General features: G+C 41.0%; 3 protein-coding genes across 3 annotated transcripts; all 3 read right to left on the bottom strand.

Moving 5' to 3' along the window:
• Positions 1-47102: 47102 nt before the first annotated feature.
• LOC310633286 (small integral membrane protein 10-like protein 3) lies at positions 47103-57016 on the bottom strand (the record flags this gene model as incomplete). Its single annotated transcript, XM_083350985.1, has 2 exons — positions 47103-50235; positions 56816-57016. The coding sequence occupies 2 exons, from the start codon at positions 57014-57016 to the stop codon at positions 50215-50217; spliced, it is 222 nt and encodes a 73-aa protein (XP_083207111.1). The 3' UTR covers positions 47103-50214.
• A 5198-nt stretch (positions 57017-62214) lies between these two features.
• MOB3B (MOB kinase activator 3B) lies at positions 62215-182750 on the bottom strand. The gene is made up of 4 exons (XM_083352515.1): positions 182517-182750; positions 113951-114536; positions 71782-71984; positions 62215-66430 (listed from the first exon to the last, which is right to left on the bottom strand). Exons 2-4 carry the CDS (start codon positions 114366-114368, stop codon positions 66401-66403), a joined length of 651 nt encoding a protein of 216 aa, XP_083208641.1. The 5' UTR covers positions 114369-114536; positions 182517-182750; the 3' UTR covers positions 62215-66400.
• A 7431-nt stretch (positions 182751-190181) lies between these two features.
• C9orf72 (C9orf72-SMCR8 complex subunit) lies at positions 190182-214136 on the bottom strand. Its single transcript, XM_083356793.1, has 11 exons — positions 214008-214136; positions 208274-208760; positions 206739-206798; positions 205685-205780; positions 202589-202653; positions 201061-201133; positions 199983-200099; positions 197778-198013; positions 195380-195437; positions 194916-195025; positions 190182-194813 (listed from the first exon to the last, which is right to left on the bottom strand). The coding sequence occupies exons 2-11, from the start codon at positions 208715-208717 to the stop codon at positions 194627-194629; spliced, it is 1446 nt and encodes a 481-aa protein (XP_083212919.1). The 5' UTR covers positions 208718-208760; positions 214008-214136; the 3' UTR covers positions 190182-194626.
• Between the last annotated feature and the right edge of the window lie 46368 nt (positions 214137-260504).

Raw genomic sequence — 260504 nt, 5'->3', positions numbered from 1 at the left:
TCTGACTGCAATAAAATTTTTACTGCATTGTACTCTGGAATAGTTTTTGTGTATATACTGACCTGCCCAACTTGAATTTTCATTTTTCTCATGGTTCTTGATAATTGATATGTGACTGCACAATCCCGCTGTCCTTTCCAGTAACTAGCAACTAACTTCCAGTAACTTTCTTTTCTTTTCCCTTTTCTTTGGGACCAGCTTCTTCTTGTGCCTCACTTCATTTGTATACCTGCTCTCCTTTCCTTGATTCCATTCCTTTGGACATGATACCTAACTTCAACACATGCCTCAGTACCAAACTGGAACTTTCCTGATGCTACTGTGTGAAATCTCCAAACTTTTAACAATTACTGGAGAGTTACAATTAAATGTCTGTTGTTTTAGGTTACCAAATCTAGTTTCATGTTATCATACATTTATATTTCGGTAATTGGGAATTTGCTCATGCAGAAAGGCTTCTAATAATAGGAATTTTCTATACACTGCTTTTTTTCCTACAGCTGCAAAGTGTGAAACTTTCTAAACTTGCAAATCCTAGTAAAACCTCCCAAGAGAGGTTTATTGTGTAAATTTGGTTTTAATTTTAATTGTATCCTTTGGGAGGTTTATTATTTTAGTCTCCTTCTTTTATGCTCTTGTCCCAGAAGCAAAAGCACCTGGAGAATTCTTTTGGAACTCCCTTCCTTGTCTCTGTGTGTATGATTGTATAATAATAATAACAACAACAATAACAATAATCCTGGAGTCTCAAGATTTTTCTGATTTTCCCTCTGTTTTGAATTAGCACAGCAACAAAATCCACTTTTATTTTTTCTCACAATATTATTTTGAGGTAAAATGTTGACTTTTTTTAAAAAAACAAAAACATAGCCTCTTTCTCCCCTTTTGTTATTTCCGGGTGTTCTTGATTTCAGAAAGTTTCAGGTTTGATAAAGTCCACAAAGTTTATTGCTTGGAAACTTCTACATTTTCAGATTGTCTTTAAGTGCAGATGACAAAATGAAGGAAGTTTTGTCACTATGTTTAATGAAATAAAAATAGTGAGGATGGGTCACTTCCTCTTAATTAGGTGGGCAAAGCCTCTCCTCTCTAGTTAAAAATTAAGAATGCTGGAAAAGAGTGATAAGAAAACAACAGTGAAAAACAGGGGAGGGCACCATTTCCTGAAATCTCAAATTATAAGCCTGAGTATTCCAGAAAAGTTACTGCAAGTATAGATAAAAAGCCTAAAGGGGAGTTTTAATTCAAAGAATTGGTGACTGGATACATGGTCTATTTCAATGTGTGGTTAGTCCAATATGTTAAAGATTCTGAATTTAAAAAGTTAGTGTGTACTTATTGTCTGGATTTCAATTCTTCCCATACATGGAATCAAAAATTTTTTTCATAGTCAATTTTATTACCACTCTGTCCAAATGCTGCCAATGAAAGCCATCTGAAAAACCATTGTGACCACCTGCTCTGCAGAGTTGTTTTCCTTTATATTATTCCAAGCCATATTCTTTAATGTGTCGCTTACCTAAAGCCTTGCACAATTTTTACATTGTCCTATTTAAGAATGTTCAATTTATAGTTCAATATATTGTTTTAGTTAATTTTGTTATTTAAAACTTTGTGAATTTTACCGTCCCTGCAACAAATTTCCTGTGACCGTGGATACTTGACATTCCAACAGAAGATCATCGAGTTGCTTTAGAGCTAAATCTTTAGTCTCTAACCTGTACTTTTCCTTGAGCTTTGATCAGTGGTGGGATTCAAATATGTGAACAACCGGTTCTCTGTGTGGATGCCGCTTCCGGAAGTCCATTCTGGTCCTGGGCAACAAAAAATTAGCTACCGGGTCTGCCGAAGTGGTGCGAACCGGCTGAATCCCACCATTGGCTTTGATGACTGCCCAGGGAACTGCTGAATGCTGCAACTGCCTGCTACTAGGAATCAATTGCCTTGTTGACAAGCCTCACTGTTGTAAAATATGAGAGATTTTTGTGGATAATCACTTTTTTCTCAGTGTAAGAATAAGAAATAAAAGAGATTTGAAATGGCATGCAGGCACACACACACACAAACATACACATATGCAAACTTTATTGAGGTTTACTGTGAAAAATGCATCACATTCTACTTCAAGAACAGCGATATGGTGGCGTAGTGGTTGGAATGCAGTACTGCAGGCTAAGTCACTGCTCACTGCCAGGAGTTTGATTCTGAGATGCTCAAGTTTGGCTCAGCCTTCCATCCTTCCGAGGTCAGTAAATTGAGGACCCAGATTGTTGGGAACAACATGCTGACTCTGTAAACCACTTAGAGAGGGCTGTAAAGCACTGTGAAGAGGTATATAAGTCTGAGTGCTATTGCTAAGTGCCAAGTAGAGATATTGACTTTGGACCAACTGATAAGACGATGAAGAGGACAGTTTTAACTTACGCTGTGTTAAAAGTCTAATATTATCCATCAGATATGGCCCAATAACAATATTTACAACTACATTTGTTAACAATATTGTTTGGACCAGCAGCATCTTCAGCTTCTCTGATACCTGAGATACTAGAACAGTTTGTTAAATCCTTTAAAACTAGAAAAAATACTACAATTAGTTTTTTATAGATAGTTATCAATAAATCAATTGGATATGCAGATTTTGAGAAATAAGTGGAGAAATTCCTATATTGTCTAGACTCTAGACAATGGGAGAGTGTCTTAACGTCTATAACAAGACGGTCAATAGACTTCAAATTATGACATACAACAAAAAATAATATTTAGAATTCATTGGACCCCATTATATTTGTATAGAAAAGAACTTTCAAAAACAGCATTTTGTTGGAGATATAGTAAGGACAGTGCTTCTTTAAAACACATGTTTTTTGCAATGTCCTAGGTTTTGGAAGAAAGTAGTAGATTATATAAATATGTTTTTGTGAAAATAGCTAAAAATTTTAATTTGGATATTCTCTTGAACTATATACCTAGTTCATGGAATCCAGCAACAGGACAACTTAAATGGATTAGATTGCATTTGCCACTTTCTAATGAATTGCCTATAGAAATAGACTTTGATGGAGAAGTATAATGAAATATGGGACTCGTTTATACAGAATATAGTAGGTTAAAAATAGGTGTATAAAGGTATCAAAAATATACACTGCTTGAATAATATTTGAATTATTAGGCAAATATCTAAACTTTAACTATTTATTGTTGTAGATGACATTTTATTACCTTTGGTCATAATTTTTCATTTTTTGTTATAGCAATACACACACACACACACATAAACACACTTTTTGAATGTATGCATCACCGTCATTATTTTTGCATAAAGGTAAAGGTAAAGGTTCCCCCGCACATGCATGCTAGTTGTTTCCGACTCTAGGGGCCGGTGCTCATCTCCGTTTCAAAGCCGAAGAGCCAGTGCTTGTCTGAGGACGTCTCCGTGGTCATGTGGCCGGCATGACTAGACGCCAAAGGCGCACGGAACGCTGTTACCTTCCCACCGTAGTGGTCCCTATTTTTCTACTTGCATTTTTACGTGCTTTCGAACTGCTAGGTTGGCAGAAGCTGGGATGAGTAACAGGCGCTCAGTCTGTTACGCGGCACTCGGGATTTGACCCGCCAAACTGCCGACCTTCTGATCGACAAGCTCAGCGTCCTAACCCACTGAGCCACCGTTATTAAATTTTTAAAAAATAAAAAATTCTAGGACTATTTGAAGGAACTAAAGATCAAGACTTTTAGAAGTAAAGGGAAGGACTATAAAGTCGGTTTGTTTGATCAGTGTGGAAATGGATTTGTTATCTTTGTGAACCTTTAGGTGACTTTAAGGGCTGAAATGATAAGGCTTTATGGATTTGTTCATATATAAGATGAAGGATGTGGGAAAAAGAGACTATTTATTGTATTTTAAGATAGGTGATAACTTACTAATACTGTTTATACTTGTGATGAAGGGAAATGTCCTTTATAGTTTTTTTTCTTTTTCTTTACTGTAGTCTTATTTTTTCTTACTAGTTCTTTCTTTTTTTTTTCTTTCTGCAGCTTCTATCTTTTCTTTTTACTCTTTTAATTTGTATAATTTTTACTGTTGAGACTGTAATCGCTAATAAAAATTCCTATAAAAATGAAAATGCAGTAATTTGAAGAAAGTTCAATACCTTTACACTCCCTAAAAACCACAACCAAAAAAGACCTTGGCAGTTGAATATTATTTTTTATTTTTAAAAAATATATATAGTGATTGTGCTTCTAATGTGGATGGCGACGTTTCTACTGTCTCTTGGCTGAAATAAGTTATGTTGGATATTATAATGTTACATTTGTCCAGTAAATTCTCAGGTTCATCCCAGTAAAATATAATGTCATCAACAAGTTTCATCTCAGTAAGAAATTTCAAAATGTTTGGGTGTTGCTGTCTTTCGATATTATATGCATTTTCCTATGGACTGAAGAATTCCAGGGCAGAGGAATGGAATTAATGGGGAAAATATACTAGCCCACAGGTCGGCAACCTGCGGCTCCGGAGCCGCATGCGGCTCTTTGAGCCGTCTCTTGCGGCTCCCAGCCGCCCGGTGCGCGCGCACCTCTTCCAACGGGCAGTGGTGCGCGCGCACCTCTCCAAATGGAGAGTGGCACCGCCCGTTTGGAGAGGTGCACGCGCACCTCCCCGAATGGGCGGAGGTGCGCGCGCACCTCCCCAAACCTTTGGAGAGGTGCGCGCGTACCTCCGCGCGAATGGGCAGCGGTGCCGCTCTTTCAGGAAGCCCGCCGCGGCCCGTCTGTGAAGCTGCCGAAAGCGGCAGCTTAGCAGACGGGCCGCGGCAGCTTCCGCAAAGAGCGGCGCCCCTGCCCATTCCGAGAGGTGCGCGCGCACCTCTCCGAACGACCGGAGGTGCGCGCGCACCTCCCCAAACCTTTGGGGAGGTGCGCGCGTACCTCCGCGCGAACGGGCAGCGGTGCCGCTCTTTCAGGAAGCTGCCGCTTTCGGCAGCTTCCTGAAAGAGCGGCGCCGCTGCCCCTTCGCTTTCGGCAGCTTCCTGAAAGAGCGGCGCCGCTGCCCCTTCGCACGGAGGTACGCGCGCACCTCCCCAAAGGTTTGGGGAGGTGCGCGCGCAACTCCGGTCGTTCGGAGAGGTGCGCGCGCACCTCTCGGAATGGGCAGGGGCGCCGCTCTTTGCGGAAGCTGCCGCAGCCCGTTTGCTAAGCTGCCGCTTTCGGCAGCTTCACAGACGGGCCGCGGCGGGCTTCCTGAAAGAGCGGCACCGCTGCCCATTCGCGCGGAGGTACGCGCGCACCTCCGGTCGTTCGGAGAGGTGCGCGCGCACCTCTCGGAATGGGCAGGGGCGCCGCTCTTTGCGGAAGCTGCCGCAGCCCGTTTGCTAAGCTGCCGCTTTCGGCAGCTTCACAGACGGGCCGCGGCGGGCTTCCTGAAAGAGCGGCACCGCTGCCCATTCGCGCGGAGGTACGCGCGCACCTCCGGTCGTTCGGAGAGGTGCGCGCGCACCTCTCGGAATGGGCAGGGGCGCCGCTCTTTGCGGAAGCTGCCACGGCCCGTCTGCAAAGCTGCCGAAAGCGGCAGCTTTGCAGACGGGCCGTCGCCATCGGGCAACCGGGAACCGGTTCCATCTCATTTTTTAAAAAATGGCAGCCGCGTGCGTCCGCGCATGCGCAAAAAACCTTTTTGCGCATGCGCGTGCATGGACACACGCACGCGGCTCCCTCTTTTTTTAATTTGTGATGGAACCGGTTCCCAGTGGCTCTTTTTCTTTTTTAGGTTGCCGACCCCTGTACTAGCCTAATTACATGATAATTCAAACAAGCAAACTTTTAATCTCATTAATACCAAGTCACGGATATTCCAGCGAGCACACTTTCCCACAATCCTATATATTTTTAAAAATTTTTCATTTTGAAAACAGTTTTTAGCTTCACACGTAATCCTTGATTTACAACTGCCTAATGGAGACTGCCTGTTACAGTCATAAATTGTGTTGATCATAAAATGGATCATCACATGACTCGATCCAATTCTACAATCTTTTTTGCAGCAGTCATTAAGTAAACATGACAGTGGTAAATCCCCCTGCAGTTGCTACGCAAACAGTGTGAGCCTATTGTTCACTATGGGGCATTTTTGTCAAAAACTGGAAGTAAAAACTGCTTTTTTTTTAGCAAAAACACAATAAAACATGGTCACATGACCATGGGACACTACAAAGGGCTGTAAACGTGGACTAATTGTTGAGTGCCCAAAAGCCATTCACATGATTGTGGTAGAACAGCCCGGGCCATTGAAACTTTGGAACTAAGTCATAAGTACCTTTTTCAAGGTGTTTCGTGACTTCAAATGATCACTGTGTTGGGCCATAAATTGAGGACTACCTATACCATGTCTGAAACAGCAGTGACGACTATTATTTTGCTGTTGCTGCTGCTAGGATTAGGGTTCAGGAAGCTTGGTCAGTGCTAATATGGCTGGGGTAGAAAGTTTAGAACAAGATCTTTTATTCAAATAAAAGATTTGAGATTTCTTTCATTTCATATTTTCAATCCTTTCATTTAGGTGGATAACAATTTTGGTGTCAAGAGTATAACAGAGATTGCAGATTCTTCGAGAAGAGCTTAAGGGTTATCCTGTTTTTCTGCACATGATCTGGTTGCAGCATATTCTCAGACAATACCCAAAAAATTTGAGCAGTGGTGGGATTCAAATATATGAACAATGTGTGAATGCCGCTTCCAGAAGTCCATTCTGAGCCTGGGCAACAAAAAATTAGCTACCGGTTCTACCAAAATGGTGTAAACCGGCTGAATCTCACCACTAAATTTGAGTCTTGAGCTCCAGTTTGGTAGCTTGACTGGGAAAACGCTGTTACATCCATCAGTAAAAGATAAGTGCCTGTGGACCTCTCTTTAAAGCTCTTTCTCTCAACCTTGGCCACTTTAAGATGGCTTGTCTTCAACTGAAGCCCATCTATCTTAAACCTATCAAGCGTGAGAAACTTCCAGGAAAGTGGTCAAGAAGTTCATTCAAAATAGCTTTCTAAAAATATTCCCACCTCAGCTTAACTCTTAAGAATCAGACACGTTTGAGGAGGTACTTCCATAAACAAAGCTAAAATTCCAGTTCCTAGTATATGTCAGAGTGATGACTGAGACTGTGAGAAAGCTTCTGATATCACATGTCGCATTCATTTATGTAAAGGGCTTCTTTCAGCTTTTGTATAGTACACAGGTATGAAATATGGACACTAACCTCACAATCAATACAAAAGTTACCAGTGGCGCAAAGAGCCATGGAAAGATACATCCTCAGCATCAGAAGACAAGATAAAAAGACCTGCACATGGATTAGAGAACAAACGAAAATATATGATATCATCAGGAGAGTAAAAGAATTGAAATGGAAATGAGCTGGTCACATAGCAAGGAGAAGGCAAGTGGACCAAGGCAGACGTAGAATAGAGCCCACTTGATAACAAGGGTCCACGAAAGAGACCCTAAAACCATGGTGGCAAACCTATGGCACGGGTGCCACAGGTGGCATGCCGAGCCCTCTCTGTGGGCGCACGTGCTGTCGCCCCAGTCCTAGGCCTTCAGCTGGGCTTTATAAACCCTTTTTGATTTAGGCCTCCGCTGCCATGTACAAAAAACAAAGGTTCAATCAATCAATTTCAACTTCTCGCGGGGAAAAAAAATTCTCGCAAAGTTGGAATTGATTGAACTTTTTAGTCCCACCCAGTCTGCCGTTACCACTGCAGCCACGCCCACCCAATTGGCCACACCCACCCAAAGGGCCACGCCCACCCAGCACCCGATGATACATAAGTGGGTTTTGGGTTGCAGTTTGGGCACTCAGTCTCTAAAAGGTTTGCCATCACTGCCCTAAAACAAAATGAATCAACCACATCAGCAAGTATTGCGGTCCCAGCTGGCAAAAGAAAGCTGAGGATCATATTGGTTGGAAACAGGCGGAACAGGCCTTCATCCTGCAGTGGATAGACAATGGCTGAAATGATGATATCCATTGCTATCAAAAGCTACGAATCGGATATAAAAATCTCAATTTTAATTTATGTACCAGTCAGGTTTTATTGCTTGCACAGTGATCTAAACAAATATTTACACAATTCTCTTATCTCTAATCACTAATTTTGGGAAGCCTGCCTCTGTGTAACGTAAATGATTTGAGCAAATGGAAAAATGTGTTGATAGCATTAGGTGTCTTTTCTTATTCAACTGGTTCATTATGAGTCAGGAAGATGTGATGATGTCATAATGAATAACCACAAAAAATGATACTGGTAAAAAAATAGACTTGCCCAGAACAAATATTTTGTCACCTGGATGTATAGATTGTGAATAATATGGATGTATTGTTCTTGATATGTTTGCCTTTTCTCGTCTGTACTGGAGGAAGAACCAAAGGTATGATATCTTTGAAAAACCTCTTGGTTTCCTTTAGATTGCGTTTGCCATATAATTATATGTTATATGATATGATTTTGCTTGTGGTTTAATTAATTAGTTAATTAATTCATATTTTTGGCTATTGTTCAAATCCCTGCAAACACCCAAATTTGCCAATAGAAAAAAAGAAGGTGGTTGGATATCAAAAAGCAGGAACTGCTGAATTTTTGGATTTGGATTCTCAAGTTTATTTGGAGCTCTTTCTAATTGTATTTGAATATGTTACACTGAGCAAGTTTAACACTCTAAGTAAGTATTGATACTGCCCACCCTTGAATGCCAGATCTTAATATGTATATATGGGATAATGAGAAAATGTTCTTCCTTTTTTTATTCTGAGTCAATTTGTGGATAATAAACTTCTCAGTCTCAGGAATCCCTGTGCATACTTCTCTTGCAGATCAATTCTTGGTGGCAGTGTGGGTGGGTAGATGGAGGCTCGTCTTCCAATCTATAGCAATTCTAAAGAAACTGGCGTAGGACCAGTTAGATTGTGGGTTGGGGGACTGGAACAACCTCGCACAGCACCTTTTCCAACATGGAAAAACCAGAGGTTCCTAGGAAGCCTTCAGACTGGGCATGAAAACAATTAGCCTTTTTAGCAGTTGTGCCATACCCAACCTGGCTAGGAATAACTGATGAGGTTATCTTCCATAATGATGGAGGATGGCCACTAGGGGAAAACTTAACTAAGAAAAATGTATATTCCATAAATCTAAAGACCCGTTAGCAATGCTGTGTGTAGGAACAGCTCTTCTCTCTCTCTCTCTCTCTCTCTCTCTCTCTCTCTCTCCCTCCCTCCCTCCCTCCCTCCCTCTCTCCCTCCCTCCCTCCCTCTCTCTCTCTCCCTCCCTCCCTCCCTCTCTCTCTCTCTCTCCCTCCCTCCCTCCCTCCCTCCCTCCCTCCCTCCCTCTCTCCCTCCCTCCCTCCCTCTCTCTCTCCCTCCCTCCCTCCCTCCCTCCCTCCCTCCCTCCCTCTCTCTCTCTCTCTCTCTCTCTCCCTCTCCTAGCTAGCTAGCTAGAAAGCTAGCTATCTCATCCATCTAGCATCTATATCATCAAATTTTAAAACCATCCAACTCCATTGCAGATGAATTCTGGGTAATTTTCCTATTGCTTCCTCTCCAACATGTTGTCTCCATTACCAGAAAAAATCCCTTGGGGGGAAAAGTTATTTTTAGCCGCTGAATGTGACTCCAAACTGCTTTTCTTCATGCTCAGTCTTTGAAATCCTATCCTGGAAAGTTCCTGGCCAGTTTTCCAGGATATAAAAACAGGGTATTTCTTTTATCTCTCTCCACGTGTATATCTTTAAGTCAGTGTTGACTCCTGGCCTTAACCACTACACCAAACTGCCTCTGATTAATTTACTTTTCATTTTTTTAAACATTTATTTTAAAATATTCCATTATTTTTAACCTTGTAAACCTAAACTGAAGAGCACAAAAACCAATATTGTTACTTTTTTTTTTTTTAGAGATTCCAGAACAGCATTTGAAAGAAGATGAAAGAATAAATATTAAGCTTCTGGAGAGTGTAAAGACCTTGCAGAAATATTGTAAGCAGCACATACGCATTGAAACAGCAAAACTATATAGATAAGTTTAAACTGATTTTATACTATTATCATTATTGAATGGTTATTTTCCCAAACAATTTAATTAGGGTTATTTTATATTCTTGGAAAATTCAGTAATGGAGGCAAGTCTTTTTTTCCTGCATAGTCTTTCTTTTGGTAGAGAATGTCTTAGTGTTTTTACATTCACGGCTTTTTGAATCTATATGGTAATTTATCTCCTAATCAGATGATATATTGTCCGAACTTGATGTCTATAAATTCAAACATGAAAATCCAACCCCCCCTTTTTTACATTTTCATACATTATAACTTTATCAAAAAAAATTCCATTTAATCAATCCTTTGTATACTGATTCAGATGCCAAAAATTTCATGGAAATCTTCCAAAGGTGATCTTGTGTGTCATACAGGGCCTGGGGAATTCTTCAGCTGATATGGTTATGTGTGCCAAGTCACTTAGCAGTACAACACAAAAATGGAACTAACATCCCAAATTCCCCTGTAAATGTTTAACAAAAGATTGGTTCTTGTGAACAATCTGTTTTCTAGACAAGATTATATTGTCCATTATTAGGATCCTTTCAAGGACTCTGATGCTCTGAGTTCTCCATAATGCAGTTTGAAATTAATTTCCCTAAAATGAAGAGCTATTCAGCCAGGCTGAATAAATATAGATGGGTGGTCTCTAAGTATGACAGCTAGATAAAAGATAGATGTTTAGATAGATAGATAGATAGATAGATAGATAGATAGATAGATAGATAGATAGATAGATGATAGATAGATAGATGATGGAGAGAAATGATAGAGTAGACAGACAGACATAGATAAATGTGGAGAGATGTAAAATAGGGGGACTATTTTGGAAGAAAATATGTTACTTTGTGAACTCTGACCCTAAATTTGGCTCTCACCCTGGGCCTGACCCTGATACCTACCCCTACCCCTACCCCTACCTCCTAACACTACCCTTAACCGAAACCCAAACCCTAACCCAAAACCTAACCCTAACTCTAAACCCTAACCCTCACCCTAACCTAACCCTAACCCTAACCCTAACCCTAACCTAACCCTAACCCTCACCTTAAGCCTAAATCTAACCCTAACCCAAACTCAAACCCTAACCCTAACCCAACGCTAACCTTAACCCTAACCCTAACCGAATGCTAATCCTAACCCTAACAAAAACCCTAACCTTAATCCAAACCCTAACCCTAACCCTAAACCTGATCCAAACCCTAATCCTAACCCTAACCCTAACCCTAACACTGACAGTAACATTAACCCTAACCCTAAACCTAAAACTAACATTAACATTAACCCTAACCCAAACCTTAACCCAATCCAACCTAAACCAAACCCTTACCCTAACCCTAACCCTAACCCTAACCCTAGCCCTAGCCCTAACCCAAACCCAAACCCAAACCCTAACCCTAACCCAAACCCAAACCCAAACCCAAACCCAAACCCTAACCCTAACCCTAGCCCTAATCCAAACCCAAACCCTAACCCCAACCCAATGCTAACCCTAACCCTAACCGAAACCCAAACCCTAATCCTAACTGAAACCCTAACCCTAACCCTAACCCTAACCTTAACCCTAACCCTAACCCTAACCCTAACCCAAACCTTAACACTAACCCTAACACAAACCCTAAACCTAAATATAAACCTGAACCTAAATTAACCGTAACCCTAACCCCAGGGCTTTTTTTGTCATAGAACACTCAGAACAGCGTTCCGGCACATTTTTTTGCAAAAAAAAATCCTTTGCACAATCTGTGCTGCCATTGGCTTAAGCCTATTGCAGGCTTTGCTGTTTTATGACTCATGCACTTCAACTCCCAGAATTCCTGAGTCAGCTATGCTATTGGCTTTTGGAAGCCAATAGGAATTGCTGCTGAGCTTGCCAAAAGATCCGGCAGGCAAATGTTGCACAGGCAAGTTGCAACGAAGGCTCCCCAACTCCTCCCTGCTCCCCAACTACACCATCTCAACAAGGTAAGTAAGATATTATTTGCAAATAGGAAATTTTCCCTGCATGGAGGGAGTAGTGGTTTGTTTCACTTTGTTTTACTTTTCAAATTGCTGTAGGGAAGAAATGATGATTAGAAAAAGGCAGGAAGTTATTTTTATTAGGAAGAATTCATTTATCCCATGTTAGATCTTTGGGAGCTTAGTACCACCAGCACAGAACATTTGCTTTTCTGAAACTTCATTCAAATTCAATTCCTGATAGGGGCATTTGAAAAAAAATGTTATTTATTAAATTTATATGCTGACTATCTCACCAGGATGACTGAAGTCAAGGAGAGGGCTTGCAACTTCTGTTTGTAGTTATCCATGTTTCTGCACACTGAGATAATCGGCCATTGTACAAATACAGAGCCTATCATGCTTTTATATTTATATGGAACAGATACATTACCTGAAATTTTTGGAATGTGTAAAAAATTTGAACCAGCCCAGAAACTCATTTCCCATTGTTTGTGTATATAGAAAGTAAACCCTGAAATAGATTTGGAAAGAGCAAGTACTTTGATTAAATGGAAATGTTGCTAAGCATAGAACTGTTGAGTTAATTTGCAGCTGTTTCTGCTGTTTTCTTTTTATGTGCTTATGATTTTACATCACATTTTAAAATCAGCAAAATTGAATAGGAATAAGATTGTGACTGAAAGAATACTAATTCTGAAATACAGTAAATATCTTTAACAAGTAACGTTAAATTTAGCTTTAGTGTAATTTGCTTGTTTACTGTAGCTAAAACTGGACATTATATTTCTAAAGCATTAGTCTTATTTGTCTCTTGAGAAACCTATATGCGGGCCAAGAAGCAACAGTGAGAACTGGACACGGAACCACTGATTGGTTCAAAATTGGGAAAGGAGTCCGGCAAGGCTGTATACTGTCGCCTTGCCTATTTAACTTATATGCAAAGCACATCATGAGAAAGGCAGGGCTAGATGAATCAAAAGTTGGAATTAAGATTGCCAGAAGAAATATCAACAACCTAAGATATGCAGATGATACCACTCTAATGGCAGAAAGTGAAGAGGAACTAAAGAGCCTCTTGTTGCAAGTGAAGAAGGAGAGTGCAAAACCTGGGTTGAAACTAAACATTAAGAAAACCAAGATCATGGCATCCGGCCCTCTCAATTCCTGGCAAATAGATGGGGAAGAAATTGAGGTAGTGACAGATTTTATTTTCCTGGGCTCCAAGATCACTGCAGATGGGGACTGTAGCCAAGAAATTAAAAGATGAGGAGGAAAGCCATGGCAAATCTAGACAACACACTAAAAAGCAGAGACATCACCCTGTCAACAAAAGTGCGTATAGTCAAGGCTATGGTCTTTCCAGGTGCAATGTATGGCAGTGAAAGTTGGACTATAAGAAAGGCTGAGCACCAAAGAATTGAAGCCTTTGAACTATGGTGCTGGAGAAGACTCCTGCGAGTCCCTTGGACTGCAAGGCGATCAAACCAGTCAGTCCTAGAGGAGATCAACCCTGACTGCTCTTTAGAAGGCCAGATCCTGAAGCTAAAACTCAAATACTTTGGCCACCTAATAAGAAGGAAGGACTCACTGGAGAAGAGCCTAATGCTGGGAAAGATTGAGGGCAATAGAAGAAGGGGACGACAGAGAATGAGGTGGCTGGATGGAGTCACTGAAGAAGTAGGCGTGAGCTTAAATGGACTCCAGAAGATGGTAAAGGATAGGAAGGCCTGGAGGAACGTTGTCCATAGGGTCGCGATGGGTCAGACATGACTTCGCAACTAACAACAACAAAAGCATTAGTTTGGATCATTGGAAAGAAAAAAGATTTAATATTTATGATTCAAAAATATAAATATGTGAGAAACATGTTTTTAAAGACCTTTGCAGCTTGTTTCATATATATCCTGTCACAAAGGAATAACTAAAATTATGAAATTTAGAATCTACCAAGCTTCCCTCCTATGGACAGAAGACAGTACATGGGAAATGTGAATCCGTAATCTATAGCTTTAGCAGCAATAATAAATCTAATTATGCTATGAATATTTAAGTGAGCCAAAACATGGAGCAGTGGTAGCAATATTCTATAACAATGGCAAGCCCTTAAAGATTATATATTGTTAATCATATAAGTGAAAAAAGAGGAAAACTGTGGTTAAAGAAATTGTTTGATCCAATAATAAAATTTCATTGATAATTGATGAATCAACAACAATAAGCAAAAAAACTAACCTCATAGTATTTGTTCGATGCTGTATCAAAGGTATGGGAATGAATTCAACAGTAAATTTGTTTTTGGACCCTAACCCTAACCCTAACCCTAACCTTGACCCAAACCGTAACCTAACCCTAAGCCTAACCCTAACCCTAACACCAACACTAAGCCTAACCCTAAGCCTAACCCTAACCCTAACACTAACCCTAAAGCAAACCCTAACCCTAATCCAAACCCTAACCCTAATCCAAACCCTAAAGCTAACCCTAACCCTAAAGCTAACCCTAACCCTAACCCTAACCCTAACCCTAACCCAAAGCCTTACCCAAACCCTAACCCTAACCCAAACCCTAACACTATCCCTAACACAAACACTAACCCTAAATATAAACCTAAACCTAAAATTAAACTAACCCTAACCCTTACCATAACCCCAACCCTAACCGTAGCCCTAACCTAACCCTATCCATAACCCTAACACGAACATTAACCCTAACTCTAACCCAAACCTCAACCCTAACCATAACACTAGAACTAACTCTAACCCTAACCCTAACCCAAACCAAACTCTAACCCTAACCCTAACCCAACCCTAAAACTCATCCTAACACAAACCATAAACCTAAATATAAACCTAAACCTAAACAAACCCTAACACTAATCCAATGGTAAACCTAATCCTTACCCTAACTGTAAACCAATGCTAACCCCAACCGTAACCCTAACCCAAACGTAAATCTAAACCTAAACCTAACCCAAAGCCGGACACAAACCCTAACCCTAACCCTAACCCTTACCCTAACCCCAACTCTAGTCATGACCCAATGCTAACCCTAATCCTAACCCTAACCCAAAGTTAACCTTAACCCTAACCCTAACACAAACCCTACACCTACATATAAAATTAAACCTAAACTAATGCGAACACTAACCCTAACCCTAACATTAACCCTAACGCAAACTCTAACCCTAATCCAAACCCTAAAGCTAACCCTAAGCCTAATCCTAACCCAAACCCTTACCCTAACCCTAACCCCAACCCTAACCATAGCCATAACCTAACCCTATCCCTATCCCTAACCCTATCTCTAACCCTAACCCGAACATTAACCCTAACTCTAACCCAAACCTCAAACCTAACCCTAACCCTAAAAATAACTCTAACCCTAAACCTAACCCAAACCAAACTCTAACCCTAACCGAATCCTAACCCTCACCCTAACACAAACCGTAAACCTAAATATAAACCTAAACCTAAACAAACCCTAAGCCTAACACTAATCCAAAGGTAAACCTAATCCTTATCCTAACTCTAAACCAATGCTAACCCCAACCGTAACCCTAACCCTAACCCAAACGTAAATCTAAACCTAAACCTAACCCAAAGCCGAACACAAACCCTAACCCTAACCCTAACCCTTACCCTAACCCCAACTCTAATCATGAGCCAACCTTAACCCTAACCCAAAGTTAACCTTAACCCTAAACCTAAACGTAACACAAACCCAGCACCTACATATAAAATTAAACTTAAACTAACGCGAACCCTAACCCTAACCTTAACCCTAACACTAACACTAACCCTAAATATAAACCTAAACATAAAATACAACTAACCCTAACCATTACCCTAACCCCAAAACTAACCATAGCCATAACCTAACTCTATCCCTAACCCTAACTCTATCTCTAACCCTAAACTTAACCAAAACCAAACTCTAACACTAACCCAATCCTAACCCTGACCCTAACACAAACCGTAAACCTAAATATAAACGTAAACCTAAACAAACCCTAAGCCTAACACTAATCCAAAGGTAAACCTGATCCTTACCCTAACTGTAAACCAATGCTAACCCCAACCGTAACCGTAAACCTAACCCTAACCCTAACCCAAACCCAAACCCTAACCCTAACCCTAACCCTAACCCTAACCCTAACCCAAACCCTAACCCTAACATAACCCTAACCCCAACCCTAACCCTTACCCTAACCCCAACCCTAATCATAACCCAATGCTAACCTTAACCCTAACCCTAACCCTAACACAAACCCTACACCTACAAATAAAATTAAACCTAAACTAACGTGAACCCTAATGCTAACGCTAATCCTAACCCTAACCCTAACCCTAACCCTTACCCAAACCTAACTCTAACCCTAACCCTAATCCAACGCTAACCCTAACCCTAACCCAAACCCAAACCAAAACGCTAACCCTAACCCTAACTCTAACCCTACCCTTAACCCTAAACCTAACCCTAACCCAAACCTTAACCCAACCCTAACCCTAACCCTAACACTGACACTAACCCTAACTTTCCCTAACCCTAACCCAAACCCTAACCGTAATCCCAATGCCTGTCCCAAACCCTAAACCTAACCTAACCGTAACCCTAACCCTAACACTAACCTTAACCGTAACTGTAACTGTAACTGTAACCGTAACCATTACCCAAACCCTAACCCTAACCCAAACCCTAACACTAACCCCAACCCTAACCCTTACCCTAACCCCAACCCTAATCATAACCCAATGCTAACCTTAACCCTAACCCTAACCCTAACACAAACCCTACACCTACAAATAAAATTAAACCTAAACTAACGTGAACCCTAATGCTAACGCTAATCCTAACCCTAACCCTAACCCTAACCCTTACCCAAACCTAACTCTAACCCTAACCCTAATCCAACGCTAACCCTAACCCTAACCCAAACCCAAACCAAAACGCTAACCCTAACCCTAACTCTAACCCTACCCTTAACCCTAAACCTAACCCTAACCCAAACCTTAACCCAACCCTAACCCTAACCCTAACACTGACACTAACCCTAACTTTCCCTAACCCTAACCCAAACCCTAACCGTAATCCCAATGCCTGTCCCAAACCCTAAACCTAACCTAACCGTAACCCTAACCCTAACACTAACCTTAACCGTAACTGTAACTGTAACCGTAACCATTACCCAAACCCTAACCCTAACCCAAACCCTAACACTAACACTAACCCTAACCCTTACCCAAACCTAACTCTAACCCTAACCCTAAACCAAACAGTAAACCTAAATATACCTAAATATAAACCTAAACCTAAACAAACCCTAAGCCTAACACTAATCCAAAGGTAAACCTAATCCTTACCCTAACTGTAAACCAATTTTAACCCTAACTCTAACCCTAGCCGAATCCAAATGGAAACCCTAACCCTAACCCAATGTTAACCTAACCCTAACCCTAACACTGACAATAACCCTAACTGTCACCCTAACACAAACCTAAATCTATCCCTAATCATAACCCTAACCATAACCCAATGCTAACCCAACATTAATTGTAATCCTAACCCTAACCCTAATCCAAACCCTAAAGCTAACCCTAACCCTAATGCAAAGCCTGACGCAAACCCAAAACATAACCCTAACCCTAGCCCTAACTCAACTCTAACCCTGACCCTAACCCTAACCCTAAGCCTAACCCAAAGATAACCCTAAACCTAACCCTAATGCAATGCTAACCCTAACAAAAACACTAACCCTAAATATAAATCTAAAAGTAAAGCTAAACTAACTCCAACCCTTACCCTAACCGTAACCATAACCCTAACCCTAACCATAACCCTAACCCTAACCCTAACCCTAAACCTAACTCTAACCCAACCCTAACACAACTCTAACCCTAACCCTAAACTAACCGTAACCCTACCCCAAAACTAACCCTAAACCTAAACCTACCCCAACACTAATCCTAACCCTAACCCAAACCAAAACCCTAACCCTAACCCTAACCCTAACTCTACCCATACCCCTACCCCTAAACCTAAACCTAACCCAAACCTTAACCCAACCCTAACCCTAACCCTAACACTGACACTAACCCTAACTTTCCCTAACCCTAACCCAAACCCTAACCATAATCCCAGTGCCTGTCCCAAACCCTAAACCTATCCTAACCATAACACTAACACTAACCCTAACCCTAACCTTAACCATAACTGTAACTGTAACTGTAACCATTACCCTAACCCTAACCCTAACCCTAACCCAAAACCAACCCTAACCCTAATCCCAACCCTAACTGTCACAAATACTAACCCTAAATATAAACCTAAAGCTAAAGCTAAACTAACCCTAAACCCTTACCCTAAGCCTTACCCTAACACTTACCCTAACCCCAACCCTAACCTTAACGGTAACCCTAACCCTAATCTTAACCCTAATCCTAACCCAAAGTTAAACCTAAACCTAAACCTATCCCAACGTTAACACTAACCCAAACCCTAACCCTAACCCTAACCCTAACCCAAACACTAACCCTAACCCTAACCCTAATCCTAACCCTAACCCTAACCCTAACCCAAAGTTAACCTTAACACTAACCCTAACACAAACATTACACCTACAAATAAAATTAAACCTAAACTAACCCTAACCCTAACCCTAACCCTAACCCTAACCCTAACCCAAACCTTAACCCAACCCTAACCCTAACCCTAACACTGACACTAACCCTAACTTTCCCTAACCCTAACACTAACCGCAATCCAAACGCGTGTCCCAAACCCTAAACCTAACCTAACCCTAACCCCAACTCTAATCATAACCCAATGCTAACCCTAATCCTAACCATAACCCAAAGTTAACATTAACCTTAACACTAACCCTAACACAAACCCTACACCTACAAATAAAATTAAACCTAAACTAATGTGAACCCTAATGCTAACACTAATGCTAATCTTAACCCTAACACTAACAGTAACCCTAACTCTAACCCTAAACCAAACCTAAATCTATCCCTAACCCTAACCCTAACCCTAACCCAAAGTTAACCTTAACACTAACCATAACACAAACATTACACCTACAAATAAAATTAAACCTAAACTAACCCTAACCCTAACCCTAACCCTAACCCTAACTCTAACCCTAACCCTAACCCTAAACCTAAACCTAACCCAAACCTTAACCCAACCCTAACCCTAACCCTAACCCTAACACTGACACTAACCCTAACTTTCCCTAACCCTAACCCTAACCCTAACCGCAATCCAAACGCGTGTCCCAAACCCTAAACCTAACCTAACCCTAACCCTAACCCTAACCCTAACCTTAACCGTAACTGTAACCGTAACCGTAACTGTTACCCTAACCTAAACCTAACCCAATGCTAACCCTAACCCTAAACCTAACCCAAACCTTAACCCAACCCTAACCCTACCCTAATCCTAACCCTAACCCCAACTCTAATCATAACCCAATGCTAACCCTAATCCTAACCATAACCCAAAGTTAACATTAACCTTAACACTAACCCTAACACAAACCCTACACCTACAAATAAAATTAAACCTAAACTAATGTGAACCCTAATGCTAACACTAATGCTAATCTTAACCCTAACACTAACAGTAACCCTAACTCTAACCCTAAACCAAACCTAAATCTATCCCTAACCCTAACCCTAACCCTAACCCAAAGTTAACCTTAACACTAACCATAACACAAACATTACACCTACAAATAAAATTAAACCTAAACTAACCCTAACCCTAACCCTAACCCTAACCCTAACTCTAACCCTAACCCTAAACCTAAACCTAACCCAAACCTTAACCCAACCCTAACCCTAACCCTAACCCTAACACTGACACTAACCCTAACTTTCCCTAACCCTAACCCTAACCCTAACCGCAATCCAAACGCGTGTCCCAAACCCTAAACCTAACCTAACCCTAACCCTAACCCTAACCCTAACCTTAACCGTAACTGTAACCGTAACCGTAACTGTTACCCTAACCTAAACCTAACCCAATGCTAACCCTAACCCTAAACCTAACCCAAACCTTAACCCAACCCTAACCCTACCCTAATCCTAACCCTAACCCCAACTCTAATCATAACCCAATGCTAACCCTAATCCTAACCATAACCCAAAGTTAACATTAACCTTAACACTAACCCTAACACAAACCCTACACCTACAAATAAAATTAAACCTAAACTAACATGAACCCTAATGCTAACGTTAACGCTAACCCTAACCCTAACCGTAAACCCAAATATAAACCTAAACCTAAACCTAATCCAATGCTAACCCTAACCCTAACCCTAACCTAAACCTTAACCCAACCCTAACCCTACCCTATCCCTAACCCTAACCCTAACCCTAACCCCAACTCTAATCATAACCCAATGCTAACCCTAATCCTAACCCTAACCCAAAGTTAACATTAACCTTAACACTAACCCTAACACAAACCCTACACCTACAAATAAAATTAAACCTAAACTAATGTGAACCCTAATGCTAACACTAATGCTAATCTTAACCCTAACCCTAACCCTTACCCAAACCTAACTCCAACCGTAACCCTAACCCTAACCCAAACAGTAAACCTAAATATAAACCTAAACCTAAACAAACCCTAAGCCTAACACTAATCCAAAGGTAAACCTAATCCTTACCCTAACTGTAAACCAATTCTAACCCTAACCCTAACCCTAACCCTAATCCCAACCCTAACTGTCACAAATACTAACCCTAAATATAAACCAAAACCTAAAGCTAAACTAACCCTAAACCCTTACCCTAAGCCTTACCCTAACACTTACCCTAATCCCAAACCTAACCTTAACCATAACCCTAACCCTAATCTTAACCCTAACCCTAACCCAAAGTTAAACCTAAACCTAAACCTATCCCAACGTTAACACTAACACTAACCCTAATCGTAACCCTAAATCTAACCCTAACACAAACCTTATACCTGAACATAAACCTAAACCGAAACTAACTGTAACGCTAACCCAAAACCTAACCCTAACCCTAACACAACCCAAACCCAAACCCTAACCCTAACCCTAACCCTAACCCTAATCCTAACCCTAACCCAAAGTTAACCTTAACACTAACCCTAACACAAACACTACACCTACAAATAAAATTAAACCTAAACTAACGCTAACCCTAACCCTAACCCTAACTCTAACCCTAACCCTAACCATAACCCTAAACCTAACCCAAACCTCAACCCAACCCTAACCCTAACCCTAACTCTAACACTGACACTAACCCTAACTTTCCCTAACCCTAACCCAAACCTTAACCGTAATCCCAATGCCTGTCCCAAACCCTAAACCTAACCTAACCGTAACCGTAACCGTTACCCTAACCCTAACCTAACCCTAACCCAAACCTTAACCCAACCCTAACCCTACCATAACCCTAACCCTAACCCTAACCCCAACTCTAATCATAACCCAATGCTAACCCTAATCCTAACCATAACCCAAAGTTAACATTAACCTTAACACTAACCCTAACACAAACCCTACACCTACAAATAAAATTAAACCTAAACTAATGTGAACCCTAATGCTAACACTAATGCTCATCTTAACCCTAACCCTAACCCTTACCCAAACCTAACTCTAACCCTAACCCTAACCATAACCCAAACAGTAAACCTAAATATAAACCTAAACCTAAACAAACCCTAAGCCTAACACTAATCCAAAGGTAAACCTAATCCTTACCCTAACTGTAAACCAATTCTAACCCTAACCCTAACCTAATCCAAATGTAAACCCTAACCCTAACCCAATGTTAACCTAACCCTAACCCTAACACTGACAATAACCCTAACTGTCACCCTAACACAAACCTAAATCTATCCCTAATCATAACCCTAACCATAACCCAACGCTAACCCAACATTAATCGTAATCCTAACCCTAACCCGAATCCAAACCCTAAAGCTAACCCTAACCCTAATGCAAAGCCTGACGGAAACCCTAAACATAACCCTAACCCTAGCCCTAACTCAACTCTAACCCTGACCCTAACCCAAACCTTAACCGAACCCTAACGCAAATCCTAACTCTAATTCAAACCCTAAAGCTAACCCTAACCCTAACCCAAAGCCTGACCCAAACCCTAAACCTAACTCTAACCCAACCCTAACACAACTCTAACCCTAACCCTAAACTAACTGTAACCCTACCCCAAAACTAACCCTAAACCTAAACCTACCCTAACACTAATCCTAAGCGTGACCCTAACGCAAACCATAACCCTAATCTAAACCCTAAAGCTAAACCTAACCCTGACCCTAACCCAAACTTTAACCCAACCCTAACCCTACCCTAACCCTAATCTAAATACAAACCATAACCATAACCATAACTTCTAACCCTAACACTCCTCTAACCCAAACCATAACCCGAACAATAACCCTAACATTAACCCTAACAATAACACTAACCCTAACCATCACCCTAAACCTAACGCTGACCCTAACCAAAGCCCTAACCCTAACACTAAGCCTAACCCTAACTCTAACCCTAAACCAAACCTAAATCTATCCCTAACCCTAACCCTAACCCTAACCCAAACCCTAACTCTAACCCTAACCCTAACCCTAACCCTAACCCTTACCCAAACCTAACTCTAACCCTAACCCTAACCCAAACAGTAAACCCAAATATAAACCTAAACCAAAATTAACCCTAAACCTAACCCAATGCTAACCCTAAACCTAACCCTAACCCAATCCTAACCCTACCATAAACCTAACCCTAACCTAATCCAAACGCAAACCCTAACCCTAACCCAACGTTAACCTAACCCTAACCCTAACCCTGACACTAACCGTAACCATCACCCTAAACCTAACCAACCTAAATCTATCCCTAACCCTAACCATAACCCAACACTAACCAAACATTAACCGTAATCCTAACCCTAACCCTAATCCAAACCCTAAAGCTAACCCTAACCCTAACCCTAATGCAAAGCCTGACGCAAACCCTAAACCTAACCCTAACCCTAGCCCTAACTAAACTCTAACCCTAACCCTACACCAAACCTTAACCGAACCCTAACACAAATCCTAACTCTAATTCAAACTCTAAAGCTAACCCTAACCCTAACCAAAGCCCTAACCCTAACACTAACCCTAACTCTAACCCTAAACCAAACCTAAATCTATCCCTTACCCTAACCCTAACCCTAACCCTAACCCAAACCCTAACCCTAACCCTAACACAAACCCTAGACCTACAAATAAAATTAAACCTAAACTAACGTGAACCCTAATGCTAACGCTAACGCTAACCCTAACCCTAACCCAAACCTAAATCTATCCCTAACCCTAACCCTAACCATAACCCTAACCCAAACAGTAAACCCAAATATAAACCTAAACCTAAATTAACCCTAAACCTAACCCAACGCTAACCCTAAACCTAACCCTAACCCAATCCTAACCCTACCATAAACCTAACCCTAACCTAATCCAAACGCAAACCCTAACCCTAACCCAACGTTAACCTAATCCTAACCCTAACCCTGACACTAACCGTAACCATCACCCTAAACCTAACCAACCTAAATCTATCCCTAACCCTAACCATAACCCAACACTAACCAAACATTAACCGTAATCCTAACCCTAACCCTAATCCAAACCCTAAAGCTAACCCTAACCCTAACCCTAATGCAAAGCCTGATGCAAACCCTAAACCTAACCCTAACCCTAGCCCTAACTAAACTCTAACCCTAACCCTACACCAAACCTTAACCGAACCCTAACACAAATCCTAACTCTAATTCAAACTCTAAAGCTAACCCTAACCCTAACCAAAGCCCTAACCCTAACACTAACCCTAACTCTAACCCTAAACCAAACCTAAATCTATCCCTAACCTTAACCCTAACCCTAACCCTAACCCAAACCCTAACCCTAACCCTAACACAAACCCTAGACCTACAAATAAAATTAAACCTAAACTAACGTGAACCCTAATGCTAACGCTAACGCTAACGCTAACCCTAACCCTAACCCAAACCTAAATCTATTCCTAACCCTAACCCTAACCATAACCCAACGCTAACCCAACATTAACCGTAATCCTAACCCTAACCCTAATCCAAACCCTAAAGCTAACCCTAACCATAACTCTAATGCAAAGCCTGACGCAAACCCTAACCCTAACCCTAACCCTAGCCCTAACTCAACTCTAACCCTAACCCTAACCCAAACCATAACCGAACCCTAACGCAAATCCTAACTTTAATTCAAACCCTAAAGCTAGCCCTAACCCTAACCCAAAGCCTGACCCAAACCCTAAACCTAACTCTAACCCAACCCTAACACAACTCTAACCCTAACCCTAAACTAACCGTAACCCTACCCCAAAACTAACCCTAAACCTAAACCTACCCTAACACTAATCCTAAGCCTGACCCTAACGCAAACCATAACCCTAATCTAAACCCTAAATCTAACCCTAACCCTAATCCAAACTTTAACCCAACCCTAACCCTAATCCAAATGCAAACCATAACCATAACCCTAACCATAACCATAACCCCTAACCCTAACACTCCTCTAACCCAAACCATAACCCGAACAATAACCCTAACATTAACCCTAACACTAACACTAACACTAACCATCACCCTAAACCTAACACTGACCCTAACCAAAGCCCTAACCCTAACACTAACCCTAACCCTAACTCTAACCCTAACCCAAACCTAAATCTATCCCTAACCGTAACCAAAACCCTAACCCAAACCCTAACGCTAACCCTAACCCTAACCCTAACCCTAACCCTAACCCTAACCCTAACCCTTACCCAAACCTAACTCTAACTCTAACCCTAACCCTAACCCTAACCCAAACAGTAAACCCAAATATAAACCTAAACCTAAATTAACCCTAAACCTAACCCAACGCTAACCCTAAACCTAACCCTAACCCAATCCTAACCCTACCATAAACCTAACTCTAACCTAATCCAAACGCAAACCCTAACCCTAACCTAACGTTAACCTAACCCTAACCCTGACACTAACCCTAACCATCACCCTAAACCTAACCAACCTAAATCTATCCCTAACCCTAACCATAACCATAACCCAACGCTAACCCAACATTAACCATAATCCTAACCCTAACCCTAATCCAAACCCTAAAGCTAACCCTAACCCTAACCCTAATGCAAAGCCTGACGCAAACCCTAAACCTAACCCTAACCCTAGCCCTAACTAAACTCTAACCCTAACCCTAACCCAAACCATAACCGAACCCTAACGCAAATCCTAACTCTAATTCAAACCCAAAAGCTAGCCCTAACCCTAACCCAAAGCCTGACCCAAACCCTAAACCTAACTCTAACCCAACCCTAACACAACTCTAACCCTAACCCCAAACTAACCGTAACCCTACCCCAAAACTAACCCTAAACCTAAACCTACCCTAACACAAATCCTAAGCCTGACCCTAACGCAAACCATAACCCTAATCTAAATCTAACCCTAACCCTAACTCAAACTTTAACCCAATCCTAACCCTAATCCAAATGCAAACCATAACCATAACCATAACCCTAACCATAACCCCTAACCCTAACACTCCTCTAACCCAAACCATAACCCGAACAATAACCCTAACATTAACCCTAACACTAACACTAACCCTAATCATCACCCTAAACCTAATGCTAACCCTAACCCTAACCCTAACTCTAACCCTAAGCCAAACCTAAAACTATCCCTAACCCTAACCCTGACCCAAACCCAAACCCTAACCCTAACCCTAACCCAAAGTTAACCTTAACACTAACCCTAACACAAACACTACACCTACAAATAAAATTAAACCTAAACTAATGCGAACCCTAACGCGAACCCTATTGCTAACGCTAACCCTAACCCTAACCCTAACTCTAACCCTAACCCTAAACCTAACCCTAACCCAAACCTTAACCCAACCCTAACCCTAACCCTAACCCTAACACTAACACTAACACTGACACTAACCCTAACTTTCCCTAACCCTAACCCAAACCTTAACCGTAATCCCAACGCCTGTCCCAAACCCTAAACCTAGCCTAACCGTAACCATTACCCTAACCCTAACCGTAACCCAAACTCAACCCTAACCCTAATCCCAACCCTAACTGTCACAAATACTAACCCTAAATATAAACCTAAACCTAAAGCTAAACTAACCCTAAACCCTTACCCTAAGCCTTACCCTAACACGTACCCTAACCCCAACCCTAATCTTAACCGTAACCCTAACCCTAATCTTAACCCTAATCCTAACCAAACATTAAACCTAAACCTAAACCTATCCCAACGTTAACACTAACCCTAACCCAACCCTAACCCTAACCCTAACCCTAACCCTAACCAATGCTAACTCTAAGGCTAACCCTAACCCTAACACAATCCGTAAACTGAAATATAAACCGAAACTAACCCTAACCCTACCCCAAACTTAACCCTAACTGTAACCCTAACCCAATGGTAACCCTAACCCTAATCCAAACCCTAAAGCTAACCCTAACCCTAACCCTATCCGAAACCTTAATCCAGCCCTAACGCAAACCCTAACTCTAATCCAAACACTAAACCTAGCCCTAACCATAACCCTAACCATAACCCTAATGCAAACTCTAACTCTATTCCAAACTATAAAGCTAATCATAACCCTAACTCTAACACAAACCATAACCCAACCTAATCTAAACACAAACCATAACCCTAATCCTAACCTTCACCTAAACCCTAACCCTAACCATACCCCAATGCTAACCCTAACCCAAACCCTTACACAAACTGTACACCTATATATAAAACTAAGCCTAAACTATCCCTAGCCCTAATGCTAACCCTAACCCAAACCCTAACCGTAACCCCAAAGCTTAACACTAAACGTAAGCCAACCTTAACCCTAACCCTAACCCTAACACTACTCTAACCCTAACCCAAAACCTAACAATAACCCTAACATTAACCCTAACCATAACCCTAACCGTCACACTAACCCTAACCCTAACCCTAACTCTATCCCTAACCCTAACCCTAACCCTAACCTAACCCTACCCAACCCTAACCCTAACACAAGCGCTACAACTAAATATAAAACTAAACCTAAACTAACCCTAACCCTCACCCAAACCTAACCCTAACCCAACCCTAATGCTAACCCTAAATATAACCATAACCTTAACACAAATTGTAAACCTAAATATAAAACTAAAACTAAACAAACCCTAACCCTAACCCAAACCATAAAGCAACTCTAATCCTAACCCCTAACCCTAACATTAACCCAACGCTCACAATAACCCTAACACTAATCCTAAACCTAACCCTAACCCTAAACCTAACCCAAAGACTGATCCAAACTCTAAGCCTAACCCCAACCCTAACTCTAACCTAACCCTCACTGTAACCCTAAACCTAAGATAACCCTAACCCTAACCCTAACCCAATGCTAACGCGAACCCTAACTCTAACCTCTAACCCTAACACTCCTCTAACCCAAACCATAACCCGAACAATAACCCTAACATTAACACTAACACTAACACTAACCATCACCCTAAACCTAACCCTAACCCTAACCCTAATCCAAACCCTAACCCTAACCCTACCACTAACCCTATCCCTAACCCTAACCCAACACTAAAACTAACCCTAACCCTAATCCAAGCGTAACTCTAACCCTAACCCGATTCCTAACCCCAACCGAATGCTAACTCTAACCCTAACCCTAACATGAACCGTAAACCCAAATATAAACCTAAACCTAAATTAACCCTAACCCTAACCCAATGCTAACTGTAACTGTAACCCTAACCCTAACCCAAACACAAACCCAACACCTAAATATAAAACTAAACCTAACCCGAGGGTGTACTTTAACCTAACCCTAGCCCTAACCCGAACCCTGAACCAAACCCTAACATAACCCTAACCCTAACCACAACGCTAACCCTAACCCAAACACAAACACTAAACCTAAATATAACCCAAAACCTAAAGCTAAAATAACCCTAACTGTAACCCAACCCTAATCATAACCCAAGGCTAACCCTAACCCTAACCCTAACCCTAACCCAAAGTTAACCTTAACCTTAACCCTATCCCTAACCCTAACACAAACCCTACACCTTTATATAAAACTAAACCTAAACTAACGCTAACCCTAACCCAATGCTAACCGTAACCATAACCGTAACTCTAATCCTAACAGAAACCCTACACCTAAATATAAAACTAAACCTAAACTAACCCTGTCCCTAACCCTTACCCTAACCCTAACCCAAACCTTAACCCTAAACCTAAGGCTAAACCTTAATCCAAAGCCTGACCCAAACTCGAAATCTAAGCCTAATGCTAACCTAACCCAAACCCTCACCGTAACCCTAACCCTAACCCTAACCATAACCTACATATAAAACTAAACCTAAACGCTAACCCTAACCTAACACTAACACTAACACTAACTCTAACCCAAACCCAAATCCGAATCCAAACCCTAACCCAATGCTAACCCTAACCTTAACCTAGCCATAACCCTAACCCTAACCCTTACTCTTAACCTTACCCTAACCCTAACCCTAACCCTAACCCTAACCTAACCCTAACCCTAATCCTAACCTAATCCTAACCTATTCCTAACCCTAACACAAACCCTAACCCTAAATACAAACGTAAACCTAAACTAACCTTAACCCTAACCCTAACCCTACCCTAACCATAATCCTAACCCTAACACAAACCTAATCCTAATCCTTACCCTAACCCAACGCTAACCTTAATCTTAACCCTATCCTAACCCTAACCTAACCCTAACCCTCACCCTCTCCCTCACCCCAAGTATGACAGCTAGATAAAAGTTAGATGATTACTTAAATATTTTCTTGATTTTTTTTAAAGAGAAAGTCAGATTGCAATTTCAGGTTTAGCTACTGAGTTTCTCTGAAGTGCTTTGAAATTTCTTTTCTTTTAGTCTGTTTCTTTTTTCAACTTTTTTTAAAAAAAACTGACCTTGCTCGGCACTTATTTGAAGTGAGGGTTGAATTCCCCCCTCCCTCTCCACACTGGGGAAGGTACTTAGCAGCTTATTTAGATGAAAAGAAGAAGATTTAGGTATAAGAGAGGAATCTTACCCCCGTCTGTTCCACGATGCTTTAATGTGGCCTGGTGGTAAGTTTGACTTCGGCTGTCTGCAGCCTAGTAACCAGCCATATTACTACGGCCGGTCTTTTGTCCGCCGGTTCAAAGGGAATGCAGGCACTAACAGGGGGAGGGGTTGTGGCTCCCCCGCATTACTGCAAAAGCCCCTTCTTGCTGGTCGCCCCTCCAGGGTGACTCTTTGGCCCTTTTAGGACCCCCCAGGGATGCAAAACTGGACATGGAAGACGAGAGCCGTCCTCCAGATGTCCATGTCTGCTGGCTTGGCAAACCAGAAACCAGATAAAAGACAGATGATTACATAAAGATAGGTAGAAAGATAGATAGATAGATGATAGAGAGAGATGATAGATTAGACAGAAAGACAGACAGAGATATGGAGAGATGTAAAATAGGTGGACATTGATCCCTACCCTTACCCCTACCGCTACGCCCATGCCTACCCCTACGCCTACCCCTGCCCCTACCCCTGCCCCTAATCCCTACCCCTATGTAGATGATTACATAGAGATAGAATGATAGATAGATAGATAGATAGATAGATAGATAGATAGATAGATAGATAGAAAGAAAGATAGATAGATGATAAAGAGAGATGATATAGTAGACAGAAGACAGACATAGATAATTGTAGAGAGGTGCAAAATAGTTGGACTACATATTCGTTTTCTTATAGGAAGATATGGTACTTTGTGAACTCTGACAGTAACCTTGACCCTGAACCTGGGCGTGACCCTGATCCCTACCCGTACCGCTACCCTTACCTGTACCCCTACCCCTACCTGTACCCCTACCCATACCACTAACACAAATCCTAACTGTAACCCTAACCCTAACCTAACCCTAACCCTAACCCTAACCTAACCCTAACCCTAACCCAAACCCTAACCATAACCCTAACTGTAACCCTGTAACCCTAACGTAACCCTAACCCTAAACTTAACCCTCAAAGTAGTAGTAAGATTTTTTTAAAGCTATATTAGGCTGAACAATTCATATGTCCAACAGATACATTTAGGTTGTTTTAATAAACACACTGAGGTTATCTTACAGTGGAAGAGCTCGAGTCCACAACCAAAGAAGAAACTATTTCAGAACCTGAAGATGGTAAGACTTATGAAGAAAACATAAAGTAATTGATACTCCGGTAATGCTTTTTTGAATTGTATGCCTTCTGTCATGCTTTATAGACGTTATAATGAAGCCGGGTGTTTCCCGTTTCTATGGTATTTGAAAATATCCACTGAACTTTGCTTTTTTTAATGCAGAGTTCTGGCAATCTCTATTCTCTGAGATATTAGCTAGGGAAAGTAGAGGAAACATTTATTGCCCATATTTTAAATTATGGTCACCAAAGTCCAGCCAGATTAATAGCTGCATTTCTTGAGAACTGGAACAAGGAGCTCCAGGTTGTTGTTTTTTTAAATGATTTCTAGGGCAGAGGATTTTTTAAAAAGATCCTAGAATATCAAATGTATATTTTTAAAATGTGGAACATCACCCCATCTTTTTCAGGGGTAGGAGAAAAATCCAAGAAACAGTTAAATAAACTTTTATTTTCATACTGGCATTTATTTTCATTTGGTGGATAAGTTACAAATTTATTGGTCTGGTGCACTTGCTTATGACAGCACCCTTCATCTGTGTCTGAAATGAAATTATGATTGCCCTCATTCCATATTTGTTTCTCATTGTTGTGTGTAGTTTCTAAAAATCCACTGCCTTTTTTAAAATGAAAAGCTTATATTCTCAGTGGACTTTCTTCCAAAACAAATAGATGATTTTGCCCCAATGGTTTTTAATGTTAGTGTCTGAAAAGAGACTTCTCTCCAGTGGTGGGATTCAGCCGGGTTGCACCACTTCGGCAGAACCAGTAGCTAATTTTTTTGTCGTCCAGGCCCAGAATGGACTTCTGGAAGCGGCATCCACACAGAGAACCGGTTGTTCCCATATTTGAATCCCGCCACTGCTTCCCTCAGATGATTTCTTCAGGATAGGGGTTTTTTTGTTAACTTTTAGACTAAACGGGTCCAACTCATAGACAAGATTGAAAACCAAATTTAGCTTAATTTAATTACATAATTAAAATGAAAGAAATTGGATGAAGCTAAAATTACCTTTCAGGCATTTCATATATTTCCTAGAATGGTAGAATTGGCATTGTAATCTTGGGCAAGGTGGGCAAGGGTGGATTTTTTTAACCTCCCTTGGACTACTCCTCTTTAATTTCTTACAATATACTAGTGTAAACCTAAAGTCTCTGATGTTTTCACTTGTTAAAGAATTGACAAAAGAGGAGGTAGTTTTCCCTTTGAAACAGTTATTTTAATTGTTATAGTGTAGTACATCTTCTAAGGCATTTGCAAAATGTGGTCTTTAAACTAATGTAATTGTAGTTTGTCATAGCTGAAGGGTCATTTTCTTGCAGATGTGTTGTTCCCAAAACTAGATAACATCTTCAGTGTACTGATCATGTTATCTTGTTTGGGTAGTGAAACATCTGCAAGAAAATGACCCAAGGACCCCTCATTTCAACCCTGAGCTCCAAATATTTTCCTTTATTGCGTGTCATAATTGACATGAAGTCATGTGCCAGTCTTGCTTCAGAAGTGACAATTAGAGAAAGGTATATGCATGACTCTCATTCAGAAGCCTACTCTGAGTGCCTATTTGTGTTTCAATTTTTAGAACCAATATTTGGCCCTCGCTATCCCAGCATAAACACACAAGAACCTCCCATGGATATGCCTGTGGAAGGTATTGTTCAGCTCAAATGAGGCTAATAATATAAAGCTAAGGCTCACATTCCTCTACTTCCAGCTGGTGAAATTACTTGTCAGATGCAAAATGGAAAGTTCTCAACTTCCACATTATCCAACTATACTATACCTAAGTATAGCACCAATCATAGGAACATGAGATCTAGAACAACATATATTCTCATTCAATATAAATTAATTATCTAGATATGCCTTTTAGGAGCTTACATATGGGGAAATCCTGATAAATCCAACATTTTCAGTCAGCTACTAAAGAACTCTACTGTCCAGAATTCTAGAAAAAGATATTGCATTGTGTGTGGAATGCATGAAAAGAGGGCTTATATAGTGTAATATATAAACAATAACGCAATCAATCTTTCCCTTAGGGAAAGGGGGAAACTGATTCCAAATTAGACCATTGATATATGAAACTCAGTAATGTCCACACTAGCCTTCTGGAGTAGTGATATCACTGATAGAGGTGGCTGTCAGACCTGCCCCAGTGTGATCCCTTAGGGAAGAAAAACCCTCAACTCCATTTGCTTGAAGTGAAAGGTACTTTTACTAGGATATGCTGGTTACTGTAAGGTCAGGTGGAATCTGAATTTACTGCACAACAAGACCAAACTATTTCTTTCAATCCCATCTCTCCCCTCATGACCAGTCCAACTCCAGACAATGCAATGCTGCCTGGATGTTTTGGGAACGCTAAGGTGTTTGGGCTGGTAACTTTTCACAATCAGGGCAAATGGCCTTGAAGACACCTTGGGATGAACATGTCCCACGGTGATTTGCTTTTCTTCAGCTGTCATCCCCCCTCCCAAATTTCCACACAAAAAATGCATACAGATGTAATGCTATCCATTTGCCCCCCACACACACTTGTGCCTCCCCCCCAAGTCCTATGATGACAGGACACCGGCACGGTACCAAGCTGAAGATGGTGGACCTGACAGGTGGCATTTTAGCTCTGCTGCCTCAGCTCTTTTGTTTAATTTCAACTACAGAGCAAAAATAAATACGTTATAATTGATAAGATACTCATAATCTACCCCATGTTATTTGCATCTACCTAGCCTAGCCATTCTATTTTCTATACCCTTTCCCCTTCTCTCTCCAGTTCAAATTCTATATCAGTCTATCCACTCCAAACATCTGATGAAGTCAGCTACCATTCACAAAAGCTTATTTTTTAAAAAACAAAACTTGATAGTCAGAAAAGGTGCTATTAGATTTTTCTGGTAACCTGTTGATTTTTTGTCAACATTCCCTTAAGTACATCCTTTGGTTTACATTCCAATGTTTTTGGCAAAGAGACTAAATTAAACAATGTCTCATGGAACCTTAGTTACAATAATTACATACAGAAGAATTAGTAACATTCTAAAGGATGTAAATTAGATATCTTCTTGCTATACATAAAGAAATATAGTTAAAAAATCTCATACACTTAGTAGCTCATGGAGAATGGTTCTTAAGTAATATTACCTCTAATGTCAGAGGAACATCACTTTTGATTTCACGCTTAATTATTTAAAAGATTAATTAGAGATTAAAACTGCTGGCAAAAAGTGGGGTTTTTTTATATCACTTTCTTCTAAAATTCATTGCAGGATTACATGATGATCAACTGGGTATTCCTCACAATATGTTTTTCCAGCCTGTGCCACGTAAGGAAACTGTTGAAATTTAAAATGTTTACTATACAAGCTATATAGTTTCTAATGCTCATCTATCACGATGGAAGTAAAACCTTTCGGCTTTCAAAGAACGTGAGCTGAACTGCTCCAAATAATTCCCAATTCTTGCAGCAAATGGTTATGTAAGCTAGCAAATGAATACAGGTAGCCCTTGAGTTAGGGCTGTAATGGAGCCTGCCCACTTAGGGTCAAAAGTTGGGACAACATTAAATGAACTGCCCCAAGTAATAACCAGCCATCCTTGCTCTCCCCAGAGCATTCACAAAATGAATATATGGGTCATTAAATGGAGTTCAGAGGTAAGGGAGAGCCTGGGAGACCTAATGCAGGCAGAAGATCACCTGCCTCAAGGTTCTCCCAAGGCTTCTCCCACCCAAAAAATACTCCATACTCCACTTCCCATCCCTTGGGTGCCTTGTTTGTCACTCTGTCCCACAGCCAACAAGAAACAATAGGGAAGGAAAATGCCAGGCAAGCTGAGCTCTCTTAATTCTTCCTCTGCCCTTCCCCCTGCAAAGCTGCCTTGCCTTTCTGGGGCAAAAATATAACCAGTTCCTTAGCCTTTCTGAGCTTTCTGCCCCATCAGCTTGAAAGAATCCATCTCCAAAGGACTTCCACTAGAGCAGGGGTGTCAAATTTGCCATGTCACGTGACGTGTCGCGAAGTATCGTGACTTTTTTTCCCATTGACGACAATGGGGTGGGTGCAGTTTCGGCATGATGCATTGGTCCTATGGGCTGGCAGTTTGACACTTCTGCTCTATAGTCTAGGCCGGTGTTTCTCAACCTTGGCCACTTTAAGAGGTGTGGACTTCAGCTCCCAGAATTCCTCAGCCAACTATGCTGTCTGGGGAATTCTGGGAGTTGAAGTCCACACCTCTTGAAATGGCCAAGGTTGAGAAACACTGGACTAGCCTTTAAGGGATCCACAGGCAGCCAGAAGGACAGGTAAAGCCTGCAAAGAGAGGAAAGTCCTCCATTTTGTTACACAAGTCCCTGGTCAGCTAAACTTTTGGAGGTGATTTTTCCCCCTCTTCAGTTCAAGGGAAAAAGTTGCAGAAAGATTTGCTTGCTTGCTTGCATCCGTTTCTGCACTCTTCAGCCTGGAGTCAAGTTAAGGTGTTTAAAAGAGATAAGAGATTGGAGAGCAGAGTTGGGGAGTTTAATTTTTGCACCTAATTTTGGAGGGAGGGGAAAAATCAACAAGTCCATCCCTCCTAGATATTTTTTTTTGTTTTCTTTATTGAAGATCAGTGGCTTTCTGGGGGAGGGAGAAAGTTAAAGCAAAGGAAATGTTCTAGGAAGCTCGTCCTGATGTTGCCACCTTTGCATGCAGGGCTTGACTTCCTAAAACCTTGCAAGAGATTGGAGAGGTTTGTAGCTTTCTGATGGGGCAGAAAGCTCCAAAAGCAACTGCCATTTCTGCAAGGAATTGTCAGGGCACTGAAAATGGTGGCTGCCTCTTTGTCTTTTCTCCATGATGATCTGTCCCTAACCCAGTCTTTCAAGTCTTTCAGTGTTCAATTGCTACTATAACTGAGTTTATTCCCCCACCCCCGCCCCTTGCTTGTGGCCTTCTTCTGCTTTCTCTTTCCACTTTTCCCACTTTTAGAGACTTCTCCAGACAGCATAAGGTGTCCGAAGTAGAATAAGACCAACATCAACATTTATTATATTTATGTCTATATCATATGTATCTGCATCGATTATCTATATCTATAGCCACCTATATACCCATAGCTATATATTATCTCTATATAGCTATCACCATCTATGGATTGCTATAAATCTATATTTCTATATCTGTATCCATATCTAGGGACACGGTGGCTCAGTGGGTTAGGACGCTGAGCTTGTCGATCAGAAGGTCGGCAGTTTAGCGGGTCGAATCCCGAGTGCCATGTAGCAGAGTGAGCGCCTGTTACTCGTCCCAGCTTCTGCCCACCTAGCAGTTCGAAAGCACGTAAAAATGCAAGTAGAAAAATAGGGACCACTCCGGTGGGAAGGTAACAGCGTTCCGTGCGCCTTTGGCGTCTAGTCATGCCAGCCACAAGACCACGGAGACGTCCTCGGACAAGCGCTGGCTCTTCGGCTTTGAAACGGAGATGAGCACCGGCCCCTAGAGTCGGAAACGACTAGCATGCATGTGTGGGGGAACCTTTACCTTTATCTTTATCCATATCTACCTTTATTACCTATAATTGCTACTTTCTGTTAATCCATCATTCTTTTGCTGATGGAAGTAACTATATGAACAATACAGTTCAAATAATGTTAGATTTAATTCTAAGCATTACCACGCTGCTTTTTTTCCCCTTGAATTGTTTATCAAAAGAATGCTTGCTGAATTTTATTATATGGTCACTAAGTGCGAGATCAGGAGACTTGGGACTGCGTTTTCTTTTCCCCCATTCCCCTGCCCTTTGGCACTGGGATAGCTGGCTTGAAATTGACAAGACTAATCAGTTTCACACCTTCAGCTTTTTTTTTCTTTTTTTTTCCTCCTAACCACTCCCCTGATCTTTTGAGTATTCATCCTGGTGCTAGGATAATGAATAAAAATGGAATTAATGTATTTATATTTATTGGAGAGGAATGGATTACAATGGATTAAGTATGCTCACCATGGGGAGCGTACATCAAAGGGAATGCCTTGGCACTGGCAAATCACAGGCACACTACTCAGTCTGGAGTATTCCCCATCGTGTACTTGCTTACTTTCTTGTAATGCCTACAGAAATCACAACCACTGCAAAGTGGAGATATTACAGAGCACAACTGCATTCCTTTCAAAGGGAGTGAAGAATAAAAAAAGGGATTTCTGTAGGCAATCTCTCCTTGGCCTTACCCTGCTTTGCCCCTCCCCTTCTACAAGGAGGGAATAACAACAGTTTGGGCATGAAACAAGTTGTATTGACTATAATGGCAATCACATGACTAAGGGAAGCTGCAATGGTCTTGTCGTGGAAAAAGCCCAATGGAAAAGGCAAGAGACAGCAACACAAACCAATAATTCTTACTTTAAGATTCAGAGGTTTATTTTTTCTAATAATTTGGAACATAGCAAGCATAATAACACATCATCACGTACGTTAATAACCCATTGCAATGAGGACCAAATTGTTATAGCAAATTCCAATAGGACAGCTATAGGCCAATGGCAAATCAATCAGATCCAGTCCCAACCTTTTATACCCTTTCTTGTTCTAAGACTGTAGTCAAACGGTCTGCTGACTTTTGCTGACTTCTGCTGACTTTTGCTGACCTCTTACTGACCCCCTGCTGACCTACTTTCCACATATACTTTCTGCTGAACATAACTTTCCACATATACCTGTGTACATTGCAACCCACATCCATCAGCTACTTTCAGTTCCCTATTTCTCCCACAGTTATAATACTCATGTTCCAAATATACATAGACCTATCTACTTTGCAATTTCATATTGCATAGAGCTCAGTAGATTACAAATAGTACATTCGTATTGTGAAGTAGTATAAAGTTCAAGTCAAAGTTTTGTTTTAAATCACTACTGTGGGGCCTATCACAGGTTTGCTCCAGCCTCATTTTGTTATATGAGGACGGGGCTATATTTTCATCTCCCACAGTCTTAAATGCAGGTATTGGCTGTAAAGTTGTGGGGTTTTGGTGCTGTTGTAACTTTGAATGGTCACTGAAGGAGGCAATCAGTAAACCTTGTTTACTGGTAATCAATTAAAAATATCCCTTTTCTTTCAAAGATGCTCCACTGAAATAAGCACTCCAGCTGGTCCCACTTAACTTTGATTTAAAACCATTTTCTCTCCTTTCCTCTCTACACTTTAGTTTCAGATAAGGCACAAAATACTAGGGAATATTTTGGGCTCCAGGAATTCCAACTGAAAAAAAAACAGCGGGAAAAAGTTCTGTTGATAATATCAACTGTGAATCTTCTGCTTTTACTCATGCTAACCGGATGTTGCATTCTGACTGCATGGCTGCATTTCAGGAATGGCAGGTAAGTCTCCCATCAAAATACCAGTTGAAAGTACTCGTGGCAAACCCAGGGATAACCAGCCAGCTCAATAGAAATGAAGGCCAAGTACTTGGAAAAGAAGGGAGACCATTAGAGAGGAGAATAGAATGAAGTCGAATCCATTCCAAGATGTAACATTTGAGGAAAGGTCTCACTTTTATATACTGTCACTTACTGTACATATCACTACTTTCATATACTTAGGGATTATTTAGTTACAATTTACACACATTACAACAATAATCATGTTTATAATCATGAATGTCCTAATCAATGGCTAATAATTAAGAATGCTTAAAATAACAGATACAGGGGTCAAGTTTCCGAGTAATGAAACCAAATAAAGTAGAACTCTGGGGCTTGAGAGTTCCTCAGAGAACATATTTATTGGATACATAATATCGGCACAATCAAAAGTGAAACCAACTCTAAACTTTCCCCCAGAGATTCAAAGTAATTAAATGTAACAATTCCCTCCCTTCTATTATGCTGCTGATCACATTATCCAATAAGTGCATCTGGTGGTCTTCTTGACAGTTCTGTCCACCTTCAGGGTCTGATGAGAATGACCTTGGTTCCCATGGGATCGTTCTATGTTTAGTCTAATAAAAGTAAAAGGAACCTGATTCCCTCCCCCTTCTCTTTATGTGGCAACTGAGAACGAATGACAAAGATGGCATCAGCTAGGTTCGTTGCAGAAGTTGACAGTAGGTACCCTATTTCCCTGAAAGTAAGGCCTATCCAAAAAATAAGCCCTAGCTTGATTTTTGGGGGGTGGGCCCTAATATAAGCCCTACCTCCGAAATAAGCCCTAGTTTTGTGGTGCGGTACACACTTAAAAATCAAGCTAGGGTGGGGGAGTAGATCTGCCCCATGTGCCCTGTACCCACTTACCTTGTAGCTAGGCCTCTCCTCACTGGCCCACTTCTTCTGAGGCACCTTCTGTAGACACACCTGCATTTCTCAGTCAGGCCTGCATTTCTGGAAAGGCCACTGCAACCGAGAACCGAGCTATGGTTGAATCCATAGCTCGGTATTCGGTTGCAGAGGCCTTCCACAAAGGCCTGACTGCAAAATGCAGGCCTTCAGCTGCAGAAGAAGGCCTGCAGGGCAGGGCTGTCGGTGCCGGAGGTGAGTAAAAAAGACACCCCCCAAAAATAAGACCTAGTGCCTCTTTGGGTGGCAAAAAAATAAAGAAAAAAGACCCAGTCTTATTTTTGGGAAAACATGGTATAAGAAGAGAAATTACTCATAACTGAGAGAATACAGATGTTTGGAATGTACAAAATGGGCTTAGCCCACCACAGTTCCATTAAGATCAAGATGTCCTTCTCTATATTGCTTTACAATAGTCCAACTCAGTGGCGTAGCGTGGGGGGTGCAGGGGGGGCCGGCCGCACCGGGCGCAACATCTGGGGGGGCGCGCTCGCACTGAGCTGCTCAGGGAGCCCCAAGGGCTGCACAGAGTCGGCTTGGCTCCGCTCTCGAGCTGCTCTTTCTTGCAAAGCGAAACGAGTCCGGCAGGTGAGATGGGCGGCCACATAAACTGAATAAAATAAATAGAAGCGCCCAACTCTCCGCCCAGGCTCAGGCCAACCGCAAGCGCCCCGCAGGCGCCCCGGCAGGCTTGGCCGAGCGAAGACGGACCCGCCGGCTGGCTGGCCTAGCTTCGTGCGCATGTGTGGCTTTATTTAGTGGGGCTCACGTGCAAGCTTGAATGCAGCGGCTCTTGCAGGTCGGAGCCCCGCCCAGCCGCCCTCGAGAGGGACCCGGAAGCATCCCGCATGCGCGCGACTCTTCTTGGAAAGTCTACGCCGCTGCGGGGCGCGTCTTTTCGGCGGTGCCATGACGTCACCGGGTTAGGGGGCGCAAATTGCCCCGGGTGCTGACAACCCACGCTACGCCACTGGTCCAACTACCATCTCAAGAAATCTGGGTGAACAAAATAACACCAAAGTTTTGTGCCTCATTTCTTTTATAACAAAATTAATCAACTATGCAATATGCCAGAACTAAGACTAGGAAAATATTTACTGGGATTTGTCATCTGGCTCTTGGTTATTTAGGTGAGGGGTGTTTTCTTGGCAAAAGATAAGGGCCATTAGGCTCCCATTAGCCATACGAGGTAAACCAGACTAAGAAACAAATGCTACATAGGTCAGTATTTATTTTACTGTAAGAAGCTGTAATAACAGAACCTTGCAAGTCTAAATGTACTTCATTTTATCTTCATGTAAACTAAGAAGGGGCTTGCTTGAGATGTTTCGTTACTTTCATGGCTTTCAGGCCCTTTTCATCTGACCATTGCTTTGGTAGAGGGTCTTCATCCTGTTGTTCAAGGCCATTGAACAGTTCCTTGATCTCATAACCAGGCTCATGGAAATGCCCCCCAGGCTTGGGAGACTTCAGCCTGCCTTCTCTGGGGTGGAGTCTGAAGCAGCTCAGGAGTTCATGGGTAGGCCCTGTCCGAGTCCTGCTCATCACCAATTACTTATTCATTGTAGTGTCTCTGCTATTTTGTGGTTTTAATTGTTCTTCAATGCTCAAAATCACACTGTTGAAATGGGCAGCCATATAGATTGAAATAAATAGCATATATAAAATGGAACATACACTAATTAAACAGTATGTCCCCAATGCTCTAATAGTCTCAAAAATGCTTTTAATTTTAGGATGCTTAATGAATGCAGTCCTTGAAGGCAATCAACAATTCATTTTTATAATGAATCCAACAAAACACATACACACACATACATGAAACATTTAGGTTTTAAAAATAAAATTAATCAGAAAATATTATTTGAAGAGATGGTGTGTGCAGCTCAAGTTTGGCTGTTTTTGTGCAGAGATTTCATTACCCATCGAGATAACTTCTTCAGTGCTAAAAGGGAGTAGGGTTTGCTCTTTATTTATGGACAGTAGTTTGATCTGTCATTGTTGGGGATGCCATTTTCTCCTTGGTAGATCCTTGATTAGACTGTTGTTCACCGCTTGATTGTCTGGTGTGCTCCTGGTGATGTTTCCTGTTTATCGGGGTGTTGATTGTTGGTAAGGAGGTATTCTGTGTAAGGCTAGCAGAGCACACCCACGAATACCAACTAACAGCTAAAAGACACACTGAAAATTCCTTAATTTCACAACACATGGACAGACTTAACCATAAGCTTTTCAGTTGGGAAACAGTGAGCATCCTATGCAAAGCTAAATCCAAAAATGCTAGCAAATTCCTGGAAGCTTGGTACTCAGGCAAGTAAGCATCAACAGGTACATAGAAATAAGTGACATTCATACACCATTCAAAGAAGACAATAAAAAAGCTAAAAAGGAAATAAAATGACCAGAACACATCCTCTTCAGCAGCCAACACACAGATAAGCAGGGATTAATGCCAGACAAACAATAAAGAAGAAAGCAATAGTCTAATCAAGGAACTACCAAGGAGAAAACCACATTCCCATCAACACAGGGCAAACTACTGCATATAAACAGGGAGCAACTCCCACTTCGTTCAAGCACTGAAAAAGCACTGAAACATCTGCATGAAAACAGTCAAACTCAGAGGGCACCGGGGACTCTACAATATTATTTTGCGTTGATTGCTCCTGTAACCCACCAAAAATGTTGCAACAACAAGTAATTCATACTAGAAACCCTACAAATGTTACTGAATACAACCCAGGCCTACCATGGAAGATGGATCTGGAATTCCTATAAAGAAAAAAGAGAGATTTGTCACCAGGTATAGGAAATATTTGGTTGTACTTATTGCTGCTAAAGGTGCTACAACCACTTAACCACAGACGTGGGGAACTATGGCCCTTTTATGACTTGTGAACTTTAACTCCAAGAATTCCTGATCCGGCTGGCTCAGGAATCCTGGGAGTTGAAGTCCACAAGTCATAAAAGGGCCATAGTTCCCCATCCTGACTTATGGAATCTGAGGGGTGATTTAAGTTCTTATGGTGGCACATTGACTGTTGGGTTCCAAATAAGTCTGAGGACAAATAGAGCCATGAATGAAATGAAAGAGAGATGAGTAATGAGTAAAAGGAAATTCTTTCCCTGTCCTAAACCACCTCAAGTCTATAGGAAAGGTTTTCAATCTATACATTGTGTCAAACTCCAATCTTCTGACACTTTCCATCCCTAGAATGAAGCTTTTCTGCCGAAAGCAAATGGCCTCTGCAGCACCTTCCAGAAATTTCCAGACAAAAGATACAAATCCAGTTTGCTTTTCATCTATGACAAAGATTGTAGATGAGGCATCGTCATATTCAGATGAATCAGAGCGTGCGCTGGATCAGGCCCCTAATTTAGCATCTAGTACGCCTCATGCAACTATCCAACCACCTCGAAGCAGGCCAGAGCAAGCAGCATAAATTCCTTTCACTTATGTGTTTTCTGTTACATTTTTTCCCCATTTCATAAATAATATATGAACTGGAAGGAGCTCTTTAAATGATTTATTTGATTTCTCTAGCTGTCCATCTCAACCAACAACTCTTATTCCCCTGTGTAAATTTATTTGTCCTCCCATCCTTTTCGTTTTGATATTAAACTGATGAAAAAGCTCTTTCCCAGCTTACGTTTAGGTTTTGCACTTGATTGCAGTTGGGACTTTATACTGTTTAATCCCTTGCATAGAGTTGGTTTGAGCAGAAGCAACAGAGGGGGTGAGAAAATACATTCAATAAGCATCACTGAAAGGCTGTTGTGTATGAAAGAAACACGGACAAAAAAACTGAGAAATTCTGAATGACCAGCAAAGTCTACATGGGATTGTGATGGAGAATTTCCCCTAATTTGACACACGCTTTCTCCATTCTTCTCATCATTCCAGAAAGGTCTAACATATTACAGCTAGCTTTGAACAACCAGGCTTTCTCAGTCACTGCCCTAGAGGTGGGTGGAAAGTAGCACACTTCTCACTAGACCAGTTTCAGCCATCTAATCAATCCAACAGGTTTGTTGGCTGGCTAAACTGCTTCCCCGAAGGAGATTTATAGAAAAGGTAAGTGGATCTAGGTGTGACGGGGTAGGGAGTGTGTGGGACCTACCAGGATAGGATTGGGGTGGGGGGGGGTGGAGGATAGGCAATGGGGGTGTTCATCATTCCTATGGTGGTTCTAAGGACACACAGATGGCCAAATGCCCCAATTTTGTTCAAGTGACTGTGACAGCCCTACAGCAGCCCTAACTTCAAGCAGGGCTTATAAATCCCTTTGTTCAGCACCATCGTAATTTCCAGCGGTCACTGAATGAAACATCAAAAGTCGCGGGCTACCTATATTGGGGTGTATTTTTTTTTAATGGCAACACTAACAGCATTCCCCCTCTCTCCCACTTGCAGTTCACTGTTTACCAAGAAAACTTTCTCCTTTTTCAGTTCAAAAAAAAAAAAAACAACAACAACCCAGCGGCATGTTCAAATTTAAACAATCACAACAAATACATGAATTTCAGTGTTGATACGTTAGGCCAGACATGTCAAACACAAGGCCCGGGGGCCGGATGCGGCCAGCAAAGTGGTTTCATGTGGCCCGCGAAGCCATCCTGGAAACAGTGAGGGAACGGCCCCCACTGCCTTGGCCCTGGCCCAGAGACCCTCCTTCTGCCAGAGACCCTCAGATCTGTCCCACTTCTGCCCAGGCCCCCATAGGCACCCTTGATGCGAACGATGTAGAGCTGGCCATGCCCACCCAGTAGGCCATACGCACTCTAGCCACGCCCACCCAGTAGGCCACGCCCACCCTGGCCACACCCACCCGGCCCCGAGGGCAACCGCAATGCTGATGCGGCCCTCAATGAAATTGAGTTTGACACCCCTGCGTTAGGCTAAATTGCTAAAAGAGCAACAAAAGAAAAAGCACACACAATGCAGCACCAATGTTTCACCCAATGCAAGTCTTTTCAAAAATCCCAATGCTTAGACCTGTATTTGACTTGTAGCAACCTCACATGGTGTGAGCAAGCAATTTCATCATCATCTGCTTAAGAAATACACACAATCCCCGTTGGTTTGGTTTTTTCACATTTAAAGAATTCCAGTCCTGGAGGAGCCTCTATTTTACCAAACAAAACCCTATGTAATCAGCTTTCAACAGGGCCTGCAGATCAAGCCTCAATCTTTTGCACACCAGGAGGGTTTGGGACAAGAGGACTTTTAGAAACCGAATTAGTGATGGTGTCCAAATTCATCTAGGCTACTGGAGATATTTTAAAGGTAGCCCCGTTTGTATCCGAACACTTTTGTTTCGTTTTTAACTACATTTTGTAATGGTGGAGAAGACTGCATAATGTCCTTGAAAGGGAGTTGGAGGAAGAATCTGTTTTCTTTTTCAAACCAGTGGAGTTGGGGAGCAAGTTCCATTAAAAACATTCCAACTTAGAAGATGGCTACACCATCTTCTTCTCTTGCTCAGTGTAGAAGAGAAAATACATCCTCACCAGATTTTGGACTTTGGTGTTGCACAGTGAAAACTACATGCCTGGGTTTACAGATCTCAGAAAAAAACCTGTAGTAACTTAGAAGTGACCCCCTCTCCCCAATAGCATTTCTTCTCAAGGCTTGGAGTGCCACAAATCCATCAGATGACCTACATAATATAACAGCATTTAAGAGACTCTGGCTCAGCACGATGTTCAAACCCAGCCAATCACTACACAAGATCTGAAAAGCTATCTTGTAAACAAGATGCTGAGTTCGATAGCTTTAATCAAGCCAATACTTCTGGGTTGTCCTGAAGCTCAATGCCAAGGATGGAAATGTGTTGGCTGAATCCCAATGCCTGTCAAGTCTTAATCAAGCCAATACTTCTGGGTTGTCCTGAAGCTCAATGCCAAGGATGGAAATGTGTTGGCTGAATCCCAATGCCTGTCAAGTCTTAGAACGTGGGCACTGAGGAGTACAGAGTTGACTGCAGTCTATAAACCTAACCATTGCTAATTTTAAACCCCGGTTTATGGTTTCAGCTTGTTTGTTCAGCCAGGTGGCAGGCCACAGGTAATGTCTAGTTAGGAAAATCTCAGTTCCAAAGCTTGTAACCAAGTGCAGCCCCCAGCCACAAATTAGCAATGACTCTCTGAGCGTGTGCAACCTGTGAAGTCAGTTTGTAAGCTTGATTTATTAACAAGTCTTGCCAGTCCAGCCAATGGTGGGTTCTTTAATAACCCATAATTAAAATGTGGTTCTGTAGGGTGAGCAATGCCAGGTGCAGTGGAGACATTGAAATGTATCAAATTGGAATGTATTGCATAAATTCACTCAAACTGACATGGATTGGGGAAACTGGGTGGAGAACATGAAAAAAGTCCACTTGCTTCTTGCAAGACTTCTGAAATTTTGTCCACAGGCTGAAATCAAGGAACTCAAGAATCGTAATTTAATACACATTTTCTGTGTATGGGAACTCTCCCCCAGATTTGAATAAAGAAGTTTTTAGTGTACCAGCTAATTCAGCATAAAATCTATAGATTAGTTCAGCATAGTACATCTGACAAAAGAATTTCAAGCAATTTTAATAAGGTTCCTGGAAATACACCAGATATCAAAAATGCAAACAGGATATTGGCTGGATTTACTTCCTCCAGAGGGAGTAGGAAAAATTACACTTGCCAAGTTCCATCACAAAACTATTTAGTCCGACCCATCCAACTGGTGGCCCCATAGGCCACCTGCAGCCCTGGACAGCTTGGCCCCACAAGATCTTAAATTTTTGACATTATGTGATTTATATACATTAATTATAGTATGTATTTTATATGCATCCCAAGACAATTCTTCAATGTGTGTCAGGCTAGCCAAAAAGTTGGACACCCATGGTTTAGAAATGCAATCTTTGATCTCTTTAAACAAAGAGGAGGGGCTAGCAAAGGTTCCATATTCACATAAATTATTTTAGGCTCAGAGGTTTCACCATCCTAAGCAACCTCCTCTCCTCCTCCAGTATTCATCTTCTTACAATGTTGGGAGGTGAAAAAAACTTTGCAGAAGTCTACATCCATGTAAGCATGAACAAAGCCTTACAACAGAGACTACCGATAAAACAAAAGCATTCCAAGTGTGCAAATCCAGGCATTACATATGAAGTTGAATGCAGGTGCATAATTCAATGTAAGGCTATATGTAAAGGCATTTTTAATCATGAAAAACAGCCACAATCATCCAAGTCTGCTTCTCTTGTGAAGATGCTGTGTGTGTGTGTGTGTGGGGGGGGGGGAGACGCACCCCTGTGGATAATGCCCGATTTCATAAAGCAGTTGTGCTGGCCTTTGGCCGTAATAAAGAATTTAATCATTTGTAAGGCAAGAGCAGCATTTGCATCCATCCTAGTTTGAACATATGTTAAGTTTTTAAAAAGCGCTGCTGAAGAGTATCGGTAAACGTGAACATTTTTGCATGTCTTCAACCACTTCACTGTAGTATTCTCTAGCAGTTGAACAGGGCCTCAATGGTTGTTCAGAAGACAGCTGGGTACTCGCCAATGCCTTTTAGAACTAACATTTAAAACAAGGGGACATTGTAAGGGATTGTATACCTTAAGTTCCAATGCCAATACCTTTGGTACATCAACTCTTCTAAAAATAAACTGATGTCATAAAATATAAACATCCACATATGGACAGTAATCCATCTTGGTCCCTCCCTGCCAATGATATTTTGTTTGCTATATAAGAACTAGACAAAACGCCATATGTTGTCCACATCGCCCTGATTTTAAGGGCTAAGTAGTGGGGACTGTAGCCAAGAAATTAAAAGACGCTTGCTCCTTGGGAGGAAAGCCATGTCAAATCTAGACAGCACACTAAAAAGCAGAGACATCACCCTGTCAACAAAAGTGCGTATAGTCAAGGCGATGGTCTTCCCAGTTGCAATGTATGGCAGTGAAAGCTGGGCCATAAGAAAGGCTGAGCGCCAAAGAATTGAGGCCTTTGAACTATGGTGCTGGAGAAGACTCCTGCGAGTCCCTTGGACTGCAAGGCGATCAAACCGGTCAGTCCTAGAGATCAATCCTGACTGCTGTTTAGAAGGCCAGATCCTGAAGCTAAAACTCAAATACTTTGGCCACCTAATGAGAAGGAAGGATTCACTGGAGAAGAGCCTAATGCTGGGAAAGGTTGAGGGCAATAGAAGAAGGGGACAACAGAGAATTAGGTGGCTGGATGGAGTCACTGAAGCAGTAGGTGTGAGCTTAAATGGACTCCAGAAGATGGTAGAGGACAGGAAGGCCTGGAGGAACATTGTCCATAGGGTCGCGATGGGTCGGACACGACTTCGCAACTAACAACAACAAGTGGCCTCACAGCTCGATACATTGATTGGTTCTGAACCAAAATGAATAATATTTGCACAAGGATGCAGCAAAAGCCACTTCAGACTTTTCCAGAAACAAGGCCCTCTTTTGCACCTACTCCTGCCTACCCAATTCCTACTAACAAAGTCTTACTAAACTGTCTATGTAAGCTTGTTGACAAAATAATTATTTAGTGCAAAAACCATTTGAAAATAAGTCCCTGTCTCCAAGTATAAAGTGCAGACTTTACTAAAAGAAAGACACAATCCAATCCAAAGTCCAAAATGATGGATGGGGATCTTCAGGCAATTTCAGCTTCATCCTTGAAATGCAGGTACATGAAATATAAGCTTTTTCAGACTTTGGAGAACTTTTACATACAGTAGATGATAGTTATATTTAAATCAGAATAGCCATAATCTCACGTTTCTTTAAGCATGATTTCATTTTTATCAGTCAAGATCTCTGGATTCTGGTTTATTGTTAGCATGCTAATTTTGCCGATAGAAAATATGAAACAAATGTCAGAGAATCAGGCTGAATGTAAACCTTATCAAGCTACACAAAGTTGTGGATGTGTTGATATGGATGGCAAAATGCAAATTTCCTTCTGCTGTGCTGGAATGTTTCAATTCTTTAGGAGTTTAACACAAAGCAATAGGGAACTTGATTAAGAGTTGAAAAACTTTCTCATCAAAATCCTTTTTGAAACACTAAAAAGTGATGCATATACATTGTTCACAGGTGGAAAACATCAGAACATAACTCCTGTTAAGCTTGTGGAAAAGATTTTAGAAATAGGAAACTTGAAATAATCAAGAATTGTAGCATTTTAAGAATTGTTCTACAATTAGGGTGAAGTCCCCTTGGCTTGAAAGAATATTGTTCTCTGAAATCTTAACCTCACTGCTAATGTATTACATAGTATTGCCATTTAAAATGGATAATCATTGCAACCGATTGAAAAGAGCTAACCTTAGCTTTGTAGTAAAGATTTCTGTGTTATAAGCTAATTATCGCATGCACTTTTGCACGTCACTTCATCAGCTGCACAGTCTCAAGAATGCCTGCATAATAAAATGGTGAATCTTTAAAGCAGAAATGTCAAACTTGCAACGTCACGTGACGTCGCGCAACGTATCAGAGCTTTTTCGCCATTGCCAGCAATGGGGTGGGCGTGGCTTCCCAATGACGTGTCCGGCCCACGAGCTGACAGTTTGACACCCTGCTTTAAAGGGTCATGAAGTTCTCCTACTCCTTCTACAAGACAGCAGTACAACTGCAAACACTATAGTATACCTAGAATGTTTTATGATTCATAGGTCCTGCAGGTTGCACATCCAAATTCTGAAGTTTTGGTAGCTGGAAATACCTACATAGCTTTTTTAAAGCACTGATGCTACTGAGGACTGGCAAGGCCACTACTTCCAATGTATTTTAGACTATAATTCAATATTCAAGAGAAACTACATCTCTAATTATCAGAAGGTATAATGGAAAAATGACCTTTATTTATCCTATGATAGAAACCCGGCCTTTGGCTTTTGACTCAAAATATTTGCCTTATGTGTAACAATTCTTTATTAAATCCTATAACAGTACCTAAAAGGCATCTTAGCCTATCCTTATGCACCTGGATACAGATAGTAATAATTATAAAACAGCTATAGCCAACTATCATTTTATAGGGGGCTACTCGATTAGGCCTTCAGAACATTACAAACATATCTTGAGGGTTTTTTTAAAAAAAACACGGTGTTTTTTTTTTTGCATTGCCTAAAGGCCAGCTGAAAATGCTGTAGCATCTAAACCAGCATTTTGACTGGACTCCCATCTCCCAAACCAGCATGTTGTTGCACCTGAGAGAATGAGGATTGCTGGACCATATATAAACTGTAATCCAGTAAGATTTCCACTTCTTTATTTTCTCTTAAAACTTTCAGCTTGCCTCATATATAGTGTTGCTGGGGGCTCAGAAATGCCTTGGAAAATGCAATACATAGTAAAAGCTGAAAAGTGTTTGCTCTCACACCATATGGCAACAACCCACAGGCATACACTGTTCATATTCAACCCTGTCGATAATATGCTGGTGTTAACACAGAAGTGGTAGCAAAATGGATTCTTGAAGGTTGTACTGACTCAGTTTGACGGCCTATGTGTCAGTTTAGCTCAGTTTAATGCTGTTAAATTTGGATTGTCCAGAGTATTATAAAACCACACCACTACTCGGCTGCTGGAAAAAAAATGTTAAAAATAACAAGTGAGGAAGATTCAATAAGCAGGTTCAGAAAGCACTACCATTTCCAAACTCTGCTTTTTTTACACTTAACTATTACACGACAGAGATTTGAGGTGCTAATGCTCATATAACTAAGCAACCACTGAGATACCTGACGATTCTCGCTTGGATATTTTATACTGGAAAGTATTTCTGTATATTCAGAGCTACTGGGTAAAGAGATGAGGTTAAAGTAAATCAGAAAAACAGACAAGACGTTGGTCCCCAAAAAGCCCCACTGGATGTTCACCCAATGAAGCAGCCAGGCTGGATTTCAAATCTGAAGAACGAAATTCCTTACAAATCAACATCTCAATTAAAACAAGGTGCATTTCATCGTCGACCCTTAATTCCAGTTCTAACAATTGTCGCTTCTGGTTACACTGGGGCTCTGAGAGTCAAAAATGTGCAGAGTGTATAAAGTGTTCTCCACCCGTTTCGTTCGCTACTAAAGTCATGACCTCTCTCTAACCAACCAGTTATTGTAGTGCTATTGAAGGGACTAAAGACTTTCCCCAGATCTTTCTCTAATAAACCAAGTGATTCCTTGGATAAGATGACTCGACTGGTTACTTTACTCCAACGTGGTAAGACTTTTTCACCAATATCAGACAGTGGGATAGCATGAAACAGAGGGCAGCATCTGATTTTGAGAGAGAAAAATTCCTTTTGCCAGTGATGATTAGCCATCTGAGTGCTTTTCAGTAGGAAAAGGACCCTTAGAAGGTGAAGGATCTGCTCATGCTGATTTAGGTTAGTCCTTCGCTGCAGGGGATGGTGTCCTAAATCCTCTTCCTGGGCCATACAGGTAAAAGAGAAAGGCATCATCTCCCCGTCCTCAACGCTCTGCACTGCAGTAATCCAAAGTAAGTGGTGGAATGTTTTCTGATTGTAACGAAAGACATGATTTAATGAATCTCAATGTGAACCTGCAAGAAAGTAAAAACACAGGAAAATAAACTGGTTATCCTTAAAACCATAAAATTAATCAATTTTGATAGCTTTATCTGAAACCGAACTGACCAGTTAAGGGACCTGTTTAGATTACAGAAACTTTGATGTGGGATATGACCATAAAGTATAATTTACAGGTACGGTATGAGTGAACCTTTATTGTCAAAGTACAACAACATGCATATTTTGAGTTTGGCTGAGATTGGCCAAAAGGTGGTACCTTGCTCAATAGTAGCTACTGTGAGAGAGATCTCGGAGTCCTAGTGGACAATCACTTAAATATGAGCCAGCAGCGTGCTGCAGCTGCCAAAAAAAAAGCCAACACAGTGCTAGGCTGCATTAACAGAGGGATAGAATCAAGATCATCTGAAATGTTAATACCACTTTACAATGCTTTGGTAAGGCCACACTTGGAATACTGCATCCAGTTTTGGTCACCACGATGTAAAAAAGATGTCGAGACTCTAGAAAGAGTACAGAGAAGAGCAACAAAGATGATTAGGGGACTGGAAGCTAAAACATATCAAGAACGGTTGCTGGAATTGGGTATGTGTAGTTTAACGAAGAGAAGGGTGAGGGGTGACATGATAGCAGTGTTCCAATATCTCAGGGGCTGCCACAAAGGAGAGGGAGTCAAGCTATTCTCCAAAGCACCTGAAGGCAGGACAAGAAGCAATGGATGGAAATTGATCAAAGAGAGAAGTAACCTAGAACTAAGGAGAAACTTCCTGACAGTTAGAACAATTAATCAGTGGAACCATCTGCCTCAAGAAGTTGTAAATGCTCCAACACTGGAAGTTTTTAAGGAGAGACTGGACAACCATTTTTCTGAAATGCTAGGGTTTCCTGCCTGAGCAGGGGGTTGGACTAGAAGACCACCAAGGCTTCTTCCAACATCATCAACATCATAATATAATGATGATGATGATGAAGATGATGAAGATGAAGAAGAAAATAAGCAGGAATCACCCCTGTGGTCTCATGTTGCCTATCTGAGGAATCAAATAAGTTTATTACTTTGAACTGTAGATAGATTGAACTAACATTTGGTGAAAGAATCCAAGGCCATAAAGTATTGTTTAATCTGCATTTGATTCAACAAATTAAATCATGATTTTTATAATCCTGTTTCAGCACAGCATGGTTTAAATATTTTTTTTTAAAAAAATGACTTTTTTTATGTTTGTTGATGTTTTCCTACCCGTATATTATTTTGATACTATTATTCATTAATTAAGGGCATTCCCATTTTAGAGGAAAAAGTAAAATATACATGTTGGGTATAATCACTTGTTAATGCATAGATTATACAGTAGGCAGCTTTAAATTAAACCCAAATCATCTCATAGAACTGCTTTAAGCAAATAAAAACCCATCAACTACACTAGAACACCACCACAGCCCCTTTTAAATTTTATGGCTCAATAAAACAAGATACTTCAATTGATCTAACTTATTCTGAAATCTGTCTGATTTTACCTTAGTCTGGTATGTAAATCAAGCTGCTTATTCAACGTAATTAAAACAAATCAGAATCTAAAGAAATGGAGCAACATATACAAATAGTCCTCTCTTCACTGGGCACTCCACTGCTAAGCAATATTGTTGCAAGGCAGATGACAGTGGCAACTTACAACACTAATTCCAACAGTTCCAGTTGTTGCTAGGCAAATCCTACGCGGTTGCATTGTCCCATAGTTACATAACTGTTAGAGATTAAACTTGATTTGGGTGACAATATTATATAATGGAGTAAAAGCACCTTTAAGGAGTTAAACGGCCTAAGGGTGTGGCTGTAATTATTCCACATAAAAGAGAGTTAGATGTTACACGTAGTTGCTCTTGTATATGTGTTTGATGTTAGTGTTTGGATACCTCTTGTTCTCTTGTTTGCTAACTTGATATTTATTCTCTCAAGAATCAACTGCTTGCTATAGTGTATATTGTTTTTGATATTGGTAAGCAGCTTTTGTATTTTGATACTATGTTTTTATGGACTGACTTTTATGTGCATGATACTGGATTGATACTTGGACTATTTCTTACTGTGTTTCTTTTTGTTGTCTGAGTAAAAATAAGTTATAAAACTCGTGTTAGTGCATTACTGTTTGCCTAAAAGTCCCAGTACAACTTCCACTGTGTATTAATAATACTCTGTTAAACAAACCATTTTTTCAACAACATATTCTAACAATAACCATTTGCAATCTCCTGCTGGCTTCTCCATTGAAATGAGGCTTGTCAGAAGCTGGCAGTGAAGGTTGCTAATGGCAATCACAACTGCAGGATTTGTGACGTTGTAATGGCAAGCCTTGCTGCCAAACGTTTGAATCACAAAATGACAGTGAGGACACTGACAGTTTCAACTATGAAAACCCAATGCAAGTACTCCTTGTTCCGCATCGTCATAACTTTGGTCACTAAACAACGGTACGTTAAGCGAGGACCATCTGTAAGTAATAGCAGTACTAATAAACTGTGAAGGATGAACTTTATTTTACACAGCATTCTACGGCGTCAACAACAAGCACGCAGTATCCAACTTTTCATAAAACCAGGTAAGTGTACTTCAGAAACTTATTTTTCTCTCTCTTCTAGTACTCTTTATCTTTTGCGCCAAAATTAGACTGCTGCAATTTAAAATCTTTTGCACTTTGTTGAATGTGGCATTTGCCACTATCCAATAAAACTAAATACCAGAACATTAGCATCAGACAATTGCTTGTTTAGACCAATAAGGCTCCAAAGTGATCTGTGGTGTCACACTTCAAAGTTATTCTGGAACACCTTTTCTTAAACACATTAAATGGAACATTAAAGCATATCCAGATTTAAGGGACTTGTTTTTGGACCAAGATGATTACGATTTTCATCATAAGAACAACACATTATAGAGAAATCTACGAACCAAAGAGAAATCAATTTTAAGAAACTGAACGAGTTCTACCTGCACAGTGTTAACAAGTTTCATATCCCAAAATAAAATATCACCTGTTGCCTTCAATTGTTAACATACAGAAAACAGTAGTGCAGCAATGTTGGGAAGATCAGTAAGATGTACGGAACTGCCTTTTACCAGCTGGTAGTATCTACTGTAGGGTGACCTACAGAAATCCAGATGTTTATGAATTACAACTCCGAGTACTTCTAGAAGCATGGTCAAAGCATATGTGTAATTATATAACAACTGAAGGCCACAGATTGCCTATTAAGCTAGTGTAACGTTGTCTGCTGATTTGCTGGTTAATCAATCCTTTCGTAGGATTACATCTGAGATATTTAGCATTCACAGCATTTAAATCCTGTTCTATGGGATCATCCAAGGATCACCTAACTGGGAACAAATCAGTGTAACCTGGAAAGTTCAACCAAAATATTTTACACAAATGATAACTAAGAGTTCCGAAAAATATATTTGTTGGAAGAGAGAGTTCACTATTAACTCATCTATGTTTTGAATTTTGGGTATGCCACAGTTCAAATCCAACGAAAGAGATGACTGACATTTGCTTTTCTCACTTTAATATTGGAATAGGAAACAAGCTGCGCTATTCTTATCCATTTATTCAATCCAATTTTCTAGAACTACACAACACAATTACTCATAAAACTAATTGGCCAGGCAAGGAGTGGCTGTTTTGTGGCTTAGTGTATTGGGTTAACACAGGGGTCGGCAACCTGAAAAAGCAAAACAGCCACTGGGAACCGGTTCCATCACACATAAAAAAAAGTGGGAGCCGCGCGCGTGCATCCACGCACGCGCATGCGCATAAAACAAAATGTCCAAGTCACGCTGCTAGGATAGTCCAGAGGAAAATACAGTAAATGCGTTACGCACATGTTTGTTCAGTGAATCAAACCGTGAGACTAAAAAAATGAGAGGTCGCGGGAGCCGAACACCCACCCCCTCCCTTAAATGCCATGTTTAAAATATATGAAACCATTAGCAGAAGTGGAGTGGTGGGAAGATATTGTCATTGCGGGATCAGCTAATTTCCCTCCGTGTAAATTGGAACTGACGTAATGTTTCCCCCCACACTCCCCTTCTCCAACTTCGCCGTCTGAACAGACGGAAGGAACCACACGGTTCAGGCAACGGTCTGATTCTCACGGTACTTAACCCCCCCCACCTCCTGTCCCAAGTTAAGCCAACACGCTTCATCTTGTAGCTGGGCTCTTTTAAGTTAGCAGATCACGTGTATCCCAAACCGCGGCGAAGTAGATCCCAGCAGATTTGGGATAGGATTGAGGATGGGATGGTGGTAGGGGTTTTTATAAGAATCGCCGTTTCTCCCCCTCCCCCCAGTAAACTCGCGGAAAGGATTTGAGGGGCTTATTCAACCCAGCAATGAGTTATTCGAAGTGGGAGCTGCATCGATCTCAGAGGAAGCGGAAGGGGAACAAGATTTGAGCCACCTGGCCGCTACGTGAGCGGCCGAAAAGGGGGAAAAAACTCGGTCTCTCTCCGGCGGGCCAGGGAGCGGCTGGTGGCGAGGACTCCACCAATGGAGAGAGGCCGCCAACCTGACTGTAATAATCCAAGAAGTGGCGTCTGAGGAGATTCCTCAAGTGGGCCGCAAGGCTATTGACACAAACTTTCTCAACGGCGTTTATAAGTGATTCAGGCAGAGAAATCCCGGCGCCTGAAGCATTTTATATTCTCTCTTCCTTCCACTCCGCCCGGCCCCCCCCACACCCTCCCGACAATTTCTTTTCTTATTTTTCCGTTTTTGTTAAATTAGCGATCCTTAGGACTGCTTAGGAAGTGAAGCATTGAGGTTTCCCCCTCGCCTCCCCACGTTTATGCTGCGTCTTGGGAAGAGCTGCTCTACCTCCTCTTCGGTTTAGCGCCAGTGTTTGACAGTCTTGCCTTCCCTTCCCCCCCAAAAGCTGTTAGCCAGCGCATAAAACAAAAACGTTTTGTTTTTTTGCGCATGCGCGTGCGTGGATACACGCACGCGGTTCCACTTTATGTGGACGCACCTGCACGCCAGCGGCGACGGGTCTCCGTGTTGACGGGCACTGGGTTGCGGCGCCGCCTTCAGCCCAGGCGCCGCCGGAGCCACCCCCGGGACCCCCAAACTGCCGCCTGAACACCCAGACGGGCACCAGCAGGTCTCCAAACGGGTACCGCTGCTGCCCATTCCGAGAGGTGCGCGCGCAGCTCTCCAAACCTTTGGAGTGGTGCGCACGCACCGGGCGCCTGGGAGCCGCAGGAGACGGCTTAAAGAACCGCATGCGGCTCCGGAGCCGCGGGTTGCCGACCCGTAGGTTAACACAACCCTAAAGGTCTCAAAGAAAGAGGGGCTCTTATCATTTTTGAAACAGCTTAATCTGAACCCCAATGTTGTCTTGAGATCTGCTCTTAGTCTTTGCACTAAACCAAGAAATGTATAAACCTAATTCTGAACACTTAAATGAGTGTGTAAATGAGTGCATACATCTTTATTTACATTCATTAGCTTTATTTACATTCAAGTAAAATTCATGTTTCTTCTGTCCTCAGTGGAACCAATACAATGCTTTCTCCTCCAATTGTTCTCTCACTAAAACCACCTTACGGGGTAGGCTGGACTGAGAAAGAATACCTGGCTCAGCGCTACCCAAAGAGTATATTTGGGGCTGAGAATGGATTTTTAAAATCCAGTCTTTCCCATTTGGGAATTAAAAGAGGGTTGTAATCAGTGGTGGGATTCAGCCAGTTCGCACCACTTTAGCAGAACCGGTAGCTAATTTTTTGTTGCCCAGACCCAGAATGGACTTCCGGAAGCGGCCTCCACACAGAGAACTGGTTGTTGACATATTTGAATCCCACCACTGGTCGAAATATGTCCCTTTTGTCATATCCTGCTTTTATATTATTACTGTCATTTCTCTGTATGATAATTATTTAGTTGCTAGTCACTGAAGCTCTAGGGTTGGGCAGAATGTACACATTCGTAAGTAAAACATAATCTAATTCCACTTCAGGATGTTGCGGGAAATTACTCCAAGGGACTTACCTTTTGGTTTGATACATCATGAAGATCTGCAATACAGAGTTAATTCAGAAAACCATCGAGGTAGGCATAGGTAAGCATTACAATCAACATGATTTACTACCTTCTAATTTAGGCCAGGTGAGCTTAATCCTCAGCAGCTACCTTCACAGCGCACACACCTTTGATATTTAACCTTGGTTTGTTTTCAGGTGGCTTTGCGCGGTAGGCAAACTCCCTTTTAATTAGTTAATAAATCATTTTATATCGGATGAACCCACCAGGTATGGCAACTCGGCAACCAAGCTTAAGTGTGTTGCCAATTAGGCAGGGCAAACCCAGATAGCAAGGTTAGTTAAGCCACAGTAAGCCATTAGTTCACGTCGCTGCATCCATCTCTTAAGTTTACCTTTGGCTGGGCGGCGAGTCCAGGAATCTCAGCTTGCTGATAAACCATGTTTGTGAAGGGAGTCAAATATAAAATTTACAAATAAGTAAAGCCGGCAGAGGCTGACCTAATGTGGGCAGCCCTTCATGGTCTTATGATGATTTCTGCCCACCCCAAAGAAAAGCTCACCTGTAGCCTGACGTTGAACATCATCGAAGCCACGAGGTACAGGTAAGGGAAATTGATGCGGAGCTTCCAAGCCAAGTCGAAGAAGATGAGGAGGGTCCGCGTCAGCCCTTTGCAAAAGATGCCGTAGGTGCGGGCGGTGGCCGACTGGGAAAGCCGGGCAGCCAAGGAGGACAGGAGCAACGACGTCGCCGCCGCCGCCATCGACGCCCACACACACACACACACACAAACACACACCTGCCGAGCCAGGCCTCGTAAGCTCCGCCCTCCGCACGCACTGGCCGAGACCCGGATGTCCATGGAACGAAGGAGCGCAGCCGAAGGGCTCAAAATCAAGTCACTCGCGCTGTCGCTGACAATGACGCAGGGTTCCTGCGTCAAGACCAGGGGGTGGGCCACCTTGGCTCTTTTATGACTCGCGGACTTCAACTCCCAGAATTCCTGAGCCAGCCGTGGCTCAGCTTGGCTACCTCTCCCTTTCCCCCTCAGCTTGGCTGGCTCAGGAATTCTGGGAGTTGAAGTCCACGAGTCAGAAAAAGAGCCAAGGTTGCCTACCCCTGGTCAAGAGGCACAGCTTCACCTCGACCAATCCGGGCTTTTCTATAAGGATATCTTCCTCTCCTTCCCCCCCCTCCGTCCGGTTTTTCCACTCTGCTTCTTAATAAGGAGCTTTCCGCTTTGGTGTTTTGTCTTTAAATCTTAGGACAGGGGTAGGCAACCTCGGCTCTTTTATGACTCATGGACTTCAACTCCCAGAATTCCTGAGTCAGCTATGCTGACTCAGGAATTCTGGGAGTTGAAGTCCATGAGCCATAAAAGAGCCGAGGTTGCCTACCCCTGTCTTAGGACAACTTTGACAATGGTTACACAATCGCTTATCAATTTCAAACCGCACGCTGCTTTTGGGAATCAGGCCAGGGTGTGATTTTCCCCCTTTATCTTTAGTGCACAACGCTGGCTGCAAACAAGGGCAAGGGGTTGTGGATGATTGGGTTTTGTTACCCTCTGGTCCTTGGTGCAGCTTGGGAGGGAGCAGAGTGGCCATTTTTCATTGGCCACTCTGCTTATTTTTCATTTTTCATTGCTAAAGAGCAGTGTTTTATCTTAGCGATCAGAATTTAGCGTTACGTTCAAACAGCAAACTTCACGTGTTGGTTTTCATGAGCCAAAACGTATATAGGAATATGTGTTTGTTTCCAACAATATGAATTGCCGTTTCTCATCAAACCCTTCGGTGGGGAGGTCAACTTAGAGAAGGGCAAAAATTCTCCACCCAATTTTAGATAATTGTAGGCATAGCGTACAGTGTAAATCTTGGGACGATGGCTTCAGAATCTAAGCTATTTAATACAAAGCAGAATTGTTCTCAGAAGCTGGTCCTTTCTGAGGATTTTAGGCACATCATCATGTGAAAAAGGCATACTGGAGAACGTTCCCCCACAGGTAGCTTTAACACAATCAGACTGTATGAACAAACACTACATATGTTTTTACAATGATACTAATAGATAATGCGTGTAGTTAACAAAACATACATAACTGCAGCTGTAAGGAATTGACTTTGAAATGATAAACCCAGCAATGCTTTCTCTGTAGTCAATGAATGCAGACTTGGAGAAATGCCATTAGTAATTCTGTATGGACCAGTCCAATTTGCTTGAAAAGTATACACCTTGCACTTTAATTTTGCAATGTGTAATTCTGGAATTGTATAATTGTTCATTTTTTCTACCTAAAAAGGTCCAAAATCTCTTTTCCTATGCTCAGAGACTACATCTAATTTACATCTGAATTGTAAGAAAATACATTAACATAAGTGCATTCAGTTAGTTACACCACTTTGTTTTGTGCTGATCGCACAACAGTTCATCTAACTTTTCTTTTAATTACTCTTGACAAACTAATGTGCCACTTGGCAAACATTATAAATCAATTATGCAAGACTTATGAGAGTTCTGCTTGCTGGTTTAGCTTGCAAACTGTGTGAACTTTTACTTCAGCATCACTTCTTTTTTTCTCCAATTCTTTATTAACAACAGAGTCTCCTATTCCTTCTTGGCACATTTTCACTCTTTACCATCTGCAATATATTATATACTCAGCAGCTTCATCGTTGCTCAGATCTGAATCACAACCATTTCTATTGAAATAACTCGATAGCTCATGACTCTTGTCATCTACAACTTTGGATTCCCCCTTGCCCACTAAGGAACCAGACCCCCGTCCCCTCCATCCCCCATGGAATCAGATAGGCCTCTATATCCAATGGTGTCTGCAATAATAAGTTCCCACTATTCACAGGGGAGCGGGGGCCCAGAGCCCCAGTTTTTTGCACTCCAGAAGCCCTTGCTCATCAGATTTAAGAAATAGATTGTCATAGGAAACAGGCCCAGAAGAATGGTGATTAATCCCTGATGGTGTTGTTCCTCAGGCCCTGAGACTAACTGCATGAGGGCCCAGTCAGGTTACCAGGGCCCAGATCCTCGTAGGATGTCACTCCCAAGACATGTCAGTAGTTTCTGTGATAAGCTAGACTTGAGAAACAAACATGCCAATGTCCTTAAGTGAGCTAGCCTATTTAAGAACAACTGCAACAGACTGCCCTTCTGTTGACTGTATTTGTCCCCTTAATGACCCCGAATTAAATCTGTCAGGCCTGTACCACACATGGACAAGCTATGAGCATAGATGTGATCTGACCAAGCTTTTGGTGGTATATCTGCTGTCCGTCACAATGAACAGAAAAGTTTCAGCTTCAGGGGCTGCCATTCTGAAACTTACATCTCCCCCCCAAAAGCTCAAATTTTAAATTTTGCTCATTTATGGTTCCAGCTGTGGGCATGGGCGTTACCTTTGCTTTGATAGTGGTTTCTGCAGCCCTAAGTAGAGATGACTTGCGTGGTGCCACGATGAGGCCTAACAATGGGAAGTTAGTAGAAATAATAATTTAGTTTTTGATTTGAGGGTTGTTCCAGGTACAACCCATATAAATTTCATGAGGATCTCTTCCTCCTGAAATAAGCCTTTCAAAAACTGGGGTGACCCCTTTCGGCCACCATTCCTAATATTGTTACCCTTGTGATCTGGTCATTGAATCTCATTTGACTTCTCTGAGGGAGAAGCAACTTTCAAAGAAAAATAGGAAAGAGCCATTCCAGAGATAGCTGTCTACAAAGTCCAGATGCATAACCATTTTCCAGCTAAAGGTTTTGGCTCTATTCCCAAAGGTGCCTGAACCAAAAGAAAGTATAACTACAATTAAACATTATCAGATATGTGCTGCCAGTTAACTGAATTTCCGCAGTGAATTTTTAGTAAATAAAAATAAGTGTGCTGCAGAAACATTCAGGGACCAATGGAGAAAGGTTTGGAGGCCACAAAAGACAAGCTAGCCTAGTTTTGGTCTGTGGAGAAAAGAGAGGGCTTGTCTGTTCTCTCTTTGCAGCATTTGCAGAGCCTTGGTGGTGCAGTGGTTAGAATGCAGTTCTGCAAGCTACTTCTGCTGACTGCCAGCTGCCAGCAGTTTGATTCTCACCACCTCAAGGTTGAGTCAGCCTTCCATCCTTCTGAGGTAAGTAAAATGAGGGCCCAGATTGTTGGGGGCAATATGCTGACTCTGTAAACTGCTTAGAGATGGCTGTAAAGCAGGGGTCCCAACCCCCGGTCTGTCAACCGGCACCAGGCTGTGCAAACAAGTGAAGCCCCATCTGCTGGATGCAGGCAGCAAGTGAAACCAAGCCCCCTCTGGTCCACGGAAAAATCTTTCTCCATAGAACCGGTCCCTGGTGCCCAAAAGGTTGGGGGCCTCTGCTGTAAAGCACTGTGAAGCACTGTATAAGTCTGAGTCTATTTCTATTGTTATTATCTGATGCTTCCAATTCAGTCTTATTATGATAGGTTTTTTTATTTCCCTTTCATTATGTTGCAGTGTTCTGGGAGCATCACAGAAACATGGCTTCTAAAGATGAAAAAAGCATTATTTGTATCAAGGGGAATGATTGGAATGAGGGAAATTTCTTTCAAGAAAATACACACTGCACTGGTTAGGGTGTCTCCTGCCAAATGTACCAAGTAGATCCACAATGTCCTCCCATGGAAAACAGTCTTCTTCTGTGTCTAGATCAAACTTTGTCAGAATAAAGCCACCTTCTTGACTTTGTCATTGGCCAAAAATAAGTCATTATCGGTATATCTTTCTGGTACTTGCCAACCTACCAGCAGATGGGCTGGGCTCTGTATCTCTCCATTTTCACATATAGCATGTGGTTATCTGCTAAGAGCCTCCACTTGAGCATATTGGTTTTATATTTAGGTACTCCAACTCCCAACCAATTCAGATTGGGCCTCATTTTTACAGCATGAAAACCCGGAAGACTTGTTATAATTTTTGCAATGTAAACAGTCCAGTTATCCAGATTTAATAAGCATGACACCTACTATAAACTGACCCACTTCTTCTTTTAAAATGGAACTCTAAGCCTTCCATTGTAAAATGTAGGCTTAGTTCCTTAGAAAACTGATTAACCATAGTACATGATGAAGCAGTTAATGAAAGATCTGTGGTCATTATAAATCATGGGTAATATGGCTGTTTCATAATGTAGAACTATCCTTGTTCCTTGCTACAAGAGAATACATTTGTACCTTCCTATCAGTTACTAAGAATAAATCACATTAAAGTTGTCAGTTTAATAAAAAAATACAATATTAACTTAAAACATATGTACAGACTAATTAAAACAGGCAAGAAGCCCCTCCCCCCATTTTATAACTGGTGCCCACTGGATCCTTTGGCCTGTAGATCAATTCTGGGGAGTTCTATCTGTAAGCAAAGCCCCAAGTGAGAAAGCCTGAAAACCTGCAGTAGGTCATAAGTTCTTAGACAAAGTTGTAGATTATTAATATCTTGAATATAGGCAGTTTGAACTATCAAAGCATGATTTGTTTTCAAAAAAGGAAGCAGACTAAAACCTAGCCAACATGGCAAGATCAGAAAGGAATAACGATGAAGTATAACTGAATTGAAACTAAGGAAAAAACAAATTATGAGTAAGCAAACATTTAAATGAAAATGGAAATAGAGAAGGGAAAAATAAAAGATAAAAACAATGTTTAAGTAGGCCACAATTTGAAGAATTTGCTGGAAAGCCAATTATTTGATGACTATGTTTCCAGAGGCTTCTAGCTAATCCAGCTAGGGGTTTTGCCAAGGGAGGACACATCTTGAGGGCTCTCTCAACATCTAAAGCTGATGGCACCATTTTGAAGGCCCAGGGGGCCCTTATCCATTCACAGACTATACCATCATACTACATAAACTCATTTATTACCCTACATCACTTGGGTGCATAGATGAATCAGGAACAATACAATATTACAAACAACATTATTAACCTGCTTGGAAAACTCATTTTATTTCACTGACACTATTAATCTCATCAAACAGCTGATTTTTTAATTTAAATCACATACATATAACTTGTTCTATAAATGTATTGGCTTTGACATTTCTAAGGCCTATAATTCTGAATTCAATTTCTGTGGCCAGAACAATAATAAAAAAATCTTAACTATGCAGTACTGAAAACAAAAGTTTACCTTAACCTCTTGGAAATAAATTTACAGGTTCTCTCCTAAGTACGGTAGTTGGGAAATATTCCCCTCCCCCCAACCAAACCAGACAAAAACCACAACTGCATTTTTAAAAATTTATAAAACAGAGTTTCTTTCAAAACAAAAAATATTTGAACTACAGAAAAGAAACTGTATTTTTAGTTTTGTTGAGCTACACTTACAAGGTAGTTAGGATTATACACACTACATATTTGTCTGTATTTGATATTTCAAAATAGCTTCATGATTTACACTTCAGCTAATTTTGATGAAGCACTTTCTTTCCTCTTTAATACTTTATGTGTACAGTATCTTTTGCTGAAAATGTGTGCAGTCAATATTAGGCTGTTCTCAAATATCATGTATGATTCACTAGATTCTTATATAAATAATAAATCCAGCCTGTTGCTCATATTTGCACCCTTCTTCACTATGATTGTTAGCTCTTAACTAGTTTTCACTTAATTATGCCATCAGTTGGATTGTTTGGTCCTTTTGGCAACTGTAATGCAACATAGTCTGAGGGGCACTAGGATGACAGCCCGTAAATTTAGCTCAGTTTAGATCGCTCAGATGAGATTCATCAGTTTTATCTCAGCTCTGTGCAAGACAAGTGAAGCTCTGAACTATTGGGGTGAGTGGCTTGAACCCTGATTTTTGTTTTATTTGAAAATATATTTCTATTTTCCAACAAATGTATTCTCTGTCTCTTAAATTACAAGAGTCGAACTGTGTTCTTTGCTTTTTTTGAATAAGGATTTAGAGATGGGTCACTGCATGCAATGCAGATGAACACAGATCTGTTGGTTATGGGTGATACTACATTATTTAACTGTAATCACCATCAAACAGAATGTGGTTCTGATCTTTATATTTTAGTTCTTGTTGCTCTCTTCAAAATAATCTGCTGAAATTATTATTAAATTACTGTTAATTCTCAGATAAGGAGAAGAAACCCCCAAAGTATTCAATTTACAAGTTCTTGATATATCAAAACAAACAAACCCAAGTATTAGAAAGACTGGATATATTTGTCTTCATGTTTTAGGGAAAAATGAACATATAGAATAATAGAGTGGGACCACCCTTACTATAAATTTTACTATAAATTTCTCTTCTGGACTCATCCCAGAGAAACTGATCTGTGACATTACAGCAGAGAGAAGAAATATCCAATCTCTTCTGTGATTTCAGAATTTGAAATAAAAAATGGATATGAAGGAAGACACTAAAAGTAACATAGCAAACAAGCAAAAAAAAAAGAAACTGTTATGTACTGGGCTCATTGGTAATACCACGTGGGTTGCTGGAGCAGCTAACGGCTCTCCAGCAACCCAGACTCTAAGTCTCCAATGCTGCAATTGGCTATCACTAGGCGGCAATGGCTGACTCAAACCTATTGGCTGCCGCCTAGGGGCTAAACTATATATTGCGGCTAGTTGCAGCCTTTCTCTCAGTACAGATTCTGCGTGAAATAAACTATGAGTTGCCCTGTACTGTTACCTCGTTTTCATTCCTGCGCCAAAGAACCCGCTATTTAACAGAACCCATTTAAAGTAGCATCTAAGGCAGTTCATTTATTCTTTGCTGCTGAACAGGCAAGTGGCACTCGAGATAAAATTTCCCTGACTTTTAGGCAGTTTAGTTTGTATCTTAAATTAATTTAGGAAATATAACTAAAACAAACCAGTCCTGAATACTAAGAATTTATAATTTGATATAAATTACCTTGTGTTGAAGTTGGTGCTAACTTCTTGTAGGAATAAGAACATAGTAATATCAAAAAATAAATTCTTACAAATTCTTACATATCATCACCGTTATCATTCAATTATATCATTCTGTGTGGCTAATACACTCATATAATATACCTACATTTTTTAATTCTTATGTTGCATTGTTTCTAATAGTGATTTTGCAACAGCTCAGGAAGAACAGATTGCAGAGGGTCATCAAAAATGTCAAGGCCTGAAAGAAGACATATAAACTCTAAATTCTAGAGCTAATTCTAAAATTGTATCATTACATTTGAAGAAATGGACCACACAAATACACACTATTGTTCCCCTTGTATTCTTATCCTAATTGTGCGTTAAAACTTCATCAGTAAAAGCTCATTTAATGATTTAGTTATGGATACTTCTTTGTCAGTTCACTGAAGTCACCAATATTAATTTCATTGGAATTTCCCATTGGACAATTTGCTACTTATTAAGCTGTGGAGGAATTTTCATCATGTATTGAAAGGATAAAATAAAACTAGTATTTCTAATTTCAGCTTCACCCTAATTGTTTTTGCTTAACAATGTGTTTTGTTTTTCAAACTAAGGAAAAAAATCCCCTAGAAATGACTAGGAAGCAATGAGTAGCACTTACTGTGTTTGTATGTGTGTGTATTCCAATTATCTGTATGTACAATTCATAACACTGGAGATCTCTTACACATACAAGTGCACTGGTTATAAATAATGTCCAAGAAAGTGTTCTACAGTTCCAATGTTTTAAAAATCATCTTAACTGCACATGTTCTTCACACCAGCTCTGGATTTACACCATTTACAACCAGTAGCATAATCACACAAGTTCATCAATTTCTGGATAAGTATAATAATTGTCAAAAAGAAAAGCAATTGAGTAAAAGACATATTAATTGAGGCACAGTGGTAGTTCAGTGTATTTACCAGGAAATGACAAAAAACATAAAATACAGTCTAGAAAGCTGCATAGATATGGTCACAATATGAAATACATTATCAGCAGAATCTAGTGGTTTTACTTTAATTTATACCTGCTCTGTATTTGCACATTGAACTTAGCACTCCGAAGAGCCCTGCAGTTACTCTAGTTTCAATTAAGTCTAGGAAATGAATCCTAAGTAGATGCTTTTTGGGTCAACAGATGGGACTTTTTATTTCTTGTACTATCTGCCCTATCCCATCAAATGGAGGTTTTTCTCTTCCAATTTCTCCCTGAGCAGTCTTTCCCCTCCTTTCTGTGTACACAAATATATTTGGGCAGAGATGCAAATCACTTCTTTTTCCAAATAAGGATGCATGTTGTTTGGCCTACACATCGGTGGATTTTTGTCTCAGTCATCAATCCCTATATTCATGCAAATACAAAGATGGAGCATGACTTTTTATATTATGTGTGCCTGGAAAATAGATGCGTATTTTGCATCAGCAGCCAGTTCTGACAGAACTCGCTGACAAAGGGATCGTTTCTATTAGTGATCCCAAGGACTTCAGCAGTGTTGTTCTTGGTGCTAAGATGCCAACTGATCACCTCTTAATTGTGTAGCTGTGTAGACAGCTGTAAAGAAAACCAATGAGATGCATATGGACAGTTGGAGGGATTTCAAAAGCCACTATCTGGGCAAGCAGCCATACCAGTTATAAATGAAAAAAACATGTCCGTTCAACTGGGTCATTAGCTTCTTTCCTGCCTATTCTAAAATAGATGTTTCAGGCCTTGATCAAATACACATTCAACATGTTTAAGTGCCAAGTGACTTATTTCCTATCCCTATTTGAAGAAATGAAAAGGAACACGCTATCGCTAAGGCTTTTCATAGAGACTGCCTGCGCAACAATGCAATCACAGTTTAGTGACTTAAGGTCAGTATCAAAATGAGGGTTAAAAGCACAACTGCAGTAAAGTTGTAAAAACAGAAATTCGGAATTGATTTGGAATTCCTCAATCATTCAGGATCTATGCAAAAAAGAAGCTTTTTTTCTGTCTTTCTTCCTTTACAGGTTGTCCACAATGTTCCAGAGGAATACCTAGCAGCGTGTTTAGGTTAATGTACTTATTGGTGCCAAGTGAAAGCAATAATCTTCTAACTTTCCTGCTGTTTAAGAATAAGGAGGCAAGCCCTGGCCTACACAGGACTAATATATCTTCTAGCTCTTCTTCGGTTAGCAGGATATTGCTTCTTCTTTTCTTTTTCCTTCCTCCACGAGCCACTGTTCTTCAGTGACACATCCGGGTTGTCATCTCTTTCTGGGAAATAAAGGAACGTACGAAAAATGAATACCCATCAATGTAATAGACTATAAGTCCACACACTCGTCTATTTTTCTCTTCGAATTCCACTGCAGGCTTGTTTTGGTAAACTTCCCAAATTTCCACTCCTGTTTGTGCCCCTTAATGTTCAAGAGCAATAGGCTTGAAAAGCAATCATTTATTCCGGAAGACACCTCGCCTAAAAACTCTGAATACAGAATAACCCGATCCTTTTGATTTTTAACCCAATTCTACTTCATCCAAAATTAGGACTGTCTCTGAATGGCAAACAGGAAAAAGAGGGAGAATGTAATAGTTTGGGCTACAGAGGCTGAAGTGAAAAGATTGTGTAGGCTTGCAAATGTTTGTAATTCCAAAACTGAAGCAGATTTTTCCCCCCTCCTTCTCTGAACAATTTAGTACCTATAAAGGCCAAACAACAGATTAATGGCTACAGAAACAAAGCTATTTATTAACCCGCCCACCCTCACATTTCAAGGTCTAGTACTGTACTGCAGAAGATCAACTTAATAGTTAGCCCATTTATTATGAAATCTAGACTGCTGGCTTTTTTTGTAAAAAAAAATGTAACAGTAAGTCCAAGCTTTTAACAATGCAGAGAAATGAACAAATGCTTTAGTAAACATTAATGGAGACATGCTAAATGTTTCACTTTAGTTAGATATTGTTTAGAAATTGAACTGATGCTTATTTTTAATTCTTGGAATGCTACAACTTAGGCTTCATGGAGAACACAGGCAAGTCTCCAAACAAACCATAGGACAAGATAGCTCCAACCCAAAATATTGCTTGTTGAAAAGATTTTTAATTTAATTTAATAACATTTATAATAACATTTATATAAATTTAATAACATTTATAATAACATTTATATAAATTTAATAACATTTATATACCGCCCTTCTCCCTGAGGACTCAGGGCGGTTCACAAAGATGTCAACAGAATATATGTAACAGAGTACAGGTAGTCCTCAACGTACAACAATTCATTTAGTGATCGTTCAAAGTTACAATGGCACTGGAAAAAGTGACTTATGTCCATTTTTCACAGTTATGACCTTTGCAGCATCAAAATGTGATCAAAATTCAGATGCTTGGCAATTGGTTCATATTTATGACCATTGCTGTGTCTCAAGGTCATGTGATCATCTTTGCTGACCTTCTGACAAGCAAAGCAATGGGACCAGATTCACTTAACAACCTGGTTACTAACTTAACAACTGCAGTGATTCACTTAACAACTGAGGCAAAAAAGGTCGTAAAATAGGGCAAAACTCACTTAACAATTGCCTCACCTAGCAACAATAATTTTGGGTTCAATTGTGGTTGTAAGGTGAGGACAACCTGTACAGGGTTGCAAATCTTTTTGCTATGGTCAAGAATGTATAGCAGGAATGGGAACTATTATCTCTCATGACCAAAAGGGAAGGAAGATTTAAATTATAGTTCTCCCACAATCTCTTTCAGTTGCAAATGATTCAGAAATAATTCTATAGAATTCTATAGAAATTATTTCTATATAATTAAACAGAAATAATTATATAGAAATAATTCTATTTCTATAAGCTGCCTTCTACATCTTCAAAACATTTGGAAGATATTGTAGAATCATCAACTGAAAGATAAAGAATTTGCTCATTTTTGTATTTCAGAATTACTTTCACAATCATTATAGCTCTATCACTGTACGTGGTAAAGTGATTACCTGCCAGACAACAAAAAGTAGGGTATAAAAAAATAAATCCTGAAATTCTCAGGCCCAATCATTACAGACGTTATGGCCAAACTAAAATTTGAGTCAGGGACGTTCTTGCAATACTACTAATGCTCTTTAATTGCAACACTATGTAGGTTGCTTTGCAGAACTGGTTAGTGATTCTGAAGATTATGTTTTAAATTTCCTCTACCATGTCACCGAAAACCCTCTCGGTGCCTTGGTTTTTCCCCCTTGCAATCACAAAATATTTCATACCATTTTCATTCTAGCAATAAACGATATGGGATGTTTTAATGTAACTATGTAACGGCAACTCTAAGCCAATCAAATCTCACAAAGCCATAATAAATTTTGAAATATAGGAATTAGCATAAAAAGTACAAAGCAGGAAACATACATCTGATCTTCAACATCTTAATTCAACACCTTTTCTTCCTTTTGTTTTTCTTCACAGAAAATCACCCCTTGAAATGCTAGGCTAGAGCAGCGTTTCCCAACCTTAGGAACTTGAAGATGCGTGGACTTCAACTCCCAGAATTCTCCAGCCAGCATAGCTACCTGTATACCATAGCTACCTGTATACCATAGCTGGCTAGAGAATTCTGGGAGTTGAAGTCCACGCATCTTCAAGTTCCTAAGGTTGGGAAACGCTGGGCTAGAGAATATGCCTTCCCTTAGTTTCAAGTCACTGCGTTCCTTGCACAACAGTTATAGAGAGAAGAGGAACATGTGCCTGTGGGTCCTAAATACTGTCTGCTACTAAATTGGTATACAGGTAGACCTTGACTTACAACCACAATTGAGCCCCAAATTGCTGTTGCTAAGTGAGATAGTTGTTAAGTGAATTTTGCCCCATTTTTCAACCCTTCTTTCTGAAGTTATTAAGTGAATCACTACAATTATTATGTTAGTAACACGGTTGTTAAATGAATCTGCCTTTCCATTAACTTTGCTAGTCAGAAGGTTACAAAAGGTGGTCATATGACCCCAGGACACTGCAACTATCATAAATACATGCCAGTTGCCAAGCGTCCAAATTTTGATCACATGACCATGGGGATGCTGCAACAGTTGTAAGCATAAAAGAATGATCATAAGACACCTTTTTTCAATGCCATTGCAACTTCGATGTTGAGAACTACCTGTATGTGCACACTCTAAACATGATCAGAAGCTTGAGGTATAATTCTTAAACCATTGGAATGTCTGTAAGTCAGGGGTCTTCAAATTTGGCCCTTTTATGACTTGTGGACTTCAACTCCCAGAATTCCTCAGCCAGCGGGCCTGGCTGAGGAATTCTGGAAGTTGAAGTCCACAAGTCATAAAAGGGTCAAGTTTTAAACCCCCTGCTATAAGTGAACAGCAGGCTCTCATAAATATGTATTTCCCTGAAGAAAGAACTTAGAGAAACCCTAATGATAGTAGGCCAATAGGTCAGCAGGGAGTAGGAAATAATATTAGATCAAATAATAGTCTAGATGCAGTGTCCAACACATTATCCTAATCTACTAAGATGGCAGCTCTATCATTGTATATGATAAAGTGGTTATTTGCCAGATGACAAAAGTAGGCTACAAATAAAATAAACCCTGAAATTCTCAGGCCCAAATGTTTGCCTGGTATAATTTAACAGATTTGTTCAGGTTTCCTGAGCTTTCAGATGCAAATGTAAAGTTTCAAAGTGCACACACATTCAGTTTACATTCTCAGGCTCTCTGGAATGATATAATATCCACAAACAAGGGGATATTGTTTAAAATTTTTCCTTCATCAAACATATGAGGTTAACTGTTCAAATAGTCTGGCCACAAAGTAGGAGTCTGCTTTCCAATTACTTCTTGTTTCACATCGGTTCTGCAAATATGACTTAAATTACAGTAATTACAGATAACCAAGCAACCTTTAATCTAATGCAATCTACAGAATACAACATGCGAGTTAATGCTGATTGCATTGAAAGCTAAAATTGAAAGCTAAACTCACGCGAGGGGAATTTCTTCTGCTTGCACCATATTTCAGTAAGATGATGTGCAGAATTTTTTTTTACACTATATATAAGAAACACTGATTTTTCCTGAGTTTGAACATAAAATAAATTATTTGACTTTAACACAATCAGCTCAGTTCTGGAAGGACTGCCAATTCCACAGCGAATTAAATTTAGTCAAAGAGATGTAAAAAGGATCCTAAGAATATTTACAGAAAGTATTCAAAGTGAACAAGGGGAAGTGATGAGATCACATTAATTTTATCACTTGATGCAAAAAAGCTTGTACAGGCCCAGTACAGGTAGTCCTCAACTTACAACAGTCATTTAGTGACTATTCAAAATTACAACAGCACTGAAAAAAGTTGACCATTTTTCACACTTATAACTGTTGCAGCACCCCCATGGTCACGTGATAAAATTTGGCCGCTTGGCAACTGACTCATATTTATGACCATTGCATTGTCCCAGGCTCATGTGATCACCTTTTGCGATCTTCTCACAAGCAAAGTCAATGGGGACACCAGTGTCACTTAACAACCATGTTACTGCAGTGATACACTTAACAATTGTGACAAGAAAGGCCATAAAAATGGGGCAAGATTCACTTAAGAAATATCTCATTTAACAACAGAAATTTGGGCTCAATTGTGGTCGTAAGTCGAGAACTATCTGTACATTCTGCTAATGAGGCAACAGAAAAACAAGAGCCAAATAAAGAATTACAGAAGCTTAAAATACTTCAGCCTGTTATGTCATGCAAGGTAGAGAACTTGTATAAGCTCCGTAAGATATAAAATTACTTTATACTGTGAAAGATAATTGAACTGTCTAGTCGAGGAACTTGTTGTCACTGCAAAGCTCTACACCAGCTAGAAGTCCTATAAGTTTTGCTGTCTGGGATCCTTTAAGGATGATAAGTTGCTGCATTTTAGATAATTGTCTTAGTTGTGAATTTGTAACATCAGAGACCACCCTTAGTGTGAAGAATTATATCAGAATGTATAGTCCAGAGGCCAGGATGAATTTGATAAAACCAAAAGAAAAAAATATAAATAAATGTTGCAAAAATTATTTATTTTATTTATTTATTTTTATTTTAATTCCATTTATATCCCGCCCTTGTCCGAAGACTCAGGGCGGCTTACAAGCTTAGCAGTAGCCTTCATTCTATGTATATGCCTGCTTATTAGGGCTTTCACACACACACCCAAGTGGCATTATTACAAAGTCGGCTTATTGCCCCCAACAATCTGGGTCCTCATTTTACCTACCTCGGAAGGATGGAAGGCTGAGTCAACCTTGAGCCTGGTGGGATGCGAACCTGCACTAATTGCAGGCAGCTGGTGTTACTTAAGGAGGCATTAGCCCACTGCTCCACCAAGGCTCAATTTATACCCACACACAGGTTTTTTAACACAGCTAGTAACAAATCTGATTCTTTTCATATTATCAAAACTTGCACAAGACAATTTTAAATTCTTTCTTTTTTTTCTTATTAGACTGTGTGTGAACATACACACATACAATTTGAGCAGAAGAATCAGATTAAATATAAGGAAGAAAAATAAAAAACTGAGATTTTTTTTTAAAAAAACACCTGGACAGAAATCAAATACTTACCAAAGGTTCTAGTTCCTTACGGTCTATGAGATTGAGCTCTGTGACAAAATAATAAAAGTGCTTGTAACAGGTATTGACGTGGGCTTCAGCCCCCATGATAATGATGCGGTCAAAATGATGAATGTACACGTGTACAAACACCCTAAACAGCCTGCACAGGATCTTTTTGCAGATCTGGAGGAAGTTTTTGGGGAATGGCACACCTGTGAATAGAGAAGAGATGATTGACATTTTTGTGAGCTGAAAGTATAAAGTTTTTCAAGATGTTTCTACTAATGAAACTGAGCAAATATGTCCCCAAGATTTTTCAAAGTGAATGCACTGGCTGTTGAATTCTTTTCTCACAAAAGCTGAAACAAAATGTAATACAGGTAGTCCTCAACTTACAAGTTCATTTAGTAACCGTTTGAAATTACAACGGCACTGAAAAAAGTCACTTATGACTGTTTTTCACACTTACAACTGTTTTTCACACTTATGACCAGCGCATCATCCCCATGGTCATGTGATCCAAAAGATGCTTGGCAAATGACTCATATTTATGACGGTTGCAGTGTCTGGGGTGGGGGTCATGTGATCACATTTTGTAACCTTGTGACAAGCAAAGTCAATGGGGAAGCCAGATTCACTTAACAACCTTGTAACTAACTTTTAACAACTGTGGTGATTCACTTAACAACTGTGGCAAGAGAGGTTGTAAAATGGGGCAAAAACCGCTTAACAAATATTTCAAATAAGTCAAGGACTAGCTGTATTTTCAGTGCTAGAAGAATATTGATTTATTCTCTCAGGAATCGATTTATTTCCTCTCTTCCTTCCTCCCTCCCTCCCTGAAATTATATGCCCACCTATCTCATATAATATTGTATACCTTATAATGCAGGGGTCTTCAAATTTGGCCCTTTTATGACTTTTATGGCTGAGGAATTCTGGGAGTTTAAGTCCACAAGTCATAAAAGGGCCAAGTGTGAAGACCCTTGTTTTAATGCATAATAATATTTTTTGCCAGTGGTTGTTGTTTTAAATCAATCTTCTCAGAATGTTAGCTATTCTGTTGGCTTTCTGGGCACTGGTTATTTCTCTTTGTGATTTTAATTTAATGATAGTAACGACAACTACCACAAACAATCACAGCAACTTTGTTCCTAAAATCTGCAGCAACCCAAAGGAGTTTACTGCAACAGCACAGCAAAAGCCTAAAACAGAGATTCTGAAAACTGCATTTATCTGACAATGTTTATAGACCACCCCAATTTTACTAACTCTGAGTAAGTAACATGAATAAATCAACATTTCTATCATTACATTTATCACCATATTTTCCATCATGTTTCTTGGTAAACACTGTAGATCAGAGGTCTCCAACCTTGACAACTTTAAGACTTGTGGACTTCGACTCCCAGAATTCTGGGAGTTGAAGTCCACAAGTCTTAAAGTTGCCAAGGTTGGAGACCTCTGCTGTAGATGACATGCCCGACTTACTCCTTCAGCAAATATTTTATTTATATTTTTACCCCACCTTTTTTATTTATACAAATAATTCAAGTGGGCGAACACACCCAACACACCTTCCTCCTCTTTTCCCCACAACAACCCTGTGTGGTGGGTTGGGCTGAGAGTGAGTAACTGGCCCAAAGTCACCCACCTGACTTTCACAGCTAAGGTAGGACTTGAACTCATGGTCTCTGGATTTCTAGCGTAATCACTAGATTAAACTGGCTCTCATATGCTGCATGACTGGATAGAAGTGGTTCAGAACTGCCCAAACTGATTAATTGAAGCAAAGTGAGTGAGTGCTATTCTAAATCACATTTCTTCTGCAGTACTAACCTCTTCCACTTTCACTTCACAGGCTAAATATGGAGGCAGGGAAAGTTACATGGTCCATGATTTTTATCTTGTTTCCCTGATGGACAAACATAATTTGTATGGCACAGCTTCAATAGATTTTCCTCCAATATAAATTAAGGTAAGGTACTGAAAATGTGCTAAGGTAAATCTTAATCTTAGCCAATCAACGTACAGAGATAGGATCTCTTTTAGCTCCCTGAGTGATGAGTGAGCAGAAACAGTAGTCTGCTTTTTTCTTATTTGATTTGTCTTTCAGATATAGGAAGCATCAAAAATACAATATAAAATACAGTTAAAAACCAGAAAGCATAATATAAGATTATATAAGCATAATATAATATAAGCATAATAACAATATCATATAATTATAGCAGAGGTCTTCAAACTTGGCCCTTTTATGACTTGTGGACTTCAACTCCCAGAATTCCTCAACCAGCGTGCCTGGCTGAGGAATTCTGGGAGTTGAAGTCCACAAGTCATAAAAGGGCCATGTTTGAAGACCCCTGTAATATAGCAATACATTGTTTTAGTAATTCAAATTCCAAACGCCATTCATAACAGTATTATTAGTTCCTGACTTATACATATGGGAGAAGTTGCTCCTTCAGGTTAGTAATGTTAAATCTGTTTTTCAGATTTATGTCAGAGCACACAGGTGTTTTGCTAGGACTGCAATGGTGGCCTGTAGAATTTTAGAAACCAATGAACAGTAATGTTAGTTTTTTTCTGAAAGGTAGTTCCACCAAAATATATTATAATAATCATAAGACGGAGATAGCCAACTCATGGGTAATGTAATTAGAATTGACCTTTTTGGAAAGTGACACTGATGGTAAGTAAATAATAACTGCAAATATGCACTCCATCTTGATTTGACATTTGAAGCATAGCACTGAAACAAAGAAAATCCCCCAAACTGAGTAAGTTTCTTCAAGAGAAGAAATGCTGCATTAAAGGCAGATGTAGTCCCATTCATAAAAAGGGACGCGGTGGCTCAGTGGGCTAGGACGCTGAGCTTGTCAATCAGAAGGTCGGCAGTTTGGCGGGTCGAATCCCGAGTGCCGCATAACAGAGTGAGTGCCTGTTACTCGTCCCAGCTTTTGCCAACCTAGCAGTTCGAAAGCACGTAAATATGCAGGGACCACTACCGTGAGCCTTTGGCGTCCAGTCATGCCAGCCACATGACCACAGAGACGTCCTCGGACAAGCGCTGGCTCTTCAGCTTTGAAATGGAGATGAGCACCGGCCCCTAGAGCTGGAAATGACTAGCACGCATGTGCGGGGGAACCTTTTCCTTTACTTAGTCCCATTCATATGAATAACATTTCCTCCAACTACCAAAGTTATGTATCTTGTCTGAATTCAGTTTTAGCCTGTTACAATTCATCCAGACTGCAATATGGCCCAAGTAGCAGTCCAGCAAGGAGGCAAACAGACATGATAAACATGGAAAAGAGGAACACAGCTGAGTGTCATTCATACAGAGGTTGCATCCAGTTTCACATCCCTCTGATGACTGTTCCCATGGCTTCATACTGAAAAGTAGATATCTGCCCTCAATTTAGGAGTGGAATTATGACAAAGCTATGCCTTCAGGCTCAATTCTCTTAAGGGGAGAGAAGCCTATTGGAATTGGTGGTAAAAAAATGTTGCCAGAAGATCCCAGAGGTTTCTTTTGCCTTTTTTATGGTTAAAAATAAAAATGTTAGGTTGGATATTTCAGCAGGTTAGTGATCCAAAGCCTCCAAAATGAAGTTTTTCATCCAAAGGCTGTGTTGGACTAATGCACGTACAGTATGTCCCATCTCATGTAGCCAAAAGCCCAGAAAGAATGACCCAACAGATCCTAGAACGAAAGCAATGAAGCAAAGCTGTATCTATAAAAATAATACTAATAAAAGCAACAGGGGAGCTGTGGCATGATTTAGATTCACGTTTAGGGGTCTTTAGTATACACATTAATAGCCTAAGGGTGCCCCCTCCCATCTGGCATGGAGAGCCAACTTATGGATCACAATGCTGACATTCGGCTTTCTATATCAGCACAAACATGTGGGAACGAGGAAATAATACTCGCTCCCTCTGTTGAGTGAAGGAAATTGATTAGAGGGAACAGGAAAATGGGTACATGACTAGCAAGAGCTAGAGGTCAATCAAGTTGTTAAGAGTGAGAGTGGCTATCTGGTTAGTGAGTGGAAAGGCTAAAAACAGGGCCCAGCCACAAACTTATTATCTGTGCTTTCCAGCACAGAGAGTCGGCATGTGAGTTCCTTGGGGAAAACAGGAAAGCAGCAAAAAGAGGCTAGGCCAGGGGTAGGCAACCTTGGCTCTTTTATGACTCGTGGACTTCAACTCCCAGAATTCCTGAGCCAGCCATGCTGAGGGGAAAGGGAGAGGTTTCCATGCTGAGCCATGCTGGCTCAGGAATTCTGGGAGTTGAAGTCCACAAGTCATAAAAGAGCCAAGGTTGCCTACCCATGGACTAGGTTGACCAGGCAAGATGTATCGGAGTGGTAATCCAATACATCTAGACTTTAAACACCTCGCCACAGTGCTCTCCCAGTGTGTGAATGCATACTCCACAAAAAGTAGATAACAATATTTTTTTAACTTAGCCTTCTTACTGTGTGAGTAGGCATAATGGCCTTCTGCCTCTTATGTTACAATCATGAAAAGATACAATGTCAGAAACAACCTAGAACTAAGGAGAAATTACCTAGAACTATTAACCAGTGGAACCACTTGCCTTCAGACGTTGTGGGCGCTCCATCACTGGAAGCTTTAAGAAGAGACAGCCACTTGTCTGAAATGGTATAGGGCAGGGGTAGGCAACCTTGGCTCTTTTATGACTCGTGGACTTCAACTCCCAGAATTCCTGGCTCAGGAATTCTGGGAGTTGAAGTCCACGAGTCATAAAAGAGCCAAGGTTGCCTACCCCTAGTATAGGGTCTCTTGCTTGAGCAGGGGCTTGGACTAGAAGACCTCCAAGGTCTCTTCCACTTCTTTTATTTTCTTACTCAGAAAGATTAGCAAGGACACATGACAACGGACTCTGCTTAGGGACCGTTGATTTCACTTGAAGATATAATTAATACGTATCTTTCAAAAATCAGCAATATAGAAAAGGGTCAGTCAGTGAAGAGTTCCATACAGCAATCTTAAACCACTACTCTCATTGCCATTTGCAAGCTTGGAAATGCTGCATCTTATATCAGACCTGGACATTTTATGGACACTGGGCCATATCCGGCCCTTTGGCTGCCCCTTTCCGGCCTGTGTGTGGATTGCTTTCATTTTGAAGGCAACTATTTTTGTTTTTTTTAATTTACGCATGTGCATAACTGGTACTACAGTTTCTGTTGCTAAGCAAGAAGGCTGTGAAGTGAGACAACTAATTTTATGACCATTTTTTTACCACAGTTTTAAGTGAATCACTGCAATTATTAAATGCATCATGCGGTGGTTAAGTGAATCTTAAGTGAAAAAAAAGTGAATCTGACTTTCACTATTGACTTTGCTTGTCAGAAGTTGGCTGGGAAGATCACAAGAGGTGATCACATGATTTAATTCTCACTAACAGAGATGAAATGATAGAAGGTGTTGAAGCCACAGGAACCTTGGGGAGAAGTGATCATGCAATATTGGAATTCAACATTCTGGAAGCACAAGCAGTAGAACATAGCCAAACTAGAGTCTTGGACTTTAAAAGAGCTAATTTCAATAAACTTAGACCTTGGGAAGAATTCCATGGATGAGAATCCTAAAGGGGAAAACAACTCAAGAAGCTTGGGAAATTTTGAAAAGTGAGATAATAAAGGCCCAGTCTAGCACAATACCAACAAACAAGAAAAATAACACAGCTCTCAAAAGAAACCAGCATGGCTGCATAAAGAACTCTCTGATAAATTGAAAGATAAAAAGGACAAGTATAAGAAGTGGAAAGAGGGGGACTTCCGGTGGCTCCGCGGCGACGGAGGGAGCCTTCCCGGGCTGCCCGCGGCTCAGCTGGTGCTTTTTCGCCCGAAACAGCGCCGATCAGCTGTTCGGGCGAATCTGAAGCCCCCTCCTCGGGAGAAGAGGAGGGGGTGAGCCCCCAGGTGGGGGTTGAGTTCTCCGGGGCCGCCTGAGCTTGGAGCTTGGGCGGCCGGAGGATTGAACTCCCCCGTAGCCTGGGCTGCTCCCAGCTGACCAGCGTCTCTGCTCCGGACTTCATGGAGCAGAGCCAGGCGTCTGCGACCATCCCTGCTTGAAGGAGAGACTATGAAAGGGAAAGAGCAGGCAGAGCAGTACAAGAGGGAAAGATGAAGAGATGAAGAAGATTTTATTTTACTCTCAAGCTTGATGGACTTTGTTTAAAACTTAAAGTGAAAGTGCGTCACAATTGTAAGTAAAAGATGGCGGCTAAACCTCCCCCTAGAACTTTTCGGAGTGCTGGAAATTCTCCGGTGCAACAACAATCATTGCTGCAGGCGTTGCATTCTCCTGATGTATTGACATCGAAGGATCTTGAAAAACATACCCAGTTAATTTTGGAGTCAATGGGTGTTAAATTTCTACAGATGGAGGAGAAATTGGAGAAATTGGAGCAGAGAATGGAAGAAAGGATGGAACAGAAACTTAGAGAAATGAAGGTAGACATTTTGTCCTCAGTGCAAAAAGTTGCTAAATGTGTGGAGGTGCTGGATGATCAAGTGCAAGACTTGATTCAAAAGAATGCTTTATTAGAAGCAAAAGTATTGGAAATTGAAGATTTAAAAGACAAAATTGACAGTGAACAGAGCTTGGCCCAATTTTACCAGATGCAGTTTGCTGTGAGAATTAGAGGCCTAAAAGAGGATATTAAGGAAGATTTAAAGCAGCTGGTTTCTGAGGCTTTTGAGGGAGTATTGAACCATCCAGCATCTGAATTAAAACAAGGTATGGACAAAGTGTTCCGTGTGAATTCGTGGATTGCTAAACAGAGAAAGTTGCCTAGAGATGTGGTGGTTTATTTTGTAAAAAGGGAAATTAGAGATGAAGTTATACAAGCTGCCTACGATACCAAAGTTGTGATTGCTGGTCAACAAGTTTTGGTTTTAAAAGAAATTCCTCCAAAGATTTTAAAGAGAAGGAAGGATTTTATATTTCTTGTGCAAGAGCTCAAGCAAAGAGATATAAGGTTCAGATGGGAGATCCCAGTTGGGTTGAGCTTCATGTATGATGGCAAAAGATACTGTTTGAGTAATGTGAAGCAAGCGCATGATTTTTATAATAATGTCTTGGAAGTAACCCCATCAACACTTCTGGAAGCTGCAGAGGGATCTGGAGAAGGAGAACATCAAGAGGATGAAGATGCACAGATAGACGAGAAGGGTACAGGAGGAGTTCAAGCTGCAACTCTTTTGGATGATCTTAGAGAACAGAGGGTGACGCGTGCTGCCTTAAAACGCTCAAAAAAGAAAAAAAAATAAGACCAGTAGAAATCTATGGAACTTCCACAAAATATTTATAATTAAGTGGTAGTTGTGTTTTTTTTTTAAAAAAAAAAAGTTTTGGGATGCTATGTATGGTAATAGATTTTTTTTTTTAATTTGGAATTAATGGACAACTTACTACAGAGGAAGAGGAAGAAAGTTTTGTGGGTTAATGTGGGTTAATTTGTGTAAGAACTATTTATTAATGTGCAAATGAGAATATGTTAAGGTAATAGTGAATTGTGGAAGAACATAGATGGGAATGATGCTAGTTTTCTTTTATTTTAGTTTTTTATATATATTTAGTATTATTAAGGATTGGTTTACTATATACAAGCTAGAGAGTGATGGATTTTAGAGTTTATAATTGTTAGTATATGATTGTTTATGATTGCCTTTTAGATATATACCTTGTATTTTGCTCTGGGAAGTCGGGGGGGGGGAGGGGGGAGGAGGGGAAGTGGAGGGGGGGAGGTAGGGGAGGGAGGAGGGGGAGGGGGAGGGGGGGAGATAGGGGGGAGGTAGGGAGGGGAGGAGGGAGGGGGAAGGGGGGTTTTTTTAAAGGAAAATTGTATTTTATAAAACTTTTCAATAAAAAAAAAAAAAGAAGTGGAAAGAGGGGCACATAACTAAGGCAGATTATCGGCAAATAGCCCTTGCCTGCAAAGATGAAGTAAGGGAAGCTAAGGCTCAAAATGAACTAAGGCTTGCAACCAAAGTCAAATATAACAAAAAAAACTACTTTCAACATATAAAAAACAACAAAAAACCTAAGGAAATGATTGGTCCATTAGTGGGGGAAAGTGGCAAGAAGGTGACAAGCAACAGGGAGAAAGCAGAACTATTTAACTCATTTTTTGCATCTGTCTTTACACAAAGGGAAAAAACAGTCCAACCTACCAAAAACAGTGCCATAAAAAACAGAACAGAAATGCAAGTTAAGATAGGCAAGAAAATGGTAAGTGAGCACCTCTCCAGCGTAGACGAGTTCAAATCACAAGGCCCAGATAGATTATACCCCAAAGTTCTCAAAGAACTGGCAGACCTGCTCTCAGAACCACTGAATTATATTTTTCAAAGATCCTGGAGCACAGGGAACTACCAGAGGACTGGAAGAGAGCTGATGTAGTTCCCATCTTCAAAAAAGGAAAAAAATAGATCCAGGAAACTACAGACCTATCAGCCTGATTTCAATACCTGGGAAGATTCTGGAAAAGATAATCAAACAACAAATCAGCAAACACCTTGATGCAAACAAAGTCATCACTAGAAGCCAACAAGGGTTTGTCAAAAACAGATCATGCCAGACAAATCTTATTGCATTCTTTGACCAAGTGACAAAATTAGTGGACCAGAGGAATGCTGTAGATATAATTTACTTGGACTTCAGTAAGGCATTTAATAAAGTAGATCACAACCTACTACTTGATAAGATAGAAAAATGTGGGTTAGACAGCATCACCACCAGATGGATTCATAGCTGGCTGACAGGCTGTACTCAGCGTGTGGTCCTCAATGGAACTGCATCTACATGGAAGGAAGTGTGTAGTGGGGTGCCCCAGGGCTCTGTTCTGGGCCCAGTGCTCTTCAACATCTTCATCAACGATTTGGATGTGGGGATAGATGGGGAACTCATCAAATTTGCAGATGACACCAAGCTGGCAGGAATAGCCAATACTCCAGAAGATAGGCTTAAGATACAGGAGGATCTGGACAGACTCAAACACTGGGCGCTATCTAACAAAATGAAATTCAATGGTGAAAAAAGTAAAGTTCTACATTTAGGCAGGAAAAACCAAATGCACAGGTATAGTATAGGTGGTACCTTGCTCAATAGTAGTAATTGTGAGAGGGATCTCGGAGTCCTAGTGGACAATCACTTAAATATGAGCCAGCAGTGTGCTGCCACTGTCAAAAAAGCCAACACAGTGCTAGGCTGCATTAACAGATGGATAGACTCAAGATCACATGAAGCACTAATACCACTTTACAATGCCTTGGTTAGGCCACACCTGGAATATTGCATCCAGTTTTGGTCACCATGATGTAAAAAAGATGTTGTGACTCTAGAAAGAGTACAGAGAAGAGCAACAATGACTGGGGGACTGAAGGCTAAAACATATAAGGAACAGCTGCTGGAATTGAGTATGTCTAGTTTAATGAAGAGAAGGGTGAGGGGTGACATGATAGCAGTGTTCCAATATCTCAGAGGCTGCCACAGAGAAGAGGGAGTCAAGCTATTCTCCAAAGCGCCTGAAGGCAGGACAAGAAGCAACGGATGGAAACTAGTCAAGGAGAGAAGCAACCTAGAACTAAGAGAAACTTCCTGACAGTTAGAACAATTAACCAGTGGAACAACCTGCCTCCAGAAGTGGTGAATGCTCCAACACTGGAAGTATCTAAGAAGAAACTGGACAGCCATTTGCCTGAAATGGTATAGGGTTTCCTGCCTGAGCAGGGGGTTGGACTAGATGACCTCCAAGGTCCCTTCCAATTTATTATTATTACAATTACGTGAGATGTTATTTTTGATTCATTCTAGATAATCGAGAAAGCTAAATAATACCCCCAAAAGTCCGTATATGCTTCATTGATTATAGAAATGGCTTTGATTGTCTCAAACTGTGGAATGTGATCGTGTTGCCTCCCACCTTTTCCAAGCTGACTCTATATCCAGATTAAACCAGAAATTTATTTTGGTCTCCTAACAAAGTCCAACACTTAGATTTCTGAGAACTGCCGAGGTGGGCTATATTCTTCCACTTGGCAAGCAAGGGCTTGCTTACAATTGCATTATTCAAGTTGTAAATACAAAGCCTAATTTTAATATAAGTTAAATGATTGTTTGGTTGCATAGTAGAATTTACTTTAATACTGATCTTACCTGTAACTATTACAGTTAGAAATAAGTCAAACAGAAAGCTTAAGAAATTCTTAAAACCAATCCTTACTTGTTACCTCTAGCTACACTTGGAAGCAAATTATGCTTTTAAACTATTTCGTTTGGCTCTTCTTTTTCTGCACTTAAAATCCATGCTGGCCCTCAGCCTACTCATACCTTATATTCTGCTTTCCCAACGTTTTACAGGGGAAAAAGTGGTATTTCAATGATTTGACTTATAAAGAAAGAAACACCTAACGTATTACAAAAGAAGAAATAATTTTACAGGCATGCACTGGAGAGTTAGGAGATTAAAGCATTAAATTAGCTCACTAAGCAGTAATTACTAAAGACGAAACAAAAAGGGGATTTGGGGAAAAATTGTGCTAGTAGCTACTTGCTGAAATAGAGCAAAGGAATGCCTTACTGGATGAATGATTGGGCTCTGGTTCAAGCAGTGTTAGCTATTCAGCTCCTGAACAAAGGAATATAATAAAACAAATTCTGTAAACTGGAGTTTACAGTCCGGAGGTCTAGGTTAGGTTCTTTTAAATTGCCACTTATATTTACAAGTAGTCTAACATTATATTTACAAGTAGTCCATCTATGCATTTCAGTGTCTTGTAACCAGTGGTGAGATTCAAATATATGAACAACCGGTTGTCTGTGTGGATGCCACTTCTGGAAGTCCATTCTGGGCCCGGGCAACAAAAAATTAGCTGCCGGTTCTGCCGAAGTGGTGCGAACTGGCTGAATCCCCACCATTGCTTGTAACTCTAACCTTGCAAAAATAATGGGTGGGCCCGGAAGGATCCTGAAGCTGATCTTCACATGAAGAACACAATAATCCCTATAAAACATTTTTATACTTAAGGCAATAAGCCGCTTTCTGTGGTGCTGGATGGTAATTCTCATTATTCTATTCATTATTGTAGCATCTGGAAATCATAGGCACTCAGAAAGACTGAACTAAGACCACATAAAATTCCAGGTATCATATGGAGCACTCAACAATCCAGAAAGTAAGCAGAAAGCAAGTTGAAGTGTTTCCTAAGGGTCTAAAGTCTGAGAGATGATAATACATTGTGGAAGCTGAATTTATCAGTTCCATCAAGGAAATAGAGAAGTACCTCAGGATCTGTATTAAAACAGCTATCATGGGAAGCATTTTACACACCCTTGTTTGCTGGGAATATTATGAGAGGTGATTCTAAGGTAGCAGAGATTTACAACTACAGTTGGCTTGAGGACTTCATTCAGTTTTGAGCTATATACCGAAGGTTGCTGGGATTTTTAAGGCTTAAGGCACAGATTTTTAAGACAAAATCTGTGCCTTAAGCATTTGCAAGGCATTAGTCATCCATTTGACTTCTTAAAGCCTCTAAGCACCATAAATCTACCAATGGGCCAAAGTGACTGGATCTTAGGGAGGTGTTGCAGTTCGCAAAAGAGTCTGACGGGCTGCATTTTTTTTTTGCATTTTTCATTTAATGACTTTCAAACTGGGCTCTGTGGAACTCCAGTAGATAATCTGTTACACAGCCTTCCCAAATTTGTGCAGTAGAGAACACTAACTATCTCTAGTTCACCAGCGGACCTTGCATCCTGTGAATGTTTATTTAGTGGTCCACAATTGGAAAAGTTTTGGAAACGCTCATCAGGAAGCAATCAGGTTTGGGAAAACTGTTTTATACCTTAGTTCTATGCGCAGAGAATAAAGCTCTGTGCATAACACTCTATTCAACAATCAACACAGGAGACAGCATTTCTACTTTCTTTCTCTTCAAAACAGAGTCCAAGGAGAAAAGTGGAGAAGAAAAAGGGAAACAGACTCCCTGAGGAGAGATTATATTGTCGCAGAATTAATTTGGAAACAAATTTAAGCATACATTGCAGGGTTGAATGTGCAAGCTTGAAGAAAACCCAAACACAATTGGTCAGTGTCAAGAATGGAAGCTCACACATTCTCTTCCCTTTCTCATAAGTCAAGAGTTTGAAAAGGACTTCTTATAGTTGCCCCTTGGGAACCTTCTGCCCCGAAAAACAGACTAAGCTCCCAACCCAGATGTTTTAATTTATCTCAGTATGTTAATAAAGGAAGTAACTGTCCTGAATGCCAAAACAAACAACTCCAGTGATGCAGGACGCAGTTTCTCCTAAAATAACGTAACAGCTGCAAATGATTAGGTAAGCTGGACTACCTACTAAATACATGCAACTTTCCAGATGATGAACCTTCTGCAATGGCCTAATTGGGGAAAGAAAGGAAAAAAAAAGGAAAACAGGCTGGTGTTGTAATATGATCTGCATACACAGACCAATCTGTTTTATATTAATATTATTATGACTAGCAGAATTCTGCTTCCTCAATACTGTTCAAATTAATCTAGCACACAATTGCTTCATAATACATATAAAGGTAAAGGTTTCCCCTATCCAATATCTGGGGGGTATGTGCTCATCTTCGTTTCTTAGCTGAGAAAACCAGCATTAACCCGTAGACATTTCTGTGGTCATGTGGCCACCACGACTATAAGCCGAGGCGCACAGAATGCTATACACTCAAATTAGAATTGTGGACTAACATCTCTGGAAGACAGAAAGCTGAAAAAGGCCATTTTACCAAATTTCAGAGTACCTGAGAGGAATTAAATTCAGATTTCTTGTGCAATAGCTTAAACAGAAAGAAATGGTATGTAAAATATAACAAAAGACATTTTATTTCAAAACCATAGGGCCATATTAAGGTTGCACAGACGTTGCTGCCAAATCATATTGGTTAAGTTGCACTCAGGGAACAACAGAGGATTTAGACTCAGAAACTGTTCCGGGAGCCGGTTTAATCAGGGCAGAACCTAGGAGATCGTGAGTTCTAGTCCTACCTTACGCATGACAGCCAGCTGGGTGATTTTGGGCTGGTCGCTGTCCTTCAGCCAAATTCAGCACACAAAGTTGCTGATGTGGGCAAAATATCTTGAGAGCCGAACATCTTGGCTCTCCTGTTTACTTTGAATGAGAGATTTTAATGTTTTCTATGTTTTTTAAAAAATACTTCCTACTATATTTATTGTTTTTAAAAGTTTATAAAAATTTTAATTGTAGATGTTCTGGATCAGGGGTGTCAAACTGCCAGCCCGCGGGCCGGATGCGTCACCCAGAAGCTGCGCCCACCCCACTGCCAGCAATGGCAAAACCGTCCCGATACGTTGCGCAATGTCACAAGTTTGACATGTCTGTTCTGGATTGTAAGCTACCCAGAGTCATTTACTGAGATGGGCGGCTAAGGAAATGGAACAAATAAATAAATAAAATAGGGGGAGGAAGGAGTATGAGGTATGTTTGCCACCTTGAATTATTTATAAAATAACAAAGGTAGGATACAATTAAATAAATTCTCAAAAAGGGGAAAGTGAATATTCCATGCCTTTGCTAGGCCATCACACTGGTATAAAAAGCCAATAACTTAATCTGAATAACACAACCTGAATGAACGAATAGCACATCCATATTGTAAAAACCAAGGAAAGATCATTCCGACAATGAGTTGGAAGCCATTTTCTCTAATTTTATTTGCAACCATTCTTGATAACTGTTGTTCAAGATCTTTTCAAACAATATGAGACAGCTGATGAAGATAAAAAAGATGTTATTCAACATTGATGATACTTAATTAATGCACTTCCTTGGTTCTTTATAAAAAAAACTCTGGAAGATGATACTGGGAACTTACTTTGTTTTTATTTATTTTATGAATATCAATACTTTAGTTTTACAATAAAATATTCAGAAGTCTATTAATGGTTTATTATCAAAATGTAAATGTTAAACGTATTAAATGCACAACAAAATACATTTATCAGCCATTAAACACTAGCTCAGAAAGATGTGCTCTAAACTGGAAGATAATGAATTCCAGAGATATCAGATTCAACCCTTGGGTGTCAGAAATATATTTGGTAGCTATAGGTAAATATCTCATTGATCCCAAAGAGAATGAATAGGGATGACTAATAAAGAAGAATATCCTGGACCAGAGACTTATATGGCATTAAAGATAGCACATCTTTTATCTTGTCAAGAAATACAGTACACTGGCAGTCAGTATAGTGACTTCAGGTCAGTTCAGCACCCTGTGTCTCTTTCAAGGGATCAGTCAGGCTATTCTGATTTTGAAATTGATGTTTCTGGACCAAAAAAAATTCTTTGACCACATAATCAAACCCAAAAGGTTATTAACTTACTGTAGGTATTTTGTCCTAAGAAAGGACAAATTGGCCAATATTGATAAAGGGACAATTAACCATTAACTTGCCTGGGAAAGCAGAGAAAAATCCAGAAGCGTTCTTCAAATTCATAAATGCTTGTTCTATTGTGATGATTATGGCTTAGAGCTCATGAAAACCCCAAATCCACAATCTCAGAAAATTAGAATATTGTGAAAAGGTGCAATATTCTAGGCTCAAAGTGTCCCACTCTAAACAGCTAATTAAGCCATAACACCTGCAAAGGGTTCCTGAGCCTTTAAATGGTCTCTCAGTCTGGTTCAGTAGGAATCACAACCATGGGGAAGACTGCTGACCTGACAGTTGTGCAGAAAACCATCACTGACACCCTTCATAAGGAGGGAAAGCCTCAAAAGGTAATTGCAAAAGAAGTTGGATATTCCCAAAGTGCTGTATCAAAGCAAATTAATAGAAAGTTATGTGGAAGGGAAAAGTGTGGAAAAAAAGGTGCACAAGCAGCAGGGATGACCGCAGCCTGGAGAGGATTGTCAGGAAAAGGCCATTCAAAAGTGTTGGGGACTTTCACAAGGAGTGGACTGAGGCTGGAGTCAGTGCATCAAGAGCCACCACACAAAGACGGATCCTGGACATGGGCTTCAAATGTCATACTCCTCTTGTCAAGGCGCTCCTGAACAACAAACAACGTCAGAAGTGTCTTACCTGGGCTAAAGAAAAACAGACCTGGTCTGCTGCTCAGTGGTCCAAAGTCCTCTTTTCTGATGAGAGCAACTTTTGCATCTCATTTGGAAACCAAGGACCCAGAGTCTGGAGGAAGAATGAAGAGGCACACACTGCAAGATGCTCGAAGTCCAGTGTGAAGTTTCCACAGTCTGTGTTGATTTGGGGAGCCATGTCATCTGCTGGTGTTGGTCCACTGTGCTTCATTAAGTCCAGGGTCAACGCAGCCGTCTACCAGGAGATTTTGGAGCACTTCATGCTTCCTTCTGCAGACGAGCTTTATGGGGATGCTGACTTCATTTTCCAGCAGGACTTGGCACCTGCCCACACTGCCAAAAGCACCAAAACCTGGTTCAATGACTGTGGGATTACTGTGCTTGATTGGCCAGCAAACTCACCTGACCTGAACCCCATAGAGAATCTATGGGGCATTGCCAAGAGAAAGATGAGAGACATGAGACCGAACAATGCAGAAGAGCTGAAGGCCGCTATTGAAGCATCCTGGTCTTCCATAACACCTCAGCAGTGCCACAGGCTGATAGCTTCCATGCCACGCCGCATTGAGGCAGTAATTGCTGCAAAAGGGGCCCAAACCAAGTACTGAGTACATATGCATGCTTATACTTTTCAGAGGTCCAATATTGTTCTAGGTACACTCCTTGTTTTATTGATTGCATGTAATATTCTAATTTTCTGAGATTGTGGATTCGGGGTTTTCAGGAGCTGTACGCCATAATCATCACAATTTTGACAAAACACGGCTTGAACTATCTTGCTTTGTATGTAATGAGTCTATCTCATATATTAGTTTCACTTTTTAAGGTGCATTACTGAAATAAATGAACTTTTGCACGATATTCTAATTTTTCGAGTTTCACCTGTAGTTACCTTGCATATTAGGTAACTTGATCCTAAAGTTTTAGGTTTTACTAATAACACCATCTTAAAATGCTAAGCCCTGACAATAAGAAAAACTGAGGGTATTAAGGAGGTATAAATCAAAGCTTACTTCTGAAGTATACTATGGTCTTCTAATTTCCTATGTGAATTATTAGCAAAGAATATCCCACATTTTTTCTTAAAAGAAAAATGTCTTATTTCCTTTGTGCATTCATTATCTGTTAACTAAAACCTTAGTTTTGTGGACAAGTGTTACACAGTCCGCTGTAATACATACAAAGGACAGAATAGGAAACAACATTAGAAGACAAGTTTGGACTGAGGCAGCAATCCTTCATTTTGTTCACATATGTTTACTGCTTTAAATTAGATGCTCAGAGGGCAGTTTGTTTATGGCCTACAGTATATATTAAGCCAGATGTATGTCAGGTTTTGACACCTGGAATGGAATAACAGCACCATAGGGACAAGTGGCTTGTTTGTTTGTTTGTTTGTTTATTTTATAGCAGATGGGTTGATTGAGCAAGGCAGAATGGAGAAAGCCAGATCTAGAAGGTTGCGTACATTAAAGCAAACTAATAGGCAGGCAATCATGAACAAAGTCTCTCAAATTTTACATAAAGAAATCAAGACGCCCAGCACAGCCGAAGAATGAGAAAAATTAGACTGTGCAGTGTCTTTTTAGATTCAAAAAAAGGTACTTCAGAGCATCTGGGAACATCCACCTGTGACTCTTAAAGTTGTCACTCTGAACCATCTTTTTGGAATTTAATCTGAAGCACTGCACGTACTGATTTAGTATACAGTATATTTATAAACTCTTGGCAAAAAACAAGCAGATCATTCAGTCAGCAGGCATTTCAGAGAGAATACAGTGCCTTACTTATGGATCCCCTTAAATGAGATTTGCACAGCCTAGCAAATCAGATTTCAAATCTGACAGTCAAAATACACTTACTTGTAAGATGCTGATCCCTTGGATTTTATATTCATAAGCAAATGTTCAAAAGGTACCATTCAAAACCATGTATTTATAGCTAAATATAACATTCTGCAGGCATGTAAAATAATGCAATATGTCCAATTTTTTTGTTCAATTATTCTCCTATAATACTAAGGTAAAGGTAAAGGTTCCCCCGCACATGCGTGCTAGTCGTTTCCGACTCTAGGGGCCGGTGCTCATCTCCGTTTCAAAGCCGAAGAGCCAGCGCTTGTCCGAGGACGTCTCCGTGGTCATGTGGCCGGCATGACTGGACGCCAAAGGCGCACGGAACGCTGTTACCTTCCCACCGTAGTGGTCCCTATTTTTCTACTTGCATTTTTACATGCTTTCGAACTGCTAGGTTGGCAGAAGCTGGGACGAGTAGCAGGCGCTTACTCTGCTACGCGGCACTCGGCATTCGACCCGCCAAACTGCTGACCTTCTGCTAACCCACTGAGCCACCGCGTCCCTATAATACTAGTGTACTACAATAAAACAATTACCTGTGGAGGCATAATGGGCTCTTAATACAAGATACATTCTTCATGAACAATAGACTGTTGTTGCAAATACTTTGTAACCAACTACTATGTTTAACACAAAAGGTACAACATTCTTGTATGGCACAGCTTGCCAAGAAATGTCAGGTCAAAGAAACTTGAATGTGTGTACTCTTATAAAGTTTCCATTGTTCGATTACTATAAAATAGGTTTAGCATTACATTTCTAATGTGCACATTCCATCACTGTCCCCAACCACTCATTGAAATGTAAAATAATTCCTTTCATATTTATTTTTCATCTAGTTACAGATATTCAAAGATACTAGGACAATACTAAAAGCCATAGTAATATTGATCAGATCAGTAATATTCCATCAGAGCAGATGGAAACGAAGAGTTTGGAATGAATTTTGGGCCGATATTATAATTCAAAATTGTCCCTCTCCTCACTACAATTCTCTCTCTGTGTACCAGAGTGTACCAAAAGCCAAGTCCCACATATAATTTAAAGTACTTTAAATGTTTAAATTGGTTGCCATGTTCTTCCGAACACTTCCTTATTCATTTGAAGCATGATCTTTGAACATACCTAAGGGCAATAAGGTTTTATCTGAAGTAAATAAACGACTAAATATATAAGATAGTGTGACTGGCCTATGGGACCTGACTTTTGGCACACCCTGAATATGTAATTTACATGTTCCTGAATTGTTCCAGAATTACAATAGCTCGTGCTGACATAGAAAACAATAATATGTTTGCAGTGCAAAATGAAAATTAAATCAAATTCTCACATAATATATAATCATATATATAATAATAATAATATATAAGGACAATGCAGAGTATAAACAAAGTTCAAAAATAATAATTACAATATATAATTTGCCCTTTTAAAATAATCCAGTAGGTGTATCCAGGGATTTTCTTCCATTCATTTCACTCAATAATTTCTTAGAAAAACTCGCTGCCTTGACAAAGGGTATTCCAAGAATCATCATTCACTTTGAAAACATTGTCAAAGAGCTCACCAGATTAAAAACTATATATAATCTATCCTTGCAGTAAATTGCAATCTGAGTAAATACAATCAGTTACTTTGTATTTTGATATAATACTCAGCTGGCCAGGGGAGAAGACAGTGGGAGCAAAAAAAAGCTGAAGTAAAGACTTGCCATTAGAATCATCCTGTATTACAGTAATAGCAAAAGGAGATACTAATTTCTTATATACCCTCAATATATTTTACACTAGTCCAGGGGTAGGCAACCTTGGCTCTTTTATGACTCGTGGACTTCAACTCCCAGAATTCCTGAGCCAGCATATGCTGGCTAAGGAATTCTGGGAGTTGAAGTCCACAAGTCATAAAAGAGTTAAGGTTGCCTACCCCTGCACTAGTCCAACTAATTAATATGGGAAGGTGAAATTCTATGAGCAGCATTGGGGCTATAGAGACTGGGGGAAAACAGGTATCTTAAAACTCTACAACCATCTCCAAAATGGGGAAAAGTGACCTAATTTTTGGTAGGTTTAGGTAAAAAGATAAAAAGTGTTCTAAGTCTTTATAGAGTTTGAAATATTTATTTCAGCTCACTCCAAGGACATCTCAACAATCCCTCCTTTAAAGTCTCCATTTTTGAGATGGTTTCTCAGAAACTCTTCTTCCAGAGACCACTTAAATTTCAAAATTATTAGTTGGTGCAGAGTTCAGAGAGATGCAAATACGTTTGTTTGTAATCTCTAAAGAGAGAATAGTTAAATTAATTTCACCGCTGTCCAAAATATATTGGGAAATAACGTTGATATGCTTATAGCTAGCAAACTTTAAATCTCATGAGAGAAACAAATAATTACTGAAATTGGACATTATTAACTGAAAATATATTTCCTAAAACTATTGGCAACATTATCGCATGATAGCTAGCAAACTTAAATCTCATGAGAGAAACAAATAATAATTACTGAAACTGGACATTATTAACTGAAAATATGTTTCCTAAAACTATTGGTAACATTATTGCTAGCTTTATTAAGCTATTATAAAAAGAGCATAGTTTCTCTTTGCTTCTTTGTTCACCTACCTAAGAATGTCTGTGCTTTTTCCAAAGGTAGAAACAGTGACAAATAGATTATATATTTATATAGATTATCCCCCGAAAATAAAGGATATTATTTCATCCTATTACACGCAGGGGTGTCAGACTCGCAACATCATGTGACGTGTCGCGAGGTATCGCAACTTTTTTTCCATTGCCAGCAATGGCGTGGGCGTGGTTTTGCTATGATGAATCCGGCCCGTGGGCTGGCAGTTTGACACCCCCGTATTACAGTATTCACACCTGAATGAATGATGAGATTTAAATCTTCAAAAAGCTACTTTGTTTCCAAAATTTTCCCCACCCACTTGCGTGCATGGATTATTTGAAAGTTTTCCATGGTAATCCTTGAATTACAACAGTAATTGAAAAGAAAGAAATTACGTACTTCATTACTGTATGAAGTTGGGATCTACATTAAATGGGACTCCCCCATCCTTGTTCTTCCCCATGCATTTGTAAAATGAATGCACAGGTTGTTAAGCGTGCTTGGGGTGCCTCTAGGGTGACCCTGGAGAATTTTTGGTGTGTAGGCACCAAAGCCCACGTGCCTCAGGCTTCCCAAGTCTTCCCCCCCCCACCCTGTGAGAAAATTGCAGACAAAAATGGATCCCTCATACAAAGCAGCTAAAAAAAAAAGGCTATGATCCTACAAACCTATGTATGTTTACTCAGGGGAGGGCTCTATTAAATGTAAATGCTTGAATAGAAAGCTTCAGCTTTGTAAGAGGCTATATCTTAAGTAATAGCCAATATACTGTCGCTTTAAAATTTTAGCTTTCATGAAGCGATTTTTGTAAAGCTACAATAGAACCTAAAACAAATTTAATTTCCTTAAAATGTTTCTTGGCAGTTTACTCAACTGAGGCGTTTGTTATTTGGATTATTTATCCTTACATTTTGCTGTTTCTAGAATTCCTTGTTTATTAATTAGCATACTTTCCTCCTCCTGTTTTACCTACAACAACCCCGTGTTGGGCTAAGAGAGAGTGACTGGCCCAAGTCACCCAGCCGGCTTTCATGGCTAAGGTGAGACTTGAACTCATGGTCTCCTGCTTTCTAGCCTGGTGCCTTAACCACTAAACCAAACTGGCTCTCCTAGCTTCTTATGCCAGTATTCTGAAAAGAAAAGAAAAAAAGATTTTCTTAAGCACAATTAAATATTGATTCCCTTCATGCATCTTGCTCAGCTGTTGCTCGTTTTAAGCATAGTTTGTTCAACAAGGCTTGATTTACACATTATGCAACAACAAAAACAAGCAAACCACATTGTAAATAACTGTGAAAGCAAACTCCTTAGCGTCAGTGTTAACCATCATTTTAGCAAGAAGAGTAGAGAGAACTGATTCACAACCAATTGGTACCTCAACCCAGGATCGAAACTTTAGGCACACATGGTAGAGACTAAATCGATGTTGCATTTAATAACGGCAGCAAGACTTTTGGTATCGCAATATTGGAAGAAGGAGGAACTGCCTACTATAGAAGAATGGACTTTGAAAGTTTCAAACTTGGCAGAAATGGCAAAAATTTCAGCATATTTGAAAGAACAATCGCAACAGAGATATATATTGGAGTGGAGAAGATGGATTGATTATATACAGAATAAATATGGGACTAAAAAGTTTCATTTAGCATATGAATATTAGTATAATTATTAGAATTATAAGATGTGTTATTATTTAGTTATGTTTAAGGGACTTAAAGTGCGATAGGATTTAAAGTTTAATTATAGTTATTTAGCATATTTTAGTTTAAGTTTGTTAAAGGCAATACCCTGTATTCAGCTCTGGGAAGTCGGGGGAGGGGGAGGGGGAGGGAGGGGAATTGGGGCTATGTTTTAAATGTACTGGATAATGTATGTTATGTTTATGTTTAAAATGTATTGTAAAACTTTAAAACTTTTAATAAAAAAACTTTAGGCACACAAATAGATTTTGAAAGTTAAAACGTTTTTGTTTTTTTTGGTGGACAAAGACATTAGTTCCTCCATTGCCATATTATTGATCTGAATAGTCTTTTCCTGCAGCTGTTCTGGAATTACAGAGATGTAATTACAGGAAAACAAAACCAAAACTGTGCCTTTCTAGTACAGGGATGAAACTGGTAAATGTGTAACACTGAGAATTTTGTAGTTAGCATTTTCTATGTCCTAGAAGAGAAGTACGTAATTTCTTTCTTTTCAAGCAGCCAACGTGGCATACACGACTAACAGATATGTATTGGCAAGCAAGTATGTACACATTTTATGTCGGTTTTTCACTTTTATGGTTAATGCTTGCCTGTGTGCATTAAGATCATAAGGTGCATGTTATGCAAACAGTTTGCAAATTATGCAAATCAAATACATAACCTTTGGCTTGCTTCTGGCACTGGCCAAAGCAGCCAACCAGCCCTGGAAGCACACCTGTTTCTCTAGCTTGCTTGCTCAAGATGGTGAATGTGGAAGTATCTCCTCCTGCTGGTTTAGTCTTTAATTGTTGCATAAGCAAATTTGTTAGTTCAGAACAAAAGCAAAGCTTCTGTTCCCCAGTCATGTAATTCTGTGACATTAAACGCCAATGCAACCTTTCAGATGTGAAACAGCCACGGGGGGGGGGGGGGTGAGGGGGGAGAAACCTGTTGACTGGAAGCATGGTATGCTTCATAGTTGAAAAAGAGACACACTTATCATCAGTGCTTTTTTTGTAAAAGAAAGAGGTGCTGGAACTCACACATGTCATACAACCCACCTTGCCTACCCTACAAGGTTCCTGTTATGTATGCAGGCACCTGCATAGCAACAGCCACCAGGGGGCGTTGGCCTGAACGGTTTTGGCGGGAAACCCAGTTTCGGCAGGGAACCTAGGGCCAACCCCATTGGCTGTCCGCTTAGCTGGCCAGGTATTTAAGGAGGCCAGGTAACCCTCAACCCTCAGTACGCTACCCCCCCTTCCAATAAAGAGCTGAACACGTACTCTGGCTGGCGTCTCTTCCTTGCGTCGGACCCACTACACAATAGTTCCGTTCAAAAAAGGTGCCGGAACTCCATTCTGAGGGTTCTATGACAAAAAAAGCCCTGCTTATCATAATGAAAGGTTCTCACGCTCGGAAGCACTCGGCATCAAGATACAGGATTTTTGTAACTAGTTCATCTTTTTTCTTACTGCAGGATATTTACATATCAAAATCTAGAATGCGTATACTTAAGTGTGTAGCTCAAACTCTGTGCTAGACCCAGGATAATTACAGGTGGAGAAAATGACAAAAATAGTCCCAACAATCCTTTACATGTGGAAGATTTGATGTCACAACTGTATGGCCGCAACGCTGTTCCACCCTGGGCTTCTTTTGGCACTGTTTTGCCAAAACAATCCCGTAATCTTGGCAGTCCATCACTAAAAACCTCGATTTTTCTCTCCAGTTTGAAATGTAAGCGGAGACTAGTCTCGTGTACTAAAAATGATATTCATAAGGAAAGGAAATGGTCACACATCCAGCACCTCTCGCTGCAGTATAATAAACTGTCAGTCAAGCAGCTCATCCTCATTCACATCACAGGAAAGTCGAACAATCTCATAAAATGCTTGCAGAGAAAATGAGGCCAACTACTTCAGAAAGCGCTGGTTAATAATTCTGAGTGTAGGTGTAGGTCTTGCCAATTGAGTGGCTTATATCCCCTGCTACAAATTTCCCCCTCTATTATTCTAGCTTAAAAAGAATCGTATCTCGGTTTCTTGGCACATCAATTTACACAAGAATTGCAATGGCTGCCTCTTGCTGACTAAAGCACTGGAAGGCAGCAGAATATTGGCTTTTGTGGAATAGCTGGGCAGAATATTGCCCGTTTCCCCTAATTATATATTCAAAAACTGCAAATGATTGTTTTAAAATGAAAGTCAAGCATGAAAGCTCTAAAGACACTAACTGATATCCCTGCAATCTAGTTAGGAAAAGGCTAGAGTGGAAATACTAGAATTATGGAAGGTTTTCATTGGTGGATCTTGACCAACAGAGGAGAAGCAAACAAAAAAATCCTGAAAAACTTGGGGGGAAAGGAAAAAAAAGCAAACCCAAATGATATTCCTTTGCTTCTCCTTCTCCCTTTTTAAAACATATGCTCTTATTACCCTGAATAGTGATCTACTGGAACAATTAAGCTTTCAGTTGGTACCCAAAAACATATACAAAGAAATTTGCTCATGGACACTGAAGCGTATATTTTGTCATCTGCTGTTCTTATGCTCAAACACACATATTTATGAACATTTAGCTCCCCAATTCTGAACAGCAATGAGACACAAGACCCCCAAAGTTGGTGTCTTAGAAAGTACAGGTAGTACTTTCAACTTTCAGCCACAATTGAGCCCAAAATTTCTGTTGCTAAGCAAGACAGATGTTAAATGAGTTTGATCCCATTTTGCGACCTTTCTTGCCACAGTTCTTAAGTGAATCACTGCGCTTGTTAAGTTAGTAATATGGTGGTTAAGTGAGTCTGGCTTCTCTATGGACTTTGCTTGTCAGAAGGTCACAAAAAGTGATTGCGTGATTCATAAATACATGCCAGTTGCCAAGCATGGGGATGCTGTAACGATCAGAAATGTGACAGTCATGTCACTTTTTTCCAGTGCTGCTGTAACTTTGAACAATCACTGAATTAATGGTTTTAAGTCAATGACTACCTGTATGTGAGATACAATATCCACACTCCACAAAAAGGATACAGGCCATACGGGTAGGAAAAGTTATCAAGCGTCAAGTATGAATGCTGCCTTACCGGCGGCGTTTGATGAAGAAATAATTGCCTTCCGGGTTTGGGATGTCATTGTAAAAGCAACGCAGCCATTCAAGGATTATTGAGGTTAGCCATTTCCCCTTTGAAAGCTATCTTTGATCAGACCCAGAACAGAGTACATCTGCATGATATGCTATAAATACTGAAGCGTATACTTATTATGGGAGGCTGGAGAACTTTCTGTCCTGCCCTTTGTTTGACAGAGGATGGATGAATAAAAACTGCTGTTTCATTGGGACTTTATGAGCAAGCAGTGAATAGCAGACTTTGACCTTCTGCATCTATCCGCCCTGTTAGACTAGGACTCTTGTCAGAATACAAGTCTCTGTTCCCAACACAAACGGGTGTCTCTCTTTCCCCATCATATTTATCTATTCTCCCCATAAATCTAGAATACATATGAATGCGGAGGAGGCACAAAGCAGCATTTCATACTTACTTCTGGCATTTGCCATATAATAGTAGGTGGATCAACACAATGCAACGAAGGTTAAAACGCTTTTGAAATTAACTGTTTCTGCTGTGCTTTCCCTGCCATGCATTTTTAACCTCGGGCAACTGCCAACCTGCAATATCTTGTTTCTTCTACCAGCAAGCAGTCAATTGTCAGCTGAGACAAGTGCCCATTAAATTTACATAGGTCCAAGTATGAGTTATGCTAAGGCAGAAGAAAACAGCACACAAGCTGGTTCGGAGATAACAAAAGTAGCAATTTGCCTCCCTCCTGACATTATTACTTCTCACAAATGTCTTTTTTTCTTATTCCAAATAAATTAAATTTTGGCTCCATAGTTCAGCAGATTTTTTTTTTAATAATGGGGGGGGGGAAATTGCCTTCATATTAATTGTGTATTTAATTTTTGCATAGAATATTTCTTCGCACGCCAGTCTGGTCTTCTTGTAATATCATTACGGTTACATTGACAAAGAACAATAGAAACTCTAATGTTATCAAATGATTTTAGTAGCTCCTAATGGCATAATTTGAAAATCATTTTCAATAACAGGGACAAGCACAAGGTGTACAATCTGATCTGCAGCTGAAAGAAACATTTTTAAAATCCAAAGGGAAATTTATGTAAGAAACTTACACAGGTCATGTTCACATAAACAGATCTGACTGTGCATGGTAGGTAGATGGAAGACTGCTTTGAAATAATACATAAACCACGGTAACTCTTTGGAGGAAGAGCTATTATGTTTCACTGTTTGCTGTTTTTCGCAGGCCTTAACCTGTCAAGTTACCTAAAATTTGAGATCACTAATGTCTAATATCCTCAGGGCTGTGCAAAGCAACAAATCCGTATGAATGAAGCACATCTCTCTGAATCACTAAAACAGCTATACCTTTGCAAATACTATGAGAAAAGAATAATCCTAGGATCACCCACATTTAAACCAATTGTAAAAATTACATGAACATTTTGAGCATTAGTTTATCCACAGGTGGTGCATTTTTCATAGCATTTTGGCTAAAAGCTTGAGAGTCAGCTCATCTGTAGATGAGCTTATCAGTAAATAATAAATTGTTTGGTGCACATAGCAAAACATAACAACAACAACAATGATGATGTTGGAAGGGATCTTGGAGGTCATCTAGTCCAAACCCCTGCTCAGGCAGGAAACCTATACCATTTTCAGACAAAACATCCCTTTTGAAATGCTAAAATTAACTGTCAATTAGGAAGGAATAGGAAAGACCTCACCTCTGCTGTTGTATAAGCTATACATTCTATTTTGATTTTAATAGTCACAATGCATGTTCCACATTTCGCTTAATTATTGTAAATCATTTTATGTGCTTATCTATAAATGCTTATATATCTTGAGCAGAACTATGGAGTAAAGAACAGAGTTAAATAAACAAACAGTACTCATTTGCTAGCTAGGTAAGATCAGTAATGAATCTCCATCTGAATGTATCTCACGAGAGTTTTAAAATCATTATTGACACAAAAAGCCTAGCAACTAAGTTTGTATTCCCTAGGTAGAAAATTCTAACAAGTTTTTCTTAAAATGGATGGTCTATGATTTTTTTTTTGCCAGATGTTGAAGACATTTGCAAAAATGTAAAATCATGTCACATTTTTCATTATTTTTTGTAATTTTTTTAAAATGAAAAATATTTTATTTATATTAATATTGAATTAGTTTAATACAGTATTATTTCTTACCTTTCAATAAATATTCTATGAATGTCAATTATAATTTTTTAATACAGTAAACATTAATTTAATCCATACAAACCAAAGTTCACCCCATTAAAATTTCAAAGTGGAAAGTGGTCCCGAGAGCAAAACATTTAAGAAACATTGCTATAAAGAATCATATTTTGGCACGAGAGTGTCTTGCCCAAAGTTTATTCCACATTTATAAACAACACCTTTGGAAGAATATTTATATATGCAGTGAAAGAAGCTTTGGGGGTTTTCTACAGTTGTTTCAATAATTTTCAAGATTTGTTATTCAGATCTATAAACTATACTGCACTATTCACAGTTCATGTTTGTTCCATGGAGAAGTATCAGTTATTTTCCTGGCATATCAATATTATGTCCATGTGGTAGGGGGAAGAATGGCTGGCAAAAAGTACCTATGATAAAAAACTAAAATGTTACTGTACCTTTGACAAAGTCTTAAATTTACATCAGCCTTAACTAACAAATTTCGCTGTTAGTGAAACAAATTGTACCTACGTGCAAAGATTAATCAGTGACTAGCATTTTCACAATAGTGTCCAGGATACCAAGAGGCCTTTCCTGAAGCTCAAGAAAAATGCTCTCTTCCTGTCCTTCAGCTGTCAAAAAAAAGCACAGAGATACAGACTTTGCTGTTCTCATTTTCAGTACCGGATGTCTCTGCCCCAGCTTACTGCTGATAGGGATGTTCTAATTCCTGTGCGCAAGGCACATTAAATACCGTAGTTGGCGCATTCCTCCAGCTTTGCTGCTCCTTCCATTTCTGAGTCCCACTCGCTGAAGGGAAAAGATGCAACAGTTGTTGTAGGGATGGGATGAAGCCCAAGATGGAAAATGTGATACGATTTTCTGTTTGAGCTCTATCAAATCACATCAATCGCGTCCACATTTTTGATTGTCCTGGTTTGGCTGGGTTGAGAACAAGATTCTTCCCTCCATCTTTTTGGAGAGAGACTACAAAAGTTGTGGCCTCTGAGCAGAGCTAATTAACTTCAGCCAGTAGGTTTATTTGCTTTCGGGGCCCTGGTGTAGTTTTTGGCAGCTATTAAAAGCCATTACAGTGCTTTGGTCTTTCAACAGCCCCCTGCCCTCTCCAATTCCCTTTTCATGATCTCTTCCCATCCCAGAAGGATTTGGGATATGATTGGTTTGTCTCATTGTAAAACAATTTTACAATAACATTCAATACAAACATTAAAACAGTTCTATCCTTCTCTTCTTCCTCTGGTCTAGAAAACATTTCTTCAGCCACAGCAAACATATTTCCCCAGGAGGACAGGCAAGAATTATGCCTGAAAGTGGGGAAGAGGGAAAGAGAATTTCTAACTTTTAAATTAGGACTGCATTTTTATTTATTTTACACACCTCTGATTTAAAGGCACCACAGACAGCAAACTGTGAGCCAATGAGGATGGTCGGAAATGCAAGAACAGAGAAAACATTAATAGGAATCTGTCAACATAAAAATATATAGGTAACAGAGAGCAACTCTTGCTTTGTCTCTTCGTATGTGTACCATAAAGGGATGTGGTGGCTCAGTGGGTTAGGATGCTGAGCTTGTCAACCAGAAGGTCGGCAGTTTGGCGGGTCGAATCCCGAGTGCCGCGTAACAGAGTGAGCGCCTGTTACTTGTCCCAGCTTCTGCCAACCTAGCAGTTCGAAAGCACATAAAAATGCAAGTAGAAAAATAGGGACCACTATGGTGGGAAGGTAACAGCGTTCCATGCGCCTTTGGCGTCTAGTCATGCCGGCCACATGACCACGGAGACGTCCTCGGACAAACGCTGACTCTTCGGCTTTGAAACGGAGATGAGCACCGGCCCCTAGAGTCGGAAACGACTAGCATGCATGTGCGGGGGAACTTTTACCTTTACGTGTACCATAAGCCTTTGACCAAAAGCAAAGCTGAAGCTACTCTCTGAATACAACTGAGCAGGAAGCTTCCAGAAGAAAAGAAGTGGTGTTCCCTTTGGGCAGAACTGGGAGGGGAAGAGAAAAATATTTTCTAGAATTGCCTCATAACTTGTTGCTTTCTATGCATCCATTTGAAAGACTGCCTCTCTCCCATGGTATCTATCAGGCTCGGCAGTACAGGAAGGCAGGATATGCTGCAGGTCCCACCTCTTAGGAACGTACATTTTGTGGGGCCATGAAAACAGGCCTTCTCAGTGGTGGCCCCCTCCCTATGGAAAATCATTTCTCCAAGAAGTACAACTCGGTCCCCACCTTGTTACTTATCCGAAAGGCTCTGAAGATGTGGTTTAGTCAGCGGGCCTGGGGACCCCAAATGAAGAGAGCGCCAATCAAGTGGTTGGTTTGATTGTGTTGCTGCTGCCATAGGGAGGAGGTTATATGGTTGTTGTTTTTTAATGTTGTGGATTTTTAATGTTGTAAACCATCTGAAGTCCCCTGTATGTGAGTTAGACAGCCATATAAATCAATTTGATAATAAATAAATAAAAATCTTCTCTCAACTCAGTGATGCATGTACATGTACACAGAGCGGCTTGAAAGCAGCTCAGTGGTGGTGCATGGATGGGACAACTGTGTGGGTACAAGCTCAGCTCTCCCATTTGAGGAAACGAAAAGGAACACACCAGAGAGGAATACCCAGAGACTCAAGTGAGGATGATATACCTGCAGTTGCTTCAAATAACCAGTAAATGTTAGGCTAATTCAGGACCACTAACATTACTAGAAACACAATAGTTCTAGAAGCACTTTAGATTTCACTCACCAAAAAGCAGCTGTACCTCATGCCACTATACGGGGCTTCCCCATTTGTTCCAACTACAATATGAACACCTCACAAAATCTTGGCAACCTCTTTGTGGGAGGAGGAGAAGAGCATATCTTCATGAGGTTGTCTTTGTCTCATTCTCAAAAATTACCCTTCTTGTTCCAGTGTTAAAACTAGGTTTTCCTTTTCAGCAGGTAGTAAGCCTCTGCAGTGTCACTGGGAGTGCGATGTGACTGCTACATTAACTTCTTCAGGATCAGATCCAGTGGTGGAATTCAGCCGGTTCGCACCACTTCGGCAGAACCGGCAGCTCATTTTTGGTTGCCCAGGCCCAGAATGGATTTCTGAAAGTGGCATCCCACACAGAGAACCGGTTGTTCACATATCTGAATCCTACCACTGATCGGATCACATTTACGCCATGGACAGAGGCAAGTGGGAAAGGCCGATATACAAGCCAATTGAAATTAATTTCCTGCTCCAAGATAGATTGCTTGGAGACACAGAATCTGGGTGTACTGGTCAGAGGGCGAAACAAGCAACGGATGGAAACTAACCAAGGAGAAAAGCAACCTAGAACTAAGGAGAAACTTCCTGACAGTTAGAACAACTAACCAGTGGAACAACCTGCCTCCAGAAGCTGTGAATGCTCCAACACTGGAAGTTTTTAAGAAGAGACTGGACAGCCATTTGTCTGAAATGGTATAGAGTTTCCTGCCTGAGCAGGAGGTTGGACTAGATGATCTCCAAGGTCCCTTCCATCATCATCATCATTATTATTATTACTATTATTATTATCTCTGAGATTCTTGGAAGTAGGCTTTTCTTACAAACATAATGAGTTCACAGAAATAACGGGGACATGAGAATGATGCAACCTAGCACTGCCAAAACATAAGACTACACAAGGGAAACAGTGTGTTGACTAGTGGCCTAAAAATTTCTTCCTTCCACACAGGAAGAAATTCAGTATGATGAAGGCCATCCTGGATCAAAGAAAGAAGAACAGTCAAAACAGTTGCAAGGAATGTAATAAGAAAAATAACTGAACTCAACCAACCGAAAGATAAGAGTTGATTACTGCGGATTGGTTTCTAATTTGGTTTTGCTCTCTTCTTGCTGTCAAGAAATGTCTTGTGTCCTGCCTTGTCAAATTAAGATTTATTTACATCTACTTCAGGACTAACGAATTCATATTATCCTGACTTCAGGAAGAATAAGGTAACTTATTCTTTATGTTCTGGTTCTTTATGTTAATTGGTTTTTCAGAAAAGTGTGAGCAACAATGAGTAGTGCATTTTAAAAAATACCACTGGGCAATCTTTTCTGCCCGAAGAGCCTTGCAGTTGGCAGTTTGGATATCAGTAGTCATATGCTGGTATATGTTCCGTACCAGCCTGCTACCGGCCCTGCAGAAAAGGCAGGGACAACCCCTTTACAAACGGCAAGAGGCTGGAATTAAGCCTGCCAAATTTATTAACATAAAACAGAGCAAAACAAGACACCAACCATGAAACAGGAGCTATGAAACAGGAACTATTCAAGCGGTTGCCTTCAGCAAACCAGCCCTCCCACGCATTCCCCTTTTATACAGTTCAGGGCGTGGCTTCTCTCTGCCTCCTTCCGAGGTGCCCCATTGCCTTCCTCTGTTTACTCCAGATTGACTGCCTCCTGCGTCGGGCGTCCTTGAACAGGGCCAGCTGTGGGTCATCTTCATCCACGCTGTCAGGCTCACACAGCTGGGTCTCTGTCATGACCAGGTGGGAGGGGCCTGGCTGAGGGCTCTCATCAGCAAGCTCTCCAACCCCCTCAGCAAGCTCTCCAACCCCCTCAGCAAGCTCTTCAACACCCCCCTCCTCCTCTGAGTCGTCCGACCCAACTGCCGAACCCACAGGCTGACCCTGAATCACAACAGTATATATGCAAGCATCACCTTCTTATCACACACAGTCTATTGCATGCACATTTCCTTCCTTCCTTCCTTCCTTCCCTCCCTCCCTCCCTCCCTCCCTCGGACTTAAAAGCATCCAGTTTCAACAAGCCAGTTGATTATGTGGACACCATCGTTTTTTTCTCTCTCTCACTTCTGGCAGTGAGAAATCGGTCATCTGTTTCCTATCTGCCACTGATCATGCTGATCAGATGGCTGGTGATAATAACACGGGGACTACTGCAGTCCTGTAGGTGTGCCATTTGCAATGATGGCCACAGCAGATACATATGTAGTTGAGATATTAAGAAAAAAACACATAAGCCTATCCGATTCAGCATCCTGTTTTCCCTATGGATTACTTAAATATCTATAGGAAGACCACAATCGGGCTACAAAAAACACAGTATGTATATTGAGGAATATCTGATATGACTGGGGAAAAACAGAAATAACTAGCAATGGCCACTAAGAAATAGCGAATTTATTTATTTATTTAATATAGTCACCCATCTCACATATGTGACTCTGAGGGGTCCCCGGTGGTCTCTGAGCTTGGTTGTTTTCATGCAGATGTTTCATTACTGATGATGTTACCTAGTTGGGTTAATGAAATGTCTGCAAGAAAACAATCAAGCGCAGAGAGCACAAAGAGAGCTGTGCAGAGAGTGGTGAGGATTGCAGAAAAGATTATTGGATGTTCACCTCCTTCTAACCAGGACCTAGCATATAAGCGCAGCTTAATGAGGGTCCACAATATTGTCATGAACGCTACACATCCTTTCCATGACCTGTTTTCTTTGTTACCTTCTGGGAGTAGGCTTCATGCTGTCTGAAGCAGAACGAATAGATTCTGTAACAGCTTTATAAATAATAGTATCAACCTTGTTAATTCTCTAGACGTACGACCACAATTGAGCCTAAAATTTATGTTGTTAAATGAGACACTTGTTAAGTGAATTTTGCCCTATTTTATGACTTTTTTTGCTTCGGTTAAGTGAATCACTGCAGTTGGTAAGTTAGTAACCTGGTTGTTAAGTGAATCTGGCTTTCTCATTGACTTTCTTTGTCAGAAGGTCGCAAAAAGGTGATCACATGACTTTGGGTCACAGCAACGGTCATAAATATGAACCAGTTGCCAACCATCTGAATTTTAATCACATGACCACGGGGATGCTAGAAAGGTCGTAACTATGAAAAATGATCATAAATCACTTTTTTCAGTGCCGTTTTAACTTTGAATGGTCACTAAATGAACTGTTGTAAATCGAGGACTACCTGTATTCAGAATGAACTGTGATTAATATACATATGTGTTTGTGTGTATGTGTGTGTATGTGTATGTATGTATGTATTTGCAAGTATGTGTATGGTTAAATTAAATACTTTTCTTTTAACAGCAGGCCTCAGAATTTCATTTTTGTAATGTGTGCCAGTGTGTTCACAGAAAAAAGTGACAATAAAGGTTATCTTATCTTATCTTAGTTCAACCCTGAGCTACAAATATTCTCCTTTATTGACATGTAGCTTTATTTAACTCTAATTAAGTTGTAAGAGAGAATAACACCTCAGGGCTTTATCTAGCTGTTGAGTAAAAGAGTAGGGACTATTAAAAATATCCAAATACTTTCAGTTGAGCATATGATGCTGCTATGATTTATTCATTCTCTCCCCCTCCCAGTTAAGTATTTATTTTGATGTCTTGAGATTAACTCTTATCACAAGCCTTGTATACAATGGCTGTGGTGTTTTGACTGGTGTTAATCGAAGGGAGCCCCAACTAGCTCTCCTTCCTATAATCCCATCTGTACACATGAATCCAGCTTTGTATTTTTCTTCTTCCCAATACGGATCAGATTTACCGTTTCCATCTGTAAAATGTCACGCATCTCTTAACATAAAAGGCAAAATGCATACATATTAATGCACTGGCAATAATCCTTCCTATAGCACTAATTCTGCAAGGATTTTCAGACTAGATCTTGGGACACAACATTTTTAGAAATTTAAACTGTCTGGCTACATTTTAAAATGAAGAACATCAGGAATCAGATCCCATATTGTTATCATCTGGAGACTGTATATATTCATTTAGTTTTTCAATTACATGCATGAATTCAAGTTGAAAAGGTTTAGGAAAACACAAAACTGCAACGCAACCCAGTAATGAATTTAGCTGTGCCCTTCCATTTACTAGACTGAGAATTCTTCCCACCCCCACCCCCCTCTATTTTGAACTCCTATATAATTTAATGTAATTCTGTCCAATATTATACTGTATTCACTACAGGTAGTCCTTGACTTACTACAGTTCTTTTAGTAACCATTCAAATGAGCCTTGGTGGAGCAGTGGGCTAATGCCTCCTTAAGTAACACCAGCTGCCTGCAATTAGTGCAGGTTCGCATCCCACCAGGCTCAAGGTTGACTCAGCCTTCCATCCTTCCGAGGTAGGTAAAATGAGGACCCAGATTGTTGGGGGCAATTAAGCTGACTTTGTAATAATGCCGCTTGGGGTGTGTGTGAAAGCCCTAATAAGCAGGCATATACATAGAATGAAGGCTACTGCTAAGCTAGTAAGCCGCCCTGAGTCTTCGGAGAAGGGCGGGATATAAATGGAATTAAAAAAATAAAATTTTTTTAAAAAAAGTTACAAAGGCACTGAAAAAAGTGATTCATGACCATTTTTCACACTTATGACTGTTGCAGCACACACCCCCATGGTCATGTGATCAAAATTCAAACGCTTGGCAAGCGACTCATATTTATGACGGCTGCAGTGTCCTGGGGGGGCCGTGATCACCCTTTGCAAACTTCTGACTAGGCAACGGGGAAACCAGATTCACTTTACAACCGTGTTGCCAACTTAACAACTGCAGCAATTCAGTTAACAACTGTGGCAGAAAGCTCGTAAAATGTGGCAAAAACCCATTTAATAACCGTCTCCCTTGGCAATTTTGGGCTCAGTTGTGGCCGCTGAGGACTTACGTGTGCTGCTCTTGATTTCTCGTTACTGTTTTACTATTTTGTCGCTTTAATATTTGTATGGACACGCACATTTTATTCTGTATGGTTTTAATTTATTTGACCTGCTTTGCACTTTTTTCAAAATTCGATCTTCGGCAACAAATAAATAAATAAAAGAAGCATGTGAAGCGAATACAAGCGACCACAATTTTGCAAATTTAAACTGATGCAGTGTGAACACTTGTTCTTGTAACTGAGATTCTTTGATGCAGCACCTAAAGGATCAAAACATGAATTTGAGGAAAACACCCTCAAATCTAACCTGTTAAGAGATAAACTGCTGCCTTGGTTTTGGACGCCGCTAGTCGTTGCCGACTTTAGGGGGCGATGCTCATCTCCATTTCAAGGCCACTGAGCCAGCGCTGTCTGAAGACATTTCTGTGGTCATGTGACCAGCATGATGTCAAGGAGCACTGTTATCTTCCCACTGAAGTGGTACCTATTTATCTGCTTGCATTTGCATGCTTTCAAACTGCTAAGTGGGCAGGAGCTGGGGCAAGTAATGGGAACTCACCCTATCACGTGGCAGACAGGCCTTGAACCCGGGCTGCCGGCCTTCCAGCCGCCAAGCCCAGCATCTTAACCACTGAGCCACCATGTATTCAAAAATATGCACAGAGACTCTGCCTTAATAAATTAACCAACAAATGAGGACTGGGGTTCCTAATGCTATACTTGTATTAACATACAAACATTCCTGACATCTGTATAATTCTTACTTTCTTTAGCGTGCCCCACAGTAAAAGGCTTGAGATTAATTTAAACATGCCTCACCAGAACAAGAGGCTGCTTAAAATGATGTACAGAATTAATGAGGCACGAACATTATGTTCAAAGAAACTAAATGCTTTGCTAAGCAGATAAAGGCGATTCCTGAATAGGCTTCTCTCAGATGATAGCTTTGTCACTGTGTTCTCCTATTAGCATTTTATAAAATGTTTGTGTTCTTTCCCGGATATTTTCCCCCCACTACATTAAAACCTTCTTCATGTTTGTAATATTCTTGCCTACAGTAGCCCATTGGGCAATTTTCTTCTTGGCTCCAGTGACTTTTTCAGTACTATATTATAATAGCCAGAATATATGTAATCTGATGTGCTGTAACGATACATTATTGTTTTGACTGTTTTTTGCTTAGATTAAATATTGGGACTCGCCTGAGAAAGGTCTAGCAGACCAACAGTGATAACCAATGAGATGACAGGATCACAGAGTTTACTCTAGTCTACACCATGCAAAACTGTTTCTGGGTCCTTCCTGTTTGATCCCAACAGGAAGTCATCTGTGTAGCAACATCATTCATGGGTGTACAGGAAACAAAGAGGCGCTTGTCATTCTTGGCTGTCTGCAGCTTCTCCACCTAGTTTTTCTCTCTCCCTTCTTGTAGCTACTGATTTACAGTAATAATGAAGACCATGGATTCCCCAACCGTTATACAACTTTGAAACTGCCAAACCTGTCTATGTTGGAAACAAGTTTCTATAGAAAATTTGGATTTTGAAAATGTTTTGACAGAATAGTGACTTTCTCCAAATATTAGGAAGCGGGCTGAGGATTTAATAACTGCCCTTACAATTCAGCTGCTGATTATTACAAGCATTGTGTCAGAACCCACTTCAGCCCACATCTTAAGAAAGCAGGACTCTTGGAGACAAGATTTTCCAAGCGGGGACTTTTACTAAGAAATAGGAGATAGCAGGCATAACAGACAGGATCTGAGGAATCCCCTCACAGATTGATATTTTTAAAGTGCCCCCAAGCAAACCCCACCCCACGGTTCATTCGGTCAGTTCCGGATCAGCCAAGCTCCAGGTGGTAAGCCCATCGTGGGAGAGGAGAGATAAGAGTCCGTTCGCAGCAGGATCATTTCCACCCCCCTCACACTTCATTCGGAGAAACAAACCAGATTCCGGAGAGTTTCATTCCTCCACTTTCCACCCCCTTTCCTAGCTGCCCGTAAGATAAGAGGGAATGTCTAGTGCAGGCATGTCAAACTTGCGATGTCACGTGACGTCGCATGACGTATCACGACTTTTTCCCCATTGCCGGCAATGGGGAGAGTGCGGTTTCATCGTGATGCATCTGGCCTGCGGGCCAGCAGTTTGACATGCATGCCTGGTCTAGTGAGAAACCAATTGGTTATATTGTAATGGCTAGCAGGCAGGGATGTAAACAAATGTAAACAAAAGGTTAAATTTAAGGAAGGAAGTGAAAGCAATAAAATCCCATGCTTGTTCCCTCTCCTCCTTGGGAATGGCAGAATCCAGGGGAGGGTGAGATTTGGGTTTTGCACAGAAGAGATAGTTAGAAATGAAATATAGATGGATTCTGACACATTGTCACAAATATTTTCAGTATGACCAAAAAAGAACTCAAAATTCAAATCTTTGAATTCAAAGAATTCAAAACAGAAATGTTCTACCTAGCACACACAAGAGGTTTTGAGTTTTCTTTTGGAAAAATAACTCCCCAAAAAGGTAGTATTAGTATAAGTCATCAGTACGACATTCATTCCTCTTTGTTCCTACTAGTAATGTATTACAATCAATCTCAATGTTGCTTCTCCTGTTTGCACAGGAGAAAATGTGAAAGGGAAATTGCTCATCTCAAAGCATTCATGTTCTTCCAGAAATTACTTGCTTCCTCTTTAAGATCTAGCTCTTAAACAAACGTCCTACTTAATTGCATTACTCTTCTCTTCTCTAAATGCTCTGTATGGATGCATATAAAATTTAAAAAAGAACGATTTACAAGGATTAACCCAGAAAGCATACAAATCCTGCAAATATCCATTAGAAATGCTATTTAAGCAGTTTAAAGCAGTTTATACAGCAGTGTAAACTAAGGCTTCTAATAATAGAGGCCTAAATCAAGCAATATAAACCATCTGTGAGATACCATCTGACAGATAAAGCATGGCCTGTCCAAGGAACTGCTCTTTGTCTTTTTCTTCACAGAAGTGCACTTTCCTAAAACTATCACTGCCACTATCACAAAAACAGAAGAAATAACTCCAGGGTCCCCAACTGGTTTACGTACTGGGTCGCACACCTGGAGGCGAATGGTAAGCGAGCGAACAAAAGTGAAACCACGAAACCAGTCCCTGGTGCCAAAAAGGATGGAGACTGGTGAAATAATTTAATTTGCCACCATGCTTTTTTGCCACACGTTGTGGGCTAGGCTTCATCTAATCAGTGTTTTATTCCGATAGAGGAGAATACCTGTAGCTCAGGGTTGAAATGAGGGGTCCTTGGTGGTCTCTGAGCTTGGTTTTCTTGTAGACGTTTCATTACCTAAACTAGGTAACACCATCAGTGTTGGTAGGGAGCAGAACGAGAGCAAACCACACTCCCTACCAGCACTGATGATATTACCTAGTTTAGGTAATGAAATGTCTGCAATAATCAAGCTCAGGAAACAATAAGGAGTTTGTTCATCTCTCTCCTCTTTCTCTAAAGCTTATAGCTTAATTTTTAATCAAATAGCTCTTATTTATTTCTTGGTCAGCTCACATCTTTGGAGGAAATCTTTTTGATTACCCTGAGTGGTTAGGGAGATTTTCCCCAATCCAACAGAAGTGGGATGTTATTAAGAATGAGACATCATTGAATTCCAACTAATGACAGATAGACCAGGGGTCGGCAGCCTTGCCTCTTTTATGACTCGTGGACTTCAACTCCCAGAATTCCTGAGCCACCCAAAACTTCTAGTTTTGGGTGACTTCAATCTACCATCCCTGGGAGGGTCATCTGAGTTAGCCCGGGAGTTCATGGCTTCCATGACGGCCATGGACTTGACGCAGGTAATTTCTGAACCAACTCATGAGGGAGGCCACACCCTTGACTTGGTTTTTTTATCTGGACGGTGGTTGGATGATCTTGGCGGGGGCTCTCCATTTATTATGCCCCTGTCATGGACCGATCATCACCTCCTGCGGCTGGTCTTCCGGCTTGCCACCCCCCACCGTGGGGATGCGGAACCAAGTAGATGGTACCGCCCCAGACGCTTAATGGACCCTGACGGGTTCCAGGCAGCGCTGGGATCCCCACCTGCCTCCGTCGCTCACAGCTCGGCGGATGCCTTAGTGGAAGCCTGGGAAAGGGCAGCCACTGAGGCACTGGACCGAGTTGTACCCTTGCGGCCCCTGACCCGGTGCAGATCCCATCGAGCTCCATGGTTCTCCGCGGAGCTCCGGGAGATGAAGCGTCGGAAACGGGGCCTAGAGAGCTGCTGGAGGTCCAGCCGATCCGAATCCGACCGGTTGCGGTTAAGAACCTATATTAGGTCTTATCTCGCAGCGATGAGGGCAGCGAGGTGCAATTACTTCTCTGCCCTCATCGCGTCCGCAGATAATCGCCCGGCCGCCCTGTTTAGGGTGACTTGCTCCCTCCTTAATCAGGAGGTGAGGGAGGATCCCTTGCAGGGTCGTGCCGAGGAGTTTGGTCAACATCTGTCGGATAAAATCGCTCGGATTCGGACCGGTTTGGACTCCAGCTGGGCAGAGTCTGACGATCAGGACACGGGCGGTCTTGTCAATGTTATCTGGGAGGAGTTTGATTCTGTGACCCCTGATGAAGTGGACAGGATTATGGGGAGGTTGAGCTCCACCACATGTTTATTGGATCCGTGCCCTTCCTGGCTGGTTTATGCAGCCAGGGAGAGGACACGAGGCTGGTTCCAGGCGGTGATATCTGCTTCTTTGAGTGAGGGTAATTTCCCCACCATCTTGAAGGAGGCGGTGGTGAGACCTCTCCTCAAGAAGCCTGCCTTGGACCCAGCTGTCTTGAACAACTTTTGGCCAGTCTCCAACCTTCGCTTTCTTGCAAAGGTTGTTGAGAGTGTGGTGGCGCATCAGCTCCCTCTGGTCCTGGATGAAGCGGATTATCTGGACCCGTACCAATCGGGTTTCAGGCCCGGGTACAGCACGGAGACGGCATTGGTCGCTCTGGTGAATGATCTCTGGAGGGCCTGGGATAGGGGATATTCCTCTGTCCTAGTCCTATTAGACCTCTCGGCGGCTTTCGATACCATCGACCATGGTATCCTGCTGCGGCGTCTCAGGGGATTGGGAGTGGGAGGCACAGTTCTTCGGTGGTTCTCCTCCTATCTCCTGGGACGTTCGCAGTCGGTGTTGGCAGGGGGGCAGAGATCGGCCCCTAGGTCTCTCGTTTGTGGAGTTCCTCAGGGTTCGGTCCTCTCGCCTCTCCTGTTCAACATCTACATGAAACCGCTGGGTGAGATCATTCGTGGTTTTGGAGTTGGGTATCATCAATATGCTGATGATACCCAACTTTTCATTTCGACCCCAAACCACCCCAGTGATGCCCTCGCTGTGATGTCCCGTTGCCTGGAGGCGGTTCGGTTCTGGATGGGGAGGAACAGACTTCAACTCAACCCTGACAAGACTGAGTGGCTGTACATTCCGGCATCCCGGGACATTCAAAATGTTCCATCACTTTCTATGGGGGGTGAGTCTTTACCCCCCGTAGATAGGGCTCGCAACTTGGGAGTCCTCCTAGATGCACGGCTTACCTTAGAAGATCATGTAGTAGCCGTGACTAGGGGGGCTTTCGCACAGGTTCGCCTGGTGCGTCAGTTGCGGCCCTATCTAGACCGGGATGCCCTGTGTACGGTCACTCATGCGCTCGTGACCTCTCGTCTTGACTATTGCAATGCTCTCTACATGGGGCTTCCCCTGAAGACCACTCTGAGGCTCCAACTGGTACAGAATGCGGCCGCGAGAGTTGTCTTGGGAGTTTCCCGGTACTCCCATGTTACACCTTTGCTCCGCGAGCTGCATTGGTTACCAGTTGTCTTCCGGGTGAGGTTCAAGGTCTTAGTGATGGTTTTTAAGTCCTTACATGGCATGGGTCCGGAATACCTCGGGGACCACCTGCTGCCGGCATCGACTCCCCTCCGCCCCGTGCGTTCCCACAGAGAGGGCCTCCTCAGGGTGCCTCCAGTCAGAGAATGTCGGCTGGTGGCCCCCAGGGGGAGGGCCTGCTCTGTGGGCGCTCCGGCTTTGTGGAATCAGCTGCCGGTTGAGCTCCGGATGGCACCGGATCTCCGCTCCTTCCGGCGCGGGTTAAAGACCCATTTATTTGAACAAGCTGGCCTGGCCTGATGGGGAGTTATTTAGGGTTTTAATATTTATATATATATTCTATTGTTTTTACTGTGGGCAATAATTTAATTCTTTTTTAACTTTTGTATTTTTGTAGTTTTATGATATGCCCTGTTCACCGCCCTGAGTCCTTCGGGAGAAGGGCGGTATAAAAATTTAATAAATCTAAATCTAAATCTAAAATAAAAGGGCCAAGGTTGCCTACCCCTGAGATAGACTATCAGCAGTGAAAGGTCTTACCATGAACATAGCCTATGTGTGACTTTGTATGACCCATCCTATGTCTTACTGCTAATAATTGGAGAACTCTTTAAAAATATAGGATGCTTCTTCACTATGGCCCTTTTGTCATGCATATAATAAAAAAATTTACAAATTTAGGACACGTTTGCTATAGAGGAAAACAGGAGATCTGTTCTTCCCTTGAGCACAGTTGAGTGACTTTGGGACAGTCATTCTTTGGCAGTCCAACCAACCACACAGGGTAGTTATCATGAAGAAAAAAGGAGGCATGAGCATTAGGTGTGTTGCTTTGAACTGTACAAAATGAATGTGGGACATATCTGTCCATCCATCCATCCGTCTGTCCATCCGTCCATCCATATTTCATGTTTCTGATTGGATCAACAAAGGAAATCTCTCCACAATTGTTACAACTATTCAGATAAAAAGTAGAAATTCCAGGAAGGAGTAAATGTCAGAGATACGTGTATTGATATGTTTTTCTTTGCTTAATTTCTATTTTCTCAAACAGAGAGCAAGAGAAGATGCATGCTATAAAACTACTGCTGGAAGAGGAAGCCAGCAATCCAACCACCACAAAGATGCTGCCAGGACGTAATGACAAAATTAACCAGGCTGCTACTTACTGGCACCATAGGGTAATACTATAAATAACATTCTGAAATGTACAATTCTACCATCTGGATCTTTTTAAAATGGTGGCAGTGCTACCATTGGACTTGGTCCTAAATAAAATAGCAGAATGTAGAAAAAAACGTATTGTTTTTAAAATATGGTAAATCGACATTTGTTCTCTTGCAGTGCTTGCCTTCCAGAATGAGTTTCATACAAGATTTGGATAGCCTCCCCAACTTTAGAGTGTAGGGTAGTTGCTAGCAGAGTTATTTATGTATGTATGTGTGTATGTGTATGTATATGTATAGATATGTATGTACAGTGGATGCTAGCAGATATATATATATATATATATATATATATATATATATATATATATATATATATGTATGTATGTATGTATGTATGTATGTATGTATGTATGTATGTATATGGATGGATTGCTGTTCTGTTATTTTCTTTATTGTATTCTGTATTTACAATATTGTATTTGCATTCTGTTGTTACACTGTGAGCTGCTCACAGTTGCTCTGTCATTGAAGAAATAAAGAAGTATATATAACAGAAATAAACTGAAATTCAACTGTATATATTCAGTACCCATTTTACATGACAGAATGTAAGTCCCAAGTTCTGATAACAGGACTGGTGGCTTAATTACTTCCCTTTTTTGCTACTTTGTTTTTTTTGTCTTCCTTTGCAACAAATACAAACCAATGGATCTTTGCAATTCATTTGTTCATATACACCACACAACTGACAAAAATTGAATCTTTAATAAAAAAAAAGTACTGGAATTTCGATGGTTAAAATTTCCATTTTTAAAATACCATCAACAGATTCCAGGAGAAAACCATTCAAAGGGTACAATTCTTAGACATGGATAAACTTACCTACACTAGTTGGAAATATGTCCTCATTGTTGATCTGCACCTCAATCCAGTCCATCAAAAGATTCATATACTGGGGTGCTGGTAACGCCGTAGGTTTCTTGTACTTTAGGTCATCCTGCCACCGGTATTCATACTTAGGCCCACCTGACATCACCGGGCAGGTCCTCTCTGTGCAGAACTCACAGATAGTTCCATAAATCAGGTTGATCCTGTTGAAAAAGTCAACTACATGTACAGCAACCCAATCGTTTAGATCTTCTCCAGTGGGCAGCTGCACAGCTGCCTTCAGGTCTACTCCAGAGTTGAGTGAGGCTTGTGCTCGTTTGTGAAGCTCAAACCTCTGGGTCCCAGGTTCAAATTTCCGTTTGGGGCGGAACGTCTTGTCCTTATTAAAAACTTGCTTGAGTGCAATGGACATGTCTTCTACTTCCAAACTTCAACAACAGTGAGGCACTAGAATAATGGTATTCTTATATATATATATAAGTATATATATTTCCAGAAGGAGGAAAAAAGATTTCTCCAACAGAAATCCTTAGACCGCTAGGTGTCCTGGTTTGACGTTTTCTTAGATAATGTCATATTCCTAAAAATTCAGAGAGAAAAAATGACAACAAACTATAGGTCAGTGCTAAAAGTGACTCCTGACAATTTAATAGAATTTGTTTTATTTGAAGGCCAAAGTGCTATTATTTAACTCATATGATTGTAAAGCTCTGAACAAGTCACAATTTTATTTATCAATAAAGTTGCTTTGCATATATAAAAATATACAATTTTATAGGGATTTATATTGTTAAGCAATAATGCCATTTATTGTTAAGTTGGTAAGAAAATGGCTCCTGTGTTTTAATTTTTCCCAGTAGAAACACAGTCACACCGATGCACATATCCGCACTTTGAAAATTTCACAACAGGGCACATCTGCAGTTAGATTCAACATCCAGTTACTACTAATCTTAATTTCTGAAAGGGAAAGTTGGAGAGGTTAAAAGGAACAGGGCAAAATGCTTGAAAAAAAAATGGATTCCTGTCCTCAGTGGTTTCTCACATTGTAGCATGAAAAAAAGGTGAAAAAAAGAAGAAACAGCTTTATCTATTTCAGCCTCATCTGCTCTAACAGTTCCTGAAAAGTGACAAATTGTTTGCTGTTCTCTTGGATGGTTCTTGTTTTATTTATGGGTTACAAGTAGTCCTTGGCTTACAACCATCTGTTTAGTGACTGTTCAAAGTTACACGGGCCCTGCAAAAAGTGACTTAAGACCAGTTTTCACCCTTATCGCCATTGCAGCATCCCCATGATCATGTAATCAAACTTCAGGTGATTGGCAACTGGCATGTTTGTATAGCAGTTGCACTGTCCCAGGGTCATGGGATCACCATTTGTGACCTTCCCAGCCAGCTTCTGACAAGCAAAGTTAATGAAGTAAGCAAGATTCACTTAATGACCACATGATTCACTTAACCACTGTAGTAATTTTTTTTGGCCCAAGATGGCGGACAGACTCAGCTGAGCTCCATGAGGTGTTTCGGCAACTTGGCATCCCAGGGAGCCTCACAGAAGCGTTTTTACCTTCTATGATGGGGTTTTTGGTCAGGTGGATGAGAGGTTGCTGGTGGCTGTTTTTGGGCGGCTATACAGTTCTCCGTTATGGGAGTTGCTCCGCGAGCCCTGGTCCTTCGGAGGGCCCTCGGTGGAGTCCGTTGAAGCTTGGGAAGGCCCGGAAGAGCCCGGAATAGCCGCACTCCATACAGCGCCGACCAGCTGATTGTCGGTGCCGTGGGAGCCCGGCGGAGCCTGAGAGAACTTGACGAATCCGGCGGTGCTCTGGAGAGCTTATTAGCTGCCCGGATGGTCGCGGCTTGGAGCAGCGTCGAAGTGATGGAGGGGTGGAAACATTATGGTGGCATCTGGGGTGGCTGGCAGCGAGAGGAATTGGAGCGCTGCGGCCGCTCTGGCGTGGAGACCATGGCCCAGTGGTTGAGAGCTGACGCTTTGTGCTTTAGACGGTTGGGAGGCACATAGCAACTTTGCGCCGCTAGGAACCAACTATACCGAATTTATGGCCCAGTAGAAGCACTCCGTGTTCCTGGTTTCCTCCTCTATTGGCTTACCATCGCCTAGCCCTCTTCTGATGCGGAGAAGATCATTGAAGCCAGTACTTTTCACCGCTTTGTGACTCCGCAGGCTATTATGGCTTGTATTAATCTGCTGACTCCTTTACCTCTCTCCTCCCCCTCTCCCCCAAAGGTTTCAGGAGGACCCGGGCAAAAAGCCACTGTGAGAGAGTGGCCTAGTCTTACCATCTGCTACCTTCCTAGAGGTGAGAGCTCTAGGTGGTATGCCTCATCCCGGTTATGTGTTTCAAGCTGCTCCCCGGATCTGACCGTCGTGAGAGGACGGGGGTTGATTTGTTCCAGGGTACACCCAGCTCAAGTGGCAGTTGAGCTGGGTTGGCAGACGGGACACTTACCTGCTGATTTAAGATCCTCCCGATTGATCTAGGGATTGCCTTTTTGCCGGACTTATTTCAATAACTATGACTCGACTCAGCTACTCCAGCACGGTTTTGTGCGCCCTCAGGGGTGCCCCCCTTCCTGGGTGTGACCCGCCTCACTTTCCACTCTTCCTCTTGATGAAGGGCCCAATTGTTGAGACCCTGAGAGATGGCTGCGCAGGGATAGGGGCCTCCGTTACAAATCTAATAAGAGGCCCCTGGTTAATTTTTTAGTTACATTTTTTGTGGGGTTAGGGAGGGGGGAGGGTTTTCATGGTTGGATGGAAACGGGGGGGGGGAGTCCACCAACTGTTGTTCAGGCCAGGTCTGGGATTGATCACATGGGGGGGGAGCTGGGGTTGGTTGCCTCCGGGAATGACGTTAGGGAATGGCAGCAGGTGTATGGACAGAGGGCCGTATCGACATCTGGGATTGCGTCTTCGCTATCTCCAAGCGGTGAAGTGCTTCGACCCTCTGGTTTCTTCCCGAGGCTCCGGGAGCGAGGATAAGCAGCCACCTGAGCTCCGGCTGGTGTACTTGAATGCCATGTCCATAGTCAATAAGGCTCCTCTCATCCAGGATCTGATTGAGAGTGAGCATGCGGACCTGGCTTGCATTACGGAGACCTGGTTGGGCCCAGAGGGTGGTGTCCCTCTGGTTGATCTTTGCCCACCAGGTTTCCTGGTGCTTCACCGACCTCGGGCTCAGGGTAGGGGCGGGGGAGTGGCAGTAGTTATGAGGGAGACTCTTTGTCCTCAGGAGGCCACCGTTGTCCAAATAGCCGGGTGTGAGTCCCTCCTCCTGAGATGTGGCCCTAGGGCGCAGTTGGGCTTGCTGCTGGTGTACCTTCCGCCTAGTCGCACAGCAGCAGCCCTGCCTGAGCTTCTCGATATCCTCTCGGGGCTGGTGGTTGAGTTCCCCAAATTTATGGTTTTGGGTGATTTCAATCTACCATCCCTGGGAGGATCATCTGAGTTGGCTCGGGAGTTCATGGCTTCCATGATGGCCATGGACCTGATGCAAGTAATTCGGGTCCCGACTCATGTGGGGGGCCACACGCTCAATTTGGTTTTTCTATCTGGACGGTGGTTAGATGATCTTGGTGGGGGTCCTTCAATTGTTATACCCCTGTCATGGACCGATCATCATCTCCTGAGGCTGGTCTTCTGTTTTGCCACCCCCCGTTGTGGGGTTGTTGAACCATCAAGATGGTTCCGCCCCAGGCGCTTAATGGACCCTAAGAAGTTCCAGGCAGCGCTGGGGTCCCCACCTGCCTCCTTTGCTCACAGCTAGGTTGATGCCTTAGTGGAAGCCTGGGAAAAGGCTGCCACAGAGGCACTTGACCGAGTTGTTCCCTTGTGGCCCCTGACCTGGTGCAGATCCCAGTGCGCTCCATGGTTTTCCGTGGAGCTCCGGGAGATGAAGCGTTGGAGACGGGGCCTAGAGAGCTGTTGGAGATCCACCCGGTCTGAATCCGACCGATCGCGACTAAGATCCTTTACTAGGTCTTATCTCGCGGCAATGAGGATGGCGAGGTCTAATTACTTTGCTACCCTCATTGCGTCAGCAGATAACTGCCCGGCCGCCCTGTTTAGGGTGACTCGCTCCCTCCTTAATCAGGAGGTGAGGGAGGATCCCTTACAGGGTCATGCCGAGGAGTTTAGCCAACATCTGTCGGACAAAATCACTCGGATTCGGACCAGTTTGGACTCCGACTGGGCAGAGTCTGACGATCAGGACATGGGTGGTCTTGTCGATGCTATCTGGGAGGAGTTCGACCCTGTGACTCCAAAGGAAGTGGACAGGATTATGAGGAAGCTGAGCTCCACCACTTTTTTACTGGATCCATGCCTTTCCTGGCTGGTTTATTCGGCTTGGGAGGGAACACGAGGCTGGCTCCAGGCGGTGATATCTGCTTCCTTGAGTGAAGGTTGTTTCCCCTCCGTCTTGAAGGAAGCGGTGTTGAGACCTCTCCTCAAGAAACCTACCTTGGACCCAGCTGTATTAAACAAATTTCGTCCGGTCTCCAACCTTCGCTTTCTTGCTAAGGTTGTTGAGAGTGTGGTGGCGCATCAGCTCCCTTCGGTCCTGGAGGAAACTGACTATCTGGACCCATACCAATCGGGTTTCAGGCCCGGGCACAGCACGGAGACGGCATTGGTCGCCCTGGTGAATGATCTCTGGAGGGCTCGGGACAGAGGCTGTTCCTCTGTCCTAGTTCTATTAGACCTCTCAGCGGCTTTTGATACCATCGACCATGGTATCCTGCTGCAGCGTCTCAGGGGATTGGGAGTGGGAGGCACGGTTCTTCAGTGGTTCTCCTCCTACCTCCTGGGACGTTCGCAGTCGGTGTTGGCAGGGGGACAGAGATTGACCTCGAGGCCTCTCGTTTGTGGAGATCCTCAGGGGTTGGTCCTCTCGCCTCTCCTGTTCAACATCTACATGAAACCGCTGGGTGAGATCATTCGTGGTTTTGGAGTTGGGTATCATCAATATGCTGATGATACCCAACTTTTCATTTCGACCCCAAACCACCCCAGTGATGCCCTCGCTGTGATGTCCCGTTGCCTGGAGGCGGTTCGGTTCTGGATGGGGATGAACAGGCTTCGGCTCAACCCTGACAAGACAGAATGGCTGTACATGCCAGCATCTCAGGAAACTCAGATCATTCCATCTCTCACTATGGGGGGGGTGAGTTATTACCTCCCGTAAATAGGGCTCGCAACTTGGGAGTTCTCCTAGATTCACAGCTTTCTTTAGAAGATCATATATTAACTGTGACTAGGGGGGCCTTCGCCCAGTTGCGCCTGGTGCACCAGTTACGGCCCGATCTAGACCGTGATGCCTTGCGTACAGTCACTCATGTGCTCGTGACCTCTCGGTTAGACTATTGCAACGCTCTCTACATGGGGCTGCCCTTGAGGACCACTCGGAGGCTCCAACTGGTGCAGAATGCAGCCGCGCGAGTTGTGTTGGGGGTCTCCCGATGCTCCCATATTACACCTCTGCTCCGTGAGCTGCATTGGCTGCCAGTTGCCTTCCGGGTGAGATTCAAGGTGCTGGTAATGACCTACAAAGCCCTACATGGCATGGGTCCGGAGTACCTTAGGGAGCACCTGCGGCCAACATCAACTTCCCTCCGCCCAGTGCGCTCCCACAGAGAGGGCCTCCTCAGGGTGCCGCCGTTTGGAGAATGCCGTCTGGTGACCCCCAGGTGGAGGGCATTCTCTGTGGGTGCGCCTGACCTGTGGAACCGTTTACCGCTTGAGCTCCACAGGGCTCCCGACCTTCGCTCCTTCCGACGCGACCTAAAAACCTATTTGTTTGAACAAGCCGGCCTGGTCTGATGGGTTTTGTTTTAATTATTGTTTTAATGTAATTTATTTTCTGCATTTGGGCACTAGGGTTTAATTTGTTTTTAATTTCTGTATTTTGGGTATTTTGGTATTTATGTCCCTGTTCACCGCCCTGAGTCCTTCGGGAGAAGGGCGGTATACAAATCAAATCAAATCAAATAAATAAATAAATAAATAAAGGCTGTAAAATCAGGCGAAAGTTGCATTAACAGCTGCCTTGCTTAGCAACAGAAATTTGGGGTTAAACTGTGGTTGTAAGTCAAGGAATACCTGTATTTTTTTTTGCTGGTTTAAACTTTGTCAATTCATTTGGGAATTGGATAGCCTAAAATTTTAATAAGAGATAAGTCCAAATCAGTCTTCACAATGCTTCACTGACATTTTTTTTTACAGGGAGGAAGAATGGTCTGTTGTTCATTGTAATAGTTTCCAATCATGATTTGAACTTTGGATTTCTCCTGCTGGAGAAGTGTAAAAAGGGAAAGATAAATACTCAAAATCTTTAACTGTAGTGCTAGGGAGCATCTGTATGGAATTACTTCAATATCTAGATCAAGGGTCTTCAAACTCGGCCCTTTTATGACTCGTGGACTTCAACTCCCAGAATTCCTCAGCCAGGCATGCTGGCTGAGGAATTCTGGGAGTTGAAGTCCACGAGTCATAAAAGGGCTGAGTTTGAAGACCCCTGATCTAGATTAAGGAAAAAGTAGGTGGTACAAGGAAATATTCTGACATTATCAGATTCTTGGTGGTTTACTTACCGGTACCAAATATGGCTTAGTAATTTCACTTGTGGCACTTAATGGGCTCATTTGTTTATTAAATTATGCCTGATCTGTGCTTGGTTTTAGAAAGAACACCAAGATTTGTGTGTGTTTATGTAGCTATTGTTTTATATTGTCTTTATGTACAACTTATAAATTTTGTTTATTGAAATATTATGTTAATTGCGGTTTTAATCAATTGGTTATTTACTTGGCATTGTATTCTTTATTGTTTTCTCTTGGAAACCGAAAGCCAGTTGGAAAGACAGGACAGTTTAATAATAACAATTTTAATGCATAATTCTGGAGACATTGTTCTGAAGTTTTTTTTGCTGTCTCTTAGGATATAAATCAGTTGACTCCTCAAAATTTATAGTTCACCAACCACAAGGAATATAATTGAAGACAGAGCTGTGAAAATGGTAGATGACAACTAGTAAATGAGAAAAATTATCTTTTCTCCCTCCCTTTCCATTTAAGGAAACTGAAGGAAAAACATGCACATACTCACACATACACAAATCATGTGACTTTCATGGGATTCCGAGATCATTCCACAAGCCTCTTTCTAATGACAGTATTTTTTTTAAAAAAGAAAGGCAAGTAAGTCTGTTTTGTAAATATCACTATTTTTTCTTCCTTTCTTCTCTATATAAACTGAGATCCTGCCATTTTCTATAAACTTGTCTCTTATAATTTGTAGAATTTAGTAGAAAATCCGATGCTACTGCAACCCAAATTCTAGATGTTCTGCAACCAACTAGATTAATTACACTTGACCCTACACATACAGACTTCCTATTGGGCTATGTTAGTTCATAAAACACATTATATATTTAGCATTAGAAAGGATATAGTATGTGTTAACACAATTCAACAGGAAATCCATGTACCTTGGGGTCAAGCAGTTATACCAGCAATTAAATAATAGGTTTTGTTGATTTTCATTCTCACCTCAAGATGTTGTCATGACTTTTCCCCTCCTATTAATCTTAATATCACTATTTAGATAGGCTAGACAGTCCCAAAGGAAGAGCAGCAAATGCCAACAACAGATCATAGCAAAATTGTAAAAGATGTCTTAAGCAGCAGTTCAGGAAGATAAGTTACTTATTAGTTCAAAAGTCCAATGCAATTGAAGCGTGCTGGTGTGTTCAGTCATATTGAGACTAAAGGGACTTGAATACAAAATTAATCATTAAATCCCTAAAAGAATGACAAATTCATGTGAAATAAGACATTGACATTAAAAAAAAACAAGAAAGGATGTGTGTAGATCTGTTTTCTACCATTATTAGAATACTGGCCATCAAATATTGTTCATCTATCAATTCCTTGATGCTGCTTCAGACAGATGCTGCAATCTCAAAGCAGAGTAACAGCAGCAAAATTGCCTATGATTAAATGGTTAGTATTTTGAGATGCGTATAGTCAAGGCCATGGTTTTCCCAGTTGCAATGTGTGGCTGCGAAAGCTGGACCATAAGAAAGGCTGAGCGCCAAAGAATTGAGGCCTTTGGACTATGGTGCTGGAGAAGACTCCTGCGAGTCCCCTGGACTGCAAGGCAATCAAACCGGTCAGTCCTAGAGGAGATCAACCCTGACTGCTCTTTAGAAGGCCAGATCCTGAAGGACTGGAGAAGAGCCTAATTGAGAGCAAGAGAAGAAAGGGACGACAGAGAATGAGGTGGCTGGATGGAGTCACTGAAGCAGTAGGCGTGAGCCTAAATGGACTTCAGAAGATGGTAGAGGACAGGAAGGCCTGGAGGAATGTTGTCTATGGGTTTGCGATCCAGCCAGCTCATTCTCTGTCGTCCCCTTCTTCTCTTGCCCTCTTCCCAGCATGAGGCTCTTCTCCAGTGAGTCCTTCCTTTTCATTAGGTGGCCAAAGTATTTGAGTTTCAACTTCAGGATCTGGCCTTCCAAAGAGCAGTCAGGGTTGATCTCCTCTAGGACTGACCGGTTTGATCGCCTTGCAGTCCAAGGGACTCGGAGCGCCAAAGGCCTCAATTCTTTGGCGCTCAGCCTTTCTTATGGTCCAGCTTTCGCAGCCACACATTGCAACTGGGAAAACCACTAGCAGGGTGATATTTCCGCTCTTTAGTATACTGTCTAGATTTGCCATAGCTTTCCTCTTGGCTGCAGTCCCCATCTGCGGTAATCTTGGAGCCCAGAAAAATAAAATCTGTCACTACCTCCATTTCTTCCCTATCTATTTGCCAGGAACTGAGAGGGCCAGATGCCATGATCTTGGTTTTCTTAATGTTAGAGTTTCAAGCCAACTTGAATATCTTATGTGTATCCAAAAATAATAAATGAAACCATGTGGTTTTTACTATGACACTGCATGCATCCAGATAGAGCTTTTTACATATTTTTCATGCAATCACATGCACATTTAAGCAGATAAAAATATCTGTTAGGGAAGGAAAAGACACCAACAGTATATTACCTCATCCTCCCAAAAAAGGGGGGAAAAGCATAGCCATTGTGCACTTCTGACTGCAACAATTATTTAGAGTTCTACAGACACTGCTATATTAGCACTTGACCTTTGTTTCATGCTTATTAACAATTAGACAACCTCTCTTGTGTCTGGACTGAATACTCTAAGGCCACAAGTGACACACTTACCCGAGGCTATGGGAACTGTGAAACAATCTATGTCATTATTTCAAAAAGTGCTTGTACAAGCTGGCACCTCCTTCCACCAACAGGAAAAACCAACTATTTTGACAACACACTGTTTGTGGAATTGCATACGCCAATTCGGAGAGGAAGAAATGCTTTATATTGTTTGGTTCTTTGTCTTGTTCAAATTCCACTTACCGGACCAGGAACAAATCTCCTATTTCAGGATGCAACTTTACCCTGCCCTGCCAAAAGATTTTATACCCAAATACTTTTTAATCCTTGACTCTTGATCTTTAAGTCCAACTTGTGTCACTTAAGGCATGAATAATAATTGTTGATAAAAAGAAGGAAAACATCACATTATAATACACATCTCATTGGTATTTGAATATAGCTTTTTAATATTTAAATTTTATTGTTCTTTATTAATCTAGGTCAGACATGTCAAACTTGTGACATCATGTGATGTCGTGCAACATATCAGGATAGTTTTGCCATTGCCAGCAATGGGGTGGGCGCAGCTTCTGCGTGATGCATCCGGCCTGCGGGCCGGCAGTTTGACACCCCTGATCTAGGTGAAATGTTACTATATATTGCAAGACCATGTATGATATGAAATACCCTAAATAAATAAAATAAATAACACATCTCAACATCTCTGAAACGTGCTCAGAATATATTAAACGTACTATAAATATACATAATAATGTAAGACAGGGGTCTTCAAACTTGGCCCTTTTATGACACACACACACATATATACATATATACACACACACGTATAAACACACATATACATTCACACACACACAAAGGTAGTTCTTGACTTACAACAGTTCATTTAACGACTGTTTGAAATTACAATAGTACTGAAAAAAGTGACTTATGACTGTCTTTCACAGTTACAACCGCTGTAGCATCCCCGCGATCACATGATAAGAATTCAGACGGCTGGCAAGTGATTCACATTTATGATGGGTGCAGTGTGCCCGGGGGTCATGTGATCACCTTTGGCGGCCTTCTGACAAACAAAGTCAATGGGCAAGCCAGATTCACTTAACAACTGTGTTACCAACTTAACAACTGCAGTGATTCCCTTACTAATCTAGCAAGAAAGGTCATCAAATGGGACAACTGTCTTGCTTAGCAACAAAAATTTTAGGATGAATTGTGATCATAAGTCGACGACTACCTGTACACAAAAAACCTCTCCGCCAGTTCAGAGATTCCCCCAATGGCTCTGCAAGGAGATATTACCAAAGACCCTCACTTAAACTTTTAAAGCTAAATTCTAGACTAACATGCTGCCTCCCTTGAAGGGTATCTTAAAATATATTACTGGCCTGCCTGACTGGTTATTTTGAGAGACTGGGGGTATCAGAATTGGCATTGTTGGTTAACCTTTTGTGCTAACAAAGGTTAACTTTGCTCCATGACAGTATTCCAAAATTAGAACATCTTTTTCAAATGGTCTTGACAGATCCCATAACCTGTAACTTCAAAAGAACGTTGTCATGAAGGACAGAAATATAAGAAAATGTGTAAAAATAAATTCATGTTAGAATCTGAGTTTCATTACAATTTACTCAATGTTCCTTCCTCAATGAATTTCTCCAAATACCACTTCTGTTCACTACCCTACAATTGAATGGTGTAAAGACTTGTCATTTTGTTGGAATAACCTAGTATTACAAAGAGAGAATAATCTAAATATATCCACTTCCCAAAACAAAGATTTAACAGACAGCATCAGATTTGGCTGCCACTAGCCCGCTTTCCAACTGCACTTTTTATACAGTTTCTTGCGGCATCTGATATTATACAAGCCCAGGATTAAAAGCAAATCTGTGTCAAAATTCTGACAATTTCTACTTCCAAGAAACAAAGCTATGTAAGGAGCAATTTAGTAAAATGGGGAAAAATTCACCTAACTCACCCAGCCACAGAAATTTTGAGCTCAGTTGTGGACATAAATTGATGACCACCTGCATTCATAGTTATACAGCACATCTGGAAATACTCTGATGTATTGTATGGGCATTGTGAACTTTTCCCACTGTTCTTCCTGGTGCCTTGGGCTACCTTTTCTATGTTGGCAGTCCATCCTGGCTTGGACTAATGGAATTAATACAGTGGTGGGATTCAGCCAGTTTGCACCACTTCGGCAGAACCGGTAGCTATTTTTTTGTTGCCCCGGCCCAGAATGGACTTCCAGAAGTGGCATCCACACAGAGATTCAGGCTCACCCATCTCTTTAATTTCATCAGAGACCCTTTCCCTAATTTGTTCTAAGAGTAGACAGCATATTGGCATAGGACCCACCAAAATTAAATTAACAGACTTCCAACGCTCCCCTATTAAACTAAGGGGACAAGCCACGGTGCAAGTTAAGTTTAACGAATTCCAGGGTCAGCTGGAAATTCTCTTAACCGAAGGGAAAAGGACAAATTTAGTGGGATTAGATTGGTTCCAGGCCCTGGGAATCTGGCTAGGGGGAATAAACAACGTCCAATCTAACAGCCTAGACTCCGTCTGTAACGAGTTTACAGACGTGTTTGGGGGGGGTGTTTGGGAAAATACACCGGGCCCCCAGTTAAATTAAGGCTTAACCCCAAAGTCCTGCCCGTAAGAATTAAAGCGAGACGGGTCCCGTACGCGTTAAAAGAGAGAGTTGAAAAAGAGTTAGATAAATTAGTGGGGCAGGAAATTCTAGAACCTGTAGAGGGGGGGAATGGGAAACGCCTATTGTCACCCCCCTAAAACCGAACGGTAAAATAAGAATTTGTGCAGATTATAAGGCTTCTGTAAACCGGGCCTTGAATCCACATGCTTACCCGGTCCCCTCGGTAAAGCACGTCCTCGCAGCAATACAGTCCGGCGCCATCTTTGCCAAGCTTGACTTGGCGCAGGCATATCAGCAACTTCCGGTTTCCCGCGAAACAGCTGAAATTCAAACAATTGTCACACAGAAGGGAGCCTTTCGCATAAATCGTTTACAATTCAGAATTGCCGTAGCTCCTGGAATTTTCCAGGAAATCATGGAAAAAACGCTGAAAGGTATCCCTGGTGTGTGCCCATATTTTGACGATGTGCTGATCGCCGGGGAATCAGAGACACAGTTAGCTGACAGGCTTAGAGCGGTACTTGGCAGGTTCAGGACTGCCGGGTTAAAACTACAAAAGGAAAAATGTTGTATAGGAGTAAGGTCAACTGAATTTTTAGGGTTCAGGATAGATGCACAGGGCATCCACCCCACTGACTCTAAAGTAAAGGCTATCAAACTAGCCCCTACTCCCAGAAATAAGGCAGAACTACAGGCATTCTTAGGTTTAATCAATTTCTATCATTTATTCCTACCCGACAAGGCAACCATCGCAGAACCTCTGCATAGGTTGCTGGACAAAAATGCCCCGTGGAAATGGTCCACAATACATGACAATAGCTTCAAAACTCTAAAACACTTGCTCTCAAGAAACTCAGCTGTCACTCACTTTGTTGAAGGTAAGCCTGTCTGCCTAGCATGTGATGCCTCCCCATATGGTGTGGGCGCGGTGCTCAGTCACTTAGAAGACACAGGGGAGCAAAAGCCAATTGCCTTTTACTCCAGGACACTTACACCTGCAGAAAGGAACTATGCACAAATAGATAAGGAGGCATTAGCCCTTGTGGCAGGGGTTAAAAAGTTCCACGACTACCTGTATGGTAGGAAATTTGTCATCTATACTGACCACAAACCCCTGTTGGGGTTATTCACAACCAACAAAATAACACCTCAAATACTATCCCCCAGGGTTTTACGTTGGTCTGTCTTCCTGTCAGCTTATTCTTACGACTTAAAATACAAACCAGGGAAAGACATGGGGCACGCTGACGCACTAAGTAGGCTTCCCCGTCTATTGTTGAGCCAGATCCAGCCCCAGCTTGTAATCTCATTACCATTCAGGATCTCCCAGACTCACCCCTCCAAGCCAAAGACATAGCCAGCAGCACAGCTAAGGACAAAATCTTAAGCAGAGTAGCAGCCTGGGTAGCATCAGGCTGGCAGACACAAAGCCCTGGCAAGGATTTCCAACAATACTTCACCCGTAAAAATGAAATATCGTCACATAAAGGATGTCTGCTATGGGGTAGCAGGGTTATAGTCCCCGACAAACTGAGAAGCAAGGTATTGCAGGCATTACATGAAGGGCACCCTGGCATTGTTAGGATGAAGGCCCTGGCCCGCAGCTATGTTTGGTGGCCCGGTCTCGACAAAGAAATTGAACATCAGGTTGCAGGGTGCCCTCAGTGCCAAAAAACCAGGCCCAACCAACCACACCACCCAGTGTATAAATGGGAACCAGTTTCTACACCCTGGTCAAGAATCCACATTGACTATGCAGGCCCCTTTCAAGGCCACCTTTTCCTCATAGTTGTGGACAGTTACTCAAAATGGTTGGAGGTAATTCCCGTGTCCAGCATGACCACGTCCAAAACCATACAGGTACTGCAGGGTCTCTTTGCCACACATGGCCTACCTGATGTCATTGTGTCAGACAACGGCCCACAATTTACGTCTGCTGATTTTCAGGCCTTCAACAGATCCAACTTGATTAGACACATCACATCTGCCCCCTTTCACCCGGAGACTAACGGCCTTGCAGAAAGCATGGTAAGGTCAACAAAAGACGCCCTGAAACGGATCATCACTGGAGACTGGCATCAAAGACTGGCACAATTCCTGTTGAGCCAACACACCACCCCATCCACCACCTCCGGCAAATGCCCAGTGGAACTGCGTTGGGGCAGACGCCTCAAAACAAAACTGGACAGACTACACCCTGATCGTGTGGCGACAGAACCAGAACAACACTCTACTGTAAAGGAATTGACAGTGGGGGACCGTGTGTGGGCCAGGAATTACACTTCAGGGGACTTTTGGGTTCAAGGGGTGGCGATTGCTAAAACTGGGCCTGTGTCTTATGTTATTGAGGGGGAAGAGGGCCGACAATTTAGAAGACATTTAGACCAGTTACGGAGGCGAGCCCCTGAAAACCAGCCCGAGGGTGAGGCCAACATCAGAGAACCAACATCTGACCCAGCAACTACGATAACACCTGAAGGGCCCTCACTTGAATATATGCCAACCATGCATACTTGGGACAGTCATGACACTAATCAGGCATCCCAGGACCTGGGGGAACAGCTGGGGGACCCCAATTCCAGTCCAGAGGTTAGCAGGGAGGACCATAGCCAATTTCCAGGAAGGGCAGAGTTACCATTGAGACGTTCCAACAGAATCCGCAGGCCCCCCGCATATCTGCAGGATTTTGTAAGGTCATAGGTCATTCTACAGGATTAGTTATTATTGTTATTGTTGTGTTTTCTTGTTGGGGGGGGAAGGGAATGTTATATATTGAATATTAGCTTAAAGCATTGTTATGCTGTCAGCCCAGCTGAACATCAGCTGTGCAGCACCCGGCAACAACAGGTGGCGTCCTAACTCCCGTCCCATTGGTCAGGCCATTCTGGCGGGACCTTTTAAGGATGTGGATTGGGCACCAGCTTGCCGGCAACAGTATTTAAAGGGGCCGAGCTGTGGAGGCTCCTCAGTTCAACCACAATAAAGCTTTAGCTGAAACCTCGACGTCTTGTCATCTGTCCTGATTGGTCTACCCATAATACCTAACACCTGTTGTTCACATATTTGAGTCCCACCACTGGATTAATAGCCAAAGCAGTCTGTGGGGACTAGACTTGGAAAAGGCTGCTACAAAAGTCTTCTATAAGTCAAATAAATACTGTAGTTAATAGGCTAACACTAGGTTAATGATACCAGACCCAAGAGCACCCAAGAAATTCATGGAATTATGTGAGGTTCAAACTGAGGAACTGTTAAAATTACAGATGATATTCTCAGCTCTTGGACCACAAGTATACTGTTGCCTCTAAGCAGCCAGTAATTCTTAAATTAGGTTTTGCTGTTTCCCTTTCTATGGCAGCAATTTAGACATAACCTTGGAAAAACTACTACTTTTCCAGCCATTAACCATTTTAATTAGACATATGTTTAAATAAAGAGCAGGTGGTCTCTCTAAGGGTAAACCAATAAAATAAAGAGGTGTTTAAGGGGGAAAGGGAGCAATAAAGTTTCTTCTTTAAACTCTGGGGGCGGATGGGTACTTTCTTCTTATTCCCCATTCAGAAACAGAGTCAACCCTATAAATCAGTTAGAATCTGGCTGTGAACTGTAGTTTATTTTAGTGTTCTTCAGAACCATTCATGTTTGTCATATTAAAGGGAAGCAGCAGTCACTGTTTCTTTGTGAAAGAACTCAGTGTTCCCATTTTTGCAGGAATAGAGTTGTTGTCACAGAGACAGCAACTGGTATCACCGGTGCCAATGCTTGTACAACAATCCTCCTTAAAAAGTTGTACCTTTCGGCTATAAATTCCTTACAGAGCAAGGAGTTTCACAACACTTCTGTTTCACAACACTTGAAGACACAGCCAACACTTCCAAAGACTGGTTAAGTTTGCCTTGTGTTTCATCGGTGTAGTTTGGAGAGAATATCCACTCGCTAGGATGCTATATAACAGAAGAATAACCGAATATCAGGGAAAGGTCCTTAGGGTTTTTTTAATCCAACCGCCTGCTCAAGCAGGAAACCCTATAGCAGGGGTGTCAAACTCAATTTCATTGAGGGCCGCATCAGCATTGCGGTTGCCCTTAAGGGGCCGGGTGGGTATGGCCAGGGTGGGTGTGCCCTACTGGGTGGGCGTGGCTAGAGTGTGTATGGCCTACTGGGTGGGCATGGCCAGCTCTACATCGTTCGCATCAAGGGTGCCTATGGGGGCCTGGGCAGGAGTGGGACAGATCTGAGGGTCTCTGGCAGAAGGAGGGTCTCTGGGCCAGGGCCAAGGCAGTGGGGGCCCTTCCCTCACTGTTTCCAGGATGGCTTTGCGGGCCGCATGAAACCACTTCGCGGGCCGGATCTGGCCCCCGGGCCTTGTGTTTGACATGTCTGCCCTATACCGTTCCAGACAGATGATTGGCTAAATCTCTTCTTAAAAACCTCCAATGTTGGAGCACCCACAACTTCTGGAGGCAAGTCATTCCACTGATTAATTGTTCTCACTGTCAGGAATTTTTTCCTTAGTTCTAGGTGGTTGATTCTCCTTGATTAGTTTCCATCTGTTGCTTCTTGTTGTGATGCTTTGGAAGAATAGCTTGACTCCCTCTTCTTTGTGTCAGCCCTTTAGATACTGGAACACTGCTAACATGTCACCCCTAGTCCTTCTTTTCATTAAGCTAAACATACCCAATTCCTGCAACAGTTCTTCATATGTTTTAGTCTCCAATCCCCTAATCATCTTTTTTGCTCTATATCAGGGGTGTCAAACTGCCGGCCCACAGGCCGGAGCGTCACAGAGAAACCGCGCCCATCCCATTGCCGGCAATGGGAAAAAGTTTCAATACGTCGTGCAATGTCACATGACATCACGAGTTTGACATGTCTGCTCTATATATGATATCATCTGACTTGGTCACAGTCACAGGGAAAGAACAAGATTATTTAAACACGAAGTTGATCATAAAGAGATCCCCTTGTTAGATTGTTCCTCTGTCAGAACTTAACACCTGTTTCTCCACATTTTTTAATCTAAATAAAGGCCAGTTAAAATACTGCTCATATCTCCTAAACAGGCTTGGTTTCCAGAAACCTATCATATCTAAACACTCACATGATCCAGATACATTATAACAGGTGCTTGTCTGCTTCTTCATGAATCCTCCTGATCTTTAAGAAAAACTAGAAAGATTCATTCTGGAGTTCTTCCTAATCTTTGACACCAAATTCAATACTATTTTCAGTGTGATAAAATAAAGAAATAGGAAGAAACACAAAAGACAAGACAACTAATGACGGGAGAAGTTTCAGAGTTCCTTTTAACCACTCAGAAACAATTCTTTTCTCTTTAAATGTCACATGTCTGCCTGATTTATTTACAGAAAAGAATAAAGTGACTAAACATGAAAGTGGAAAGAAATTCAGGTAATATTATTATCAGTTTTATAGTATATCTGTTGTGTTTTTCTTGTAGTTTTGATCAGTTAATCACGAGGTCCCTTTCTATATGCTTTTTCCCCAAAGACAGTCATTGTTGTATGAATAAGAAATGTTCTTTAATATACAGAGGAACTATATTTATCATCTAAAATTTAGAAGTGATCTACATGGGGAAACTTTTTTATCCATACTGCACCACATATCTCTCCCTCTAGAACTCCATATGGGACTTCATTTTATTTTTAGTACTAGATGAGATTAGCATTATATCTGAAACAAGCTGATTAGTAACCACAAATTGAATCCTATTTCTCTAACCAAGATTTCAAACCAACCTTTATACTAGGGGTGTGCAATCTTGGCAACTTTAAGACTTATGGACCTAAACTTCCAGAATTTCCCAGCCAATTAAGTCTTAAAAGTTGTCAAAGTTAGACACCCCTGCTTTATCCTCTACTTTAAAACTAACAATAGATAGCTAGCATTTAGTTAAATAACTGTGATGGATGTATGCATCTGAATGAAACAAGTAAAGAGGGCAGCACAAGTGGAAAAGGCATAGGAAACCCTAATAATTGTAGCTGGGCAGACCATATTGTATCAGTTTAAAAAAATGGATTGAAACAAATGAACAATGAGCTTTCAAGAGGTATTAATCATGACAGCTATACGTTACTTTCAGGATCAAAGCCAATATACCAGAGAGCATAAATAGAAGCATGTGGTCTTGTAGCCACTTAATTGGCCTCCTTAGAAACAAAATATACAAAATATACAATGATCTAATAGTGCTCTTCTTAAATTCCTATGTTAAACTTGCCTGACTACAAATCAGGAGACACTCCATTTATATTTATTTTACAATTATTTCATGGAACATGAAATAGATGGAACATGAAATAATTACATGGAATATGTAAGAACATGCTTATAATAGATAATTTCCCAGTAACCAGAAACTGAATTCAGAGATGAAATTTAGATAAACTGTTCAGAAATCTATTTGGGGGATTCTTATGAATACCTATTGATTAATCAATTATTTAACACTAAGGAAAATAATCAGCCTTCTCCAGCTGGATCCGCATTCTTAATCAATTTGTTGAACTATAACTCTACAAAAGAAAAATCCTTCTCAGATACTAGACAGCAGGTGCCCAGTAATTTTTCTCTAGTAGCTGTCTAGACTCTAGACTAAAAAGTTGAAAAAAGAACAGAGAAGAAAGGAATAGCAATCCACTTCCACAGCCAAGGACTGTGATAGGATAAACTAAAGCAGCTGACTAACCATATGACACACTGGTATTTTGGACAGTTCATTTATGAATCAGAGTTTGCAAAGCAGCTGAAGAATATGACATACATTATACGCATTGTCTTGCTAGGTTTCAGCAATATACACAGATGGAAGAACATACACCTTGTAGCAACATGTTAGTTATTTGGAATAATGTATTTGCTTTAGAATGAGTCAAGCATATTCAGGTGGCCAAGTGCACCTGGTTTTATACCACAGGACTAAAACGTTTGACAGAATAACTCAAAGCTGAATTGGGACAAAACATTACAAAGTTAAAGCAAAAGAAATATTCTGTCAAGAGGTCAGCAGACCAAATCTACTGACAGGAGGATTTTGTAGTATTCATGAAAAAATAATGAGGTTTTTTTAAAAATTCAAGAAGCAGAAGTCACCTAATGCCTGTCTCAACACAACCATTTTATTTCTCTCATTTGATTCAAATGTTTAATCACTATAAAAGAAACTGCATGATCAAGGCATCCCATACCATTACCCTTGAAACTGAAAACATACATAATGATGAAGCTAGCTAGGAAGGTGTTCTCCATATTTATCATCACCACAGTTCAGGTGATGAACACCAAAGAAAGAATAAATGGTTATGAATAGAGCCAAACATGAGTCTTAATAGGATATAGATGCAACAGTCTGAATATGGCCATGATATTATTGGGCCATGTTGAGTTTGGAAATGTAAATATCAGTTATTGAATCAGCGAGTCATTTGACTAACTCTGTGCTGGTTTCCACCGAAAACCACTTCTACCTTTGTGATATTTTGGTCTTCGCATGTCTTGAATTATATCAGATTTAACCTCCCATCCAGGCACAGTTACTCAACGCTCTGTCACTTTACAGTTAGACAACTGTTGTTTACGCTACACAGGGCTGTCTTTAAGGATCATCTGAAAACTTCAGCTGTGGAAGCATGAAGCAATCCAGGTAGTTCTGGGTCTATCTAGATTTCTCCATAGGATACCAGTGCTATGGAAGCTCCATTGGCTGCCAATCTGCTTTGGGGTTCAGTTCAAGTTACTGGTTGCCTTTTTAAAGTTCTAGATCAGGGGTGTCAAACTGCTGGCCCGTGGGCCGGAAACTTCACGCGGAAGCTCTGCCCACCCCATTGCCGGCAATGACAAAACAGTCCTGATATGTTGCACAACGTCACGTGACGTCGTGAATTTGACATGTCTGTTCTAGATACTTCAGTGTCTGGTTGGATACAAGACTTGTTAAGTGACCCATCATCAAGAACACACCACCTAAAAAAATCACAAAGATGCATTTCTCACTGATGGCCCCTTTCTGTGGAACAGCTTGCTCTTTAATATCTGGATCAACCCCACCTTGCTGAGATTCAAAAGAGCCTTAACTCCATGGCTCTTCAGGAAAATGCATGGGGACAATGAGGATTGACCTATCTCCAACAGATGGTGCTGTTAATTACTAAGATTACATTTTAATGCTTTTTGTTGCCTGATGTAAGCTGCTAAGGTTTTTGGAACTGAGTGGCATACAAATCTTGTTAAGTAACCTCTGGCTGTAATCAACTCCCAGCAACTTACAGTACAGTAATATAAAACTGACACAATAAAACTACTTCAGCATTCTCTAAAATTATAAAACTGTAATGGCTTCCTAATTCTAATTAAGTATTAGGTTCAAGAGCTCCATCTTCAAGACCTTTGTGAAAGATGCCAAGGTAGATGCAACATGAAACACTGGGGGCCACCAGAGAAAAACCTCCATTCCCTTAAGCTCAAAAATATGGGGCATCCTACGCTACCCTACCTCAAATGACTGTGCCAGAAGGGTCAACTCTAGTTGGACCTAATGGGCCATTGCATTCTGCCCCAAATTCTTCCAAGAATTTTCTAATTAAAATACTTGTTTTCATCGTTTGAGTGGTGAAAATGATGTCAATCATTACTGGCAAGGGTTCCCACTCAAGATAGAGCTACAACGGCTATATCAGCCAAGGTAGAGCAGAAGCTCCTCTTGTCACGATTCCCCGCAGGCATCCAATCGTAACAATGAAGCAATTACTCCTGTATGATGGACCTCCTTTTTTTAGTAGAAATGAAACCCCATCCAGAATTTAAAATGCAATTGTGTTTAGCAATTCTGACTTGTTGGGGTTCAAGCTCACTCTGTTACAGCCCATCCAAGCCCCAACAGGCTCCACACTGGATCAAGACTTCCAAAATATCCTCATTCTGTCTGGCAGGAGAAGGAGCTGAAATGTACTACTGGTGTCATCAATACTAATGATGTTTTACTTTGAGCCCAGGGATGAGCTCTGCCAGTGGTTGCAAGCAGATGCTAAATAACAAGAGAGAGGGCTAAACCCTGCAGCACTGGACAAGAAACGACCCAAGGACATGTCCCTTCATTCCCCACCAACTTCAACATTTAAGACTGTAGAACAGTCTCTTCTCATTCCCAGTTTTCACAAGTAGTCCAGAAAACTCCCCATATCCAAGTCCTTAAGGGAAGACCAGACTAGGAAATACTACTTTTATTATAATACAGTAATAGAATCGTGCAAGGTTGAATGCACCTCTCCCTTTATCTTCAAGATAAGTAGGGAGGGTCAAGTCTGGGTCACTTTCCCAAATTACATTTCTGCTTCTGACCCAATTTTCTTTTATCTGACTGTCTAGGCTGCAGCTCTTCCTCCTGCTGCTCAAGGTTGTTTCTATAAGTATAACCTATTCAACCCTAACTGCTCTTTAGAAGGCCAGATCCTGAAGCTAAAACTTATGAGAAGGAAGGACTCACTGGAGAAGAGCCTCATGCTGGGAAAGGTTGAGGGCAAGAGAAGAAGGGGACGACAGAGAATGAGGTGGCTGGATGGAATCACTGAAGCGGTAGGCGTGAGCTTCAATGGACTCCAGAAGATGGTAGAGGACAGGAAGGCCTGGAGGAACGTTGTCCATAGGGTCGCGATGGGTCGGACACGACTTTGCAACTAACAACAATTCAACCAGTGCCCAGGTGTGAGTCCTGATGGAAGAGAAAACAGATAAACCCCTCCGATGTAGCATCTTGTGGCTGAAGACACATCACCTTCACAACAAGGGATAGACACAGAACAACAGTTATATAACATTACTGGATCCAAAGAAGGTCTCTTAACAAATGACTGCAACTCTACCTCCTTTGAGACATCTGCCACAGTTCCTTCCCCCAATGGGTCACTAACCTCTCCAATGATCCAGCTACTCATTGCTACATGAATGAGTTAGGAGGGGAATGAGTAACTCACAGCTCATTCTAAAGAGCACTCTATCATAGTCTACCAGATGAAATGACTCCCAGATCACCACACAGAATTGCCCCAATTATCACTTCAGAACTTATCCATGCAAAGTCAGGAGCCAGGCAAATCTGAACAATTCTATCAGCAAAATGTCTCCTACATTGTACCAAGGTCATGCAATGTTATAAAACCAAAGTGAAAACAGCTATACCGCTATGGAACAAATTATTTCATAAAAGGAGGGGAAGAGGAATCCACTGCTGAGAATTAAAAATCTACAGCACATGTATTTAGTCAATTACTTTTATTTGAAATACATAAATTAAATGAACTTTAATATTAATAGTATTGTGCTTGACACACAGTCTATTTTAACTAACTAAGTACCGCCCAGAGACATGATTCAATAGTAACATTTGATCATTTATTACATGGGGGACAAATATATTAGCTGTATTTAACTCATTTCCTTTTAATTAAGCTTAAATTTAATTTTTGCTTAGGCCTTGCCCAATTCTTCACCCTGTTCGTTATTACTTTCTGAGTTCAACTCCCAGCATGCTACTCAGAAGCACAAAAATAACCATACCCCTTATTTAAAACTCTTCATTATTTTTTCAAACCTCTGGCACTCAAAATAAGACAGAGTCTGAAAATAATTATTACACCCACCAATTGTTACTATATCTTAGAGCAGGGGTCTCCAACCCCCAGTCTGAGGCCTGGTGCATTGGGAATTGGGCTGTGAAAGCAATGGTGACAGTGCAAAGCTGCATTTGCACAAGCAGCACACAAGCAAAACCATTCCCGCCCCCAGCCCGCCATCGGTCCACAAAGCTAGAAAGGTTGGGGACTGCTGTCTTAGAGCAAGGGATATATATTTTGGGATAAAACCTGAGCGCATTACTTTATGAGTCCAACTTCAGTAGACAGCCAGGACAATTTAAAGAACAATCAAGGGGCACTGATTCAAAATGCTAAAAACTGTAAAAATAAAGGTTGTATTTCATTATATTCTGCATTGTACAGGAGGTCAGAATGGAGTATTAAAGAATACCCTAAAATTCTAAGAATTGGCAACAAAATTTGTCGTTCCCATTAAATCTGTATTTCTACTTTTCATCCCTGCCTTTGTCAAAAAAAAAGGCAGCCAATTATTCGAGGGGGGATAAAATGGGAAACTGTAGAATCAACAAGGGCAAAAGCTACAACGGACTGCAGATGTCTCCTACTCAAAACAATGGTCATATTGTATTGTTTTTGTTGTTGTTACGTTTGCACAGCATCCTTCACCTCAGTGAAATGAAGAATGTGTGCCTACTATCTCTTTTATGTTCACTATGCATATTTATTTCACCATATGCACAGAATCTGCGCCACTTGACAGCTTGTGAGGTTTCTTGCCCTATCAACAAAATGAGATGAACAAACCAAATTCGTTGGACAAATAGGATTCTGCGTGCTTGTAAGTCTTTTAATATTTGTGGTGCACAAAATAAGATTTTTTTTTTACAATATCATAAATTCTGGCAGAATGCACTTTCATGAACTGAAAGAATTCCAACACAAAAAAAGGAATAACAAACATATAGATATAAGGGCAATTCACCACTGACTATCAGAACAGTTGCAAGTAATGCTTTCAGATCTACAAGTAGCCCTTGTTTAGTGACTGACTTAGCAACTGACCGTAGTTATGACAGTAATGAGAAACTAAACTTGAGACCAAATCTTTGCATTTATGATCTTTGCAGGTCTGTAAAGCAAATGAAAGATGAAGTACAATGTTCTGAACCAGCCTGCTACCGGCCTTGCAGAAAGGCAACCCCTGTATAAACAGTAGAGACTGGAGAGCGTCTGAGGCTGGAAAGCGTCTGCCAAGATTTATTACACAAACAACAGAACAAGAAACAAAACACTGGAACTAGAATCCTCAAACGGAACGGTTGCTTTCAGCAACCAGCCCTTCCCCAAACACTCCTTTTATTTAGAGTTCAGGGCGTGGCCTCCCTGTGCCTCCTTCCGAGGAGTCCCACAGCCTTTCTCTGCTTGTTCCTGCTTGACTGCCTCCTGCGTCGGGCGTCCTTGAACAGGGCCAGCTGTGGGTCATCATCATCCGCACTCTCGGGCTCGTGCAGCTGAGAAGAGGGCCCTGGCTGGGGGCTCTGCGAAGCCTCCAAGCCATCATCAGCAAGTTCGTCTTCAACACCCTCCTCCTCCCCCTCATCTGAGTCATCCGAGACATCCGAGCCGGCTGCCGGACCCACAGGCTGGCCCTGAATCACAACACTATCCCGCACCACAGGGCCCTTCCCCCGGGGCTGCCGATCCGGATGCGGTCGGGATGGGAATTGTTCGTGAAAAGCAGTCACCAACGCAGGGGCATGAACGGCGGTCGCGTCTTCCCATGTGAAGTCCTCCGGCCCGTACCCTTTCCACTCGATCAGGTACTGGAAACGACCTTTCAACCAACGGGAATCCCTGATGCTGGCGACCTCGTACTCGGGGGTGCTGCCTCCATCACGAGGTCCTGATGGGGGAGGTTCCGCTTGGCGGAGTGGACAAGCCGGTTGTTCGGGGACCAACAGGGACCGATGGAAGACTGGGTGCACGCGCAGGGAACGTGGCAGAGTTAAACGATAGGCGACCGGATTGATGACAGCCTCGACTGGGAACGGTCCAAGGTAACGGTGGTCCAGCTTCCTCGCCGGCCGTGTGGATGGTAGGTTCCTGGTGGACAGCCAGACCCGATCCCCCACCGATAGTGGAGGCGTATCCCGTCTCGACCGATCGGCAAACCTCTTGTAGTCGGCCTTGGCTTTCTCCAGCTGCCGTCGCACCAATCGATGGATCGCCTGTAACTCCGCCATGAAATCGTTCGCTGCCGGCTCCGGTGAGTCCACGGGAGAAAGGGGGAAAAACCGGGGGTGATAACCCACATTGGCCAAGAACGGTGTCATCTGCGTGGAGGTGTGCTGCGAGTTGTTAAAGGCAAACTCGGCTATGGCCAGATAGTCCACCCAATTGTCCTGCTGCAGGTTGACGTAGCAGCGCAGATACTGCTCCAGGATACCGATGACCTTCTCGGTACCCCCGTCAGTTTGAGGATGATGCGCGGACGAGAGGCAAACCTTAATGTCCAACGCACGCATCAACTCCTGCCAGAAGCGGGCTGTAAACTGGGCCCCCCTATCGGAGACGACTCTATCGGGGAGGCCGTGCAGCCGAAACACCTGTTGGATGAACATGCGACTAGTGGCGCGAGCTGACGGTAAGCCGCGACAGGGGATGAAGTGCGCCATCTTGGTCAGCATGTCCACCACCACAAACACTGTCGTGAAGCCGGAGGATGGGGGTAAATCCGTCAGAAACTCCATGGACACAGCCCCCCAGGGTCTCTTGCGTGTTGGCAAAGGCTGCAGTAAACCAGGCGGGGCCCCTGTCGCTGACTTGGCCTGCCTGCATGGGATGCAGGAGGTGACATAAGACTGGACGTCGTGTCGGACTCGGGGCCACCAGAAGGTACGGGAGACCAGGTTCAGAGTCTTGAACAGGCCAAAATGCCCCGCTGCCGGGTTATCATGACACTGGCTGAGGACGAGTCCCCTGAGTGGCCCTCCCGGAACATAGAGCCGGTCACGATAATATAAGAGTCCATCCGTGACCGTCCAAGGCGAGTCCGGCCCCACCTCCTCCTTCCGCTGAGCCACCCACGCCTCCTGCTGCTGCGCCTCCCGGATCCGAGCCCGTATATCAACCGGCTCCCGCACCGCAGCAAAAAACTCGACGGGGATCACTGTCCTGGGCAGAAGCTTGTCTTCCACTCGGGTATATTCGGACTTCCTGGACAGAGCATCCGCTCTCTGATTGTGCCCGCTTGGTATGTACCGAACCCGGAAGTCAAACCTCGTAAAGAAAAGGGACCACCGGATCTGGCGTTGGTTCAAATTCCGAGCGGTCTGCAGGCTTTCCAGATTCTTGTGGTCCGTCCGGACCTCGATTTGATGCCGCGCCCCCTCCAGATGATGTCTCCAAGCCTCGAACGCCGCCTTGATGGCCAGCAGCTCCTTCTCCCAGATGGTATAGTTGCGCTCCGAGGGGTTCAATTTCCGAGAGTGATACGCGCAAGGGAAAAGGGTACCGCTGGGCGTCGTTGCCTGGAGTAACACGGCCCCAATGGCAATGTCGGAGGCGTCCGCCTCCACGACAAACGGCCGTTGCGGGTCAGGATGCTTCAAGATGGGCTCCTTCATGAAGGCGTCCTTCAAAGCCTGGAACGCCTGTTGTTCTGGTGCGTTCCACTGGAACCGAGTCTTCTTCTGCAGGAGCCGGGTGAGGGGGGCTGTCAAGGCGGCAAAGCCAGGGATGAATGTTCGATAGTAGTTGGCAAATCCAAGAAGTCGCTGAACATCCTTCACGCGACGCGGGGGTTGCCAACTCTGCAACGACTCAACTTTACTCGGCTCCATGGCGATGCCCTCAGGATAAATGCGGTGACCCAGGAAATCGATGGTCACCTGGTAGAACTGGCACTTCTCCAACTTGGCAAACAGCCGATGTTCTCGGAGGCGCTGCAGGACCTGACGGAGATGCTGATGATGCACTTCACGCGACGGGGAGTAAATCAGGATGTCGTCCAGGTAGATCACGACAAACTGGTCCAACAAATCCCAAAAGATGTCGTTCATAAAATGCTGAAACACAGCGGGGGCGTTGGTCAGGCCAAACGGCATCACCGTGTACTCAAAATGTCCATAGCGAGTACCAAACGCCGTCTTCCACTCATCACCCGGCCGAACTCTGACGAGGTTGTAAGCTCCACGCAGGTCCAGTTTCGTGAAGATCTTAGCCTCCCGGAGTCGGTCCAAGAGCTCGGGGATGAGGGGCAGCGGGTAACGGTTGCGCACCGTGATGGCGTTGAGTTTCCGGTAGTCACAGCAAAGCCGTAACTCGCCCGACTTCTTTTTGACGAAGAGCACGGGCGCAGACACTGGCGAGGACGAGGGCCGGATAAAACCGCGAGCCAAATTCTTTTCCAGGAAGTCCCGCAATGCAGCCAACTCGGGCTCCGACATGGAGTACAAACGCCCCACTGGGAGAGGCGCATCAGGGACTAAATCAATGGAGCAGTCATAGGGCCTGTGCGGGGGTAATTGATCCGCCTCTGACTCGCTGAACACATCAGCAAAGTCGGACAGTTCGGGAGGCAAGGAAACCCCTGGGGAACCCTCCACCTGGCCGGCACAGATATGGCGGGAGTGGTCCACGCACTGCAAGCTTGGAAAGGTAACCAAGTTCTGAGACCAATAGATCTGTGGATCATGCGCCCGGAGCCACGCCAGTCCCAAGACCATGGGGAAGTGCAGATCCGAAGTGATGTAGAACTGGATGGCCTCCACATGGGAACTGATGGCCATACACACTGGTTGCGTGGCGGCCGTAATAGGTCCGGACAGGAGCACTCGACCATCGATAGTCTCCACTAACATGGGCGGATCCACCGGACACTGGGGAACAGCCCATTTGGCCACAAAGGCCGAGTCCATAAAGTTTGTGGTAGCCCCAGAGTCAATTAAGGCATGGACTGGAATCCCCTCTGGCTTGCCAGGAAGGATCAGACGTGCCTCCAAAATCAAATGCCGTGGAGGTTCACAGGCACCATCGGAACGGCGTCGCTCGGTGTGGTTGTTGGGGGTCGCCCGATCTATCACACCGTCTAGATCGGGCTCGGGGCGTTTCCCGACAGCAAAGTAGGGGACTTTCTCGGGGCAGGCTTGGTCACTGATGCCCGCTGATGCTTCTTTGGGCAAGAAGCAGCCAAATGTCCAGGGTCCCCACAGTAAAAACACAACCCCCCCGATCGTCGTCTGTCCATTTCCGTCACTGATAGACGAGACCTGGCGGCACCCAGCTCCATTGGCTCCTCCCTTTGGACTGGGGGCTCACGCACAACAGGGGCGGCAGGGGTCTGTGGGGTGGCACGGCGACTCTTTCGCTGCTGCAGCCGGGCATCGATCCGCAGGCAAAGATGGATCAGCCCATTCAGGTCTGAGGGAATGTCCACGCGGGCCAGCTCATCCAACATCTCCTCTGACAATCCATCCTGGAAGGCATCCACGAGCGCAGCCTCATTCCAGGCGGAATCCTGGCTAAGCAGCCGGAAATCGCTGATATAGGCCTGTAGGGGGCGTTGACCCTGCCTCAGAGCTTTCAGGCGTCGGGTGGCAGTCTGCGTCTTAATTGGGTCCTCGTACATTAGGCGCATATGGTCACAAAACCCCCCAAAGTTATCCAACAAAGGGCTAGGTTGTGCCAGCAGAGGCGTGCCCCAACGAGCTGCATCCCCCGAAAGAAGGCTTAACACGAATCCCACCTTATCCCGGTCAGTGGGGAAATCAGCTGCTCTCACGCTGATAAAAAGCTGGCATTGTCCCAGGAAGGCAGGAAACAGTTCTGGATCGCCAGCAAATTTATCCGGCATTGCTATCTGACATTTCCTCCTGGGTGGGGGTGCAGCATGTACCTGAGCTTGCAGTTGAGCCACCTGAGCTGCCAGCAAAGTGAGTTGCTGAGTGAGCTGAGCATTCTCGGCACGTAGCTGCTCCATCTTAGTAGTAAGGGGTGGGAGGCTGAAAGCAAACTGTTCTGAACCAGCCTGCTACCGGCCTTGCAGAAAGGCAACCCCTGTATAAACAGTAGAGACTGGAGAGCGTCTGAGGCTGGAAAGCGTCTGCCAAGATTTATTACACAAACAACAGAACAAGAAACAAAACACTGGAACTAGAATCCTCAAACGGAACGGTTGCTTTCAGCAACCAGCCCTTCCCCAAACACTCCTTTTATTTAGAGTTCAGGGCGTGGCCTCCCTGTGCCTCCTTCCGAGGAGTCCCACAGCCTTTCTCTGCTTGTTCCTGCTTGACTGCCTCCTGCGTCGGGCGTCCTTGAACAGGGCCAGCTGTGGGTCATCATCATCCGCACTCTCGGGCTTGCGCAGCTGAGAAGAGGGCCCTGGCTGGGGGCTCTGCGAAGCCTCCAAGCCATCATCAGCAAGTTCGTCTTCAACACCCTCCTCCTCCCCCTCATCTGAGTCATCCGAGACATCCGAGCTGGCTGCCGGACCCACAGGCTGGCCCTGAATCACAACATACGATTGCAAGCACAGCCTCTCACACAGTAGTCTCCTTAGTTGAACCCTGGATCCAACCACACACTATAGCAACGTCATGTGACGTGTCGCAACACATCGTGACTTTTTTTCCATTGCCGGCAATGGGGTGGGCGCAGTTTCGCCATGACGCATCTGGCCTGTGAGCCGGTAGTTTGACACCCCTGCTCTATATTAAAGAAAAACCTTAGTTAGGAAAACATTGTCTGATTCTTATCTCTATTCTCTGTCTTCACTATCTAATAATGTTTAGTAGGGCTACTAATCATCTGGTTCATACAGTTATATAAAAAGTATGATTTCACTCAGGGCTAGCATCCGAAGGATGTACATGTTTGGTACTATGTTTTTTCAACATGGGGATTAGCATAATTATAGAATTGGGAAAATGTTATTATTACTCTATGAATTTGGTGTTTGAGAAAGCTGGATGCTCTACAAATATTAGGGAGCTTAGGGATAGATTGTCCTGGGGAAAAATCTATGTGGTTGTTAAGACTAAAAAGCGACTCAGTGGCACATAATAATCAGGCTTAATATTGTTTTTCTTTTTTTCTCTCCTCTTTCTACAAAATCGGGTTTCTTCTATTTTTGTTCTGTTTCTCAATTAGTTTTACTGTTTAATATTTATCTCTTGTAGTTCTGCACTCCATTTTTTTGTAATCTATAAAATACAATAAGAATGGGACTACTTATGAGCCTTGGTGGAGCAGTGGGCTAATGCCTCCTTAAGTAACACCAGCTGCCTGCAATTAGTGCAGGTTCGAGTCCCACCAGGCTCAAGGTTGACTCAGCCTTCCATCCTTCCGAGGTAGGTAAAATGAGGACCCAGATTGTTGGGGGCAATAAGCTGACTTTGTAATAATGCCGCTTGGGGGCGGGGGGCGAAGGCCCTAATATATAAGCAGGCATATACATAGAATGAAGGCTATTGCTAAGCACTTTGGTTTGTGCTTAAACTGTAAGCCGCCCTGAGTCTTCGGAGAAGGGCGGGATATAAATGGGATTAAAATAATAAAATAAAAATAAAAATACTGTATATAGAAATGAAAAGTCATCCTTAAATCATCAAATGACATCTAATTAAATGGATCTAAAAGGAATTTAATATACAAAATTAAGAAGATTACTCATAGATCAATTCCTAGAAAAATTATTATTCCCCCCTCCATTTATTTATTCTGAATACTTTCATTTTTCCTCTAGCAATAGCAATAGCACTTGCACACTGCTTCATAGGGCTTTACGGGCCTGTCTAAGCGTTTTACAGAGCATATTGCTCCCAACAATCTGGGCCCTCTGTAATGTATATGTACAAACGTTATTAACAAGTTAGAACCGTTATTCCGTTTTATTCTATGAGGTAAACACCACTGACAGGGAAACACGCGGGAACTTTGACCCGCCAGGGCGCAGGCGCAGCCATTTGACAGCTCGCGGCTGTCAAAACACCGAAGCTGACTCACCACGCGGAAAGAAGAACTGTCAAGACGCGACGGCGGTGATTGGTTCAGCTAGACGCGGCGCCAAAAGAAACGAACCTGATTGGACTACACTGACAGCTGCTGGCTATAAAAGCCGGACAAGTTATACTGTTCTCTGCCTTGTTCTAAAATAAATTCTAGTTAAGTAACCTGTCGTCCCGAGTGGTCCTTCGGCCACTTCACTGGCGACGAGGGTGGGATCGCTCCGGAGCTGAAGTCATGGCCGAGGAAGGGAATTCCCGGCCAAGAGCTGTCACTGGAAGTTTTAACTTCCGAACGGAGCGAGCCCAGGACCGGACGACATGGCCAACTTCGGGCGTGTGAGGGAATTCGATACCCGCCATCTGGAGAGATGGCAGTCACACCTGGAGCAGGTCGAGGGTTTCCTCCTCGTCAGTAAAATTACCGACGACAGAGCAAAGGCCGCCGCCCTCCTGTACATCAGTGGGCCCCCGGTATACGACGACGCCGTCGGGCTGTACAGCCCGGTGCCCATCACTGAAGTCTCCTACGCGGACCTGGTCGACCAGCTCAACAAACATTACATGCCAGCTCGCTCAGAGCTGTACTGGCAAGTACAATTTGCCCAGAAGAAGCAGCGACCGGACGAGCCCGCAAACGACTTCATCGCCGGGGTCAGGCATGCCGCTCGTAACTGCAGCTTCCCTGACCTGGAAGACCGCATCCGGGACCAAGTGGTAATAGGCTTAAGGGATGAACGTCTGCAGAAAAAACTTACATCAAAGCCCAACATAAGCCTAGCCGAACTTACCCGAGAAATAATGGCCTATGAATACAACCACAAGAAAAAATCGACCACACCAACACCAGAAAGTCCAGCAACCGTATACCACGATAACGCAACCTTCAGTGATGACGAGGAGTCAGTAGACTTCACCGACGGAGAGGCCCTACAACGCAGGATGGAGCGACGACAACAGCGAAGAAACGACACATCAACCCGCCAGAGACAGAAACCCCCTGCCACCATGACACAATCAACGAGCTACCTGCGCCAGCTGCGGGGGCAACCATGCCAGGGGAAGCTGCCGGTTCCAAAACGCAAAATGCCACAATTGCGGTAAAACCGGCCACATCAAGCCAGTGTGCCGAAGCCGGCCCCGCGACAACGTACATGATCTGGAGGCCAACCCCCCAGGTAGGCCAACCGCCCATGTCAACAGGGGAGGAACAACCGGGGACCTAGTGGGAACGATAGACAAGATGCACAGTCTAAGCCCGAAAGTAAAGATCAGGGTAAAAATTCAAGGAGTCACCTGCAACATGGAGGTGGACTCCGGGTCAGCAGTCTCCTTAATATCGTTTAAAACGTATCAGGAGATCTGCCAACAGAGTAATAGGGAAATTCCCCTTAAAAAAGCTCAGGTCCACCTAGCAGACTTCCCAAAAAAAAAACCATTCCACTAGAAGGGAAGGCTAAGGTCGCAGTAGAATACAAAAAATTCAAGGGACCCCTAGAAGTCTTAGTGACTCCAGGGAACTGCACCAATCTAATTGGGCTGAACTGGTTCAGCCCCCTGGGCATCGCCATTACTGGGGTAAACACAGTGCAAGCCTCAAGCCTCGAAGCCGTCTGCAACAAGTATGCAGACGTCTTTGATGGCACACTGGGGAAATACACCGGCCCTCCCATCTCCTTAAAATTAAACCCAACCATCCAACCCATAAAAATAAGGGCTAGGAGGGTTCCATTCGCTCTCAAAGAAAAAATAGAGAACGAATTAGAATGCCTCGTAAGACTAGGGGTACTGGAACCTACTGAAGGGGGAAGCTGGGAGACACCAATAGTCACCCCAATGAAACCTAACGGGGAAATTAGATTATACGCAGACTATAAGGCGACCCTTAACCTAGCTCTAAGCCCCCATGCTTACCCGGTGCCAGCGGTGAGGGACGTCCTCGCTTCCATCCGCTCCGGCGCCATTTTTGCAAAACTTGACTTGACGCAGGCGTACTTGCAACTGCCTGTCACAAATGACACCGTGGAAGCTCAAACAATTGTCACGCACCGTGGAGCTTTTAAAGCAGACATGTCAAACACAAGGCCCGGGGGCCGGATCCGGCCCGCGAAGTGGTTTCATGCGGCCCGCAAAGCCATCCTGGAAACAGTGAGGGAAGGGCCCCCACTGCCTTGGTCCTGGCCCAGAGACCCTCCTTCTGCCAGAGACCCTCAGATCTGTCCCACTCCTGCCCAGGCCCCCATAGGCACCCTTGATGTGAACGATGTAGAGCTGGCCACGCCCACCCAGTAGGCCATACACACTCTAGCCACGCCCACCCAGTAGGGCACACCCACCCTGGCCACACCCACCTGGCCCCTTGAGGGTAACCGCAATGCTGATGCGGCCCTCAATGAAATTGAGTTTGACACCCCTGTTTTAAAGTAAAAAGACTTCAATTCGGCATCTCGGCAGCCCCGGGTATCTTCCAAGGTATCATGGAGAAAACCTTAAAAGGAATACCCGGGGTCTGCCCCTATTTAGACGATGTCCTCATCGCCGGAGAAAACGAAGCAAACTTAGCTGACAGACTGTCAGCTGTGCTGAGCCGGCTCAGAGAAGCCGGTCTCAAACTAAAACGAGAAAAGTGCTCCATCGGAGTCACTACCACAGAGTTCCTAGGGTACAAAATAGATGCCCAGGGCATCCACCACACTACAGAAAAATTAAAAGCTATTCAAACAGCTCCCAGTCCGAAAAATAAACAAGAACTCCAAGCCTTTTTGGGATTATTAAACTTCTATCATGCCTTCCTTCCCCACAAAACCACTATAGCCGAACCTCTCCACAGGCTCCTGGACAAGGGCACTGCCTGGTCCTGGACCAAAACGCATGAAAATAGCTTCCAGTCATTAAAAAATATCATTTGTAACAGTTCAACTGTCACACTCTTTAGAGAAGACACACCAGTATGCGTCGCTTGCGATGCATCTCCCTATGGAATTGGGGCGGTGTTAAGCCACCTATACAAGGAGGGCACCCAAAGACCCATAGCCTTTTATTCCCGCACACTTTCAAAAGCTGAAAGAAACTACGTGCAGATCGACAGAGAAGCGCTAGCAATAGTTGCAGGGGTAAAAAAGTTCCATGACTATCTCTATGGCAGACCCTTTACTATACAGTATTCACAGATCACAAACCCCTGCTAGGAATATTCACCTGGGACAAAACAACCCCACAGATTCTATCACCAAGAATACTGCGCTGGTCCACCTTCTTGTCAGCATATTCATACAAATTAATACACAAACCAGGGAAGGAATTAGGACACGCAGACTGCCTCAGCAGACTACCCATTCAAAGCAATGACACTGACCCAGCTCCTGCAGGGCTCATTCTGGCAATATCACAACTTCCAGACTGCCCCCTTTCTGCTAAAATCATAGCTAAAAATTCAGCTAAGGACAAGGTACTCAGCAGGATTCTTAGGTGGACAACCACAGGATGGCCAGCCAAAAATTCCACACCCACAATTCCAGCCATACTATAACAGACAAAACGAAATCTCATCACACTTGGGATGCCTTCTGTGGGGAAACAGAGTAGTGATACCAGACAAAAACATAGCACAAACACTAGACACCCTACACGAAGGACATCCAGGCATAGTTAAAATGAAAGCCCTAGCCAGGAGTTATGTGTGGTGGCCAGGCATAGATAAGGATATAGAAAAACAAGTGGGAGGGTGCTACCCCTGCCAAACAACAAGAAGCGAACCACCCCAGGCCCCAGTACATAGATGGAAAACAACAAAAAACCCATGGTCACGCATACATCTAGATTTTGCAGGACCAATCCAAGGGCAGAGTTTCCTAATAATAGTTGACAGCTACTCAAAATGGCTAGAAGTAATCCCCCTTAGAAAAACCACTTCAGGAGCCACCATACAAGCCCTTAGAAAGATCTTCACCACCCACGGCCTCCCAGACACCATGGTTTCAGACAATGGACCACAATTCACCTCTCGTGAATTTCAGATGTTCGCAATGAAGAACTGTATTAGGCTGGTCACGTCTGCACCGTTCCACCCATCGACGAACGGGATGGCTGAAATTATGGTGCGCTCAACTAAAGAAGCATTAAAAAAGTTCGTAAAGGGGAACTGGCAGCGACGACTCAGACAGTTCCTGATGGCACAACACACAACTCCCTGTATGGCAAACGCACCACCGGCGGAGCTAAGATGGGGAAGGAGACTGATAACGCGGTTCGACAGATTGCATCCCGACACTTATATTGCGGAACCGGGTCACCCCCCCACCCCGTACATTTAAACCTGGGCAAATGATCTGGGCACGATCATATACACCCAAAAACAAATGGGTCCAAGGGACTGTGTTACAACAAACAGGACCCATTTCCCATGTAATACACACGCCTACTGAAGGCAACCTGCGACGGCACATAGATCAGCTCAGGCCAAGACAACCACAACACCACCCAGACCTTCCCCCACCGGACAGCCAAACCCCACCCCCCTTAGACATCATACCTGCACCAGATCAGGAAGAAGAGGAGCAAGAAAACATACCACCACCGGAACACGAAAACGCACCACCCCCAAGACGTTCTAATAGAAACAGAAGAGCACCAGCATATTTAAAGGACTATGAATGGGCCGGCTCCAACAACCAACAAGGGGGAGGAAACAATCCAGGGGAGGGGTAAGGGGTGAAATGTATATGTACAAACGTTATTAACAAGTTAGAACCGTTATTCCGTTTTATTCTATGAGGTAAACACCACTGACAGGGAAACACGCGGGAACTTTGACAGCTGTCAAAGTTCCCCGCCAGGGCGCAGGCGCAGCCATTTGACAGCTCGCGGCTGTCAAAACACCGAAGCCGACTCACCACGCGGAAAGAAGAACTGTCAAGACGCGACGGCGGTGATTGGTTCAGCTAGACGCGGCGCCAAAAGAAACGAACCTGATTGGACTACAGTGACAGCTGCCGGCTATAAAAGCCGGACAAGTTATACTGTTCTCTGCCTTGTTCTAAAATAAATTCTAGTTAAGTAACCTGTCGTCCCGAGTGGTCCTTCGGCTACTTCACCCTCATTTTACTGATCTTGGTAGGATGGAGGGCTGAGTCAACATTGAGCCAGTGAGGATCGAACTGCTGGCAGTCAACAGAATTAGCCTGCAACATGGCATTCTAACCACTGAACCACCATTGGCTCTATCTCTCTTTCTTCTCTCTCTCTCTCTTCAGGCCATCCTAGCCACCCACACATGCATTCACTTTCATGCACCCACAAGCCATCACATTTACACAAACACATTCTTATAAACATCCATGTAGACATACTTAACAAGAACATGTCCGTTCTTCTTTCTCCTCCTCCCTATCCCATTCCATTGATCTCCATAGGTTTTGCTCTTAAATATACCTATTATTTCTCTGATTTCATTATCCTAAGATCATTTCTGCACAGGATCTAATGCTTTTCTCAAGTCCTTGATTCTCTTAATGCAGTGCTGCCCAATCTTTTTCCTTCATTCCCAAAGCTGTTTATTGGAAAGTCTTAATTCAACTTTGATGGTTGATAGTAAGTCCTTTCCTTCAGCACCATTGCAACTTCAAATGGCCAATGAAGGAATGGTCATAACTTAAGGATTACACATCTTATAAAAATGATATAATTGAATATTTATTTCATTTCAACAAATTATCAATGGTGATTCCATCAATTTTCAACTTAATGAGAATATTTTGGGTTATTTTTAATATATTTTAGTACCCATGGCATTCTTTAAGTTAATTTAATTGTCCCTGTAGTGATAAGTAATGGATTCATGTGCTGTTACCCAAAGAAAAACCATTTTTACCTAATTTGGAGTAATTTATCCAGATTTGGGAAGTATTGTCCCAATGCATTTTTCCTATGCATTGTGAACCAAGAATGCAAAAGTCTGGAAAGGTGGGGAGAGAACCATTTCAAATGCCAGCTAGTCCTCAGTTTTTTATTTTTTTATTTTTTATTTTAATTCCATTTATATCCCGCCCTTCTCCGAAGACTCAGGGCGGCTTACAAGCTTAGCAATAGCCTTCATTCTATGTATATGCCTGCTTATTAGGGCTTCCCCCCCCCAAGCGGCATTATTACAAAGTCAGCTTATTTGCCCCCAACAATCTGGGTCCTCATTTTACCTACCTCGGAAGGATGGAAGGCTGAGTCAACCTTGAGCCTGGTGGGACTCGAACCTGCACTAATTGCAGGCAGCTGGTGTTACTTAAGGAGGCATTAGCCCACTGCTCCACCAAGGCTCATTGTGTTAAGAACACAAAGTAATATGCCCTAAAGGCATTTAGAACCAGGAAGAAAATATATTATGATTAATAAATTTACAAGGAAGACAGATTTTAAATATACGACTCCAAAATGTATTTAAAGAGTCTTCAGGAAACTCATTAGCATAATTATAGAATTGGGAAAATGTTATTATTACTGTATGAATTTGGTGTTTGAGAAAGCTGGATGCTCTACAAATATTAGGGAGCTTAGGGATAGATTGTCCTGGGAAAAAAATCTATGTGGTTGTTAAGACTAAAAAGCGACTCAATGGCACATAATAATCAGGCTTAATATTGTTTTTCTTTTTTTCTCTCCTCTTTCTACAAAATCGGGTTTCTTCTATTTTTGTTCTGTTTCTCAATTAGTTTTACTCTTTAATATTTATCTCTTGTAGTTCTGCACCCCATTTTTTTGTAATCTATAAAATACAATAAGAATGGGACTACTTATGAGCCTTGGTGGAGCAGTGGGCTAATGCCTCCTTAAGTAACACCAGCTGCCTGCAATTAGTGCAGGTTCGAGTCCCACCAGGCTCAAGGTTGACTCAGCCTTCCATCCTTCCGAGGTAGGTAAAATGAGGACCCAGATTGTTGGGGACAATAAGCTGACTTTGTAATAATGCTGCTTGGGGGCGGGGGGCGAAGGCCCTAATATATAAGCAGGCATATACATAGAATGAAGGCTATTGTTAAGCACATTGATTTGTGCTTCTTAGATTGTAAGCCGACCTGAGTCTTCGGAGAAGGGCGGGATATAAATGGGATTAAAATAATAAAATAAAAATAAAAATACTGTATATGGAAATGAAAAGTCATCCTTAAATCATCAAATGACATCTAATTAAATGGATCTAAAAGGAATTTAATATACAAAATTAAGAAGATTACTCATAGATCAATTCCTTGAAAAATTCTTATTCCCCCCTCCATTGATTTATTCTGAATACTTTCATTTTTCCTCTAGCAATAGCAATAGCACTTGCACACTGCTTCATAGGGCTTTACGGGCCTGTCTAAGCGTTTTACAGAGCATATTGCTCCCAACAATCTGGGCCCTCCTTTTACTGATCTTGGTAGGATGGAGGGCTGAGTCAACATTGAGCCAGTGAGGATCGAACTGCTGGCAGTCAACAGAATTAGCCTGCAACATGGCATTCTAACCACTGAACCACCATTGGCTCTATCTCTCTTTCTTCTCTCTCTCTCTCTTCAGGCCATCCTAGCCACCCACACATGCATTCACTTTCATGCACCCACAAGCCATCACATTTACACAAACACATTCTTATACAGTAAACATCCATGTAGACATACTTAACAAGAACATGTCCGTTCTTCTTTCTCCTCCTCCCTATCCCATTCCATTGATCTCCATAGGTTTTGCTCTTAAATATACCTATTATTTCTCTGATTTCATTATCCTAAGATCATTTCTGCACAGGATCTAATGCTTTTCTCAAGTCCTTGATTCTCTTAATGCAGTGCTGCCCAATCTTTTTCCTTCATTCCCAAAGCTGTTTATTGGAAAGTCTTAATTCAACTTTGATGGTTGATAGTAAGTCCTTTCCTTCAGCACCATTGCAACTTCAAATGGCCAATGAAGGAATGGTCATAACTTAAGGATTACACATCTTATAAAAATGATATAATTGAATATTTATTTCATTTCAACAAATTATCAATGGTGATTCCATCAATTTTCAACTTAATGGGAATATTTTGGGTTATTTTTAATATATTTTAGTACCCATGGCATTCTTTAAGTTAATTTACTTGTCCCTGTAGTGATAAGTAATGGATTCATGTGCTGTTACCCAAAGAAAAACCATTTTTACCCAATTTGGAGTAATTTATCCAGATTTGGGAAGTATTGTCCCAATGCATTTTTCCTATGCATTGTGAACCAAGAATGCAAAAGACTGGAAAGGTGGGGAGAGAACCATTTCAAATGCCAGCTAGTCCTCAGTTTTTTATTTTTTTATTTTTTATTTTAATTCCATTTATATCCCGCCCTTCTCCAAAGACTCAGGGCGGCTTACAAGCTTAGCAGTAGCCTTCATTCTATGTATATGCCTGCTTATTAGGGCTTTCGCCCCCCCCCAAGCGGCACTATTACAAAGTCAGCTTAATTGCCCCCAACAATCTGGGTCCTCATTTTACCTACCTCGGAAGGATGGAAGGCTGAGTCAACCTTGAGCCTGGTGGGACTCGAACCTGCACTAATTGCAGGCAGCTGGTGTTACTTAAGGAGGCATTAGCCCACTGCTCCACCAAGGCTCATTGTGTTAAGAACACAAAGTAATATGCCCTAAAAGCATTTAGAACCAGGAAGAAAATATATTATGATTAATAAATTTACAAGGAAGACAGATTTTAAATATACGACTCCAAAATGTATTTAAAGAGTCTTCAGGAAACTCATTAGCATAATTATAGAATTGGGAAAATGTTATTATTACTGTATGAATTTGGTGTTTGAGAAAGCTGGATGCTCTACAAATATTAGGGAGCTTAGGGATAGATTGTCCTGGGAAAAAATCTATGTGGTTGTTAAGACTAAAAAGCGACTCAATGGCACATAATAATCAGGCTTAATATTGTTTTTCTTTTTTTCTCTCCTCTTTCTACAAAATCGGGTTTCTTCTATTTTTGTTCTGTTTCTCAATTAGTTTTACTGTTTAATATTTATCTCTTGTAGTTCTGCACTCCATTTTTTTGTAATCTATAAAATGCAATAAGAATGGGACTACTTATGAGCCTTGGTGGAGCAGTGGGCTAATGCCTCCTTAAGTAACACCAGCTGCCTGCAATTAGTGCAGGTTCGAGTCCCACCAGGCTCAAGGTTGACTCAGCCTTCCATCCTTCCGAGGTAGGTAAAATGAGGACCCAGATTGTTGGGGACAATAAGCCGACTTTGTAATAATGCCGCTTGGGGGCGGGGGGCGAAGGCCCTAATATATAAGCAGGCATATACATAGAATGAAGGCTATTGCTAAGCACATTGATTTGTGCTTTAGATTGTAAGCCGCCCTGAGTCTTCGGAGAAGGGCGGGATATAAATGGGATTAAAATAATAACATAAAAATAAAAATACTGTATATGGAAATGAAAAGTCATCCTTAAATCATCAAATGACATCTAATTAAATGGATCTAAAAGGAATTTAATATACAAAATTAAGAAGATTACTCATAGATCAATTCCTTGAAAAATTCTTATTCCCCCCTCCATTTATTTATTCTGAATACTTTCATTTTTCCTCTAGCAATAGCAATAGCACTTGCACACTGCTTCATAGGGCTTTACGGGCCTGTCTAAGCGTTTTACAGAGCATATTGCTCCCAACAATCTGGGCCCTCCTTTTACTGATCTTGGTAGGATGGAGGGCTGAGTCAACATTGAGCCAGTGAGGATCGAACTGCTGGCAGTCAACAGAATTAGCCTGCAACATGGCATTCTAACCACTGAACCACCATTGGCTCTATCTCTCTTTCTTCTCTCTCTCTCTCTTCAGGCCATCCTAGCCACCCACACATGCATTCACTTTCATGCACCCACAAGCCATCACATTTACACAAACACATTCTTATAAACATCCATGTAGACATACTTAACAAGAACATGTCCGTTCTTCTTTCTCCTCCTCCCTATCCCATTCCATTGATCTCCATAGGTTTTGCTCTTAAATATACCTATTATTTCTCTGATTTCATTATCCTAAGATCATTTCTGCACAGGATCTAATGCTTTTCTCAAGTCCTTGATTCTCTTAATGCAGTGCTGCCCAATCTTTTTCCTTCATTCCCAAAGCTGTTTATTGGAAAGTCTTAATTCAACTTTGATGGTTGATAGTAAGTCCTTTCCTTCAGCACCATTGCAACTTCAAATGGCCAATGAAGGAATGGTCATAACTTAAGGATTACACATCTTATAAAAATGATATAATTGAATATTTATTTCATTTCAACAAATTATCAATGGTGATTCCATCAATTTTCAACTTAATGAGAATATTTTGGGTTATTTTTAATATATTTTAGTACCCATGGCATTCTTTAAGTTAATTTACTTGTCCCTGTAGTGATAAGTAATGGATTCATGTGCTGTTACCCAAAGAAAAACCATTTTTACCCAATTTGGAGTAATTTATCCAGATTTGGGAAGTATTGTCCCAATGCATTTTTCCTATGCATTGTGAACCAAGAATGCAAAGGACTGGAAAGGTGGGGAGAGAACCATTTCAAATGCCAGCTAGTCCTCAGTTTCTTATTTTTTTATTTTTTATTTTAATTCCATTTATATCCCGCCCTTCTCCAAAGACTCAGGGCGGCTTACAAGCTTAGCAGTAGCCTTCATTCTATGTATATGCCTGCTTATTAGGGCTTTCATACACCCCCCAAGTGGCATTATTACAAAGTCAGCTTAATTGCCCCCAACAATCTGGGTCCTCATTTTACCTACCTCGGAAGGATGGAAGGCTGAGTCAACCTTGAGCCTGGTGGGACTCGAACCTGCACTAATTGCAGGCAGCTGGTGTTACTTAAGGAGGCATTAGCCCACTGCTCCACCAAGGCTCATTGTGTTAAGAACACAAAGTAATATGCCCTAAAAGCATTTAGAACCAGGAAGAAAATATATTATAATTAATAAATTTACAAGGAAGACAGATTTTAAATATACGACTCCAAAATGTATTTAAAGAGTCTTCAGGAAACTCAAGTCTCTGCTATCATCATGATCACCCTCACTCATAATTATATCTTAAAATTTTGCCTGGTGTTAGTTCTCTTTGCAAAACCCAATCAATTCTCTGTTTTCAGATGCTCTGTCCTTCAGGCTCAGTGGATTCAACTGATCCAGAATAGCCGACCTCAATTCTGCAATAATAAAATAATTCCACTGCAATGCATACATGACCTGACAGACTTCAGATTTCCTGTGGAACTTCTTCAAGTCAATAATAGAGATAATGCATTTATAATCCGTGAGTTCCTCAATCAGATTTCTTACCTGCTTTCATATGCCCGTCGCTACAATGCCTTGAACTCAACATGTTTTGAAAACCTAAGGATTGGCGTTGACCAGCAAATAAACAATCTAGAAAGATGCTTGAATGCAGCCAGGATGCAGAAGGAACCAAGAAATTGTGACAGTGTGACCTTTTATTTGCCAACTCTAAAAGTGAAAAGATATTTTCAAAGAATGATCAATTTCCTAACTCTGAAGCAACACAGTAGCTGTTCCTGGAAAATGATTAGTTTACAAATTGATGAATGCATGGTGTTCATAACCCGTCTTCTTCAAAAGCTGAACCAATAAGGTAACTTTTAAGTGTGCTTTATAGACAAAGTATGTGAGAACTAAGGCAGCAAATATTAATTTTAAGAATATATTGGATTTTCATAAGTTCTTATCTTGTAGATTTATAGAAGATAAGACATTCAGAAATTCTCATCTGTAAACCAAAATAAATACAACTTGGACAAGAAAATAATTGAGAGATGGATATATTATACTAGTTTAAAATAAACTACTATTATGTGAACAAGCAGTATGGTAGAACAAACAACTCTTCCATCTCTTAAACTGGTCGCTATCTATGAAAAAATTATGCTTGGATATATAAATTCAAATTATGGGGTACTCAAATTAGCTAATATCATCAGACAATTTAAAATTGTATTTGCTGAAAAAATGTGCTTTTTCAGAACGATTTACATATAACCATGGGTTATGAACTAACAGATATGTCTCTTTATTAAATTAATCCATTTGTGTGAAGCAAATATAATCAAACTATATGCACCAATATGTTGCTGACACACCCCGTTTTTCCCCAACTAGGTAATTTTTTACTTAAATTTTGTGAATGGAAACAGTGAATGCAAATCACATATACTCTGGAGAACTTTATAATGTTCATGGTGGCCAGAAGTTAGAAAACTAATTTTTATAGCAATGGGAATTATGAATAGATAGTATTTTGAGATTTTACACAATACCAATTGTTATAGCATAACTATAAATATATAGTTTATATATCCTTTTAATATACATGCAATCGTCTGGCATTTTAATTTAGTAAGGTAAGGTTTAGATAATAACTAAGTTACAGGATAATTTTCCTCTATATCTTATTTTCATTTTACAACTTAATGTCAATAATATCTGCTTATGTTGGGACAAGTAAGCACTGATTTTATTTTAGAATTAATTTTTTAAATCATGCTTTAAAAATATTATCAAAAATCAATTGTTCTATTCCTGAAAAATAGCTTTCTTTAAAATCAGAATTTAGCACAAATAGAGTAAATCATTCCACTCAAACTCCATTTCTAATCCGTTTGTAAAGTATCAAGAATATTTCTATGCTGATTAAAAATTAAGGAAGATTTTATTTATTAACTTACAGCATTATGCAAAGGATCTAGAGAAAAATTTCACACAATCTCTTAGTCCAGGGGTCCCCAACCCCCCCAGTCGGTGGACCGGCACCAGGGCACGGCATGCCAGAAATTGGACTGTGGACACAAACAAAGCCCCATCCATGAGATGCCAGGAGCACATAAAACCACACCCCCTCCGGTCTATGGAACCTCTCTCCACGGAACCGGTCCCTTGTGCCCCAAAGGTTGGGGGCTACTGTCTTAGTCCAAAAGTAGTCATTCTCCCTGAAAAATTAAAGCAGTCACTTCCTTTGAAAGAAGTTGCACTGCTTAAAAACTGCCCCAACTGTTGTTCAATCTATGTGTTAACCATGAATTGCACCAAGAACTGCCTAATTGACCATACTACCTACCCATTGTACCAGTTGTAACAGACTGAAGGAAGGAACAAAATGCATATCTACCTACCATAACTTTACTAACCTTGAACAACTCCTTTGCCTCAGGTAAATATATAGGAACACAGCAACAGAAACTACCATGTCCCTCATTTTTCTGCTCATAAATGAATCCACTCATCCAAAGATTCTGTCAACGGGCAGGAGAAGGATGTATTATGGCTGCAAAACCATTCCATCAGGTTCTAGATTTAGTTGACACACTATATTTTGAGCAGCTTATTGGAAGACAACTGAATTCATTCAACATCTCTTCCTCAATCATCTGATCACATCTCTCATTAATCAGATAATGAAAATATGCCTCCACAAAATTCCACTCTTATGCAGCAATGCATCCCACTCTCTACTCTTCTCTTATTTTATTGCCATTCATATTAATTCTCTTAATAAGTCCAGAAATTATCACAGAGAACCTACTACTGGAGTCCTTTTTAATAGTCAGGTACATTCAGTAACAATATTATTCAGTGGGTGAGAACGGTAGTATCATAAATGCCAAAGACAAGGCTGTTTAGATCTCTAATCATTCTCAATTTGACGTCCTGCAGATGTGTGAACTGAACTATAACACCCTTCAGCCCAAAACAACGACTACCTGTGTTTATCACTCTAAGAGATATAGAGGGCATCTGACTGGCAATCAAGTCAACCTAATTCCCGTAGTCTATCTAATTACTACTTTCAAATAATTGTTATTTACTTTGAAATTATTTTAATTATTACTTTTAAATAAAAAATGGTAATGTATTGAAATATAAAAGGCAGAAGCGTCTGCAAAAAGGCAAAGCACTGCTTTCATATCCTGTTTTAAGTATAGAAAACTTAAAAGATGCCAAGCTGGCCACTGGTGGAAACAAAACAGCTGACTAATATGCTACAAATATTCCTTGACTCCCAACCGTTCATTAAGCAACTGTTCAAAGTTGTGACAGTGCTGAAAAAAAGGGACTTATGACTGCTTCTCACACTTACAACTACAGCATCCCAATGGTCACATGATCAAAATTCAGGCCCTTGGCAATCCGCGTGTATTTATGACATTTGCGGCATGCCAGGATCACATGATCCCCATTTGTGACCTTCCCAGCTGACTTCCAACAAACGAAGCCAATGGGGGCAAGCTGGATTCACTTGACAAACATGTGATTCACATAACAACCATGGCAAAAAAACATTATAAAATTGGGTGTGTCTCACTTAACCACTGCCTCGTTTTGCAACCAAAATTCCTGTCCCACGAGTCAAGCTGTTACCGGTACAAAACTTTTCTTTCAGTCTTAACAGTTTTCTCAACCAACTGCAATAATGGCACTAACTCTTCACCTGTTTTCCAACAGGCAGTTTTCTATCCATTCGCTCAGGATTATCAATGGACGTAACAAAAATATCAATGTCAGAAGTGATCTAGACCATTCAGAACAGTAGCAGCTTCAATTAGTCGTGCATTTTGCTGCAGCTATATTTGCCAACTTCATATTTATGAATGAAGAACAATTACAAGTTGGTCTACCGAAAAGCCACAGAAATTCATTATTAATTCCATTTTATCTTTAAACATGTATGCTGGACTTTCACAACAAAAGAGCTTTTAGAGTCTTTAATGGATTTAACCATAAAACAAATATACACTGGAACTGCACTTTCTCATTTTTGCACAACTGTGTTAGTCTTTGTCAAAAGATCATAGCTTTGAAGATGTTTACCCAGGGAATTGTGAAGAGTTTTGTCACATAAGATAGCTTCATAAGCATCGAGCTAAATCTTGATTTAATTCAGACATGTCAAACACAAGGCCCGGGGGCCAGTTCCGGCCCGCAAAGTGGTTTCATGTGGCCCGCGAAGCCATCCTGGAAACAGTGAGGGAACGGCCCCCACTGCCTTGGCCCTGGCCCAGAGACCCTCCTTCTGCCAGAGACCCTGAGATCTGTCCCACTCCTGCCCAGGCCCCCAAAGGCACCCTTGATGCGAACGATGTAGAGCTGCCACGCCCACCCAGTAGGCCATACGCACTCTAGCCACGCCCACCCAGTAGGCCATGCCCACCCTGGCCACACCCACCCGGCCCCCTGAGGGCAACCGCAATGCTGATGCGGCCCTCAATGAAATTGAATTTGACACCCCTGATTTAATTGAAAGACAAAAAGGACAAATTGAAAGATAAAAAGGACAAGTATAAGAAGTGGAAAGAGGGACACATAACTAAGGCAGAATATCAGCAAACAGCCCGTGCCTGCAAAGATGAAGTGAGGAAAGCTAAGGATCAAAATGAACTAAGGCTTGTGACCAAAGTCAAAAATAACAAAAAAAGCTTCGTTCAACATGTAAAAAACAAGAAAAAAGTTAAGGAAATGATTGATCCATTAGTGGGGGGAAAGTGGCAAGAAGGTGACAAGTAACAGGGAGAAAGCAGAACTATTTAACTTGTTTTTTGCATCTGTCTTTACACAAAGGGAAAAAACAGTCCAACCTATCAAAAACAGTATCATAAAAAACAGACTAGAAACACAAGTTAAGATAGGCAAGAAAATGGTAACTGAGCACCTGTCCAGTCTAGACAAGTTCAAATCACCAGGACCAGATGGATTACACCTCAAGGTTCTCAAGAAACTGGCAGATGTGATCTCAGAACCACTGAACTATATTTTTCAAAGATCCTGAAGCACTGGGGAACTACCAGAGGACTGGAAAAGAGCTGGTGTAGTTCCCATCTTCAAAAAAGGGGGGAAAAATGAATCCCGGAAATTACATACCTATCAGCCTGACCTCAATACCTGGGAAGATTCTGAAAAAGATAATCAAACAACGAATCAGCGAACACTTAAGAGGCAAACAAAGTCATTACTAAAAGCCAACCAACATGGGTTTGTTAAAAAAGAGATCATGCAAGACAAATCTTATTGCATTCTTAGACCAAGTGACAAAATTAGTGGACCAGAGGAATGCTGTGGATATAATTTACTTGGACTTCAGTAAGGCATTTGATAAAGTAGATCACAACCTACTACTTGGTAAGATAGAAAAATGTGGGTTAGACAGCATCACCACCAGATGGATTCGTAGCTGGCTGACCGGCCGTACTCAGCGTGTGGTCCTCAATGGAACTGCATCTACATGGAGGGAAATGTGTAGTGGGGTGCCCGAGGGCTCTGTTCTGGGCCCAGTGTTCTTCAACGTCTTCATCAATGATTGGGATGAGGGGATAGATGGGGAACTCATCAGATTTGCAGACAACACCAAAGTGGCAGGAATAGCCAACACTCCAGAAGATAGGCTTAAGATACAGGAGGATCTGGACAGACTTGAACACTAGGCGCTATCTAACAAAATGAAGTTCAATGGTGAAACAAGTAAGCTTCTACATTTAGGCAAGAAAAACCAAATGCACAGGTATAGTATAGGTGGTACCTTCCTCAATAGTAGTAACTGTGAGAGGGATCTTGGAGTCCTAGTGGACAATCACTTAAATATGAGACAGCAGTGTGCTGCAGCTGCCAAAAAAGCCAACACATTGCTAGGCTGCATTAACAGGGGGATAGAATCAAGATCACGTGAAGTATTAATACCACTTTACAATGCCTTGGTAAGGCCATACTTGGAATACTGCATCCAGTTTTGGTCACCACGATGTAAAAAAGATGTTGAGGCTCTACAAAGAGTACAGAGAAGAGCAACAAAGATGATTAGGGGACTGGAGGCTATAAGGAACGTTTGCTGGAATTGGGTATGTCTAGTTTAATGAAGAGAAGGACATAATAGCAGTGTTCCAATATCTCAGGGCCTGCCACAAAGAAGAGGGAGTCAAGCTATTTTCCAAAGCACCTGAAGGCAGGAGAAGAAGGAACGGATGGAAACTAATCAAGGAGAGAAGCAACCTAGAACTAAGGAGAAACTTCCTGACAGTTAGAACAATTAACCAGTGGAAAAACCTGCCTCCATAAGTAGTGAATGCTCCAACACTGGAAGTTTTTAAGAAGAGACTGGAAAGCCATTTGTCTGAAATGGTATAGGTTGGACTAGATGACCTCCAAGGTCCCTTCCACCACCACCACCACACCCGTCATCATCATCATCATCATCATTGTAGGTTGATACACCATCATGAGGACATCAGCACATAAAACTATGCTATAAAACCTGGTTCATAAATCACACCACCCACTTTTGCAAATACACTTTGTTAAAACACTTTATACTCTTGTGTGATTTATGAAAATTGCGCTGGAATTAATGTTTATAAAACAATATACTGAATTTGAAAGAAATTCCTGGACACACAAGTTAAATGTGTGTGGGGATACAAAACTCTGATGGGTGGTGAATATTACTATGAACACATTAAAAACAAAACTCAATTTTCTTTCTGAGATAATGTATATTTTTAACAATATTCATTTTTTGTTATGAAGATTTAAGATTCCAAGACTCCAAAATGTATTTAAAGAGTCTTCAGGAAACTCATTAGCATAATTATAGAATTGGGAAAATGTTATTATTACTGTATGAATTTGGTGTTTGAGAAAGCTGGATGCTCTACAAATATTAGGGAGCTTAGGGATAGATTGTCCTGGGAAAAAATCTATGTGGTTGTTAAGACTAAAAAGCAACTCAATGGCACATAATAATCAGGCTTAATATTGTTTTTCTTTTTTTCTCTCCTCTTTCTACAAAATCGGGTTTCTTCTATTTTTGTTCTGTTTCTCAATTAGTTTTACTGTTTAATATTTATCTCTTGTAGTTCTGCACTCCATTTTTTTGTAATCTATAAAATACAATAAGAATGGGACTACTTATGAGCCTTGGTGGAGCAGTGGGCTAATGCCTCCTTAAGTAACACCAGCTGCCTGCAATTAGTGCAGGTTCGAGTCCCACCAGGCTCAAGGTTGACTCAGCCTTCCATCCTTCCGAGGTAGGTAAAATGAGGACCCAGATTGTTGGGGGCAATAAGCCGACTTTGTAATAATGCTGCTTGGGGGGAGGGCGAAAACCCTAATAAGCAGGCCTATAAATAGAATGAAGGCTATTGCTAAGCACATTGATTTGTGCTTTAGATTGTAAGCCGCCCTGAGTCTTCGGAGAAGGGCGGGATATAAATGGGATTAAAATAATAAAATAAAAATACTGTATATGGAAATGAAAAGTCATCCTTAAATCATCAAATGACATCTAATTAAATGGATCTAAAAGGAATTTAATATACAAAATTAAGAAGATTACTCATAGATCAATTCCTTGAAAAATTCTTATTCCCCCCTCCATTTATTTATTCTGAATACTTTCATTTTTCCTCTAGCAATAGCAATAGCACTTGCACACTGCTTCATAGGGCTTTACGGGCCTGTCTAAGCGTTTTACAGAGCATATTGCTCCCAACAATCTGGGCCCTCCTTTTACTGATCTTGGTAGGATGGAGGGCTGAGTCAACATTGAGCCAGTGAGGATCGAACTGCTGGCAGTCAACAGAATTAGCCTGCAACATGGCATTCTAACCACTGAACCACCATTGGCTCTATCTCTCTTTCTTCTCTCTCTCTCTCTCTTCAGGCCATCCTAGCCACCCACACATGCATTCACTTTCATGCACCCACAAGCCATCACATTTACACAAACACATTCTTATAAACATCCATGTAGACATACTTAACAAGAACATGTCCGTTCTTCTTTCTCCTCCTCCCTATCCCATTCCATTGATCTCCATAGGTTTTGCTCTTAAATATAACTATTATTTCTCTGATTTCATTATCCTAAGATCATTTCTGCACAGGATCTAATGCTTTTCTCAAGTCCTTGATTCTCTTAATGCAGTGCTGCCCAATCTTTTTCCTTCATTCCCAAAGCTGTTTATTGGAAAGTCTTAATTCAACTTTGATGGTTGATAGTAAGTCCTTTCCTTCAGCACCATTGCAACTTCAAATGGCCAATGAAGGAATGGTCATAACTTAAGGATTACACATCTTATAAAAATGATATCATTGAATATTTATTTCATTTCAACAAATTATCAATGGTGATTCCATCAATTTTCAACTTAATGAGAATATTTTGGGTTATTTTTAATATATTTTAGTACCCATGGCATTCTTTAAGTTAATTTAATTGTCCCTGTAGTGATAAGTAATGGATTCATGTGCTGTTACCCAAAGAAAAACCATTTTTTACCCAATTTGGAGTAATTTATCCAGATTTGGGAAGTATTGTCCCAATGCATTTTTCCTATGCATTGTGAACCAAGAATGCAAAAGACTGGAAAGGTGGGGAGAGAACCATTTCAAATGCCAGCTAGTCCTCAGTTTTTTATTTTTTTATTTTTTATTTTAATTCCATTTATATCCCGCCCTTCTCCGAAGACTCAGGGCGGCTTACAAGCTTAGCAGTAGCCTTCATTCTGTGTATATGCCTGCTTATTAGGGCTTTCGCCCCCCCCACAAGCGGCATTATTACAAAGTCAGCTTAATTGCCCCCAACAATCTGGGTCCTCATTTTACCTACCTCGGAAGGATGGAAGGCTGAGTCAACCTTGAGCCTGGTGGGACTCGAACCTGCACTAATTGCAGGCAGCTGGTGTTACTTAAGGAGGCATTAGCCCACTGCTCCACCAAGGCTCATTGTGTTAAGAACACAAAGTAATATGCCCTAAAGGCATTTAGAACCAGGAAGAAAATATATTATGATTAATAAATTTACAAGGAAGACAGATTTTAAATATACGACTCCAAAATGTATTTAAAGAGTCTTCAGGAAACTCAAGTCTCTGCTATCATCATGATCACCCTCACTCATAATTATATCTTAAAATTTTGCCTGGTGTTAGTTCTCTTTGCAAAACCCAATCAATTCTCTGTTTTAAGATGCTCTGTCTTTCAGGCTCAGTGGATGCAACTGAGCCAGAATAACCTACCTCATCTCTGCAGAAATGAAATAATTCCAGTGCAATGCATATATGACCTGACAGACTTCAGATTTCCTGTGGAAGTTTTTCAAGACAATAATAGAGATAATGCAGTTATAATCCGTGACTTCCTCAATCAGATTTTTTACCTGCTTTCATATGCCCATCGCTACAATGTCTGGAACTCAACATGTTTTGAAAACGTAAAGATTGTCCTTCACGAGCTAATAAGCGATCTAGAAAGATGCTTGAATGCAGCCAGGATGCAGAAGGAACCAAAAAATCGTGACAGTGTGACCTCTTATTTGCCAAAAATAAAAGTGAAAAGATATTTTCAAAGAATGATCAATTTCCTAACTCTGAAGCAACACAGTAGCTGTTCCTGGAAAATTATTCATTTAGAAATTGAAAAATGCATGATGTTCATAACCCGTCTTCTTGAAAAGCTGAAGCAATAAGGTAACTTTTAAGTGTGCTTTATAGACAATGTGAGAACTAAGGCAGCAAATATTAATTTTAAGAATATATTGGATTTTCATAAGTTCTTATCTTGTAGATTTATAGAAGATAAGACATTCAGAAATTCTCATCTGTAAACCAAAATAAATACAACTTGGACAAGAAAATAATTGAGAGATGGATATATTATACTAGTTTAAAATAAACTACTATTATGTGAACAAGCAGTATGGTAGAACAAACAACTCTTCCATCTCTTAAACTGGTCGCTATCTATGAAAAAATTATGCTTGGATATATAAATTCAAATTATGGGGTACTCAAATTAGCTAATATCATCAGACAATTTAAAATTGTATTTGCTGAAAAAAATGTGCTTTTTCAGAACGATTTACATATAACCATGGGTTATGAACTAACAGATATGTCTCTTTATTAAATTAATCCATTTGTGTGAAGCAAATATAATCAAACTATATGCACCAATATGTTGCTGACACACCCCGTTTTTCCCCAACTAGGTAATTTTTTACTTAAATTTTGTGAATGGAAACAGTGAATGCAAATCACATATACTCTGGAGAACTTTATAATGTTCATGGTGGCCAGAAGTTAGAAAACTAATTTTTATAGCAATGGGAATTATGAATAGATAGTATTTTGAGATTTTACACAATACCAATTGTTATAGCATAACTATAAATATATAGTTTATATATCCTTTTAATATACATGCAATCGTCTGGCATTTTAATTTAGTAAGGTAAGGTTTAGATAATAACTAAGTTACAGGATAATTTTCCTCTATATCTTATTTTCATTTTACAACTTAATGTCAATAATATCTGCTTATGTTGGGACAAGTAAGCACTGATTTTATTTTAGAATTAATTTTTTAAATCATGCTTTAAAAATATTATCAAAAATCAATTGTTCTATTCCTGAAAAATAGCTTTCTTTAAAATCAGAATTTAGCACAAATAGAGTAAATCATTCCACTCAAACTCCATTTCTAATCCGTTTGTAAAGTATCAAGAATATTTCTATGCTGATTAAAAATTAAGGAAGATTTTATTTATTAACTTACAGCATTATGCAAAGCATCTAGAGAAAAATTTCACACAATCTCTTAGTCCAGGGGTCCCCAACCCCCCCAGTCGGTGGACCGGCACCAGGGCACGGCATGCCAGAAATTGGACTGTGGACACAAACGAAGCCCCATCCATGAGATGCCAGGAGCACATAAAACCACACCCCCTCCGGTCTATGGAACCTCTCTCCACGGAACCGGTCCCTTGTGCCCCAAAGGTTGGGGGCTACTGTCTTAGTCCAAAAGTAGTCATTCTCCCTGAAAAATTAAAGCAGTCACTTCCTTTGAAAGAAGTTGCACTGCTTAAAAACTGCCCCAACTGTTGTTCAATCTATGTGTTAACCATGAATTGCACCAAGAACTGCCTAATTGACCATACTACCTACCCATTGTACCAGTTGTAACAGACTGAAGGAAGGAACAAAATGCATATCTACCTACCATAACTTTACTAACCTTGAACAACTCCTTTGCCTCAGGTAAATATATAGGAACACAGCAACAGAAACTACCATGTCCCTCATTTTTCTGCTCATAAATGAATCCACTCATCCAAAGATTCTGTCAACGGGCAGGAGAAGGATGTATTATGGCTGCAAAACCATTCCATCAGGTTCTAGATTTAGTTGGCACACTATATTTTGAGCAGCTTATTGGAAGACAACTGAATTCATTCAACATCTCTTCCTCAATCATCTGATCACATCTCTCATTAATCAGATAATGAAAATATGCCTCCACAAAATTCCACTCTTATGCAGCAATGCATCCCACTCTCTACTCCTCTTATTTTATTGCCATTCATATTAATTCTCTTAATAAGTCCAGAAATTATCACAGAGAACCTACTACTGGAGTCCTTTTTAATAGTCAGGTACATTCAGTAACAATATTATTCAGTGGGTGAGAACGGTAGTATCATAAATGCCAAAGACAAGGCTGTTTAGATCTCTAATCATTCTCAATTTGACGTCCTGCAGATGTGTGAACTGAACTATAACACCCTTCAGCCCAAAACAACGACTACCTGTGTTTATCACTCTAAGAGATATAGAGGGCATCTGACTGGCAATCAAGTCAACCTAATTCCCGTAGTCTATCTAATTACTACTTTCAAATAATTGTTATTTACTTTGAAATTATTTTAATTATTACTTTTAAATAAAAAATGGTAATGTATTGAAATATAAAAGGCAGAAGCGTCTGCAAAAAGGCAAAGCACTGCTTTCATATCCTGTTTTAAGTATAGAAAACTTAAAAGATGCCAAGCTGGCCACTGGTGGAAACAAAACAGCTGACTAATATGCTACAAATATTCCTTGACTCCCAACCATTCATTAAGCAACTGTTCAAAGTTGTGACAGTGCTGAAAAAAAGGGACTTATGACTGCTTCTCACACTTACAACTACAGCATCCCAATGGTCACATGATCAAAATTCAGGCCCTTGGCAATCCGCGTGTATTTATGACATTTGCGGCATGCCAGGATCACATGATCCCCATTTGTGACCTTCCCAGCTGACTTCCAACAAACGAAGCCAATGGGGGCAAGCTGGATTCACTTGACAAACATGTGATTCACATAACAACCATGGCAAAAAAACATTATAAAATTGGGTGTGTCTCACTTAACCACTGCCTCGTTTTGCAACCAAAATTCCTGTCCCACGAGTCAAGCTGTTACCGGTACAAAACTTTTCTTTCAGTCTTAACAGTTTTCTCAACCAACTGCAATAATGGCACTAACTCTTCACCTGTTTTCCAACAGGCAGTTTTCTATCCATTCGCTCAGGATTATCAATGGACGTAACAAAAATATCAATGTCAGAAGTGATCTAGACCATTCAGAACAGTAGCAGCTTCAATTAGTCGTGCATTTTGCTGCAGCTATATTTGCCAACTTCATATTTATGAATGAAGAACAATTACAAGTTGGTCTACCGAAAAGCCACAGAAATTCATTATTAATTCCATTTTATCTTTAAACATGTATGCTGGACTTTCACAACAAAAGAGCTTTTAGAGTCTTTAATGGATTTAACCATAAAACAAATATACACTGGAACTGCACTTTCTCATTTTTGCACAACTGTGTTAGTCTTTGTCAAAAGATCATAGCTTTGAAGATGTTTACCCAGGGAATTGTGAAGAGTTTTGTCACATAAGATAGCTTCATAAGCATCGAGCTAAATCTTGATTTAATTCAGACATGTCAAACACAAGGCCCGGGGGCCAGTTCCGGCCCGCAAAGTGGTTTCATGTGGCCCGCGAAGCCATCCTGGAAACAGTGAGGGAACGGCCCCCACTGCCTTGGCCCTGGCCCAGAGACCCTCCTTCTGCCAGAGACCGTGAGATCTGTCCCACTCCTGCCCAGGCCCCCATAGGCACCCTTGATGCGAACGATGTAGAGCTGCCACGCCCACCCAGTAGGCCATACGCACTCTAGCCACGCCCACCCAGTACGCCACGCCCACCCTGGCCACACCCAAACGGCCCCCTGAGGGCAACCGCAATGCTGATGCGGCCCTCAATGAAATTGAGTTTGACACCCCTGATTTAATTGAAAGACAAAAAGGACAAATTGAAAGATAAAAAGGACAAGTATAAGAAGTGGAAAGAGGGACACATAACTAAGGCAGAATATCAGCAAACAGCCCGTGCCTGCAAAGATGAAGTGAGGAAAGCTAAGGATCAAAATGAACTAAGGCTTGTGACCAAAGTCAAAAATAACAAAAAAAGCTTCTTTCAACATGTAAAAAACAAGAAAAAAGTTAAGGAAATGATTGATCCATTAGTGGGGGGAAAGTGGCAAGAAGGTGACAAGTAACAGGGAGAAAGCAGAACTATTTAACTTGTTTTTTGCATCTGTCTTTACACAAAGGGAAAAAACAGTCCAACCTATCAAAAACAGTATCATAAAAAACAGACTAGAAACACAAGTTAAGATAGGCAAGAAAATGGTAACTGAGCACCTGTCCAGTCTAGACAAGTTCAAATCACCAGGACCAGATGGATTACACCTCAAGGTTCTCAAGAAACTGGCAGATGTGATCTCAGAACCACTGAACTATATTTTTCAAAGATCCTGAAGCACTGGGGAACTACCAGAGGACTGGAAAAGAGCTGGTGTAGTTCCCATCTTCAAAAAAAGGGGGGAAAAATGAATCCTGGAAATTACATACCTATCAGCCTGACCTCAATACCTGGGAAGATTCTGAAAAAGATAATCAAACAACGAATCAGCGAACACTTAAGAGGCAAACAAAGTCATTACTAAAAGCCAACCAACATGGGTTTGTTAAAAACAGATCATGCCAGACAAATCTTATTGCATTCTTAGACCAAGTGACAAAATTAGTGGACCAGAGGAATGCTGTGGATATAATTTACTTGGACTTCAGTAAGGCATTTGATAAAGTAGATCACAACCTACTACTTGGTAAGATAGAAAAATGTGGGTTAGACAGCATCACCACCAGATGGATTCGTAGCTGGCTGACCGGCCGTACTCAGCGTGTGGTCCTCAATGGAACTGCATCTACATGGAGGGAAATGTGTAGTGGGGTGCCCGAGGGCTCTGTTCTGGGCCCAGTGCTCTTCAACGTCTTCATCAATGATTGGGATGAGGGGATAGATGGGGAACTCATCAGATTTGCAGACAACACCAAAGTGGCAGGAATAGCCAACACTCCAGAAGATAGGCTTAAGATACAGGAGGATCTGGACAGACTTGAACACTAGGCGCTATCTAACAAAATGAAGTTCAATGGTGAAACAAGTAAGCTTCTACATTTAGGCAAGAAAAACCAAATGCACAGGTATAGTATAGGTGGTACCTTCCTCAATAGTAGTAACTGTGAGAGGGATCTTGGAGTCCTAGTGGACAATCACTTAAATATGAGACAGCAGTGTGCTGCAGCTGCCAAAAAAGCCAACACATTGCTAGGCTGCATTAACAGAGGGATAGAATCAAGATCACGTGAAGTATTAATACCACTTTACAATGCCTTGGTAAGGCCATACTTGGAATACTGCATCCAGTTTTGGTCACCACGATGTAAAAAAGATGTTGAGGCTCTAGAAAGAGTACAGAGAAGAGCAACAAAGATGATTGGGGGACTGGAGGCTATAAGGAACGTTTGCTGGAATTGGGTATGTCTAGTTTAATGAAGAGAAGGACATGATAGCAGTGTTCCAATATCTCAGGGCCTGCCACAAAGAAGAGGGAGTCAAGCTATTTTCCAAAGCACCTGAAGGCAGGAGAAGAAGGAACGGATGGAAACTAATCAAGGAGAGAAGCAACCTAGAACTAAGGAGAAACTTCCTGACAGTTAGAACAATTAACCAGTGGAACAACCTGCCTCCATAAGTAGTGAATGCTCCAACACTGGAAGTTTTTAAGAAGAGACTGGACAGCCATTTGTCTGAAATGGTATAGGTTGGACTAGATGACCTCCAAGGTCCCTTCCACCACCACCACCACCACCGTCATCATCATCATCATCATCATTGTAGGTTGATACACCATCATGAGGACATCAGCACATAAAACTATGCTATAAAACCTGGTTTATAAATCACACCACCCACTTTTGCAAATACACTTTGTTAAAACACTTTATACTCTTGTGTGATTAAGGAAAATTGCCCTGGAATTAATGTTTATAAAACAATATACTGAATTTGAAAGAAATTCCTGGACACACAAGTTAAATGTGTGTGGGGATACAAAACTCTGATGGGTGGTGAATATTACTATGAACACATTAAAAACAAAACTCAATTTTCTTTCTGAGATAAAGTACATTTTTAACAATATTCATTTTTTGTTATGAAGATTTAAGATTCCAAGACTCCAAAATGTATTTAAAGAGTCTTCAGGAAACTCATTAGCATAATTATAGAATTGGGAAAATGTTATTATTACTGTATGAATTTGGTGTTTGAGAAAGCTGGATGCTCTACAAATATTAGGGAGCTTAGGGATAGATTGTCCTGGGGAAAAATCTATGTGGTTGTTAAGACTAAAAAGCGACTCAATGGCACATAATAATCAGGCTTAATATTGTTTTTCTTTTTTTCTCTCCTCTTTCTACAAAATCGGGTTTCTTCTATTTTTGTTCTGTTTCTCAATTAGTTTTACTGTTTAATATTTATCTCTTGTAGTTCTGCACTCCATTTTTTTGTAATCTATAAAATACAATAAGAATGGGACTACTTATGAGCCTTGGTGGAGCAGTGGGCTAATGCCTCCTTAAGTAACACCATCTGCCTGCAATTAGTGCAGGTTCGAGTCCCACCAGGCTCAAGGTTGACTCAGCCTTCCATCCTTCCGAGGTAGGTAAAATGAGGACCCAGATTGTTGGGGGCAATTAAGCTGACTTTGTAATAATGCTGCTTGGGGGGGGGGGCGAAGGCCCTAATATATAAGCAGGCATATACATAGAATGAAGGCTATTGCTAAGCACATTGATTTGTCCTTTAGATTGTAAGCCGCCCTGAGTCTTCGGAGAAGGGCGGGATATAAATGGGATTAAAATAATAAAATAAAAATACTGTATATGGAAATGAAAAGTCATCCTTAAATCATCAAATGACATCTAATTAAATGGATCTAAAAGGAATTTAATATACAAAATTAAGAAGATTACTCATAGATCAATTCCTTGAAAAATTCTTATTCCCCCCTCCATTTATTTATTCTGAATACTTTCATTTTTCCTCTAGCAATAGCAATAGCACTTGCACACTGCTTCATAGGGCTTTACGGGCCTGTCTAAGCCTTTTACAGAGCATATTGCTCCCAACAATCTGGGCCCTCCTTTTACTGATCTTGGTAGGATGGAGGGCTGAGTCAACATTGAGCCAGTGAGGATCGAACTGCTGGCAGTCAACAGAATTAGCCTGCAACATGGCATTCTAACCACTGAACCACCATTGGCTCTATCTCTCTTTCTTCTCTCTCTCTCTCTTCAGGCCATCCTAGCCACCCACACATGCATTCACTTTCATGCACCCACAAGCCATCACATTTACACAAACACATTCTTATAAACATCCATGTAGACATACTTAACAAGAACACGTCCGTTCTTCTTTCTCCTCCTCCCTATCCCATTCCATTGATCTCCATAGGTTTTGCTCTTAAATATACCTATTATTTCTCTGATTTCATTATCCTAAGATCATTTCTGCACAGGATCTAATGCTTTTCTCAAGTCCTTGATTCTCTTAATGCAGTGCTGCCCAATCTTTTTCCTTCATTCCCAAAGCTGTTTATTGGAAAGTCTTAATTCAACTTTGATGGTTGATAGTAAGTCCTTTCCTTCAGCACCATTGCAACCTCAAATGGCCAATGAAGGAATGGTCATAACTTAAGGATTACACATCTTATAAAAATGATATAATTGAATATTTATTTCATTTCAACAAATTATCAATGGTGATTCCATCAATTTTCAACTTAATGGGAATAGTTTGGGTTATTTTTAATATATTTTAGTACCCATGGCATTCTTTAAGTTAATTTACTTGTCCCTGTAGTGATAAGTAATGGATTCATGTGCTGTTACCCAAAGAAAAACCATTTTTACCCAATTTGGAGTAATTTATCCAGATTTGGGAAGTATTGTCCCAATGCATTTTTCCTATGCATTGTGAACCAAGAATGCAAAAGACTGGAAAGGTGGGGAGAGAACCATTTCAAATGCCAGCTAGTCCTCAGTTTTTTATTTTTTTTATTTTTTATTTTAATTCCATTTATATCCCGCCCTTCTCCAAAGACTCAGGGCGGCTTACAAGCTTAGCAGTAGCCTTCATTCTATGTATATGCCTGCTTATTAGGGCTTTCGCCCCCCCCCCAAGCGGCATTATTACAAAGTCAGCTTAATTGCCCCCAACAATCTGGGTCCTCATTTTACCTACCTCGGAAGGATGAAAGGCTGAGTCAACCTTGAGCCTGGTGGGACTCGAACCTGCACTAATTGCAGGCAGCTGGTGTTACTTAAGGAGGCATTAGCCCACTGCTCCACCAAGGCTCATTGTGTTAAGAACACAAAGTAATATGCCCTAAAGGCATTTAGAACCAGGAAGAAAATATATTATGATTAATAAATTTACAAGGAAGACAGATTTTAAATATACGACTCCAAAATGTATTTAAAGAGTCTTCAGGAAACTCAAGTCTCTGCTATCATCATGATCACCCTCACTCATAATTATATCTTAAAATTTTGCCTGGTGTTAGTTCTCTTTGCAAAACCCAATCAATTCTCTGTTTTAAGATGCTCTGTCTTTCAGGCTCAGTGGATGCAACTGAGCCAGAATAACCTACCTCATCTCTGCAGAAATGAAATAATTCCAGTGCAATGCATATATGACCTGACAGACTTCAGATTTCCTGTGGAAGTTTTTCAAGACAATAATAGAGATAATGCAGTTATAATCCATGACTTCCTCAATCAGATTTCTTACCTGCTTTCATATGCCCATCGCTACAATGTCTGGAACTCAACATGTTTTGAAAAAGTAAAGATTGTCCTTCACCAGCTAATAATCAATCTAGAAAGATGCTTGAATGCAGCCAGGATGCAGAAGGAACCAAAAAATCGTGACAGTGTGACCTCTTATTTGCCAAAAATAAAAGTGAAAAGATATTTTCTAAGAATGATCAATTTCCTAACTCTGAAGCAACACAGTAGCTGTTCCTGGAAAATTATTCATTTAGAAATTGAAAAATGCATGATGTTCATAACCCGTCTTCTTGAAAAGCTGAAGCAATAAGGTAACTTTTAAGTGTGCTTTATAGACAATGTGAGAACTAAGGCAGCAAATATTAATTTTAAGAATATATTGGATTTTCATAAGTTCTTATCTTGTAGATTTATAGAAGATAAGACATTCAGAAATTCTCATCTGTAAACCAAAATAAATACAACTTGGACAAGAAAATAATTGAGAGATGGATATATTATACTAGTTTAAAATAAACTACTATTATGTGAACCAGCAGTATGGTAGAACAAACAACTCTTCCATCTCTTAAACTGGTCGCTATCTATGAAAAAATTATGCTTGGATATATAAATTCAAATTATGGGGTACTCAAATTAGCTAATATCATCAGACAATTTAAAATTGTATTTGCTGAAAAAAATGTGCTTTTTCAGAACGATTTACATATAACCATGGGTTATGAACTAACAGATATGTCTCTTTATTAAATTAATCCATTTGTGTGAAGCAAATATAATCAAACTATATGCACCAATATGTTGCTGACACACCCCGTTTTTTTCCCCAACTAGGTAATTTTTTACTTAAATTTTGTGAATGGAAACAGTGAATGCAAATCACATATACTCTGGAGAACTTTATAATGTTCATGGTGGCCAGAAGTTAGAAAACTAATTTTTATAGCAATGGGAATTATGAATAGATAGTATTTTGAGATTTTACACAATACCAATTGTTATAGCATAACTATAAATATATAGTTTATATATCCTTTTAATATACATGCAATCATCTGGCATTTTAATTTAGTAAGGTAAGGTTTAGATAATAACTAAGTTACAGGATAATTTTCCTCTATATCTTATTTTCATTTTACAACTTAATGTCAATAATATTTGCTTATGTTGGGACAAGTAAGCACTGATTTTATTTTAGAATTAATTTTTTAAATCATGCTTTAAAAATATTATCAAAAATCAATTGTTCTATTCCTGAAAAATAGCTTTCTTTAAAATCAGAATTTAGCACAAATAGAGTAAATCATTCCACTCAAACTCCATTTCTAATCCGTTTGTAAAGTATCAAGAATATTTCTATGCTGATTAAAAATTAAGGAAGATTTTATTTATTAACTTACAGCATTATGCAAAGCATCTAGAGAAAAATTTCACACAATCTCTTAGTCCAGGGGTCCCCAACCCCCCCCCCCCCAGTCGGTGGACTGGCACCAGGGCACGGCATGCCAGAAATTGGACTGTGGACACAAACGAAGCCCCATCCATGAGATGCCAGGAGCACATAAAACCACACCCCCTCCAGTCTATGGAACCTCTAACCGGTCCCTTGTGCCCCAAAGGTTGGGGGCTACTGTCTTAGTCCAAAAGTAGTCATTCTCCCTGAAAAATTAAAGCAGTCACTTCCTTTGAAAGAAGTTGCACTGCTTAAAAACTGCCCCAACTGTTGTTCAATCTATGTGTTAACCATGAATTGCACCAAGAACTGCCTAATTGACCATACTACCTACCCATTGTACCAGTTGTAACAGACTGAAGGAAGGAACAAAATGCATATCTACCTACCATAACTTTACTAACCTTGAACAACTCCTTTGCCTCAGGTAAATATATAGGAACACAGCAACAGAAACTACCATGTCCCTCATTTTTCTGCTCATAAATGAATCCACTCATCCAAAGATTCTGTCAACGGGCAGGAGAAGGATGTATTATGGCTGCAAAACCATTCCATCAGGTTCTAGATTTAGTTGACACACTATATTTTGAGCAGCTTATTGGAAGACAACTGAATTCATTCAACATCTCTTCCTCAATCATCTGATCACATCTCTCATTAATCAGATAATGAAAATATGCCTCCACAAAATTCCACTCTTATGCAGCAATGCATCCCACTCTCTACTCTTCTCTTATTTTATTGCCATTCATATTAATTCTCTTAATAAGTCCAGAAATTATCACAGAGAACCTACTACTGGAGTCCTTTTTAATAGTCAGGTACATTCAGTAACAATATTATTCAGTGGGTGAGAACGGTAGTATCATAAATGCCAAAGACAAGGCTGTTTAGATCTCTAATCATTCTCAATTTGACGTCCTGCAGATGTGTGAACTGAACTATAACACCCTTCAGCCCAAAACAACGACTACCTGTGTTTATCACTCTAAGAGATATAGAGGGCATCTGACTGGCAATCAAGTCAACCTAATTCCCGTAGTCTATCTAATTACTACTTTCAAATAATTGTTATTTACTTTGAAATTATTTTAATTATTACTTTTAAATAAAAAATGGTAATGTATTGAAATATAAAAGGCAGAAGCGTCTGCAAAAAGGCAAAGCACTGCTTTCATATCCTGTTTTAAGTATAGAAAACTTAAAAGATGCCAAGCTGGCCACTGGTGGAAACAAAACAGCTGACTAATATGCTACAAATATTCCTTGACTCCCAACCGTTCATTAAGCAACTGTTCAAAGTTGTGACAGTGCTGAAAAAAAGGGACTTATGACTGCTTCTCACACTTACAACTACAGCATCCCAATGGTCACATGATCAAAATTCAGGCCCTTGGCAATCCGCGTGTATTTATGACATTTGCGGCATGCCAGGATCACATGATCCCCATTTGTGACCTTCCCAGCTGACTTCCAACAAACGAAGCCAATGGGGGCAAGCTGGATTCACTTGACAAACATGTGATTCACATAACAACCATGGCAAAAAAACATTATAAAATTGGGTGTGTCTCACTTAACCACTGCCTCGTTTTGCAACCAAAATTCCTGTCCCACGAGTCAAGCTGTTACCGGTACAAAACTTTTCTTTCAGTCTTAACAGTTTTCTCAACCAACTGCAATAATGGCACTAACTCTTCACCTGTTTTCCAACAGGCAGTTTTCTATCCATTCGCTCAGGATTATCAATGGACGTAACAAAAATATCAATGTCAGAAGTGATCTAGACCATTCAGAACAGTAGCAGCTTCAATTAGTCGTGCATTTTGCTGCAGCTATATTTGCCAACTTCATATTTATGAATGAAGAACAATTACAAGTTGGTCTACCGAAAAGCCACAGAAATTCATTATTAATTCCATTTTATCTTTAAACATGTATGCTGGACTTTCACAACAAAAGAGCTTTTAGAGTCTTTAATGAATTTAACCATAAAACAAATATACACTGGAACTGCACTTTCTCATTTTTGCACAACTGTGTTAGTCTTTGTCAAAAGATCATAGCTTTGAAGATGTTTACCCAGGGAATTGTGAAGAGTTTTGTCACATAAGATAGCTTCATAAGCATCGAGCTAAATCTTGATTTAATAGATCAAAACATCCAAAACACACCTCATACATGTTTGTCCAAGCTACGAACACCCAAAAACAGAATGTTTTTTACACAGATCTCTAGATTAAAACTCCAGCTAGCAAATCTATAGTTGCTATAGCTGCGTATTCTAAACAAAAAATACATATCATTATATAAACTAATGGAAGTTTATTGCTTGCATCCAAGTAAAATAAACCCTCCCCATATGCTAATTTACCATAAGCAAATTTGAGCATCTGTGGGATGTTTCCTATATGTCAATTTACCTTAGGTAATCTTCAAAATCTGAGTATTTACAAGGTCATAAGAACCTCGGTGGTGATGTACGTTGGCATAATTTTCTCAAAAGGAGAGCAAAAACAGCCACATGGTGCAATCTTGTTCTTGCTCAGTCAGCTTCTATTATAAGCAGACATATCTAGACTTGCACTCACAATCTTCAGTAAATATTCTGTGCTATTATTTCTTTATTATTGCTTATTTGGTATTAGCTTTATTGTCTGTTTCAAAAAACTTCATTGCAAACCATAAAAACATTAGACGGATTTTCTTAGTTATATTGTGCCTATCTGTCTGTCTGCCTATCTATCTCTATAACATTCTAAGATTACTAATTGTCTATTATCGCCATTTGAGAATTTTAAGTAAATGCATCCTCAGTTTTGCAAGGAATTACTGTACAGAATTTATTAACAGCACAAGAAAACATATGGAAAAGATTGATTTACTGGTTGTCCATATCTGGTGACTGTCACAAAACTGATACCAATTGTTTTGGAGCTCAAAACAAATAAGTCAATCCAAGGTAAGATCTCTTGCAATGCTTTTAATTCTTTGTTGGCAGAATGATTATTTCTTAATCAGAGTCTTTACAAGAGGAGAGGATGATAAAAAGAATGACTAAATCAACAAAGACTCTACTAATATGACCATTTTGTCAGATGTTACTATGTTGCTAATCATCAATGCTTCAAGAAGGTAAACCTGAGCAGTATTAACTACCGGTATGTCCAGGTGATAAAAAAGAAAGGAAAAGTAAAAACCACAGCTATTTTTAGAATTAAGCAAAAAATAATAATCTCAAGAATTAAACATAAAGGTTTGAATCTAGTTAAATCTACACAGGGCTTTTTTCTCATAGAACGCTCAGAACGCAGTTCTGGCACCTTTTTTTGATGGATTTTTTCAACTTTTGCACAAGCTGTGCTACTCCCTCTATTGGCTTTCAAAAGCCAATAGGAATTGCTGCTGAGTGCGCCAAAAGACCCGGCCGGCAAACATTGCACATGCAAGTTGTCTGCAACAAAGGCGAGTTGGCATACCTCTGCATACCTCCCTGCTGCCCAACTACACCATCTCCTAGTTGTAAGTAAGAGAGGACCAGGAGTGGGAGGTGGAGAGCAGCACTTAATTCTGCCCTGCCGAAAAAGCGGAGTCCATGTGCACTCCTGCCTCGTGCTCACCCGTGTCAGCCAGGCTCTCCATGCTGCGCTGCAGCATAGAGAGCTTGGCACCGAAGCATGGAAAACATGTGTGCGCCTGCCTTGTGCTCACCTTGTGTCATCCAGGCTGACCACAAGTCAGAAGAAAACGCAGTGGCAAAGAAACCCTCAAATAACTCAAATAACTCGCATTTGTCAAGTCCACCCTTCCCTCTGCAAGACCCTTGGCACAATGGGGAGGCAAGGCCTGGTGAACACAATTTCCTTCTCCACCTCTTTTTAATGGTAGTCCTGAAGATACCTGGAGGAGATGGGAGCGGCAATGCCACGGTGCTGTGGGAACCGCAGGGCCCACTCTACACGGCGGGGCTGTGCGGGGCAGGCAGCGGGGCAAGCAGCGGGGCGGAGGCGGTGCTGGCAGGGGGGGTGCAGGTGCTGGGCATGAAGGTGGCACACGTGGGGTGCAGCGGGCAGCTGACCTTCCATGGGCCGGGCCAGCTGGTGGCCTACCTGGTGCTGGACCTACGCCGCTGACTCCTCGCCCTGCACGCCTATGTGGCTTCCCTGGAGTGCCTGGCCCGCGATGCCTGCCGCCACCTTGGCCTGCCCGCTGCCCTTGTCCTCCCGCCGCCCCGGCATCTAGCTTGGTGACTGCAAGCTTTGCGCCATCGGTGTGCATTGCAGGAGATACATCACCTTGCACGGATTGGCCCTGAACTGCTGCACTGACTTAACCTGATTTGACCACATTGTCCCGTGTGGCCTGGAGGGGCTGGGGGCCACCTCCCTCAGTCAGGAACTGTGTCTCATGGCTACTATTTTAGTGGTTATCTGGATTCTTGCAGATTTTGTATGTCTATCTGAAGTGGTAATCTTAAGCATTTTTGTCATAAATTACTTAAGGATATGCAACTATATTTTCTCATATTTATCTAATGTTACTTTTGCATCTACTTTTTTCAATCCATTTTCTTTCTGTCATTAATTCCCCAAGAATAAGAAATGTAAATTGTAAGGTCCTCATAGCACAGTTCTATATCATTATTAAAATACACTGGGCAATTATGGACATATTCATTCATATTCATAAATAGATTGAATTGTAACACTTTCCCCCTCACCTAAGCCTGTTCTCTTGTGTGTATAATTTGAACATAGCCTGGCCATTTTTTATTAGCAATTGTAAAGAAATAGAAACAAAATGTTTAACTTATGTATTAATAACAATTTCTTTGCAATTCACTATCTTGTCAGTAACATGACTCCATCAATTAAACACATATGTTGAAGGCAGCATATGCACTTGTATTAGACATCTATTATCTCCCACTGCTAGTCCTCCCAAAAGGAACTCAATATGTCATACTATATATGCAAAAGTTGTCTCCTGTATTAAAGTGCAACACATCATTTTCCAAGTAAACAAAAAAAAATTCCATCTTTACTATACCCACCTGCAGTATATAAACATGGGGGAGCTATCCCACAATTTTTCACCCCTATGGCAGCCTACTATGCTGTCTTCATGATAAATTTGATAAAACAGAACTTAGTGTTCTAAGTTCATCATGAACTAAGTCTGATGAAAATAACTATTTTGGCAGGGATGAATTAATAGCATGCATTTTGGGTTATAGAATACCTTATTATAAAGTGGGCCCAATAAGGATTCCAGCCACCTGACTTGGATCCCTTAGTCAAAGTTGTCAACTGTTCTCCAAATGCTGCATTTCTCCAAATTTGCTGACTTTGACGAGGTCAGGCTTTTCAAGGATTCAGCCTCTAGCTTCCTTTTACATAAGCCTACATCCTTTCCATTTTTAACAAGCATTGCTTGAAAGGTGAGAAACAGGTTACCAATCTTGCAGCTTTGGCAGTAGCCCTCTTTTTTCCCCCAGTAGCTAAGAAAGAGATTCTGTTTTGAAGTTCCCACGTTGTGTCTATGGAGAGGATAGATGAATTAAGAAAAGGCTGCTAAATAATATCGAGAACAGCCACTGTTTCATCATTGTTATTGTTTTGCCTTAAATTGGTAATCCTCCCCCCCCCCATTTTCAGAAAAGGAGGCCTTGACATTTTTTATTTCAGGTTTCACCTCCTTTCAGAGATACAAATCAAAGGCATTTAAAATAGCAGATCCTGAAGAACCAGTCTGAGATTCCATGAAAGCAGTAAAATCAAGCTCCCTTAACAGAAGCAATGGTATAAAACAGAAAAAGAGTTGGTAATAATGGAATAATCTAAGATTTCTAAATAGTTTGAGGTGGGGGTTTTTTGGTTAGCTTCTATGCCCCCTCCCTCCCTTTTTTCAAACTGGGTTATCATTTCCTTCTATTCAAACTGGGTTATCAAAACCTTTTTTTATCAGAACTGTCCTTTTCAATTCTGGCTACTTGGGGTTTTAAACAAAAGCTCATTTGCTGCTCTTGCTTCACAAAATAAATAAATAAAAACTTCCTCTTTTTTGTGAAAAAAAGTTGTTCATCCCAATGGAAGAAAAGCTTAAAAAGCAAAATCCGAAAGAAAAAGGGAGGTGTTTCAGATGCTTGACAGAAGATCAGGAAGAAATTATTTCAATCACTTCTATTAAAAAAAAATATAGGGAAGCCACTGCTGCTGTCCTGGCAATTTACCTGGGACCGAGTTTAGCTAAGCTTCATGTGGTTTATTTTAAGCCTGTTTTTCCCAGAATGGCATGGTTAGCTACTTGGATGTGTGGAATGTAATTGGGACACTAAACTTTCCCTGAATTGAAATAAAATATATGAATCTCCTTGGCATTAATCCTCACACAAATGCTACATCCCTTTCCTTTTAGCCTCCCCACAAAGTGTTGAATCTGTTGCAATGTCTGTCTCCTGGTCAATTAATCTTGTTCCTAATAAAAGGCCTCCTATACTAAACTAAGGCAGGAGTTAAACACATGACTCCAGACACGATTTCTTCCCTTAATTCAAAGGGCCCTTTACAGCCATTGGAAGGAGGGGGGGAAGGAGGGGGGGGGGAATATCAGCAGCCCCAGTTGCTAAAAATCTCGGGGGGGGGGTGGAAACAGAACCAGTAGTCCTTGACTTACGACCACAATTGAGCCCAAAATTTCTGTTGCTAAGCGAGACAGTTAAGTGAGTTTTGCCCCACTTTACGACTCTTCTTGCCTTGCTACAGTTAAGCGAAGCACCGCAATTGTTAAGTTAGTAACCCAGTTGTTAAGTAAATCCACCTTTCCCCATTGACTTTGCTTGTCAGAAGGTTGCAAAAGGGGCAATCACACGAGCTTGGGACAGGGCAACCGTCATAAATATGAGTCAGTTACCAAGTACCTGATTTTTGATCACGTGAGCCTGGGGAAATGCGGCGAGGGTGGTTAAGTGTGAAAAACCGTCATAGGTCCCTTTTTCCCCCCCCCCCTCACGCCGATGCAACTCTGGTCACTAAAACGAGCTGTGGTAAGTCGAGGACTATCTGCAATAGGTTCAAGTACGCCACCGAAAAGAAGCCGCCATAGCCCGATCCTCCGTGCCTTTTTCTCAACCTTGCAATCGGCGCCTGACTTCCGAGTTGAAACCGGCGCCCAGGATGAGGCGGCCAGCCAAATTCAACCAAAAATTTAGGAGCGAGAGACTCACCAAGAGCCGCCTGAAATCATTTGGCTGCGAAGGACGAGGAAAAGCGGCGGGGGAGCCAAAACTTTCCCGGCGCAACGTTGCATAATTCAAGATGCGCAGTTTTCCCTCCTTCTCCGCTTCCTCGGCGAGATCATCACACACGCACAGACACACAGACACACACACACACACATTCCCCCCCTCCCCCGCCGCCGCCGCTCCCGTCCATTTCCGAGAGGAACCTGAAGCCATCCCAGCCAGAGGGGACTGTTAATAAGGAGGAGAATCAGCCTCAGCAGAAGGCATTCCTTGGGCTTTACCTTCGTTCAACCCGGAGGGATTGGTCCTTCCTTCCACGGTGCAAGGAAACAAAAAAAAAACCCCAAGCAAACCAAAAAAACAAAAAAAAACCTCCAGTCAAAACAAAAATAGGGGAGTTTATTGCAACGGGCAAGTTGGTCTCTTCATCACACCGACTACCTCGATCGCCGGGAGGATTGCGACAAAAAAAAAGAAGGAAGAGCCAGGGATTCCCGCAGCCAGACGCCGCCGCCGCCGCGACCTCAACAAACGCCCTGCACTCCGGCGGGACTCGCGCGCTTGAGTACCGTCCTGTCCCGAAAGGAGTCGAAAAGCTTTCCCCTGGCGGACGCGGCTGAGTACTGCACTCTCTCTCTCTCTCTCTCTCCCCTGGCCGTGGTCAAGCCGCCGACCGAAGGGAACGTCGCTCAAGTTTTCCTCTTCCATTGCAGCGAAAGGAGGAGGACGGGTTCAGAGCAGAAGCCCTGGAGGAGAGCGGGAAATCCTCTGGTTGGTGGCCCTCGGAAAATGTTTGCCAAAGCAAAAAGGTGAAATCTTACGCAATGGCCCAGAAGTGCTAACTGTTAAGAGGAAAGCTGAAAAGAACAAGAGCGTGTTTGTGATCTTGGATATTCTTTATTTTTTGTGTGTGCTTTCGAGCCCATGTTGATTCTAGGCCACAGGTCTGCAACCCGCGGCTCCGGAGTTGCATGCGGCTCTTTCAGCCATCTCCCGCGGCTCCGTCCTCTGCCATGTGCAGTCCAAAAAAAAAAAAAAAAAGGTGGGACTAAAAGCTTTCAACCAATCAATTCAAATATGCAGGGTAGGTGCATATTTCGCCTTGGCTCCACTCTTCAATCAAACCCTGTTCTGTGCATGTATGCGCATGCGCACACATTTTTTTGCGGTTCCCAGTTTTTCCTTTTGTGAGGGAACCGGTTCCGAGTGGCTCTTTCACTGTTTCAGGTTGCTGACCCCTGTTCTAGGCAGCTGCTTGCATGAATTCCTACAATTTCTTGGGCGTGAGTTTGGACGAGCCATGCCATTGCTTTTCACCTAGGGCTGAGAGAGGATAACCGGCCCAAGGCAAACCAGCTGGCTTTGCCTAAGGCAAAATTAGAACTCAAGGTCTCCAGGTTTCTAGTCTGGTGATTTAACCATTGCACCAAACTACCTCTCGGTCTCTGAATATTGAACTACTTGATTTAAATTCTGATAAGCCTTCTCTGCTTGGAATTCAGGGAAGAACATCAGATGAGACATAAAAATATAAAAGAGAGTCATGTTGAACTAGACCAGGGGGTAGGCAACCTCGCCTCTTTTATGACTCATGGACTTCAACTCCAGAATTCCCGAGTCAGCTAGCTGGGAGTTGAAGTCCATGAGTCATAAAAGAGGCGAGGTTGCCTACCCCTGAAGACCATAGGCTCATTAATACCCATACTTATAAACAGTATGGAGGACAAAGGCCATAGTATCCTTTCATTTGTGTATCTCAATATTTCGGTGTTCTGTTTCAAAACACAGTCTTCAACTTACAACCACAATTGGCAGAATTCCCACCCCTAAGCAAGGTGGTTGTTAAGCACCCAATTTTGTGACTTTTTTTGCCAAGGTTGTTAAGCCAATCACTGCAGTTATTAAATGGGATCATGCAATTATTAAAGGAATCTGGCTTTCCCCCATTGACTTTGCTTCTTGAAAGCTGGCTGAGAAGGTTGCAAATAGTAATCACATGAATTCTGCAACCATGGTAAATACATGCCAAGTGCCCACGCTTTAACCATGTAGCCATGGGATGCCGGGAGAACATGCTTCTGTCCTCACATAAGTGAGGTTGTAAGTTACATTTTTCAGTGCCATTGTAACTTCAAATGATGGCTAAAATTGCAGGTCAAGGACTATCTGTAATTTACTTTTTTTTAAAAAAGGGAAAAAAAGAAAAACCTGCCAAACTAGTGGCCAAATGGAAGGAAATTCCTTCCATTATTGGGTAGGGATAAGTAGTTTATTCCCATTTTAGAGAGGGCTTCTTTAGCTTTTTGTCCCATCATTTCTTTGAGGAATTCAGAGCAATATGTATGATATTTCCCAAGACTTTTGTCATCACAAGAAAGACTGGGTTCATGCATGATGATAAGTCAAAAAGTGATTTGATTTTTGATGGGATAGGAAGTTAACATATGTCAATTTAGCTGCTGTGGCTTATTCAGCAAACCACAGCTAAGGGCAACATGTGAATCCAGACAAAATTAAGACTACAGACCCGCTTCTTCCTTTCTCTTCTTTCCTTTTTAACAGGAATATGGATAACCATAAGGCACTGGGGGACATGTATTGGCTTTGTGTGTGTATTGGTTTTCTCTAGCCTTTCATTGGTAAGAAGAATAAGATTTCTTAACATTGTACGTTCTTAGTTTGGAACAAGCTCTTCTGCAATTACTGAAATATCTTGTTAAGTGAACTTGCAAGATATTTGCTTTCACCACATGTTTTTCCCTCCCTGTGGAGGGAAAGACGTGATTGTGTAAGGGGGCTCCACCAAAGCGATTAAGGTCACATTCTACAATTACATCACTGTATCATTAGTATACATCCTTGTTCTGGAGATGTACAGGAAGGGAGAAAGCAGTTGTTCAGAACTGACAGAAAATTATTTTTCATATTCTCCACAATTCTCAGATGGTTCCTTTTGTTAACTGTTGTGAAATTGTAAAATATTTTATTTTAAAATTGTACATATTCATCTAAACAAAATGCACAAAATGTATGGAGTTTGGTATCGTATGGGCCTTTGCCCAAATCTGATATGATCCTGGAACTGCCTTTGTTTATAAGACTGGATGCAAAAGTGTGGTACAATATTCAGGCTGTTGGGCTAGGATTGGAGAAAGATAGATTGAAATCCATGTTGATTGTAAGGCTACCTAAATTAGATATTTCCCAACCCTCCAAGAAGTAGTAAACCATGAAGTTCAGCTTTCACATGGTCCAGTTATAAAATTTGATTCTAATGGCAGTGAAACCTACTGTAATCTTGTAACAAAATATTGCTGAAAAAGGAAGTGAAACAAGTAGAGAATTTCCCATAATTTGCTTCCATGCCATAAAAACTTTCACTAAAAAGTTTCTAAATGTCTAATTGTGATCAAAATGGGTATCAGGGTCCCATTAAAGCAGGGGTGTCAAACTCAATTTCATTGAGGGCCGCATCAGCATTGCGGTTGCCCTCAGGGGGCCGGGTGGGTGTGGCCTGGGTGGGCGTGGGCTACTGGGTGGGCGTGGCTAGAGTGCGTATGGCCTACTAGGTGGGCATGGCCAGCTCTGCATCGTTCGCATCAAGGGTGCCTATGGGGGCCTGGGCAGGAGTGGGACAGATCTGAGGGTCTCTGGCAGAAGGAGGGTCTCTGGGCCAGGGTCAAGGCAGTGGGGGCCGTTCCCTCACTGTTTCCAGGATGGTTTCGTGGGCCACATGAAACCACTTCGCGGGCCGGATCTGGCCCCCGGGCCTTGTGTTTGACATGTCTGCATTAAAGGAAAAGAAGTATTGGCTATAAAGAAGAAAAACCGAGTTAGCAAATCTCAAGTTGTTGTTAGCTGTGAAGTTGTGTCTGACCCATCGTGACCCCATGGACAACGTTCCTCCAGGCCTTCCTGTCCTCTACCATCTTCTGGAGTCCATTTAAGCTCACGCCTACTGCTTCAGTGACTCCATCCAGCCACCTCCTTCCCTGTTGTCCCCTCCTTCTCTTGTCCTCAACCTTTCCCAGCATTAGGCTCTTCTCCAGTGAGTCCTTCCTTCTCATTAGGTGGCCAAAGTATTTGAGTTTCAACTTCAGGATCTGGCCTTCTCAAGAGCAGTCAGGGTTGATCTCCTCTAGGCTAGCACTGACAAGTTTGATCACCTTGCAGTCCATGAGCAAGCAGGGGAGGAAAGCCATGGCAAATCTAGACAGCACACTAATCTCAAGTACCTGCTCATAATTAGCTTCTGGATAAAGGCAAAGTGCCTATGATGGAATTTGGCTTCCATTATCTGTACCCCATGGGGGTGGGATGTCAAAAATTCAAGTCAGAGACTGACTTGTCTCTGTGTGATTGAAGCCTTCCCCATTTTTTAAAGTGCAGTCATAAACTTGGCTTCTTTGACCTCTCCCTGCAGACATCCCAGTGTGTCTCCTTGCCAGAATGATTTGAGTTGTTAGTTGGACTCTGGCATCAATCCTGAATAAAAACTTGATATTTGAAGCAATTTAAAGGAAGAGAAAAGTAGAAAATCTGCCTTTGGAGACAAGTCTATTATTCTGGGCTGATACTTATTCCTGCCTAGTTGTTTGTAATTGCTGTTCCCTAACTTAAACACTTTAAAAGCTGAGATTATCCTAAAATGCAACCAACATGGTTCAGGATGATTGAAATTATTTATGCCCAAAATGTACTGAAGCAAACTTCAAAGTGAGAGGTCAGAATAAAGGGAGCTATTGTATCCTTAGTCAAAGGACTGAGCATGTTATCAAGGAAGTGAGTCCAAAACAAATGTTAAAAAAATGTCTTCTATGACTAGGGCAAACATAACTTTTTAAAGATGATTTTAAAAACAAAATAACCAATTTTAGAAAAATGAATGAGAAACTTTCCTTTATTTTAGTTATCAAATATATAAGCAACTGGGAAGGGAAATAAAAGGACTAAACTGAAAAAGTAGTATTTGGCATCTTCAGAACATATTTGTAAAAGAAAAATACTTAACAATGGAAATGCTTTCAAACTCAGTAGTAAATTTATTGATCTACGTTCTTGTCTATACCTTTTCTCATTATTCTGCTATCAAAATTTATTTATTCTTCTTGTTTTGATCACATATAGCTCTCAAGCATCAGGCCATATTTTATAAAGGTGATGCTTTAAAAATAACTATGGCCATTCTGAGTGATTTCATTGTTTGGCATTTCTTTTTATTGTACTTAAGAGTTTTTGATACTTGACCCAGATTTTTTGTGTTACTTTCTCAGTCCATCCTTCCTGATGGTCAGGTTCATAATATGGTTAATTCTAATAATATGCTATGCCAAAACAAACACAACACATGCTTTAATGTGATAGACTCATTCGCACAACATTTTAAGACAATGGCTCAGTTACTACATCCTGTTGAATTATAAACTACTCGGTTCATTTTAGTGGACTTTAGTCTATGCTATTTATGGTGGAAACCTTTCCAGTATATCAAAGTTCAACTTCTATAATCTTCCAATCATTGGCCATGCTGTTTTAGGAAATTATGGGCATTAAAACTCTGAAGAGCACAAGATTGAAGAACAGTGCCTAAATCAACACATGCTTTGTGGATGGTCTTAATGTTCTTGAAACAGCTTATTAAGTACAATGGAATCTTTAATAGTTTTTATTATGGTTTTCAACATTTCTAAATCACAGAAAACAGTTGTTCTTTATTCAGACCGAAAACCCCCCCATCCCCCACACATATTTTAAGAAGTACCGTATTCAAAACCATTAGTACCAATTTAGATCTAGGCAATTACAAGACTAGAAATCAAGTCCTAGCAAGAAAAATTGAAGGTACTATGAATATTTAGCTTTGAGAAGAAAGGATTTTTGGAGGATATGATAACATTCTTTAAATTCCTTGAAGAACAAGATGTGTTATCTGCAATTCCGCAATATAGAGCACAAAATGATGGATTTAAATTATAGGAATAGAGATTTTCAGTCAATATTAGAAAGTGGTTTATAATATTAAGTGAATGGAATCAATTATTCCAAAAAGTAGTGAGCTGTCTCCTAACGGAAAACAACAACAACAATGGCTTCAAGCAAAGTCTCGGCAGCCATCTGTCAGTGGCTCATTAATTTGGATGTTTGTAGGGGGGGGGAAACTATGCTTCTGTGATTCAGTAATCTCCAGTTATTCTGGAGCGATGTTAACCTGCTTGACTTTTAATTCCCTTTTAACTATTCTCCAGGGCTCCAATGCTTTATTCAGAGAAATGAAAAGAGACAGCTTAATTGTGAACCTTTGTCAGAAGCTGGAAAATTGGCAAGAATACACGCTGTGAAAAAAAACAGCAAATTAGGTGAAGTCTGGCCCAACAGTTAAAAGCAACTATTTACTCACAATGTTTTGAATAATCATTGTATTTTTCTCCATACAGGTGCTCTAAAGTATGTGAAATAGTCTCTACCTACAAAATTAGTGCTGAGCTTGCTGCTTTAAATAAGATTTTTTTTCCTAATGAATCCTTCCCATAAAGCAAAGAAGAAAACTACATAATGAAGTCTTAATGAAGAAGTCCTTTAAAGCAGGGGTCTTAAACCTGGCCCTTTTATGACTTGTGGACTTCAACTCCCAGAATTCCTCAGCCAGGCACACTGGCTAACGAATTCTGGGAGTTGAAGTCCACAAGTCATAAAAGGCCCAAGTTGAAGACCCCTGCTTTAAAGCTAATCAAGGAGACTGCTAAGGTTCCTTAAGGTTTCATATGGTTCTAGAACAGTTCTAAGACAGTTGTAGCTAAAACAAAGCTTTTAAAATAGGAGTGTAGTAAAGTAGAATGAAAGTTATGTAAGCCATCCTCTAGTCACAGAACACCTAAGCATATAACAACCTCTCGCCAATCTTGATTTATCTTATATACATTAAGCAGGGTTGGTATGAGTTAGTATTTGAAGAAATACTCAAGCATTCCAGAATTTTACTCGCCTTTTAGGGGAGATTAGTGGCAGAAAAATTTAATAAATATTGTAGTGTGGGAAGTGGAAAAAACATGCTGAAAACATCTGGAAAAAAACAATGGCAGAACATTTCTGTAATACTGCCAAGAATTATCTAAATACCATCACTAGGATTTGAACTCAACTAGATTACCTTAAAGTTCATCTTTCAGATTCAAAAGCTGGAATATTTTTCTTTTGTAGAATAGAGTAAAATGTTATCAACTGGAAGTACTCCCAGACATTTCAGGACATAGGATCTCTCCCACAATATCCATATTCGGATAAAATTGTTTTGAAACAGAAAATTTTAAATGCCTACTTCTGGCAGTCAATAGCACAATTATCATAGCTAATAATTGCTTTTTGAGATATCTACTGTTAGCTGCCTCAGGTAGTCATATCAATTTTCTGAATTCAGTTTTCCATTGTTCTTCATTTTTATTTTGGGATCCCTTTGAACTCATGTTAAAATTAAAAAGCAAGAGTATGAATTCAGAATTTCTTAACTGGTAATGAGAAATTTAGCTTGCTCTGTAACTGGAGTAGGAATAATGCTTGTTTAAGAAGAAAAATACTTAGTCAGATCAGATCAAAGTCTATTTTGTCCAGCAAAATTCCACGAATGCCCACTAAAAATTAGTGTTGCAGTGTTGCATTGTACTTTTGGTAAACATACCTGCTTAATGATTCTTAATCTTCTATTTTTCAGCAGCATATGTAATTCAAGACTAGCCATGAACAAGAAAAAGGGAACCCAAGAGTTTAAACTATACAGAAAAGAAAATCATTTGCAAATGTTAATTCCCGTGAACCACACACACAAAAAATGTAGTTTGAGTTTCCAAACTGTTTAAACCAGAATGGCTGACTGAAAGATTGTTGGCATGATATTCACACTTTTTTTCTTCAATCAGAAACAAGAATGACAAGATGAAATCCTAAACCAAGGTAGGACAATTCTTTATTGATAACTGCTATACAGGTAGTCCTCATTGAACGATGACACATTCAGAGATCATTCAACATCACAATGGCACCGAGCAAGGAAGATTTACAACGGGTGCTCATGGTTGCAGCTGTTCCAATTTTCCTGCAGTCATGTGATGACTCATAATTTTGACAGTCACAGTGTTCTGTAGTCACATGATTACCATTTGGTATCTTTGCTGTTGACTTCTGATGAGCAAAGTCAATGGGGAAGCAAGCCGATCACAAATGGGGGATGCCATGACAGCAGACAATTCATCTAACAAGACTGGATTCAAATCCTGCCTTAGCCATCAAAGCCAGTTGGGTGACTTTGGGCCAGTCACTGTCTCTCAGCCCCTCACCTCACAGAGTTGTTGTTGGAAGGAAAACAGGAAGTGGGGGTACATTGGATATGTTCACTACTTTATTTGTAAAAATAATAAAGGCGGGATACAAGCAAATAAATGAGACTGTCATAAATGCTGTTGACACATTCATGTGATATGCTTTACAACCATGTCACTTAGCAATGCAGTTGTTAGTCCCAATTACCATTTTTAAGCAAGGATTACCTATATCTGCAATGAGAGCCAGTTTGGTGTAATAGTCAAGGAACTAGGCTAGAAGCAGGGAGACCAAGTTATATTTCTGCCTTAGGAATGAAGCCATCTAGGTCAGGGGTCCCCAACCCCCGGTCTGTGGACTGGCACCGGTCTGCAGCATGCCAGCAAACGGGCCGCACAAACAAGCAAAGCCCCATCGGCAGGATTCAGGCAGTACACAAAACCACACCCCCTCTGGTCCACGGAAAAAACCTTTCTCCACGGCACCACTCACTGGTGCCCAAAAGGTTGGGGACCTCTGATCTAGGTGACCTTGGGTCAGTCACTTTCTCTCAGCCCTCTACAGCAGGCAATAGCAAACCATTTCTGAAAATCTTGAGAAAACTGCAAGGACCAAACCAGGTAGTCACCAAGAGTCAACATTAACCTGAAGGCTTAGTTCCCTCTAATAATCTGTAATGAATTCCACAATTGAGTCCCCTTGTTGATATGGGTAGAAGTAGGGAGTGTATTAATCAGTTAAGCTTTTTTTTAAAAAAAATGTTTCTGACTTGAACAAGTTTTGATTATTGTTTTAAAACTCTGGCTGCTTGAAAGCTCTCCTACTTTAATGAAGACCTGCCTATACTGTACAAAGTATCTATTGAAGCATCTCTTATCTTTTCCAGAGATCTTCTTGACAATTTTTTCCCCTGTGGAGAGATTGCCATTTCAACTATGCACAAGGGGTGTTTTATTCTCTTGGGGATTTAAAACTCGGGTTCTATTGATTTTATGTATAGTTAAATTTTGTGACCACAATTTCAATTTTATCTGTGCAGTTCTGACTGATTATCTAGGTCTTAGAAAGAATAATATTTAAAATTATTTTTATACAGGTAGCCCTTGATTTACGACCATAATTGAGCTTGGACTTATATTGGAAACCTGCAAAAAAAAAAAAAAAGTCCGAAATTATGGTTACATGTCTGTGGGACGCTGGAAACATCCGAAATGGTGAGCTGGTTGTCAAGCACCCAAAATGCGACCACATGACTCTGCACATGTATGTGTTGATTTTGAAAATGGGTAGTAAATAGCCTTTATTGGAGGGGGGGGAACATCATAAATCAAGGGCTACCTGCAGTGAAACATGCCCAATTAAGCACTTTCTGTGAAACTCTTTAATTTGCTGTTGTTGTTGAAGATCATCGTTTCAATCATCCTGAAGAAAAGAGAATTTTGTGGCAGCTGCAAATTTGCTTAAAGGAAGAAATATATTCTTGCTTTAAAATGTTAAAAATGCCAACAGAACACTTTTAATAGCTTAATTTAATGTTCAACCATAACGTATGGAACACAAATCAAGGTCACATAACTATTTTGTCACATAAACATGCAAGAAAAAAGTGCATCAAAATTTGGTGAAGTCTTTAGCATTTACATTCCATAATGAATAAAGATGATATTGTAATTTGTTTCAAGTGACTGTTTTCTTTTTGTAATGCCAGTTGTATTTGTCAAAATACATCACAATACAGTTACGTGCAGAATTGAATAATGTGCATTGAGTGTGGTAACATTCTTGTATACATATTCATAAGAATATAAAACTATATCGAAACAAAATTAAATGTTGTATGCCTCCTTTGAAAGTGCCATTTAATGAAGTATGAAATAATGGGTTCGTGTATTCTTTCATTTTTTGAAGAACCGAAAGCATGAAAAATACATAAAAACCTTCAATGCATCCAGTTTAAATCAACATTTCTTAAACCAGTGTCCGTCAGATGTTTAGTACTACAAACCCTTCACCAAGCCAGTAAGGAAGAGAAGGCCAGATACTTTTTCTGAAGTCTATTTCAGACAAATCAACCTGAATAATGAATTAGCTAATGATAATTTCAATAGTAAGATATAGTTGCATACATTTGTTTAAAGATAATCCCTGGAACTATCACAAGATTTTCCTGAAAAGTGCAAACTTCTAAGTCACCTGTAGTTCTTCTCGAATATTTTCGGTACCAGTAGTTTAGAAAAATCCAAATACTTATTAGCAGAGTAAACAATCAGGGCAAGATCCTTCAAGTGTGGCTATACAACTTCTAGAATTCCTTATTCCTGAGTATCACTAGTAAACATTTTGGAGTTAGTGTTCAACTAGAGGGTTACAAGCTCACCATCTCTGTTATTGTCTATTTATTGATTCATGAATGCCAAACATAATATATAGTTGTAATGTCAACTATGGAACTATTTGATTTCTTAATTTTAGTTGAGCATGACCATGACCTGAGCTATTTACTCTGAGATAAAATGTGTTCTTAACATCAAGTTATGCAATATTCACTTTTGGATTATTCCATATTTTGTCAAGCAGAAAGAAGATTTCCCTTCTATCTCCCCCCACCCCCATCAATTTATAATTGTTTTGATAGCTTTCCCAATGCAAAATAGTACATCATTTTAGGGGGGGAAAATTGGCAGAGATTGGCAGAGACTTGTCTTGTTCATTTCCTTAACAGGAAAAGTTTGAAACTCACAAGATGTAAAAATTAATGGGGGAAACTTTTTGTAAAAGCAGTAGGTATTCATTTCAGTCACCATACATAAACTGATCAGAAGAAAATGACTAGGATTCCATGAAAACACAAGTTCATATTATGGAATGCTGAAAAACAGCATTAAACCTTGACCTGACAAGTGCATTTCCTAAATCATATTAAACACATACATATTGCACATAAATATATCTGCCTTTGGCATCTTCCCTTCACTATAATTAAACAAAAAATGCATCGAAACATGTAACAGCAAATGTTTAGATTTTTTTACTTTATGAAACCTGCATAATAAAATCAATATAAATATTCAACACCATGCAGACACAAAGAAGACATGTACAAAACAAGCAAAAGCTGATGTCATTTAAGAAAAAAGCAGAATTTTGTTACCATCCATCAGTTCATAAATATAAAGTAAGTGTATTTATTTGGCTTTCATTCAGAGCACAAAAGTTGCTTAACTCCTGTCTTTAGCAAAAGGCTAGCTTTTGCATTTTTGCTTTGTCCTCTAATTATGTACAACTATTGTCAGTCATTAAGCAATGTGACATCCATTATAGCCTAACATAATCAGCAACAGAATGGATTTGCTGGACACTAGTATGGTTGGTGATACTTTACTAATTTAAAAATTCTCTCCAGGATCATGTCTAATTCCAACTAGGAAGTCACTTTTCTAAGCAGAGTGTTTTATACCTATATTTAAATAGTTAGATACTACCATAAGTTTCAAGGAGCTGTTGAAAAGTGTGACAAAAGGAAGAAAGTTGGTAGTATATAAAGCAGAGGTGGGGAACGATGGTCCTTTTATGTGGACTTCAACTTCAGCATGGCTGGCTCAGGAATTCTGGGAGTTGAAGTCCACAAGTCATAAAAGGGCCATCGTTCTCCACCTCTGGTCTAAAGCAAATCTCCATGGAAATTATGGTCTTTGGTCAGCATTTGACACTTCTTTGTAGTCTAGTATCTCGAAATAGAGGAGGAGCAAATGTCAAAAATGATAACACCAATGTGCTCTAATAAAAACCATTTAAAAACATTTCTGTTGTTTTATTGTTTTGAAAGCTCCAGTTAGCATTTTGACCAAACCTAATGATATAGTCTCTTACTATAAACAAAAAAGAGCCTTTGAGCCTGCCTAAGATTTGAATAGATTTGACAGCAAATTGTCCTCCCTCTTCCTTCTACAGGCCGTAGTGTAAACTTACATTCAGTTGCAGTGGAGAGCAGCATGTGATTACGGAGAGAAGCATTGTTTTCCCTTTACAAAAACTTTTGAATAGTATTATGAGGCTGCAACCGGCCCACGTTAAAAGGTCTTTAAAATGACATTAGGACATCGTGTTCTTGCACGCTGGTGTAAAAAGGTTGACCAAAAAGAAACGAATGTAAACCAGGTTTGAGCTTTTCGGCAAAAGCCATTATTATGTTAAGATCGCCCTCTGCTGTTAAGTCCAGGTCTATCTTCAAGCTACGAAGAGCTTTAAAAGGCTTTTTGCCTTTTTGCCTGTAAGTTGGAGAACAAAGATGTGGTAAACCGGAAAACTTTAAAGCTATGTCAAGATACAAGAGAGCCAACCCCATTGTTCCCTTTAAGTTTACAACTCACGTATCATCTTCGATGTACTTGATGAGAGTTAAGGCTTTTCTGTGAAGGACTAAGAGGAACTGGGCAAGAAACACACTCCTTAGAGACAACCCAGGCTTCAAATGAAAGACCTGTTAAAAATGGGCACAAACGAAAATCGCACCATGAAAAAAGTCTCCTTTAACTAGAGTTCCCTTAGTGTTCTCCCATTCTCCTGCATATATTGCCTTCATTTTATTTATTTTTATTACACTTATAAACTGTTTTTAAAAAATATTTTGGTCCAGATCTGCAATAAATCAAAACAAGCACGACCGATCTCCTGGGATTATGAAATACTTGGAGAACTGCCCAGCCTTGCTTGATGTACCCTAAACACATTACATATTTTCTAAAATTACTCTTTTCATGAAAAATTATGCAAAAAGGATATTTAATAAGTAATATGCCATATTGTTCGTTTTAATTAACTGAAACATAGTTACCTGATCCAAGAAAGCTTTTACTAAAGTATCTTGGTGCTGAACATCTTGGAAAACATTCCTGCAGAAATACAGAGGAACAAAATAAAGCATAAAAACAGAAAATTCTGGAACGTTGGAGACTATTTTAACTTACAAAAAAGAAAAAAAAAAGGCGAACGAGGGAGGAGATGATAAAAGCGGTTAAAAAAAAAATCATGCATAATAGGGAGCAATCCGGCAAGAAGTATTGACCTCTCTCAAATCACCAGGACCAGGAACCATCCAAGGAATTTAAATGTAGGAAGATTTAGGGACAGACAAAGAAAACTCTTGTTCACATAGCAACAGAACGTACTGTTGGAATTCATTACAAGAAAAAGTGACGGCTGTTAATCTGGAAAGCTTTTTAAAAAAAGGGTGAAATAAATTCACAGAGAACAAATCTATCAGGGATTAGAAAAGAAAGAAAAAAAAAGATCCTGCCCTGTTATCTCATTGGGACAGGGAGATTGTTCTTGGGAGGGATGAGTAAGGACATCTGAAGTGATTGCCAGGAGTTATATATTTCTAGCAGCGTTACCCAAGGCCGGAAGGTAATCCCAGCTAAACCAAACAGACACCATCAATACTGAAAGATGCTGGAGGTGAATGATCCCCCTTATAGCGACCACAGCAAAGCCGTCTGTCACACTGCAAGAGAAAGTAATGGGAAGCCCCTTCCACATTTTACCAAAAACCACGTGCACAAAGTGCAAGGAGTCCTCGACTTACAACAGTTCATTTAGTCACTGTTCAAAGTTACAACGGCACTGAAAAAAAGTGGCAATGACCCTTTAGCGACCGTTGCAGCATTCCCATGGCCGTGTGATCAAAATTCAAAGGCTGGGCAATTGGCTCATATTTATGACGGTTGCAGTGTCCCGGGGGGGGGGGTGGGTGATGTGATCACCTTCTGACAAGCAAAGTCAACGGGGAAGCCAGATTCGCTTAACAACCATATTACTAACTTAAGGGATTCACTTAATAACTGTGGCAAGAAAGGTCGTAAAATGGGGCAACATTCACTTAACAACTGTCTTACTTAATGTTGGGCTCAACTGTGGTCGTAAGTCGAGGACTGCCTGTAAAGTGTTTGAAAATACAGTGCTAGATGATGGGCCCCCTCATGTTTGATGGCATTCAATAAATTACTAAAGAAGAGCTGGGGATCTTTTAGAGTTTTAAAAGTGTTTATAATGAGGTAAATTGAAGCTTCTAGAGGTTTAATTGCTGATCCTGCCATGCAAGGGCGGAAAAAAACAACCAAACTCTAGTAAAATCACCTAGCAGGTGGTTGTTAGGAGGAAAATTGGAGGAGGGAGGTGTATTAGATATTTTCACCTTGAGTTATTTATAAAAATAATCATAATAAAAGTGAGATACAAATAAATATGGAAAATAAGAAACATGAATGTGGAAACGCTCAATATAATGTAAGATGAAATGGGTTGTCTAAATATTATTGATTTCAATAACTGGAACTGGACAATATGATAGGGAACCTGTGGAACTGTTGAACGAAATTAAAGAGTTTGTTAAGGATGAATGCAGTAAGAGATTGCCAAAAATCTCTTTTTAGAAAACAACAAAATGGTTGTAAGTACAAACAGAAGAAATTGCCAAGAACAGAAAAGCCAAAGATCTAGGGAAGAAATTTAACAAACATTTCAGAGAACTAAAGGAGACAGACATGACAAAACATATCTCATGACCATATATTGGAAGGGAGCAGTCTACATAAAAATACCAAGGGGAAAAAAGGACATTTAATAAATTGTACAAATTATCACACCATATCTTAATTTTACAAGCTAGCAAATCAGATTGGCGCTTTACATGGAAAGGGAGATTTCAAGCTGGTTTTAGAAAAAGTAAAGAAGGAAATTATTGCTAATACATGTTGGATAATTCAGAAACCAAGCGAGCATGGTTTTAAAACTGAGGAAAGAAACATAAATAACCTGCACTAGGCTAGTAGTATTATTCTGATAGCTGAAAATATAAATAAGCTCTGATAAAGTCAAGCAGAATGGAAAAACAGAGCTAAGATTAAATATAAAGAATAAGCCAATTATAACAAGCAGAGTAGCCAGCATTATAACTGAAATGAAGACACTGATAGATAACTTTTTCCTTGATAATCAACTATCAATGGGAGATAGATATAGACAGACAGACAGATATGAAAAGGATAGAGATAGTAATCAACTATCAATGGGAGATAGATATAGACAGACAGACAGATATGAAAAGGATAGAGACAGTACATCTGAAGCATGACGACCACCAACATAAAAATGCAGATCTATATTCAAATGTCTGCTGTATTTACTCACACAGTACCAACGAACTTTTTTGTAAACTCCATAAAAATACATACAAGTCAGGAGTAAAACTTTCATCTGTGTAGATGATGGTATCTTGAGGCATTTCTTCATCCAAAGTAGCTCTCCAAAATGCCGTTAGTTCAGATCTCATGTACCTTCGTTGATTGTAAATGTGTTCGTGGCATGGAGGCATCTGTTTCACTGTGTTAACATCTACGTCTATGTGTGTGGTAGGGTATGGGGCATACATCACTTGGCGGAAAGGCAACACAAAGCTTCCAGTCACATCCTGCCCCAATAAAAGTTTCAAAAATTAAACATGCAAGATATCATTTGGAACATAACATACACGTATCCCATTTTTCAAGAGGCAACTGGAGTTTCTTGTTTGTCTTTGAGGATGTTTTGCTTCTCACCCAAGGAGCTTCTTCAGTTCTGACTAATGGAAGGATTGATATTCCTTGCATAAAACAGCCACTTCATAAACGCACGGCACGACATAGGAGAACAAACCCATTAGGACAACATTCAGCAGTCCATCTGCATTTGAAAGACAAAGGCCATTCTTTTGAAGACAGCAAAATCCATATTCTTGGACAGAGAGGACTGTCTGAAAGAGGGTCAAAGAAACCATCTACATTAAAACTGAATAGCCCTGTCTCAACAGAAGGGGAGGGATGCAATCTCCTGTTTACAACACAATTCTTTCAGCAGTTCCAAAAAAGGTTCCACACCCATTTGCATTATTCAGGTGACATGGAGGCACAGATAAACCTCCAAGTGGCCTCAATGACTCTCAGAAAGAGTGCTAATGACCAGTGACTTCAAGGAATATAAATCCTTCAATTCTCCACCATTCAATCAGAACTGAAGAAGCTTCTTGATGAGAAGCGAAATGTCTTCAAGGAAAAAACAAAGAAATAAAAGTTGCCTCTTGAAAAAGCACCTTCGAGACAATCACGCCCTGGATGACTGCGAATCTCCATAGATGTAACGTACAAATGAATGTCACTGTTTGCTTTAATAGAATTAAAGCGGTCCGTCAAAGTTTAGCTTCTGCCCTGACAATATTCAAGATTTAATTTCAATGTTTAATTATATGCATTGGTACTCGATATGAAACATATTTCAATTCCATGGGATTTGATTGCTAGTTCTTGGATTTCAACTGCTGTTTCCATGCACATTACTGAACACAAAACATGTATCCTCTGAATAAACATTGCAGTATTAAATACAGGAGTCGAGTCAACTGAGCTTTGCATTTATTAATCTGGTTCCTCACAAATCTTAGCTACTCTTACGTCGTCAATAAGTGACTGAAGACTCTTCATTCAGATTGTATGTGTCAAACTGCAGTGGCTTTACAGAAAATCACAATGTGTGTAGATCACAATGGAAACATTGGGACTTCTTTCCAAACACACATTAATCTCAGCTCATGACTCTCAAATGTGAAGTAGACATGAATTTTTTTGTGACTCTGTACCTCAACAATGCTAGGCAGCTTTTCAGTTACAAACATTACACAGTTCTTTGAGGCAAACCTACAACCTGCCCTTCTTACATCAGTAGAGTTAGAATGGTATTTTTTACATTTTGTTCATTAAATTATCTGGTTTATTCCTTTTATTTTTAATGTTACAACTTTTAAAAATGAAGAATAAGAGGTCAAAATATAAAGCAAATGAAGTTTCAGCTTTGTTCTTTGCAAGGTCAGGGTAATAATGTAATTAACAAATTAAAAATAGAAATAATTGTGTCAATAACATTCTAACTTGTGGAGAAAGTCTTCTGCAAACTGCTAAGCTTGTAAGCCGCCCTGAGTCTTTGGAGAAGGGCGGGATATAAATGGAATTAAAATAAATAAAATAAATATGAGAAGGAAAGAAAAAGACATAAAACAAGCTCAAACAAGCTATAATGTACATTAAACAAACAAACAAAAAAAGCAGCAGGTTTTACTAATAACTTAATAATTTATGTCATTGGCATTATTTTGCTTTCTATAACTACTCTGTCACTTCATTAAAATAAATTTGTAAGTATATTCTTTTAATCTTTTACTGTTATATTTCATTATCATATAAAAATTTATGTCTAGAATTTTTCACTGCCTCCATCCACTAAGCAGGATATTTTCCACAGAAATATCACCTCGAATGGTGCAAATTTGAATAATGCTACCATTTTGTGGGATTCATAATCTGCACCAGCTGAGACCTTCCGGTATGCAGATGGAAAGAAAACAATCTTACCTTCAATAACCCTTGCACAAATAGACCTGACTCATACTTAAAAGAGGTTTCGTTTCTACAAAGGCGAGAACATTTTCGCTCTGCTGGAGTGAGAAAGAGGCACAATGTCCGTACTATCTGTAAATAAATATATATGTATATATACTGAAGTAATATAGGAAAATTTTATACACTGATAGTTCTGTTGTACAGAGACTGTGCAACTCTTACCTGTCATTTTATAAGGTTACATTTTTATATAGGGCAGAATTACAGAACTGATTTGCAGAAGATTTTTTAATTTTTATTTTCAACTGGCCAATCTAATTTACAAGCCTGGGTTTCCAAGGGAATTCCCCATATACATGCGAAGAGGGATAGTTTTCTTGATCAAACCTTAGAATGTGGTTGTTCTGGGATAAATGTTTCCTGTCTTGAGTTCTTGAATAAAAAGCAGGATATAAATCAAATATATCAGACACGTCAAACACAAGGCCCGGGGGCCAGATCTGGCCCGCGAAGTGGTTTCATGTGGCCCGCGAAGCCATCTTGGAAACAGTGAGGGAACGGCCCCCACTGCCTTGACCCTGGCCCAGAGACCCTCCTTCTGCCAGAGACCCTCGGATCTGTCCCACTCCTGCCCAGGCCCCCATAGGCACCCTTGATGCGAACGTTGTAGAGCTGGCCACACCCACCCAGTAGGCCATATGCACTCTAGCCATGCCCACCCAGTAGGCCACACCCACCTGGCCCCCTCAGGGCAACCGCAATGCTGATGCGGCCCTCAATGAAATTGAGTTTGACACCCCTGAAATATATAAATAGTTCTCATATACATATCTTGTGCATGAATTTTCTATATCAAATCAGAAATTTTTGAATTTCAAACTCAAGACAAAAGTTGGAAACTGCAGGCTTTTATGTGCAAACTGAATAAATCCATTCTAAAAATTTAACTAAACAGATTTCCCCTACAACCCTGCCTTCTGCCAAGGCATGGAGTATTTTTGTAGATAAAAATAAAATTATTACTTCTAAGATTTCAATTAAAACATCCAACCTGGAAAATATTTTCCATCAACATATAGAAAACACATACCTTATTAACTTTTTCTGCGCTACTTCCTATAACAACTGAGCAGCCACAGGTTTGCAGATGTGAACTTATGGCCCTGAATATTAAGCAGAGATAAATGAAGTGATTTTTTTTAAAAAAAAAGTTTTACAAGTTGGAACAAATTTTACATTATTTCAGAATCTCATTTTTTTAAAAAAAGTCTTTCAAAATAGTATTTGCCATTAACCTAAACTCTGAGGGAGTCACACATCTCCATTTGCAAAACAAAACCTGAAAACACATTTCCAGAGTTCATATAAAGTTCAACTTATAACAGTTCATTTAGCGACCGTTTGAAGCTATAACGGAACTCGTCACTTCATATGACCGTTTTTCACTCTTATGACTGTTGCAGCATCCTCATGGTCATGCGATCAAAATCCAGATGATTGGCAACTGACTCATATTTATGATGACTGCAGCGTCCCAGAGTCATGTCATCACCTTTTGTGACTTGCTGGGAAGTCACATTCGCTTAACAACCGTATTGCCAACTGAACAACCATGTCAAGAAAGGTCGTAAAATGGGGCAAAACTCACTTAACAACTGCCTCACTTAGCAACAGAAATGTTGGGCTCAACTGTACCCATAAGTCGAGGACTACCTGCATAGAAGGAAAAAAAAATAGCTCACCATATTCTTGAAGACTCACATTTCACTGAATTCAACTCTTACTAGGCTGAGGTTCATAATATCCATGAACAAATTTCATCTATCAAAAAGGACCTCAGAAATTAGCCTGATTCTAACTTTCCATTTCTTTGTGGGATCTTCCCCCAACAGAAAGCAAGCACAAAGCAAGAAAACCGCAAACCCCATTTAGTTGTTATTGCTTCTCTTCACAAATGCCATTTAGTGTGTCCCCCTTTAAATTTGAGATATCCTATCCAAATTTCCATGCAGGTAGTCCTTGACTTATGACTCATCACTTAGTGATTGTCTGAACTTTTGACATACCTACCTGAAGGTTACTTACGATCCAGATTCAAAGGTCTGATTGTTTCACACACACACACACACACACACACGCCCTTCCCCATTCACGGTCACAGGACGGCACTTCAGGAATTTACAGCCATTTGCCGTGTCCTGCAGTCACAACATTTTATGGTATTTTTGCCAAAAAAAACCCCATAATTTACTTCTTGCTTTTGGCAAAAAGCACCCATAGCAAACTATACGCTCACTTAATAACTGTGGCGATTCACTTAACAACCTCCACAAAAAGGTTGTAAAATTTTACAACTGTTGGAGGAATTACAACCATGATGGGCAGGCTCCGTTATGGTCATAACTCAAGGACTAACTATATTTATACGTCTTGTGTGCTTAAAAAATTATCATTTTTTTTTTAAAAAAAGTAATTTAGGCTTTCTTTAAAAACCTGCTTTAAGTATCTCATATTTGTAACAAAAACTAATCAATAGACAAGTCCCCTCACAGCTGGGCCTACCATTAAATCTCCACTATCAATGGATTTTCACAAAAGTATAAAAAAACGGAACATACTTAAGTAGGAAACTTTCATGACAACTGTCACCAATGTCATCATCACTAAGCACGGTATCACGTATCTGGAATATAATGAAAACAGGAACAGGATTCAGTTGTTAGGAAAACCACAGATATGAATATATCAAAAGTGGTTTTTATTTTTGAAAAGGCAAAGAGAGTTATTGACAGCATAGCAGTATTATTCTGTTCTGTACCAGCCTGCTACCGGCCCTGCAGCAAAAGCAGGGACGACCCCTTTACAAACGGCAAGAGGCTGGAATAAAGCCTGCCAAATTTATTCACATAAAACAAGAGCAAGACAAGACACCAACCATAAAACACGAGCTAAGACGCAGGAACAATCCAAGCGGTTGCCTTCAGCAAACCAGCCCTCCCACACATTCCCCTTAAATACAGTTCAGGGCGTGGCCTCTCTGTGCCTCCTTCCGAAGTGCCCCATTGCCTCCCTCTGTTTACTCCTGACTGACTGCCTCCTGCGTCGGGCGTCCTTGAACAGGGCCAGCTGTGGGTCATCTTCATCCACGCTGTCAGGCTCACACAGCTGGGTCTGCATCGTGGCCAGATGAGAGGGGCCTTGCTGGGGGCTCTCATCAAGCTGTCCAATCCCCTCAGCAAGCTCTTCAACACCCCCCTCCTCCTCCTCTGAGTCGTCCGACCCAACTCCCGAACCCACAGGCTGACCCTGAATCACAACACATTCTTCCATCTATATCACAGGTCTGCAACCTGCGGCACTGGAGTCCTCTGCCATGTGCAGTCCAAAAAAAAAAGTGGGACTAAAAAAGTTCAAACAATCAATTCAAATATGCAGGGTAGGTGCATATCTCGCCTTGGCTCCACTCTTCAGTCAAACCCTGTTCTGCGCGTGCGCGCATGTACACACATGAGCACACATTTTTTGCGGCTCCCAGTTTTTCCTTTTGTGAGGGAACCGGTTCCGAGTGGCTCTTTCACTGTTTCAGGTTGCTGACCCCTGATTTATATGCACACTATTCAATACAACTGATGAAGCTTCCAGGATAGGAAGTGAAATGTCTTTTTCTTCTTTTTCCTCAATAAAATCAGTCCAGTTGCCCTTTCACAAATAAAAACCACTTTTGATACAACTATGACCTGGATGACTGAGAATTTTTTCACAGACACAGGTATGGACATATTATTTGACTACAGTGAGCATTTAAAAGATCTCGACAACTTTCAAAAAATTCTCAGCGCAATAGCACTTAAGACTTACATACTGCTCTACAGTGCTTTACAGCCCTCTCTAGGCAGTTTACAAAGTCAGCATATTGCCCCCAACAATCTGGGTCCTCATTTTACAGACCTCGGAAGGATGGAAGGCTGAGTCAACCTTGAACCGGTCAGGATCGAACTGCTAACTGTGGGCAGAGACAGCCTGCAATACTGCATTCTAACCACTGCGCTACCTGGGCTCATAGAATGTTAAAAAAAATAATACACTGCAGCCAGCATCAATAAGTATTTCTGTCAGTCTAAGAAGCATACTATTAATCCGATCTCTTATTCAAGCCATTTTTTAGTTTCTGTCTATCAAATGTGATATTCTAACCCTTTTTCACCAACACAGGATAAAACTGGACATCTATGTTGGAACATGGATTGCCAGGAGGGAGATACTGCAGTGAAGTTTAAATAGTTTGGTTGGGAGGAAGAGGATCAACGCATCTTCTCTTTAGGAGTTCCTAGAGTATATTTTTAATGAGGCAGATCACTTTAGTTTGGCAAGATTTCTGTTTATGGGTGTGGAATAACGAAAGAAACTGCTTAGAAGAAACTCAGCATGCCTTTCTTGGTTTCTTGGAGCCTGACATCATCCTACATATTCACATGTTCAAAGGCAGACTAAAAATGGCAGCTAGTAATATTCAAGACGACAAAAAACAAAGTGGTGGAGATTGCATCACTGTACTCTTATTGGCAGTGTAAACAGTCCGTTGTTGCCTTCTTTCATATTTTTTTTTAAAAAAGTTTCCAATCTAGTTAATAGACTTGGAATTCTCAAGAGGTCTACCACCAAAGGATTAACCAGGTTTGAACCTGGCTTAGTTTCAGAGATAGTCAGCCACCTGCTGGGACTTTAAATCTACACATTCTACATTTCTAAGCAGGCAGAGGTATAAATTGTTCCATCACCCATTAATATTTACCTAAATAGAATTCAAAATACAGGTAGTTCTTGACTTATGACCATCCATTTAATGACCGCTCAAAGTTACAGTGACACTGAAAAATGTGACTTATGATGGGTTTTGCATACTTACAACTGTTGCATCCCCGTGGTCATGTGATCAAAATTCATCTGGCATGTTATTTTGGGCAGTTGCAGTGTCCCGAGATCTCACCTTTTGTTTGCGATTCGGATAAGAAAAGAAAACGGGGAAGCCAAATTCATTTAACAACTGCTACTGACTTAACAGCTGCAATGATTCACTGAACAACTGTGGCGAGAAAAGTGATAATATTCACTTAAGAACGGTCTTGCTTTATTGGGCTTAAGTGTGGCCAACAGTCGAGGACTACCTGTGGTAAAAAGAACAAAAAGAAGCCAGGAGCTTCCTTTCATGCTGTGCATATGTCTGGGTGTGTATGCGTTTGTGCGTATGTGCCTGTTGTCAAGTAGGTTTTTGATTCCTGGTGACTGCCAGGATTAGTTCCTGCACTTTTCTTGGCTTTTGACGAGCCCTGGCGGCGCAGTGGTTAGAATACAGTACTGCAGGCCAACTCTGCCGACTGCCAGCAGTTCAATCCTCACCGGCTCAAGGTTGACTCAGCCTTTCATCCTTCCGAGGTCGATAAAATGAGGACCCAGATCGTTGGGGGGGGGGCAATATGCCGACTCTGTAAACCGCTTAGAGAGAGCTGTAAATCACTGTGAAGCGGTAGGTAAGTCTAAGTGCTGTTGCTATTTTGGAATCAGCTTCTTCCTAGGGCTGACAGGGAATGACTGGCGCAACGTAACCAAGATGGGACTAGAACTCACAGTCTCCTGATTTCTAAGCCTCATGTCTTAACTGCTACATCAAGCTGACCCTCCTCCTTTCATAATGGGTTTTCAGATCAAAGACTTACATCTATTTCTTCCGGAACACTGTGTGATTTCATGGATGATAGGAGTTCCATCACAGGAATAACCTCCCCTGTCAGCATGGGAATAATACTCTGGCCCTGTAGAGTAAATACAAGTTTTCTTTCAATAAAGTAGTTGAATCTAAACAAAACTGTAAGAAAAGACTATTTAGAGAGTAAACGGTTTTTGAAGGGGGAAAAAGAGAGAAATTACAGGTAATTTTGAAAAACTAATTTTCAGATTCATTCTAAAATCGTCAAAGAAATAGAAAATCAAGAGGGCAAATGGATAAGGTTTTGACTCAGTCGGTTAATGAAATTGAACTTGTATTGATGTAATTTGATCCAAGGATGGAAGCAAGCTAAAAATATGAAATGTAATTAATATATAATTGTACATAGTTAAGAGATTACAAAAAGAAATGTTTTATGCTTCCTTTCTTATTCAATATAATGTAATAAATTTCAACTAAATATAACTTAACATTGATTTTGGCAATTCTTTTTCTGATAGATGAATGACACGGGAAAATCTTTTGACAAATTGTTCTACTTTGTTAGGAAATGGCCACTCTTAAAGACACTCCCAATTCATCTGTTTCTGTGGAATAAAAATATTAAAATATTTAGATTTCCACTTTGTATGTGGATGGTTTAATATAATTTAACTTTATATTGCTTTTCTGGAGCACATAACACCGAAATCACAAAACTGTGTCTCATGTTATGGGAGAGAATTACTGGAGAAAGCAATTATGCTTGGAAGAATTACTGGTAAAAGGAAACCAGGTGGCCAAAGAACTCAGTGGCTGGACACCATCAAAGCTGACACCAGCCAGAGCACAGAACAACTCAAAAGAAGCAGGGCAAGATTGGAAGTTGTGGAGAGACCTGGCCCACAGAATCGCCAAGAGCCGGACACAACTGAATTAATGTCATCACCATCACTGCTTTTTTACCCAGATATTTGAAAAAAATCTGTGTCTTTGTGTGTGTGTGCGTGCATGCTTGCATGCATATTTTATATTCAGCATTTTGTTATATGTGTTTTTCTTACTTGATCTTCCACTCTTTCTGCACCTTCCATAATAGACTTCTGGAAATGTTCTTGTCTTTCCTAAAAGAAAACATTATTCACAAATAAAGTGTTTACTTTTTACATGCAAATTTTGACATTACATAAATATGATTTTATAAAAAAACAACTCATCATTCACATTTTATTTTGTCCCTCCTTCGGCATCCTTTGATGATTCCATTCAACGATTTCTTCAATATTAGTGTAACTCTTGTCCAGTGGCAAATTAATCATGGGGAATTGGCTGTGGTGACTTGTAGACCCTCTACGGCAGGGGTGTCAAATTCTCAATGTCACGTGACGTGTTGCAACGCATTGCAACTTTTTTTCCATTGCCGGCAATGGGGTGGGCACGGTTTCGGCATGACGCATCCGGTCCGTGGGCCGGCAGTTTGACACCCCTGCTTTACAGCCCAGGTTTCCCTGCTGCTAGACCAGGGGTAGGCGACCTCAGCTCTTTTATGACTCATGGACTTCAACTCCCAGAATTCCTGAGCTTGGCTGGCTCAGGAATTCTGGGAGTTGAAATCCATGAGTCATAAAAGAGCCGAGGTCACCTACCCCTGTGCTAGACCAACAAATTATATGCCATACTGATTTTCATGTTTAGTGAGATTTAGGAGAGTTCTCACCCAAAATATCTGATCAGCACCAACTTAGCTCTTTTCTAACAGGAAGACTTTTCTTATTGGCTATAGGAAACTATATACTATATACTTCTAAGCAAGATTATGTCAGATGGTACGTATTAGTTACACATATGTAATGAACTTCGATTACTTTTTTCAAGAATGACTGTATATTTTTTGTTAATCAGTTGACACTGCAATTCTGGGCAGCCAATATAGCACTACTATAAAATAAAGCAAAATAAAAACAAAAATAATGACAAACAACCCCACAACCGAGGCCAGCCTGCCATCCTATAGAACACCAGATCATTACAGTGGGCTATGTGTTCTTAAATATGACCCGACGGATTATTATTTCACCTTTTGAAACCCTGTATTGGTTCCACATCGATCATTCTTGAATAAACCTATGTAAATTAAAAGTAGAATCTCTTTTAAGTCAATCTCAGTTCCCGGTGGTTTCTTGAACATGGTTTATTAATGCATTTTACCACTCTACACTGAGATTTCCTGGTTATCTTCCCACAAGTCCTAGCCAGATCTGATCTGGCTTGCTTTTATGAGAACACCCAAGGTCAGCTGGATGCTGATGAAATTAATTATGATAAACAAGTTTCACTGGTTTCATTTGTTTACCATAGTATGACTAAACCTCTGGACTCACTAAATTATGTTTATTTTTAGAATGGAGGATATCAGAACACCAAAGACAAAATAAGCAAGAGCTCGGTCTGGGTTTTTTTGTATGTGTGTCCTTTGTAGAACTTGTGATATTTTAACATTTGAGAAAAGGCAGATCTTCTGACCTAAACTGTTTTAACAAGTAGAAATATTACAATGGAGTATTAGAAGTAATTTCAATTAAAAACAACAACAACCTACCTTATGCATCCATATCCTTCCTTTCCTTATAATGTGTGTCAATCTATCAACACACACTCTGTGCAGCGGAAGGTAGAAATTAAGCTCGCTCTGTGGAAGTATTATTGATAATCCATATGTACTTCGGTCTCCATTCCAGTTCCCATCGAAAATTAGAGACACGATAATGACTCCTTTCTCAGATAAAACAAAAAACTTTACGTCGATTGCACTGCTCTCGGCATTTCGAAGTATTTCTCCATTGAGCGTGTGATTGGCAAGGAATGTTATTTCTCCATCACCGAGAAGCTGCTGCTCTGTTTTTGGAGCCCAAATATGTCTGACTCTGGGACCAAGAATATTATCCCAATATGCAAACGTGGCAGCTAGTAATGGTGATTCTCCACTCAGTGCAATTTGTGTCTTGGCAACAGCAGGCGAAGGAGGGGGACAGAGGCCAGACATGACGATTGCGGCAGTCACATTATTGAAACCTAAAAAGTGTGTGCTGAAAAGGAAGCAAAACAAAATAGTTCATACCAAGCATCTCAATGCCCTAATTCAGGGGTGTCAAACTGCCGGCCAAAGGGCCGGTTGCATCACGCGGAGGCCACACCTACCACAGCTCCAGCAATAATAATAATAAAAAAAGTTGTGTTATGTGGCAACACGTCCCGTGACGCGGCTAGTTTGACACCCGTGCCCTAAATCTTGAAGTGCAATTTTTAATATAGATATGTAGATTGATGTGTAGATAGCAAATAATTTAAAATTGATGTGTAAATAGCAAAGTTCATGATAAAATATTACTTGAGATTCTTACTTTACTTCTAGGCTTTCCAACTATCCAGTTTGCAGGCTTCAAAAAAAAAAGCAAAGTTAGTCCTTACTTAGTGACTGCCTGGTTCAGCAACTAGTCAAAGTTATGTTGCCCCCAAAAATAACTTTATGAACAATACTTGCATTTATGATCTTTGCAGATTCCCCCGGTCATGTGACCACCATTACAATTAGTATATATTGTTCTGTTCACGACTTGGTTTCCCCTCCCCATCAGAGTGGGAAGTTTGCAGAAGAAGGGATTATAAGAGAGTAAGCAGGCACATTAATGGAAAATGCATATCAAAAGCTATGCAGTAGCACTAGCAGATGTAGCATGCTACACAAAAGACCTGGTATATTCCACATTCTATACCTGCTTATTGTCTTGCAATTCCCTTTTCTCCATTCTTTCCATGGTGGGGGGGGGGGGTGCTCAGGCACAAGAGAGATTGCTTATAGAAATCACTTCATTTTTTTTTTCTCCCACCCCTGGGGCTGAGACTGCTTAAACAAATGAGAGGTTCTTAATGTGTATCGGACTGCTTTCTCTCAAACAAAAATCAGTAGCGGTATATAAAAATTATTCAGCTTATCAAACTGTTGGAAAAAGCCTATTTATAAGCTCAATATCAGTCAACTAATAAAAAAACATGAGGGAAAGAGAATTTCAATATTTCAATAGTAAGTACATAAAACAGAGTCTTCCAACAATTGTAAAACCATTTGGGATAAAAGCAGAGCATTTCCACTAACTTCCTTCTCTGGTGCAATTTGAAGAAAACTGCACTGTAAGGAAGTTTCGTAAGAAAATAGAAGCCTGGATTAGTCAATATGTCTCACACTTCAAGGTTGACCTTAACCTAATTAAGTAATCACATATTTGTACAGAAATCTGGCATTCCATCTAAAATATGTCTCTTTGAAAAATATTACTATTACATTAAGTTGAATGTAGTCCTGGGTGGCAAACAGGACTACCAAATCAGTAGGACGACAGAAATGAGATACAGAAAACACTCTTAGCTACCATTTAGTGGTCATGCAGATTTTTACATCCCAAATTTGGTAGCACTAAGACATCACTGGAATTTGTGCATAACTTTTTTTTAAAAATGCAAGTCAATATGTATCTACGACTACGTCAGCAAACATTGCAAAACCATTCGGCTAAAGAGACAGGATATCAACACGCTTTGAACTGGGAGATATCAAATCACAATAATGCAAACATTAAAATACATAGCAAACTAGAATAAATCATACTTAACACGATATGTCACTACAGTCCTGTTTATATAAACTGCATTTTCATTATTATAAAATATATTGTAAAATGCTCTATGTCTTAAAGAAAAATATAACCTCCTGTCATCACACACATTCAGGGCACAGTGTCAACTTTCAACCTTCACACAATTTGAGGGGCAGAAATCAAGGCTCTCAAATACAACTGTGTATACACACACACACACACATATATATACACCGTATTTTCCGGTGTATAAGACGACTGGACGTATAAGACGACCCCCTACATTTCCTGTTAAATTATAGGGTTTGGGCTATACTCGCCGTATAAGACTACCCCTCTTCCAACGCACACCAAATAAAAATTAAAAAACATCAGATTTGATTTTAATATAGTAAAGTTGGAGGGGACCTTGGAGGTCATCTAGTCCAACCCCCTGCTAAGGCAGGAAACCCTATACCATTTCAGACAAATGGCTGGCCAGTCTCTTCTTAAAAACTTCCAGTGTTGGAGCATTCACCACTTCTGGAGGCAGGTTGTTCCACTGGTTAATTGTTCTAACTGTCAGGAAGTTTCTCCTTAGTTCTAGGTTGCTTCTCTCCTTGACTAGTTTCCATCCATTGCTTCTTGTCCTGCTTTCAGGTGCTTTGGAGAATAGCTTGGCTCCCTCTGCTTTGTGGCAGCCCCTGAGATATTGGATCACTGCTATCACCCTTCTCTTCGTTAAACTACACATACCCAATTCCAGCAACTGTTCCCTATTTTCCTAATTCACTTTTTCACTTTTCCTAATTCACTCTAAAGCTTTCCCTGCGCAAAGCCTTAAGTAACACCAGCTGCCTGCAATTAGTGCAGGTTCGCATCCCACCAGGCTCAAGGTTGACTCAGCTTTCCATCCTTCCAAGGTAGTTAAAATGAGGACCCAGATTGTTGGGGGCAATAAGCTGACTTTGTAATAATGCTGCTTGGGGGGGGGGGTGAAAGCCCTAATAAACAGGCATATACACAGAATGAAGGCTATTGCTAAGCACATTGATTTGTGCTTTAAATTGTAAGCCACCCTGAGTCTTCGAAGAAGGGCAGGATATAAATGGGATTTTTTTTAAAAAAAGACCAAATGGGAGAACCGCTCCAGGTTTTCCAGCCAGCCTGCCCAGTTCCTGAGTCAAATGTGTCCTTAGAGCTAAGCCGCTGCTCTGGCTGCTGCCTTCCCCACCTGCCTTTCAAGTTGGGATATACTACAACTGCTCTTCAACTGCAGAAGGAAAGACGCCCAGACCCCAGCCTGTAAAAAATCACAGACTGCAGCTTCTTCTCCAATTGGTCCCGCTTTCCCTGCGCAGACTAAATGGGAGATCCGCTCCAGGTTTTCCAGCCAGCCCTGTCCCTAAATTTTCAGCACCCGGCCTATAAGACAACCCCTGACTTTTGAGAAGATTTTTATGGGTTAAAAAGTAGACTTATACGCTGGAAACTACGGTATATATATATATATATATATATATATATATATATATATATATATATATATATATATATATATATATATATATGTATGTATATGTTTTCGTAGATTCTCGCGGGTGTCTGTATGTGTAGATCTAGAGTCTCGGGTTTCTTCCCGCGTTCCTTTCATCTTCAGAAAGTTGTGGCGACGTTTCGACGAAATCCCATCCGTCATCATCAGGCCGGAGTGTTCCTCCTGCTGCTTCCAGGAGCAATGCGTGGTCTGGCTGTTCCTTTCCTTCCAACTGCCGGTGGGGCTGTGTTCTGACTGGGTGGAGGCGTGGCTGCTTTCTGATTGGGTGGGGGTGTCCTCCGATTGGGTGGAGGCGTGGTTGTCTTCTGATTGAGTGGAGGCGTGGCTGTCTTCTGATTGGGTGGATGCGTGGTTGTCTTCTGATTGGTTGGAGGCGTGGCTGTCTTCTGATTGGGTGGGGTGTGTTCTGAATGGGTGGGGTTTTTTGTTGTGTTGTAATATCCTGAGTGTTGTGATTTGGTGTCCTGAGGAGTGGGCTGTGTAGTGGCCTCCAGAGCTTTGGTTTGGCTCCGAGTTCGAGGACCTGCTATGTATCTCTGGTATGGGTCAGTCAGGTTCGTGTGTGCGTTCTTCTGCTTGGGTGATGGCACTTTTGCTTGACTTGTTCTGTCTTCTGTGTGACAGAAGACAACCACGCCTCCACCCAATCGGAGGACACCCCCACCCAATCAGAAAGCAGCCACGCCTCCACCCAGTCAGAACACAGCCCCACCGGCAGTTGGAAGGAAAGGAACAGCCAGACCACGCATTGCTCCTGGAAGCAGCAGGAGGAACACTCCGGCCTGATGATGACGGATGGGATTTCGTCGAAACGTCGCCACAACTTTCTGAAGATGAAAGGAACGCGGGAAGAAACCCGAGACTCTAGATCTACACATATATGTATATGTATATGTATATGTAGGACGCTGAGCTTGTCGAGTGCCGCATAACAGAGCGAGCGCCTGTTACTCGTCCCAGCTTCTGCCAACCTAGCAATTCGAAAGCACGTAAAAATGCAAGTAGAAAAATAGGGACCACTACGGTGGGAAAGTAACAGCGTTCCGTGCGCCTTTGGCATCTAGTCATGCCAGCCACATGACCACAGAGATGTCCTCAGAGAAGCGCTGGCTCTTCGGCTTTGAGCACCGGCCCCTAGAGTCGGAAACGACTAGCACGCATGTGCGGGGGAGCCTTTAACTTTTATATATATATATATATATATATATATATATATATATATATATATATATATATATATAGAGAGAGAGAGAGAGAGAGAGAGAGAGAGAGAGAGAGAGAGAGAGAGAATATGCAGTTGTATTTGAGAGCTTTGATTTCTGCCCTTCAAATTGTGTGAAGGTTGAAAGTTGACAAATTGTATGTGTGCGTGTGTGTACATAATATATGAATATATAAATTGATACATTATATGTATATTCATATTGGCTCCTCTAGACTTCATTTCTCTTCCTCCCAAGAAACCCACGTCTTACAATTAACTCCAGAACCAAAAGGAGAGCAGCCAATTTTCTCAGACTAAGTAGCTTTTGATTGGAAACCAGGAAGAAATGTTTGAGTCGACTCCGGTTATCATCTCTGCCAGCCCTAGTCACCAATACTGTACTGCATTTCCTTCCTATTATGTTGAAGATATTATATTATATTCCCACCCCACCCCACCCCCCAATTTCCTATCTCATTCTGCAATCCATATTTACTTCTTAAGCACAGCAGACACCCAGCACTTTAAAGGTGCTCTCTCGCTTTCTCCCCATTCCCCCCACCCAACCCCTCCATCTCTTTTAGTCATTTATTGGTACTGAGACAGATCTTTCCTATAAGGCAGGGGTCTTCAAACTCGGCCCTTTTATGACTCGTGGACTTCAACTCCCAGAATTCCTCAGCCAGGCATGCTGGCTGAGGAATTCTGGGAGTTGAAGTCCACGAGTCATAAAAGGGCCGAGTTTGAAGACCTCTGCTATAAGGGGTTCGGTCGGTTCCATAAGTTGAAAGAAAGCCGGCGATACCCCTCGAGCGCCAGTTACACCTGGGAAGCGACGACCCCCTTCAACCTCAAAAGGAGACCCGATCTCGGCTTCTAGGACAAAGCAGTCAGACGAAGGCGCGATACCTCCTCCCCATCATCACCGCCATCTACTTACCTATGGGCGTAACTATCCGAAGCCCGCCAAGAAACCACATCAACCCCCTCCTCCCTTTGCTAGCCATTCCCGGTTATAAACATAGCCAACCCATCGGGCCGCGCATGCGTACTTTCGGATGGTCCTGCGCTTTGCACACCGACGAACTCCCAGCCACTCCGAGGAAGAGGGGGGAGGAGAGTTCAAGTGACGTAAGCGTCGAACAGTCTTTTTTTTTTCCCTTCCAAAAAAGCACTGTAGTGAGAATGCAGCATAGAGGTAAGAATGGTGGAGAAAGAAGGTGTAGCTGTCTAACAACGGCTCTTCGTCGGCACGTGGACTCCCGGCATAACAAATGTAGTCAAGCTCCGCAGGTTAAAAAAAAAAAAGTAGCCATGGGAAGGCAGGAGTTACAAGCATACTTATGACCCTTTTCGGACGCAAACTCTCTCTCCCCTCCTCCCCCTTGCATTTATTTTTCTTCGTTGCAGGTTGCTATACCTTTAAAAATGATATGACAGAAGAGGAGGGTTCCCGACAGAGAGCGTTCCAATTAGAGCTCGTGGTTCAGCTAGACATCTTATAAAATGAGAGTTACATTTATCCGACTGGCTTATGGGTAAGGATCAAAACTACTGTTTAAAAAAAAAGTCGCAAAAGACGAGCGAATGTTAAAACCAGCAAAAAGCTTTCAGTACTTAAGACTCCTAACATGGAGGACTCGGCCCGTGTCATTTGAGAGCCTGAGATCTTTTATAGAAAAAAAAATCACTCTCACTATAACTCTTAGGTACGCTCCACTTGACATTCTGTCCGCCCGGAGAGGGGAAGGGAGCCACGCAGGCGCGGGATGGTGGTGAAATCTTTTTTTTTTTTCTTCTTTGTACTTGAGAAGAAGCTTCCCATCCGGTAATTCTGGAAGTTCCGGCTCTGGAAGTTCTGCTTGGGAGCACGTGGGGAAAGTCACGTGATTGAACTTGCTGCGGTCAGTTGGTTTACAGAAAGCTTACTCAGCTTTCCAATGATCGTATTTTTATTTTTTTTACGGTGACCGTATTTTCTTGGGGGAAAAAAATAAAGCACAGTCTGAGAAAAGGGGAAATCTGAAAAGAGGTTCATGAAGATTAAAAAAAAACCTGTAATGGTTTACAATTTTGTTTTAGAAAGGGAAGCTCAAGAGCAAAAGCAAGACTAAATAAATCGGAAGGAAGGTTTTCTGAAATAAAGGGCTGTCCAATAAAAGACATTTATAGTAAAAGTCATTATATTTACCAAACGAAATTTAGACTCATTCTGGGCGGATTTTGGAGAGCTTAGTGCCAGAGAAGGAGTTGTGATTTCCATTGTAGCCAAGTAGCCAGTTCTCAGCCATCCCAGGCAAAAGGGATGGAGGTTTCTTTCATAGATGCTCTTTCCATAAAAGAAAAAAGCGTGTTTTTACCCAAGACTGTAGATATAGATGATAGATAGATAGATAGATAGATAGATAGATAGATAGATAGATAGATTATTGGGACTTATATGCCGCCCTATCTCCCGAAGGACTCAGGGCGTCTAACAATAAAATACAATAATACAAAAAGTTAAAAAGAAATTAAATTAATGGCCCCAGTAGAATAAATTAAAATTAAGTTAAAAATTAAAAAGATAATTAAAATACCTGTCAGTCCAGGTCAGCCTGATGGAAAAGGAGTGTTTTGAAGCCACGGCGAAAGGACCGGAGATCCAGGGCCATCCAAAGCTCAAGGGGGAGTTGGTTCCATAGGGCTGGCGTTCCCATAGAGAAGGCCCTCCCCCTGGGGGGTCGCCAACCGACATTGTCTAGCCGACGGCACCCTCAGGAGGCCCTCTCTGTGTGAGCGCATATAGATACAGATATAGATATATATATGGATAGATAAGATTTGTATAGATGTAATATTCAGATTATATGTAAATATGAAATAAGTATTATAAATCAGTTCATAGTATAGACTTAACTGTACAAAAATTATAAATAAAAATTATATTTTGGTAGCCCTGAAAAGGGTATCTCTCTGGAGAGGCATTCCACAACTGGAACATCAAAACAAGCAATTGCATGTCTCATATAGGTAGTCCTCAATTTATGACTGCTTGCTTAACGACTGTTGGAAGAGGACTTATGAACTGGATCCGAAATTCCAACAGTTGGGCTCTCCCCACAGTCATGTGACTGCACTTTGGGTGCTTGACAACACAGCTGCGTTTATGCCATCTGCATAGTCACGCGGCCACATTGTACAACACTTTTGCCAAAATGATCACCACAAAAACTGGAAAATGGTTTTATGACAATTACAACTGTAAATGGCCAGGATCTATTTCAGTCATAATTCAAGGACTATCTGTAATGTACCAGTGATATTTGAAGAACCCAGTCAATCTTCAGATGAAAGATCTTCAGGCTGGAACAAGAAATAGAATTTATATATATCTTGCTACCAAAGTAAATATTTAAAGAAAACTACCATGCACTGGTCTTGGAAGCAAAGAGATAGCCAGGGCAGCTGTTTTATAATATAAGGTAATATAATTGTATCTGGTTGTATCTGTTACAGTTTTAGCTGCAGCATTCTACACTTTGGTATTGTCTTCATGCGCTGTCCATGAAGCTTGCATTATAGCAAAGGAGAGAAATAGAATAAGTGCTATGCTTTGTTTAGTCTCACAAGTGGATACTTTTATATATCATTATGAAAGCAAGTATAAAAAGCATAAGCAGAAAAAATGACCACTATGATTTACAGTATCATCTGATGGTTTGATCCTGGCTTTTGAGTATCATCTAAAGTTAATGCACTGAAAGTCAATGCACTGTTACAATATTTTTGGAGCATATCTGTTCTTATTTCAATGTACTGTATCATGGACTGTCAGCCTTTTCATAATTAAAGATGCAGTTACTAGAATTAATGTTATTTTATTCAGAAACTTATTCTAATTATAATCCAGATAGTGCTTCTTATGAATGAGATTTTTCTAGCATCTCACTTATTTAGCAGTAAAAATACATATCTGAAAAAGTAGAATAATGAGAACAGTCCTAAAAATAACATCTGTTGGGAAAGGAACTTAAAACTTGTAGTCCGGTAGTGACTTTGGGTAAAAATAGATGAGTTTATTGTGTTAAATCCTACATCCTCTTCAATTTAAGAGAAGTGGAATTCAATAGTGGAAGTAGTATGCAAAATGAAACTAGGAAACCATAGCTTTGTTTTGAGACCACTAGTAAAATATTTGATGTAATTTAGTTTTAACAGAGAATGTAGTTACCATTACCAAGGTTTTAACTAAATGAGGGAGATGTCAGCATGTTTGGGGAAAATCTAAAATGCCAATGTTTCCATTTTTCTTTAAAACAACAACAACTTTAAACAGCAGTCTTCCTTTTTTAAGTTCCTCCCATCCCAAATTTTATGAGTGAGTATGGTCAATAAAATGAAATTCAGAGTGACACTTGAAAAATGGGAGTATGTATGGAATATATGCTTGGAAAGAATGCTTCAGAACATTTGAAGCATATACTACAACTTTCTTTTGCAGGATCCAGGTGGTAAACATGTATTTTTAAAACATATTTCAATTCCTGTGCATCCTATTTCTTTTTCTAGAGGGATGCTTCTATTATTAAATTGTTCAGTGTTATTCAGTTCTGTTTCCACGCATTCATAAAATTCCTCACATTCATTTAGAGTGTCATATACTCTGACACTAATGAAACATCCATGTGATACTACTAATTCAGAATATGGTTTATGATAATACTATAGGGGATACTTGCTGAAAGTTATTTATTTTTTGTAGTGTCTATACCCCAATCATTATTTGGAAAGATTCCCAAAGCAAATTATGTAAATTCAAATTAAAGAAACAGGATTATGATCCAGAAAGCATAACTGGAAGCTTCAAATTGGTTCAAAATACAGCAGCCTGCATAGTTTTGGCCACCTAATGAGAAGGAAGGACTCACTGGAGAAGAGCCCAATGCTGGGAAAGATTGAGGGCAATAGAAGAAGGGGACGACAGAGAATGAGGTGGTTGGATGGAGTCACTGAAGCAGTAGGCGTGAGCTTAAATGGTCTCCGGAAGATGGTAGAGGACAGGAAGGCCTGGAGGAAAGTTGTCCATGGGGTCGTGATGGGTTGGACACGACTTTGCAGCTAACAACAACAAGAAGATGTGCCTATGTGTCATTTCTCCTGTGCGAGCTTCATTAGCTACCAATTTGTTTCCAGGTTCAATTCAAAGTGCTAGTTGCCATCTTTAAAGCTCTACATGGCTTGGGTCCAGGTTATTTGAAGTAACTGTCTTTTCCTTATCACATCTACCCAACCCACCTGAGAATGGGGAGGCAGGGAATACTATGGGTCCCCTCTCCTAAGAAGGTCTATCTAGCACAGGGCTTTTCAACCAGTGGTACGGGTACCACCTGTGGTACATTGCCACCTGGCAGGTGGTATGCGACCATCCTAGAAAAGTGGTAGCGGGGGAGTGGAATGAGCTGAACCGGTGGCAGCACCGCACAAGCCTGAGCGAGAGATGGCTGAAGCTGCAGGGCTCAGCGGAAGCGCCAGGATCAGTCCTGCTTTCCAGCTGATTGGTGCTTCTTTGTGGCTGTCAGGGCTCAGCGGAAGCACCAGGATCAGTGCCAGGCTCCAGCTGGAGCTCGGTGCTGATTCCGGCGCTTCTGCTGAGCCCAGAAGAAGCGCCGATCAGCTGGAATGTTGCAGCATATCCAGGGTCTTCTGATTTACATTCAGATGCTTGGCAACTGATTCATATTTATGACGGTCACAGTGTCCCAGGGTCATGTGAAGTGACCAAAAGCTGCGGCAACCATGTAGCAGATGGCGGGAGGAATAAAAACCAAACTCACCCCACCCCACCCCCACTGCCAATCCTCAACAGAAATGCTCACAACAATGAAAACCTCAGGAGGAAGAGTGCCGACAGGCGGGCAGACAGGTGTCTTGTTCAGCTGTGGCTTGGGGGGGCACTTTATTCAGTGCCATTGTAACTTCAAACAGTCACTAAGCGAACTGTTGTAAGTCGAGGACTACCTGTACTTCATCACTTTTTTCCTTTTTTTTCGTCATCAAGTTTTTGACACCTTGCTAGGCGACTGGTGGTATTCGAATGTTGCCATATCCTAAAAGTGGTACAATGGGTGAAAAGGTTGAAAAGCCCTGATCTAGCAGGACCAAACAGAAAGGGCCTTCTCTGTGGTGGCTCTCTGCCTGTGGAAATAAGATTAGCCCCCACTTTATTACTCTTTCCAAGGCCCTGAAGACCTATTTTTTTGCCGATGGGCCTGGAGGCCCCAGAATGGGATGGAAGCCATCAAGTGACTTATTTGATTGATTGATTGATTGATTGATTGATTGTTGTTTTATTGTTTTTATATTGGTTTTTTATCTTTTGTAAGCCACCTGAATCACTGAGAGTATGGAGACAACGGAGGATTTAAAAACCTAGCTGAATTTTCAAGACCCAGGAGACCCTCATTCCTGTAGTAATTGGGTATGTTGATATCTACAAAATGTTATTGCAACAGACTTTACTCTTCAAATCAGAACTAGTCATCCTGAATTCTTTTACTATTTCTTTAAATTGGTATCCTGTGGTAAATTTCAACCACACCTCTACCCATACTTTCAGAAGCCTTATTGTAAACAAAAAGAACATTTTAGAAGGCTTCGGATAAACTGAAACTAGAATTTATTTAATGAACACTAGTTTTAAATTTTATTAAAATGAAAATTAAAACCAAACTATCCCCATGAAACCTATACTAAGTCAAAAAAACCCCCACAATGAACAAGGAGGCTTAGCAGTATAATTTGAAAATAATAAGTGACTTTAGAAAACTGACTTTTAGACCAACAGCTGACTGATATAGGATGAATGTGAAAGAAAATAAAAGGAGACAGTGCATCCACAACTGTGGCTTTGTGACTCATGTTTCTCAATTTTCTAACACTGTGGGTTACGTTTTCAGAGACAGCCGAGTTCTAAACTGGTTGGCATCCAATTTAGTTAGGTAAAATTTGCTGCTGTCTTTCAGGACAATGTAATTGTACTGTAATTTATATTAATCCAAGTAATGATGATTAATAAGAAGAGAAGCAATGCATTACAAAACAGAATATTTTAAACACTTATAATGAAAATAGTTTGCAAAACATGTTCCCCCAAACTTTTTTTTCACTGGCCAACTAAGCCACGTGTGCAGTGATGTATTAGCCATAACCATGATCTCTTCAACATGTTGAGGAACCAGAAGACAAGTGTTCAGTGTAATATGTTTCTGTGCTCTGACTTTTAACGGTATTTCTCAGAGCTAATGTTTTTGTTAGCTGTTGTTTTCAGAGTCCTTCCCTATGAAGATAGATAAATACCATCCACACAATTTTTAGGCTTCCACATGAATTGAGCATCTGCTAACTAACCATACTCTTCTGAAATTAAATCCCTAGATAATGCTTCTGGAGTTATGCAAAATTATTAGTATTAAATATGATATTAAATATGACTGAGAGACTGAAGAAATAATGCCAATGAAAAGAGTCTTTGAGTGATGGTGGTGCAGACACCAAAGATGAAAGCGATAAGTTTGCAGACCTACTGCTATTTCTATCCATTTTAAAAAAATTACAGATAGTAAGAAATCACCACAATTTGTGCATTCAGCCTGTGATTTTAGATTAATGCTACAAAGCAATTAACAATAATAACGATGGGGAAAAACTTTGTACATCTGATTCTTGTGTATATCTCGTTTCCACAAGTGCCATAATTGTAAGCATCTAAATCTAATTTGACTTGCATATGGGAATAGATTTCCTTTCCAATTTCCCCAGTTCTAAATAAACAGTAATTTATTATTTCAATGAGAATCTATTATATGCATTTCCTATTGTGTCCCTTTGGTAGCTATCGGTTTTATAGAGCACTCCATTTAACCTTGTCCAAACTCTGCTAAATTATTTTTTCCCCAATCGTGGCCGAAATCTAGGGCTTATTCAAGTCAAATGGAATTTCTTTGGTGGGTACAGAACAGAACATGGAAACAAATAAGACAGTTTCCATCAGCTGTAAAAATAAAGAAATCCAGAAATAAACAAACAAAACCACTATTTGCTTAAATGGTTAAAATGCAATATGCATTCAGTTGCAAATCCCTACAAATGTGGAACTAGAATCGGGTGGCATATTGAAAGAACTTTAACAAAAGTAGGCCAAATGAAGGGTGCAGGCTGCAAGACAAATAAGCAAACAAGATATGGAGTGGAAATGCTATCCCAGGCATTCAGCAACAACCAAATACAGATAATGATATCAAGGCACCACAGCCACAAGATAGGGTGAAGATGGCAGGACTGTAATTCACAGCATAGTTTCTAAGAACTGCACTTGAGTTATTTAAGATCACACTGGAAGAGGAGGAAGCAAACAAAGTACAGTGTAAGATCTTTAGGCTATGCATCTTTTCTGCCTAGCGCAGCAACACACCTACCTGCTAATGAAGAATAATTAATTATATGTAATCTGAACTCAACAGAAAGCAATTGTTTTCTTTCCCAAAAAGACAAGAGTGGACAATTTCAAAGCAACCCTGTTTCCCATGATCCTGGAAAGTAAACCATAAAATATGCTTAATATTGTTTTAAAAAATTAAACAATGTCCACCCCATTACAAACTAGAATAAAGGAGAAATCTTGACTGCACTCAGTTATGGGTGTTACAACATCTCTATATATTTTGTGTGCAGCCTGCCTATAGTTGTTGTTGTTGTTGTTGTTGTTGTTAGCTGCAAAGTCGTGTCCGACCCATCGCGACCCTATGGACAATATTCCTCCAGGCCTTCCTGTCCTCTACCATCTTCTGGAGTCCATTTAAGCTCACGCCTACTGCTTCAGTGACTCCATCCAGCCACCTCATTCTCTGTCGTCCCCTTCTTCTATTGCCCTCGATCTTTCCCAGCATTAGGCTCTTCTCCAGTGCGTCCTTTCTTCTCATTAGGTGGCCAAAGTATTTGAGTTTTAGCTTCAGGATCTGGCCTTCTAAGGAGCAGTCAGGATTGATCTCCTCTAGGACTGACCGGTTTGATTGCCTTGCAGTCCAAGGGACTCGCAGGAGTCTTCTCCAGCACCATAGTTCAAAGGCCTCAATTCTTTGGCGCTCAGCCTTTCTTATGGTCCAACTTTCACTGCCATACATTGCAACTGGGAAGACCATAGCCTTGACTATGCGCACTTTTGTTGACAGGGTGATGTCTCTGCTTTTTACTGTGCTGTCTAGATTTGCCATGGCTTTCCTCCCCAGGAGCAAGCGTCTTTTAATTTCTTGGCTACAGTCCCCATCTGCAGTGATCTTGGAGCCCAGGAAAATAAAATCTGTCACTACCTCCATTTCTTCCTCATCTATTTGCCAGGAATTGAGAGGGCCAGATGCCATGATCTTGGTTTTCTCTGCCTATAGTAGCCCTTGCCATCTCAAAAACGTTAAATGATGCTCTCTAGGCACAAACTGCTCTTTGCTCAATTCTAGATCAACAAAGAAATTACAGTCAATTATGATTTACTGAATGTGTGAACTCAGTTATTGCTATTAATAAACCAATAAACTATTGTAAATACAGCATTGTTTAGAACAGCTTATGAACCTAGAAGCGGACTATTGTCAAGTACTAGAGACACAGTAAATCAATGGCTTAGTTAACTCCACTTTATTGAACAAACTGCAATTGGTGGGATTCACTATCAGGAAATTTCTTCTTAGTTCTAGGTTGCGTCTTTCCTTGATTAGTTTCCATCCATTGCTTCATGTTCTGCCTTCAGGTCCTTTGGAGGGTAGACTGATTCTTCCTTCTCTGTGACAGCCCCTTAGATATCATTCCTATTCGTTTTCATTAAAGTAGATATAACCAATTCCTGCAACCGTTCTTCATATGTTTTAGCCTCCAGTCCCCCAATCATCTTTATTGCTCTTCTTTACACTCTTTCTACAAGTCTCAACACCTTTTTTCTATCATGGCAACCCAAACTGGATGCAGTATTCCAAGTCTGGTCTTACCAAAGTGTTATAAAGCTGTACTAACACTTCATGTGATCTTGATTTTATCCCTCTACTATGGGGTTGCGTTGCCAGCTGACAAACACTGCTGGCTTATATTTAAGTGATTGTCCACTAGGACTTCAAGATTCTTCTAAGAGTTACTACTATGGTACCACCTATTCTATATCTGTTCATTTGGTTTTTCTTGCCTAAATGTAGAACCTTACTTTTCTCACCATTGAATTTCATTTTGTTAGGCAGGGCTCAGTAATGAAATAAAAATTGATAGATACAAGCCACACAAATGAAAACTCTCTGGGTCTTCAATCAGGACCTGGGATAGGCAGATGTTATTTGATGGTGTTAAAGATATTGTTGCAGGATATAAGCTGTTTCGAGTAAAGCTGCCTTTTGCAATTGACTGATGGTGATTTTGTTAATGCTGACGGTGTTCAAGTGGTGCTCCAGATGTTTTGGGATTGCACTCAAGGCTATTAATAATAAACCATTGTTTCTTTGTTTTCAGTCTTTGTACATTTGTGACAGGTAAACACCTTTTTTCCCAGTAGTCCTGTAGCTGCTGTCCCTGGTTACTTAGCCAACAGTCCTGAGTACTCTAGCACAGAAACCCCCAACCTTTTGGGTATTAGGGACTGGTTCCATGGAAAATGGTTTTTCTGCGGATGGAGGGGTGGTGGTTTTGCATGCTGCCTGCATCCCACAGATGCATCTTGGCTTGTTTGTGTGGCCCGGTTGTCAGCTGGTGCCTGTCCATGGACCAGGGATTGGGAACCCCTACTATAGCACATTTGTCACCAGATCTCCAGGAATACCAATACCTAGTATGGTCTTTTTTGACCCAGGTGATGACCAATTCAGTATGGGTTTCTGTAATTCATGTCTTACCATATGGTTTACGGGAGAAACATTCTTTGTCTGACTCCTCTAATGAGATCTGAATAGAATAGAATAGAATAGAATAGAATAGAATAGAATAGAATAGAATAGAATTGGAAGGGACCTTGGAGGTCATCTAGTCCAACTCCCTGCTTAGGCAGGAAATGTTATACCATTTCAGACAAATGGTTGTCCAGTCTCGTCTTAAAAACTTCCAGTGTTGGAGCATTCACCGCTTCTGGAGTATTCACTGTCAGGAAATTTCTTCTTAGTTCTAGGTTGCTTATCTCCTTGATTAGTTTCCATCCATTGAATGATGAACTGTGGCATAACTCTCATCTTCCTCAGAGTACGTAAACCCTACAATCCCACTAGGGCACAAGCTCCACCACTACTTTAAGATAGTGCGTATTATTGTCTTCCTCCTCATCATCATCATCATGATGTTTGGAGCAGCAATTTGTCTAAGTGATCCACAGAAGAAAAGTTGAATATGTAAGACATTTCTAATATTTTATGCAACATAAACTTAATAAAACTCATACATCAGCATTTTGTTGTATTGTCTTTGGCTCATCAGGGTGTAAATAGACTTCAAGGTAATTTTTAATCTATATGGAAATTAGATGCTATTACTGAGCCACCATGCAAATCAGTCAACATGGGAAAGGGAAGGAAGCATCATTTGTTGAACAGTCACCTGCAGATGGAGATGAATTGGATTTATTTTAGGAATGCCTTTGATGAATCTGTTAACATAGTGATACAGCTTTCACTTATAAATTTGTTTCTCAGTGTGGAAATGGCAGCTGTTATTTATGATTTTTCCTGGTATCTTCATTATATCCTTCCAATTGATGCAGTTTAGGATTAAGCTCCCTATAGAATAAGAATAGCAACAGAATGGCTTTATTTGCCCATTTTCCCATGAGATATTTGAGAAAAGCTGCTGGAATGACCAGAAGAGATAAAATCAGAAATTAGATCATAAGAGAAAGAATTGGCATAGAACCAGTCTTTAAAAAGTGATTTGCTCACCTGGAAAGGATGTTTTGGGATACCATACTATAAAAGGCGTATACAAAAAGAGGAGAAGTTCAAAGAACATGAGGCAGACCAAGAAGAAGATGGAGAGACAACATCAAAGGTACACTAGAACAACATTAATTAACAATGGTTGAGGCCATCAGAAGAGCAAGAGCCAAAACTTTGTATCTCCCTCGATACCAGAAGGGAGGAGGAGAAGGAGAAGGAGGAGGAGGAGGAGGAGGAGGAGGAGAAGAAGAAGAAGAAGAAGAAGAAGAAGAAGAAGAAGAAGAAGAAGAAGAAGAAGAAGAAGAAGAAGAAAAAAATATTTCAATGTATTGATTAGCCAAAGTGTCTTTTGAAAATGTAAGTCAAAGCTAAGAATCCAATATCTGCATTCTAGCATTTTATGGAAATGTACTTTGCATCCTAGCAACTGCAAAGAATATAACTCTTTCTTGTATCAAAGTCACAGGGAAGCCATTTTAGAGTAAAATTTATCCTGCCATTGTGTACTATTAATCAGAAAACTACACATAAAAAAGTAGGATTCTACATGCAGGCATATAGGTTTTACAATTTACTGCAGAATTCATGCCTTAATAACACTGCCTCCCGAAAACTTGCCAGAATGTTAAATACAGACCCATAATATTTATGCCTTGTTAGACCAAGAAACCCGCCCCCAACACTTCCTACAGAAACCTCTAGTGTGCATTCTTATTTCAGATCATCTGAAAGTCATAGAATTATTATTGTTAAGGCATGTGTTTCACAACAGTCATTGATACCATCGAGCTACCAGTAAGTTATAAGAATTGGTGTATAAAACCTGATGGGAATTCATTTGCAATTATCAGAATTTTTGTACTCTTTTCAGTTCTTAAGAGTTACGTAGGTCTTATATGCCAGCAGTATGTTGGCTGCCTCCTTCATAGAATATAGATACAGACTTCAATCTGTCCTCATGTTATCTTCTATCCAATATTCATTTTCCCCACTGTAATAGATCTTTAAAGGAAACTGCAGCTTCTATTTACTGCTGGGTACAAAATACTATCATAATATGAGCTACTGCTAGCTAGAGAGTGTTCAGATGCAAAGGAACAGCTCAACCCATGTGACACAGACAGAAAATTGGACCAAAAATGAACACTCATGGCAGCTATTGAAGGTTCTAACTGTAGTGGTATTGGTTCCCTTTTGGCAGAACGACATCTCCTCCAATTACAGGGTACTTGCTCACATTCTAAATACAGAAGTCATGGTATCATACTGGTAAAAAGGTAAAGGTTCCCTCGTACATGCGTGCTAGTCGTTTCCAACTCTAGGGGCCGGTGCTCATCTCCATTTCAAAGCCGAAGAGCCAACGCTTGTCTGAGGACGCCTCTGTGGTCATGTGGCCAGCATGACTAGACACCAAAGGCGCACGGAACCCTGTTACCTTCCCACCGTAGTGGTCCCTATTTTTCTACTTGCATTTTTACGTGCTTTCGAACTGCTAGGTTGGCAGAAGCTGGGCCGAGTAACAGGCGCTCACTCTGTTATGCGGCACTCGGGATTCGACCTGCCAAACTGCCGACCTTCTGATTGACAAGCTCAGCGTCTTAACCCACTGAGCCACCGCGTCCCATCATACTGGTAGCAGCAAGTAAATCTGGAAAACTATCTCCACTATAGCAATTCACATTTAGGAAATATCTGTGCAGGTCTTGCGATCACATTTTTGGTGCTTGGCAACCGGCTTGCATTTACAGTTGTTTGCTGCATCCTGCCATCATGTGACTGCAATTTTTGGCATTTTTTTGCCAGAACTGATGTTTATTTCCACTTTCTAGCCAAAAAAACCCCCACCCAGTGCATTGGCCAAAATAGATTTGCTTAATGACTATTGCATTTGCAGTGTGGTGTTTGCTTAACAACCACCACTAAAACAGTTATAAAATCGGGATGGTGGTGTTGTGGTGACCTGCTTAATGACCGCCACAATTTACAATTGTAGTCCAGGTTGTAAATTGTGGACTCTAACCATTAGCTAACTAGATTCTTGTATAGAGAAGCAATAATAAACCACGAATGATAAAGCAATAATAAACTCTCTGCTTCTGAATGTTCCTGGTTATTTGTGCTTGACAGTTGGCAGGTAAAAACGGTCTCCCTGCAGCTCTCCTGGCAAGATTTAGGAAGTAGTTTGCCCTTACTTCTTTTACTAGGGCAGAGAGAGGGAGAGTACCGTATTTTTCTGTCTATAAGACGCACCCTTTACAATGGGTGTGTCTCTGGCATGTGAGTTTGGCTGGCCAACAATCTTGCCCCCTCCCCCCTCCCATTACTGACAAGCCCACAGGGGCTTGACACCTGCACCAGGTGGCATGACAACCCACAAAGACATGCCCTGGGCTGTGGATGTTAGCATTATTTTTATGTGTATAAGACGCTGCACTTGTATAAGACGCAGCTGATTTTTGAACAGGGTGTTTGCAGGAAAAAATAGCATCTTATACAGGGAAAAATACGGCAACTGGTCCAAGGTCACCCAACGGACTTTGTGCTTAAAGTAGAACTAGAACAGGGGTAAGCAACCTTGGCTCTTTTATGTCTTGTGGACTTCAACTCCCAGAATTCCTGAGCCAGAATAGCTGGCTCAGGAATTCTGGGAGCTGAAGTCCACGAATCATAAAAGAGCCAAGGTTGCCTACCCTTGAACTAGAACCTACAATCTCCAGGTTTCTAGACCAGGGGTCTTCAAACTTGGCCCTTCTATGACTCGTTGACTTCAACTCCCAGAATCCCTCAGCGAGCGTGCCTGGCTGAGGAATTCTGGGAGCTGAAGTCCACAAGTCATAGAAGGGCCAAGTTTGAAGACCCCTGTTCTAGACTAATGCCTTAACTACTATTGGGCTGGAAAAAAATAATACTCTGATTTGCTCAAAAGCTGTATTAATTTCCCGCAAGGAATTGGGCCTTTATGTAACTCAGTCTCTGAAAGTTTACTTTGTTTTTACTGAGTTTACATTTCATATTTGTCAGTATGTTATCAAGCAATATTTAATGAGAAAGACAATTTAATCGGCACTTTGACATTTAAATGAAAGTCAGCATGGCAAAAGAAAACTAAATGATAAAAGGTAGAGCTTTTCCTTATAAAGTAGTAGTTTATCATTTAAGAATGTCAGACTGGTAAATGGCTTTATATTATATATATATATATATATATTTATAAATACTTGGTAAGGAAGAAAGTGATTTAAAATGGACAGCATTACACAGTTTTAAAGAAAAAAATTCTTATAAAGGACTATACTAATACTTTTATTCTAATATTAGTATCAACTATATTAATGTCATTAATATTTTCTTTAATGCCTTTTAGCAGATATTTTCTTTGTCATAATGTAGTGCTGAATATTCTTCAGCAACAATTGCCTGATGAAAAATTGTAGAACACACTATTTTCTGTCATTTGAGTTGTTGTTTTTTTAAAGAAACCTGCCTGTAAGAATATGAAACAGGAAAAAAAGTCTAAACTTTATATCAGTATATATTATTGATTATATATCACATAATTTAATCTCCTGTTTCTGATGCATGTTTTGATATAATGCATGTACTTTTTGCGTGTATCCGTTGCATTCCTTGACATAGGTCTGCTAGTTAATTATTCTCTTTAAAAAGGTGATATTTGTAGCTGACTGTAGATGGCTCTTCTTATTTCACTGGACCTAAAATCAAGCAGCTTTAAGCATTATGTGCCTGTTTTACATACATTATTAGACCATACAGATAGTGAATAAGCGTCTCAGTTTTTGTGATTACAAATAAGGGGTAGAACTAGCCTGTCCTCAGGATGATGGGATAGGATCAATAATCTAGTTTCATTATGCTTCCCGCTGTTTATTAAAAGCATAGGGTTGGCATAGAATGAAGAAACTGAATACTGGATAAATATTAACTAAAGAAAAAGAAAAACAAACCTAGAGGCTAAAATTCTGCATCAGGACAATTCAGATTCTGTCATGTCCGGGATATTTGAGGGAACACCTGCTGCCGACATCAAGTTCCCTTCGTCCTGTGCGCTCCTACAGGGAGGGCCTTCTCAGGGTGCCGCTGGTAAAAGACTGCCGGCGGATAACACCCAGGGGGAGGGCCTTCTCTGTGGGTGCACCTGCCCTTTGGAACCAGCGGCCCATGGAGCTGAGGACTGCCCCCGACCTTCGTTCATTTTGCCGGGACCTAAAGACCTGGCTCTTTGAGCTTTCCGGCCCAGGCTGAGAGTTTTTAACTGGGGTTTTTATATTTTTACTTCAGGAATCGAATTTAATTATTTTTAATTGTTTCTTAATTTTTGTATTGTATTGATGCTTTAAACACCTTGTAAACCACCCTGAGTCCTACGGGAAAAGGGCGGTATATAAATCTAATAAAATCTAAAATCTAAATCTAAATGTGTATAAATAGTATAATTTGTGTAGTTTTTAATACATTGTATTATCTTTCTTGCTTTTGTTAGTCAGGATCAAGAAAACTAGACCTGTTATGGACATTGCCATCCATATTCAGCAATTTCTCTGGCTTTGTCAGATCTCACCAGACATTCCTTAAACAATCATAAGAACTCCAGGAGAGAATTTCCGGACACTATTCTTTTGCCAGTTGTTTAAAGAAGGTGTCCTGTACGGAGTTTGCATCTTATGGTCAAAGAAGAAAAATGAAAGCTCTTAGTCTGGCTCTATTTTATTAAAGGTGCTAGATCTACATACCCCTCATATCCTGGACACAATCTGTTTCAGCTTCTCCCCTCACATTGCCGCAATAGAGCATTGGATGCCAAAACAACTAGACACAAACATAGGTTTTTCCTCCCTGCCATCACTTTGTTGAACACTTAATTCCCACAGCACTGTCTCACTTCTCATCTTTTCATCTTTCTTACTATCTTCTCCTATTGGTACCTTATGATTTACCATTGCTTGTAACATGATTAATAATTGTAACTATGATTTATAAGAAGGGACGCGGTGGCTCAGTGGATTAGGACGCTGAGCTTGTCGATCTGAAGGTCGGCAGTTTGGCGGGTCAAATCCCGAGTGCCGCGTAGCAGAGTGAGCGCCTGTTACTCGTCCCAGCTTCTGCCCACCTAGCAGTTCGAAAGCACGTAAAAATGTGAGTAGAAAAATAGGGACCACTACGGTGGGAAGGTAACAGCGTTCCGTGCGCCTTTGGCGTCTAGTCATGCCGGCCACATGACCACGGAGACGTCCTTGGACAAGCGCTGGCTCTTCGGCTTTGAAACGGAGATGAGCACCGGCCCCTAGAGTTGGAAACGACTAGCACGCATGTGCGGGGGGACCTTTACCTTTACCTTTTATGATTTATAATCCATGACCTATTACTTGCTGTTTATATGTACTCTGTGAGCTTACGCACCAGAGACAAATTCCTTGTGTTGTCCAATCACACAGGACCAATAAAGAATTCTGTTCTATTCTATTCTATTGTATAATGTTCTGTTCTGTTCTGCCCTAGCCTAGCCTAGCCTAGCCTAGCCTAGCCTAGCCTAGCCTAGCCTAGTCTGTTGCTTAACAACCTCCATAATCATTGTGCAATGAGACCTTCCAGCTTGCTTTGCCCTCTTTTCCACATTGGGCTTTTTATTTATTTATTTATTTATTTATTTATTTATTTATTTATTTATTTATTTATTTATTTATTTATTTATTTATTTAAATCAGTGTGTGATTCATAAGGTGTTGTCCATGCCAATAGGCTGCCCTTTGGAACTGGAGGCCCTGCATATGTACTGAAACTTGCAATTAGTTTTTTTGGCTCTTCTAAATTTTAACTGTCCTTCAAAATCAATTACTGAATAGCTGTGATCTTTAGTGTGCTTCACAGTTCTTCAGAGAAAATAAATTGGGTGCTGCTCTTCAACCACTAATTAATCTTCTTCCTTTGGGAGTTAAGGCATCTTCTGTGTGCAAAATTAATTAGCTGCAAAATGCTAGAGTTGTGAGCTGTAGAAGGAATCACCGTGGAAAATTGGCCATTACAGGAAAGCTGCATATCACATCAGCTGGGCACTCTTTGAGGAAGGTGATCTTGGAAAATATAACTGGAGCAAGATGTGATGGAGGAAAGGAAAGACGCTGAATGGTGTGGGACCCTGTGGGGTGGAAAGCTGGGCAAGGAGTACATCTGGGTGAGGGAGGCCCTGAAATGGTTGATGCAGGCCATGTGTGAGCAGGGAAAGTGCTGCAGTGAGGTCCAGGCCTCCCAGTCCTTCCTCCATTGCCTGAGGCACCCAGTGCTCTTATCAATCTGCACAGTTGCTTAATGACTGCAATGGGGCTGGGATTGTGGCCATTAAGCGAGGCGATCATATCGGCATCTCACTTAAAGACTGCAATGACTTATGACCATAATTCAAGGCTCAGTTGTATTCATAAGTTGAGGGCTACCTCTACACGTGAGTAGGGGCAGTTTCTTGATTTTCCTGGTACTTATTAGAAAGTGGGAGACAAGAATTTTACAGACAAAATTGTTTTCCAGACCTGAAAATATAACTTAAGAGCTTAATATTTTTTTGCTGTACTAATACAGGTAGTCCTCAACTTACGACCACAATTGAGCCCAACATTTCTGTTGCTAAGTGAAACATTTGTTAAGTGAATCATTGCAGTTGATAAATTATTCACGTGGTTGTTAAGTGAATTTGGCTTCCCCACTGACTTTGCTTGTCAGAGGGTCACAAAAAGGAATCATACAACACCAGACACTGCAACAATAATAAATATGTACCAATTGCCAAGCGTCTGAATTAGGATCACATGACCATTGGAATGCTGTAATGGTTGTAAGGGTGAAAAAGTCCCTTTTTAAAATGCTGTTGTGACTTTGAATGGTCACTAACTGTAAATCGAGGACTATCTGTACAGGAGGGGGAAAAATACTATAGCTTTTTTGTGCGCTGTGAATTGGTTCATGTCCCTGAGCCCACAAAAGTCTTGTGACAAAACACACTGCTGTCAAGCAAACAAATATTGCCCTTTTGCTCAGAATAGTATTTAACTTACTTCTGGAAAGTAAGCGTTATAAAATAACAGAATTTTTTGTGTAAAATATAGGTTTAAAAATAAAAAAAGAAATGTGTTATTTGGCAGAAGGCTGGCTGCAGGGAAATTCTTCCTTTATAATACATTCTTAGTTGCTGTCATCAAAACATAACATCTTTCCAATATCCAAGAAGAAAGAAATGCATTTAACATCTCAGTTCCCATACAATTTTTTTTAATTTGCATTTGCTTGATATAGATTCAGACTGGTTTCTTTGTACAAATCAATATATTCATACTTCTATCACTGAACAGTCACTGCTTTTGATAGACTAGTCAGCAAATCTTATATTTCTGCTTGAAAAGTAAATGGAATTTTTATTGAACGTAGGGTGAAAATAAACATAGTATTTTAAAGCTTGCCCTCCTTCACATTATTACTTGGGAAATAACTCCACAAAACTAAAAGACAATGTTGTAAGTCTGATGGATAGTTTGAAAACTAAATCTTGCTTTCCAAAGAAAAATTACATAATTGACCTATGTTTTACAAAAAGTTTCTCTAGATACTAACATAGAAAAACAACCACAATACCTTATTGTCTTATGCAAACAAATCTCCTTTCAGATGTCTAGATATAATTTGGAACAATTTTATAAAACAATCATTTTCCTTTGAATTAGGATGAATGATTAAAAATATGCTTAATTTTAAAAATATAAAAAAATATCCACTGGGCTGATGCACCAAGTATAGAAAAAGATGATAATAGTGCTATATATGCACGTTCAACAATAATGATGAAGTTATTTGGTCCTCAAAGCACATGGACATTTGTTCCGAGATGAGTCTGAAAAAGGACAGTGCTTCCAAAGCTGCACTAAAGATGTGCTTCTTTAATTATTTGATTCATTAAAGCAGCTACATCTTTTTACAGGTTTACCCAGATCCCTGAAAAAATACAGGTATGCTTCAGTGAACAGGAGGGTAGATAATCTGAAGCATTTATCCCGAATTAGTTTTGAAGGGTGCACAGATACAGCTCAGTCTTTAGTACTGAAAGCATCTCAGATCTGGATACAGTTTGCAGGTAGACATTTCATAATGTGTGGTATGGAGCTGGGTCCCTAAAAAGGCCTCCAGGGACAGCACCTTGGAATGCATTATACTTTGGATGCAAAGCTGAAAAAAATGCTTGCATCGGCATGGGTTTACATACCATGTCGAACCCTCCTTAAAGAAATTGTGTCTTTTCCTGGACTACCATGGTAACCATCCCAAGAAAACATATGTTAGTTGTTGAAAGAAAAATCTTCAGGGTCCAGTCCAAGCCAGGAATAAACAAAATGGAGACTGCTTAGGAAAGAAGGTTCTGTTTATTTAAGTTGCCAGAAACCTAAGTGACAGCAGCATGTTTCTGGGGAGGCTGACAAAATGAAGTTGAGAGTGAGTGGGTTTTTATACCTTTTGGGGCTTTTGTGTTTGGAGTTGTTCCTGTTTGAGGTTGTTCCTGTTCAGGTTCAGTGTGCCCTTTTGGTATTCTAATGGTGGTGGGTTAACCCTATTATGTCCTAAAGGTTATATATTTAGATTTTGGGTGGGGGAATGTAGATTTTAGGAGTCTTTATCTTTCTAATCCCACCAGTTCCAAGCTTCCTGGTCCAAGTCTTCCTGAATAGGATTATCAAATCTGCATTTTCAAAAGCTGGGTTTTGCTGAGTTTCTGCTTAGGGGAGAGACTGGGCTGTTTCTGTCTAAGATTTTCTATTATTCCTCTGGGGAAATATAATATTCTGCCTTTTTTAATATCCCCCCAAAATATTTCCTTCTCTGGGGGTGGGTGCTGACTTCCAATATAGTGTTAAGGAGATGTCAATAGGGTCTGTGATGTCTCCCAGTACCTTCTGAATTCAAATGCATTTTTTTCCTGCAACCACATGGCTACCCTCCAAACCCAGGAAAAAATACAGCTTCTTTAAAGAGGTGATGACAAGTGTGGTATGCACCCTGCTCCAAAATTTCTTTTTGGTTTTGGATTCAAGAGGATTTAAAGACATCCTTAATCCTTAAGAAGAGATTGGAAAGCCGTTTGTTTGAAATTGTGTAGAGTTTCCTGCTTGAGCAGAGGCATGGACTAGAATAGGAGTCCCCAACCCCAAGTCCATGGACTGGCATGGGCTGTGGCATGCCAGAAACTGGGTCACACAAAGAAACAATCTGTGGGATGCAGGCAGCATGCACAACTATGCCCCCTCCAGTCCATGGAAAACCCTCTCTCCACAGAACGGGTCCCTAGTGCCCAAAAGGTTGGAGGCCGCTGAACTAGAAGACCTCCAAGTTCCCCTCCCCCAACTTTTTTACTCTGTTAATTCAAGGATTACATTTATGTCAGCTAATGCCACAAGAGTCAGTTTATGGCCATCATCTATTCCTGTGCAGTAAAATAAGGACAAAGAAGACATAACAGAATAACAGAGTTGGAAGGGACCTTGGAGGTCTTCTAGTCCAACCCCCTGCTCAAGCAGGAGACCCTGTACCATTCCAGACAAGTGGCTGTCCAGTCTCTTCTTAAAAGCCTCCAGTGATGGAGCACCCACAACCTCTGAAGGCAAGCCATTCCGCTGGTTAATTGTTCCAACTGTCAGGAAATTTCTCCTTAGTTTTAGGTTGAATCTCTCTTGATCAGTTTCCACCCATTGTTCCTTGTCTGGCCCTTCAAGTGCTTTGGAAAATAGGTTATCCCCTTCCTCTCTGTGACATGCTCTTCACCATGGACACCATTAAACTTTTTTTTGGTGGCCCTTAGTTGGTGAGAACTTAATCTCCCACAGCTGCCAAAGATGGCTGAATGAGGTGCTGCCCCCAAAGGAACATATGGCCAATTTACAAACTCACTTTACAAGAAACTTGCAGAAAAGGAAGAAAAGCATCCTTCAGCCAAGTATCTTCCTCTCACCTTTTTTATCCTAAATGACCAGATAAGCTCATATGTGTATTTAAAATACAGAGACGGCATCTAAGCAAATTAATTTCCTTTTCATTTGAAGTAGAGGCAAAAAGATTTTTATTGCTCTAGGCCCTGTAGTAGTTTGAACCATGACGCTGATTGAGAGGTAGTCTTAGCATTCTCCTATCAGATCACTAGACGTTGTACTAATTTTGAGCTCTGCAGAAGCAAAGATGATGCCAAGTTGGCTTCAGTTCAGAATTACATCCTGGGGAAAAGGAAATGTTAAGGTGTTGTGGTATCATTGTCACACCTACAGTCTGCATCACACTAATACAACGTACACAGCCAGCACATTTGATATTTCTCATGGAGGGCAAGCAATTACATGGCCAGCAAAGTTCTGGAAAAGCAGCTTTTATATAGATTTATTATCCAGAGTTGTATGAAGAGACCTCTACTTGGGAAGTAGATTTTTCCTATGTACTTCGGTCTCCTTGCAGCTTTTCATTCTCTGGTCTGCTTCTGTCTGCGCTGATAACTGTAGGCCAGAGAGGCGATCAGCTTCAATGGCAGCTGCCTTTTATTAACAGGTGGACCCAACACATTCCAGTTTAGGATATTGTACCAGAAACTGTATTAGTAATAGGTCATCACGTTATAAAAAAGATGTTGAGGCTCTAGAAAAAGTGCAGAGAAGAGCAACAAAGATGATTAGGGGACTGGAGGCTAAAACATAGAAGGAACAGTTGCTGGAATTGGGTATCTCTAGTTTATTTTATTTATTTATTTTATTTTATTAAACTTATATACCGCCCTTCTCCCGTAGGACTCAGGGCGGTTCACAAGGTTTTTTGAAACAGTTCAACAAATTATATAAATTAAAACAATTAAAATGATTAAACTAACCTTGAAACTAAAAACCCCAATAACAATTAAAATACAATTAAAACCCCAGTTAATATTCACAGTCCAGGCCAGAAAGCTCGAAGAGCCAGGTCTTCAGGTCCCGGCAGAATGAGCGAAGGTCAGGGAAAGTCCTGAGCTCTACAGATAGCTGGTTCCAAAGGGCCGGCGCGCCCACAGAGAAGGCCCTCCCCCTGGGTATTGTCCGCCGGCAATCTTTTACCGGCGGTACCCTGAGAAGACCCTCCCTGTGGGAGCGCACAGGACGAAGTTTAATGAAGAGAAGGGCGAGGGGTGGCATGACAGCAGTGTTCCAATATCTCAGGGGCTGCCACAAAGAAGAGAGAGTCAAGCTATTCTCCAAAGCGCCTGAAGGCAGGACAAGAAGCGACGGATGGAAACTAATCAAGGAGAAAAGCAACCTAGAACTAAGGAGAAATTTCCTGACAGTTAGAACAATTAAGCAGTGGAACAACCTGCCTCCAGAAGCTGTGAATGCTCCAATACTGGAAGTTTTTAAGAAGAGACTGGACAGCCATTTGTCTGAAATGATTTGGTTCTTCTGCTTGAGCAGGGGTTTATATTATAAGACCTCCAAGGTCCGTTGCAACTCAGTTATTCAGTTTCCCCTAAATACTTTTTCCAGTTTAGCTGCCATGGGTGCTGGGAATACATATTCAACCAGTAAAAGCTTGCAGGTAACCCTGTATCGATCAGCATCAGTTATACTAACTGCTTCCAGCCTTTCCATGCTGAAGTAACAGAGTTTGGAAGCTGATCAATATCCCAGTGAAGCAAAAGATATATTTTCATCAAGAAACTTCAAGAAACTAATGAAAAGTCCTTATAGCAAGGTATGCCAGAGATGATGCACCAGTAAGAAAAAGAGAGCATTTAAAATGTTGGAAAATTACTGTAGTTAATTTCCAGCTTAGCCTGCACCCAGCACACTGTTTCCCCTCTCTCCCTTCAAAAGTTATTTGTGACAGAAATCTCCAACTCTCAGAATAATTCAGTGACAACACACAAAAAATATTTCAATCATATATTTCTGCAGATGGCTGGCTTCAGTTGTGCAGAATCCACACGATGAATCTGAACTCATGCCCTTGTGCCGGTTTTTTTCACTCCCAGTTCTAATATTTCCTATCAGCAAAAGCAAGCAGCATAATTATTTTTTCATTATTTAGCTACTAAAAGTATTTATATACCACTTTTTATTTTTTTTTAAAAAATCCCAAAGTGCTCTCTAATCGTTATAAAGGAAAATAGAAACAGTATTAAAAGAGTCAAAACAGAAGAAAAACAAATAATAAAAAAGGTAAATAGAAGGGGGAGCTCACAATTACAGAAGCCCAAAATAAAAAGAACATTTTTTATTTATTTATTTATTTTACAAAACATGCTTAGTATGTCGGAGAGCAGGCTGCTCAGATGTTTGCCCTCCTCAACTGTGCTTCTTCTGCCTGGCCTTTTCGAGGTCTAACCAAGCATCAGCACTGTAAAGTTGTGTATAGAAGCTTTGCTGTGAAACAGCTGAGAGTATGTGGAGGGAGAGAAATGGTGTTTATCTCTGAAGTAAAGCAGCTAGAAAGGGATGTTTTCTCTAGAGCTGGGGTTGCCAATTTTGGCAACTTTAAGACACATGCTGGCTGGGGAATTCTGGGAGTTGAAGTCCACATGTCTTCAAGTTGCCCTAACAAGAAAGCAGGAGTCAGAATAAGTTTTGGAACTGGGAGAAAACACCTCTCTTTTCCTTTGTTCTCCTCAGGTGTCTTTCCACACCTACACAGTTGCTCTCATACTTGCTTTTTATATGGCTTTTTATGGTCACTGTAAAATAGTGGGTACAGGACCACATGGAGACAGCAGACCCAGAGTTAGCAGTAACAACCTTTATTGAGTACAGAACGAAGAGACAAAGAACCCCCCCCCCCGGTGTCCTTTAAATACCCTGCTTGATCCATTCAGAACGTTGGATTTTCCCCCCAATCCGGACACTTACAGGCACCATCTGGTGTTATCAGTGGCTACACTGTAACAGAACACACCAACTATATACATAACACCCCTTCCCCCATAACCAACGATAATTGACAAGTTATTGTGTGTATATGTCTGCGCCCTTTGACCTCAAGTCCTCACATAGTTCTCCACGAATGCCGGCAACTTCCTGCTGATAGTATTGGCCTACTATCATTAGGGTCTCTCTAAGTTCTTTCTTCAGGGAAATACATATTTATGAGACCCTGCTGTTCACTTATAGTAAGGTAAGGTAAAGGTTCCCCCGCACATGCGTGCTAGTCGTTTCCGACTCTAGGGGCCAGTGCTCATCTCCGTTTCAAAGCCAAAGAGCCAGCGCTTGTCCGAGGACGTCTTCCATGGTCATGTGGCCGGCATGACTAGACGCCAAAGGCGCATGGAACGCTGTTACCTTCCCACCGTAGTGGTCCCTATTTTTCTACTTACATTTTTACGTGCTTTCGAACTGCTAGGTTGGCAGAAGCTGGGACGAGTAACAGGTGCTCACTCTGTTACGCGGCACTTGGGATTCGACCCGCCAAACTGCCGACCATCTGATCGACAAGCTCAGCGTCTTAACCCACTGAGCCACCGCGTCCCAATTATATATTACATTATTTATAAAAAAATAATAATAAAGGCCAGCTATAAATAAATACAATAATTGTATGGTATGAGTGATTGAAGCCTCTTTTTCAATAGAGACAGATCCGGCATCCCCTGTAATAAAGTTCGTCCACCTCAGCAACTTTAAGATGTGTGGATTTCAACTCTCAGAATTCCCCAGCCAGCATTTGAAGTTCACATGTCTTAAAGTTGCAGAGGTTGAGAAATACTGCTCCATAACAACACTTTTTTTGGTACATGTTTGGCAACATTTGGAGCCTGGGAACATTTTTGTATTTTGTCACAGGGAGTGAGTTCCTGAATTCAGAGAGTGTTCCTAATTCGGTTTTAGAAATTATTCAAGACCAAGAAGTTCAAATTTGAATGCTTCCACATTAATTTTTTGATTAATCAATTACACCTAGCCATTATTTTCTTTAAAAAGTATGTTAAGTTTAGATAACCTTTGCCTAATAAATAAAATTATGTGTTTGCCTGAAATTCTTTATAAAATTTTATTACAGAGAGAAACAATTAGTCTGTGAAATGCATCTTACAGCACATCATTAAAATCTGAGGATCTGATGCTTCAGGACGAATATAAATCAGACGGCCATTGTGTTGTTTTAGTAAATCACTGGAGCAGCTAAAGAGACCCTAGAACAGAGGTCCCCAACCTATGGCCCGTGGCCCACTACCGGGCTATGGCCTTTTGGCCGCCAGGCCACATGAGTAGCTGGGCAGTACACGCGCATGTTAGTGTGCTCACCCCACCCGAGTGTAGTGTGGGTGGTGGCAGCACTGCTAGTATCGCACGGGCGGCGGTGTTGCCACACGCAGGTGGGGACGTTGCCACAAACCTTGTGCAGGCAGTGGCAGCAAGCGGCAGGTGGGCCACAGTACGATTGTCACACGGGGTGATAGTGCGAGCCTCGTGCTGGGGTGGAATCACTGCGGGCCATGGTGCAATCCTCGTGCAGGGGTGGTGGCATGAACCTCACACTGGGGTGGCATAGTTGCGGGCCATGGTGCGAGCATTGTGCTGGTGGTAGCATCGCTGCGAACCTGGCAGCGGTGGCACCACAAGCCTCACACAGGTGCCGCCATCACTGAGAGACTCGTGCACATGCTTGCAGCCTGTTTGTACATGCATACACACATTGTGTGGCCACATTCACGTTTGTGCATGCATGCGTAAGGCACCTGCCTCTCCCTCTCCCACCGGGCCGCCAATCCCAAAAGTTTGGTGACCCCTGCCTTAGAAGAAGAAAAAATTAAGGTATATTAAGCAAATAGTATGTTGGTGCAAAGTCTGTGTGCACAGTGGCAGTTAGTGTGTCATAATAATGCAGAAAATGTGAGTTAATGAAATCAACCAAATTAAGGACAAGAAGAAAAAACAGGTGGAGTGAGATGAATGAATACAGTCATGAAGAGATTCCAAATAAGAACCAGAAGCTTCAAAATTCCCTTCCAACCTTATTATTCTATGTTCTAAATCTCAGTGGAGAAACTTGAGAACTTCAAAATGTGTTTCTTAGCAAAACTACCAATGCGGATTGCAAAAATCTGTAGGACTACTACAGTACTGTAGTACTGCCATCTTCTGGTTACTCAAATGTTTGCAGTTCTATATCCCTAATTGTTTCTTACTCCATTCAATCGTGTCTGATTCTCAGGAGACTGCCTTGGATATGTCCCTGCAACTTTCTTGGCCAGGTTTTTCAGAAATGGTTTGCCATTCTTCCTAGGGCTGAAAGAAAGTGACTAGCCCCACATCAGCAGCTGGTTTTGTGCTAAATGGAATGGGACTAAAATTCAGTCTTCTGATTTCTAACCTGATGCCTTAACCATTACATCACACTGTTTCTCAATATCGCAAACTACTGCGTTAATATAGAGGACAGTATTTCTTCCAGTAGCTGGCCATAATCTGACTGATTTGATTCTCCAACCTAGTAACTCCATGCTGGGGATCTGGTAGTCAGATTGTTCTAGCCATGGTCCTCAAGATGCTATGATAAATGCCAGATGTACAATTCTGTCAATTTAAGACTTGATAGTGAAGAAGCAGATCTGGCATATATTACTATGGGAAGACAGCACCATCCCCAGAGAAAGAAATATTTTGGGGAATATTAAAAAGGCAGAATATTATATTTCCCCAAAGAATCTTAAAGGCAGAAAAGCAGGCTCAGTTTTTCTTAATAGCCCCAAGCAGAAACTAGGCAGTGGCCAGGTCTGTAGAAATGCAGATTTGATAATCCCATTCAGAAAGTCTGAGGCTCCATTTATGAACAAATACTGCCTGCAGAAATATTTTCAAGACAGGATCTTTTGAAATCCCTTAGAGCAGGGGTAGGCAACCTTGGCTCTTTTATGACTCGTGGACTTCAGCTCCCAGAATTCCTGAGCCAGCCATGCTGAGGGGAAAGGAAGATGTTTCCAAGCTGAGCCATGGCTGGCTCAGGAATTCTGGGAGTTGAAGTCCACGAGTCATAAAAGAGCCAAGGTTGCCTACCCCTGCCTTACAGCAAGATTTGATAGCTAACCCGCAGAGTGATAGGATTAGAACCAGCAACCCCTTATCCATCCAATACAAGAAGTAAGCCATCAGCCACAGCCCCAGGGAAGCAGAATGGGACCTTTAGGACATAATAGAATTAACCCACCACCATCAGAATACCAAAAGGACATGCTCAAAAGCTCAGGTCAAAGTTCATGCCACAGGAACAGGAAACAACCTCAAACACAAAAGCCCAAGAAAGTATAAAAACCCATCACTTCCAGCTACATGTGGTCAGCTTTCCCAGAGCCACGTTTCTGTCTGGCTCAGCTTTTCAATAAACTACAACCTTCTTTCTAAAGCACTCTTTTGGTTGTAAGTCATGGCAGTCATTAAGCAGGCTGCCTATGACCGTGACCGATTTTATGGCTTTTTTCATCAGTCGTTAAGTGAACGCTGCAGTCATTAAATGAGTGTGGTAATAAGCAAGTCTATTTTCCCCAATGGGCTTTTTTTTTTGCTGGAAAACGGAAGTAAACACCAGAAAACGGGCTCCAAATGCCAAAATCACGGTCACGTGACCATGGGCAGATGTGTAGCCAGTGGAATTTCAAAGCGGGTCTTAGGTAGCTCTGGAATGATCCATCCCAACAACTGGTCACTTAGTGACTGCTGTAAGTGAGGAATACACATAGTGTTTTTTGAGCGTTTGATTGGTATCTCTGAATGGAGAAGCATCACCCCTGAAGGATGGTCTTCTAGGGTGTTTGGAAATTAAGGCCCAGATTCAGGGGCTTTAAATATATTTTTATGTGTTATATTGTTGTTTAATGTGGGTGTTTTAATGGTTGTCTATTCTTGTAAAGCTGCCATTGACAGACTGAGGCAGGGCAAAGACATGAACAAACACACAAATATAGTTCTCTGTCATGCATGTCACAAAGGAGTGCATATCTAGGAGAACCAATTCCTACCTAAGTGGCAGATAAAAGATTTTTTCCTCTTTGGCATACCATTGTTTTCTTTGGGAAGCTAGCTATTTACATTTCACCAAGTACTAAATGCATTATGATTAATGAGGTTGTACAAAACAGTATCACAGACACAACAGGTATGCCACTTTGGTCTGGTGGTTAAGGCACTAGGTCAGGGGTAGGCAACCTTGCCTCTTTTATGACTCGTGGACTTCAACTCCCAGAATTCCTGAGCCAGCCATGCTGAGGGAAAAGGGAGAGGTTTCCAAGCTGAGCCATGCCGGCTCAGGAATTCTGGGAGTTGAAGTCCACAAGTCATAAAAGAGCCAAGGTTGCCTACTCCTGGCACTAGGTTAAAAACCAGGAGACGGTGAGTTCTAGTCCCATTTTGAGCATGAAAACCAGCTAGATGACTTTGGGCCAATCACTCTCGCTTAGACAACCTATCTCTCACAGTTGTTACTGTGGGGAAATCAGAGTCGGGAGGAATATTAGCCATGTTCACCACCTTGAGTTATTTATAAAAATTATAAAGGTGGGTTAAAAATAAATAAAATAAAAACTTCAGCAGCATAATGTTTGAGGCATATAATAGAGGAACGTTCTAATGAGAATCAAAAAGGAAAACCGTGGCTTCAGGCAGCCCATAAATTGCTCACTTTTAATCTAAATATTATTACTCTCATGGCCATCGGCTGGCCAGTTTTAGAGACAACAGCAGTGGTAAACCAATACAGGTAGTCCTTGACTTACGACAACAATTGAGGCCAGAATTACAGTCCTTAAAATGTTGCTGTCATTAGGCAATCCCAGCTCTCCCTATTGCAGTCATTATGCAGAGCAGTGGGGGGGGGCTCAAGGGGTGGGGGAGGCCCTGCTAAATGAGGACTATCTGTAATACCCTTTGCAGGAGCAGTGGAAAGATTTTGTACCGAGAATATATCGAGAATATATCTTCCCATGGAAGTATTGCTTTCAAGCATTCCCAACAGCTATTATCTGAAAGCCAGTTATATCATGGTGGCATCCCTATAACCACAGGATATAATGCCCTAGTATTGCTCTTGCAAACAGCTCTGGCATTCATTAGCACTAAAATTTATGCTTTCCCCCTTACATTAAAAAACATGTATGAGAACACATAAATGTTATTTTCCTTATCTAACACATTAGTTGCAGCTGTAGGAAGGAATTGAATCCATATAAGGATACAAGGTTATAATCATCTTGCCTAATTGGTTTGTGCTGGTTTTCAGCACTGTATTTCATTTGTCATCTACTTGCAATAATGATTCTCTTTTGAGCTAGGCAGACCACTTGTTTATTTCCTAAGTGAATTATAGATGGGCACACCCTAAATAGCTCAAGGAAATTATATGTGTGTAGCTGCAATCTGGTTTGAATGTCTGTAGGAATCAAAATTACAAAGCAAATTGTAAAAATAATACAAATAATAATTTGAGAATCAGTTTCATTTTGAAAATACTTGGAATTATTTCTGGAACAGATTTGCTGAGGGCTTCTTTCAATACTCTTGGGAGGCCCAGCGGGATCTGTCATTAGAAATCTAAATGTTTTAGCAAAACATTGTCAGAGATAAAAGATAACAAAACATATTTCTACCCCAAGGGATTCACATCTCTCAGCCATTTCACTAGATCATTTTGGCACTGCAAATGTATGTATGTATGTATGTATGTATGTATGTATGTATGTATGTATGTATGTATTTATTTATTTATTTATTTATTTATTCGTTTTATATACTGCCCTTCTCCCGGAGGATTCAGGGCGGTGTACAGAGCAAAGTAAGTATACAATAAACCAACAATAAAACAAATAAAACCCCAGATCTACAAATAAAACCCCAAATCTATCAGGCCAGGCCGGCTTGCTGGAATATGCATTTAAAAGATGTTTTTTTCTGCTCCAGACTCAAGGTAGCTAACAAAGATAACTTAAAGTCACATTTGGTTAGGCCAGGGGTAGGCAACCTTGGCTCTTTTATGATTTGTGGACTTCAACTCCCAGAATTCCTGAGCCAGCATGGTGGCTCAGGAATTCTGAGAATTGAAGTCCACGAGTCATAAAAGAGCCAAGGTTCCCTACCCCTTGGTTAGGCAATACCTACAGCTAATAATAAGCTTATCAAAGAATTAAAACTCACAGAAAATCAGTCCACATCATCCTTGTATTGACAGTCTGCTGCCCCATTAGATAATTTCTATATCCTTTTTAAGGAGCATATTCCTAGATATTATATACAATGCAATTTTGGGAACATACTTCATAGCTTTTCTAATTTATACCTTATACACATATGCTTTATTTCAGTAATTTGGGAATATTTATTTATTTATTTATTTAGCGAATGGCTGAGGAAGAGGAAGTCCTTAAAATCTTCTGGGTATTTTCTATTAATGCATTTGGGAATAAATTTTTCTGTATGAAGCCAGGAAGGAGCACTAGAGGGACAATATACACAGCAGGACATCAAAGCATATTTCTTGGCCACCTTGAAATTAAGTGCATACAAGGACACCATACTCCAAAATAATTCTCTTCTCCTTTGAAAAGATTTTTTAAAGAAACTAACTAAAAAAAACAAACAACACTCAACAGGAGTTACTTTTTGCTCTGCACAAAAGACTCTTATTGGGTTTCACTCTGCTACTTATCTGTACTGAATTGACTGGTAACAAAATATAGCTTTTGTACCCCCGCACAACACATCTCTTAATCCAAAATATTTAGGTTACACAGCTCACATACTATTTGCAATGTGGAATTAAGAATCTCTCCCCAGTTTGGTTCTCTGCATTTAAGAAAACACATTTTTTTTGACTAAAGATGCATTAATATTTATGCATCCTTAATTGGATTTGTAAGTAAACACTAAAGGAATAAACAAACATAAGACTGGGCTATAAGAAGTATTTGTAACTTTCTGGAGGAAAAGGTTAAGGATCCTAAGTTACAAATAAAAGTCCCTTGCTGTTGGTCTGGCAGAATAGCTTGGTTAGCTGGACTATAAAGGCTATAAATATTCTTTAAATGCTTTGGGAATAAGTTTGACTTGATACAGGATAATGCCTTCAGGATTTAGCATATATTATAGAGCTTTTTTGGGTGCGTTAAAACTGATATTGTTTCTAACCACAATGACACCATTTTTTGTGTTGCATTATCCTCCGCTTGCCCATTTGCATATTTCCTTATTTGTCCTCACAACCTCGCAAGGACAATTTTGAGTAGAAAACCCACAATATTAAGCCCAAGAGTTTAACTTCACACAGAGTAAAATTCTGCTGCTCACATATACTCAAACATATGACCAAGTGATGCGTCTGCCAGGTAACTGATTGTGGACAATAAGATTGCAGCTACGCAGACCATGCTAGACTGGCTCTTTAAGAGCTCGAGTAGAATGTAAGCTTCTTTGGATGTTACTGGCAAGACATAAATGGTGCCCTTCGGCTGTTCGTTTAGGATATAGAAAGAACTTTCTCTGAATAGAATATGGGAATGACTGTGAGGGGCAGGGAAAAGGGATGGTGCCTAGGGAATGGTCAGATAACCGACACCATAGCCTGCAATTGATGGAAAAAGAGGCTCAAAAGGGAACACTCCTCCACAGAGGTTCCCAGGCTGTAAAGGATATAGAGGGAGATGGCAAAATTCTGCAAATGTAGCTTCACAATAAAGTAGAATTAGGTGCCCAAATTTTTATTTTTATTTCAAATGATACCGATTCTTAAGAAAGATTCTAATTTGGAGGAATGGCAGCGTGGTATCAATAAATTTGTGTGGGCAGGGAAAAAGCCACGAGTTAAACTTAAGATTATGCAGGATATTCGTGAGAGAGGTGGCCTTAAATTGCCTAATTTTAAATTATATTATGAAGCTGCTGCATTAGTGGGAATAAGTGATTGGATCAATTTGACGCAATCGAGGTTATTAAATCTTGAGGGCCATGATTTGTTGTTTGGCTGGCATGCATATTTGTTGTATGATAAGAAGGTAGGTACTGTGTTTAGGACGCATATTTTAAGACAGGCATTGCTGAGAGTTTGGAAGAAGTATAGACATAAGCTAAGTTGTAAGATACCATTGTGGGCAATTCCAAAACACGCAATAGAAAATATACATGCTGGTTTCAAACATGATGAGACTACCTACAAGGAAATTTTAAGTTTGGAAAGGAATGTTTGGTGCTTGAAATCATATAGCTTCTTGCGAGAAGAGAAGGTTGTTCAAACATGGTTTCAATATACTCAGTTACGGGCCAGGTGGAAAGAAGACCAGAAAATTGGATTTGCAACGATTGATGAAAATTTGATAAAGCAAATTAGAAATCAGGGACCTGCACACATTAAACGGATATATCTTGCATTGATAGAGATTGATTCAGAAACAGAGCTTGTTAAGGACTGTATGATAAAATGGGCCCAAAATATCCAGGAAGTTATTACAATGGACATGTGGGAGAAGATTTGGGTGAGGAATGTGAAATTTACTCAAGCTCAAAATTTAAGAGAGAATTTTTATAAGATGTTTTATAGATGGCATTTAGATCCTAAAAAGCTTGCAAGTATGTACCCGAATTATCAGCCTAAGTGTTGGAGGTGCGGGGTTGAAGATGCAACATATTTTCACATATGGTGGACATGTAAAAAGGTTAAGGCCTTTTGGATTAAAATCTGGTGGAATATACAGAAGATTTTTAAAAGGAGGATAAAGTTTTGTCCGCAATTTTTTTTGTTGGGAATAATTGTTGATGCTACAGTGGTGGACTCTAAGTTGATGCTGAATTTAGTTACGGCAGCAAGACTTTTGATAGGACAATATTGGAAGAAAGAGGAGCTGCCGACCATAGAAGAATGGACTTTAAAGGTTTCCGACCTGGCAGAGATGGCGAAGATATCGGCTTATTTGAAAGATCATTCGCAAGAACGTTATATTATGGAATGGAGAAAGTGGATTGAGTTTATCCAGAATAAGTATAGGGTTAAGAAGTTTTATCTAGCATTCGAATAAGTCTTCTTTCGTGTTTTTTCTTTTCTTTTCCTATTTTCTTTTTTATATATATTTAATAATGTTAAGTCTTGTTTGTTCTTATATAAGTTAGAGAGTGATGGATTTTAGAATTTATGGTTGTTAGTATATGGTTGCTTATGATTGCTTTTATATATATATACCTTGTATTTAGCTCTGGGAAGTCCGGGGGGGGAGGGGGGTGGGGGGGAGGTAGGGGAGGGAAGAGGGAGGGGGGAAGGGGGGAGGTAAGGGGGGAGGGAAGAGGGAGGGGGGAGGTAGGGAGGGGAGGGTGGAGGGGGATGGGGGTTTTTAATGGAAAATTGTATTGTAAAACTTTTCAATAAAAAAAAAATAAATAAAGTAGAATTAGGTCATTGGTTGCATTCCCTCTCTGGTCTGCCTGGGAAAGCTGACACTCTCCCATTGAAATCAATAGAAAGAATCATCCTTGCCAGCTCCTTAGTGGCACAGATATGCTTAATTAACAGAGAAGCTTTGACTATGACAGATTCACCCTGTAATGTACTGACCATAACTGTTTTAAATCACTTGCTTAATGTCTGATCACTTGCTTAATGTCTGACCTAGATTTCTGTATTATGTAATGGCTGCTGTTACTGAAAGCCAGACTTGCTGTCTCCAGGCTGATAATTAGGTTCTGCAGGGGAAACTGTTACTTTAAACCTATTGTTCACTGCCTAGAGGCTAACCGCATAAATAGCTGCGTAGCAGCCATTAGGGCTGCTTCTGTTCTGAGTTAATAAACTTGTTTGCTGTTTCAACACTTCGTCTCACTTAATGCCTAAAGAACCGAAGATATAATACAGCCCATCCCTCAAGATGTCCCCCAGCTTCTCCTGGCATCCCTCCTTTGGTCCCTTGACTTATAAAGAACTAGCCCAGGAGGCATGAGAAAGGTTCTGAGGTCAAGAAGAGCAGAACTGAAGGCTCCTCTGGCCACAACTGCATTCTTCCAAGTGTCCTGCAGATTTTATCTTAATATGTCACTTGCAATTCTTAAATAGAACTATGGAACCTCTAAAATGGTGAAAATCTCTATTGTGTGGACAAGCATAATTTCTCATTAGGATTTAGTTGCAGTGTAGGTAGTCCTCGGCTTAACGACCACAACTGAACTCAAAAATTTCCGTTGTGAGACATTTGTTAAGTGAGTTTTGCCCCCTTTTACAAACCTTTCTTGCCACAGTTGTGAAGTGAATCATTGCAGTTGTTAGCAACACGGTTGTTGAGTGAATCTGGCTTCCTCATTGACTTTGCTTGTCAGAAGGTCACAAAAGGTGATCATATGACCCTGGGACACTGAAATCATCATAACCATGAGTCGGTTGCCAAGCACCTGAATTTTAGAATAGAATAGAATAACAGAGTTGGAAGGGACCATGTAGGTCATCCAGTCCAACCACCCGCCCAAGCAAGAGACCCTACACCATTTCTGACAGATGGCAGTCCAGTCTTTTCTTGAAAGCCTCCAGTGATGAAGCTCGCACAACTTCTGAAGGCAAGCTGTTCCATTGGTTGATTGTTCTCACTGTCAGAAAACTTCTCCTTATTTGTAGGTTGAATTTCTCGTTGATCAGTTTCCAACTGTTATTCCTTGCCTGGCCTTCAGGTGCTTTAGAAAATAGGTTGACCCCCTCCTCTCTGTGACAGCCCCTCAAATATTGAAACAATGCTATCATGTCTCCCCTGGTCTTTCTCTTCACTAGACTAGCCATGCCCAGTTACTGTAACTATTTGTCATATGTTTTAGCCTCCAGTCCTGTAATCATCTTTGTTTTTCTTCTCTGCACTCTTTCTAGAGTCCCAACAACTTTTGTGTGGAGATCATGTGACCCTAGGGATGCTGCAACGGTCATTGTGAAGAACAGTTATAAGTCACTTTTTTCAGTGCTGTTGTAACTTCAAACAGTCACTAAGCAACTGTTGTAAGTTGAAGACTACCTGTCATAATATGTCCTGGAAGCAACTTTTCCTTCCATGTTCCCAGTCTTCATTTGTTGTCATTTTTACCCATAGCGCTTTTGCTTATTTTAAATCTCTTCCTACTATGTGAATTATATGTGCTTATTTCTAGCACTAGTATTTTGCAGTAGAAGCAGTGGTGGGATTCAGCCGGTTTGCACCACTTCGGCAGAACTGGTAGCTAATTTTTTGTTGCCCAGGCCCAGAATGGACTTCTGAAAGCGGCATCCCACACAGAGAACCAGTTGCTCACATATTTGAATCCCACCACTGGGTAGAACTTATCATAAGATACAAGCTGTGAGAAATGTCTTGCCAAGTCTGGGTCTTGAGCTGGCAAAGAAGCAACTGGAAAAGCAAACAAAACAATTACTAGATGGGATGTCCAATTACAAATATTCAAAGAAAACAGAAGGTGCACAATTAAAAAAGATGCCATAGTTTTGCAGAGCATGTTTGTATCTAGCTATTGTTTAAATACAACAACAGATCTCATCATAATAGAGGAAACTATAACCAAGGACAAGCACATTACATCTTGATGGTGTGACAAATGCCTCAGGCACAGAATATACAGCGCATGCTCCGATGCACTTACTTGATGTTGTTAATATAGTATAGATATAGATACAGCATATATAATATATTCTTCTCCCCCAAACTGCTTTTTATAACAAGTCTTGCAAAAAATTTGTAGCTTCTGTGCATTGCCAAATAGAATGTACTTCAAAGTTGCAAGATAATACATTTTCCTTCTGGATGTTGCTAGCCGAAGGAGTATACTACATGTCTCAGCAAGGAAAATCAAGGTGGGGATAGACTGGGTGTCTGACAAAACTGTTTTATGAAATGGTTTATAGATTAGGCAAATAATAATCAAGTAAGCAAGACATTAAGGGACTGGGGCATCGTCAAGGACCAATGAGCAAAAAAAGAGACTGATTGCTCATCGATTTCTTGTAAAAGAAAAGCTTGCATCAGATGTTCAGGATTGAAAAAAAGACGCTTTTCGTCAATATACAGTCATAGGCATAAAAATGAACTACAACCAATGTTTTAGTACCCATGTTTTAGTTCCTCCTTTTCTCACGTGGGAACTGATCTTATATTGTACCATTACTTTACTGAGGAACAATTCCACTTTGAAAATTATCATCGTGCTTCTAAAACCACGGTCCCTTCCAGGCAGAAGAGGGCTGCTGGTGGACCTATCCCAGTAACCTGAATACAGGTTCAGATGATTATTTAGGTGCTCAAAGCTGATCACTGTTCTTTCTTTTGATTATTCGTCTTTACATTGATTTTGGTTTGAACTGAACTTCCAATATACTACTGCTCTTCTTGACAGCCTTTCAAGGGTCTAGGACAGGGGTTCTCAAACTTGGCCATTTTAAGACTTGTGGACTTCAATTCCCTGGCTGGGGAATTCTGGGAGTTGAAGTCCACAAGTCCTAAAGTGGCCAAGTTTGAGGACCCCTGGTCTAGGACAACTCATCATGGCCAACTCACTGCGACCAATTAGCCAGAGGACAACTCGCCACGGGACAATTCAGTGCTGTATTGTTTCATTGTTACTTTTATTATTGGTGATAATAAATTATCGTAACCTTTTCTGGCTTACTGTATTTCTGGATTAACATTATTTTATTACGATTATTGGCCATGGTTCTGTTGAAATTAATTTAACATTTGTATTTTGTATTTGTTGAATTGTCCTGCGGCGGGTTTTCCTGTGATGCATTGGCCATGGCGAGTTGTCCCATTCCAGTCTTTCAAATGAGGCAGGCTGTATGGATGTTATCCACAATTCCTAAAAGCATTTCACCATGCAGCTTCCATAGGCAGGCCTGGAAAGAGTCAACCTATCATTTCACTTATCTCGGTACTAACCAGTATACATGGATGAAATGGGAGCAGATGAAAGCTTTTAAATAATGTGTTTCCCTTAAACAAGGTCTTTCTGAAGGCAAGGAACTACATCTGATAGTTATAACTAGCTAATCTCAGCTCTCTCTCGGCCCTAGCAAGGAGGCAAAGGCAAAATACTTCCAAACGTTTGCCAAGAAAACTGCAAAGGCTGGTCCAGGTGGTTGTCAGGAGTCAACAATGACTCAAAAGCACAACAATAACAACCACAATAAAAATATTGTGGAATTTCTGAATACAAACTGATAAAGTTTTGGCACATAGCGCAAGAAATTTAACTGCAGCTGAGATAAAGAAAGTGTGGATAACTGATATGGCAATATCAGGGGATAATATAATAGAAAACAATGGAAGATCAGAGAGTTATCAAGATTTGAAAATTGAAGCTGAAAGATTATGGCATAAACTGGCTGTAGTGGCCCCATTTGTCAATTGAAAAGGACACATTTCTTGGATCTGCACATAAACAATGACGATACATTACAAAATTCAGCACCAGCTAAAGCAGAGGTCCTCAACCTTTTGGGCACCAGGGACCAGTTACGTGGAAAGAGATTTTCCCGTGGACCAGAGGGAGTGTGGTTTTGAGTGCTGCCTGTATCCCGCAAATGGGGCTTTCCTGTTTGTGCAGCTCAGTGTTCTGTACCAGCCTGCTACCGGCCCTGCAGAAAAGGCAGGGACAACCCCTTTTACAAGAAGGCAAGAGGCTGGAACTAAGCCTGCCAAATTTATGAATACAAAAGCAAACAGAACAAGACACGAACCATGAAACAGGAGCTATTCAAGCGGTTGCCTTCAGCAAACCAGCCCTCCCACGCATTCCCCTTTTATACAGTTCAGGGCGTGGCTTCTCTCTGCCTCCTTCCGAGGTGCCCCATTGCCTTCCTCTGTTTACTCCTGATTGACTGCCTCCTGCGTCGGGCATCCTTGAACAGGGCCAGCTGTGGGTCATCTTCATCCACGCTGTCAGGCTCACACAGCTGGGTCTGCGTCGTGACCAGGTGGGAGGGGCCTGGCTGAGGGCTCTCATCAGCAAGCTCTCCAACCCCCTCAGCAAGCTCTTCAACACCCCCCTCCTCCTCTGAGTCGTCCGACCCAACTGCCGAACCCACAGGCTGACCCTGAATCACAACACTCAGTTTCTGGCATGCCATGGCCTGGTACCAGTCCAACAGACCGGGGGTTGTGACCCCTGAGCTAAAGAACTGGTGTATATAATGACGATGACAACAACAACAACAACAGAATATAATGAAAGAAATCCTAATGAGCTTTATTAAAGAAATCAGCTCTTTCCCTCTTTTCACTGTATTTTGTCTCGCAAGCCCTAAATGATAGCTAAAACATCATGCAACATTAGTCACCAGGATTTGGCAGAATAAGCTATTGCGGGACACATTCAGTTCTTGGCTGATCTTGCTCTCAGCATGTGCTGATCTCAAAGATTAAACTATGCATGTCTAAAGACACACAGGTGTTAAGTGAAATTGCAAAAGGCATGCTAGTTTCCTTTCCAGATGTCTTTGTAAATCTCTGCCTTTTCCTCAGTTTCAGAAATTGAAGATGCAATATACAATATACCCATCATTTAGTGATCGTTCAAAGTTACAATGGCACTTTAAAAAATGACTTATGACTGTTTGTTTACACATACGACCATAGTGGCATCCCCATGATCATGTGATCAAAATTTGGATGCTTGGCAACTGGTTCATTTTTACAATTGTTGCAGTGTCCCCAGGTCATGTGATCTTCTGCCAAGCAAAGTCAATGGGGAAGCCAGATTCACTTTACAACCCTGTTACTAACTTGACAAGTGCAGTCATTCACTTAAACAGCTATAACAAGAAAGGTTGTTAAATGGGGCAAAATTCATTTAATAAATGTCTCATTTAGCAACAGAAATTTTGGGCTCAATTGTGTGTAAGTTGAGGACTTCCTATGTAATCAGTGGTGTTTTTCTTTGGATTAATTGATCAAAATAATAAAAACTTTGTGTGAATGCTCTTCTATAAAACAGAATGCCTGGATTAGACAAATATAAAGACTTTCGTATTTGAAAGGTTGCCCAAAGTCCCTGAGAGAAAAATTAAATTTTAAATCAATAGAATAAGTTGTTTCTGTTGTTCCAGCTTTCAACTCCAATCTGTCCCAATAGAATGAAATACCAGTTGAAGGAACTTAAGACAGCACAAAAATCACAAGAATTCTAAATGTGAGCATTCTTATTTAAGCACAACACATTAGGGCAGACATGTCAAACTCGCGACGTCACGTGACGTTGCGCGATGTATCGGAGCCTTTTCGCCATTGCTGGCAATGGGGTGGGCACGGCTTCCGGATGATGTGTCTGGCCCGTGGGCCGGCAGTTTGACACCCCTGCATTAGGGGCACTGAAGATAGTTCTTTGAGTATGCAGAATTCATTTGCTTCCAGAGTCATTCAGGAAAGTCAGTAACTATATATTTGACAAGTGAAAAATGTACTTGCTTAAAATTGTCTATTAAATTTCCTTTCAGATTGGGTAACCAATATAACTTTATTAGTAACTTTGGGTCACAATGCTGCTTTCAAACAACAAGAAAAATGTTTCCCTCATACTCTTACATAATGGACACCTGTCTAATAACAAAATGCATTTTCTAGGTTATTGTGCAAAAGCAGTTGTATTGATGAAGATTGGAATAGTATCATGCTATCAGGGCAAAAGGTAAAAGCCACATGAATTTCAGGGTAAAACAGAATCTGAAAACAGATGTGATTTATGGGGGGAAAATCTGTCTTAAGACATGGGAATGAGAAATCACATCTTATTCTTCCTGCACCTTGATTGTACATCTAATTCTTTGGGGCAAGGTGAGAATCTCTCGACAAAATAACTTTTATATGTAGAAGTATTTTTGGATCTGGAATTGGAAGCTTCTGGGCCATCCAACATCACTCAATTGTTCCACTCAATATAAATTGGGAGGTTAGTGTTAGCCAGGTTGAACTGCCTACACCAACATTTCAGATAGCACTGATCTATTCTTGGTACAATAGCTGGTGTCCTCAATTTTGTCCTAAAAAGAGCTGTAGATGTCTAGGGAGGGAACCTCAATGCTATCCATAGAAAGAAAGAAAAAATAAGAATAAGGTGTTCTTTGGGGTGGGTTAGGCTTTTCCAAATCAGGAACATGTTTAGACCTACATTATTAAAATGTCAAACTTTCCATCTGGTCCTTATGCACTGTATGAACAGATATTATACACCAGTGTCTCTCAATCCTGGCAACTTGAAAATGTGTGGACTTTCCCATGCTTTCTGGGGAATTCTGGGAGTTGAAATCCACACATTTTCAAGTTGCCAAAGTTAAGAAACAATGTTATAGATAATAGCCCAATACTTACAAAGGTCTTGCTTAAGCTAACCGCAATCAACCCTCCCTCCTCAGAAAGAGAACAAAAAAATAAAATTAAAGCTTAGCACTGCAGAGCAATTAACAAAGGTGTTAAGTTAATGTGCTAAGCAGCCTGTGATGTCAGACACGCAATCAACATAGGAGACAATAAAAGGCCCTGTAATTAATGATTAAGTGGGACTGCAGGGATATAAAGCACAGGAGGATCCTTCATAATTAAATTTGAGAAAGGACTGATCTTTTTGTAAAAGTATTTTTTTAAATCCATTTGTTCTTACCCTTAAGCCTTTAAAAAAACAAAAAAATCTGTAAAGCTTGTTATCACGGTTTACCCTACTTTTTGAAGAGATCTATCTGAATTCTTCTCCCACCATATTTTCAAGAAAATATCCAAAATTCGGGTGCTAAATGAATAGCAGGAAATGTAATACATCATATTGCTATAGTTGTAGACTTCTTCAGTAGGCAGGGAGCTGGATTATAAAGTCTCTTTCAACCCATATGGTTTCTAAAATTCTTCTAAATTTAAATCTCTCTCATGCTTACCAGCAGGATTCATTCATTCTGTTGGCACGATCCGTTATAACCACAGTTTGGCAAGAAAAAAAGGAAATATGTTCTATCGAGAAAACGTTCATAAGATATAGGAAAAGTGTCCACAATAAAAAGTTGGATTATTACACGATAATGTTGTACATGATATTGAGTTGTCTATGGAGAGTCTCAGTCATCCAGGTCATGGTTGTCCCAAAGGGGGTTTTTTCTCAAAAAGCAGGTGGACTTTGTTTTTCCTTGAAGACGTTTCGCTTCTCATCCAAGAAGCTTCTTCAGTTCTGATGGACTGAACTCCTAATGGACTTCAGAACTGAAGAAGCTTCTTGGATGAGAAGCAAAACATCTTCAAGGAAAAACAAAGTCCAGTTGCCTCTTGAGAAAAAAGAACCTTTGGGATGATACTGAGTTATACTAAAACGTGAGACAAAATAATGTTTATTTGATTTGAAATGGCTTATCCTTAAAAATAAGGTTTTCCCAGGGTGAAACACGTATCTCAGATATTGCCGATGATGATGATGATTGAATCATATCTGGAAACCAAGGGTTTCCAAGTCGCAAGTAAAAAGCCGGGCCGGCAGGCATTTGACAGCTGACAGCTGTCAAATGGCCGCCCGAAGCAACAACGCATGCGCACCGCCCCGCCGGCCGCCATTCCCGTTGACAGCTGTCAAGAGGGCTGCCGGGGCCCAACGCGCACGCGCCAGATTTGACAGTTCCCGGAACTGTCAAATCCGCAGTCTACAATTTGGTCCTCCGAACTGAGCTAAGCGCTCAGCTGAGAGGAATTCCCTGACAGCCGCCGAGCTGTCAAAGTGCCGTTCGTTGATTGGCCGTTCTCCGAGCGGCGGGGAAAATACTGTTACCTGATTGGTTATGTTGTTTGACAGTTCCCTATATAAACCCGGGTTGTTTTGACAGTCAGCTGCCGGGAGCTGAACCGAATAAACTCTTGAACCTTTGCCTACGGTCTCGCGCCTGTCTTTGTAAAGACATTTCAATGATGATGAAGCGTTGGTGGTAGTAAAGATAAAATTGAGCGACAGTATGTTATGCTAATTATTCTAGATGGAAGTTTGATTTTTTTTATTTCTCCAGATGCATAGTTGAATAAGTGCATATGCTGAACCAGAGCACCATCCAACTTTTAAAAGCGTTTGGCATTTTAAGACTGTTTGGAGTAACCTCTAAGGCATTTAGAATTCGGAGAACAAATTCCAGTTGCTTTTCAAGGACATTGGTATCTGCCTCGTTTGGTGTACAATGTAATAGGATCAGACAGTCCTGACTTTCTGAAAGCTCCTTTGTAATTGCTGTGTCACCAAGCATCACCCTATGTAGAATCTCTCCTTAGGCTTATATAAATGAATTTCACTACCTTTTAAGGAAGACACTTAGTCGATGGAGCTTTTCATCCTGACATAGACAGATCACACCACAGAAACTATAAGGATGGCACGCACAAGTGTATTTCAGCAGAACAGAGAATGATGATTTGCTTCCATTATCTGTCAAAATTACTATACCAAGGAGTGGTTTATGGCTGAAATAACACCCATTATTTGCAAGCATGTATGCTACATCAACAGACTATCTCTAGGCTTTAGACTGGGGGCTGCAGCTAAGCAATAATAAGGCTTGTTAGAAGTGTGATTATTACATTACTTAGAATCAGCATTTCTCGCTTTCATGCAATCTATTTGTTTTAGGGGATTGTAATTCAATTATAAATATGATAGATTGGAATTAATAATGTTATTAGCAGGGTGACTTTCTGTCTACCTGATCCTGAGGCAGTCTGCTGGTTGCCACGGCAACAGAAGGATAATGTCCATGAACTGTTGCCTGTGGATTTTTAAAAAAACCAAGTCTGTAAGAATATTACAGATTTTTGAGAACATGCAGATGAACTGTATAAATATATCCATTGAATTTGCCCATAGCTAGTTACATGAGTGAGCTCACTATAAAGTAAAATAATATAAAATGGGGTTGAAGACTGGAGCTTAATAGCAAAACATCTGCTTGGCTCTTGTCTATAAATATCTCTACCTAGGCTGAAAAAACCTTAAAATCTTAAGCACTGGAGAGTTACTGTCTATCAGATTCCAACTGTATTGTTTACAATTGACTAAAACTCTAGTAGCCTCTCTTGTTTCTGAAATAAGATTGCAAGAATAAATTCAAATTTCATTAGACTGACAAGAATTAAATGCATGAGAGAGCGCCAGTGTATTATAGGAGAAGATGAAGTTTTGGATTTAAACCACCAGAACGTGAAGCCAATTTCTCATTCCCGGTAGTTAGCACATACAGCTTCAGTAGATGGAGGTGTCCATGGAAATCATAGTTAACATGTATCCAAGCCACATGAGGCTGAGTCTTTCTGTCTCTTTTTAAAATCAGTTTTGAAAATGTAAAAGAAAACTATTACCACACATGAAAGATCAAAGCCAAATTGAATGTTATTTGTAATTACTACATCACACTTTGGAAGACTAAAACACGTACATACAGATAATCCTCAACTTACAAACCACAATCGAGCCCAAAAGTTCAGTTGCTAAGTGAGGCAGTTGTTACTTAAGTTTTGCCCCATTTTATGACCCTTGCTTGCCACAGTTGTTAAGTGAATCACTGCAGTTGTCAAGTTAGTAACAGGGTTGTAAAGTGAATCTGGCTTCCCCATTGACTTTGCTTGTCAGAAGGTCAAAAAAGGAGATCACATGACCCCCGGGACACTTCACCCGTCATAAATATGAACCAGTTGCCAAGCATCCGAATTTTGATCACATGACCATGTAGATCAGGGGTGTCAAACTCAATTACATTGAGGGCCGCATCAGCATTGCGGTTGCCCTCAGGGGGCCGGGTGGGTATGGCCAGGGTGGGCGTGTCCTAGTGGGTGGGTGTGGCTGGAGTGCGTATGGCCTACTGGGTGGGCGTGGCCAGCTCTGCATCGTTCGCATCAAGGGTGCCTATGGGGGCCTGGGCAGGAGTGGGACAGATCTGAGGGTCTCTGGCAGAAGGAGGGTCTCTGGGCCAGGGCCAAGGCAGTGGGGGCCGTTCCCTCACTGTTTCCAGGATGGCTTCGCGGGCCACATGAAATCACTTCGCGGGCCGGATCTGGCCCCCGGGCCTTGTGTTTGACATGTCTGATGTAGATACTGCAATGGTAAAAGGGTGAAAAACAGTCATAACTCACCATTTTCAGTGCTATTGTAACTTCGAATGGTCATTAAACAAACTGTTGTAAGTTGAGGACTACCTATACAATAATTGTCATAAGACACATGAAATCCCTTGCCCTGGAATGTCATATGTGCTGCTGTGTTCACACAATAGGTTAGATTAAGCTAAAATGGAGCTGAGTAATTTTGTAGTTCAATGTATTGTGGGAAATCTAATCATTTTCTTAGTATGCTGTGTAATATCAAACATTTGCTTAATCATAGCATGTATGGAATTATGCACACACAGGAACTATGTTTACACAACCATGGAATTGTGTTGGGCACTGAGTCAACCCATAATCGAACTTGCCCAGCATTTTTAATACTGGCCAGAAAGAGCTGTCCAGGATATTTATAATGACAATTTTTTCTAGCACACCCTAGAGATACAAAAAATGGAACCTAGGACTCTGGATATGCAAGATGGGCCTTTACCACTGAGCATAAATCAATAGCAATAGCACTTAGACTTATAGACCACTTCACTGTGCTTTACAGCCCTCTCTAAGCAATTTACAGAGTCAGCATGTTGCCCCCAACAATCTGGGTCCTCATGTTACTGACCTGGAAAGGATGGAAGGCTAAGTCAACCTTGAGCTGGTCAGGATCGAACAGCTGGCAGTCTGCGGAGTCAGCCTGCAATACTGCATTTTAACCACTGCCCCATGTATTGTTTGTAAGTATCAACATCAGACATCTGTTGACACCACACCATTCTTCATTTCCAGAAGGGCTTCTGAATTCCTGTAAAGTCTTTTTTTTTTTTTACCAGAAACTTAGGAATTGGGAACAAGGTGTCAACCCCACAAGGTAGACCTGACCAGGACATCAATTCCACATGATTTCCTCTCCTCACTACTTTTTATTGAGATTGGCTATATTAACAGAATCTTGCAAGTCAGACTGCGTGGTACCGCCACTCCTTCTTGTACTCCAGTGAGTTAGGGAGGTATCTTCACGAGTAGCTTTCAAATGTTATCTCATTTCTCAGGGCTTAAAAATATTTCAGCCCCTTTTGTTTTGGAACAGTTTTTGCGTATTTCCATTAAGGTCATTTGTGTTACTCACTACACCCGGCTTTTAGGGCTGATGGCATAGCTCCTGAGAAAAGTCTTGGCTTTTCTTACTCGAACAACACATTTCCAGTCCATATATTTGCTGAAGCTGCACAACATGATCTGATTCAATCTATGCAGGGATAACCTCTGACCTTTAAGAAGCCAAGAAATCTTCAGCTCAGCAGCAATTTTGTAGATGGCCGTGTGTGTTTTAGAGAACCTGCAGGACTTAAATATGGTATTACACTATTGCACAACACGCACGAAAGAAAACCTATCTGGATTTTTTTTTTAAAAAAAAAAACCTATATGTGTGCAAGAGCATATGTGTGTTAAGGTTGTGCAGTGGCTCAGATTCATGGGGGGGGAGGGAAAGGTGAGTCTGTGTGGCAATGTTTCATCTGTTAGTAGATTTCGACAACATTGTCCAGTGCAAAGACAAAACACTACCTCAAAGGTACCAGCTATCATAACCATTGGAGTTTCGGACATTCTCTTACTGCTTTGCAGCTACTTAAGTAGAGCCTGTTCATGTCTGTTTTAATGCTGCATATCACAAAAGGCTAGAGTGGGACATTTATTGTAAAGGACATTGTGTTCCTGCTATTAGCGGCCAGCCTTCTTTTTGTGCATAGCATTACTTACCCAGACCTTTAAAAAAAACAAAAAACCTCCAATCACCAGCCAAAATGATTTTGCACAGCCATCTATAATTCTTCCAATTATCTATTCAGTGTTTTCCATTTCAACTATTTCAGTGGATGGAAATTAACAAAGTAGTAGCACTTTTAAACCTATTTACACTGTATGGCTACACTGCTAAATCCCATTTTTAAAAGCAAGCCAGAGGAGAAGAGAGGAGAGAAATCAGGCATAGCACAACAGTGTTACAAACAAGTAAAGTAAAACTCCAGCATTGAAAAAACACGTTGTAGAACAAATTACTAAACTCTTTCATGTTTTGTTTCGACCTGATCATTATAATTACTAATTGCTTTAGACAATTAAAGCACCCCAACGTGATAGTTGCTTATTGTAACCCAATTAGATCATAACAACAACAGAGGAGATGAAAAGGTTTGTTCAATTAGGGCAATCAAATTTGGTTTGGGAAAATTTGGACAACTGCTAAATCACAACAAAGATATTTCAAAAGCTCTAGCTCTTCATTTTCATCTCTTGGGTCTCTGGAATCCTGCAGCCCATACTTGATAGCTCAGCCCCATAAAATGCCTAATTGTAGCAGACGACAACGTCACTCACAAAATGGATGCCACTCTAGGAAACAAGATTATCACATTTAGAAAAT

Source organism: Vipera ursinii (assembly GCF_947247035.1).
Source record: "Vipera ursinii genome assembly, chromosome: 2".
Lineage (NCBI taxonomy): Eukaryota > Metazoa > Chordata > Lepidosauria > Squamata > Viperidae > Vipera > Vipera ursinii.
The sequence above is the reverse complement of the archived record's forward strand: the minus strand, read 5'-3'. Positions and strand labels throughout refer to the sequence as shown.

Excerpts from the sequence above, each read along its gene's own strand:
- MOB3B (XM_083352515.1), bottom strand. The coding sequence starts at position 114,368 with ATGTCCATTGCACTCAAGCAAGTTTTTAATAAGGACAAGACGTTCCGC. Across the intron at positions 71,985-113,950 it reads CATATTTCCAACTAGTGTAG|GTGTGCCATTCCCCAAAAAC; the intron begins GTAAGTTTATCC and ends CTCTATTCACAG. Across the intron at positions 66,431-71,781 it reads GTAAGGAACTAGAACCTTTG|AAAGAGATGACAACCCGGAT; the intron begins GTAAGTATTTGA and ends TTTATTTCCCAG.
- C9orf72 (XM_083356793.1), bottom strand. The coding sequence starts at position 208,717 with ATGTCTGGCCTCTGTCCCCCTCCTTCGCCTGCTGTTGCCAAGACACAA. Across the intron at positions 202,654-205,684 it reads GTGTTCCGGAAGAAATAGAT|ATACGTGATACCGTGCTTAG; the intron begins GTAAGTCTTTGA and ends ATTATATTCCAG. Across the intron at positions 200,100-201,060 it reads GCGCAGAAAAAGTTAATAAG|ATAGTACGGACATTGTGCCT; the intron begins GTATGTGTTTTC and ends ATTTATTTACAG.